Here is a 256678-nt window from a genome sequence, read left to right as displayed (position 1 = left end):
ATACTAGGGAAATATGGTCTAGATGAAATTACTATAAGGTGGGTGCACAACTGGTTGAAAGAAGGACAAGTGCAGAGTCCTGCATTTAGGATGGAAGAATCCCATGCACCGCTACAGACTAGGAACCGAATGGCTAGGCAGCAGTTCTTCAGAAAAGGACCTAGGGGTTACAGTGGACGAGAAGCTGGATATGAGTCAACAGTGTGCCCTTGTTGCCAAGAAGGCCAATGGCATTTTGGGATGTATAAGAAGGGGCATTGCCAGCAGATGGAGGGACGTGATCATTCCCCTCTGTTCAACATTGGTGAGGCCTCATCTGGAGTACTGTGTCCAGTTTTGGGCCCCACACTACAAGAAGGATGTGGAAAAATTGGAAAACGTCCAGCGGAGGGCAACAAAAATGATTAGGGGACTGGAACACATGACTTATGAGGAGAGGCTGAGGGAACTGCGATTGTTTAGTCTGCAGAAGAGAAGAATGAGGGGGGATTTGATAGCTGCTTTCAACTACCTGAAAGGGGGTTCCAGAGAGGATGGTTCTAGACTGTTCTCAGTGGTAGCTGATGACAGAACAAGGAGTAATGGTCTCAAGTTGCAGTGGGGGAGGTTTAGGTTGAATATTAGGAAAAACTTTTTCACTAGGAGGGTGGTGAAGCACTGGAATGCGTTACCTAGGGAGGTGGTGGAATCTCCTTCCTTAGAAGTTTTTAAGGTCAGGCTTGACAAAGCCCTGGCTGGGATGATTTAGTTGGGGATTGGTCCTGCTTTGAGCAGGGGGTTGGACTAGATGACCTCCTGAGGTCCCTTCCAACCCTGATATTCTATGATTTAAGAGTTGTTACCAATGTCAGACTGGGCGGATGTGTCTATTGGGGTCCTGCAGGATGGGTCTTGGGTCCATTATTAGTCAATATTTTCATTCATGACTTCGATAATGGTGTGGAGAGTATCTCTATACAATTTGTGGATAACTCCAAGCTGGGACAGGCACTTTGGAAGAAAGGATTAGGGTTCAGACAAATTGCAGAATTGGTCTGAAATCAACAGCATGAAATTCAATAAAGACAAGTGCAAAGGTACTACACTTAGGAAGGCAAAATCAGATGTCCTACAAACTGAGGAATAATTGGCTAGGTGATAGTACTGCTGTAAAGGATCAGGGGGTGCTAGTGGGTCAGAAATGGAGTATAAAAATAGAAAACTCAGTAGTAATAATAATAGGGAATTTCAACTGTCCCTGTACTAACTGGGTATGTGTCCCCTCAAGACAAAATGCAGAGAAAGTTTCTACACTCTATTAATGACTGCTTCTTGGAGCAGCTAGTCCTGCAAGCCACAAGGGGAGAGGCAATTCTTGATTTAGTCCTAAATTGAACACAGGATCCGGTCCAAGAAGTGAATATAGCTGAGCTGCTCAGTAATAGCAACCATAATATAATTACATTTAACATCCTTGGGGGGGCATAAAATATTAAAGAAGCCCACCACAGTAGCATTTAACTTCAGAAAGGGGAACTACACAAAAATGAGGAAGCTAGTTAAACGAAAATTAAACAGTCACAAGAAATGCCTACAAGCTGCATGAGAACTTTTTAAAAACCTCATAATAGAGGCTCAAATTAAATGTATATCCCAAATTTTAAAAAGGGGGGGACCAAACAAATGCCACCATTGCTAAACACAGTAAAAGAGGCAAAAAGATATCCTTTTAAAAATTGGAAGTCAAATCCTACAGAGGAAAATACAAGAGTATAAACTCTGGTAAGCCAAGTGTAAAAGTATAATTAGGCCGTCCAAAAAAGAATTTGAAGAGCAAAAGACAAACTAGCAGCAAAAAAAATTAAGAACATCAGAAGCAGAGAGCTTGCCAAACAATCAGGGGGCCACTGGATGATAGAAGTGCTAAAGGAGCGCTCAAGGAAGACTAGGCCATTGCGAAGACACTAAATTAATTCTTTCCCTCAGTCATCACTGCAGAGGATGTGAGGGAGATTCCCACACCTGAGCCATTCTTTTTAGGTGGCAAATCTGAAGAACTATCACAGATTGAGGTGGTGTCAAAAGAGGTGGGTTTGGAACAAATTGATAAACAGTAATAAGTCACTAGGACTAGCTGGGATTCACCCAAGAGTTCTGAAAACTCAAATATGAAATTGCAGATTTAACTGTGGTATGTAACCTATTGCTTAAATCAGCCTCTGTACCAGGTGACTGGAGGATAGCTAATGTAATATTTTATTTTTTTAAAGGGCTCCAGAGTCGAGATTTTTCTAAAAAGGACCCTGTGGGTTCTGTCTCCAGGTCTGCCACTGACCTTGGGCAAATCACCCCTGCGCCTCAGTTTCCCTTCCCCTCCCTTTATCTTCACAGAGCTCTTTGTGCAGAGACTGTCTCACCGGTTGTCTGTGAGGCCCCTGTTACAATGGGACCTTTAAACTGAGGCTTCTGAGTAATACAAAAAATAACTAACCTTATCTGTGGGTGAGCCTCTGGGGGAGTAGTATGTGGTCAAGGAGGGATGGGGCCCAGTCGTTATGGGATCTAGAGAGAGTTGTTACCTACAGGATTGCACTAGTCTGTTGGGCTATTTCATTTAGCACATCCTGTAAGTTTCCAACATGCCAGCCTGTGGAGGGGGTTATCTGTTATCCATGTCACCATCAAGTGTTGATTGGCCAGTAACCTCTGCAGGAGAAGATCAAAAGCTAACTTGATTATGCTGTATAAATACCTTCACGAGAGAAAATACCAAGTACTGGAGAGCTCTCTATGTTAGCAGGGAGAGGTAGAACAAGAACTAGTGACTGGAAGCTAAAGCCAGACAAATTCAAATTAGAAATTACACACACTTATTTAGAGAGAAAAGGTGGGTGAGGTAATATTTTTTTATTGGACCAACTTCTCTTGGTGAAGGAAGCACGCTTTTGAGCTACACAGAGCTTAACCACTGGAGCTTAACCACAAACATCCAATGGAAGTGGTAGATTCTTCATCTCTTGATGTCTTCTGATCAAGACTGGATGCCTTTCGTGAAGATGCTTTAGCCAAACACAAATTATTGGGTGCAATACAAGGGAACAGAGTCAAATTCTCTGGCCTGTGATATCCAGGAAGGCAGACCAAATAATCTAATGGTCCCTTCTGGCCTTAAACTCTTATAAATCCATGAATCTAACTTTTTGCAATCCCTGCATACTCCCCAAGATCAATACAAGGAGTTCTATGAATCTGTCAGTATCTTATTGCATTCTCTGGGGCAAATTCAGATTTGATGTTTTTTCCATTCACTTTGAAGAAGAACTACTCCATAGGCTGTTCTATTTTACTGTGCCTGCAGGAGCTTAATAGGCATCTGTGTGGCTCGGCTGTGGATCAACCTGATTCAGGAGCCAAATCTATCCGCTTACCTTTTTTTGCTTGGCTTGCTTTTAGAGCTATGCCTTTGTTTCTGCGCAGTTCTGTGGCAAACTACTGTTCTTCCACACCCATAAATGTAACCTAGCCCTCAGGGTGGTGTCCTAAAAACTGAACTTGTGACATTCCTTGGCCCAATTCTGCAAATCTTACTCTTGTAAGTGAAGATTTGCAGGCTTGGGCCCATAGAGAGGTCAATGGTCTATGAGGAGTTTTATGACGTCTGTCTTTTAGGACACTTTACTGTGTTTATCCCTCGCTCCCTGACCACCTCAGATGCTTTCCCACATGACAAAAGCCCTAAATCTCCCCTTCCCAGCTGCAACAATTTTCTTCCTTACCGCAACTTTTCCTCCACAACTTCTACAGAAGAGCTGTGTTGCCAGTTCAAAAATCTGGGTCACATTTATGGGTGGATTGGAAAAACTGAATTTACGTCAGAAAATAACAATACTGTGCTGGCTGCATGTTTCATGCTTTAATTAAATCTATTTTAATGGCTCAGAAGCTCCAGGAGTTGCAGAGTGCTGCTCTAAAGTGTCTCGGAAAACAGCAGTCTCTGAATTTATGTACAACTAAAATGGTACAACGAACTGTATAGCACCCCCTTGCAAGTTGACAGAAGACTTCCCTGGGAATCATGGACTAAAGTGAAGAAAAGAAAGTGTGAGGATGAGACTACAGAGAGTTTGCAAGTTAGGGTGAAACCTCAACAATTTCAGTGGGGCCGGGAGTTTTGCCATTGACCTCAATAGAGATAGGACTTCACCCTCAGTGTCTTCAAAAGGGTGAGGGGTCCAGGTGGGACAGCACGAGTATGAGACTGGTAGAGAGGAGGCCTTGTGGTAGAAGGGGCTAAGGCTGAGGAAAGTCAGGGGAACAAATCCATGGTTAGCGTTCACAGCCAAGGATGGTCATTTTAACTTGGTTTTACAGAGGGCTGTGGAGGTAGAGGTAGTTTTGGACTGGAAGGTCGTGTTGGCTGGAGTCGTGGATTCCCAGGAGCACTGAGATCAGATAGAGGAAGGCTTGTGAAAGAGTGAAACAGATGGCAAAGGATGAATGCATGACTCAGAATTTAAGCAGAGGAAGGTTCAAGGACCGGATAAGTCGTGGCAACGGTCCAGAGGTGATGAAAGGAAGATGTAGGAAGGAGAAAGCTGGGGTCAAGGATGGCTCTGGGAATAAAATGAAGAGCGTGTGTAGTTAAGAGATTTGAAAACCTCTTACCACAAAAAGAAAAGGAGTACTTGTGGCACCTTAGAGACTAACCAATTTATTTGAGCATGAGCTTTCGTGAGCTACAGCTCACTTCATCGGATGCATACTGTGGAAACTGCAGAAGACATTATATACACAGAGACCATGAAACAATACCTCCTCCCACCCCACTCTCCTGCTGGTAATAGCTTATCTAAAGTGATCATCGAGTTGGGCCATTTCCAGCACAAATCCAGGTTTTCTCACCCTCCGCCCCCCCCCATGCAAACTCACTGGGTGGGAGGAGGTATTGTTTCATGGTCTCTATGTGTATATAATGTCTTCTGCAGTTTCCACAGTATGCATCCGATGAAGTGAGCTGTAGCTCACGAAAGCTTATGCTCAAATAAATTGGTTAGTCTCTAAGGTGCCACAAGTACTCCTTTTCTTTTTGCGAATACAGACTAACACGGCTGTTACTCTGAAATCTTACCACAAAGAAGGACATGGAGGCAGGCTGTAATTCACCGACACTGAGGCGTCTCTCTGCTTTCATTTGTGTCTTTCAAAAGCCTTTAATGCTATTGACTTTTATGTGAAAAGGCTCATACAAAGAGCCCAGTCTAAACTCTATGAGTAATGCAATGGTAAAACAAACTTCCAAAGCAAACTCACTGTGATAGGGGATAAGATAAAACCTGTTTGCTTTATTAGTTTTGACTTCTCGCCCTGCCTTTAAGGGAAGAGGCGGTGAGAGAATGGGAAAGGAATTAAATCAGAGAAACCTTCATGGACCCTCCCTGTTTCTGAGAACTGGACCCCCACATATCCTGCAGTGTAGCCTGGTCTTTCATACCTGGCATAGGTGTATCTCCCATGAGCCGCCTTTGGGCAGTTATTCTCTTACTGTTGACATGGATGCAGACTTCCAGAGTTGGAGTATGGCTGCGGTAGCTGCCTTTATAAATGCGGCTCACTGTCCTTTCTTCCTCTCCTGTCTCTTCCAGCACTATTCTATCCTGCAACAGGTGGGATTTTGCAGCTACGGAGCAGGCAGGATGTCCGATCCAGTCAGTCAGCATCCCATTGTTTCAAAGAACATACATTCCCCGAAAATACAAAGTCCGGGGGCACCTTAAAGACAAACAGACAAAATTTATTTAAAGACAAAATTTATTTGAGCCTAAGCTTTCAAGGGTAAAAAAACCCACTTCTTCGGGGGGTTTTACCCACGAAACCTTATGCTGAAATAAATGTTAGTCTCTAAGGTGCCCCCGGACTCCTTGTTGTTTTTGTGGATACAGACTAACATGGCTACCCCCTGATACGTTCCCCAAATGACTATGAAATGTCAGTGGATCGCCTGGGCCAGGTGAATAGGGGGGGTTCCCTTTATTTAGGGTAAAAACGTATCAATTGTGGTTATGGAGATTTACCACCTGGCAAGTGTGTGCAGTCAGACTCTCTCTCCTTCACAGGAGCTGCTTTCTGCCGGCTGTTTTCCAGCCTTGATGGCTGTCTGACACAAAATAAGGAGGTGTTTGTGTGTAAATCTGCCCTCTGAGGGCTCAGACGTGAGCCCAGCTGCACACCCACAGAGGGGGATGAAGGGGAAGCAGCTGCTGACAGGCAAGTGAGCTGTGCCCTCATCCTCCCGTGGAGGCAGGACCTTGGCTCATCCCCAACACGTGAACCTGCGCTGGCGAGCTGGTGCAGCGGGGGAAGTAAGATGGACCCGCTAAAGGCTGGCACAGGTTCTTCCCCACCCCAGCTGCGGAACAAAGTATCGCTCGCAGCAGAGTCTGCTTCAACTGACAGGTTTCAGAGTAACAGCCGTGTTAGTCCGATGAAGTGAGCTGTAGCTCACGAAAGCTTATGCTCAAATAAATTGGTTAGCCTCTAAGGTGCCACAAGTCCTCCTTTTCTTTTTGCTTCAACTGAAGCGCTCTCCCGCTTTATTCCGAGAACACAGCACAGCACCTGGGGAGCTGGGCCGCTGTAGCGTGGAGCAGACACTGACTGGCACTCGCTGAGTTCAGGTGGGCAACAGCCCACGGGCGATAAACTAGACTAATTCAACGACCAGCCCTGCACAGGCTGCATGCGTTCCTTGCAACCCCACCCTCCAGGAGTCAGGAGGGAAAGTCAAATCACTCGTTCCTCTCCTGCTCTTGGGGCAGGGCAGAGATGTGCTTCCCCTTCTCCAGAATGGGGGGTAGGGTCCGACCCAGCCCAGGGTCCAATCCAACACAAAGAGGTTCCTGCCCCTCCCAAGTGAGCCTTGGGATTCCTCACCCGCTGGTTCCCTGATCCCTCGCCCTTCGGTGGAGGATGCGTGACTGGTTTTGCTGCTGATTGTTTGCTGTTCACTCACCTCTGAAAAGCCCAGAGCTTCAGCTTGAACCAGACAAACTGTTGCCATCTGTCTTTTGCCTTCTGCTTTCCCACAACACCCCTTCCAGCCAAGCTCCGGACACTCTTCATTCTTAATGTAAATTCATGTTCCCTTTTAATAAAACTCACCTCCTGGAGAGTTTCTTTTAGAAAGCCCTGCTCCCTCCACCCTCCCAAGCAGGGATCCGGTTATAAACGTAGAACTTCACAGCTTGCGAGGATCGGCCAGGGGAAAACGGAATCCTTTCCTTTGCGTTCACCTCCGGAATAAAGCAAACAGTCTCCGAATGAATTGGGAGCAAGATGGCAAAGGGCGCAATGGCTGCCTTCTACACCAGGTCTTATGGGCAGCGTGACTGGATGGATAAATCCTGCATGGTAAAGAACCTGGGCCAAATTCTCTTCTCTTATGCCGCTGTAACCCAGAGCGATTTAAGGGGTGCTGGAGAACTTGACCCACTGGGAATGACTGCTCTGGGAAATGCTGCGGAGAGAGCTGTAGTTGTGGCGGGGAGGGAGAGGAGTCATTTTGCTGGCAGAAGTTTTTCTTAAATACATGGCTGGCGTAGGCTATGCGAGAAGGTTTTACTGGTAAAATTTCTGCCAGCGTTGCTGTGGCTTTAGTGTCCATTCACACGTGGCTGCATTTCAGGGCCATGATATCAGAAACATTCGGGGGGGGGGGATTGGGAGCAAAGTTGTTAGCATCTAGAACATTATAGATAATTATCATATATCCTGCAAAGTCTGCGGAGGCAGAAAGTGGAGCACAGAGACACATGAAAAGTTGAGGGTTTGGGGGAGAGCAAACAAATGTCTGGAGGGGGCAACTGCCCCCCTGACCGCACTGCAAATGATGCCCCTGCTGCCTTTGTTGGTGCAGTGTGTCCTCACAACAACAGGTTGCACTGGGCCAAAGACTCACAGCCCTGTGGGTAGGCCTCTGTGTCCCCCTCACCACTGTTCTGCGGGTTGCTGCCTGGGAAATTTTTGAAGTGCATTGTGGAACGCTGGGGATTGAGTGTTTAGGGTCCACTTCCCATAATTCCCTCTGTTCCATCCCATAATCTTTTCTGTGCCACTTTTTAAAAATTCTCACAGGTCCCTCTAGTCCACATCGTCATCTCCTCTTTCCTCCTGCCAAATTCCAATCTTGCCGTCAACTCACTGGCAAAAGCATAGCTGCAGCACAGGTCAGGAGATCCGTCTTGTCTGCTTTGTGAACAGGGTGACTGATTCGTCTCTATTTGCAGAACCTCTGCCACCACCACTGTGGGCAGCCGAGAACGTGAGAACTGAGGAATGGAGGGCGACAGATGCTGCAGGCCTTCACTGACCAGATACGTGCAGTGGCGTGCTGGTTCTGGCCCGTGAAACGAGCACGGATCCTGATGCAAATACAGGCCCATCAGCAGTGGCTGCAGCACTTTTGGATGCAGAAGGCCACATTTCTGGAGCGGTGCGCCGAACCCACCGCAGTCCTCCAGTGGAGAAAAGGATAGTGATTGGAGTTGCAAGCTTCCCGAGTGAGGGTTGCTATCGGTTGGTGGGCAGGCTTTTCAGTCCACTCATCCCCTACCTCTTTCCTGGAAAATCTGTGTTGAAGGCAGTCATCATCTGGGTACACAAGGCCATAAAACATATCCGGCTTCACAGCATTGTGACACTGGGAAACGGGCAGGATATAACAGATGGAATTGAGGAAATGGGCTTCCCTAACAGTGCTGGGGCGATAGACGGGATCCCGATTCTGACCCCACCCACCTGAGTACATAAACAGAACTAGGCAATTTTCCATGTTTGTGCGAGCCTACGTGGATCACCGGGGATGTTTCACTGATATTAACAATAGGTGGTCGGGGGAGGCGCATGAGGAATAGGGCTGTCTTTCAAAGGAAGAGCTTTTGTAAAGAAAAATTTTAAAAAATGGGAAAGAACAGATAGAGGCTACTGGAGTGAGCATCCCCATCATGCCTGCCACACCCCCCGCCTCTCCTGGGACCTCCGGTCCTTCGTCCTCCTGCTCCTGGGAGGTATCCTGATCAGAACAGGCTGAAAAGAGAGGGACCCAGATGACATGGCCACCCCTACTGGCTCCAGCTGACTCCCCCACACCTCCTGGGATGACAGTTACCATCTGTGATACCACCTCCAAGGGGTTTTTCCTTCTAGAAGCCTTTCCAGCTAAAGGGAAAGAAAACAAAAACTGGTGGTAAAAAGAGAGCCTGATTTAATACTTAGATTAGAAATGTTTTAACTGTTTTTCCTTCTTTTCGGTGTGTTTAATAAAGCGTTAAAAAGATTTTTTTTATTATATGTTGGCCAGAGTGCTAAGCAGGGTATAGTCTGCGTATTCCAAGCCTCAGACCTGGTTTTACAGGGTTGAATATTACCGTAACTGGGTTATGGTAACACTTTAAGCCCATATATTCCATCTAAATTAATAAAAACGGATTCCACAGCACCGCACAGTAGCAGCCACTTTGGGGCGGGGGCAGCACCAGATGTTTAGTTGCCCTCCTTTGTCTTCTGGTAGGACTGCTGTAGTTCCTTGCCCTTTGCTCGGCACATCCCTGTCATGCCCCAGCTTCTGCGTCTCCATTGCAATGTGCAAATAAACGTCTTTATGCCTGTGGGAATTCTGCAGCTGGGCTTGCACCTCTGCTTTCCCCCACAGGCCGAGCAAATCCAAAACTTCTTTTCTGGACTAGGTAGTAGCAAGAGGCTTAGCTGCGGTTTTACCTGTGGCTTTACCTGAAGTTAAACCTGTGTTTAAAATTTTTTCTTTACAAAAGCTCTTCCTCTGAAAGACAGCCCTATTCCTCATGCGCCTCCCCCAACCACCTATTGTTAAACCTTGCAAAGGTGGACTAGCAGGAGGAGAGGCGTTTCCAAAACATACTCGGTATTGTGAAGTGGGGGGTGACCACTGTGGAGCAGAATTCAAAAATTTGACCAGAGTGGTCAGTGCCACCATGGGGACACAGGCAATGTGGGATTGTTTCCGGAGGACGGTTTGTTTCAGTACACACAATGCAGGGTCTTCACAGGCATTACACTCCTTGTGGGGGTGGTTTAACTTGACTGACAGAACTTCAGGGTTTTGTTGGCAGGACTCAGAGTTGTGTGTGGACGCGTGCAAAGCTGTGCTGATAAGGCGTTTTACCAGTAAAACTTTGTCGTGTAGACCAGGCCTATGGATGCATCTGCATTGGTAGTTAAGCACAACTGCTTTTGGGTGTCCACGCTGAATTGGCTGATGGACTGCTGTTCTAAGCTGTGCTCAGTTGCACATGGAACTTATCCCCTGGTTTCTGGCATAGCTCCCAGACGCGGTGTACGTTGGGGGATTTCGCAAGGCCTTCGGTACAGCGGGGGACAGCTGTAGGAGGACCAGTTAAACCATTTTAGATAGTTTGTGTCTGTACGGGCATTAAGCCAGTTCAGGCTGAAGCAGTACTGAGCCCTGCTGAAAGCAAGCCTAATTTGGCTGGCATGACGAATCGTTGGCAGAACGTTGGGAATGTTGCTCTGTGGGGTGGAGGGGGTGGAGAGTCGCTATGAGGATGCTATAGCTTGTTTGCAGCCTGTTACAGGTTTCCAGTGTGGACATCTTAGGGCACTTGCACTGGGTGCCCACACTGGTACGGGGGGAAGGTTTATGACACAACTTTGCTTAACTTGCCCAGCTCCTGTCTGCCCCGCACTATGTGGAAGTACTTGAGAAGCCTGAGGAGAAAGGAGCCTTTCCCACTCTGCAGGCAGAAGGGGAGGATATCTACCTACGGCTCTGGATGCTGACAGAGAGAACCTCCCTCGCCTGGATGCCAGTCTGTGCCCTACCACCACACGGTGACACAGCCGCTAAACAGTTTGGGACAGGGACTGTGGGTTTGCTCTGTTTGTACAGCGCCTAGCACAACAGGATCCTGCTCCATGGCTGCAGCTCCCAGGCACTGTGATTCGACAAATTTTAATAATAATAAGCTGCCAACTAGAGGCCTCGCTCATGCAGTTAGCCTGCTGGCATATGACCATGTGCCAGGGCCTTCTGACCTTAAAATCTAGGAGGAGATGCCATACTGGTTTTCAAAGGAGCAGGAAAGCATGCACCCGGCTGAAAGCTCCTCTCAGCCCGGAGTAAGCTTGTGCTGCTCCCTGCTGTGATCCGTCCGCTTTTCTCCTAGGGCAGGATATCATCCTCTGGGTCAGATCCCCATCTGGTGTGTAAATGCACTTAGTTTCATTGACTTCACAGGAGCTTATGCCGGTGTTCACCACTGTGCACCTTGTGGCTGTTGCTGGCTTTTCTCCAACTAGAAAGGCTTGTAGACATCAATGAGATTTACTTTCTCATGCCAGACTCCAAAGCCTGGCACCCTGGAAATACAGGGTCGGACCATTGCTCTGTCCAGACCAGGACCCTCCATCTAGCAAGGTCCGGCGAAGATGAACTCCCCAAATGCCACATCTAGTTTGTAGTGCAACACTAAGCATGGGCACAGAGAGAGAGAATTCTCTGGTAGAGTTTTCACTAGCCGGCCATCAGGCATGAACCCAAATTCCCTGCATGAAGTATACATGCTACTACAATGGAAGTTGTCCACGTTGCTCAGTACAAAAGCATTTATCATGATTCTGAAGTTGTTTTGCATAGGACCCTGGCTGGCGAATTCAGACAATTGATGAAGCAACAGCTGGAGGACAGAAATTGAATTAGCCAGCCCTTCATAATCCAAGAATATATCAAACCTACCTGACAAGAAGACAGACTATTCATTACTCACTTTGGTGCCAGCCACATTGAGTCCTCCTGTAGATGTTACTCAAGAGATTGGCAAATTCTCTGTAAGCACCGTAAAGTTAAACGATTCCCCAAAAAGATGGGAGTGAACTGCAGGATATGAAACATAGAGTATGTGGAACAGCATTTTTCGAGAAGACACCCATAAATTATTCCAGTGCATGGATGAGTAAATTCATGCCCCAAAGTTGGACCATTTCAAGAGATCATTTTGAAATATTCATCAGGAAATGCGTTATTTGGAGCACTAATAAGCGTCTGGCGGGGGATTAGAAAAATGACATCTGTGTTCAATAAGCACTTAACTGAACTGTGGGGGGTGGGAGAATCCTGGGTTTCCAAAGTACTCCAGCAGGATAGCACGGTGCGATTAGTAACATACAAGTCAGAAAAAAGTCTCCCATGAGCCACTCGTACTGCAGAATCATCCATACCTTCAGTGTATCACCAACCCCAAGCTTTCAAAAATGACTCAGGCTGCCCAAAATCGTGAGATTGGCCTAAAAATCGTGATTGTGAGGGGTTGTGTTGTTTTGTTTTAATGTGGAGTTTATTTGCCTGCTGGCTTTTGAACCTTTTAAGATTCCCATTTTCAAGCTTATCTCTGCAACCAGGATGGCTAGAAACTTACTTTTAGTTTTATTTGTTTGAAATGAAAGTGGAGGGTCTCGCGCCTGGGCTTTAAGAAAAGTAACAAAGATAGCAAGACTCAGGATGAGATTGCAGGAGCTGGCAATGCTGTACCGGGCACAGTAGCCTTCCGTTAACTCTGCCCTGGGTATCATGCCCATCACACCTTTCCCCACAGGGGCCTGACTTGGTACTCACCATATGGCCCATTGATTGTTTGCGGGCCTCAGCCGTGGCTCTGACAGGCCCTGTCCGTGGGTAATGCCAAGGGGCTGTGTGGAAGCTGCTTACGTGCACAGCCAGGCCTTTTGGGAAAGTGATTTGTGCTTGATTTCAGGGCCTCGGAGTGTGATTATGCGAACCTTTGACAGTCAGCGAGTATTATGGGGGGCTCAGTTGTCAGTCCCCTTGGGCAAATCCAGAAGTGGGGCAACTGGAGAGAATTTCTGCCAAACACACAAATGGGAAAGAACGTGGCCTGGCAACTTCCATCCGTTGGTGAGGGACCAAGGCTCACCTTCTACTAAGGGCCGCAGGGAGAGGGGCTGAAACTGGAGTGATGGGAGAGACTGGAAGAAATGAGAGGAAGGGGTTGGGGTTTCTTTCTTCTTTCATGCGACAAGGAGGCCTGAGAGTGCTAGGCCGAGCACAGGCCCTGGGCTCTGAGACTAGGAGTTTGTACAATGTCACTGGCCCATTTTATCCCTTTCTCTGGCACACAGCTCTCTAGTAGCATGGACAGTGGCTTCTAGCAACCCAGTCTCTCTCTCTCTCTCCGTCATCTTTGTTTCATGTTTCAGGAACACGCTTTGCAGGCTGTTCTGTGGAGATGATTGCCCAGATGTGGGAGCATTTGACCTGCAGATCCCTCTTCCCTCCAGAAGAGTGAAACTTGTGTCTCCTCCAGAGAAAACTCTAAGAGAAGCTTGTTATGTTGAGGACCCATTTCGAATCCAGCCCAAGTCCCCAGTGACTGAAATCTGTTACCACCTGATAGCTGCAGGGGGGTGCCCTGAGCATTGGAAATAGGGTGTGGCAGTTGCTAGACGTGGCCAGCGGCTGTTTCAGAAGCTATATGAGACATTTTCATTTAGGGGAGGCAGTCTGGCCACACGCCGTCACCGTTCGAGACCTGAGCCAACCGCAGCTCAGGAAGGAAAAGATTATAAACACACGAGTTAGCAGCAGTTTGACGCAGGGCCAACAGGTGTGTCCGCTGTGCGGGCGGGGTCTCTGTACCTGCACCACTTTGGTTAGAGGCTACAGAGTCCTATCGCCCTGGCCACTGGGGAAAGCCATCTACGACTAACCCAAGATCAGGAATGCTGCCAGCTGTAAGGATCCCAGCTGACAAGACTCTGCAGAGTTTGGGAAAGAATCGAGACGCTGCCCTGCTTGTCAAGCTCTGAGGAGTCCGGGTGACGCATGCTGCATGGGGTTCCTCTCTGAAAAAAGATCAGAGGGGAATGTGTGTCCTGATTAGGAGTGACAGAAGGTCCCTAAAAGTGTGGGGGGGCACCAGTGCCCGAACCGTGGCCCTGCCCTTGCGCTGCCCCTAGCCCCCACCCCCACTCACTCTTCTCCGCCCCTCCCTTTGCTCACATTTGCTCCCATTGCTCACCCTTACAGCCAGTAAAAAGTGATGGGGCCATGGCCTCATGAACCTCTCCCCCCTCCCCCCGTTCCAGTGCCCTGGTCCTAATGTATAGAAATGTAAATGTTATCCTGCATTTAAATATATATAACAGCAACTAAGTGGGAAAGGCTATATAAGAATCAGTAGATTTAAAAATTATACAGAGGGTTTCCCAATATTGTGGACAGTGTTTTCATTCATACATTCTCAGGCCACAAGGGATCATTGGGATCATCTACTCTGACCTCCTGGATAACACAAACCAGAGAACTTTCCTGAACGAATTCCTTTTGAACCTGAAAAACATCCCCTCTGGATTTTAAAATGTCCAGCCATGGACCACTCCCCCAGCCTCTGGTAAGTTGTTCCAATGGCCAGTTACCTGCTCTGTTAAAAGCTGTCACCACGTTTCTTGTTTGTCTGTGTATGAAATGTCTGTTTGCGAAGGAATTGTACACTGGTCTCTCTTTGACACTGACTGGGAACTGTTATTCGCTGCTACAGTCAGGGTTTTACATACAGCAGCCCTGAGGTTTGACTCTGTGATAGGCTTCCTGAAAAGCCAAACCTCTGCCTTTGCTTCAACAGAGAGTTAGGCTAAGATGCAGAGGGAAGAGGAGTTAAGCATGTTCTCACAGGGTCCCCTACCCTATTACACCTGCCTGTACTCTCTCCTTCTCTGCAGTCGAAATTTTACCCTCCTCGGTGCTGTAAGGAAACCTGGACAGCTCGCAGAGGCTCTGTCATTGAGTTGCAGCCTTTCTCCTCAATGCTGAGTGACAAATAGGGGCCTGGAAGGCGCCTCGCTCTCTTTGCCAGTCAGAGGCTTGGCTCTGGATACCAAGCATATGTCTGTCTTTTCTCCTGCGGCTGCTGCAACATTATTGGGTAAGGAGGAGGCGGAGTGCACCCAGCAGGGGAGGAACCGCTCTCTGGGACACGGGCAACATTTACCTTCTCGGACAAAACTTTGGCTTGTGCTGTTTACCTTCTTTTGCCATCTTTTCTTAAGTAAACTTGAGAGCAGTAAATTGTAAAGAGGCTGCTCTGTGTCTTATCACTCACTGTGGGTTGTATTCATCTCCCATGATCTGTGACCTCCTGACTGCATCAGCAGTTGGCAGTAGCAGAAGGTCCTAGATCATTATTCCTTCAGCGGTCCCAGGAGATTTTTCTTTTCTGCAGGGGTTTGATTGTGGAGAGCCACGCAAGACTGGCAAGTGTAAGCTTAGTAAATGACTCCATCCATTTTTCCTCATTGCCTCGGTGCCCTCTTCTACGGGAGCTTAAAATGGGCTCTTTCTTCAACTTTAAAAGCCAAATGCATTTTAAACAGGGTGCCAGGACCCACTCTAACTGACGAGAAATATTTCCTATATAGTACTGGTGTCTCCTTTTACAGATGGAAATTGAAAAGCCTCGGATTAGTCTTTTTTCTCTCCAAACCTTTAATTTGGTATCATTCACTCCCTCCTGGAGTGCAGCTAACATAAAATAGGAGCCAGTTAGCCTTTCCTGGTGCCCTTGGGAGCATGTTCCGTATAATTCACTGAGACAATGGCTTTGTTTTATGGAGAGCCGTCAAGGGTATGTTGTCCTCAGGAGCGTTTGTGCACATTCATTGCTCCGAGGGACGGACGTCCCAACTGTAAAGCCCTGAACCCCACCTTGCCACATAGAGCCGATAAAGATTGTTCAACATTTTGGCAAAAATTGGAAATAAAAAAGAAGTTAAACAAAAATTTGGAGCAATTTTGCTCCCCCTTCCATGTTTTGCTCAGTGATTGGCAGTCTTCAGATATTTCAAAATGCAAATAATTTAAAATTTTTAAACTTTCCAATTACGGGGCGGGGGGGTATTATTTTTTTAAGTCACTGACTTATTTCCCTTTTTCTCTAGCCAGCTCTGCTGCCCCCATCATGAATCTTTTGCGACGGGCCCTCCCACAGCTGGGAATTGGAGATGAATACAGCCCTTGATGTTGAAATGACATCTCAGATTTGTCCTGACTACACTGGAAAGCTTTGTGTGGTTTTACTTTCCCATAGATGGCTGGTCGAGCTTCAAGGTTTTCTATGGATCATAGAATCATAGAATATCAGGGTTGGAAGGGACCCCAGAAGGTCATCTAGTCCAACCCCCTGCTCAAAGCAGGACCAATTCCCAGTTAAATCATCCCAGCCAGGGCTTTGTCAAGCCTGACCTTAAAAACCTCTAAGGAAGGAGATTCCACCACCTCCCTAGGTAACGCATTCCAGAGTTTCACCACCCTCCTAGTGAAAAAGTTTTTCCTAATATCCAATCTAAACCTCCCCCACTGCAACTTGAGACCATTACTCCTCGTTCTGTTATCTGCTACCATTGAGAAAAGTCTAGAGCCATCCTCTTTGGAACCCCCTTTCAGGTAGTTGAAAGCAACTATCAAATCCCCCCTCATTCTTCTCTTCTGCAGGCTAAACAATCCCAGCTCCCTCAGCCTCTCCTCATAACTCATGTGTTCCAGTCCCCTAATCATTTTTGTTGCCCTTCGCTGGCCAGGTAGAATACAAACTGATGACAGAGGATGAGCAGTCTGGATTGTGGGTATTTCCTAGCTGGTGGGGCCTACTGGTGAACAGATCAAATATCAGGGCTCCCTACGCAAAGGGTTAGTGTGATTCGGTGTGGCCCCCCGCACACAGGCAACGAGAGAGTTAATGTGAGTCTGAGGCCAGTTAACCCATATGCCTGCCCCTGGAGAGTGGGCCAGGCCTAGTTAAGGATGCAGCCCAGCTGGGGAAGGAGCTGCATGGTGACGTTAAAGAAAGGACGTCTGGAGCAGAAGGGGCCTGTGGACAGACAGGGAAGAGCTAGAGAATAGAGAGACCAGGGGAGTCAAGGAGGGAAGGACAGGGGGAGAGTTGGCCCTGGGAGTCAGCCTGAATAGCAAAGTCTGGCCAGAGGCCAGGGGAGACACAGAGCAGCCCCAGGGGTAGGGCTGCCCCTTATCCAGGTTTTACAGGATGGTCCCATTTTTAAGGTAGCAGCCCTGTGTCCAGTTATAAGGGCTCAGGGTCATCCCGGACATCTGGGTTTCTTGCACCTCAGAGGTGGCAACCCCACACTGGGATGGCGCACGCTCCAGAGCCCAGATAAAAGAGCAGGATCTGGACTCCCAGGGAGGAATGGAGCCGGGGATATTCAAAGGGAGGAAAGGTCAGGCCTGAGGTAGGCAGAAATGGGTTTTCACTTTTACTTTGGAATTTTGTTGGGGGATTCTAGGGGGATCCCTGCAAGAAGGGTGAACCTAGCAAAGCAGTGGGAGAGGCCTGCGGACAGGCCTGGGTGGTAGGAAGAAGTCTGAGGAGTTTGGTGGAGTGAACCTTGATTGTCTGTCCTGGGCTCCCTGGCCTGGAACACAGTGTAGAGGGCAGGCCTGGGTTCACCTACCAGCCACTTGTGAGGTGGCGCGAAGCCCCTGAGGCAGGAATCTGGACTATGGCAAGCCTTGAGACAAGGGTGTATGGACCACTGGGCCCTGAATCAAAGACAGCAGACGTGACAGAAGGAGCGGACTCTTGGTTTAGTTGGACTTTGTTATCCTGGAAGGCGTGGGACTGAATGTGACCTGGCCGGAGAGCTGAGTCATGAGAAAAGGTGAACCAACGTTGAATCCGGGTGCCGTATACAGGGGGCGCAGAGGAGGAGAGCCAGCTATGCCACGCCCAGGAGTGAGTCTACCCTTCCACAGTTAAATAATCGATGTTTATGGTATTCAGCTTTGGGATGCACAACTGCTGCTGGCCGTAGCATCCAGTTGGGAGGGATAGTAGCAATGGGGATGTTATTTATGAGGGGGGCAACGTGGTGTCATGACTAGAGCACCGGACTGGGACTCACGAGACCTGGGTCTATTCCCAGCTCTGGCATTGGCCTGCTGGGTGACCTTGGGCAAGTCATTTCACGTCCCCGTACCTCAGTTTCCCCATGTGTAAAAGAGGGATAATGATGCTGACCTCTTTTGTACAACAATTTGAGATCAACTGATGACAAGCCGCTAGAGAAGAGCGTAGAGAGACAAGGTGGGTGAGGAAATATCTGTTATGGGACCAATTGCTGTTGGTGAGAGACAAGCTTTTGAGCCAAGCAGAGCCCTTTGTCAGGTCTGGGAGCTGTGTGTGGCTTGAAAGCTTGTCTCTCACACCAATGGAAGTTGGTCCAATAACAGATGTTACCTCATCCACCTTGTCTCTCTAATATCCTGGGACTGGCATGACGACTGCACTGCATAGGCAAGAGCTTGGCATTATTATTTTATTTATTGTTTGTATTACGGTAGCACCTAGGAACCAAATGCCTGGACAAGGCCCCATTGCGCTTGGCACTTGCAATGATGATAATTCCATGTATTTATAAGGCACACACCACTGCAGTACCTGGTATTACTAAGGTGGTACATGTTTTATTCATCTCTCTGCTTCTTCTCTACGAGAATAGAAGGGTCTCTTTTTAAAGTTTTACTTTTATGGCACGTTCGATACAGATCAGACCTTACCCCTAATTATGTTGCTGCTGCAGAAGGGGAGGTTATGGGACATCAGAGTGGGTTGCAGAAGGGACTGTGCTCGGCACCGGAACAGCTTAGACAACAGCAAAACAAGTGCTGATTTATGCCAATCCTCAGCCATCGCCTCTCCACCTCAGGCCTTGATTCAGCAAAGCACCTACGCAGGCAGGCAAGGCCCACAGATTTCAGTAGCTTGCTGAATTAAGGTCATAGATTTGTTGTTCTCCACCCTTTGCCTTCCTCGCAAAGCAGAATTATGTTGTGTAAGATCCTAAATAAAAAGAACATCAGAAATCTGGAGAGGCCATGGGGTTCCCCAGGCTGTGGCAGGTGTATAATATAGTATATCCTGTGGGGATGAAACATACTGTAGCGGGGCAATTACGCTGCTCCTGAAAAACAAGGAAAAAAGGTAGGCTGATTGGGAAGGCAGCCACGGCTGGGGCCACGCCCAAGTAGGAGACAGCTGGCCCTATAAAAGGGCTGTGAGCCAGGAGCTAGGTCAGTCTCTTTCTAGCTTTGTAGAGAGATGGGCCTAGCTGCCTGAAGGAGCAAAGGATACTGTGGACTGAGCAGTGCTGGGGAAGGGGCAGGCTGAGCTGGGGAGCTCAGGCCTGGCGACCTCCCAGGCTGCAGCCTGATGGGAAGGCCTGGAGAGGTACTGGGCTGCAGGGAAAGGCAGCAGGTCCAACTCCCCCTTGCCAATGATGAGTGGCCATGACACTGCAGTCTGCTCCAGTGAACAGGGGCTAGATGATGACTGGCAGTAGCCACTGAGATGAGGTGGGCTTAGAGGGTTGGGGGTTCCCCTGGGAGGGGAAACCCAGAGTAAGGGGGTACTGCTGGGGCAGAACTCCAGGGTAAGAGGCACTGGGGTCTGGGAGGGACACGGGGGCCTGAGGCAGGTGAGCCACTGGCCAGCAGAGTGCGCTCTGAGCTGGAATCGAGCTAATTCCCAGGACAACCAGCAGGAGGCGCCGCACCGGTGAGTCTCACTTTGCTACACATACCTTGAGCTGGTTAGGCTCTGGAAGATGTAGATGGAAAGAGGAATTAATTGGGAAAACATTCAGTGAATCCCATTATAAGCAGCAAAAGCTGGGGAAAATATAACTCAGATACTTAAACTTTTGAATCTGAATCAGCTTCTTCCTTTAAATCAACTAACTGGGGCTTCTTTTAGTCATTCATCAACATCTACTCCAGGAAGAAGGCTGTTTCCTTTCTCATCTGTAATGGAAATTCGACTCTGTAGAGACAAGCTGATAGGCGTAGGTGGAGATAAGGAGTTGGCTCAACTAAAAGTGATCACGGCCTCCTCTCCTTGGCTACTTAGCTGTTTATTTAAAAGCTCAGAGAATTCCACTTCATTTGACGTGACTTGAGTGTGGAGTTCCAGCTAATTGTTGCTGCTTCCTTCTGACGCTGGTGCTGCCTCCACCAAGGGGCTGCTTGTGTGAGTAAAGACGGTGATCAGTAAAGATTTTGAGACTGGGCTAAAATGCAGTCCCCTCTAGGGTGGAGCGCACAAGGCGAGGGTGAGACCGCCATCTACTCCTCACTGAAAGTGCCAGGGGACATACCTGGGTAGAGAGGAGTGCCCTTTGCCTGGGCCCCTGAGTTTTCATCCAAAAAAGTCCAATTCTGAAGCCGGAGATACTGGTCTCTGAGCTGGTCTCTGTCTTTAACTTGGTTTTAACCTTTTAATGGGCTCTAACTTGAGAGGTAGAGTGTGCCTGTGTGACACAGAGAAAGCATGTGCTTTGCTCACCCCTGTGTGCGTGTAACTTTCTCGGGCGTGCCCTCTCAGGAGGAGCGTGTACACATGGCCTAACTTGGATTTAAAGAAGGGAGATAGGCCCTGAGCAAAGGCTGCTGGTCTGCACGCTTCTCTATCTCTTTGCAGGTTTCAGAGTAACAGCCGTGTTAGCCTGTATTCGCAAAAAGAACAGGAGTACTTGTGGCACCTTAGCGACTAACCAATTTATTTGAGCATAAGCTTTCGTGAGCTACAGCTCACTTCATCGGCTGCAATCTCTTTGCAGATTCTCTTTCTAAGTCATTTTCTCCATTGTTTGTTTGCTTGGGGGTGGTTTAGTGTGGGAGACCTTGACGCACGATGGAAGAAGCCTATGAAACCAATTTAACTGGGCTTCTGCAGCTGTTGGGCAGCTTTCCACAGGCCCTGGATGTAATGGTGAAATAAATAGATGGTACCGGAGAGATCCAGAAGCTTTGACACACTCAGCTCAGGGCAATGGGTCGAGCAAAATAACATTCCCATTCTCGCTCAGCAGATCAGACATCACCGGTGGCCATTCTCACCCCCATCAGCCATAATAATATCAACGGGGACAAACTGCTAGTGAGGCATTGGTGGAATAATGTGCAGTGATGACATGGTTTTGTGTCCAAGCTCTGTGAGCCTTTCCAATGGGAATGTACGTTCTCAGTGGCCACAGACAAAGCTCAGGAGGTTGAATTGTTTATAAATCTAAAATTACTCGGCTTCACTTGCAAGATTATGGGCTGAGGATCCAAATTTGCTTGCCGCTAACTGAGAAAACATTAGTTTGTTTAGATGTGGCGATGGCTCCCCGGCCCCAGCCCCACTGGATCGTTCCAGGCGTTCCCTGCTCTGGTTTGTTGATTGCCAAGGATCTTAAATCATGGTCGCCGGCCCTGTTGTCACTGCAAAAGGGTGGCCGTTGTGTAGTCGCTTGCACTCTTCCCCCTGAGCCAGCGCCCCAGCATGACGTCGCAAGGCCACTTCGTTGGTGGAAGTAGCAGCTCTCAAGTCACATAAAACAAAAACCTGGCCACCGAGGGGCATCAGAGACCCCAGGCTGCTTTTCACACGCAAAAAGGAGATGTTCAGCACCCTCCCACCCCCGATGCACTGGCTAAATTCCCCCTCAGATACTGCTTAAAATACTCCCTTCAGCCTCTGGTGGTTAGGGTGTTCTTCACTTCAAGTTTGCACTGTTGTGTACTGTTTCTGTGCACTGTTAACCAGCGGACGTCTCTCACTCCAGAGTAGGCTGCATTTCAAGAGGGGTGCGAAATGGTCTGTGTATGCCTCCCGGGTTTTTCTTTGCAGTGCCCCGGTGTTGTGATGCACGTGGGGTGGGCTAAGACAGGAGCAGGGCAGGCAGAGAGGAGGGGGGCTTGGGTACAGGTATTGATATAAGCACCTGGAGGGATAGATTTTTACACCTGGAATGTCCTTGGAACAAGCCAGCATTGCTCACTGTGCAAACTGACTTTCAGACCAGAGCTGTCAATTGGCCTGGTTTGAGCTCTTTTAATAAGCAGCTGTTAGTTCTTATTAAATTACACGTCCCCAGATGTGTGCTGCTTATCTAAGCACATTGTAATGAATTGGTACTGCAATGTGATTAACACGCTCACAAAATGCTCTTCTGTTGTTCTGCCCCTGAAATACTGACATCTGTGCCGGGCATTCCCCAGGGACTTTGCTAACGTCGTTCCTCTGTGCTATGCCCTCGCTGTCACAGCAAAGGCACTTCAACCGATGAGCCCTTTCCCAGTTCCCTTTCTTTCTCAGACCTCTGCAGGTGCTGGTCTCTGTCTGGTCCTGGGAATGCGCACACAGCCATAAATCAAATTGCCCAAGGAAGGCTTTGGTCCTCAAGTCCAATGTCAAATTGAAAGCAGGATTTTTAAATGCCACTTATGTGAATCCAAAAGCGTCACTCTGTTTTTTTTCTCTGGGTGTAAAATTCAGCTCTCCCATGCAAAGAGCGTGGAGATTGTCCAGAGGCATGGGCTGCTGCCAGCTACACTGCACTAGCTCATGGGCGATAGACAAGTTTCCATTGAAAAAAATAGGATTTTTCCATTGTGTGGTTTATTTCGAGACTGAATCGCTCTGGCTACTCCTGGATCAGCCTCAGAGCATGAGTCTGATCCGAACGGTTCTTACTTAGACAAAGATCCTTTGAGATCGAGCGGCGTTTCAGGAAGGGATGCAGGGTTGGGGCCCGTAGGTGTCCAGAATGTTATGGGGCTGTGGGTTAGATGCTTAGAGAAATCGGTGGGACAGACAAAGCACAACACCCCAGAAATGTTCCCTGGCTGCCCACATGCGAAAGGACCCTACAGCCAGAGCGAACCTGGTTAGCCAGCCTCTTGTGATGTGATAACAATGACCGACTCCCAGCCATGGGCCTTTCCAGTCTTTCCTTTCTCCCTTCTAGCCTATCGCTGCTCAATGCAAGGTGGTGGGTCCTGATTCCCAGCCACAGTCTGACCCCTTTCTGCTTCCAGAGCAGTGTAATGGGCCCAGAAAGCAGCAGGATTCCCCCCAGCACAGGAGAACTCTGAGTGAGATATGGCAGATTATACCACCTCCCTCTTGCAGCCCCCGAGATGGGGAATGAGGGGACGGGGGGCTGTCAGAGACAAGGGAATAGTGTGATCAGTCGCTCTGCACTCTAGCTGTGCTGAGCTGCAAAGCCACAGCCTATAGGTGGCTGTGGGAAGCTGCCATAAATTAGTGATTGCTCTAATTGAGAGTGGGGGCCCTGATATAAAGACACCATAGGCCCCTCCCTTTTGGGCTGAGCTTCCCTGGAGATGCTCCAATCAGAATCTGGCCCATTATTGTCAGAAAAGGCAATCCTACTTTAAATGGCCCCATTGATCGGGTCCCATTGCTTCCCTTGGGTGTCATCTGCACTATGTTGACTGGTAATAGGTCTCACCGTTGGACAGAAAAGGGTGCTTGGAAGAGAAGTGCTCTGTCCCACGCAGTTTTCCCTGGGTACAGCGTCCTGCAGACATAGCCAGTGGGAGTCTTTGATCTTTATTTTATTTGAAGCTTTCTATTTATTTCTGGAAAGGGAAAAACCTGTTTTCACTCTTCTTTTCAGCTGCCCCTCCAGACAATGGCACAGGGGCTTGATCACTTAGAGCTGCCGCTTTCTCCCCAGGACCCAGAAGCTGTGTGTGAAAAAAGAGCTGGACAAGGTGGCTATTTTCAAACCGAAACCATAAATATATTTGGAAATTTTTTACCAAAACGATCCATTTTCATTGGGTAATAACCCTCCTCCACCCCCTATGTGTTCATAGTAGGCCCGGGCAAACATCTTTCCTGCAGTATCAAGGATTTGAGATTGTAACAGGCCGACAGGGTCTGCCCAAGACACCCTTACCTTGTGAGCGGCTGTTGGGAATTAAGTGGGTTCTCATGGATATGAGGGAGGTTAGGTTGGGTGGGGTTGGGGGTAGGTTCTCTGGGTATTTAGTGTGTGGGCTGTGTCGTCCTGAGGGTGAAATGAAAAAGAGGGATGGGAAGGTTTGAGCTGAATTTCTTAATTTGTTTTTCATGAAGCCCAACCTCCAGTAGCCGGGGGCAAATTTGAACTTTGCACCCTGTGTTTGCGGAATACACTGGGAATAGTACCCACTAAGCCTAAGTTAATTGTATCCAGTTTGCAAATTAATTCCAATTCACCAGTCTCTCATTGGAGTCTGTTTTTGAAGTTTATTTAGGCTTGAATAAAGACTGGGAGTGGATGTGTCATTACACAAAGTAACACTATTTCCCCATGTTTATTTCCCCCCTCCTACTGTTCCTCAGAAGTTCTTGTCAACTGCTGGAAATGGCCCACCTTGATTATCACTATAAAAGGTCCCATCCCCGTCCCCCCGCCCCTCTCTCCTGCTGGTAATATCTCACTTTACTGATCACTCTCGTTACAGTGTGTATGGTAACACCCATTGTTTCATGTTCTCTGTGTATATAAATCTCCCCACTGTATTTTCCACTGCATACATCCGATGAAGTCAGCTGTAGCTCACGAAAGCTTATGCTGAAATAAATTGGTTAGTCTCTAAGGTGCCACAAGTCCTCCTTTTCTTCGTTCAGCTCGGTGGTTTAGCAAAAGCACACTTGGGCCCTTCGCTTTTAAATCTCTGTGACCTGGTACCAGTAGAGCTTTAGACACACTCTAGCCCAGCGGTTCTCAAGCTTTTGTATTGCTAACCTCTTTCACAGGGCAAGCCTCTGAGTCCAACCCCCGCCCCCTATAAATTAAAAATACATTTTTTAATATTTAACACTATTATAAACGCTGGAGGCGAAGTGGGGTTTGGGGGGTGGAGGTTTACAGCTCATGACCCCCATGTAATAACCTTGTGACCCCCCCCCAAGGGGTCACAACCCCTGTGAATCACCATTGTTACTGGGCAGTGTAACTAATCAGCGCACACGAATGGCTTCCCACGGCTGGAAGCAAAAATTCTGACTCTGAAGGAGTGTAAAGGAACCTATTGTCAAGAAGAACTACAGACATATAAAGGAGCCTTGGACGTCTAATATTTTTCATATGGGGCAATCCCTAAGGGAGGAGGGGTAGGGAGAGGGAAAGCACTTTGAAGCCGTGGGGCAGAATGATACTCTACGTTATACCTTCATGCTTCATTCCGAAATTGTTCTGCTATAAGTGCCCCTTTATGGTTCTCTTGAGCCCTGGGATGAATGGGGCCCTGTAGCCTCGCTGTGCGGTCTGGGGCCTGCAGGTAGTGATTTATTTTCATTCTCACACGGTTAGCGAGGGCGGTAGGGGGTGGGGGTTGCAATGGGAGAACAATATTGGTCATGAATCAAGACTGGTTAAAGAAAACTGCAAAGCCAGTATAAAGAGAGATGTAGGATTCGGAGCCTCTCGGCAGTGTCATCTGGATTGAATAAGGAATGAGCCCACGTGACACACCAGCTATTGCAAAGTCACTAGCTGTGCTGGCCCGTCCTCTTGGTACAAATGACAAATATACAGGATGGCCTGAAGGAAGGTTTGAAACACTTGAACTGGGCTTCCCTGAACAACTTCCAAGTCCCTTTCACAAAGCCGGAGGGCTACCCCCTTGCATTCCGACAGCCAGGGGGCAGGGTTCAGCATCACTGTTCTGCCCTAGGTCTCTGCGAGATTGGAAGGACAATAGCCATTGAGATTTCGGGGGGAAATAGCTGTCTCGATTGCCCATTCCCTGCTTACCACAAAATTGCAAAGCCCTGCAAATATGTCACCGCGTATAGGTAAGTCGTTCATCAGAAGGTTTAGAGCTGAGAAATCTCCATGGAGCTTCCGGGATCTGCTAGTTTTCCAAAGCTTCTCGTTCATTTTTCTAGCCTGAGCAGATCCCTATGTTGCACTTTCAGAGCCAAGAGCCTATTTCGATTTCTGATTTTTTGGGGCGAGGGGGAGTTATATAATCCTCTGAATGTGCTGCGTAACGCTGGCCATGAAAATCTTCCCATTCTAAGCAGATGTAAAGCTAGGAGGACTTGGGAGTAGATACGCATATCAACTGTATGGTCTGCCACTGGGGGCCAATCCTGCAAGGTGCTGAGTGCCTTCTGCTCCCACTAAAGCAAACAGGAACTGAGGGCACTCAGCACACTTCAGGATTGGACCCTGGGCCCTCCCCTAATAACAATGAATTGCTTTCTAAGGAGCCAGAGAACCAGATCTAATGCCTGAAGAGAACCAGAAGCTTAAGGATCAAAAAGGTGTTCTGTAACTGAGGTTAGCAGTTATACACCATGTTTCTACACTTTCCTTTCTGTGGCAATATAAACATGACACGGCAGATCTTCCCATGGTGTGAACTGCCCTTGCTTCAGTGAAGTCAATTTGTACCAGTCAATCATAAGAACATAAGAACGGCCATACTGGGTCAGAGCAAAGGTCCATCTAGCCCAGTATCCTGTCTGCCGACAGTGGCCAATGCCAGGTGCCCCAGGGGGAACGAACAGAACAGGTGGCATCCACTTCTCAGCTTCCCTCCCCTGTAACGCTGTGATCACTCCTCTGAGCACGTCGGCTTTTACTACTGCAGGGAGGCCAGGCTTCCCTTAATGCACATCCATGGAGACGAGCATTTCTGTCCAAACCTCTGGCCTGAGAGGGGAAAAACAACGCTGCACTTTAACTGCTCCAAGTCAGACACCCTCACCCCAGTGTAGCTGTAGTGACATTAATAGAGTTATACTGGGAATGAATATGTCCTGCTGCCCCTCCCTCCCACTCTTCCTCCCGCCCCCCCCTCCCGATCCCTGTGCTCCTAGCCAGAGTTCAGCACTCAATGCCTGATTTATTACATCTCCCCAGGTCTCATGAGTTTCAGCCTGATTCCTTCTTGATAACATTTCTACATTGAACAAAGAATCCCGTTTATAACTTGAACCAAGGAAGGAATAATGCCTAGCTCTTATCTAGCAGTTTTCAGCCATAGATGAAAATAACTCTGTTCCTTTGCATCCACCCAAGAATTTTAGGGTCCTTCTCTGAATCTCTGAACCCTTTACTGTTCACCTATCACTAATGCAAATCTGAGCTTTACACAACGTTAGTGGAGAAGAAGGAAGGGTTGTGAGTTTCCCTGGGTTTCCTCTGTCCCCATGCTGCTCTTTAGCACAGAGTCTGTGGCCAGGCCCTTACAGACTTTTGACTTTATTGTTCCATAAAATATCCTGGATGATCCCAAAACATTTTACAAAATACATGTGGACACATGCAGAGGCAGGGCATTGAAATGCAGCCACTTCTGGGGGTGGAAGGCAGCAGTGACTAGCGCACAAGGCACTGAAGGGCAGGGATGTTTTTGCTTTCCAGAGCTCTAGTTCAAAAACCTATTCTTATGGGACCTTTATGTCCCTAGAGAACCTCTGGGTTTAAAGTTTCTCATATGATAAACGGTGGGATCAATGTGCCCTAGAAGGTTCCAGGGCTCGGTGGGCCCTGCTGGGATGGGAGTGTGCTGTTTCAGGACATGCTTTGCTAGCTATTCCGCCCCTGGTGCTTATCCCACTTAGCCATCCACCATGCCTAGAAGCATCAGAGGAAGGGCCATGTTATAGAACACATAGAGGGAAGCAATTGCCTAACTTTTCTGTCTCTGGGATGTTTCTGTGATCAGCAGACCCAAACCTCCAACTGGAAGAGAAGAAGTCTCTCTTATTTTTCACCCTAAAAATAGCAAACAAGCTGGACATTGATGGTTCAGGCACAAGGACTGAACTTGTGACTGGCTGCGTTGGAAATAATTATATCCGAGGATCTCATGACAGCAAAGAAAGCCCTGGTCTCCTCTATACTTGCCTTGGTGATTTCCACACTATTTCAATGCCTTCTTCCCGGCCCTGTGCAACTCCCTTGCAAAGCTACACTTCAAAGTGCCTCGCATTACCTTTCTCCACCTTCTGCCCTGCTCTCCCTTATATGCTATGTGTACAAAGGGCCGCGTGCAAAGTCTATTGAAGTCTATGGAAAGCCAAATATCAACTCATTTGTCTATCGCCCTTTATAGAACCAGGCTAGCTCTAGTGACTACTAATCGGTTCAGCTTCTTCCCCAGGCTACTCTTGGCTCTGTATCTTTTTACCCATAGCAATGGCCTACTCCCAACCCCCCAGCTGGGAGCCTCTGGCAATGGCATTGTGTTAGAGCTCTGAAGCAAAGCAGTTCAGGTGACTAGTCACATGGGGAATGAGAGGAGCTGCATACTCCCACATTAGGACCTGAGTTTCATAGGGCGAGGCTGGTGCCCCACATGCATGGCAGTGCCTGCTTTCCCAGGTGGAGTTACTCTAATCATGTGCCTAAATGGGCTATGGGTCCCTTTTGCATGCCCGAAGGTCCAGTTTATGAAAATGTAGCCCATGCGATTCTCCCAGGGGTAGTCATTGATACATATAATGAAATAGCTAGACCCTTCCTTGACAGATCTCTGGCAGTGTCTTGCTGTTGGACCTCTCAGTTCATAAAGAGGTGAATTTAGAGGCTTCATGACATCTCAGGTGAGAAGAGGGGGCCCGTGAAAGCTTCACTTTTCCTAGTTTCCTGCATTTTTCTTTGATCTTCTTTGAAATCATTTTGGTCATTTCCTGCAGGCTGCTGGGAATTCTTTTCTGTGTATACATTTCAGGAGCAGAAGGCTGCTCTGTGAACACTTTACCATAAAGTCTCTCCATGCCTGTGAAGCTAGAGTGCACAGATGTACATATCAAGATCTTATATACAAGTTGGAATCATTATTAGCTCTCCTAGTAAATCCTCATCTGTAAAACATATGGTTTATATCTCTTCTAGCAGCAGAGCTCAATTATATGTTCTGCTAAACTTTCATGGTACGTTGTGGTTTTAAATGGGTGGTATTAGCAGAGAAATAATGAGTGGCCTTTTTTATTTGTATTATAGCCAAGCTTCTGAATCATCTGAGAAAGTCCATGAAAAGAATCGCTGTGTCCCTTCTTAAAACATGTTAATGTCATTCTTGCCATTTGATGATTCACTAGATGTACAGCGAGAGACAGAAAGCTCAGGGAAATGTTGACTAACTGTGCAGGTTATGTGGTTGTAGTGAGGGATCATTACTGTCTTCTCAGGTTTTGAAACTATTCCTATATTCCAAGCCTCATGCTCCTGATAAGATATAGGACTTTATGGTTAATAAACTACAAGGTCTACACGGATTTAGGAAAGCTAAAAGAACTAGAGTTACTCCACTAGAGTATTGCGTCCAGTTTTGGGCTTCCCACTACAGAAAGGATGTGGACAAATTGGAGAGAGTCCAGCAGAGGGCAACAAAAATGATTAGGGGGTTGGGGCACATGACTTATGAGGAGAGGCCGAGGGAACTGGGTTTATTTAGTCTGCAGAAGAGAAGAGTGAGGCGGGATTTGATAGCACCCTTCAACTACCTGAAGGGGCGTTCCAAAGAGGATGGAGCTGGGCTGCTCTCAGTGGTGGCAGATGACAGAACAAGGAGCAATGGTCTCAAGTTGCAGTGGGGGAGGTCTAGGTTGGATATTAAGAAACACTGTTTCACTAGGAGGGTGGTGAAGCACTGGAATGCGTTATCTAGGGAGGTGGTGGAATCTCCATCCTTAAAGGTTTTTAAGGCCCGGCTTGACAAAGCCCTTGCTGGGATGATTTAGTTGGGTTTGGTCCTACTTTAAGCAGGGGGTTGGACTAGATGACCTCCTGAGGTAGGTCTTTCAACCCTAATCTTCTATGATTCTGTGATTCACTTGCAGATCTGTGGGCAGCATATAAAGATCAGGGAGAGAAGAAATCCTATGATTGAAGAAAGGCAGAGTTCAGTTATTCTCCTGCTGTTTTGTTAAATTTCATTTCTCAGATGGCTTGTCAGCAGCTCACTTCCTTAAAATAAAACCTGTTTGCAGCTCATCTGGTTTAAACAAAATGCAAATGATTGAGCAACATCAGCCAACAGTGCTGAAAGAACTGTCAGAATTATGAGTTAAATCCTGCTCCCAGTGTAAAGCTGGAGTCATTCTCTTGAATTTATTGGCAACTCCCTAGCATTTCACCTGTGTTCCTGAGAGCAGAACCGAGCTCAACAGAACCAGGAAAGGAAAAGATCTGATGCTCTGGAAATGAAGTTTTTCTTGTAACCCTTTCAGATGAGAATGGCCAACTTCCTGCGAAAAGACTCCAATACTTTACTGCTTGCAGTTTCAGAAGCAGCATTGTAAAACTGTGCTCTGCTGTGCCCTACATGAAGATTTGATTATCTTCAGCTGTGTCTCTGCAGAATAGGGTAAAACTCTTCACTAACCCACACACGCACTGGAACCGGTGGTATCCATTGTGTTCCTGAAGGGAGAGGAAATGGACAGGCGAACAGAAGGCTGCAACTTTTAGAAGTAGGTAATTGCAATAATTCCAAAAATTGCTTGGCAACTTATATATACAACCAGGAGCCTTTAATTATTAATCTCTCTCTCACACAAGCGCTCACAAAATGTAGCTTACACAACCATGGTGATTATTTTCTAAAAGATCCATCGCTGCTTCATGGTTTCAATTCTATTTGGAAACAATTTGCTGTAATAATAATGAACCTGATACTGCTAGCTGACCCTGGCATCCCAGCAGAACAGAGCCGTGGGCCTTAACGGTTTTAGTTGTGGAGAGATGTTTCCTATGGCCCAGATTCTGATTTCCATTCTACTGGTGTAAATTCAGGACAGCGCCACTGAAGTCAAACGAGTTCTTCCAGATTTACTCTGGTCTAGCTGAGATCAGAACCTGATTCAGAGGAAATGTCCCTCCACAAGTAGGACAGCTGAAATTCATGGTCCTGATCCTGTGAGCTGATCCATTTGGAGGCTGGGGGTTGCCTACAGGGATAAGAATCTTACAATTTGCATGATGGCACTGCTCAGTCCCAAGCACACCAGAAAAGCTGGCCCAGTGCTCTATTGAAAATGCTGTACTATATTTTTAGCAAAATATTTAACCTTTTTTGTAGTCTGCCACACCTTCAAAAAATCCATCTACTCTAATCTGTCCCAATGGCAGGTAAAAGGGTTTCTCTGTTTTTTTTTTTTTTTTTGCTTTGGAATATTCCTATTCATTGCTATTGAATGTTGAATCTGATGTATTTGTAAGCCCTGAAGCCCGAGAGCAGGGAGCTCGCTATTGACACCTGCTGGTGAATAGAGAAAAGAGGCCACAGCTGCTTGATAGCTTCAGATGGACCCTGGGCTCCAGAGGGGAGGAATCTATCTGTTGGCCAGGACGGCGAAATGAGTGGATGGGCCAGGTGTCATTTGCATTGCAGTTATGTGATTGTTTGAGTCATATGGATTAAAACGCCATTAAGTTTTGAGTTTGGGGTAATAAATGCTGTTGTCTTTGTTGGGAAATAAAAGGACAAGAGAGCTTCTCCCCAGGCACAGTTGATGTGGGGGTCACCCTGACCATGACTATGGGCTGGCAGCGTTGGATAATGGTACCTAGGCAAAACATGAGCCAGCAGAGAGTGGAGAGACTACTAGTGGCTTATATTATTGCATAACCCTTGCTGAAGGCACAGCACAGAGGAAACCTCCAGACAGAAGATGGCTTTGAGGGGGTGGACGGAGTGGTGCTGAAGGCACCGGCTGACCTGGGGTGGTAGACAGTGTAGAGGTGGCACTGAGATGGCTTGGGGCTGTAGCCACAGAGAGCAACAGCCCGCCTGAGGGACTCCAGTGGGAACCCTCTACTCAGCAATCCAAGCTGAAATCACTGGAGCAGCCCAGGGAGCTCTGTCCTTAGGGGCTGGAGACTGACCTGACCAAAATTTTGGACTCCATCAACCCTGGACAAAGAGACTGTGAGGGGGAGCCGGACAGGAGGTACATGGCTAGAACACATTAGCCACTCAGGCTTGTTAATTGCTGGCTTTCCTCAGTCTATTCAGTTGTGGTCCCCCCCCCACCCCCGGAAAGTTCTTTGTTTTAAAGCCCCAGACTCCATGCTTGTGAGTGGGGAAGTATTGCCTATCGCAGTGGCCTGGGGAAGGGGAGGCTATATATAGTTTTCCAGGTTTCTGGATTGGAGCTGGAGGCATTTAAGTCTTCAGAAGGAACCTCTAGGAAATTGGACCCAGCCCTTTTTGCTCCTGACAATACTTGCCCAAAAGGTTAGAAAGGACACACATGGTTTTGTATAACAAAGGAGACAGTATCCTAATAACAGGACCTGTACAGGACTTCATCCACTCCTGCGTCAGCCGTGAAAGCAACTCCTTGTTTGAGGTCACAGTGCAGTAGATTATGACTTTATATGAATTTAAAAATCCAGCCGGAACTGTTGTGAAACACCGAACAATAAAGATCTGGATGTAAATGTCTTCGGTACTAATCAAATAAATAAAGTAAAAAAATGAGGGAAATAAAACATGAAAACGGTTTGTCATAGGCAGAAATGTTACAAATGGAATAGTTTCTAAATGCACTTGGCTATTTTCCAGGAGACATCAGCCATTAAGCATGAGTGTTGGGAGGGAGAGGGGAGCAAACAGATTTATTAAAGCCTGTCTGAATTTTGCTTTGTGAACATGTTGTTAATATCAATTGTCTGCTGATTTTCTTTATTTAATTATTTTTAATTTTCATGAAGTTTTGTTAGAAATTAGGAGTGAAGCAATGCCCAGGACTAAAAATCCTCCTTGATTAGAGAAAACGTCTTGGTTGTTTAAAATAAAAGAATTGGGTTGAATGCTTTACTTTAAACCAACAGAAATCAGTGAAAATTCAGATGTGAGTTGAATGCTCAGATTCAACCCCTCTGCTGTCCCCACACCCTCCCCTCTGCTTTTACCTAGGATGCAGGGCTTTCATTGCAGTCTTCAAAACCATATTTGTTGAAATATCTATGTGTACTTATGGCAGGGTGAGCTAAGGACAGCCTGGCAGCCTAAAATCCGAATTTCCTGTCCTTTAAAGTTAGTCTTTAAAAGTTAATTTCCTTTGTCTATTTGATAGCAGAATACAAATCAGAAATTTGTCTTTTGTTTTGTTTTTTAAGCACATAGCATTGGGCCTGTTCCTGTTCCCTCTGAAGCCAATGAGAGTTTTATCATTGATGTCAATAGACTCAGTCCCATTTCAGTGCACTCTTAACGCCATCTTAACTGATGAGTTCCAGTTCCAGGTGTGATGGTCTTACAGGGCCTGATCCTGTTCCTAATAGTCAGTGGGGGGAAACTCCTCCTGATTTCAATGGTGCAGGATTGTTTAGTGTCCACCAAGTTCCAGTTCAGGTATAAAAGCTGAGTTTTGAGGATTTGCGGAAAAGAACAGCCAGGAGGTTCAATCAGGTTTTCATATTGTGGCAGAATTGGCATTCTCTGCCACTCTGGAGGGAAGATGCTAGTGACAAAATCCTGTTAGGAAACTCAGAGATTCCTAGGCCAGAAGGGACCATTGTGATCATATAGTCTGACCTCCTGTATCACACAGGCCATAGAACTTCATCAAGATAATTCCTAAAGCAGATCTTTTAGAAAAACATCCAATCTGGATTTACAAATTGTCAGCGAAGGAGAATCCACCATGACCCTCGGTAAATTGTTCCAATGATTAATTACTTGCACTGTTAAAAATTTGCATCTTATTTCCAGTCTGAATGTCTAGCTTCAACTTCCAGCCGTTGGATCATGTTAGACCTTTCTCTGCTAGATTGAAGAGTCCTTTATTAAATATTAGTTCCTTGTAGACAGTGAGCAAGTTTCCCCTCAACCTTCTCTTTGTTAGATCAATCTATTTAGCTTCTCTCTCTAAAGCAGGGTTTGTCATCCTTTAACTATTTTCAAGGCTCTTCTCTGAACCCACTCCAATTGATCAACATCTTTCCTGAATTTTGGACACCAGAACTGGACTATTACAACAGTGGTTGCATCGGTGCCAAATACAAAGATACAATAACTCATTATGCTGTTTGGGTTTGGTTTTTTTCCTGCATGTGGTTTGGTTTTTGTTAAAACACTCAGGACTTAGGGTTGTGTGAAGCAGTTTTGCTTTAATGGCTCAAGACTGGGCTATTTTTTTAATTATCAGCATGCATTTGACACTTCCTGGCTTTTCAGAAGTCTTATGTGTTCATAATATAGTGACCCTGCATTGGAATGGGGGGAAGGAGACCTGCCACTGACTTCCTGTGTGACATTAACCAAGTCACGTTGTCTCTCCACACCTTACGTTCCCCTCCAGTAAAACGAGGATATTGCTATTCACCCTCCTTTGTCATCCACTTTCAGAGATCGGAATGAGAACCACTATGGAGGAGCTGAAGTATCACTCTATTGATTTGGCTTAGGTCAGAAAGTGTATTTCAAAATACTTCGCCTGGTGGGGAATATCTCCAAAGCAGCAGGGATGTAAACTGTGACATGAAGCTTTTTAGCTCGGGTCTATAGTGACTTCAGATATTGCCACCTTGACCGGCATCTCCTTGGTAGCTTTAGCAGGGAGGCCATGGGATGGCTTAACACAGAGATTGAATCACCCTTCAGCGTCTTTTACTGGCATTTAGCTCACAGTAGAGTTGCTTTTTCTCATGGGATAAAGCCCAAGACAGGGTGGTCCAGCAGCTGGTGTATTATTTGTTGTTTCCATTGAGTCAGCATTGATCTGTATCAGACTGTGCAGTGTTCCAGTTGGGGAGAAGAAGCAGAAGGTTTGTCTTTTCTGCAGGCTATGTGCTGCCTTCTCCCCCTCCGGCGTCTGCAGATTCCATCATGCTGCTAACTGAACTCACCGCACATGGGGGAATGTTTGGATTTAAAATAAACTTTTGCAGGTCAGGAGCATTTGGCAGCTGTTTTGCCTGCTGGAGGATCTGCAATCTGTCCTTTCTGAGCAGGCTTTCAGTGAGTTTCAAGTCACCACGAAATTGTGTTGGCCTGGCGTGTCGCTTCCTTTCTTCTCCTCTCTGCACTGGCTCAGTCAACGGAGTGGGCTGTATTGCTTGGAGTCATAAACAGTAGCTGTTCCTCATGCGCTCATATTTGCTATGCATGACCCCTTGTGTTCCCAAAAGGTTTTTATATCGAGCAGCTGAATATGGTTTTCTATTAATTGCATATGGAGAAGGGAAAACATAAGTGCAGTTTTCTTCATACTTACCTTCTGCATGAGACAGACAGGCAGAACTTTGGTACCATCACTCGAGGCACATGGATATTTAGCACGGAGTAGAGAGATGTATGTGAGGGAAAGGAGAGCTGGGAAGAATGAGGGAGAAATTTAATTAAACAACATCCTATCTTGCAAAATTGCCAGATTATGAGGATGTATTACAGACGTGTCAAGAGGTCCAGCCAAAAGAAAGTCTATTGTGCCGGGTGCAGTGCAAACACATAATGAGAGAACTTGAAATCTAAGTAGATGGGAGAAGGAGGGGAAAGTGACGTTCAATTTCACTCATCAGAGCAGGAACAGAACCCAGATCTCCCTCTCTAGCTCAAGCTGCTGACTCATGAAAATTTTGAACCTATTTCCAGTGCAGTAATTATTCTGCCTACCTCTCCTGTGTGGCCTCTGCCCTCTTTCTTCATAGAATATCAGGGTTGGAAGGGACCTCAGGAGGTCATCTAGTCCAACCCCCTGCTCAAAGCAGGGCCAATCCCCAATTTTTGCCCCGATCCCTAAATGGTCCCCTCAAGGATTGAATTTACAACCCTTGGTTTAGCAGGCCAATGCTCAAACCACTGAGCTATGCCTCCCCCCACCCCCCTTCATTTGTTACTAGGAAACTGGTCCCTCATTTCTTAACAACTCACTTTCTCTTCCCCCTCTGAAGCTCCAGTCCTGCACTGGTGCTGCCCTACTCCTTTCCTGACAAGCCAGTTGGGATCTCACAGAGAGTGATTGTTTCATTCGGGGGCAGAAGCAGGAAGAACAGATGGAGGCCGAAGAAAGCTGCCACTAAAGCCTGCTTTCAAATTGTCCCTATTCATAAAGAAGTAGGAGAGAGAAATACAGGAAATAAATGAAAAAGGAGAATTGATTTCTCTCTCTAAATGCAAGTGGCTTCAACATGTGAGACAGGCCTGTTATATACTCTCCCTGAGGACCTCTGTTTAGCCATAGGCCATGTTAGCCAGGCTTGATTCACATTAGCCTTTGTTTAGCTCCAGCAAGGTTTCTGGCCCTGTACAGTACCTGAAGAGCAAGAGATCACCTGGCCAGATATGCTGCAATCTAAGGCTCCAACTTTTGTGTGTGGACAGGGACATCCAAGGAGTGGGCTCACCTGGTTCCCCATTGCTTGTGTGTGGTGGTGCGTGGCCTCAGCCACTACTCACTGCTGGTCACAAGAGCTGCCAGATCAGACTTCAAAATAGATACAGGGAAGATGGCATGCAGGGGGGACCCAGAGCTGCATGGGTTAATGTCTTACAGGTACATATTCAAGGATTGGCACTGTTCCTTCTACTCCACGCTCAAATGCACTTTCCTTGGACAAGCTTTTTTTGAAATGGAAACCAAACCAAACAAGTTTTGAATTTGATTTTTAAAATGTACCTTCAAGCAGGGAAGTCAGGAAATTCACTGCCAAGGCTTGCTCTTTAGACAAACTTTTTCTCCCGGGTATGACAGCTGAGAGGGCATGTCAAATTACCCCCTGTTCACCTGGTAGCAAAGGGGTCAAGTGGGGATGGCATTGCTGACTTTCCTAATATTGGAGTGACAAGGTGGGTGAGGTAATGTCTTTTATTGGACCAACTTCTGCTGGTGAGAGAAACAAGCTTTTGAACTGTTCTTCAGGCCTAGGAAAGGTACTCAGTGTTACAGCTAAATCCAGAACAAGGTCAACAGGTAGAGAATATTATGAACTACTTATGCTAAACTAAGGGACCATTCAAGGTGAAGTGGCCCATTCACACCCTTGTAGTAAGACCATGATTTTTAGTGTCCAGCAAAGTTAGGAATTTAAGCTCCCAGGCTCATCTTCTGAAAGTGTTGTGCAGGTTTCCTTTGAGGAGGAGGAGTGATAGGTCAGAGCCAGAGTGATTGCTTTATGAAAAGTGTTCCCCCACGGCGTCTGTGGTGTTTTTGTCTTTTAGCATTTTCCAGTGTGAGTTCATTCGAGAGCATAGTGATTGTCTGAGGTACACCCCATGTTGTGATAGGCACCTGTAAGATCTATGGATCTGGAAAGATGTGTCGTGGGGGGGGGGTGTTGATCATTGCAGCAGTGGAGATGTTTGCTGGTTTTGCATCTGTTGTTCTGGCAGGGTGCCGCTTTGAGTTGGGCTGGCCTGGTCTGTGGTCCTGACGTTGATCAGTTTCCCCCTGAGCCAGGATATTCCTGATGAAGTGAGCTGTAGCTCACAAAAGCTTATGCTCAAATAAATTGGTTAGTCTCTAAGGTGCCACAAGTACTCCTTTTCTTTTTCCCATCACACAGTCTTGCAGGGCTGCATTCTCTTGCTCTCCCCTCTGGTGATTAGCAGGTCAGGCATTTTGCATTTGCTGCTTTGCATTTATTTGGCTTTCTTCACAAAAAACGGGAAAACCTAGTGGAGAAAGAGAGCTGCCTGCCTGGTAACTGGTGTCACTCTGCTGCAGACAGCAATGGCTTAAGAATACAAATGACTCCAGCAAGGTAGACATGATTGCTTCTAAATCAAGACTTCCTAGCAAGCTCATTTGCAAGGCATGGCTCTGAGGAGAAGGCTTTTCTTGTGTGTACTTTCAATCAGCACAGAAGCCATTTCCCCTCTGTCAGAGGACATGAACGTGAGAATGTATCATGCTTTCTGGGCATATTGGCTGAGGACTTTGCACTCTCTCCTCCCAAAGCTAGTATCTCTGAAGGTTATGTTATCTGTAACAAGCATACAATACCCCTCCACATGGCACCTTGAGAAACTACAGAGAACAGAGCAGATAAACACAGAGTCAACTGGCAATCATAGACTGGAAGAAATTGATAGGCAGGAAAGGTGGCTCAAGTTGAAACATTTGGATTCAAATTTGTACATGAACATCCCCCAAATTTGCCTAATAACATCAGCCACACTATCAGAGGCTCGTATACCTGCACATCCACCAATGTGATATATGCCATCATGTGCCAGCAATGCCCCTCTGCCATGTACATTGGTCAAATTGGACAGTCTCTACGTAAAAGAATAAATGGACACAAATCAGATGTCAAGAATTATAACATTCATAAACCAGTCGGAGAACACTTCAATCTCTCTGGTCACGCAATCACAGACATGAAGGTCGCTATCTTAAAACAAAAAAACTTCAAATCCAGACTCCAGCGAGAAACTGCTGAATTGGAATTCATTTGCAAATTGGATACTATTAATTTAGGCTTAAATAGAGACTGGGAGTGGCTAAGTCATTATGCAAGGTAGCCTATTTCCTCTTGTTTTTTCCTACCCCCCCCCCCAGATGTTCTGGTTCAACTTGGATTTAAACTTGGAGAGTGGTCAGTTTGGATGAGCTATTACCAGCAAGAGAGTGAGTTTGTGTGTGTATGGGGGTGGGCGGGATGTGAGAAAACCTGGATTTGTGCTGGAAATGGCCCATCTTAATTATGCACATTGTAGGGAGAATGGTCACTTTGGATGAGCTATTACCAGCAGGATAGTGAGTTTGTGTGTGTGGTTTTTGGGAGGGGGGTGAGGGGGCGAGAGAACCTGGATTTGTGCAGGAAATGGCCCAACTTGATTATCATGCACATTGTGTAAAGAGTTGTCACTTTGGATGGGCTATCACCAGCAGGAGAGTGAATTTGTGTGGGGGGGTGGAGGGTGAGAAAACCTGGATTTGTGCTGGAAATGGCCCACCTGATGATCACTTTAGATAAGGTATTACCAGCAGGACAGTGGGGTGGGAGGAGGTATTTTTTCATATTCTCTGTGTATAAATAAAGTCTGCTGCAGTTTCCACGGCATGCATCCGATGAAGTGAGCTGTAGCTCACGAAAGCTCATGCTCAAATAAATTGGTTAGTCTCTAAGGTGCCACAAGTACTCCTTTTCTTTTTGCAAATACAGACTAACACGGCTGTTACTCTGAAACCATTCTAAAAATTGTGGCCAGCTGCAACATTCAAATCTGGATCAGAATTTCCCCTAAGTTTGGGGGTGTGGGATCCAAGTTTGGGTTCACTTGGAACTAGGAAGGAGCCTGGTATCTGCCCCAAAGACTCTAAAACTATGTTGGACAAAGAGACTTTGAATTCCCCAAAAGGGGAAAGACTCGGCTGTGAATAGTTAGAGCATTTTAATCAGTCTCATTTTTACTGGTCAAATGTAATTCTTTATGGTATCCTGAGTGGAGAGGTAACTTGGAACCACTCACAGGAGGGGCGCTTAATGTAGTGCAAATTAGGAGACAAAAGCCAGCACGTAACTAAATACAACATATTTCACAGATCGCCATTACTGGATCGTTCAGATTTGTTCCTTTTGAAAAATATATGAATTATGGAGTTTTCAAACTTTGAACAGGAGTGAAAATAAATCTGCCACTTGTTTGAGACTGTTCATCAAGAACAGTTTAATGCTTAAACTCCTTCATACACCCGAATGCAACATATCCAAGGCTAACCTAATACAACAGTGGTACTATTGTCCTGTGAGACACACAGTGATGGAGGAGGTGAAAGCAGAAAGGTTATAAATAAAATTCAGTTTCCTCTTTGCCCCTCCCCTTCCCGATTTATTACATCCCAGGAAAGGGGGAAGGAGATTTGCCCTGGAAATGGAGAGAAGTAGTGGTGGCTCTTTTCAGCAGCTAAAGGCATCCTCACAATCCCCTGTGTTGTGATTACCAGAGGCTTTCCTGTTAGCTATCTGCTCTGCTTGGATCCAGATGGAGAAACAAAGCTTTGTAAACAAAGAGCTGTCATGGGTCTTTAAGCAGATTGGGGGAAGGGAAGGGAGGGGGGAAAGCTGCTTTCTGGGAAGGCTGCAGATCTTTGTGTTTTCAGTGAGCCCCTTTGAGTGAGTAGCTTCCTGTCAGCCTTTACTCTGTGAGCGAACCAGCCACTTCTATCCCTTATTAGCTAAATAATCAGGCAGTGTTAGGCCATCCCAATGACATCAGCCCTGCAAGCGAAGTGAGTGTGTATAAATAAATGAAAAGGAAGCCAAACGGCTGTCCTGCTTATCCAGACTTAGCCAGGAGCATAGTAGCCAGCTGGACTCCTGCTCGTGGACCGTCCCCTAAGATGGCATTAGCAGCGCTGTTGGCATGGAATCAGCAGGCCGATAAGCTGATCAGCGGGGAAGTGGGTCCCACAGTGGGTGGGAGTAGTAGGCAGAAGTTCTTGCCTTTATATCTGAGCTCGGTAAGATGCTTTGTCTTTTTACCTCCCCCTGGGTGGCCTCTCCAGGCCTATTATCTTCATGCCCCATAGGAATGGCACTCTGCGCCTCTGTACCGCCTTTCTCCAGGAGGTCAGGGCACACCACATCAACTAGCTAATAGTAAAACTTACAGCGTCCTTCATCTGAGGCTCTCAAAGCACCCTGCAAAAATGAATGAGCTCAGCCATTCTGAGAAGTGTTGTTATCCCCAAAAGAGCAATGGAGAAACTGAGGCACAGAGGTTAAGTGGCTTGACTGAGGTCACACAGGAAGCCCGGTTGGGAGTCACGAGCATCTGAGTCTCAGTAGTATCTTTCCTGTCTCCATAAAGCCTCACAACACATCTGTGGGGTGGCTGAGAGAGAGAGAGAGGAATCCCATCACTGAAATGCAGCCACCTCTGGTGTGAAACATGGCAAAAAATTGAGAAATATTAAGAAATATCATATCCCATTGAAATAGCAAGGGGCAGGGGTGTTAGAAAAGTGGGGTGGAATCACCTCAGCTGGAATTTGGCAAGGATGCAGGGCTAGCCCCTCTAGCTGTGATGGGAACGGTGCACAAGGGTATTAAATGACTGAGTGACTACAGCCCTGCTTTTTGCATCTCCTCTGTGTAGCTCCAGCAGCACAGCACCCCCTGATGGCACACTGAAGCATTTGCTCATTGCTGATTTAGTGCCATGTAAGGAGTCGCCAGCTGTCCTTCCGATAGCACCTTGCAGATTCCCCATCCAAGTACTGAGCCAGAGACCTATGAGGGTCGGAGCACAGTGCGGTAAGATTGCAGGCCCTCAAGATTTGCATCCTACGCTACAAGTTACGCACTCCATTGGATTCATTTTCAGAGGCAGTAGTAGCTGGGCCTGGGAGTGAGGTGACCTTGCAGCTTGGTCTGGCTCCAGCAGAGGCTCCTACCCCCTGTGGGAGGGAGATGTCACTACTGATGGAAAGTGGGCCTATAGAGAAGTCTCAGGGTAAACAACCCCATTCAGCGCCGTGGTTGGTACACATGGTACCACTCAAGCACAGGGCTCAACGAAACCGCCTCCAACCCCACCCCAAGGCACAGAGATGTGCCCAAGGTCAGCGGTGGAACCAGGAATAGATCCTAGGACTCCCAGTGCAGTAGACCATGCTGGCGCTCAAAAAGGGCCAATTTTTGTCCTCCGTTTTGAGCCTCAGATACTAGGGCGGTTATCCTTATAATTATTATCTGTATTGCTGTGGTGGCTCGGGTCCATAGACTTCTCCCAGGTGCTGTACGCTCAAAACACGTGTGTTTGCTCATGGTGGTGATCATGTTTGATACTATAAATTGGTACTTCCGAAGGTGATCGATTCCTCCACTCGGATATTGCCACATACTTCTAATGTCATGGAATCTTCCGATTTACCAAACCCTATAAGAATGGCAAGGGAAACATTTTTCATGTGAATTAACTTCCTCTCGCTGTGTTTTGGACCCAAGTGACAGCAGTACCACAAAAGGGCCTGAGAACCAGAAAGGGAAATTCATGCTAAACAAAAGAGGAAGTGTCCAAGCTGGCTTCATCATCCGAGCTGATTAAAAGGCAAAAAGTAAACCCCATAAATGGGGAAAAGCCAGTGAAATGTTTATTCTTTCTGTTTTGGTAACCTAACAAATTGCTAGTAACAAAGGCAGAAGTGCCAACCCCACAGGTTCAAAAATCATGAATCAGACTCCCCGGATCACGCGATTGGCTTAAAAGCCACGAGATTTGTAACAAGCAATGAGTTTGGGCTTTTTTTTCCTTTTTTTTTTCTTTTTTTTTTTTTTTGGTTCAGTGTTCCTTTCGAAATGGTGAACTGTTCTGTCAAGAGTTAAGGAAAGCATGGATCTGGCTTAGGATTTCCCATAAAGGAGCAGAGCGAGGTTGCTTTCCAAGGCCTTGAGCTCGTCAGTCATTTGGAGTGGCAGATTTCCACTGACCTGTGAGGACTGGGGCGGAACCAGGAAGTTACGAGGAGAACAGTTCGACTCCTAAAATATTTAAGATACAAATTGTCAGGGGGTGGGGGTGGGGGAGGAGAGCCAGATGCAAACATTGTCTTTCCAGCTGTGGCTGAGGGAGTAATTTCTTCCCTTGCATCCAGCAGAAATTAGACTTAAATGGAAAAAATATTAATACCATGTTTCATTATGAGCTGATCTCAGCACCGTCCGAGAGCAGAAGACTGATGTATTACCAGTTTGTGCTGGCCCAGGCCCCATACCACAACGACTGTAGTGGTTAGGCTGGCACCCTGCCAAAGGTTAGCTCTTTATATACTGTCCTAAGGAACATGCCACAGAAAAATTGGCCCATTAAGGGTTCTGGAAATAAAGCCGTTTTTATTTTCTAATCATGCTGAAAGGTTACAAAATATAATTGGAGTTGCTATTCTCCCTTGTCCTGTTTCTGATACTGAGTTTATAAAGGAGCCTTTGTCTTCACAAAGAGTTCAAAGTCAGCACTCTACAAGGAAAAGTATTAGCAATTAAAAGTTGGAGACTTGCAGTTTTACAGCCACTGGCTGTCAGAGGGAAAATATGTTACAAATCAAATTTTCTGCAAAGGCACAAAAATATAGAGGGCAGAACTGCTCAAGCTCCCTTTAATGGCTTTTCATGGGAGTAGGTTCATATACGTGTTTAACACGCGCCCGCAATGAGAGGGCCTGGCACTTTTCAAAACCAAATCAGACCTATAGCATGAAGTCATTCGGTTACCACCAAAGATTAGGATTCAGCAGTCCTAGAACTTTATTCTGGAGCCACCCCAGGTGCTGGACTGATCCCAAACTAAACTTGGTCTTGATTGGACACAGAACCTGGCTGGTAGATCTGTGTGAAGTAAAAATGGGTGGTGCAGATTGGTTGTTGTCCCACAGACAACAGGGGCTGTCTCAACAAACGCACATATTAAGCCTCTTTTGTTTAAATCCCCCAGACCTCATAGGGCTGAGCAAAGCAGGATGTCCTGCCCGATAACTGCCAGATATGTCAATTGCTAGACCATACCATTTTCATCCTTACTTCCACTCATGCACTTCATGTGCAGTGCTGCTTCAAAGATGAGCGCTCATTATTAGTCCTATTAAGAGGGATCAAGTTTCCCTATCAACTGGTTAGATTAGGACACAGTGAAGCTCTGTCTATGCTAGGAAAACATTTCTGCATCTCTGAGCAGGATCAGTAGATCCGATGCAGTGAGCTGTAGCTCACGAAAGCTCATGCTCAAATAAATTGGTTCGTCTCTAAGGTGCCCCACGTCCTCCTGTTCTTTTCGCGGATACAGACTAACACGGCCGCTACTCTGAAACCTGTCACAGCTGACATGCTATGTCTTCTACCACTGCCATGGCTGGCGCAGAAAAACACCTCCGATCTTCCCAGCACAGATGTAAAATCTATAGACTTAGTGCAACCCCTTCCCAGTGAATGCTGTAGGCGCAGCTTTAAGATAGAGAAGGAAACTCAGGCAAAGCCACAGAGCACAGCCGCATTGGCTTGCGCACCACCTACCGTGCTGTCTTTAGAAACAGCATCCACAGGATTTACAAGGTGCTAATGTGGAGAGGACGGTTTGGCTTGCATCTCTCATCTGAGATGTTTTCCGGATTTCGATGGTTTCCTTGCTGTCATAACGCCACATGAAACCTGAGTGTGGGAATGAAAAGCCCGGGCTGGTTCTGATTAATTTAAAAGGAACCCCTCCCCCTCAATTTTGTATTAATTTTTGAAAGAAAAGCAGGATCACCCTGAACTGGGAGGAGATTCTTATCATGAACTGGGCTATAAACGCCTCCCGGGGGAAAGCATTATCGCTGGTACTAACCTCCCTGGGGTAGTGCAGAAAGTTGCCCCCCTGCAGCAGGAAAACTTTGAGAGGATCCCAGCACACTTGGAATGGGGCAGCTGTCTTATACCATATATATAGTGCCAACTTGGGTGTACAATGAATGGGTCCAATAGATTGCACGGGCTGCACTCCAGCTACGTTTTTGGCTCGACCAGTGAGATTGGGCAGGTGCCTTGGAGGGCAGAACCTGACCCCAAGTACCGTAAAGATTGCGCCCGCCAAACTAACTGCTGGGAGTTTCCATATTCAAAGCTGAGTCTGAGACCTGCATTCTTCTGCTCCTTTGTATTTTTACAAGGCAGGGAAGTCAACAAATAAAATAAACAGAAAAGGCTTGTGGTTAAGGGCTGGCTGAAGACAGGAAAGGAACAGACCGAGCGGGTTATTTTTAAAGGAGAATCAACCCACCCTCTAATTTTTGCACCCACAATTAATGGGTACATTTAAGGGAGGAGGCAAAGGTTAGTGTGTCACTGCTATCTATCTGATTCTTGAGTGCCGTCCGGTAGAAGTCTAAATTCCGACGTTTGTGACTGCAATTCCAAGTTTGGGCTGAGGTGTTTTGTTTTGTTTTTAAATATGAGCCCTGTGTATCACGTCACTACCAAGCTGGATTACCAGAGCATCAGGATGATCATCGCCATTTACCTATTAAAGTTAATTCCCAGCTATCTCCTATAGAGAGCTGCCTCATTATATCGTGGCCGTGAAGTTGGCTAAATCAGAGGTAGCTGGTCATTTCCAGTTGTCTGTTGCACCACTGATCAATCTTAGGAGATGTTTGACATTTCCAAGTTGTCAGAATTGAATGGCTTGTCTGCCAGGTCCATTGTTGAATTATCACTCACCTTATGCTGAAAATAATCTGACATCCATCTGCCCCAGCTGGCTCAAGCCAGGCATCCTGAATCACGGGGCCTTTGTTTGCGCCTGCTGCATACCTGGCCAGAGCAATCAAAGGCTCCTGCAAATCAAGGATGGCAATAAAAGCTTGATGAAAGAGTCATTTCATGAAATGTGCATAAGACTAGTTAGAAACACAATAACAATTTTCTAATGTGCATTTGCAGAATAATTCGCTTGGAAAAAAATGTAACCCCCCCCCAAGCATTTGGGGGTCAGCCAAGGTCATTTGCCATTGATTCCACTCTTCAAAAGATCCACCTTCAACCACAGATGAGTTTTGTTTTTCCCAGGTGAGGGCCTGAAGTTCAGACTCTTAGAAAGATACAGTTATGGGTAGAGCCCTACCAAATTCAAGGTCCATTTGGATAAATTTCACGGTCATAGGATTTTTTAAATCTTACATTTTACGGTTTCAGATATTTAAATCTGAAATTTCACGTGCTGCAACTGTGGGGGTCCCAATCCAAAAATGACTCCTGGGGTGGGGATGCAAGGCTATTATGGGGGGGTCATGGTATTGGCACCCTGACTTCTGCCCTGGTGCTGCTGGTGGCTCTGTCCTCGCAGCTGGGATCCCGGCCAGCAGCCGCTGCTCTCCAGCCGCCCAGCTCTGAAGGCAGAACAGAAGTAAGTGTGGCAATGCCGTGACCAACCCCCTAGAACAGCCAGATGGCATGGGGGAGACCAGATTTCACGGTCCGGGATGCGTTTTTCATGGCCATGAATTTGGTAGGGCTCTAGTTATGGGCCTTCTGTGCACATGCACTGTGGGACATGCTCATGCAACTTGTGATTTGAACACTCTTGTGTCTCTAGGCCTTTAGCCGTGCGTGTTCACTGAAGGGGGTTTTTGTGTCCACACCTGCCATGCCTGTGGAAAATAGCCATTTAAATGCATGCCTGCTAGTGCAGCGTATGTATCTACCTACTTGTCCTTGTGTCCTGTGTTCTGCTCTGTTGCACCTCTGCGGACTCCTCCATCTACAGCTATTTTGTGTATAGTGCAGAATCGAATACACACCCCGGGCCTGACTCTCTGTTGCCCTACAGCTTGTTATAGTCAGTTACACCAGCGCAAAATGCTACCCTAGCGTTTTATATTCACTCTGCATGGATGTAGATGACTGTACCAGTGGGAGGGGGACTGACAGTTCCACAATGAGCTCTGGCAGACAGTCTTTTTTGTTGTTGGCTTAATATAAAATGAAGGTCATTTAACTGGAAGGGTCTGTTTGCTCTGTTCGTGCAGATAAAAAATATACCAACCCAGGGCCTGAAAATCAGGCCTTAATGTGAATTGATTTTAACCTAGCGTTCAATTACAGCTAGCATGTTGGTCTGTGATGTGCAGATTTTAAATATCAAATGGTGCTTGAATTCACCCTTTAATGTCTTTCCTGAAAGCAGCTGGCTCAAATGGCACTGAACTCCCTTTGGTACAGGATCAGAGACCTGAGCCTGCTCCCACTGGCTCCAATCGGAACAATATTTGGCCCTTAACGTGTGGCTGTAGACCGCTAACAGAGTAAATGTAAAGGATGCTGCTGCTTGTCCCTTGATGCTTCCTTATAGGTCTGCAGTAGATTGGGGGTGGGACCATAACTGGACCAAATGTTGGGCCTTATATTAGCAAGTCGCTGGGCCAGATGCGATTTCATTTATTTAGATTTATGCAAATATTTTAAAAAGGGGCATCTAGTCACACGCACTGAAGGTGCCTTGACAATACACCCCAAAGTATACTAAGTGCAATAAAACACACACCTTCAGGAGACAGTCAACAGAACAGCTCCAATACCCCCTCCATCAGTTCCCCACTGTACATCTCTCTTCTTCCTTTAGTGGGTAATCACTGGGATTGCTCTCGTGAGTAGGAAGTGCAGGATCAGGTTCTTTGGGACGCTTGGCACCATATTTCTCTCTATGACTCTTTATAACATCTTGTGTGAGAGAGGGAAATGGGGATGGGCCTGAATTGAAACTCCAGCCCCACTCTCCCCTGAACTTTGGGAAAGTTTGAGGCATAAACCTTCTGCCTTCATTCATTTCTTCCTTATCAGCTGAATAGCAATGGGGAATGGCACACAACACAGGTTGGCGAAGTGCCAACAGCAGTGAAGGACCCGATTTGTAACAGTACCATAGAGGAAGCTGCAGTGTTGTAAACTCTTGCGATTTTGTTACAAGTCTCCTGCTATTTGATGTTTGCCCTGAAAGCCGCTGCTCTGTGAGTCAATTGCGCGGGGCCTGAGTCTTGCTTTCAATGCTTGGGGTTGGTGGCAGTGGTGTTCACCCTTTTCCCAGTGCAGAGCCCATTCCAGAGCCCTCAGTGATCAGCGTGCGTGTTAGAGGCTTTGTTCTATTCATCATGCTGACGGCGTGCCGCAGACCTCAACGCCTCTCGGGGAGTCCGTAAGCACATCTTAATTCTTTTCTCACATTTGTTCCAAGGGTGATCTTTAAAACAACTTTGTTCCTCCCAAAGGGCCGGCTCTGACTGATGCTCAGCTCAGCACTTGGGCAAAGCGAGGGTAGTTGCACAGAGCAAAGTATGCCCAGCAGGTGCAAGCAGGGCAGATATAGGGAGAAATCTAGAGAAATTAGAAATTAGAGCAGCAGGAAGGTGTTTTTTCCAGTGCGGGGGGGACATACATGTGCTCGCTCTGCTCGAGCTAATGCCTAAACATAGCAGTGTGGCCCTGGTGGCTTGGGCTTGGTACCCAGAGGGGTGAGGCAGGATTTTACCCAGGTGGCTCAGCCTGTGCGGTTCAGACCAGCCATCTGGGTACAGTCCTGCCTCACCCCTCCGGGTACATAGCCCAAGCCACCAGCTATGCCGCCAGAGCCACACTGCTATGTTTAGGCGTTAGCTCGAGCATTGCTAGCCCATGTATGTCTAATTCCCAGCGCGGGTACACCCAGCTACTGTGTAGTCAGACCCTTAGGAAATCCTTTCCAGCTGTACATACTTCCCCAGCTCAGTTCAGCTGGTTGGGGCAGGCAATGCTCATCTGCCCATCAACAGGGCCTCCACCACATTGATAATACTTTACACTGTTCTGACACCTTCCCCATGAGAATCTCCGAGGGCTTCGCTAACATGAGGAGCCCTGGGAGGCAGGGGAATATCATTATCTTTGTTTTACAAATGGGGAGGGTGGGGCACCAGGAGAGTTGGGTGATTTCCCTTCCACCCAAGCTGCAAACAGCAGCTGACTCCTAGTTCTGTGCTTTTGCAACAGGACCATTCTCAGATCATAACCTGCCCCCCAACCCCTGAGTTTGGCCAAGTATAATTAAATACCCTGGGCCTGATTCTCCAGGCTGCTCAGGCCAGGCTGCGCTGACCTAGTGACACAAAGCAGCCTTAGACCCACAATGGATCTGGTATCTTGAGGCTCTTTGTCTGCCTTGGGGAATGCTTGGGTGGCACAGTGCCACTGTTGAAGCTCCTAACCGAGTGGCTCTCAACCTTTCCAGACTGCTGTGCCCCTTCCAGGCGTCTGATTTGTCTCATGTACCCCAAGTTTCACCTCACTTGAAAACTACTTGCTTACAAACTCAGACCTAAAAATACAGACGTGTCACAGCACGCCGTTACTGAAACATCGCTGACGTTCTCATTTTTACCATATCATTCTAAACTAAATTGATGGGAATATAGTGTCCTTACATTTCAGTGGACAGGAGATAGAGCAGTATAAAATTTTACTTTATAGTGACTTCGCTAGGGCTTTTTTATGTAGCCTGTTGTAAAACTAGGCAAATATCTAGATGAGTTGATGTGCCCCCTGGAAGACCTCTGCGTACCCCCAGGCTACACGTACTCCTAGTTGAGAACCACTGTCCTAACTCAACCATCCACCTGGCCATAAGTCCTGGGGAGATGGCTGGAGGGAAAGGGGTCTGATCTGGGACACCTCTGCCTCTAGCTGATCTCTGGACTCCTGTGGCATGGTTGGCAGCCAGTGTAATTTAGAGCAGCCCTCAAGCTATTCTACCGGATGTCAGGGTCCAGGCCAGCACGGAATCAGGTTTAAGGCCACATTGGCCCTGGCTGCTGCTGAGCACAGTTGTCTGGTGTGGTGGATCTGGCCCCCTCTTTCTATTATCTAAGTACATTGTGATTCTGTTCCATGGCCTCAACAGGGAGCTTTGCTGGTAGAAATGGGCTAGCACGCCCTGTTCATCCAAGATCGGAGTGTGCCAAGGTCACGAAGGAAAACCGATTCCATGGTGCCATCTCAGTCCCTTCCCCACTCTCAGGCCACAGCCAGTGCCCACATTATTGCCTGCGTCTGCTCTGGGGAGGCCCAGGAACCGAACAGCCACTTCTGCAGCTGGCTAGGGCTGGTGCATTGTAGCAGAGCAGGATGTGGGGGCAAAGGCAATTGCACAGCATCTGCTGGGTTCCGCCCCATGCAAGAGGATCCCTTCCCCACGTAATCCAGGGCTCTAAAATAATGAGCAAAGCCACTGTGTAAAATTGTCAATTGACTGAGATTCCAAACTCTTTGGGGCAGGGGCTTGGTGGTCTGCCTTGTTGCTAAATAGGCTCAGAAGGATTCGATTTTTATTGGTAAATGGCAGTAAACACTGATTTCACGGAACGCACACAGGCTGAAGAAAAAATATTTCCATTGATGATGACTGAAATTTATAGATAGGCAAAGTTTGAAAAATGCCACTTGAGAAATGATTAGTATTTGATTTAAGGATACTTCCGTTGTAGATTTTGACATGTGAAGTTGACAATTTGTATATTAATGATTATAGAGTTTTAAACTTTTTGAATCTCAATGTCTCCGGTCATTAAATAATTATTGTCTGACCCCCACCCCCAATAATTTCTCCCATCTGTGTGTGACGCATGGCGAGAAAGGGTTAAATAGCCCGCAAACTAAATAACCCTCAAAAACCATGTGGGGAGATAATATTTGTGGTTTTGTGTATTTACATATGTATGAGTAGGGTGGACAAGGTAATCAACAGTTCCTGTCTGTGCTGTATTCTGATATCATTTCAATGAATTGTAAACACAGGATATCTCGGTATTCATGTACAGCGAATGGTGAAGGAAAAAGCAAATGGCCTTATGTTAATTCGTATAGCTAAGCACCGGTGATGGACCTCCTTCAAAGCCATCCAAATTACCTTTTGTTCCCTGAGGAGCTCCCAACTTGTCAACGAGGACATGAAATTATATAAAAGATCCTTGGGTCCTGATTCTGTCCTCTCAGATCTGCTTAAGCTTCTTCAGGGGAAGTTTGAGTTGCAAGATTGAGGTCTCAGTTATGCTGGTACGCCCTGAATGTGATATTTGGACATTGGACTATTAACTAGGAACTATTTCTGAAAGAACTCTTTGCAACCTCAAAGCTCACCATCTCTGCTATGAATCTGCGCCTAAATGAATAGAACTCATGTCTGTATGTATATTGATCTTTTAACCAGACTCTCTCTCTTTTGTTTTTAATAAATTTTAGTTTAGTTAGTAAGAATTGGCTGTGGTGTGTATTTGGGTAAGATCTGAAACATTGATTAACCTGGGAGGTGACGTGTCTGATCCTTTGGGATTGGTAGAACCTTTTCTTTTATATGATGAAATAAGATTTAAAGAAATTTTCACCATATTTGATGTGGGTACCTGGATGGAGGCCTGAGGCTGGATCACTTGAAGGGAACTGTGTTGTTTGGACTTCTGAGTAACCAGTAAGGTAATAAAGAAGCTGTTTTATGCTGGCTTGGTAAATCTAAGCATTGGAATATCCACCAGCTTTATGGGGACTGTCTGTCCCATTCTTTGCAGTTCACCCTAATTGAGTGACCACAGCTGGTTCCCCACGAGGACTCCGGTCACACTGTGAAAATGTAAATTGAAAAAAAGCTTAAAACCCATAATTTTGTGCACCTGTGAACACCTCAATTGATCATCTAAGAAAAATGCTTAAAATAAGACTTGATATTTTCTGTCAAAATGATAAAAAAAAAAAACAGAAATGCACCATGCTTATGGTACTGTATAGATAACAAAGTGGTAGTCATTGTGAGCAGCTGCCTTTTGAGCAGTGCCGGAGAGTCCAGTAATATTTTGCCAGCAAAGGTTAGTTCCAGGAATGCTACTTGACTTTCCTATAGAACAGAACAAGATAGTCAAAGTCCTACAGTATTTAAAGGGAAATGATAATGTTTTCATAGGGTTGTTTCCCCCCCACCTATCCTACAGAATTGAATACAGAATTCTATCCCTGCTTTAGAACTGGCCTATACAATTCTATAGATTTTTTGGAAAGTTTGTCATTTTCTATTCATTCTACAGGCTAATTTTTTTTTCTATAAAGCCTTATTAAGTTTCTATAGAAATCGTATCGGTTCTATTAACGTCTATGGGACTTTTCCTGAAGGGTCTAGTTGCTGCAGAGCAATTCTGCAAAAAATCATGGCCTTAGGAAGATGACACCAAAATCCTCTGACAGCTGCTCAAGGGTGCGTGGAGTCTTCCATTTAACTCAGGTGCCATATGCGCAGCGCATGTGACCATGTCAGAAAAGCAATTTAAACACAAATCCAGACAGCACCACTCCTACACCACCCCCAACCCACACATTCTGTCGCTTGATTCAGTGCTGCTACGCCCTGTCTTATGACTGACATGGTACTCGTTATCTACTGACAGCTAGAGTAGGGATGAAACAGAGATTCCCATTAATTATAGCAATGAGGCAGCCAGGTGGCTTAGCCCAGGTCCTGTTACAACAGGTCTGATTGCTGAACTGTGCTGTCTTGATGCCGGAAGAACAGGTTCACACATGCATGGACACAGACTGCGATAAAGAATGATAAAGGTCACCAGGAGGAGTGGAAGGGGAGTGGGACGCTAAAGCCACAAAGCTAGCAGGGTGCCATAGCAGCTGCACAATGTTGTCGGACGCTGTACGTGGGAGAAACTGGCTGATTCCCAGCGACAAAGCCCATTCGAATGCTTTTAATGTGGGCCTAGGTGTGCATGTCCATCCATCAGGAGCAGAGCAGGGGGGCCCCAACTCCGCAAACAGCAAGGTCTCTCATCCCCCATCCTTTTGTGCACTGAATGAAAGACACTGTAGAAAAATATACATTGCACTAGTTGCTAAATAAATAGGGATCCTCATCAAAATGTAAATGCAAGTGATTGTGGGTGGCAAGGCCAGGGGACTTAAATAAACTAGGAGTTTATTTACAAAGGTGAGAGGGATGCAGTCTAAAACAACTGTGTGTTGCACAATTTTGCAATGAAAAGGCCCTATTGTGTGCAGTGGCTTTTAATAAGAATGGGTTTATTTCTAAGGCAGCTGTGGGTGGCAATTCTTTCTCATGGAAATGCTCTCCAGGTCTTTTTCTGCTTCACTGTAGCACACAGGATTTTTTTTACAGCAATAGTCACTTTTCCCCCACCTTCCATTTGAGGATCCCAAAGCACTTCACAGTTCATTGATCGTGAAGCCTCATCATGCCTCTGAAGTAGCCCAGTGTGAGCCTCGTTTTATAGGGGGAAACTGAGGCACAGAGCGGTGGTGTGACTTGTCTAAGGTCAGGCGCTGCATCCATGGCAGTGCCAGGAACAGAACTGTGGAGGCCAACCTCCCAGCCCCCTGCTTTAACCATGGGATCAGTAGCCCGTGACATCGCTTGTCTAGTGAGCAAGGAGTTGTTAACATTCTAGTTATGGCAGTCCAGATTTTGAAACAAGAAGAGCCCAGGCACTAGTGTGGGGTGAATGAAGAATGTATGGGGTGCTCACTGCTAGCACTGGGAAATGCTCACCTGTGGCATTGGAACATTACTTACAGAGGGCCTGAGTCTGTTCTCACACCAATTTTACACTGGTGTCATTCCCACTGGCTTCAGCAGAGTGAGCATTCCCGGTGTCTCCAGCAATCTGAACATGCCCTGAGCTCCCTTCGCCACTGTGGTTTGTTTTGCAAGGTTTACAGAAGTGCAAACCAGCCAGTCCTCTAATCAAGACCTTACAGCCTATTGGAGGTGGCAGTGTCTAAGAACACATGAATCGGCTACCGCCTGCACCTCCCTACCTGTTTCCAGATGTCACTCTAGGAAGGCATTTGGGCAGGAGGGATAGCTCAGTAGTTTGAGCATTGGCCTGCTAAACCCAGGGTGGTGAGTTCAATCCTTGAGGGGGCCATTTAGGGAGCTGGGGCAAAAATTGGGGATTGGTTCTGCTTTGAGCAGGGGGTTGGACTCGATGACCTCCTGAGGTCCCTTCCAACCCCGATATTCTATGATTCTAGGAAGGCAGCCTCTGTTTCCTAGTTACTAGGCCTTTCTGCTTTCCCACCTTTGCCCTGAATTCTTCTGGGATGTCAGACTGTGCTCAGCAAAAGGAGCTCCCCCAGCTGTTTAACTCTGGGTCTAGCACAATGCCAAATGAGTGGTTTTCTAATGACCACTCTTCTCGAATCAAATCCCGTGGGTATGTCGTGTTGTCTTTTTTGCAGCAAAATTTCCTCGGGGCTGAATGCCGTGTGTAGCCAAAGCAGTGCCCTCACTAAAAAGGAAAGCCTGTGTCTCTGTAGGAGCAGCCTGTTACAATAAAATCTCATTACAGTCCTTCGCACAGGCGAAACTGAGTTTCCATTAGCACACATTATTTTCCCATTAAAATATTGCACTCTATTACTGAGCAAACATGCGAGCTCCAAGGAACGGGGCTAGAAGAATGGCAGCGTTAAGCAATTACGTAACAGGGAATCGTCCCAAGCAAAGCTACTTGAGCCATTCCCCATGGAACACACACTCAGCAGCCCAGACTAAATATGAATGGTAAATTATAAAATACTTGTTGCCGATAAGTACCAGTTCCTTGTTTTACAGGTGGGGGAAACTGAGGCAACGAGGCTATGTGACCCACCCAATCACTAACACATTTATTTTATTAACCTGAATGACCCATAAATCTGCAGGGCCAGGCTATGATCTCAGTTACACGGGGTAAAACTGGAGTAACTCCATTGACGTTGAGGCTCAGATTCTCAAGGTTATTTAGGTGCTTAACTGCCATCAATTTAAATAGGAGTTAGCACCGAAATACCTTGAGGGGTCTGGGCCCGAGAGCCTGCAGCTTCCATTGTTGGAAGAGAATCCATGCCAGAGGGTCAGGCTTGGGTAAGGGTGCCAGGAGCCGCAGCTGATCAGCCATCTCAGGATTTGACCCTGGAGAGGGAGAGGACTCGTCTGGCGTGACAGATGATGGGGTATTACTAGGAGTGATGGGGAGAGACACAAAATTGAGACTGAACATCTGTGCAATCCCTCTGACACTGCATTAGCCTGGGGAATGATCTGCCCAGGGCAGTGGAGGAATTCCCGTTCCTAGGGATTTTTCACACTAGGGAGTACAAAAGTCTTTACGGAGCAGCTGTGACCACTATTGCAATCATATGCACTGTCTTTGGGGGCCACGTTGTATTAAACCTCTGAACGGTTTGTGTGGCCTTCTACCCGGAGAGGGCTCCCACAGGAACTAACAACAGGGTGGTGGGATTACAGTGAGCCCAAAAGGCCAGCCCAGCTGCTGGAAATAGCCAGAACCCAGCTGCATTCCAGCCACACCCTGGCCCCTCTCCCCATCAGCTACATCTCCTTCGGCAAGTGGATGAAAGGGGTAGAAGTGGCATTGAGGCCTCTAGCAGCTTTCTGAGGAAATCCTTGGGCCAAGGACATTCAAACTCTCCACCTGTGAGACTGAACCCCCTGCCCAGCACAGAAATGGTGCTGATGGACGGCCTGGGATATGAAGCAAACCAGTGTACGGCTGCCGCTACCTGTCTTTCTGGCTTGTGACACCATTCAGATGCTGGCGACTCACGCGGCAGGCTGCTGGACTAAACAGGGCAGTGCTCAGGTGACTTCGTTAATGCCTGAAGAACAGATCCCTGAGGCTTGTCCAGCTGCTCCCCATCGCCTAGCGCTCTACTGTACGGATGCCCACAAGGCTCAGCTGGTTCCCTCATTCCTCCATAATGACGTGAGGCTGTTCAGGGAGGCGGTGAGAGGCCACAGACTCATGAGCCACCAATATGCAAGTGGCACCCGACTGTACGTTTCCTCTTCCACTGACGCTGCTTCTGTTTTCTTCCCAGCAGTTGGATGAAACCAGCAGCTGGATGAAGCTCAGCCCACGTGATATAAGTAGGGAATTGGGAAACACTTGGAAGAGCTTGCAAATGTGCTGACCTCACCAGCGATTGAAGGCATCAGATCAGTGTCTCCTAGTGGTGCCTAAGAGATTTCCCTTCCCATGGGTAATGTGGATGGCCACAGAGAGAAAATACTATTTCTCACCTCTGACTCACTGGGAAGACTCTGCCCTTTCGTGTCAGATGAGGACCTCCCCTGAGGTCCATGCTTTCATCTCCTCCTGGACAGGCTGCTACAACTCCTCCTGCTTCAGGCTGAATGAAGTCCATGCAGCATCAAGATACACGCTCTGCTTCACAAACACCACTGGCTCCCCATGCACTTTGGTACAGAATTCAAAGTCTTGATCCTACTGTGCAAAACCCTTATCAGACTGGGACCTGGCTCCAGCCCTGAGGGTCTCGCCCTCCGTGACCCTCATGCACGTCTACATTTCACAAGTGTGACCAAGCAGGAGAGACCCAGATGGAGCTGCTCGGCAGCTGGAGGCAGAGTGTTCCCAGCAGCGAAAGCCTGGGTATGGAATGCCTTGCTGATGCCAAGCGTGACAACATGCAGATGGCAATGTGTAGGCCATGCATTTCCCATTAGTTGTCTTTTCCCAGGAATGTCACCCAAGCAATGAAATAATAAACTTTAAAAAAACCCTGAATGTAGAAACTCCCACACAGCTGATCCCAGGGCCACAGAGCGACAGCAATGTTCGTTCCAGCTTCGCTTGTTTGGTGCTGTGATATTGAGGTGAATGGGCACATTAGAAACACCATGGAGAGCATTCTTCTCCATTAAAACCAGCCAGGACAACCACAGAGGGAGAGGAATTGGCCATTAACCCTTTGCGTGCTACAAATGCTCATGTTTTCTGGCGACACAGTGAAGTGTGCTTAACCTTTCCTTGTGCCCTCCAGGTAGGGGATCTGGGTTTTGGTCCTGCCTCAACCACTGCCCTGCTGTGTGACCTTGGTCAAGTCCCTTTCCTTCTGTCTCGTCTCCCACCCCTCTTAAATTATAAGCTCTTTGGGGGAAGAGCCTGTTGCTTATTATGAACATCACTCCATGCAAGGGGACTCTGAGCTGAGTCGTGGCTGAGTCCCCATAACACAAATGGATAATAGCAGTGTCTCAAGGAGGGTTTGAAGACATGCAGGGAGCAGGGCTCATTACTGTGGGATGAGATTATAAAGGCTGCAAATGTTCACACTGAATGCAGTTCTTGTTTCCATTCGGGCGTCGTGCTTTAGCATGAAATTCCATTTTTTCAGGCATTAGTGCGAAATCAATAATCTTAATGAATGCTGGATGTGGAGGGAGACTTCCTAGGAAAGATTTTTCAGTTCCAATCCTGCTTGACCTGTGAGAAATAACAATGGGCTTTTGAGTACAATCAATCTCTTGCAAAGGAAATAATAGCACATAATGAACGACTGATTCAGGTGTGTAGGAATAGCTTCCAAATAGACCCAGACTCAAAAAGGGCCTGATTGCTGAAAAGCCTGTATTCATATTAGTACATTTTGTACATGTGCCTCAGCAGGATTCTCTGCTAGTGTAAACTGGAACCGCTCCATTGCTGGCCATGTAGCTATATCCATTTGCACCAGCTGAGGACCTGGCCTGGCTGCTGAGAACCTCTAGTGAGAAAAGAGGGTGCTGACCAGGTCCCAGGGAAATCCTTACTTTCCTGACTACATACAGGGGTCTTTCACTTTGAGCTGCATTGATAGCAGGGAGAAGACTTTGATTTCCCATCTCTCCTCATGCAATGCACCTGTGGCAAGGCAGCAGCCCTTTCGCCCAGCACAACGCAAGTATTAGCCACGAGTCTGGGCCTTCCATTTGTTTCCATCTAGCACAGAGCCAACAGTGCTCCCCCATGACATCCTATATGCATGCATAATTCCGTCCATGACTTTCCCATGCAAATTCCAATGTTAGTACGCAGCCTCCAGAATGGAGCACAAAAGGGCCTCTTGCTGTCACCAAAAAAATTCACGGAACTGTTTTGGTTCTCATTAGGTCTCCTTGATGCTAGCGCAAGCCTATTAACTCTCTAACCAAAAGCTCTTGTTAAAACATCTGCAACTGATAGAATCTCAGAGAAAGCGACACAGCAAGGATCAGTGGTGGGCAACTCCCAGGAGTGAACTAATGAGCTGATTCAAGTGCTCAGCTGCCAAACTGCACATTTCATAGCTGGTGGGAAGCGGACAGTGCCAAGTTGCAGCTGCAGGAAAACCTGTGGCTTCAAAGGAGAGCCACGTAGAAAGAATTGTCACAGAACGAGGGACTGGCATGAGTGGGAGACAAGATGGGGCAGCTGGGGGGAACCTCCCCAAGACAGGAAGATAAAACCATGCCTGCTGAACGGCTTTGTTTGAATTTTGAGGGCAAGGCCCTGTGTATCACTGTGTGTTGTAACCGGTGTGAGTGCCTACATCAGTAACAGAGATGGGATGGGACACTGAACTGGGGCTCAGGAGACCTGGATCCAATCCCAGCATGGCCAGAGCTGTGTGACTTCAGGCCAGTCCCTTCATCTATCCCAGAGCTCGGTTGTAAAATGAAGATAATATTTTCCTGTCTGCAGAGGTGTTTGGATAAACTCCATTAATGAGTACGAGACTCTCACACGCCAGGAAGGGGCGGGCCATGTAAACAGGTAGCTAGACCCTGCACGGCGGGATCGTTCGGTGGGAATATTAGGGCTTGTCTATACTACTGACACAGTAATGGCACAACTCCCACACTGGCGCTGTAGTGCCGTAGTGTAGACGCTTCAGGTTTCCCATCGCTGTGGTTGATCCACCTCTCCAAGTGGCGGGAGCTTGCTCCACAGCCGAATTCTTCCATGGGCCTAGCCACGTCCACACCGTGCATTAGGTCAGTTTAACTACAGTGCTTAGGAGTGTGACTTTCTCACATCCAGAGCGCCGTAGCTAGGTCAATCTAAATGTAAAGTGTGCATCAGGCCTTTTTACTGGTGATAAGGAGCAAGGTTCTGCGCAGATAAATTTGCCTGGTTGGGATTGGAGAAACTCTGAATACAGTTAAATTACCCTTTCTCTTCCTTTCTCAATAGACAAAGTGTGGATTATGAGATGACTGATAAGACTCTCATAGCATAATCCCGGGAGCAGTATTCCAGCATGTCAACATCAAAGCCACAGTAATGACGCTAAATTGTTGGATTACTGGACAATGGAAAAGGCAGCACAGACTTTAATCATCAGAATGCAGAAATAGGAGTGAAATGCAGTTGGTACAACAGACTGGGGAACCCTAAATACTTCTGCTGTTCCTTCCCATCTGCAAATAATTCTGGAAGTACATGCTGCATTTAAGCCCTTTATTTCAACCAAGCACCGTAGCTTGTTCATCCCATAGTCAAGGAAGCAGCTGATATAGTAGAAACTAAAGGCGCATTTGACAGTTTAGAGCCAGATTCTGAACTTGGTTACCTGGGGTAAATCCAGAGAAACTCCGCTCAAGTCAACAGAGTTAATCCCAGCACAAAACTGTGCAAGCCAGCTCAGAAACAGGCCTCTCAGGGCTAAACAGCTGCCAAAGAAATGCTCCGGGGGCTGGGTAAGTCAGTGAATAAATATACATTAATTAAATAAACCTCTTGCTTAACCCTTTTGCAGGCTGATGCTTCGGGATACAGACCAATGGGGTTTGCATTGGCAGATCCAACAACTCTCGCTTTGGGGACGGCTTTTCTTCTTGGCCTGACTGAAAGCCTGGCGTGCTCTTCGCATCAAAAGAGTAAATGAGGTGTTTGGAGCCCCGGTGTCAGCTCAACAGTCTCAGTGCCGTCTTTCCGGAAGCTTCTTCTTCCCCCTCCCCCATCTGTGCTTCTGCTTTCCTGCTGCTAACACCATGTTTAAGGCCCCACAGTCCCATCTGTTCATTTCTAGCGCTGATCCCCTCTAATTTAGGCACCTCTCTCTATTAGCAGTCCCAATTTCTCATCAGGCACCATCTGAAAAGGTTATTAGCCCTTGTGGCCTTGCATGGAAACGTGACCGCTCCCCTTTAAAACAGGGGTCGCTGTCAGTGGCACTGATTGGAGTGAATGTGTGTGCCTGGCAGGCCTGGGCCGTGACCTCTCGGACTATGGCTAACAAGCCCCTTGCTCCCGGGCGCTGGGTGGTTTGATAAGGGCCCATTCCTGCACCCCTCACTCTCTGGGACCACGCATGCGCGTAAGAGCTGCTCCCATGAGTCGGGCTTTGCAGACTTGGGCCCTCTGGTTACGTTGCATGTGATAAGTCATGAAATTGGGTCGTGCCCTGGAGGCAGTGTTCCTTTGCCTGCCTGCTTTGGCAGCTGAGCAGCAGGCCAGGCCAGGCACAAAAGGCCTTCAATTTGCAGGTTTCGGTGAGTCACCCTCTCTCTTTTTGAGGGCGAGTTATCTAGGGACAGAGGTAGCCTCCCTGATTCATACTCCAGGGGCAGCTGCCTGTCCCTCCCTGCACCGTGTGTGCTTGTGTTTAAAAAGAAAAGCCACTGAGCCAGTGGGCCCCAAACTTTTCAGGGTCGTGCCCCCCGCCACGTACCCTGTCCGTGCCCCCCCTTCCCTCAGAGCCGGGGCCGGGAGTGGGGCTGCAGCTCCATGGGGGTGGGGGGCAAGGGGAAGGGGGCAGAGGCTGGGGCTGCAGCTGGAGGCAGGGCCGTGGCCGGGGGCTAAGGCTAGGGGACAGGGCCAGGACCCGGGCCAGCACACGTGCGCTGCGGTCAGAGGCCAAGGCTGGGGCAGGGCAGTGCAGAGCTGAGAGTGGAGTGGGGCTGGGTGGTGCTCCGTCCCTTCCCCCTCCCGCCCCCCCTGTGCAGGGGTGCTGGCACAATTTTTATAATGGGGGTGCTGAGAGCCATTGAACCAAACTATAAACTCTGTAAATAATGAAATCCACTTCAAGCCGGGGGTGCTGCAGCACCGTAGCATGGGCAGAGGGTGAACACCCCCCCCACCCTTTGGGGAGGCTAGCCCATCCCCCCTTCTGCCCCCCCCCATTGACCAGCACCCTGAACACCTCTTCCCCCCCCCCCCCGCGGCCAGAGGAGCCCCAGCCTGCCGGCCTGCCTCAACCCCAGTGCCGCCCTGGGTCGCCTCTGGCCTTAACTCAGGGCTGCCAGCTGGAGCTAAGTCCCCCCCACCCCCCCCACAGCTTCAGGTACAGGGGCAGGAAGGGCAGGGCCTCGGGGTGGAACATGGGCAGGGCCACAACCCGGGTCAGGGGAGGCTTAGCCTGCTATGATACCCACCATCCATGCTCAGCACCCCTGGGGCCAGCACCAATGCCCCTGTTGGGGCTCACCCAGGCCTCACTGCAGCCCCCCCCGGCCCCAAACGTTGTTCCACACCCCCTTAGGGGAGCACACCCCACAGTTTGAGGCCCTCTGCACTAAGCAAACCCTCCTGGAGGGACAATTGCAAACTGATTAGGCTGAAATGACTGGCTCCCGGAAAGGGTAGCTAATACATGCCCCCCGCCCGCCACACAACCCGGTTGCATTATTGTTTCTCTTGGTGGGGACGGTGCTTTACAAACCAACAGCCCTGCTGGCAGTCTGAGCCTGTTCCTGCATCTAGAGTGACCACATCACAGCAGTAAAATATCGGGACACATCGGCCGTGCCCACAGTCCACCCCTGCTCCTCCCAGCTCCGCCCCCACCACTGTGCCCCAGGTCCTGACCCGTCCCCGGGGCCTTCCTCACCCCCTGGCCTGCTGCTGGTTTGCCACGTCCCTCCTCAGTCCCCCACACCCGGCTCATCACTTCCCCAACCTACCACTCTCCTCCTCACGCCCCCCGCCAGCCTGCCCACTCGCCGCTCGTCTCCTCACCCCTCCTGTCCCTCGCTGTTCCCCTCATCACCCCCCCCCCACTTGCCTCCTTACCTGCATATCGGGACAAATGGGGTCCTGATCGTACATCGGTCGGGACGCAGGACAAAGGGTTAAATATCGGGACAGTCCCGTTTTTATCGGGACAGCTGGTCACCCTAACCGCATAGCACTTACACAACGAAGCCCACTGAGTTAAACTATGTCTACACTGCAGAAGGGAGGGGTGGGCGAGGCGGGGGTCAGCGAGCCGTGACACTGCAGCAACTTGGCTTTGAACTTGGCTTAGCGCCGGTTGAAACCCCAGGCTCCGGGCTAGGCTTTGTTACCCTGAGCGAAAAGCCAACAGCTGGAGTCAAGGCCAAGCTGGGAGTCGGGGGCTGAATGGGAGTGGCTAAGCCAAGTTCAAAGCCGAGTTGGTTGCGCTGTGTGGCTTGTTTAACCTGTGTTTGCTAACGTGGATGACCACACAGCTTGTTGCTTTGCTTTCCTGGGCCATGTAGCCATAGCTTGCGACATGGCAGAGCAAGGGGAAGCAGAGAAACTGCCAGCCTGTGACCGGCTTGGCCTTAGGCAAGAGCTGGGGCTTATCTCAGGCTCAGTAACAGCTGCAGCCCCTGCCATTGGGCCTGCCTCCCCGCAGCATGCCAGCCTGTCGAGCAGGCCTCAAGGGGAGGAGGTCGTGCTGGGGGGGGGGTACCATCAAATGCAGGGGCGCTTCGCTGGGTATTCTGCCTCCTGGCGCTCCCCCATGGTGCCCCACTGCCCCCAACTGCCTCCACAGAGCCCAACCAGCTCCACACAGCCCACGTAGTCAGCACTCCCGTGTGGCAAAGGGCCCACGTAGCCCGCTCTTTGCCAAACCACCTCTCCTGAGACGCTTGTCAGAGGCGTGGGCGCCGCCAGAATGGCTCTGCTTTCCAGCCATCTCCTGATGCCGGAACAGCCCCTTAGGGCCATTGCAGCCGAGCACAAGCGAGCGGAGCTGTGTGTGTGTGGGGAGGGGAGAGGGGGGGACGACGACGACGACGACGACGACGACACACACAGATAGCCAGAAAGCTCCAGCTGCAGGGACACGAAGGGGACATACACCTGGGGACCGGGAATGAAATCCTGGCCCCGTTCACCCGAGGGGGTGTTGCTTTAGATGTCAACACATTGTGACAATTCTATTGTTTAACTGAGTTTGTGTACGCAGTTTTTAATTGCACTGTCCTTTGCAATGCTGGTCCTCTGAGGAGTCGAGCTGAGACGGATTATTAAAGGGGCGCCTGCCACGTCTCCGCTGGCACTAGGCCACTGAATTAACTGGAGCTGTGGATTTTCTTGGCTTTGTGGCTGGTGTGTCACATCTTTGATGTGTGCTGGGCGGACAGCGGTGGGATTAATATGGCCACAGAATTGAGGCAATGCCATATGCCAGTGTAGGCGCTTGGTGGTGAATTTCAGTTGTGCTTTTATTTTCACTCAGGTGCTGGCTGTACCCAGCCCTTCCTGGACGTTGCCAGCGCTCGATAATAAATGGTGATGACTTCTGCAGCTCTCACCAAGTGCGGTATAATGGCTAATACTGTACGGATCAGATTACCGAGAGCAGAGCGTCTGCACAAGTTTGTGCCCTAAGAAAAAAAAAGCTCACTAAGCACAAAGATCCTTAGCCGACTGGAGTCACTGAACATGCTCAGTAGCTGCTCTGCAAGCTCTTAATATCTCATCTACACACTCTTCTTTTATGGCAAAATTCACCCCTGTGCAAAGCTCCCACCCTAAACCCATGCACCGCTGTAAGGCCTCGCACTAGAGTGCAAATGGGGCTAAACATTGGGCAGGTCCTCTGTGCAGGGGTGAATTTCACCCAATTTCTCTTTGGGGAGGAAATGCTTCTCCAGCTTTCTGTGGTTCAGCTAATGAGGTGGCAAATAGGGGCCCAAGTGTGTGGATAGAATCTGCTCAGACCTGCACAAAGAGGGCCAGACGCCTAACCCCGTTAAATTTTGTTAGAATTTAAAATGTAACCGAACGGCAAGAAACCAACTGCCAAGCTGAAAATGGTCGGGCCAAGGATTAGCTAGGTATGGAAACGAACAATGAACGCCTTAAGACGAGGCAGGCAGGGCTGTATAGGAACCCAGGGAGAGTTAGGGAAAAGTTGACCTACTCAAATCATTGTGCTGTCCGGACACTGAGGAAAGAGCAGCAGGGAAGCGGCTCTCCCCTTGTGCACTGCTCAGTACCTGCCTCAACACACTGGGGCTAGCTGCAGGCGCGGGGGGCTACGGTACAGGTCTGAATGGGGCTTACTTTGCGATCTGGATTTATTTCGTCTGGAACAAAATAGAACCCTCCCGTTGTCCGAATCTCCTTGAAGCTCGCGCGCCCTCTAGTGCCCAGATGGGGGAAAACACCCAAACCTCATTCAAAACCAAGGGCTGGTCTACACTTACAAGTTAGGTCAACGTAGCTATGTCAGCAGGCGTGTGAAACACCCCCCCCTGAGCGCCCCAGCTATGGCCAGGTAAGAGTGTAGACGCAACTATGGCCATGGACGAATGCTTCCGCCTGGTGTTGCCACACACTGATGGCAAAACCCCATCTGTCAGCGTAGGCCTCCTCTAAGGTACTGGGTAATGCCAGCGTAGCGGCGGAAGCCCAGCTACGCTGGGAGAGTCTCCCTAGTGTTGCCATACCCTGAGCTAGCAGATGTTTTCTCCTTCTTGCTGGTAACAGGGACAAAGCTGCAACAGTAAGCGATGTACACGCATTTATGATTAACAAAAACAACCACCTTTGCCGGGCAGCGATGCCAATGCTGACAGACTAAGGGCTTACCTACAGTCCGAGTTATTCAGGCACAGCTATTGCCCTTGAAACGCACTCCCTACCTTCAGCCAAACTGACTTTCAAGTGACGACAAGCCCCTAGTTAACAATCAAATCAGCTGCTTCACTCCGACTAGAAATGCAGGCCCCCGGTAAGATCTTAATGCAGTAGGAGACTCAGTATAGAAAGTTTGAGCCAGCTCCTCAGCTGCTGTAAATTAATGTCACACCACTGACATCACCTCTCTATTCCCCTCATCCACAGCCAGCTGGCCACCAGGCCGATACCCTGACATTACAGTAGCCTGAGGACCACTCCAATGCACGTGGCTTGCCAAGGACTGGAGATTAAAGGGGTGCAGGGAAACCATCGCCAGTCCCTGGTCACGGTCCCTGTGTCAGGGGCCAGGTACAAACTGTTCTTATGGCGCTATGTGATGAGGAGCCGTTGGTTACTAGTTGCCAGGTCACTTGTGCAGAGACCACAGAGCAAAGCAACCTGAGCGCAGGGGAGAACCTGGGCCTAGATTTTTTTTACACCAGTAAATCAGACCTGCTGCCTGACCTGGGAGCAGAGCTGGATTACCCGATAGGCAGACTAAGCACGTGCTTAGGGCACCAGCAAAGCAGAAGGCACCAAAAAAAATTTTTTTTTAATTTGATATTTGATATTTCAAAAAAAGCATCGAAGTAGTCATCATGGGAAAAATCAGAACTTCGTTAGACTTCCTTACACTCCACTACACCCTGTTCCCCTGTTTTTCTGTTCTCTTTTTATTACTTATCCCCCTAAACCAGGGGGCCAGCCTACTAACGTAGATCGAAATAATGTGAGGAAATCAGATCCTGTCATTAGCTGAACGTGGTCTGCCTTTCCAGGGATCAAATAACACATTTGGATCATTGCAGAATGGAAATTTCTTGGGATTGTTGAAGCTTGTGGCTCAGTTTGACCCATTTTTAGCAGACCATATCTCAAAATATGGGAATGCTGGCAAAGGTAACCCATCATACTTATCCAAGACAATATGTGATGAACTCATTGGTCTAATGAGTGACAATGTTCATTCAGCTATTGTGGATGAAATAAGTACTGCAGTTTATCTGTCGACTCTACACCTGATCTTTCACATATTGATCACTTGAGTGTTGTACTAAGATATGTGTCTCCCACAGATGGAAAAACCAGTTGAACGATTTATAACATTCGTCAATTTGAAAAGCCACACTGGTGAAGAAATGGCAAATCAAGTACTTCATTATCTATGCCAAGCTTGCAAAATAGATTTCTCAAAGTGCAGAGATCAATCTTATGCTAACGCTGCCAGCATGTCAGGGCGTCATCAAGGAATGCAGAAGAAGCTTTTAGAACAGAACAACTATGCCATATTCACACCATGTGCTGCATACTCTCTCAGTCCTATTTGGGCAATGATCGTGTGTTGAAATCTCTTTCTAATACTTGCTGGGAGGCACATGCAGTGGCAACACGTGCAATTCTGGAGTCCTACTCAAAGATTGTGGATGCATTAGAAAGTAGACCTGAAGACCAATCACAAAAGGGAGAAACTATACGAGAGGCAGAAAACATTGCAAACAAGATGCAAGAACTTGAATTTGTATTCATGTTGACCATGTGGAATGAAATTTTACAACGCTTTTACCACACAAGTCAAGCTCTCCAAGAAAAAGAATTGGATTTGAAAACATGTGCAGATCTCTGTCAATCATTAGCAGACCACTTACACACTTTGAGGAATGATGTCGAATGATTTGAAGACATATCAAAAGATATCTTGCCTGATACTAACTACAAAGAAGCCCAGTCCTGCAAGCGAATCAGGAAAAAACAAGCAAATGATAGCAGTGCAACAGAAACAGCACTGAATCCTAGAGACAAATTTTGCGTATCTACTCACTACGCTATAATTGATACACGTGAAGTTCGTATGAAGAGGGGACGTGAAGTGTACAAAGAAGTATCAAGTAGATTTTCTTTTCTAAACGATATGGACTTATCTGACAAACAATTTTCACAAGGTTCCCAAAAGCTAGTTGACTCGTAGCCTGTTGACTTGAACATGAATCTCTGTGGAGATGTACGGCAGTTCCACTGTTATATGCACGCAAAGTTTAATGAAACAGGAAAAATGAAATTCAGTCACATTGGTCTTCATAACACAATACTGAAAGGCGGAATACAATGTGTATTTCCAAATGTAGAGATCGCACGACGGATTTTTTCTAACATCGATGATTACTAACTGCGCCACAGAACGCTCTTTTTTGCAGCTGAAAAGACTAAAAAACCCTCAGAGAACAATGTGTCAGGACAGACTTGATTCACTTTCCCTATTGTGTATGGAAGCAGACACGCTTCGTCGAGTCAGCTTCGATGAACTTATCCAGAATTTTGCAATCAGAAAATCTAGAAAGAAGCTATTTTAATTTCAGCATACATGTAAGTTTTGTGTCATTTCAAAAAATAAAGTTTTATTTTACGGTATAGTTTTGTTTTTATTTTGAATTACGTATGGGGGGGGCACCATAATCTTTTCAGTGCTTATGGCCTCTAAAGGTCTTAATCCGGCCCTGCCTGGGAGCTAATGAGCAAAGCCGCAGAGATATCTCAATCCTACATGCAGCCAGCACAGGGTGAGGGCAGACCCTCAGCTCCATTATCGAAGAGATGTTCTCGCTCTAGCTGTGGTGGGTTTATTACGTAATAATTGCACTTGCCCTTCATTAGCATCTCTTCCTTTAAGGTTAGTGCCTGTTGGCCCCAAAGAACTGGGGCTTTGATTTGCCTCACTTGTTCCGTTTGCTTGCATTTACACCTACCTTGTCTTTCTGCAGTGTTTTCTTAATCGCCTTTGGCTATTCTAGAGCTGTGGTTCTCAAACTTTTTTTTTCCACGGACCACTTGCAAATTGCTGAGGGTCTCGGCGGACCACTTAATGAACTTTCCAAATGTTGTTTGTACCATTAGTTAACTATTGTGAAATGGTTTGGATAAAAGCGCTATATTAAAAAAAACGTAATAATAATTAACCTTTTTTTGTTCTACAAATAAAAGCACACAACTCATATTTTAATATCAGTGGTCTTACCTTTCTAATGCGATGGATGTGCTCTCTCTCCCTCGCTGTGGCAGCCCCCTAGCTGGGGCTGGGAAGGAAGGGGGTCTCTCCCTATCTCCCCTGCCACAGTAGCCACAGCCCTGAAGCTGGGGAAAGTCGCCTCTTTCTCTGGCTGCAGCAGCCATGCATATCCCAAATTCCCCCCACCCCCTCTTCCAACTCCACTGCTCCCTCCCTCCTACCCCCTATTCCTCCCAAGGCCACACCCTCAGCTTACATGTGTGTCTTCTCCAGGGTCCACGCACCTAATTAGCGGAGCCACGCCTGCGCGGGTGGGTGGCCCTTCGTTCTCTTGTGTGCAGCTGCCTAGGCATGCACCTTAGAGGGAACTATCCGCGGACCACCTGAACGGAGCTCGTGGACCAGTTTGGGAACCTCTGTACTAGACCTTGGCTCGTTCTTTATTAATGAGTGCCACAAAGTGGTCACATGAAAGGCAACTAAAATTGCATATTAAAGAACAGGGGATTTCCGACCCATTTTCTCCTCACAGGGGGCCCAAGCCTAATACTAGATAATAACCACGCAGTCATTAGTCAAAGGATCAGGGCCCTAATGAGCTTATAAAAAAAACTTCTGCTTGTGCCATGATGGGGAGCAGTGCAGCCATTGCCTAGCAAAATAATGTCCTGTCTACACTCTTTAAAAGATGGCCTCGTTTTATGCTTTAAACAGAGGAATACTTCTAGACGCAGATGGCTTTTTTTTTAAATGTTAGATAAAATGACATTTGATTAAATGTTAAGCTCTTAAAAAGCCAGACCTGCTTTGTGCATGCCAAACTACATTCCAGGAAACAGATTTAAACTGCAGGAACAAGTTGTGTACCCTTGGCTGCATCTAGCTAAGCGCTCAGTCTTTATGTGAGCCGCACTGGATGTGGAATTAAGGGGGCAATTTGCTAAGGCCTTTCCAAGGCTGAAATAGGGGAGCTGTGACACTTTTCTTTGCCACTGAAATAGCGAATGATACGAGCCAAGCTAGTAATGTGTCCGTCAGGTAAGCTGAGGAGCGGTTTCATCCCTAATGCGGCACTTATCAAACAGCTGTGTTAAAACAGGAGCATGTGTCTAGTTTGATTTGATTAAACATGAATGTGGTGTATTCAGGCGTATGCAGGATTATCATTCTTCTAGGTTTTGGCAATCATGTCGGTGGGGTGAAACAGGCAGGATTTTCCATGGCAGTGTATGCAAACACAGAAATGCCCACACATTTTTAGTAGCATTAACGCTGACATCAATGAACCTGTATTCCTTCAAGTCCTGGTCATACCTAAAGGATTGTTAGGCCTCAAACCCGACCGCTGAGTCCCTTAAATCTTCCTTGATTCGTTTTTTTTTTTTTTTTTGGTAGTGACTGACTGGCCTTTTAAAACAGCCTATTCCTGTATTGAGTGGCCTGACAGGTCATTCAGGCATTTGGAAAATGGTTCCTGTGTATTTCCTTTTTGAGGCTTTCTTGGTCATTGACAGAATTAAAAATACCCTGGGTTTTATTGTCTGTGGTGGATTAATCTAATTTGAGTGCAGCTTTCTGGCTTGAGGCATCTGCAACCCTTCTATACATTCCTGCAGCGGGGGGAGAGGCTTGAGACCTTGTGCACCTACTGGCCTCGCCTTTGTACAATGTACAAAACAAGGCCGAGCCGTTGGCTTGCTCCAGTTGGTCAGCAGAGGAAGAGAGTGACTTTCTGTTTAAAACAATATGTTGCAACATACATCAAACTACACAGCTCGAATGCACTGCCTCTTGGTCAGCACGTGCCAATGTTCTCAAGTCCCTCTCCCTGAAGGCCTAACTGGGGAGATTCCCCGCCCCAGAGGCTCTTACCCTCTAGCTCAGGGGTGGCCACCCTGGGGCTCCGGAGCCACATGCGGCCCTCAGAGGTTAAGATGCGGCTCCTTGTCCAGGCGCCGACTCCGGGGCTGGAGCTACAGAAGCCAACTTTCCAGTGGGCCGGGGGGGCGCTCACTGCTCAATCCCCGGCTCTGCCCCCACTCCACCCCTTCCTGCCCCCTCCCCTGAGCCTGCACTGCCCTCGCTCCTCCCCCTCCCCCCGAGCCTCCCGCACCCCACGAAACAGCTGATCGGGAGGTATGGGGAGGCACTGATCAGCAGTGCTGCCAGTGGGTGGGAGGTGCTGGGGGGGCTGGGAAGCTGACGGGGGGCTGCTGACGTATTACTGTGGCTCTTTGGCAATGGACATGGGTCAATTCTGTCTCTTTCTCAAGTTCAGGTTGGCCACTCCTGCTCTAGCTGCTGTTTTACCAGTGACTGATTTTTGACAGCGCAATCTTTGGGCGAGATCCCAATGCTGTTACTCATCTTGAATGGCACCTGAGTCCATGACACTATTAACAAGAACCTGGCCCTGTTGTTTCCCCTGCAGTCCTGCCCCACAGTATCCTTTTGTCTTAAACAAATTGTGCTTTTCATCGTACATGGAGTGGGTGCATGACACCATGCACTCTGTGCCCTTCATCCAGCCCAGTGGAGAGAGGCCTCACTGTGCAGATTAATTCTGCTCTGATTTTGGCTGGGTTGTATTAGGGTGCGGGGAGGGGGGCGGAATGGGAGTCGGGGAGTCTCATGAAAATTGTTTTTTAATCCTCTAGCTTGTGATTTTTCCTTTGGAGCATTACTAAATCTGCCTATGGCTTGCTAACTGAAGCGAGGCCTGTGCTAATAAACAGTCTGGTTTGATGGTGGGTCTTGTCCTGCTCCAAGGAAGCCCAGGGAATAAAATGTAAGCGTTCCCACCCATACAGCCTCCAGAACTGATTTTCATGCCCGAGCCAATGGAACGCAGGTCTCATAGCCTGTAAGGCCAAAGGGCCCATTGTGATCATCTAGTCTGACCTCCTGCACATCGCAGGCCATAGAACCTCACCCACCCCCTCCACTCATCGGCCCAGACCTGCAAAGTGCTGTGTTCTAAACCTGGAGCCTACTGGGCTCAAGCAGGTTCTACAAGTGGTAGGAGACGTTCTCCCTGCCCCCAACGACAGGCTGCTTTACTCACATCGTGGAGGGTCAACGGCACTGAAATAGGTCGAGGGCTCCAGTCTATACCCACCCAGTCATGTCCCACCGCTGGCTTCAGAACCTGCCCCCGGTGCCTGGAATGGTCTCGGCTGGGTGGAGGCCTCTTCACTTCTTCCACCTCCCTGCTAAGATCCACATGCTCTGAGCTGCCCACAAGAAGTGAGTCAATAACAGTAACGCTAGAACAGTAACCAGTATAAACCGCCTTAGTCATTCCCATGGTGGCCCTTGCTCAGTTGTTGTCTGGCTTTTGTAGAAGGTAAGAGCTTTTTGGGAGAGGGGGTGGGCAGGGGCTGTGCACACGCGTGGTGCATAATAACTAATAATACTAAGCCACTCTACTGAAAGCATAGGCTCTTCCATGCGACCAGAGCCTGATCCAGTGCCCACTGAAGTCAATGGAACGATTCCAACTGATTTCAGCTGGGTGTTGGGTCAAGCCCATGTAGCACACAGCCAAACAGAGGCCTCGGGCCCAGGAACCAGTGCTGTGTGCTGCCTGAATGCATGCCCAGGAGTTCCTGCTTGAGAAAGAAGCCACCACAGTGTGAAATTCCCACAGCTGAAGGAATGGGAGGTGTGCACGGACCGATGCTTGCATTCCAGCCATCTCAGCTCTCGCCTGCCCTCCGATATGGTCCCGTCACACCGTGTCCAGATTGCTGGTGTTTCCTGCTTGCTTTGATCATCCGAGCTATTATTTTCTCTCAAAGAAATGTACAAGCCAATGCTGCTTTGGAACAAACCAGGTTTTGGCACATTTGAGCCCATTTTTGTCCTCTGTATGGTTTAAGGACTGCTAATAAAATAATAATAAATACGCTCTTTACAACCATTCAGGCTGTCACCTATTGAATGCGTCTCCCTCTGGGCTGAATACAAGCCTGGGACTGAGGAGACCTGGGTTCTAGTCCCGGCTCTGCTGCTGACCTCCTGGGTGACCTTTGGCAAGTCACTTAGCCTGTCCGGGTCTCAGTTGCCTCATCTGTAAAATGGAGATAATGATACTGCCCTCCTTTGTAAGTGTACAGATGGGAAGGTACCAGATGTGAAGTGTACAGATGGGAAGGTATGTCCTGGGCCTCCTCCATTAGATGGCACTAATAATACCTCGAGGCCCAGGACATGGTACAAATGGGCTTCATGTTAGTGTATAGTCACTGGAAGTCCTGGCTGTGTTTCTCAGGCCCTCACCCTGGGGAAGTGCTGGTGTGGTGGGGCATCCTGAATACAGCCTCCAAGCAGGGGATGATTTGTCACTGCTATGCTAAAGATGGGGCATCCCCAGATGTTTTCTGGGTCTACGCAGCCTGTCTAGCTGAGCACACTCTGGTGCTAGGGTCTGGGCTGGGCTTGAATGGCAGGGACACAATTCCAGCGGGCTGAGATAGCTTGCTGCAAAGGTAGCGATTTTAGGGGCGGCACCTCAGCTGAGTTCGCGCCATTGGCTGCAGTGGAGTTACCCTGCTTTACACCAGCTGGGGATTTGGCACCTTAGCTTTTCACGCTCCATTTGGCGTGCTCTCCTTTACTCCAGTTGCGTCAAGTTGCGTCCCTGCACTTCACCAGGAGACGGATGGAAGGAGCTCCAGGAAGGAGCATCCAAGCTGCACTCCTCAATGGATCCAAGTCCCACTCTACAGTTGGAACAGCTTTAAGTTGGCGTCCAGCTTCTCCCCAAAGTGTTTGTGTCATACAGTAGCACAGCGGATGGGATCATGTCTTTCACATTGATGGGGCTGCTTTTGGTCCTTCCCAAATGTGTTTTTTTAAAAAAAACCACAGTCCCTTGCACCATTCCTAACTAGCATCCAGGCAGATTGTATCTGTAGCCCTGATGTAGTCTAAAATATCTCAGTTATGTGATACTCTTGTTAGCTGTGCTGGAGAGGCCAAGGAGGAGGGGACCCCTGTCCTCTCCCCACCATTCAGCTATCTAATGGGGGAGAACATAAGAACGGCCATACTGGGTCAGACCAAAGGTCCATCCAGCTCAGTATCTTGTCTACTGACAGTGGCCAATGCCAGGTGCCCCAGAGGTAGTGAATCTAACAGGTAATGATCAAGTGATCTCTCTCCTGCCATCCATCGCCACCCTCTGACAAACAGAGGCTAGGGACACCGTTCCTTACTCATCCTGGCTAATAGCCATTAATGGACTTACCCTCCATGAATTTATCCAGTTTTCTTTTAAACCCTGTTATAGTCCTAGCATTCACAACTTCCTCAGGCAAGGAGTTCCACAGGTTGACTGTGTGCTGAGTGAAGAAGAACTTCCTTTTATTTGTTTTAAACCTGCTGCCCATTAATTTCATTTGGTGCCCCCTAGTTCTTATATTATGGGAACAAGTAAATAACTTTCCCTTATTCACTTTCTCCACACCACTCATGATTTTATAAACCTCTATCATATCCCCCCCTTGAGTCGCCTCTTTTCCAAGCTGAAAAGTCCTAGCCTCTTTAACCTCTCCGTTCCAAACCCCTAATCATTTTAGTTGCCCTTTTCTGAACCTTTTCTAATGCCAGTATATCTTTTTTTGAGATGAGGGGGCCACCTCTGTATGCAGTATTCAAGATGTGGGTGTACCATGGATTTATATAAGGGCAATAAGATATTCTCTGTCTTATGCTCTATCCCTTTTTTAATGATTCCTAATATCCCGTTTGCTTTTTTGACTGCCACTGCACACTGCATGGTAGTCTTCAGAGAACTATCCATGATGACTCAGAGATCTTTCTCCTGATTAGTTGTAGCTAAATTAGCCCCCATCATATTGTATATATAATTGGGGTTATTTTTTCCAATGTGCATTACTTGAAATTTAATATGGATAAATGTAATTTGCCATTTTGTTGCCCAATCACTTAGTTTTGTAAGATCTTTTTGAAATTCTTCACAGTCTGCTTTGGTCTTAACTATCTTGAGCAGTTTAGTATCATCTGCAAACTTTGCCACCTCACTGTGTACCCCTTTCTCCAGATCATTTATGAATAAGTTGAATAGGATTGGTCCTAGGACTGACCCCTGGAGAACACCACTAGTTACCCCTCGCCAGTCTGAAAATTTACCATTTATTCCTACCCTTTGTTCCCTGAGAGAAAGCTTGCATTTTAATCAGATACAGCAACTCTTGACCTGATCATGGAGCTGTGCAAACATCCAGTGGCTGATGCAGTCACCAGCCGCCAATAAACGGTGACACTGACGCAATGTAATTCTTGGAGGAGTCTGTTTATTTTGAGATACGTTTTGCTTCTGATGGTTATTTTAACAGCCTGCAGTAAAAGTGTAAATCTGACATTTAACCTGCTAATTCTACATCAAGCAGCCTTGCATATATGTTCAAACTTAGTATAAGGGTCTCAGTATAAAAACAGTTCAATACACAGTACACATTCATTCATCAGGAGTTGATTCACTTTTTACACTCTTCTGTACATTCTGTGATAATGGGATTGTGTGTACACTGGGTACAATGCTTTCCAGGGTCCAGAGTGACCTTAGTGATGTGAAAAATAAACTATATAAGCAACTCTATCTAAAAAATAACAGACACTTTTATATACCAGTAAACTCAGCTTACTTCCAAATGTATTTTCAGAGGAAAAAGAAAAGGACTACTTGTGGCATCTTAGTACTAGTGGCACCTTACAGACTAACCAATTTAATTAAATTGGTCTGTCTCTAAGATGCCACAAGTCCTCCTTTTCTTTTTGCGAATACAGACCAACACGGCTGCTACTCTGAAACCTTACAGAGGAAAGTAACAGAGGGGCATGGACCATTTCCAAGTTCTGCTGATTAAATTACTCCCTTCTCTTAACAACTGGTAAAGCATCTGAAGTGCTGACATGTTTTGCTTTGCATTGGACTTTGTGTACAATTTACTTTGCAGCAGTGCAATTAAATAGCTCATTAATGTACTGAGATTGTGCAGTATTCAATGACAGATCATCATCTTTGGGTCTTTCACAGTAACTCTGCATCACAATATCTTTACAGCCCAGAAATATATTGGCCACTGAAGGATTATTGCTGGGCTCTCACCCATTGGGAGAGCAGGTGATAGGAGTATTGTGTAAAAGCTCAGTCTCTGAGGGAGAGAGAGATGCATATCTGTGTAGTTAACGAAGCTCGTTTGGATGAGGACCTAAGCAGCAGCTGCCCAGATGTTTGGGGGTTGTGAGGGAATTTACAATGGAAGAAAGGTGGCTCAAAATAGAGAAGTGAATGGAAATGGGTGGAGGGTTAAGGAGGGTGGTACACATTAGGGCAACATTGTTGAGAGATCACCCGCTTTCTGGACTTAATACATCTCTATCCCCTGCTGAAAAGAAAGGCAGAAACAAACAGAAAGGTATCTAGTTTGGTCTTCTGCATCTCTGGCAAATGCACTGCAGAGGAGATAGTTTCTGCAAGAACCCTGCAGTGTTCCTTAGCAGCAAATGTGGAAAAAAAACCAACCAAACCCTTCTCTAAGGATACAAAAGTGCCCAGGCTGGAATGCTGAAGGGCATCAGGTTCCATTCCCTGTAGTCTGTCCTTCCTGGATGCTTGATTTTAAATTTGACAAGCACTACCTTCTTTTTCGCATGCAGGTTTCAAGCCTTCCCAGCTCTTCATAGGACTGGTAGAAAATGTCAAACTCTCGGGCACCCCAGCTCCTCCAGACAGCAAGGCACCATTCCATGTTTTTGTTCTCAAAGCAGCACACAACAGTGTCCCTTGCTACGATAGCAGCTTCGACCAGCGCCCTGGGAAAGCAAGAACAGGGTTGGAGAATGGAGTGCAGCTCTCCCAGAAAACAGACAGCCCAGCAAAAGTGAGAAGTGCTGGCTGCTTAGAGTTTGTCTTACAGTCAGTGAATCTGCTTTTCTAAGACAGCTGGAGATATTTAACACAGGAAAACATAAAGCTGTGTAACTACTAGTTACATAATAGCAACCCTCACCTCCCTCCGAAAACCCCAACACAGTGACATAGTTCTACGAGGCTCTTTTGATTACAACAGTACTGTGCACTAATGTAAGGCCAGATTCGATAGACCTTCATCCCATTGATTTCAAGGAGGCTGCTCACAAAGTGCGGGCCTAGTCAATGTGAGGAAAGGTGGCAGAATTTGCCCCATCATGCATTTAGTAAGACCCAAATAATGGATTGATCCCACTCTATAAAGGAGTGCTGGGATAAAGGAAAGGGACCTGTCCCTTGGGGAACTGCCCCAGCACCGGGGCAAGGGAAACAGGAATGGCGGGAGTAGCTAGAGAGTTTGGTATTTTGGAGCTGTGGGGAAGCTGTCCTAAGTGAGAGCAGCCCCCAAGGAAGTCATCTCCTCTCCCTCCCTCCCCTCCACTCCTCAGAGGCGCAGTACAGTATCTGGCTCCATCTTAGCGATATTGCAGCCTTGCAGATGCCTCCACACCCAGGGGAAGTAATTTGTTGCCACTGGGAGTGCAATATTGTTGGCTTTTTCATCATTTTCATCCTGCTGGTCAAGGATGAGTCGACGGATTTTGTGCTGAATCAGCAAGGCTGCAATATTGTAAAATAGGACAAGCCTAGCAATGGCCATTTCATCTGGTCTTCTATTCCCCATACTTTTTCTTTCCTATTTTTTTTTTAAATCAGCTGAATCTCTGAAACGAGTCCACCTAGCTAAGTGGGCCTATGCAGGTAACAAAAGGAACAAAGCACTATACCTGACATGCCAAGGCACAAACGATCAACGGAAGTGAATGAAAGCAAGGCTTTGATTTCATGTTACCCGTGCTGATTTATTAATAAATGGCCATTAATAACACACAGCACAGCTTAACTTCTAGTTGTTTTGTCTTGCCATGAACAGCACAATCACATATTGGTGTTTAAATGGTCAGCAAAAAACAACTCCACACTATCCCATGGTTATTTATTTACTTGGAAGCTCAGTTGCTACATGAAGCATTTTAAATGAACGTCCATAACTGTTTTCCACGGAGTGCCAGGAACAAAGGTGCTTGTTTAGAGCCAGAACTTCAACCTGCTCTGAGTGAATGAAGCCACAGACAAGCACTGCACTCTGTAGTAAATACACTTCTTGTTCTTCATGCAGAGACTGAGTTTGCCAAGCACTGAGGACCCCTGCCAGGTGCTGGTGCCTGCAAAGCCCAGGGAAGTCAGCACCTGGCAGGATTGGGCCAAGAGTTATCACAACATCACATTTTGCAAAATGAGAGGCACTATCCTAACACTGACTCAGCCTGGGAAACAAGGCAGCTAGTTAGAGAGCTGGAGATGCAACTTGCTGTGATGTTTCTGGGGCAGATCATGACCATTGCCTGAAGAAGCCAGCTTGGATTGATCTGGCACGCGGGAGAAGATCTACCCCAACTTCTCCTGCTTGTCCCAGTATAAGGAGCAGAAGGGGCACAGTCACAGCATGCTCTGCTCTACCAATCCAGGGCCACCCCAGCCTCAGGGCTGCTCTAACTTGCACTGGGGGGCCTGCCTGTGTAATTGGAGCCTAATCACAGTGACTCCTCCAGCTGGGAGCTTGCCCTATGGCGTAGAATCCACACTAGAATGCCCTGAAGGAAGAGAGGCCAATTGGAGGACTGCAGGCCTTGCACTCAAACACTGACTGTGCATTTCCCCTGATGGAATCCTTTGGGATCATGAAATACAGGCTCTAATTCAATCTCACCCATAGGGAGCCAGTTCTCTGGCCTTCAATACGGCTATGACTCTGCCGCGCTGCATGCCACATTCCTTCTCCAGCCCAATAACTATGATGTCGCCACCTCTCCTACAGACAAAAGAGAGACAGTCATGCTCAACAACGTGGGCCACGGACAGTCAGGGAAAGCACATGTACGGTAGCTCTTCCGATTACTTATGCTGAAGGCTGCCAGCAGGGGGATAGGTCTGAGATCCAAAGAGGCTCACAGACCTTGTTAAAGACAATGGGTGTGCCAAACACTCTCTTTCAGGCTCAAAAGAAGGAGCAATCAAGTTACTTATGTAGTAAAAACAATTGCAGACAATTGCCCACTCAAAGCAATAGGCCAGCGAAGGCCACCTGGCAGGTCAGCATTAAGCCATGTGGACTGAGGGGTTTCCCTGGCTGCAAATGCAGGGATATTGGTAACAGGGTGTGTGCAGGTTAGGATACATCTACACTGCAATGTAGGCCTAGGGGGTTTGAACTCAGGGTCAAGCCTAACCCCCTTCTTTCTACACACATATCATGCTAACCCAGGGCTCAGATTCAGGGTTGAAGGACCCCACGGGGGTGGAGGGTCCAAACCTGAGCCAAACCGGGGCCCCAGGATAAAAGCCCTATTGCTTTCCAGTGTGGACACAGCCCCACTGGACTCATGCTCAGGGAATGCGCTCAAGTACCCCACAATCCTTTTGGCTGAGTTTCTTTGTCCTCTGGACAATCAAGTTTGGCGGACCTTCGAGTCTTCCCACACTGCACCATGAACAAAGGGCTAGAGCAGCCCCATGTTGGAAGGCAGCTAGGAAGTCTGGGATATGGCTGGTCCGACTCAGATCTCCATACCGCGGTGCGGACGCTGGAGCCCCAGGTTCGGGTCCAGGTTAGAAAATTCTTAACCCAGAGTTGACAATCAGTGTAGAAGCTGAAGCCCTGGGTTTTCTAACCCAAGGTCCGCTAACTCCAATTCCACTAACACTAGGCTTACATTGCAGCATAGACATACCCTTAGAGCAGGGGTGAAAGTAAGGTAAATTACTCACCGGTATGGGGGACTGGCTCCGGGCTCCCGGAAGGGGCGGGGCCTCGGGCAGAAGGGGCGGGGCTGAGGGCCAGCGTCCCCCAGCCTGTCCTTCCACGCTGCCTGGGGGGCGATTTAAAGGGTAGTGGTGGCTGCGGCCGGGAGCCCTGGGCCCTTTTAAATTGCCAGGCCCCATCGGCGGCCCTGGGTCGGGCGGCAAAAGGGGCAGTGACGTTAAAGTCCTTAAAGCGCTGTCGCGGCTGTGCTTTAATGTGGCCTGTGTACAGGCCAGTACCAGCGGCCACTTCTTACTGGAACGCTGTACCAGCCCGTACCAGCCCACTTTCACCTCTGCCTTAGAAGCAGAAAGCCAGCAAAAGCAGCAGCGAACATGACCCTGAGAGGAGACAGAGAGACAGCTTCTTGGGCAGAGGTTTCACAGGAGTGGCAGGCTTGGGGATTTCTGGGCAAGAAAACTGCCTGCTGATGTTTGTTTCTACTCTGTCCAAGGAACCAGGATTTTGAGTACATTTTTTTGTAAATAAGATGGCACCAAGAATACACCTGATTTGTATCAGGATTTCTTGTCCTAATGGAAACAATCCTGCAAGACCCCAAATTTGCCAAAAGGGGCAACACTAGATACCTTCCAAAAGTTGTAGAAACGTTGGTTTCTAACTTGAAATTCTGGGACAGTTACGTAGTTTTTTTGCTGTATCTTATTGCTAGTCACCACCATGGGTAAATTTGCTGTGAAATTACAATTAGAAACAAAACCCAAGTCCTTGAGAGCTTCCTTAAACCCAAACGGACTCATGCTCCACTTGTGACTCGGATCTGGTTTGCTGAGTATGTGCTTTAAGGAGGGATTTACCTAGGGATCCAGATGAGGTCTTTTACTGGAAGAATCTTTACAGCTTGGAGATGCGATGCATTTTCATCTGTTGGTGTAGCATCGTTTTCAGATCTGTCTGGGGAAGGGATCAGTTCATGAAACTTGTTGGACTCCTCGCACTCCATGGAGAAAGGCGCGCTGGATGAGCTTGCAGGAGAGCTCGGCAGGCTGGAGAAGGACCTAGTTATTCTGTTAGAAGGGGAGGATGAGTAAGAAGACATGGAGCAATAGTCTGTGATGGAGTCCTGATGGTTTAATATTTGTGTGCCCAGCTCTGGGCTGCAGATAATGCTCATGTCAGCCAAAGAGTTACTCTCAAGCACAGACTTGTGTATAGCTGTTGTAGCAGGGATCCCTGCGGAAGGCTGCTGGATTGTAAACATATCTCTTAAAGGGCTGCAGTCGCCACAGAAGTACCGTGCGCAGAGCTGATAGGTTGAAGTATGGTACATCACCAGGTAGTTCGTTTTATCATCCAGGCACCAAATCACTTCCTCCCCATGGTACTCCGAGTTACACGCCATAGATGTGATCACAGATGGAGGGCTGTAGGGCTCCAGCCTCCTGTTTATATTTATGGTCACGCAGTCTATGATGAGAATGCCAGGGCCATTGCTGTACCAGACCTCGGCCCCGCTGTTGGTTATTTCCATGGCTTTCACAGGGTAGGGGTTCTGCCGGGGGTCACTGTCCAAGATGTTGAACTTGGACCTATTCGCAGTGTGTGAGCACAAGTAGGAGCAGCTGTCCTCTGGGATGCCGCGTGCCACTGAAAAAACTGCCACAAGTCCGTCTGACAGTCCGGCCAGCACCAGGTAGGAGTTCTGTGGGAGAGAGAGAGATTTGTTTCTCCATGTAGATGTTTACAGTTTTGCAACAAGAGAGCTCCCCATCCAACATTCTGGGTGCCCCAATAATATCAGAATAGACTGATCTGTTACCCCAAAAGTAAATTAAATTACCCCACATCAACGTCACTACCTAAAAAACCTAATGAACCTATACACACAACCCCCCCGCTCCCTCTACCCAGCCCTATCCATCCCCCATCACCTTACAGGTATGGGAGGAAAGATGGGCCATGCAGCCCACCCTGAAGGCACAAACGCCGGCTGTGATACACTCTGAGACAGCCATCGTGTACCTGGAAACCCAACTGGTCAAGTCCAGATTAGTTCAAACCGAGAATAAAGCAGAATGGTGCTTCTGCCAGGGGAGCCACTCTGACCAATGAGAAAATGAAATTGTTGATCCTCAATCCAATGCCATGCAAACTGCACCTCTAGCACTGGTTAATCTGACAGCGTGACTCATCCAGATGAAGGCTGCAGGTCTGGAGCCCCAGACTATGTTGTAGGCACATGGAGATGTCAGCAGCACTTCAGAGAACAAGCTGACAGGCTGACATGCACGATGGAGAATTCAGAGGTGCTTATGATTAACGAACACGCACTGGCTGTGGCAACTTACAGCACAGTGAGCAAGTCGCACGCTGCACGGATTTCGTCAGAGCCAAACCATAATATTCTGCAGCATAGTCACTCTCAACACACAGCTAGAGGGTCTCCTTTGTGTAGCAGGCAAAGTCAGGTGTCTAATTATGCACAGCACAAATTGCTATTCTGCAACATTGCTCCCCAGCAGAATGCTCAAAGCATAACAAAACAGCCATCAAGAAAGAACATTACAGCCTGTCAGAACTTCTGCTTGGCCTGGTCATCCCAATGACAGTGAAAACACGGGAGACAGTGGTTAGAGGACGGGGAAATGGGTATCTTGGGAATCTGACTCACTGTGCGACCACGGGCATGTGCCAGAACCCTCCCTATGTCTCGGCTCCCACAGCTGTGAAACAGACAGAATAACACTCACCTCACTGGAGAGATGGAGCTGGGTTTTTCCAATGTGTCAGACTGTAAGAATGTGTCTATCCCAGGTGCTCGGTGCCTCTTAACACTTTATCATACTGTGAAAACCAAACCCAGCAGCCAGACCCTGACAAGTACCTTACCCTTCCTAGGTACCAACCCTCAAACCAGGACCCACTCTTGGTACAAACATGCATTTTGCAGCATACCCAAAAGGTCAGCAAATTCAGGCTATTTCAGACCAAGGCGGGTGGAATGAGTTCCAAGCTCAAGGGCCCTCCCAAAGGCCCCTCCGCTGTGTATAACTAAGAAATTCTAGCCCAAGCTCCACAGATCTTAGCTTATCAACCAGGGAGAAGGGCAGTCACACAAGGAGGTGAGTCACAGGCCATTTCGGTTGTAAGAGGTCAAAAATCAGCATCTATATCCATAACATAAAGGGGAACAAAAAGACACTGAGTAACCCATCACTTAGGGGACACTGGAAACAGCAACCTGTGAGCCTGTGAAAGTTGTATCCCCTGGTCTGACAGGCTGGAGATGCTGGTAACTTTATGTGAGTATTTATGTGAGTAAGAAAACTGCTTAGGCAAAGACTGTAACTTGCTAAGATTAAGTTTTAGTCACTAGAAAGTGTGTTTCATTTTGTTTTGTTTGTAACCAGACCTGTCTCTTTCCCCCTTGTTTAGTGTCATTTAGATCTCTGTTCTGTGTGAACAAACCTATTCTTGTTTTGTTACAAAACCATCTCCATGCTGCGTATCAAAGGGAAGTGTGAGTCTTCACATTGACAGGCTGATGTGTGCTCTGCCCTTTTGGAGGCAGCGAACACAGAAATTTCTAAGAGTGTCCAGTGAGAGTGACGGGACACTGCAGTGGGATATCTGTGGGGAACTGAGGTTCACTGACTGTTACCTGTCAGGCCAAGTTTAGACTAGCAATCTTGAAGAGTTTGCTGCAAGGCAGACAGGCTGGTGCAGTAGGGAGCTGACACATCTTAGCAGTAACAAAGCTCTCACTCTTGCTAAGACAAAGGGATAACATAGTAGCTTGCAGTTCTGGGTGTCTTAAACATTACGTCACAGAAGGCCATTTTACATTAAAGAGTTTTGATGGGAATTTTTCAGTCAGTTTTACTAGCTACATTTTAGCAGGCTTTAGTGGACAGTGAAAGCTATTCTCTGACCTTTCACTCCTTCCGCCCCCATCCCCAGCTCTGAGTCACTGTTAGATCTTTTAAACTCCTCTGCAACTGAGTGCCTTGGGAGAGGACAGTCTGGCTAGCAAGTGATGTATTTCTTTTGGCTTAGCATCATAAAAATCTATTTGATCTCCTTGGTTAGTGTCAGCTACAACCGGACAGAACAAGGTAGCTTTCAGAGTCAACGCAGCTGTGCCAACTACACTGGTTGGGGATGGGGCCCAATACGGCCCAAGGAATATTACAAAACACTTAGACTACGTTAACACAATCACTGTGGAGGCAAATTCAGCAGCCATTTTAAGCTCAGCATGACTCAAGCCTTGGGCACTAGATCCTGTTTTATTCAGGCACTGAGGTTGTCCCCAACACTTTGGAAAGCAAGGCATGAGAATTCCTGACCCAAGAAGGGGCTTGAACCCACATTTGTCACAGCATGTCCCGAGGTAAGAGAGCTAGCCACTTAACATGCAAGTGCTATGAAAGCCACATGCTCACAAGGGCTATACTCTTCACCGATGCTATCAAGGCACCAGTGCGTTGGGAGGTGGTGGGCGTAAGGCAGACGTCTCCAAACTGCGATATTAAAAAAGTGACCAAACCCAAGCAGCACAGCGTCCTCCATCAGCGTGAAGCAACTTTCTCGGAATTCACTTTCGATATTTTAGTGGAGAGAAGAGCCAACGAAAACACAGAAACAAAACTGCGTTGGAAGCCTCTGGCCTGCCAAAAGTCCAGCTGTGCCAGTGAGAATGGTCTCTAGATGGGGGCGTGTGCCATACTGTACAGCACAGAGGATGAGCCTGCGGCAAGACGTTCTGTCCTCATAACTACAGTACAGTGTAAGGCTTCGAGCCTATTGGAACTCATCAGATACCATGTAAACGAAGCCCGCAAACAACACAGACTTTGTCGCTCCCCCATCCCATTCCCCTGGCTGATCCTTCTGGCACAGAAGACTTTGGCAGGCTACAGCCTTTAAATGCAGCTTTTGTTTTTATGTGTTCTAGGCTCCTTATGCAGGCCAGGTCCCAACACACGTTCCAACCTCTCTTTTGCTTTTCTTTGTGAAAATATTGGAAACAGATTGAAAAGGAAGTTGCTTTTTGGGGGTCTGGAGGATTTCATTGTTATCTGGTCATCAGAATTAATCATAAAAATTAACCTCCAAAATTACACTTTCAATTCCTCTGGTTTTTTGTTTTTTGGGTTTTTTTTTGAAACGGAGAGTTTATTTTCAGGGCTTCACTCTGCTTCTTTCAAATGTCTATGATGTTTCCTTTGGATGAGAAAAGAAGCATGGGAAACGATTCTTTTGGATCTGTCTTCCCAAATATAGCCAGTCAGAAGTATTTCCCTTATGAGCAAAATCCCAGGGCAGTAGTCTGACTGCGTGTTTCTTCAAGTTTCATCAGCTAGCTGGCTCTTGTGCTTGGAAAAGGCCAATGTTCCCATCTACCTTAGTGCAAGATTCTTTTCTCTTTAGAGGCTTATTCCATACAGCAACCTCGACAGCTTAATACAACAGGCCTTATGTGACTCCTTCAGCAAAACTGTCAGCTCTAGAATCATAGAATATCAGGGTTGGAAGGGACCTCAGGAGGTCATCTAGTCCAACCCCCTGCTCAAAGCAGGACCAATCCCCAACTAAATCATCCCAGCCAGGGCTTTGTCACGCCTGACCTTAAAAACCTCAAAGGAAGGAGATTCTACCACCTCCCGAGGTAATGCATTCCAGTGCTTCACCATCCTCCTAGTGAAAAAGTTTTTCCTAATATCCAACCTAAACCTCCGCCACTGCAACTAGAGACCATTACTCCTTGTTCTGTCTTCTGCTACCACTGAGAACAGTCTAGATCCATCCTCTTTGAACCCCCTTTCAGGTAGTGGAAAGCAGCTATCAAATCCCCCCGCATTCTTCTCTTCCGCAGACTAAACAATCCCAGTTCCCTCAGCCTCTCCTCATAAGTCATGTGTTCCAGCCCCCTAATCATTTTTGTTGCCCTCCATTGGACGCTTTCCAATTTTTTCACATCCTTCTTGTAGTGTGGGGCCCAAAACTGGACACTGTACTCCAGATGAGGCCTCACCAATGTCGAATAGAGGGGAACGATCACGTCCCTCAATCTGCTGGCAATGCCCCTACTTATATAGCCCAAAATGCCATTGGCCTTCTTGGCAACAAGGGCACACTGTTGACTCATATCCAGTTTCTCATCCATTGTAATCCGTAGGTCCTTTTCTGCAGAACTGCTGCCGAGCCATTCGGTCCCTAGTCTGTAGTGGTGCATGGGATTCTTCCGTCCTAAGTACAGGACTCTGCACTTGTCCTTGGTGAACCGCATCAGATTTCTTTTGGCCCAATCCTCTGTATCCTATCCCTACCCTTCAGCATATCTACCTCTCCTCCCAGTTTAGTGTCATCGGCAAACTTGCTGAGGGTGCAATCCACGCCATCCTCCAGATCATTAATGAAGATATTGAATAAAACCGGCCCCAGGACCGACCCTTGGGGCACTCCAGTTGATACTGGCTGCCAACTAGACATGGAGCCGTTGATCACTACTGTGGAGCCCGACAATCTAGCCAGCTTTCTATCCACCTTATAGTCCATTCATCCAGCCCATACTTCTTTAACTTGTAAACAGTTTAGCTTCTTGCAGACCTTGCCTGCACTTCCTCCTGGTGATTGGCCTGGCCATACACAGAAAGGAGGGAAAAATGTCCTATAAGGAATTCTGCTGAAAGGGCATTGATTGGGAGGTGGGGGTGTGAAGGGAGTGGGGAGGGAGAATTGTTTAGATTCAATATTATTGTAGGGCCTGGAATTATTTATTACATTCACTAGACATATCACAGTCTGGAAAGATAATCCAGGAGATCTAAAACCCACTAGAAATCCCATAGGGTTGTAATCAGTGTGACAGCAGAAAGTCTCAAAATGAAAGGCACATTCTACTTCTCTGGACAAAATACAAGGTAGCAGACGAAAGATAAGTCAGGTGTCAGGCATCAAACATTGGGGAGGAAAAGTTCTGTAGCTTTGGGAGCCAGAAAAAGTCAACAGGAGCAGTCTCCCAGGAGGTGAAATTCATTCCTGTGTCAGCACCAGGCCTGGTGTCTCCTGTAAATCCCACTTACCCAAAGGGTGAAGTGGGATGTAAGCAGTGCACACTATTCCTGCTCTCACCCTCTGCTCAGGGACACATCTCACTAACTATACAGCAGTCTGAGCCATTGAATCAGATATGCGCAGTAACACAGAATGGGCACATGGAATAAAATACCCCCCCACACACTGTGAAACCTGCTCTGTGCAGTTACTAGACGTAGCATGTTGGCGTGTGAATAAGCTTTCAGATCATTAGAGATATTGAAAATAAATGGATAATAATGTGACTTTTTCACTCTAGCTTGCTACAGGTCAAACTGAGGATAATCTAACCAATTAGAAAATATTTGTATATATATCCTAAAACTTGACTGCAATAGCCAATAATGCCACATTGCCACATTTCTCTTAAGAGCCTGCTTATGATAGGACTTTAAAAGTCTCCAAAAATAAGACTACTAGCTATACACCACATAATGCCTCCCTTTGTTATTACCAGGGGGAGATCACAATATCCCTAGCCTGCCTTTTTGTTGTATGCCAATTCCTAACCCAAGAGAAAAAGGGCTGTTGATAAGGCATAGGTGATATGTATGCATGTATAGACTGCATGCAAGTAGACCAGGAGCGGCCAACCTGGGGCTCCAGAGCCAGATGCGGCTCTTCAGAGGTTAATATGCGGCTCCTTGCATAGACACCAGCTCTGGGGCTGGATCTACAGGCGCCAACTTTCCAATGTGCCGGGGATGCTCACTGCTTAACTCCCAGCTCTGCCACAGGCCCTGCCCCGACTCCACCCCTTCCAGCCCCCTCTCCTGAGCCTGGAGTGCCCTGGCTCCTCCCCCGCCCCAGAGCCTCCTGCAGTTTACGAAACAGCTGATCGGGAGGTGTGGGGAGGGAGGGGGAGGCGCTGATTGGCAGGGCTGCCAGCCGGCAGGAGGCACGGGGGTGGGGGAGCTGATGAGGGGCTACTGATGTATTACTGTGGCTCTTTGGCAATGTACATTGGTAAATTCCAGTTCCTTCTCAGGCTCCAGTTGGCCATCCGTGATGTAGAGTGTCCAATAAATATGCACTTAAAAGAAATACTCAAGTCCTACATTAGGAATTAATCAATATCTATCCTAATCACTCAGTCACTTCCCCTCTACTAATCTTTCTCATTCACTTACACTAATTTTTTTCTAATGATGAGGTGGAAATGCAGCTGGAAAGCTTTAATGTAAAGAAAGCAGGTGTATTTTGACTACTTCCCCAGCGGATTCGGAAGTGCCATTTCTAGACCTCCTGCCTCAGGTTCTCTCCATACCACTTCCAGACCTCTGCTTTCCTTGGCTTGGACATAGAGACCTGAAAACTGCTCTTTTTGCTCTGCCAGCAAGTTCTAGGGTAGAGGAGTTCACAGCAATGCCCTTTAATTATGCAAAGGATAGTGAAAAACAACATTATCTTGGACTCCTGGCTCCATAAGCAGAGTCTTTAGTTTCATTGATACCCTTTCCAATTGTGAGAAACATTCCTCTTTACCTTTTTTATAACAGGCACCGCTAAGAAGCAGCTCACGGTAGCTGGAGTGTCTAATCCTTTTTGTGGAGTATTTAAAGGACACATGCCTTGTAAGCCATATACATAAATCTTCTGGTCCTGCAAATCAACAAGAGCAGAGGAAATTATGTTTAATTCAGTAATAATTTAACTTAGCTGCTTTTCACATTAACACATAAACAGTCTCAAATTTGTTCCCTATAAAACTGTCCAATTTGTGTTTCTGGAGGTTAATAATCTCCACTTTGGAGTTAATGTAGTTCTTTTTCGGCCAGCTTTTATCTTAAAAGTCCTCTCCCTGATGATTGTTTTGGATTCTGTGATCCACACTGGTTGGAGAGGCTACCTTAGATTCCCCTTAATGCAGTGCATGATACCAAACACTGTCTGGTAGTACAAGGATCAGATTTTTACCAAATCTGCAATCAGGTGAAAATATGATTGACTCCACACACAGTTCACATCTACTAGTGTTGTTAGGGAATTTTCTGCCAGGAAAATCAAAATTACATATGTTGTTTTGGTTAGTTTGCTGAACCCAACCAAAATATTTCATTTTCAGTCAGGTCAACGTCAAACTGCATCTCCCTGTGGTGTTGCATTTCCTTATGGGAGTTGTAGTTCAGATGCTTCATACCCCCACCCTACTATATGGGCTGGGCCTCTTGGCTGCACTTCAGCTCCCATGATGCACTGCAGTTTCCCCTCTGACTAAGCTGCAGGGTGTATCATGGGAGATGTAGTCCAGCCAGGGAGCCCAGCCCATACAAACGAATGAGGGCATGAAAAACCAGAACTACAGCTCTGAAGAAGTGGTGTGGCACTGTAAGAAGATGCGGGTTAATATTAAAGGGACTTAAAACTAAACCTTTAATTTCAGTTCAAGTTGAAACAAAATATCTCATTTGTCAACATGTTTAATTTTTAATAAAAAGTGTCAAAATGAAATGTTTCAACCTTTCTAAATTGAAATTTTTCTGAGCTTTTCTTTCTGTGAAAAAATGCGTATATTTTTACTTTTTTTTTTTACCTGATTCAGGACGAATGAAATGTCAAAATATCAGAATTACCTGCAGGATGTAAATTCCAATTTTCACTCAGTTCCACTGTCCATACACATGCAATTAGAGCTGACTGAATTACCTATTACAAATAATTCACCCAATTCATTTAGCCCTTTTTCCATTTGTGAAGCTCTGACTTCTAGAAATTCATTTGTAATGGTTCAACAGCTTTGCAAGAACATTTTTGTTTTGTGTTGGAGCCTGGTTACACTCAACACAGTTCTGTCTGAGGACTAAATAGGGACCTAGAGAGATAAATCCACTGCGCTATCTTGGTCTTATCTTCTTAGGCAGGGATTTTAAAGGGCATAGGAGAGTTAGGCCCCCATTTCCCATAGACTTCCAACTCCCTTCAGCCTCTTTTTAAATCCCCAGCCTCAATGTGTTTTCTTCCACCCCTTCCCCTTATCACTTACAGATAAGATTCTTTACCAGATAGAATCTCTCAGTGCTAATGTGCTATAACCTGGGACAGTTTTATGTTGGACAGCTGTTGTTTCCACGTTCATTCAGAACAGCAGAACATGGTCTTGGGATCAGTAGGCTCTAGACACTAGCTAAATAACAGGTGGAAACAATATACCAGTGAGAAAGCATATGTAAAGTTTGACTGCCCATTTAAGACATCCATTGTCATGCTGATTCTCTGAGCTTTACATTACTAATTTATTAAGCTAATACCACGTAGCTTTATAACACACCCGACTAAAGATTTCTCCAGCACAGCAATGAAGTGCGCACAACCGACAAGAAGAGAGCTGACATGTCAGATAACATTTACCTCTGTGGCAGTCCACAGTGCACTCTGAACTTTTAACTGGCAGCATAACTTCATTCCTGGGCAGCTCATTCTCTCCACTTCTATGAGACCTTTCTCTGTATTTACCACCGTGTAGTTTCTGAAAGGAGCAAATGTAATTTGTTATAGCAACGGTGCCAACAGTAAAACAGCATTAGCAAGTATTTGCAATTAATGTGTTTGCACTGTACAATTTGGAGATCACCTAATGTTTTTGGCCAGGTCATGCATACTGTCAGCTCCTTAGCTACCCATCATCCTGCAGATGTATAAAATGCTCTTAATCTTTTTTGGGGGAGAGGAAAGTATATCATAAAGGGAGAAAAATTCAGACATTTAAAAGCTCTTTCTGCTATTAACTGTTTGCTAAGTGTACTACAACTGTTGTCTTGTTACTCTGATTATTTTACTGGCTAAATGAAAGAGAAGTGACACATCAAGAAAGGATGAAGGCCCTTGAGATGGTCAAATAATTTTTAACAAATTGATGAATGAGTATTTTTGTGAATAAAAGCACTTCGTTTGTTTCACTATGATTCACGGGGTCACACTGTATATGGGTATTTGAACAGACACTGGGTATTCACAAATGGTTCTATGAATCCCAGAAGTTGCAACTATTTTAGCACAAGTAGTTCTGTGTTCTAAAATGTATAGGAGATGTGCATACCTTGTTACTCTCCTTTCAAAAATGAATTAGTTATCCAATCAGGGAGCAGAAATAATAATGTATGGCTTAAGTAACCAACCAAACGCTATGAATGACAAATAGTGAAAGCAAACAGTTCATGAACAATGTGCAGAGCCAAAATTATTTACCCATACCATTTGGCAAATACTTGCCAATAGTGAATACTTCAATAGAAAATCTGGATCAGCTCATGAATGGTTTCCAAACCCAAAAAGGGGCTATACATTCATAATCATAGAATATCAGGGTTGGCAGGGACTTCAGGAGATCATGTAGTCCAACCTCCTGCTCAAAGCAGGACCAATCCCCAATTTTTGCCCCAGATCCCTAAATGGCTCCTTCAAGGATTGAACTCACAACCCTAGGTTTAGCAGGCCAATGCTCAAACCACTGAGCTATCCCTGAATATTATTTATAAAAAGCAGCTCGACCAACATGTTCTTGAATCAAATACCAGCATCAGGTCCCAGTTCAGCAAAGCATTTAAGCACTTGCTTAAGACCATCCCTATTCAGTAAAACACTTAAGTACATACTAAACTTAAGACGTGGTTAAGACTAATTATTTCAAGGGGACTTAAGCACTGGCTTAAGTGCTTTGCTGAACAGGCATGGAATGCTGAATTGGTGCCTCAGTTCGGAAAGGCTTCGTGTCAAAAGGCCTCATTAGTAAAAAGAGATCATATCTAGTCTGATGTCTCTGTGTTTGTTATAGGTTCCTAATCTTGACCTGATATTATTTGAAGATGAGCTAAGAACAGTAATACTCTTTATGAAATAACCACTGACATATTACTAATTAAAGCAGTCTGGGGAAATGATGCTGTATGTATCTTTGGAAATGCTCCTAATTCACTTTCACCTTCCTTTCTTACTGCCCCGTGGCATGAGTGCTGACATTGAAAGAGTCAATGTTAAATCAAGGAAGAATCGAAAAGGATAAAAACAAGCCCTCTACCTGGTGTCTTCCTTCCCATCCCAGAATACCACAGTATATTCTTGGCCTTGGGAAGAGAAGAAGGAAGACTGCTTCCCACAGCAGAGCAGGTACATGAAAGTAGCAAACGTAGGATCTTTCATCTGTCCTACAACAGAAATGGCCAATGGACGCTGAGGGGGAAAAAAATTACATACACTGAATGGTGTGTACACATCAGAGATTCTTTTGCAGGTTAAGAATGAACAATACATTCATAATAATTACTATTTATTACATCTATAGTTCCAGAGGTTGGGGATCTCAAAAGAACCTAAGGGAGTTAGGTGCCCAAATCTGCACCCAAATCCCTTAAACTTCTTTCAAAATCCTGTCCCACAGGTGCTCCCTGAGTTTTGCATTTCAGTGCAAAACTAACATAAATTACAAGAATCAAGGCCCATCTCTCTCTTTCCTCCCCTCTTCCTTGCCTCCCTCTCTCATTAGGATTTTATCTATGAACCTCTTGTGCTTTGAGAATTTAGGGAAGAGAGCCACACTCATTATAGAGTATACGTGCTTGTTAATCAAAGCTCTGCCTGGCCCTTAGGTGAAGGACTGTGGCTCCAAAAATGCAAAATGATTAAAGAAAGCTGTAGTACAGTGTAATCTCTGTTTGTATTTGGAACCCTTCCCTGTCCCCAGAGTGCCTTTTTTTCAAAGCTCCTGAATTCCTTCTAGCTGCATTCACAGCATGACACGTCAGTAGTTTTTAATAATTAAGGGTGGAATCTTGCCCCACTGAAGTCAATGAGAGTTTTGCCATCGACTTCAATGGGCCATGATTTCACCATTAGGGTAAGCATACAGTTGCTCCATTCATGAAACCCAAACTGAAGTCTATGGAATTTTAGGGCCCCAATCATTAGCAGGTGTAAACAGGTGGCGCTCCATTGATGTCAGTGGAGCAGTGCCCATTGAGACCAGCTGAGGATCTAGCCCTTAGCATGTAGCGGGGGGCTGCCCCGGTAACAAGCAGTGGATAAATGGTCAAAAAGCACCAATTTTCAGGCTCCTCTTGTACCTTTTCTGGCTTAGTGTCCCAACATTCCATCATGAGCGTCTGCATCCTGTGGAACTGCACTTCCCCCGGCTGCCCCAGAATGGGACGGATCCCTTTAGACAGCTTCTTTGCAATCTGAAGCTGATGTTGTCCAAGCACAGGCCGCTGCCCAGACAATAGTTCATATAGGACCATTCCATAGGAGAACATGTCCACCTAAGGCAAATATCACACAGTTAAGCACAAAGCTGCTCCCATAGATGGGTATGGCTATTTCTTTGGAAGGGAGTTTTATTGTATGGTTAGAATTTGGGATAACATTGACAGAAGTGATGGAAACCAAATAATACATGAATAAGCATTAAGAGGTAATAAAATAAGATCAGCAGCACATTCAGCATATGCATGGAAGGTGAAATGCACCCCCATGCAGTGGGCCAGGCTTATGCATATCTTAAGTGTTGCCTAGCTCTTAGGCTGGCTCCTATGTACGGGGTTAATTTCTTCTAGAAAGAATGAATGGACCTAAATGAACAATCCAAATCATTTTGTTCCCAGCAAGGAATCTTCCATGACACATACAGATATTTCCAATCTAGCTGCAATCAGTGCTATGAATAAGGAGTCCAGTTTGCATGTGCCTTGCTCATATCTTGCGGATCGTTAACACAATGACACACTTAGTTTCTTCATCAGTGATTCCATTAAATCGGGTCTCTTTGCAGAAGTGGGTGCCTCAAGTTAAGATCCTAAATCCGTAGTTAGGCACCTAAATAATGGTCTGATTTTTCAGAGGTGTTGAGTACCTACAGCTCCCACTGAAGAGAATTTGTTGTTGGGCACCTCTGAAAATCAAGCTATTTACCTAGATGCCTAAATATGTACTCAGGAGCACAACTTTAGGTACCCACTTTTGAAAACCTTGGCTTTAGTCAGCACATGTGAGAAAACTCCATGAAGGGCCTTGAGGAGCATCTTTTTCATTGGGTTATAGATGAGAATAGTGCCACTTCAATGGACATTTCTTAGTTACCTTTTCATCATAGACTATTCGAGGCCTAATCTCTGGGGCTTGGTACCCAGGAGTGCCTTCCACTCCAAGAGCTCCTTCATGGAATGACTGCCGAGAAATCCCATAGTCAGACAGTTTGATGTTGATATGCTCTTTAATGTCCAGGGACCACACTAAAATATTGTCTGACTTTAGGTCACAGAATATGATGTTTTTCTTATGCAGGTAGGCAAGGCCTGTTGCAATCTGATATGCTATTTTCTGGGTCAGCAGGTGCCCCAGTGGCACAAAGGAAGCCCCTGTTATAAAGGAAAAACGCTGTGTTCATTAGAGCAGACTTTCAAAAGGATGACAGTTCTTGTCATTTTAATCTGACCTAGTGGAAACAATCTACCTGTTAAAATGTCACTCTGAATGGGATGATCTGAAGTGGCACCATTCATGTTACTTTAGACAGAACTCTGTTAGGTTTTTTTTAACCCCTTAATTTCAGCGGTTCATAACACTCCCATTGTTGGGCTGCAACTCGACAAAGTGCTGATATGCAGACAGGGCCAAGTTATTAAAGGGGCCTCATCCCAGTTCAGGATTTTATGCCATTAATTTAACAGCGGCAAAATTACAGGTACATAGGATAGCATTTAGATCTCTAAATAGCTGATTTGCAGGGGGAAAATTGCACATGCAGAATTAAAATGAGATTTGGATACCCAGTCCCCATTAATTTTAAGGGGAACTGGGTATACAGATTTTTCACATAGTTTTGAAAAGCTCAGCCTTATTGGCAGTTTTCATGAGACCCCCACCAAAGTCCCAATTTGAAAGAAATTCCATCACTGCTCACCAAACTTGGAAAAAACATTATTCTACCACTCAAAAAATAGCTTGAGTGTTGCAGGCCATTTGCTCACACTGGGACATAGGGATTTCATTATTTTCAGGGAGCAGGTTCGGGGCTGTTACCTTTGGACATTCCAGATAACACAGTTGCGAGGCTGCCCAAGGGGGCCAACTCTAAGGCAAAGCAGAGAGGATGGATGCTAATCCCAATCAAGGACACGATGCAGGGGTGTTGCAAGGAGTGGAGCATGCTGGCTTCCTGGCGGAACTCAGAGAAGTTCTTCATGGCGTCCATAGCTCGCAAGTGCTTCAGCATGGTATCTAGCAAAACACACAGGCCTGTTTTCACTTCAGCACATGGCATTGCAATAGGGGAACCCAGCAATGTGGCATTAGCGGTTTTCTTGAAAGCTAAAACTGTTGATAGGATTCTAAGAGCTGAGAAAACTACTGTAGGAAGCAAACCATGTCCTTGCTTATTCTGATGATGGTGCTTTGGGCCATCCCCTCCTTAGCATGAGCTGCTAATAGGCATTATTGGTACTGTCAGTGGGAGTTACACGAGTGCAATAGGAAGCAACTGGGGGTGGGATTTTTTGACTTAGGAGTGTAAGACCCACTGAAAGTTGGTGGGACTTGTGTTCTTCCATAACGTAAGTGCTTTTGAAAATCCTTCCCTATACTCTTTAGAGCAGGGAGTCAGCAATACATAAGCAGCATGTTACTATTATATAAAACTTCAAGGGCAAGAGACTTGCCCGCTCTGGCTGCAACCCCAGCACAGGAGCTGTGCACAATAGCAGTCCTTGTGCTAAGGGAAAGCAGAGGCCATTCATGGCTAGCCTTGCTGTTAGCACTGGTCTTTCCAAAGGGCGTGTGCCATTGGGGCAGTAGCTGTGCTCCTCCACAGCTCACGGAGGCACTGTATGCTTAAAACCAGAAGTGAGGATAGTGAGGTGGAACAGCCTCCCAAGGATAATGAAGGAAGCCCCACGACTTGTGATCTAAAACTAAACTGGCCAGAGTACTGGCAGACTCACTGTACTAGCCTCCATGTGATTGACCGGATGATCTAACTGACCTTTCCTGTGTTTAACTTCTAGGACTCGCTAACAGTCCCAGTGAAGGGAGCACCTCAGGGAAGGCCCGGCTTTTAGAAGGTATGATGATTGAGTTAGTAGTATTTGTATTATGGTGGAGGTCCCAATTAAGCTGAGTGCTAGGTGCTGTACAGACACGAGAGACAGTCCCTGCCCCAAAAAGCTGATAGTCCAAGTAGAAAAGACACAGGAAGTATCATCACCCCCATTTTACAGGTCGAGAACTGAGGTAAAGATTGATTAAATGACTTGGTCAAGGTCACAGCTAGAAACTGAACCCTGATCTCCTGAGTTCCAGTCAAGTGCGTTGTCCACGCAACCACCTCTCTACAGCCAGACGGCTCGGGTTATGAGAGTCACAAGAAGGATGGAGCATTGAGATTTTGTCTTCTCCCCCAAACTGAGGCTCTGTCTTGTTAGAGCTCCCAGCCCCCTGCTGGCCAGCACATGAGGTTTCATGTCAAAACTGAGAATTCAAACTCGAACCCCCAGTGCAGAAGTGCATTGTGTGCCAATGACCGCCAGCTGGCCTTAGTTCTCCATTTCTTTTGCATGTTTTCATAGGGTATGCCTACACGGCACAAAACCCCTGCAGCAGCATGTCTCAGAGCCCAGGTCAACTAACTCGGGCTTGTGCTGTGGGGCTAGAAATAGCAGTGTAGGCATTCAGGCTCAGGCTAGAGCCTTGGCTCCCAGACCCTCCTCCCTCCCCAGGTTTCGGAGACCAGGCTCCGGCCCAAGCAGGAACATCTACACTACTATTATTAGCCTCATAACGAAAACCCCGTGACTCCAAGTCAACTGACCCGAGCTCTGAGATTTGCAGCTACAGGGTGGTTGTTGTTTTTTGCTGTGGAGATGTACACAAAAAGGCTTTTTAAAAATACGTCAATATTCCTTCCTTTACAAGTTTTGCTGTATATTGGGAAGCTGTATTTAAATAGGTACTACCAGCCCTTAGCAGACTGAAGACGATTCAATCATAACTTGTAAACTCACTGCGGACAGAGCAGATTTAAAACATACCCCCCCCATGCGTTCTGTGCACTGTACCTGTAGCCGAATTAGGAGAACTCTTGCATTTCTTAATCTGATATCTCTTCACCGCCACTGGTTTTCCTTGGTATTTTGCCTGATATATAATGGTTCCACTTCCACCCTGGCCAAGAATATTGTTTTCATTTTCACTGTATTCTAGTTTACTATTTTCCAGAAATAGTCTGCCAGAAATATAACAAAAAAATAATATTTAAAGGAACTGTAATTTGTATGTTTCATCTGATTTTTTGCACATTTTTAAACAGATTTTCATTTCAATAAAAGGTTTCCACTGAGAGGACAAGACTGGAAAGTCACTTTGTTGTCCTGAGATATTTTGCATGCCAGCACACATTGCACATTTTTCGCACAGGAAGAGCGACGTGGGCAAACCTGCAAAATGAGCTGTCCACTGAGTCAAACATATCTCATCGGAAACCGACAAGATCCTGAAAGGCATCAGGGTGCCAAGCTCCGTTTCTAGGCTGATGATGTAAATCCAGCTGATATGGACAATGTATGGCCAGTTTAATAGGTTTTTACTTCTGTTGCCTTCCAGCAGGACTGGACTGTGCTCTGAAATCTGAATATTCTAACCAGCCTGCTGTTACCAGGCTGCAATTCATCATTTTCCCACCCTTCCTGAGACAGCTTTTACAGCCACTCTGACATCAAACATTTCTACTTGCCTTGTTGTATTAGTCAAATAAAACTAACAAATGACACCCCTGATGAGGGCCCACATGCCGCAGTGTTGGCGAGTTTGTCCAGAATGACCCATTAAAACTACCTGGAGAAAGGAACGCCGCAGTTAAAATGATTTATTTGACAGGCACACACGACTCAGCGCAAATGTTGGGAGCTCAGGCAGCAGCTGATTAGAGCCCTCAGAGCTCTGCACCATGCCCAACAGAAAGATCTGAGTCATACAGACAGAATGCGCTGTAAAGGACACGGACTGTCTAAGTGCCCAGATGGCCTTATGAAGGCCCCCCAGACATTTTATACTCTACTTAGTAAGAGTGGATTCTTTACCCTCTGGAGCCCAGTGTGTGCCCGTCTTATACACATCACACATATGGGGTCATTTATCCTCAGAGCCATGCAAAATGTTTGCACTGGGACCAGGTGAATGATGGCTGCTTACAGGCTTCATGAAAAGGCAAAATTCAGCCCAGTTTCATCAAAAGGGTCAGTGCAAACATTAGAGGTTTCACGTCAAATCCAGGTGAAACTTCATGGCTCTGGCTCAATTTGCTTTGAGTATGTGTGTTCACTTATACCCAAAACTGAGCTGCATGAACCAAAAGCAAATGTTACACAATAGGTGCAATGCAAAAGATAGAATCTTAGTTATATGAAAAAAGAAAAGGAGGACTTGTGGCACCTTAGAGACTAACCAATTTATTTGAGCATAAGCTTTTGTGAGCTACAGCTCACTTCATCAGATGCAGATGAAGTGAGCTGTAGCTCACGAAAGCTTATGCTCAGATAAATTTGTTAGTCTCTAAGATGCCACAAGTCCTCCTCGTTCTTTTTGCGGATATAGACTAACACGGCTGCTACTCTGAAACCCTTAGTTATATGAAACTCTCAACAATTTAATCTAAGCCTGGGAATAAAAATGTCTACTTTTCCCTTAAATCTGTTCCTAGATTGTGACTCTTTGCCCCGCCCCCATTACAAAGCATATAATAGACTTGATGAAGACATCCAAGGTCATGTATGTCAGACAGGACACAAAAAGGCCTCCTAACTTTCTTCATAGGTTGACTGTCCTCAACCATCTTTCAGGTTCTCCTTGTGCCTCATAGGTCAGAGTGTCTCAACCACAGTATTGCCAATGAAATGGGTTTTTGTGAGTGGGTCAGGCGCCTAGCTCCTTTACTGGAGACATCCAGAAAAATAAACACTTCATCTCACAGCATATGGAACCCTAAATTATTTCATTACTGAGAGGGCCTCAAAAATCAAAATGAAATGGGTTCCTTCAGCCTTTCTACAGACCCTGTAGTAGGTTACGGCAAGCCCTCCTTTTCTTGTATGTGTTTTAGTACACAATGCATCAAACACTGGTTAAAAATTGGTGTGCAACTTGGAATGGCCTTTGAGTCAAAAGGAAAGGTCTGTCAGACAGACAGACAGAGATGCATTTATAGAAAATCATCCTCCATATGGAATGCTTATCTAGTCCCTAACTTGGACGTGCAAAACCTTTTGATCCAACCCTACACTCTCCTGGTGACCTCCCTGATGACCTTGGAAGAGAAACTTCCCTACCCACTAATCTTTTGGGAGATTTTCTTTTCTTCCTTCAATGCGCCAACACAGGGAGTGAGTAGGAATGGGCTAGGGTTTGGTTCAGAGGGGGTGAAGAGCATGAGGAAAAGGGTAAAGATTTAGACTTTGTGGTTGGGTAGAAACAGCAGAGGAATTGGGAAGAAGCAATAAACCAAAAACCATCGGACATATATGAAGGAGATAAAGGCCTTTATCAAATCGTTCAGATTCACTTCAGGGCATGAGGGGAAAAAATTGTGCCAGTGTTTCGTTTCTTTTCTTTTTTTAAAGCATCAGTTCTCCCAGCCTCATTCATTATTAGGTTTGTAAAATGCATTAGTCACTGTGGAATAGGCTCCATTACTCAGAAGATTAAAGTTTTCCTGAAGTAATGGGAAAAGTAACCTAGAATAGCTTTTAGGGGACCAAGGTCTAGGATTTTGGTCTCTGTGTAAACTTCAGGAAATATCATCACTTCCTAGAGCAAATTTGATTTAATGCCCACTTTCTGGTGGGTCAAATATGCTTTCGACAGCAAAAGTGCTTTAATTTTCTCAAGGAAGGAAACTGTGCTATCCAAACCAATTACAGGGTACAGGAGTCAATCCTCCTAGAAAAGTAGTTAAATAGTTTAAAGTTTCTGTCTGGGGCAGCGTAGCCTTCTACAGAGTACAGGGCTTTCTGCAGAGGAGGAAAGAAGTCTCTCTGATTCGCAGCCAAAGCCCCTGAATCTGCTCCTGATGCTGCATGTCCGATATCATCCCACAAGAGCAGAAACTGCCACCTGCCACGAAGGGATGTTTGTAATTGTTCACCAGGAAGGGTCTGAAGAAATTCATTGCACACAGGCCATGTAAGGGCTAGAGGTTGAAGTTAACCCATTTCAGTAACCCACTCATGGCTTCCAGATTAAAACCCCAGCTCTGAACAAATCCAAATTTGAATCCAAGTCTGAACACTGTGACTGATCCCCAAATCAAAACATCCCCAAACCATATGGACGTTCAAATGCAGATCAGGATGGGGACTTTGCAGCACTCTATATTGTTAGTGCCCTATTAAAAATCTCCTGGAAGAGACATATTGCACCAACCCCTGGCCAGAATATGTTACCAAAGACAGTAGAGAACAGGGTCACTTTTTAAAAAGTGACTTTCACATCGTACCACAGGAACCTCAGGAGCCTTTACAAGGCGATGAGTCAGATACTGACAGTGTACAGTGACTGTGTAAGTAAATGTAATGACTATGTAGGCAGATATAGGCTAGGATACAATGACATGGCTGGGAGTCATGGGTAGATGAATTTGTCTCCCTATCAAGGGTCAATATGGACCTCCAGTGGTCGTGAACTAGAGGAAATGCAAACTGAATTATTCATAGACATTTTGAAGTCCAATCAATGACTGACAAGTAACATTACCTGGCAGGAAAATCTGTCATGAAGAGCTCAGGGACCAGCTCTTGTAGAGGAACGGGGATGTTAGGGTGACAAGGACATGTGATACAATCCAGTTCTATAGCAGTCAGAACACAATCTTCCATGTTAAAGTACTGCTCATCTTCCGGTTTATCAGGTGGCCCATTCTCTTGTGTCCTAGAAGTTGCACAGATCTGACATGGGACATACTGTTCCATTAGCAAAGTCCCATCACTCTCCGTGGCCGTCAGTGCTAAAAATAATTAAAAAAAAAGAAGTGATCTTGAACAGCAATGTCCAGTGCATTCAGATGTATACCTCTTCTGCATGAAATCAGTGCCTGAGAAGTCCCATGTAAGTCTCGTGTAATCCCTCACTTGACTCCCACGCTTTCAAACCTGGCGGTAGTAGCTCTTCCAGTTTATCACCTGTGATAAAAAGTAGCTATTTGCCAAATACACAAAAGGCAGCAAGGACAGGGTTGGATAGAGACGTACTCTGGATCGTTGAGATAACTCAAGAGGCCTGGCAGGTTTTCATTTAGCTATCAGGGATAAGTATAATGCAGGGCATGCAAGTAATACATTGTCAGCGCACTAGAAATTTAAAAGTTCATGGATAGGAAAAGCCTTCTTATGAAGCAATTCTCCATGGCTTTAGGTAGCGACACTTCAGAAAGATGGACTCCACTGCAATGAATAGAAAGGCACAAGTATGTCTGTCCCTTTAAAACAGAGAGGGAGAAAAACTGGCAGAGCTCCTTCCTCTTTCTGACACTGCTTTAGCCAGAATCAAGCAAGCAGACAAAGAATCAGAGACACAGCACCCAGGGGTCATGGGCCAAAGTAGTCTTTCATTTAACAGAATCTATTGTAAATGTTACTTTACAGCGGGGGTTCTGAACCTGTGAGTTAGAGGGTTGTGACCAGCCACAATCTGAGGCAGTCATACTCAGACCTCAGTGGTTCAGCAGCCAAATTAGCAATCAACATTATCCAAAAGAACCACAGGAGTGTGAATTCACTGTTTCATTTGGTATACTATCATATATTCTTATTTAAACAGTATGACGGGAAATTTTTAGAGCATGGCTACACTTGCAGATGTACAGTGATTTGAGTTAAACCAGCCTTTGGAGAGCGCAGTAGGGAAAGCGCTGTGGTCTGTCCACCCTGACAGCTTCAAGCGCACTTGCAGCGGCATTGGACGCGGTGCATTATGGGCAGATATCCCAGCATGCAAGTGGCTGCACCATGCTTTTCTAATGGGGGCGGGTGGGGTGGAGTGTGACAGGGAGTGTGCTGTGTGTATGTGAGGGGAGAGAGAGTGGGTTTTTGGGGGGCTGAGAGCATGTCAGCATACTGTCTTGTAAGTTCAGACAGCAGCAGTCCCCCCTCCATCCCCCGCCTCTCTCTCTGTCTCACACAGCTTTCCACATTAATGGTTGCTTTGTCTCGGAGCAGATAAGCAGCTGGCTGTCAGAAACGGAGCTTTCAAAGGGCATATCTGCATTCCTGCAGCGATTCAAAAACAATGACAAGAGCGGCCACTTGACTTAAGGGGATTATGGGACATTTCTGGAGGCTGATCAGAGCGCAGTAATGCAACAACTCGTCCACACTGGCACGGCGGTGCTCCAGCGGGGGCGCAGCAAACGTTATTCCACTCGCCGAGGTGGAGACCAGCAGTGCTGTAGCTGCGGACTCAGAGCGCTCTACCTGCCTTGCCAGTGTGGACGGGGCGTGAGCTAGTGCGCCCGGGGCTCCTTTATTGCGCTGTGACTTCAAAGTGTAGCCAAGCCCTTAGTATATATAGTTCTGTAGTTACCAGTCTGAAAAGGAATGATAAGAATTCCTCCTTAGACAACTAGAGGCACAGGACAGGGACACTAGACATGTGCATTGTAAGTTTTAGAAATGGGCCAACAAGTCTTGCTGGATGGGCTGTTGGCCTGTCTTTTGACCCAAACAGCCCACTGGCTGGCATCCTCCACTTGTATCTATATTGCTGATCATCCCTCCATGTCCGAATATGCTTCTTTGGGATCACGGCGCTGGTCAGTCTTCAATGATTAAAAAAAAACAAACAATCCAAACACAAATGAAAGTTTTATTTTCCCCCTTTGCAGAGTGATCGCCGATAAAACAGATGAGCAAAGGTTGAGCTACGGCAGCTCACAGCACTATTTTCTGGTAAAGATCTCAGATCAATACCTGCCAACACTAATCTCTAAAGCAGCATGCGGTCACCTGGGATACAGCACATCATTTTTTAAATCAAAATCTATTTGTGGGTTACAAACATCACTTGGGGAAACAGTGGGCCTGATTCTGATCTCCCTTATGGTGTAAATCAGGAGTAACTCCATGCAAGTATAAAACTAGCACAAGGGGCTCAGACACACTGCTGTAACTTACCTAAGCAGTATGGACCTGACACTGTTTCCACGAAATTCAACGGAGGATCTGGTCACTGACTTCTGCAGGAGCAGGTTTGGACCCTGTTTGTGCCATAACATCTAATTTGTGTTTGCTTTTCGGATTTTGAGGGATTGAGCGCTCTGGATACACTGTTCACACCACGCGGTGTCAGTAAAGGTTTATATTATATTGCATTGAATCTGCTGTTGCCTCTAGATTGTAAAATCCTTGGAGCAGGGACCTATTTTGAGTTTTTTGTAGCACTCTTCTACTGGTGCATCCCATTGTGCACACTGACAGCACCATCAAGGACTAATTTCCAAAACAGGAATAATTTCCAAAATAAATTCCAAAACAATGTACAGAATGCTACAGTTGTTCTTCTTACCTGGAAACCACTGATCTATCAAGGAATTGACATGATCTGTGATGAAAGCCATTGCTGAAAAATCTCTTGCTTCTGATTGGCAAATGATTTTAATTCCACCACTTTTTTTCTTTTTCCAGTTCACATCAGAAGATTCCACACTAAGTAATGGAGAGCATGAAACACCCAAATAAGGCATTTGTAAAGCATGAATGTTAACAGTTTTTCTTTAGCAAAATCATTGATAAGCAGAGCCACAAAACCACAAGTAATTAACAAGTACTTAAAAGGAAAGTGTCTTCAGTTACATATAAATATGATCCCCAAACTGAATCTATCATTCTCTGGAGAGAGCATTCTTGCACAGAAATAAGCAAAAGCTGGATGCTTACAAAGTGCACATGGTAAAGAAGGTCGTAGTCTGAGTGAAGAGAGGCTGGTGGAGATTATACTGGAAGCAATAAATAAAGTGCTGAAGGGTTAAGAGTCTTAAAAACCAATACTAAAACTCTAAGAACCATATTTTCAAAGGAGCTTCAAAAACATGCTTGCAAAATATGAGGATATATCCTTTTGTGTACAGCCCTGGGTATTTGTGCACAAAATAATGGGCTCTTGTGCAAACTGGGTAATTGTATGCAAAGAGCTGAACGTCCTTCTGCCCCAACAAAGCCTGAGTAAATGGGCTTTGTGTGAGAATTTAATATGGATAGGTAGATGGTACACATCCACCAAACCCAAGAGAGAGGAAGGATGGTCCAGTGGTTAGGTACTGGCCGAGAACTTGGGAGACCTGAGTTCAAGTCCCACGGACCTCCTGTGTGACGTTAAGAGAGTCACTCAGCCCAGATTCTCAAAGGTATTTAGGTACCTAACTCCCATACATTTCACAAGAGTTAGGCACCTAAGTCCCCTTGAGGATCTGGGCGTTAGCTGTTCTGTGTCTCAGTTTCCCATCTGTAAAATGGGAACAGCACTTTCCTATTTGCAGGGCTGCTGTGAGGAGAAATACACTAAGATCGTGAGGTGCTCAGATACTACAGTAATGAGGGTACCTTAGGTAAGGAGGAAGAGGCTGCAGGACAAAACTCCATGGCTGCTAATCTATCCTAGTGGGTGGAACAGTGTCCATACCCCCAGTATCCAGACTCCTGGCCACTACATCTTTGTAAGAATAAACGCAGTTGTTTTGCTTCACCCAATGGAAGGCTTTGCACTGGCCTAGCCCCACCACATCTCACATGCCCCCTTCTGCCAGCAAAGCCACAGGGCTTAAGTTGCACAGAAAAGAAAAGTCCTCTGTGCGGGTGTGAATTGAAGCCATATGGCAGAGAGTTTTAAGAGCACTGTGCAGAGATCTGTTCATCCAAACACTTGTTTACATGTGAAAATGCAAAATTTTCCACAGGCAAACAGCTCTGCTCCAAATGTTACTTTATATTTTTGGAGTTCTTCATATTTGTAGCTGCAACAATATCTGTAAGAAATAATAAGTGATACATTCCTAACTGGCAAACAAAGACTGATCCATTACTGTTGAGCTTTGCTTTTATCCGCTGAATTTTTATATATATATATCTATATAAGCCTCCTCTTCAGTTGAAATTAGTGAATGTGTAATATTTGGGTCAGGTCTGTTAGCGTCCATTTAGCATGCGGTTTTATGAAGTAGGTTACAGGCGAGCACAGATTACCTGAGGTAGCCTCCATCAAAGGTAACAAACAGACCTTCCTGCCAGTAGACTGTATGAGTTCTTTTGACGCGGAATGTGCTGCAGCGGTTTCTTTGAGTGCCTGTAAAGCTGTAGATGGTCACATTTTTGTTCCTGCTCTTGGTGTTCTTCTTGTTCTCAAACAGCTGAAATGAGCAGCATGACACAATAATTCAACACCGAGACGCCTCACACGGGGATTCCCCTTAATCAAGCAAACAGGGCCGACCCTTCTTTCTCTGGCCATCTTGGATATATTCCATTATTTTTGTAATTAAAGTGCCCGTGACTTGTAAAACAGCTTGTGAAGTGATTAAAATAAATACAGTCACGACTATGTCAGCAGCAAAACAAGAATTCCAGATCACGTATAGCGGAATGGCCTCAAGCCAGTGAACATGGTTCATTCTACTGCTCTCGTGCGCAATAATTAAAATGGATTTTGTATTTGAAAATACAAAGGAGAATAAACCCGTTTACTGGGTGAGCAAACAATTATCTGCCTCCAGAGCACTGAGCTAGTAAATCCACCTGTGCCAATATTTCAGAAGCTGTTTCAATAGGTGGAAAATGACTTTCTCTATGCTGTTTAAAAATAGTGTGTTGAGAATTCAACATCATCATCACTCAGAGGCCTACCCATCTGGGGCTTGACCTGATGCCCAGTTAAGTCAATGGGATCTTTCCCATTGACGTCAGTGGGTACTGGATACAGGCACTAGTGAGATGCTTAAGATTTACTTCCTGCCCAATGGGATATAATCAGAAATGTTATGAGAAATTTTTACACTATTAAAAAAAAAATTTACCTGTTAAGAAAATGGACATTCCTAACATTTTGCGAAGCCTTGGAATTGGAGCATCTCCAAATCTGACTAATACTATAGGACACCAAAAGAAAATGTCTCGACATAGCTGATGCAAGTTAAGTGGGCAGTTTGAAGAGGTGGCAGGGTAGAGTTAATGGGTAATTATAATGGCTTCCAATGGAGCTTCCAGGTTATCACTGGGGAGATGCTGCAGCATTAACTTGTGCCACCACCAACAACGACATTAATAGCTTTAACCAACCATGCCAACGTTATTTTTATGACTGGAAAATAACCTTTGGGCTATATTGACTCTAAGCAATGCTTCAGTGTATAAAAATGGAATCAAATTTCAGTAGGACATTTCCTGCTCACCTTACTCACGTGAACAGTGCTATTGAAGTCAATGAGATTTCTCACATGAGTAAAGCAAGCAGAATGTGGTCGAAGAGTATTTGTGAATGAACTCCCAGTGGTATTTATGTTATTATTAAATGACATCCTTTATTTTTTCACTTTCTATTTTGTGAATATAGTAACTTACCTGGAGATCCATCTCTGCAAGACTAATTAACATCCGAGCTATGAACCTTTGCCAAAAGCCAACTGGGACAAAACTCATCTTGAACACTCTTTGGACAGTGTTTGTGGACTGGTGGCATAAGCCATGGATATCTAATGCTGGTTTGGCTGGGAGGAGATGAGGTAGGAGGTATCTGAAACAAATCAAATGTGACAGTTCAAATCTTCAATTACAGTTTTACAACAGCAAATACCTCGTACTGTGTAATAACTCAGTTTCAGCCTCCACAGAGCATTTTAATAGCACAGCCTACTGCAGATAACAAGCTTTGTGATACTGCAGCAACATACGAAGAAGGGACACAGAGCTACTGCTTTGAGGACTGTGCTTAATGTATGGTGCGGAAATCGGCATGTGAAGAGCAAGCATTGTACCCAACTCAGTACGGTCGAGTGGAGGAGATAAAAGCAATATGAAGGGGAGAACATTTGTATAAACAAAAATTAACGGCATACAAATATGATATAGTCACTGGAATGGTATTTGGTTTCCATTAAATTCTGAAGTGACTTTTGGACTCATTCAGGCTGACACATGTGAAGATGCTGTCCTGATAGCAGAGAATTACAGCTCCAATCCTGTAGGAATCTTTGAATATAAAAACCTAGGGGCAGTTGTTTACTGCAGCTGAGCTTCACCCTGCACAGATGAGAGGTATCAGAGAGTCAACAGTTACAACTCCCTAATTGCGAGGGCCAGGCTGTGTTGCCCCTCCTCCCCACCCCATGAATTAGTGCAGCCTACGGGTTAGTATAGTTTACCCCCGTACTGTATGGTCCCTAAAGGACTATAATGCAGGTGAGGATCAGCTGAGTACAGTTCTGTCCTATCCCCTACAAGCCCCAGACAAACTTCTTTCCTCTCTCAATATGTCCCTATGCTCAGGTAGGGGAGGCGAGCAGCTGGTACAGTAGCCAGCTGTGCTCGTTGAGAAAACCTTTCTCCGGGGGAATTCTCTGCTGGCTAGTTATGACCAAAATCCAGCTACTCCAGGCCATGAGAGCCACAGAAAAGGGCTGGGTTGTTTTTGAGAGTCAGACCCATATTAGAGTCACAGTAGAACAGAAAGCTTTTGGTTTCCATAAAGCTACCGTAAATGTGGTGTTAAGCAAAGACTATTGATTTGTCCTATTGCACGATATTTGAGAAGCTAAGATATGGTAGGAGAACACTGCTCTTTTGAAAAGCAAAATGAGAGGTTGTTGATCTGCAAGAGAAATTCATGCACAAGTGATTATCTAGGTAAATTACAGTTTTCAATGACTGCTCTAGCAATGGTCCTCAAAGAAGCAAATTGTGCATAACACTCCTTTAAAATGGGCTTCTGGCTTTTGAGACCTACTAATAATACTGCTTTCCAAACCAGATACGTACTACTACAACAAATACATTAATGGCCACACATTTAATTTAAAGGGCTCTCAGCGCAGCCTGGACTTTTGTAATCACTGTCAACTGTATGTGCAAAACTGTGCACATGAATAACAAGATTTAGACACCAAAATATCCAATTTGTAGTCACAATCAAGTAGCCAAGTAGCTAAGCAGCTGGCTAAATTTTATCGTTTGTGCATTGTTCAAGTTCTTTTCATTCTTTGAATGTGGAAGGAAAATTTATGGCTTCATTGGGAGAAGATTTTTCTAAAAATGTAGGTCCAGGGGGCTAAATAAATAAATAAATACATACACACATAAATAAATAAAGAAATTGCACTTATAAAGAACCCCTTTGCAGAATTGTAAAATCTACAGTATTATACCCTGGAAAGGTAAACTGAGGCAAAAGACTAGGATTTAACCAAGGTAGCAAGGTGTCAGTGGCAGAGGTGAGAAAACAAAAGGTAATCTTGGGTCAAAGTCCCACACTCTAGCCACTAGATCACAATCCCTCTTACATAGTTAAACCTATAGCGTCCTGTGAATGTCAGTATTAGAATAATCAATTCAGAAAGACGATCTTAAGGACATATTTTTGTATATCGTACATATAATGTATGATAACATTTTACATGACAAAATTAATCATCCTACAAAACACCTTTGGAATTTAAAACAGTAACCTTTCCATTTCGAAACTGAAAACAGAAAGGTAAGGCTTTCAGCCTTAATTTAACAACCAAGACAAGGCTGAGCTACATACATCTTAGGCAGATTGAATTCCAGAGATGCAGAGCGTATTAAACGAAAAGCTCTTGCTCCATAAAACTAGTGGACACATCTTGTGACAGCCAATAAATTTGTCTCAGCATATCTAAAAACGTGTCTAGGAATGTAAGAAATATGAAGGCTAATGATGTCTGCTGGACCAAAACCATAGAATGGCTTATAATACAGATGGAGATTCAACACAGTGTTTGAGCAGCAGCCAATGTAAATCTTGAAAATATGTGAAACGTATCCCCATCCACCCTTCTCAGTATGTAAACTGGCAGCTGTTTACTCTGCCAACTGCAGGGTGTGGAAAGCCCTATCAGGCAATCTAGACAATAATTGCAAGTGTCCAATCACAAATAACTGCTTTAGTCTGCCAGGCAGAAAAATTAATGCAACCTGCTGTATCTCCATCAATGGTGGGCAGGCGTATTGTAACCAGGAAGCTTAGATGGCTCCAAATAGATCGGCTGAAGTATAAAATAACAACCCATTTCCTTACTACTGAGCCAGGGACAATGTAATTGCCTTTGAGAAAAACAGCAGAGCGGGACAAGGAGTCAGGAAGGCATTTAGGATTAAGCAGAAACATTATTGCTTTATCTGTGTTAAGCTTGAGAAAATGTGCTGGCAACCGGGACTGGATAACTGACAGTCCCAGTGACAGCATTGCGAATGCAGCACTTGTCGCAGCATTAAGAACTCCTGAGGGATTTAGAATGAGGAAGGAGTGCGACAGTGGCAGAGTTAGGAAATGACGGGCAAATGTTATGCCGAAAAGGCAATAGGGCTAGGACTTAACTATTAATTCAACAGACAGTCGACAAACAGAAAGAAAAATAGTGGGGAGGAGAAGGAATGGGGAAAGGGATCCAATAACATTGAAGTGAACATGGTCCCCATGTCAAATTCCTAGGGCAACATGGAGGAATATCTAGTGATGAGTTTTATCGTAAGAAATAAACCTTGTCGCGTAAGATGTGCTTTCTTGCGCTCACTGAACTGGGGATTAGATATTTAACTCTTGTTCTCAGGGTTGACGAGATCACCAGCGTTTGAGAGCAATTTGTCCCCAGCGCAATACTAGTGGGAACCTAAAGATTTTCTGCCTTGCTCTGGAGCATGGATCCTCCGTTCGAATCAGATGGTCTGTAGTTCCCGTAAGGCAGTCACTGGTGGAACTCTGAGCTGGTCTACACAGGAGCAGGAGATGTAATGTCCAGCTTGGGCAGACATACTTGCCTTGATCCAGTTAGCACACTAAAAATACCAGCGTAGCAGCTGCTGCTAGTGCCTCGGATATGTACCCGGGGTTTCAGATGGGATTGTCCATGGGGTGACTAGCCTATCTGGCTGCCCATGCTGCTACAGCTACACTGCAATTTTTAGTGCCCTAGCTCAGTCAAAGCCAGCACAGGTATCATAGAATCATAGAATATCAGGGTTGGAAGGGACCTCAGGAGGTCATCTAGTCCAACCCCCTGCTCAAAGCAGGACCAATCCCCAATTTTTGCCCCAGATCCCTAAATGGCCCCCTCAAGGATTGAACTCACCACCCTGGGTTTAGCAGGCCAATGCTCAAACCACTGAGCTATCCCTCCCCCCCGGTATGTCTGTCCGCGCTGGAAATTACACCTCCAGTGCCAGTGTGGACATAAGTGCCAACGCCATGGGTACTATGGGGCTCACGCGCCCACAGAAAAAAAATAGAAGGTGCTCAGCCCCCACCTGCCACAGCTGTTTGGTGGGGCCGTTGATCAGTTGTTTGGAGGCTAGCGGGAGGGACTCAGGGGAGGGCAGAAATCAGTGAGCAGGGGTCTCAAGGGAGAGGGTGGGGCAGGGGTGGGAATGGGCGGAGCAAGGGCAGGGCCTTAGGAGAAGAGGCAGAATGGGGGCAGGGCTTCAGGACAGAGCAGGGGTGGAGCACCCACCCAGAAAAATAAAAGTCAGCACCTGCGAGCGTAGACATAGCCTTTGTCTTTGCTATCTTTGACTATAGCTAGTTGACATAGTCCAATACTTTCTGATGGTGAGACAAGTTCCTTCATTATGACAGCTACCTATAGTGAGACAAGTTGGGCGAAGCAGCATCTCTTTTTGGACCAACTTCTGTTGGTGGATGGTGCAAACTTTCAGGTCCATACAGAGCTTTTCTTCAGGCCTGTGTAGCTCAAAAGCTTGTCCCTTCCATTAACAGAAGTTGGTTCAAGAGAAGGATATTACGTCACCTGCCTTGACTCTCTCATATCCTGGGACACACAAAGCTACAACAAGTCTGCAAACAACTATGGAAGCTTCCTCCAGCGATATGGCTGGCTAATATTCCCGACCTAAATAACCATTTGCTCTCGCCCTGGCTTAGTCATCACCAGTGACCATTACTAAGGCTGCGTTTATGTCATGGAATCCGACCTCCAGAGGCCTCCCTGATATTTTCTGCTTCAGCCTCTGAGACCACGGGACTGGAGCTGGCAGCCAGCGGGGCCCCAGCAGGTTCCAGTGACAGGCGACAGCCTCCTCATGGGGGCCCTCCTCAGGGTTCCAGTGACGGGTGCAGGAGGAAACCATGGAGCCGCAGCAGCAAAAGTCACAGACAGGTCACAGCTTCCATGAATTTTTGTTCCTTGCCCGTGACCTGTCTGTGACTTTTACTAAAAATCTTAGTACTTTACTAAAAATCTTAGCCTTAATCATTACCAACGTACCTGTTATTGGCTACTGGTAGTGCAATTTCAAACTTGGCCAGGAACTGGAAATACTGTTCTTCTGTTTGTTCAGTAAACCCTGTCCCAACTAACAACATCCTGAAATCCTCTGCTTTGATCAATCCATTCTTAGCAACAGACTTTGAGCTCTTAATATTAAATATTCTCTGAAGGCATTCTGATAACCAGACTGGATCAAGGAAATAGAGGTTTCTCAGTCCATGGCTGGTGTCTGGGAAATGCAGCAACGTTCCTGTTTCTATAAGGAAACTGATGGCTGTAAAAAAACCAGAAGAGCAAGATAGCAGTGTTATATAACAATACTACAGACAGCAGATTAGAAGAAAGCCTTGATCACTTCATCCAGACAAGGAACAGACCCGAAAACATGCCAGCATGTAGTCAACAACCAGCATATAGCATTTACATGCAGAGGCTATAGCTAACGAGATCTCATTTCTTGCAACACAGCTGCAAATACATCTTTATTGTTTGCAAGATACAAGCTTTCAGACTACACTGAACTCTTCTTCAGATCTCTGCCCCTGCCCCAACTCAGATCTTGATCCTGTTGTTCTCATGGGTGCAGCGTTCCCCACTGGTGGGAATACTGCTTGGGTGAGGATTGCAGGACTGGTCCTTCATACTTGAAACTCAAGACAGGTTTAATAAAACATGTCCATGTTAATTTCTGCAGGACTGGTTGAGAACGTGTCACAGCATGTGGGCAGACAAAGAGATGGTGCTTTAAACTAGCAGCATGCACAATACAGCATATTCTAAACTGGCAGCAGACTGATTCTCACTTGGAGAAGAATGCTCTTTTTAATGACAGTAGGTGGAATGTGACTTGATTTTAGAGCCCTGGAGACCTCCTGGAGACACCGATTCCACTACCCATGATTGTTACCAATCACCTGAATAGAGATCTGCACAGACTCAGAATCTTTTACAGTAACGATCTGAACAGCAGCTACTTTCATTCTCATAATATTTATAAATCCCAATGAACGTTAACTTCCAAGCAATTATGGGCTCCCGAGACATACCAGCTTGCAAGTCCTCATAGTCTTTGATATCATTTCCAGGGGTTTGCTCTACGATTTGCTCTATTTGTTTGTCTGTTAGATACTGCACGTCATCATTTTGACTCCTTTTCTGTTGTTCTGCTAGGACAGCTTCTTGGAGACTAAGGTAACTTCTTGGTATCTGTAAGTCACATAAGAAAAATAGCACAACCAATTCCAAACAACAATCACACTACTCAGCAGTTGGGTTCAAAAACATGTTTGAGAAGCAAGCTTATGAATTTGTTTGTTTTCCAAAATCAAATAACTTACAATATTTGTGTTTGCTTGTTTTGTTGTTGGTTTATGGCTGCTGATACATTGAAAACATAAAACAAAAAATTACCCAGGTTCGCTACAATTTTCATTAGAAAAAATAAATACTTACCAATCTCGCTGCAAGCTTCTGCGAGCAAATAAAGCTGCCAACATCCTTCATGTTGCAAGTGACTTGAAATATCAGCTGGCGGAGCCCATCAAGGCCTTCTAGGGTCTTACACGATAGCTCACTGCAAACAAAAACCAGGGGGAAGGATTGTGAGACGTTAATACAGGTTATGATTCTTCCTTTAGGGCCTGTCTACTCTGCATGTCAGCTGACTCGAGCTCAGGCGATGGGATTGTAATATTGATGTCTAGATGCTTGGGCTCAGGCTGGAGTCCGAGCTCTGGGACCCTGAGAGACGGGAGGGTCCCAGAGCTGGGGCTTCAGCCCAAACCTGAACGTCTACACAGCAATTTTACAGCCCCACAGCCCAAGTGCAAGTTAGCTGACACATGCCAGCTGCAGGTGTTTAACTGAAGTGTAGACGGACCCACTATTTCTTTATCTGTTATTTGGAATTTCTAATTTCCAGTGCCGGAATAAATGAGGTGGGATGGGAGCAGGGTGCTCTCAATGAGGGTCCTTGGCTTGGGGAAAACATACCAAGAAATGTGAGAAAAAGACACATTGGTCCAGATCCTGGCCCTCCCAGTGCCATCTATTGTGCATTGTTCAGGGACACAGAGCTCCCTCCCTCGGGGGAATGGCACGGTGGCACAAAATCAATGTATCCAGCGCTCCACCATCCAATCTCCAGCCCCTGCATCGGCAATGCTCTGGGATGAGCCGGGAGTATGAGATGTCAGCAGTCCATAGGCGACCGTTCTTGTCCAACTGGTTCAGCCAGCCTCAGGTTCAGGGAGTTAGAATGGTGGCTCACAGCTGCCTTTCCCCCACCCTGGATCCTGCACAAATTGCAGCTGGCTGGACCCCCTTTATGCTGGGTCCTTACAAGCTGGCCTTCTCCATCTCTCTTACACCTAGGAAATGCTTGTCTCCCTATCATGCTATTCCTGGCCTCCTTGTTTGCTGCACAGGAGCACTCCTCTTCTGATTTTCCCCATAAAGACTCTTTCTTATGGATTCCACATATGGTGGGGAGGGAGGGAAAGGGAAGAAATTTGTTTTAAAGGAAAATCCTGTATTTTAAACCCTGGCCATTGAGTGGTGGGGGGCAGGGGGATGGAGGAAAGTATGCGCTCACACACCCGGGCTGAGCTGAATGAATGGCCTATAAGAGTGCTTTTGTCTCACCCACACAAAGGCATTCTGCAACTACTCTGGCTGTCCCCGAGTAGTGCTCGGGGGAGCCGTGTTCCTGCCAGCTCCAGGTGAATGATGGTGAATGAATTAAATTGTTTGGGGTGGGGGTAGGGGGAAGGAAGTGGGCATAGCGTCTCCAGCTAAGCGGAAATGAATGAGGAAAGTTGGACAGGAGACTGGAGGCTGACAGGAGCTGAGAGCAGACTGTGCTGGGGAGAGTCTGAGCAAGAATATTAATTAGAGTTCAGGGTCAGGGTGAAGGGAGTTCCCTTTAGAGAGAGAGGTCCGGGCAGGCTGCTTTATAGTGGCAAAAGAGTGGCTGTAATGAGAGTGAGTAGGAAATGATGGTACCAGGGTAAATTCGGTGATATGCTGCGAGTGCAGCCAGCACTGTATGCAGGGTAGGCCCAGGTAAAAGCTGGACTCACAAGTGTGTATCCTGGACCTAGTTTTAGTGCAGCTAGGAAATACAGTGCCTATTGCACGCTGATAAAAGAAGCCGCCCTGACTGTGAGCGTGAAAACTCTGTCTGAGCGGGAGCTAGGCCATACACCAAGCGTCGGGTGGCTTTCCTGACGTTGGGAAGGATACCAGGAGGCTGGGAAGCTCAGTGCAGGGTCTGTTTACCAGATGCAGAATGTCCCGGCAGAGATCTTCACACTGACAGTGTGTGCAGAGCGTGAGCGGCTGGTGCAGCAGAATACCCCATTTCCCAGCTATGGGAATTCAACATCAGCTTCTGGGCCTAGTCAACTGTTCCCACCGGAGATATCAGGAATTTCCAGCTGTTAGGGATCAGTGACAAGTTGCTGCTGTCTCAGCATAGTGCTCAGCAATCGCACACGCTGGGAAATGTAAGTCCTCTGTTCAATTTCCCAGCCCGAGGATTCTGCGTTCCCCAAGTGCACTCTCACACCACGCAGACGTGAGCAAGTTGGGCTGAACTCCATGACCTGGTTATATAATGAGCAGTCGCTGACTCTTTGGCCTTTCTAAAATAAAAAATGATGTAGACCGTAAGCCCTTTGGGGCAGGAACCAGCTTTTGTTCTGGGTTTGTACAGCACCTAGCACAATGACCAGGAATCCTAGTTGCTATGAGAATGCAACGAATGTGTAGTTATAGTCTTGTAAAGTTATAAAGGCATTTATCTTGCAAATATTACAAATCCCATTAGTATATTGCTAATTGGCAGTAATAATACTTAGATTTTATAGAACAGTTGCCATCTTTATCTTTAAAGTGTTTGCAACATTAATCACTCAATGGATACAACTCCCCTGTGAGTTAGTTAATAAAATTTATCCTTATTTTACTTAGAAGGAAAATGAGATGCAATGAAGGCAGGGTAAGTGATTTGCCCAAGGTCACAGCTGTGATTAGAACTCAGTTCCTGCCTATTTGACCCATGTTGAGACCACTATAGCATGCTGTACTTTTCTCTCTAATTATACCAGAAAAAATCCAATATACAGAAGAAGTACAAAGCTAATGAGTTTTTAGACCTATTGTTGCCAAGGAAACATACAATTTACAAAAGCTACTTACATTTAGGGGCCATAAAGTATAACCCACTGATTGATACACAGCGATATGAAGAGATATGGTACTTACTGTAAGTGCTTGAATGTGATATCTGGAAAGCCAGTAGCTCTTGATCCAGAAGGAGAGCGACAAAGAGCCAGGACATATGCTCTAAGAGTTGCTATCCTCTCAACGCGAAATTTAGTTTCAATAAGGTCAAGGTGTGTTCCTACCACTAACACGACAGAATTCGGGGCTTTGGCCTGAAAGGAAAAACATGGACCCTGATTTGCCCCAGACTATGTAATGTACGGAACTGACAAGTGATCAGAAGTCAAGGAATACATTTCACCAAACTCAATGGGATCGCTTAGACTTTAGTAGAGAAGAGTCAGAACCAAACCCCTGGATCCAAACAACTTTGAACTTCAGGGAAATTCGGATCTAGAATCAAACTGTGCGGCTAGCTCAGGGTACGTCCACGCTACACATATGGGTATCCGCTGTCAAGCAGAAATACCAGAGCTGCCTTTACTCTAGCTAGCTCAGTGACGTTGCAACAGAACAATCTTCAGCACAGGCTTTACAAGCCCCCTGGAATTCTGGGTAATTATGTGCGTGCCGCAACAGTTTCACTGCTCCGATACCTGAACTAGCTCGATTAAAGCTAACGTGGAAACGGCTGCACAAGCTACAGTCACACCCCCGGGTTCCCGTGTAACCACACTCTCTGTTATGGTATTAACTCAATCTCCAGATCCAAACACCTCTGAATGCTGAATCTCAACCCTGTAGCTCGGACCTATCTTTATGCATGGGAATGGAATTCAGCCACAGAGAGCACTGGAGACCTACGTATCTGAACTAAAAAATGTTAAAACAGAACCTGTCTGGGCCGGAAGAATAGAATAAGTGCGACTAACCAGCACAAGATAGAAACTGCTTAGAAATCCCCTCAAACCAAACTGTGACTAGGCACTAATGAGTATTTGCAGCTTTGTCTTAGTCTGAATTTACAAATCAGCTTTTGTTTCACTCTCTGATGTGCAGAGATGATGAATTTAAACCATTAAATGTACTGACCTATCTATGGTACAATGGCAATTTATATCCCAAGAACAACATAAAATTCACAGATAGATGAGCTTCTAAGAGAGGTTCTAAATGAAGGTAAAGCATCCCCGTTGATGGGCAGAAATACGACTAAAAAAATCCCACAACCCGAAGGGACCTCTTACCTCAATGTTCAGCAGCCAGAACTGAAGGTTTGCAACAGCCTCTTCCCCTAGTGCCAGGTTCCATACAACTACATACAATGCTTTGTCTGTGAAGAAACACTGATTGACTGTCGACATGCTTGCTGGGCCCCCGATATCCCAGACATTGAATTCCACGGAATCAATCTACTTAGACAAAGAGAAGTGGTCACATAAAACAGCTACAGGACGTCATGGGACGATAACAGCTGAAGTCTAAACTGAGGCCTAGGTGTCTGCATATCGTATGCCATTGGAACGGTGCCGATGTTGCACTTGCGCCTCAAGGAAATCAAAATCAACAAGCAATTGTTAAATGTGGCTGCCACTTGCACGCGGGAAATGGGAACGAATCACTTCCTGCTAAGACTATAGGTGCCCTGCTGATGCTGGTAAATCTCCAGCTAATGCTCCCGCACAAACGAAAGACTGATTCTGAGCCATGTAATTCACTGGCTCAGGAATAAGCACGGTTTCCAGACCTGACTGTGGTCTATTTGATAGACTTGCTAAAGCTAGTTAGCCAAAAAGTGAATCATAGAGAGCTGGGGTACAGGGAAGCCCCCTGCAGAAACCATTTTCATTCCACAGAAGGTATGTCTACACCTTGAGCTGGACAGGCAAACTCTGGTCGAGCTACTGAGCCAAAAACAGAGCAGCTGCAGCAGGGCCTAGCTGCCTTGAGCACAGTCCTGTCCAAGACCGCTAGGCACATACTTGGGCGACCAGACCCTCCTACCACTGCCGCTACATTTCTATTTTTAGCATGGTATGTCTCCTTGAGCTGGAATTCACATCTCCAGCTCGAAATGTAGATGTATCCTTAGTCCCGATTCCCATCAAGGCTGAGTTTACCTTGCACAAGGGCAGGATCTGTCTAGATACTTTGGCGTTCAAAGCTTCTCATGCCACTGATTAACACCTGCTGGATGTCATTAGAAACCCTGATGCCAGGTGCAATGTAATGCCACAGGTGGGCCAAAAGAGCACTCTCAAATTCAGGCTGCTGTGAATTTGATAGGAAGTTTTAAAGTACTGCATATGATTCTGCCCCCTACAGCTTGGAGTCTATCTATGGTGCTTATAAACCCCCATCAGTGTAGTATCTCAGTATCTTTTATGCATTTATCCGTACAAGCCAGGGGCAATGGATTCCTCCTAAAAGTGGGGGGCCCCGAGGCCCCGCCCCCTCTGTGGTCCACATCCGCCGCGCCTCTTCCCCCCGAAGCCCCGTCCAAGGCAGAAGCCAGAGCCAGGCCAGGGAGCCCGGGCCCCTTCCCCTGCCCCGGATGCGGGAGCCCGAGAACCACCCTGTGTCCCCGCCTCCTCTGATGCAACTGAAGGAGAAGGCTCATTTCCACTGTCCTGTGGTGGAATTCAGTGTTAGTAAAGGCAGAGTCTTATGGCCACATAGGGCCTGATACTGATCTCATATTGGGGTAAATCAGGAATGATTCCACTCGAGATAACAGAGTTACACCATTGTAAGTGAGGTGAGAACCAGACCCTTTGGTCATTGTTTATAGGATTCTAGTCCTTTGCAGGTCAGGCAATAACTTTGTCAGAATATTAAATTCCACTTTAAAGGCCTAAGACTTGAAACTAGATTTTCCTGATCAGTGAAGTGTTGCCTGGAGGCTGCATTCTGCAGAAATGCAGGAGACAACTTGGTTAATCGAAGGGTGCTCCATGGATGCTAATCCTTGAAAGGTTTGTATCTCCAGGGCTCTCTGTTCAATACAAACATCTCCATGTTCTTTCACTAGGCTGTGACTCACTGCACCCAACTTAGAAAGAATGGAAAAGAAACACCCCCGCTTTAAGGAAAAGTTCCATGGAACCAAATAGAAAATGTTTACATTCCTATAGCGGATGTGAACCCTACAGAATTCATCCCTGCTTTACAATTCTATACGTTAGTTCAATTAGCCATAAAATATCATTCTCCATTAAATTCCATAGGATTGTACCGTAAATTCGGTTACGTTTCTGTAGGATCCTACTGGTCTCATCCCAATTAAACTCTATAGGGCTTTATCATAAAGGCCTGGCAGAAATGTCTTTCCCTTTTCCACCAATCTAAAAAATGTTTTGCAGCATCTGTTTGCTATTGGAATTTTTCTTTTTAAACTGTCCCCTTTTCTCTTCCACAGGAGCTTGCCTCACAGAGCCAGATTTAATCTTTCATATGGTGAGCATCTATTTAAAACATGGCATAAGGTTTGCCAAAAATGGGGAGGGCTCAGTGTCTTGAAACAAACAGTTTAGGGGGAAAAGCTCTTGGCCAGCTGAAGATTTGAACACAGTTGTTCTGCTGTAGTCCTGAATTTGGTGCTATAGCCACAGGTTATAAGGCAGTATTTGGTCTCCCCAGGCTCTCTCTGCCCAAGAGGGTTCCTTCTTGTCAATACATTACCTAGCAAAGCAGGCCTTATGCCTATGACCACTCATTTCTCTTCCAAATCCTTATTTTCCACTTGGAAGCTGGCCAAGTAGGGCCATTGATTTCAACCAGTTCCCTGAGTCAGATTTTCAAAGATAACTAGCTACCTAAGATGCAGACGGGCACCTAATGGGATTTGCAAACATGCCTACATGAGTTACGTTCCTAACACCCACTGAAATCAAAGGCAGTTAGATGACTCTCTTAGATGCACTTGGTTTTAAGGGGAGTTAGGAGCCCACATACCTTTGTGGATCTGGGCCTTAGTGCCCAGAATAAAATGATGAAGGGTTGTCAGAACTAGGCATGTTTAGTAGAAAGGGAAGATGTGAGAAATGACTAGTGATTAACGCAGGCAATGCTTAATTTGTGCCAGGGCTTGCCAGAGCTGAGCCCGGCACCTCTAGGCTTGGCAGTTCATAGCCCCGGCATCTCCAAGCTTGCTGTATCAGTTACGAATGTAAAAAAAATTGCTTGAGCCCTGCCATGTCTTTCATTACAAATTAAGCACTGAATAAAGGATGTTTTAAAGAGGGCAGAGACTACCAAGCAAAGAGTGAACCAGAAGAAAGAGCTTTAGGCTGTAATAAGAAAAACATTTTTAACTACAGTGTAGGAATGTAGACAACTGGACAATGAAGCAAGCTGACAAAGGGAATGGTGAATCACAAGAGTAAATTAACACCATCTACAAGGTCTGGTTTAGGGTAATGAAGTCAGTCTACTACTGTTTTAAGGGGCAGACTACATGACGCACTGGAGATCCTTCCTGCTCCAAACCATTCTACACTAGCAAACTATCTCTGACCATTATTCACCTTGGCTTTGAGTCCAGCTGGTTTCTGAAGCTCCCATTTTGTTGTCCGTATGGTGGCATCACTGTGCATCATCTGTGGGGCTTTCCCTGTCTGCAAGATCTCTATAAGTGTTGACTTTCCCTGCCGTGGAGGACCGACAATAATCATCTTCATCAGCTTGCATTTCTCTGCTTTGCGCAGCTGTGCCCGCAAGTATGCTAATATTGTTTTAGGGCCTATTGGAAAAAAGGGTGAACATATCCTGTGGTTAGCAATGTGCAGCAGGGCACATTTAAAATCTAGTGCAGCAGGTATGCCGGTAGTAGAAGTATTTTCACGGCAGTTTCTCTGTTGATTGAAAGGGCTCAGCGAATAAACAAAAGGAATGAAATTCCTAATGGACAGACCTGATCCCACCAAAAAGTCAACACAGCAAGAGGCTACAGTGAGTCAGTGTAAAGAGAAAAAAAATACTTTCATTTTCACTCTTCAAAAGCTCAAAGGAAACATAAAACACTAATGCAGCATTGGCAAATACTCAGTACATTCTTATACTTTCATGTTTCTACTTAAAACGAGGTTTAGACCACAGCACTTGATTTAAGAAAAATTAGGGTTTTTTAAATAAAAGACTACGCTGTTATAATTGGTCAAAAACACGACAGCTTACACCATCACGTTACTCTGCAATGTTTTGGGCCATTACTGAAAAATGCTTTAGAAGGGCAGTCAAAGTATTATAAACTATTTGCAGTCCTATAAAATCCACCACAAAAGTTCTCTGGCATAATATACTGCCAACAAAAGGTTGCATTTACAGGTCATTTTTCTGACGTAAAAATCTTTCGTAAACGGAGCCAATAGTTGGCGTTTTGCACTGAGGGCTGAACAGTGGCGCAACCAGAATTTTCCCAAGGTGGGGGTCTGGAACCAGAAGTGGTGGAGGAAGCCGCATTAGGAGATGGTTCACAGCGTTCTGGGAAATGGGGAGCCAGCTGCACGGTGTCTTAGGAGCCAAAGCCCCAGGAAGAGATGCAGCCCCCACTTCAGGCCATGCTGGTGGCTGAGAGATTCAATTGCTACTTCTTCCCCATCTCCAAGGACTGGCCCTGGGTGAGGCAGATCAACCGGGGTCTCTCAGCCTTTCCCCTGCCACCAAAGAAATCGGAACCAGCCCAGATCTCTTCCTGCCTCCCCTCCCCTCTCCTCCCCTCCCCTCAGAGAGACTCGGACCTCTCTCTGTGTCCCCTCCCCTTCCACGGGAGAGACTGGAAGATACTGTGTGGTAGCATCCATGGCCAAGAGAGGGCCTGGACCCCTGTTGTGTCCTGGGGTTGACTTTGCACTGTGTGGGAAGTTCCCTATGCAATTCCTTTTAACATTCCCTATGCAGATATAGTTCTTTCATGTCCAAGATGATAAAAAAAAAAGTAATTCTGATGCTCTGTTCAAAGAGATGAATTTATTAAAATACGTGTAGAATACAGACTTACCCTCTTTTATGATCTCTGCAGGAATGTTGCTGATATTTAGTTCCTCAACATCCAGCTGCCAAAGATTAGCCAGCTGTCCAAGTTCTGGAGGGAGCTCTCGGATACCAGGGTTACTGTTGGAAAATAAATCAATCTACCAACAACCAGGCTTTGTAAGTACGTAGCTACTGTTAGGGGCTCCCATATTACACAATTCTGTCTTCACAAAGATCTGCCCCTCTCTTCCATTAACATTTTCATAATACTCAGCACTTCCATAGTGATTTCCATCTTCAAAGTGCTTGGTAAAATTTAATTAACCCCCACAGCACCCCTGTAAGGCAGGTGAGTATTATCATCTCCAGTTTGTAGATGAGGAAGCTTGGGCAGAATGGTTAAAGCTCAAGGCTACAGAAGGAGACAGTGGAGAGTCAGGATTAGCATTCAGGCCAGCAGCATCCAGTTCTCTGCTCCGCCCATTACAACCACTGTCCTTACTCTAGAGTTTAAAGGTTAAAATCTCCAACCTAATTATACAAATCTATGGGCCCAATCCTATGAGCTGCTGAGTGTCTTCAACTCCCTCTGACTTTACATGTGCTCATCGCCTCGACTCTATGGCTACGTCTACATTTGGAGATTGGGCTGAAGCAGACATGCTTGTGCTAGCTTTCCCCGGACTAGAGCATTAAACATAGTGGTGTAAATGCAGTAGCAACGGCAGCAGCAAACAGTGGCAAGGCTGAGTATGTACCCACGGGGTCTGGGTGGGGTTGTACTGGGGGGTGGCTCGCTGCTGCCCGAGTTACCATGTCTACACTAGTATTTGTAGCATGCTCGCTCAATGAGAGCTAGCATGAGTCTCTCAAACGGATCTGGGCATCACACCCCCAGCTTGTAGCGTAGATGTAGTCTCAGACAGAAGGTTGGTCGTCAAAGCAGCAGAGTAATAATGTGGCTTTTCATGGCATGTACTTACTTCCCTAAATAAAGCTCTGTTAGACCCTTCAGAAGGCAAATGGATTGTGGGACGGTGTCTAGCTTATTGTCATTTACATACAGGACTTCCAGAGAGTCACTCAGGAATGCCGGAAACTCCAAGAAGGGACCTGAAACAACACGAGAGAAAATAAATGCTGAGATGAAAGCAAACAGAACATGCCACAAGGCTCTAGACCAATAACCGTTGGTCTTTAACATTTCAGCAAGGTCATTAGGTAATTGAATTAGTTACCATGAAGCAATACATGCAAAGCAAGTGACCACCAACAGAAACAATGGTAATAAAGCATCCAGGCCCAGATTACGGTTTTTACAATCACAGCACTGTTGGATTTTGCCCTCGTGTAGAGGTGCAAACCCCCAGCAGTGAACTGAGACCTTCTACCTGTGGAGCACTGAGGCAGACCGAATGTCTCCACAGTCACTGATGGGAATGTGTCTAGAAGAACATTTAATTTTTCTTTTTTGGTGGAGTAGCATGTGTTTCCTCATTGGACAGCGTCTGCTCTGAGATGCATCACGGTCCGAGCAATGACATCCATGCCCAATCCAGGCCCATAACTTGCACGCAAGGAGCACAAGCACTGGGAAGTTTGTTCCCTGCACTCTCACAAGAGCAGCCAAAATGTGGCCATAATACTCTCTGATAACTACATGTGAATAACTCAACAAGAGTTCAGGGTGAGCAGAGAATCAGGTCAATTTATGGAATTAACCCTGCACAGAGGGGGAGCTAGCGAGCCGCAGGATCTGACAGTGACTACAGTGGGCAGATGAGTCAATGTAGGCCCTCACCACAGGCAACAATAAAGCTAAGATTTACTCAAGGGCCCCAGATGGAGGCATAGAAGAAGCTGCATTGATCTGGAATGATGCTGCACAAAGAGCCATTTCAGACTGTCAACCAGTGAATGACAGAATGATATGAGCAAGATTTCAGAAACGCTATATAAAAATGACCATCATTCAATGCTACGTTCCAACAAGAGAATTCAATGATGACAATAAGGATACTTTTTATAACGGTCTTCAGAAGCTCATCAGCAAGTCCCACATGATGATATTTTTATTGTTATGGGTGATATAAATGCTGTGGTGGGGAGAGACAATCATGACACGACAGACATAAAGGGCACAGGTGAAACCGGCTCACTTAACAGGGAACACTTGCTTGAATTATGTCAACTGAACCATCTTATTGTTAGAGGGATACTCCTTCATCATACACCACCATAAAACAATGTGGTTCTCACCTGATGGCAAAAATCATATGAATAAAGTTCTGATCGTCACCTCAAGACATCCAAGTATACAGAAGGGCAGATGTAGGCAGTGATCATCAACTAACTGTGCATTGCCACAGTGAAAATGAAATTGAGGAAAGTACCAGTAAAGTGAATCACAAGAAAAATTAACGTCTTTAAATTTGAGGATGAACACTCCTCCAACACTCCTGGGTTCAGTTCACTCATTTTTTGACTTGTTATGAATTTAATCTTTTTAGTGTTTATTGCTCCTCTTCAGTATGGATGAATGGAACTAATCTAGCTATAGACAGACAGATTCAGTCCATCCTGGACACACAGGAGTAACTACCAAAAATAGCAGCAATGCTCCCAATTCATTTCCTAACCCTAGATAGAAAAGAGTGTGTTATGTTAGAAGCAGGCTCGAAGTGTTTATGAATTGTAATTATTTATTCATGAATTATGTATGACTTTTCTGGCTTGGGTCTGGATTTTCTGTTAAAAGAATTCCCATCCTAAAAATATTTTTGGATGGGTAAACTACACAAATGCAACCACATACATATGCAAGAAGTTTATTCTGAGTTTTATCAACCTAGTGTACTGAGTATCCGTAAATCATCCTCTGTAAATAATTTCCTAGACATAAGTAAACAGTTTACTTGGTAAAACTATATTAAATATAGGGAGCTTTTTGTACGAAACTGATGCATTCTGACTCCTGTCTTCACTAAATGTCCTTTAAACTCCTGGTCATGTCCTCTGGTCTCACCAAGCTGCACTTGGGACAGGAGGAGAAGCTGGGAGACAAAGGTGATTTTACTCCATCTTTGTGGCTGTCCAGTCCTGGCGCCAGCCAGGGAGCTGGTTTGGCCCCTGGCCCAAGTTTAGTCACACCCAGATACCCACGTATCAAAGGGGACATTCTAGCTAGGGACTGTCAGAGAGCCATGGCGCTCAGGCCATACCCCCTTTCACTAGGTCCCATCCCCTTTTCTAGGGGAAGGGGTTGTTATGAAGACTGGGCTGGCTCTGCATTGCTGGCTCTGCATTGCTTGGGGATTCTCATTGCACAAGGAATCCCCAGGGAGCTGGTTAAACTAGCTTTATGTCCCTTTGCACGGCCAGAGCAGCATAAGGAGCTATGGCAGGGCTGAAGGTCTGGCCCTCTGAATCTCCATCTTCTTGTTATAACATTCATGTTTCTTATTTCAACATAACACACACCAATCCTTTTTGCTGAGACCCTTCCCCATTTGCAGCTGATTGCTGGATCGACATCACCTAGCCCATACTGACAAATGCACCTCTTATCCCCTTGCTCCATGACCTGACGAAAGTGCCTCCTTCTCTCCTTTTGTCTCTCCTTCTCAGCTCCTCTTTTCACATTATTCGACAACAGGAGGCACAGAAGATGGGCATTAACTGGAATAGCCGGAGGATTTGAGTGGGGTGGGGTTGGTAGTAAGGCCAGGACAGATCTTTGGCTCAAAGCATCCCTGGGGTTAGTCCTCCGTTCACGCCCCCGGCCCCCAGCTGTTGTAATAGCTTTACAGAGAGGATATGATGCCCCTGATGCTGACAAACTCTTTAGAACAAAGGTTCAGGGTCATATTCCCACATGTTCTACACTCGGGATTGATGTCACAGCATTTATCTTTCTAGGTAAATCCTGCTATTTCTCTTTTCATTTGTAACTAGTTAAAGAAAATCTTACGCACAACAGAGATTTATTTTCTTCATATGAACACACACATTACTTGCTGGACAGCAGCTTCTACCTCCACGGAGAGGAAACTTTGCAAGTTTCATGGTTCCTTAGAATTTAAGGCCAGAAAGAATCATTAGATCCCCCAGTCTGACCTCCTTTGTATCACAAGCCTTTAAATTTCACCCAGTTAATTGGGCTCAATACAGTTAACCCTGTATTGAGCCCAATAACTTGGGTTTGAACAAAGCATTTCAGTCCTCGTGACTCTTGTGTGCCACAGGCAGAGAACAAGAGAAATCATAAGAACGGCCATACTGGGTCAGACCAAAGGTCCCTCTAGCCCAGTATCCTGTCTTCTGACAGTGGCCAATGCCAGGTGCCCCAGAGGAAATGAACAGAACAGGTAATCATCAAGTGATTCATCCCCTGTGGCCCATTCCCAGCTTCTAGCAAACAGAGGCTAGGGACATCATCCCTGCCCATCCTGGCTAATAGCCATTGATGTACCTACTCTCCATTAACTTATCTAGTTCTTTTTTGAACCCTGTTCTAGTCTTGGCCTTCACAACATCCTCTGGCAAAGAGTTCCACAGATTGACTGTGCACTGTGTGAAGAAATACTTTCTTTTGTTTGTTTTAAACCTGCTGCCTATTAATTTCATTTGGTGACCCCTAGTTATTGTGTTATGAGAAGGAGTAAACAGCACTTCCTTATTTAATTTCTCTACACCAGTCATGATTTTATAGACCTCAGTCATATCCCCTCTTAGTTGTCTCTTTCCCAAGCTGAAAAGTCTCAGCCTTATTAATCTCTTCTTATACGGAAGCCGTTTCATACCCATAATCATTTCTGTTGCCCTTTTCTGAACCCTTTCCAATTCCAGTATATCTTTTTTGAGATGGGTCGACCACATCTGCACACACTATTCAATATGTGGGCGTACCATGGATTTATATAGAGGCAACATGATATTTTCTGTCTTATTATCTATACCCTTCTTAATGATTCCCAGCATTCTGTTCACTTTTTTGACTGCCGCTGCACATTGAATGGATGATTTCAGAGAACTACCCACAATGACTCCAAGATCTCTTTCTTGAGTGGTAACAGCTAATTTAGACTCCATCATTTTATATATGTAGTTGGGACTATGTTTTCCAATGCCTGAGGCCGCTGCAATGGCTGGCTATTGATTAGGTGAGGTGTGCCTGGATGATCTCAGCAGATGATCCATGCTCCATGCTGTAGAGGAAAGCAAAAAACACTCAAGATCCCTGCAAATCTGACCTGGGGGGAAATTCCCTCCTGACCCCAAATCTAGAGATCAGTTTGACCCAGAGGATTTGAGCAAGACCTAGCAGCCAGGCATCTAGGAAGAGGATTCTCTCTGTGACCTCAGATCCATCTGTCAGGTGTCCTATCTCCAGCTGTGGCCAATCCCTGATGCTTCAGAGCAAGGCAAAACTACTCCCAGAATATATCTGACCAATGGTGCCCCAGGGGAAAAGCTCCTTCCTGACCCCTGTAGCCAACCAGCTAAAGCCCTGAAGCATGAGATTTTATTATAGTCTTTGTCTTAATGCAGATTTGCAAGGGTCATGGGTGTGTTGGGGGTAATGCTTCTGCTTTGTCCATGACCCATGAAGGAAGGGGAAAAATAGAGGGATTCATTCATAGTGCAGTGAGGTGAGACTATATGGTTAGTGGACTATTCTCATCAGGATGTCCAGGGCAATGTTAACGGTCACCACAAAACCTGAATTTTATTCCGTTCTGTGCAATTCCCCAGGGACACTGTTAAATGCACTGTCAGGAAGGTACTCCCAAGGAAGAATGCAGCACATAAAAGATCAGAGTGGCCTAAAATAAAAACAAACAAACAAAAAGAAAAGCAAAGCAAATTAATTCCACAGAGATTAGGGATCAGTGTGGATATCTTCAAATGGTCTTTTGAATTTTATGGGATTTCACAGGTGGTAATCCAGAAAATCTCCTGCCAGACCTTTAGCAATCATCAAAGCGGCAAAGGGCAAAACCTACCTTGCAAGTTCAGCGACGTAGCTGTATTGCCCTTGGGATCATCTAATTATTGGTTCATTTCCCCATCTCAGTGAACTAACGGGCACACTAGCTAGAGTGACTAGCTTTTCAAAACATGTACTCCCAACAGAAATACAATGCATCCGATGCAGTGAGCTGTAGCTCACGAAAGCTCACGCTCAAATAAATTGGTTCGTCTCTAAGGTGCCACAAGTCCTCCTTTTCTTTTTGCGGATACAGACTAACACGGCTGCTACTCTGCATCAAGCACTTTAGTAATTTGGACAAAGAGAGGGACTGATAGTTCAGGGAGAGAAGCAGGTTTCACCCACTAGCCATTTGGGAAGAGGGGATAGACCAGTTCTACAATAATCTGTACGTTAAAAGCATTTCCCGTCTTATTTTCATGTCACTGCACTACTGACCACTCATCTGCCAGACTCCAGGAGGATCCCTGCACCCTTGGAATTCACTTGGCGCAATTGACCATCTCCTTCCCAGGAGACATACCACACACCATACCTGCCTCTGTACCTGCACGCACTCGGTTTCTTGTGGTAAAAAAGGAAATCCGCTTTGTTTTAAACCCCTCCTCGCTCCTGTGGACGAAACAAAATGCACAAAGTGATGCTTGAGAAAGACAAAGCCACGCTGGGGGGACATTCACATGAACCCGTACTGTTATGGGCCCACCCTTTGGGACCTCAGCACCTTGTAGGATTTGGACCTCTGCAAGGCTTCACAATGTCAGAGTACAGCCTTTGCTGGTTCCCATTCCCATGAATGTGGAAGAGGAGTCCGAGCCACACAGTTCAGCAGCAGTTCTGAACACCACCAAAACTCAGAACCGTCTGGACCCAAGGGTTTTGGTTCAGACTCATCTCTGTCATTCAGCACATTAGCCTAGCTCTGGGGCATCGTGTTGATTCCATTTGGGAAATGCACACTTGACTGCGTTCTCTTTACTGCTATCAAGGCTTAGGAGATTGTCAAATAGCAAATTGAGAGACTCTGGAGAATAGCCTTTCCCTGTTACAGTTAGTACTGTGACATGGTGACCCACGAATGCTATTGTGGAGGCGGGCCGAGACATTTCTAGAGCATTTATACATCCTTCTTTATTGACATGGACCATGCAGACTAGTGGCAGGGCAAATCATAATGAATCTAGCAGAGCTGCTGGGCATACATCCAGATGATATACATGCAAGCTGGATGCGCTGACAGTCACCGCTGGAGAAGGGAACAGACCAGCAAGTCTGCCTATCAAACGTCCTTATAATGTTTTCTAAATGGAAAAAATATCACTCCGAATTTTTCTTTTCTTTTCTTTTCTAAATCACCAAAGTCATTAGTCTGGCTATGGGCTAATGGCCTGTTACATTTTAATGAAAAAAAAACAAACCCAAAGATTATTAACATTTTTCAAAACACGTACTCCCAACAGAAGTACAAAAGTTTAAGCCCAGACAAAATGCTTATGGTTAAGATATGCTCCCCACAAATAAGTACTTGCATTGGTAAACCACTCAGAGTGAAGCGTGTTCTACATTTTATTACCACTAATAATTATTCACTCATGATATAATGTCATGTGCTATATCCAAAGGAACTATGGGTAATATTTCTTCAATGCCATGGGTGTACAAGACACTTTGGAGATGCAAAAGAAGATGTGGTCCATGCTGTACGGATAACTATATGTTATATAGAGGGAATTAATTCAGCGAGTCTGTCAAAGCATTGTCACTTTCTACCACATGTAAGGGATCGGTTTTGTTATTAATTTTTAATCTTTAGTTTAAATTTTAGCTCTGACACAAACTAAAAGGAACACTTACTTCCCAAGCTGATTCTTAGAAAGATCCAGTGATTTAAGTTGCCTGCAAGTCCACTTATCTTGAGAAGGCAACGAAACTAACTGATTTCCCAAAAGCTTCAGTGACACCAGCGCCTGAAAGAGGAATAGGCTGCACTTACAAGAAGCAATCCATTAAACAAGCAGAAAGAGGTTTGGTAAGTACAGCTCCTTAAATCACAGGAAAACTAAGAAAGCACTTCTTATTTAACAAAGAGACTAGCTTCCTAGGATATAAACATTCCCCTCCTTAACTCTCTCCAATACACACATTTAGTGCATCTCCTTTTAGCCCAACACAATTACTGAAAGATTCAACTATAAATTCCAAACGTCAGCTTTGGTGTTAATGAAACAGTCCCATGTAGATAAGAGATATGTTTTATATGGATACTATGCCATATGTTTGTCATAGGTGTTGCATATGTGTGTGGATTAAGATATGAGTGGGCCCTCTCCTACTAATTCATATTTCAGATTATATATTCTCTTGTATAAATCCAAAATGTAAAATGTGAGCTACCTATACAGTAGAATCTGCATATATTTTTGTTACATGTGGTTTAGATTATTAAAAGTAGATTTGCATTTCCTTTCACCATTTACACTATTGGTTTACTCTTTACTTGTACTCAGTTTCATTTGCTTGCTTTCATGTATTAAGTAGCACCACGGAGATAGGGTGAAATTCCAAATACCACCTCCCTCCTAAAAAGTTAATTGAAATTTACAAAAAATTGATTTATGCCAGATTTTGTAAATCTCCCCACTCTCCCACCTTGCTTTACAAATAAATTTGAAGCTAAAACCATTTGATGGTGTCCCTTTAATAAAACAAGAGTAGATTTTCATTGAAGAGATGTTCTCAAGGTAGTAAGGCAACAGGACAATACCCAAAAGGCACTATAAAGTGCTTTTAAAAGCTGGAAAAGAAGATAGTTTTTGAAATGTGTCAGCATTAGATGGAAAATTGGGGATGAGGGGTTCCCCCATGAGAAATTTCAACTTTTGATTAAAAAATGTTTTGGCCTAAAATTGAAACTTTTGGGATTTTTGGCCACAATGTTTTTGTTTTTTCAGCAAGTCAATGTTTTCCAAGAAAATATTCATTTTGTCAAAGATCCAATTATCCATAGGAAAACAGCTTTTGACTGAAAATTTAATCGAGTCCTAGTCAATACATCCCCTGATGTGATCTGAGATAAGCAGAATTCTAACCTAGAAATGCCAAATTCTTTCTAGCATAACTCCACTGAAGTTAGTGTAATATACCCAAAGTCAATGGAGTTGTGCCAGCAGAGAATTTTAGACACCATTTATGTTCCATATGCCATTAAGGTTTAGTGTAAATGGTGGATACCCCTTAAGAGGTTGTGCTGGCATGGTGTGGCAAGTACTTAATCAAGCCACAATAACACTGTCTCAGAAAGTGAGATTGTTCCTCTGCGATGAGGTCAAATAGAAGAATAAGAAATCGGAGTGGGACCAGGGTAGCCGCCTATCATCAGGTGAGTAGGTTGGTATTTAATGTGTAACTTGCACAGTGCCAGGACAGGGGCACAACAAAGCTTTGACATAATGCTAGAAAAGTAACAAATATAGATAACTGTGAAATATTAGAGAAGGCCATTGGAAGGGAACTGGTGAAGGAACATGCTGAGTCAATTTAAATGCTGGAATTGAACGACACCAGAGACTTCCAGAGAAGTATAAACAAATTAACCATACAGCCTTCCCCCTACTCCACCCCCACATTTTGTCAAAATCATTGCTCATTTGGAATCAACCTCAGTTTGACAAGAAGAATCTGCCTCCACCCAATACTTTGTGCCAAGTTCCCTGCAGGTATCACCACAGATTTCCAGAATCGTGACTGTCCACTGGCAAAGTTTCAGGGGGATGGGGCGCTGTCAGGAGCAAGAAATGGACCATAGTAGGTAACTTCCTTCTCTTTTCTGCCACAACACACAATAAGGGAACTGTCATATAATTTAAAACAGAGTGGAAAAAGCTACTGTCACTTACTTATGACAGGGGCTGCATGAGTCAACCTGTAAGGGATCTGGAAAACATGACAGGACTGCTTTGCATATGTCCCTCAGAGAAAATTTCCTGGTCTTTCTCCAGGAGTTATCAACTTCTCTAGAGACGTGAGCCATGACTTGGAAAAGTACCAGCTTCTTTGGAAAAGGATAATGGGCTCTACAGCAAAGCTGAAAAGGACCTTGTGTAGGAACATCTGTGCTGCACAAGGGATCATAGAACATGAGCTGGTTTAGCTTCCCCTTCTCTTGCCACATCTGAACAATGACATATCTAAATCATATTCTTTACCGTGGACCAGGTCCTGACTTTAGACCCAGCACTGACCAAAGGGTGATGGGTGGACTACAACATTCCAGCAGCAGCATTACACCAGAGATGCTCCTCTGAGACACACTTCTTCCTTGCTCCATGGGCTTGGGATAGTAATTTACTGCTGGCCAGTGAGCATGTACGCACATGCGGGCTGGCATCAAAGTTCTGTCCATTTTCCACCCCTCGCCACCTATATAAACCTAGAGAGGGTGCAAGTGGGTGAGTAGTCTCATTTGCTCCAATGCACCCACATCCAAGATGAAGGTTTATTGTTCTTATTTCCTCCGATTCCCTTAGGCACACATGTAATCACATCTCAGTCTAGCTCTGGGTAACTTGGGTGAGTCGGCACTTTTTAATGTTATCTGATTAGGACTAAAGAAACAGAGATGTGAGCTGGAGGTACCTAGGATGCCCAAGTGCCTGCCAAAGTATGCCAGCTTCTAAATCACACAGCCCAGTGGAGAATTTATCCAACTCCACTTAGACACGCTGCCCTGGGAGCTATCACATCATGCGCAAATCCAGCCTTCCATACACAAAAACTACAGTGTAGGATGAAATGTGACCCTGGAGCACCATCTAGTGTCCAGCATTTGCTGTGTCGACTGAATCTCTCCCGTTTGTATTTTTACTATCTTCAGAGAAAAAAAAGTGATGTTAGAGTCAAGTAAAGTAAAAGTGATGTTAAAGTCAATAGCACATAGATTTCATCCTTCCGGAGATGTGCCAGGATAGAGGAAATGATGAGCAGAAATAATTAAAAATATATGTAATGAAAAGGCAACTCGCACATGCAGAGGTCACTTGTAGCCTTCTGCAAATAATAATTTAGGAAGAAAGTGATCTTCTCTGTTCCTATTAGCGGGACAAAGCCAGAGGCATCTCTCTAGCACGCTCCTCCTTTCCCTTGTGGGCATTCCATTGGGAACAGGCTAGCTGAGTGGGATTGGGGAGGGAGGTGAAGAATTATTTTCAGTGGCATTGTTCTCCCACTAACTTTATGGGGATTTCAAATGAAATCAGGGCTGACCAGGATGGCTTCTCTTGAATGTGGCTTATCTTACACCTTCCTGTCAGACGTTTTTCCTGCTACAACTGCTCCCTTGGTGTCCAAGTAAACTGACTTAGACAGACATGGACATATGCTGTCACCACTCAATTTTCCATGCTGGGTAGAGCTGTGAAAATCTTGGCACTTTCACAAATGTTTTCCTTGATTTCAATCCACTCAAGACTATGCCCCTGTGCTTCACAATCTGAAATGGAAACTCAGATGAAACCGTTGAGTTCTGCCTTGGTTCATGTTGAAACCACAAATTCTGAACAAGTTTGGAGCAAAATCATGAATCTGTCCTATTAGCTGGAAAGAGGCCCTGCATTTGCATGAAAGGTTTGTCAAACACAATGAACCTTTCAATGAACATGGTCTGCGCTTTGAGTTTGTAACTAACCTTAACCCAGGTTTCCTATGCTACCAGGTTTCAAAGCAAGTATTTCACACAGCACTAATGTGGACCCAATGAACAATAATACTTCCTGCTTATATAGTGCTTTCTGGGACAGATTAACAAACTGGCCTTCCCTTCTGCACTCATAATGACCTGTGGGTGCAATTAAGTTAGACATTGGACGTCTAACTCTGACTTGCAACTACCAAATGGAGGTTGGTTTAAAAAAATGCAGTCCTAAAGACACAGCTGCAGGCACCAAAATAGCTCTCAAAGGAATCCTAAAGCATGTTACAAACAATACACAAGGATCATTTGGGACATGGCTAAAGTGCACCTTTGGAGAAAATGGGGCAGCTATTAAATATTGCATGGAAGGCCCGCACAATAGCTCTGCACACGGAGCAAAGGGACATTATCTTACTGAACACACAAAGATCCTCTAATCCCTTGTTCATAATCACATACATGCTGCAGTTGGTGTTTCTGTCCTGAACAGGTTCTGTTGAAAAAGCTCTAGGAGGGTTTTACACTTACTTCAAGTTGGAAAAGTCCTTGTGGAACTTCATTTAGTGAGTTCTCAGAAAAATCCACTTCTCTGAGGTGATGTTTCCAGAAAACAGTCAATGTGTCCGGGAGGGACTCCAATGAATTTCCAGATGCTTTGCAACATTTCTGGAAGCATGAAAAAAAAAATACTGAGACAATAACAAATTCTAAGACACATACATCTTTCAAGAAACATGCTGATCAATTGTCACGTTTTATACATTAACACGTTTGATTCATGCAGCCTTCCTAGTTTGTTTTTTTTAAGAGTAACTACTGCACAACAAGGAATTGTGCACTTGTAGGTCTAAGATCCAATTCCTGCAAGTCTAATTCCAAGCAACCCCCAATAAACTTTACAAGCATACACTTAATTGATAGGCAAATCCATTTTTAAGGATATGCATTTTAATTGTTACTTTGAAGACTGTAACTCTTCCCCCCCAAATATATATTTAACCAACAAAATACTTTCTTGCACTCATTATTTTTTACCACTATCCATGAAACACTGACATTTATCTCCTCCTGAAATACACAATGACATGTAGGTATTGATGTCTCATAATGTATCCACTGGCTTGATTAAAGTTAATCTGAAGGAAGGCTGTGGGTTTTGTAACACGACCCAGTACATCCTTCAGTCATATGCGCAGGGTCCAAGCTGTTTGCTTTATCCATGGCAGTGGTACCATTGGCCCTACTGGGAATATCCACATGAACAGAGTTGAACCGCAGTGGATCTCCAAAAACCCACCCTGAAAATCCAAAAGTTAAAATCACCCTGGTATCACCACTGCACTGGGAGACCAGCTTTTCAGCCTAAGAAGCTAGACAGAGTCTTAATGTAGCACATCCCATTTCTTTGCACTGTCCTGTGCGTGGAAAGCTTTCCTCATTCTTTTGCTCCCACCAGAGCAGTTTGACTTACCAAGGGGCAGGCCCAGGGGTCTGGAAACACTTTCAGATTGTTTCTGGAAACATTGAGGATGGTTAGGGATTTGAAGCAGTAAAGGAACAGTGTGGGGAGCTCCACCAATCTGTTGTCAGACACATCAAGTTCTTGCAGTTTCCTTAATCCAATCCAATTAGTTGCTAGAAAATACAAAACACCACAAATTTAGTGAAGGGCTGTCACTCGGGGTCTAATCTTGCATAGTGCTCAGTACTTTGTGGGTGTGAGCCAAAGCCCAGTGACGTCAGCAGAAAGACTATTGACTTCAGTGTGCTTTGGATGAAGATCCCATAGCTGTACTAAGCACCCTCATGACCACCATTGGCTTTGGTGGGTTAGAGGTCAAAGGAAGCCTGGGTGCCCCTTGCAAGATCAGGCCTGGGAGTGAAAAGTGTAAGGGTAACACTGATCACTGGAGCTAACATACCACTTTCCTCATCAAATAACTTTTCCAGATAATTTTTGGTGGCAATGAGTTTTTGAAGTTTTGTGAGATGAAGGAATCCAGAAGGGAGAATACAGAGCCTGTTGATGGACACATCCACCTCAAGTAACCTGCAAGTATGGAAAAACATCCAACAAAGCATAAATAAAAGCATGAGCAATGACTAGTGTTGTATAAAGACATCTATTTTATCACATTTTTAGCTCCCCTGGGGCAGAGGTATGAGGTATGGTTCTCACAAGCCATGCCAAAAGCCACACTTTAAAACATGACCATCCTGATAATTAACTTGGAAATAACTGTATTATAAAGTATGGAGCAGAACTGAGTCTTCGTAGTGAAAAGATAAAACCAAGAAGCTCTTCATCTGCCCAAGGGGCATAGGTTCATTTGTTCTCTTCAGGTTTCAGTCTGTCACACATGCACAACTGATTGATCTGAAGCAGCTCTTTGCACTTGCTATCCTTTGATTTAAGGATACAGCACACACACCTTGTGCATATAATTTCATCGGATGACCGGACGCTGGGCAGTTCGGTCAGCTGGTTGTCAGATAGGTTCAGTTTCCTGAGGTTTATCAGTCCCCACGGAATCACGGATGGGAGGGAGGCCAGGCAGTTGGCAGACAGATCGAGCTCAGTTATCTGACATGAGATATCGATCAGCCAGTCCAGATCCACCCAAGGCAGCTTGAGATTTGACCAACTCACAGACAGTGCCTGTATGCCAAAGAAAGAACAAAAAGCAATTTTAATATGACTCACTTGCCTTATGGTAATAAGCCAGGGCCTGTTACAATACTGACAAATCATCAAATAGCTGTAAGTGCTTCACTTTCCATGCAACTAGTTTCTAGGAACTCAGATGACCCAGCTATGAAATAATGCATTGATGTCAGAGGCCCTGATCACAAAGCTGCTCCGTGGGCTTCATCCAATGACCCAGTGCCCAGCTTAAGCAGTGGAATCGCTACAGAGCTGGTCCACTGAGGGTGAAGTGGTCTTCCATGAAACCTACACACTCTTCTCTGTAGGATGCAGGGTAGATCCTCAAACCCTGCCCCATCCTATACTGTGCAGGGAGAGGAGCTCTGTGCCATCCAGGAGGCACTCAGATGCCTCAGTGATGGACACAGCCTGAGAACCTAGATGTGGATTCATACTGCAAGTCCTTCTTAAATCCCAGCTTCCCCACCTCTTTCATGTCTTGAAGCTATACCGGGTCCTTTGCCAGGGGGATCCTTGCACCTCTGGATCTACAGGCTCGATTTCCTCCAAGTGACACTCTTCCAAGGACTAGTTTAGAGTTGTGCGTGTGAAGCAGGTACAGGATTGCACCCACATCTGAGACGTGGGGTGGAGAGTGCGAAGCACTCAAGGAGTGCTGCCTAAAAGCTTCTGGAAAGGAGTCGGTGCAAGCCCATAGGGTAGATATGCTGCACTTGGGTAAAAAATTTCATGCACCAGTGTGGTCAAACTACGGTAACTTACACTAATGCAAGTCACACGTACATGAGAGGTCTGTACCACTGCAGCAACATCGGTCTAGCAACACCAGTTCAAAACTGCCCAGTCTGGACCGGCCCTAAGAGGGAGTTCCCGTAGGAGATTAGCAGCAGTAGAATAAGATTTATCGCTGGTGGGCTGTTTGCTAGAATACATAATATTTTCACATGTATCATTCTTCCCTATCAAACCTTGGAACATCACCAGCTCTGAGCCATTTCAAGGAGTGTTTTACAAAGGCATGTCCAGACCAGGGGAAGAATGAGAGCTGCCCTATTGGAAAGAGTGTTTGTGAACAGGGGAAATTTGCTCGTGAAGTTAGAAATAAATTGGCAAAATAGCACCATTTGGGCAGCACAGCGGCCTGTGAGATAGCACAGCGGCCTGTGAGAACAGGACAAAAAGAACACTGCATCCTATTCTTATCAAAGAAAATCTGAAAGTTATTAAAGGCTAAAACAAAGTGGAAGTCTGAACTACCATGAACACTTGGGAAAACGTGACCACCTAATGATCGTCTCTGCATTGAAACAACGCATGGGCAACACTTCCAAAAGTGCCTCAGTGACTTGGAAGCCTAAGTGCCATTCATTTGCATGGAGACACAGGCTGCAAAGAGTCTAAGTAACATTTGAAAATGAGATTTAGGTGCTTTTGAAAATTTTACCCCAAGAGTGGCTTCAGATGCTACAGCAGGGGTGGGGAACTTATGGCCCATGGGCCGGATTAGGCCCATTGGTAAATTTCACCTGGCCCGCAGCACTGGAGCTGCAAGGGCTGGCTTGCCCTGCCACAGAGGGGTGGGAGGGGGAGAAGTCCTGAGTCTTGGCACTTCTCCCCCGGGCTGGAGCTGCAAGCGCTGGCTTGCCCTGCCTCAGGGGAAAGCCCCAAGCCTCTGTGCCCCCCATGGCGGGTGAGTGGCCCGCGATTAATTTTTTTATGTGCGTCAGTGGCCTGCAACAGAAAAAAGGTTCCCCACCCCTGTGCTATACGATATAATGCTAAACCCTAAAAACTGGGATTAATGGAGTGATTCATGAATGCACCACGAGGAGGCAGCAAGCAACTGATAAGCTGATTTCATTTCCTTTTAAATTCTGAATTTATAGCCCCGTGATTTATTTTTACATTTTATTTTAAATGAAAAGGAAATACAAAGGTGGTTTCCAGGTTGATCCCAAATGCTTATTTGGTATACAGAATTCCAGATAAAGAAGAGCAAGTGGTGAAGATGCAGAGGAAAGTGGAATTATTATGAATAATTGTGCAGTCTAACAAATAACAGTAACAATATATAGGATACATATAGTCCTTTAGACATAAAAACACTTAACAAATATTCACTAACGAAACCTCAGAAACTTCCTGTGAACTAAGAAGGAAATTATTATTATTATCCCCATTATGCATATGGGGAAAATAAGGCACAGAGGGCCATGGACTTGCCCAAGGCCACACACATCACACTGCTGTGTGGCCATGGCATCTGATACAGGCTTCCCCAGTCCACAGTGAGAAATCAAATTACCCAGGGCATCCAGTGCAATGGTGACTACAGAGCACCCTGTGCAAAGTACATTTCAGAGATTTTGCAATGACACCAAGTGAATGCAGTTTTATCACAGAGTCTCTTGTGCCTCTCTGTTTAATGGTCTGTTCCTTAACAAACCCCAGTGGCTACATTTTATATGTCAGCTGTAAACATTTACTCCCAGCTGAAGCTTGTAACAGCCCAAAAGCAAATTTATTTACAGCATTAGACAAAAATCAGTGGGCACACTTTTGAGTTATGGTATAAAGAGGGCATAAAACACAGACAGGTCTGGGCACCCTCCTCCACTGCCATCATTCCAGAATACAATCAGAAGGATGCTGCCAATTAGTGCTGGCACAACAGGGTTGTGGGAGTTAATAAAACTTCAGCTAAATCATCGCACAACATGGGAAAAACTCTTCCATATGAGGAGAGAAAACATGGGCAGATAAGCTAGCAGAATTTCTTTTCGATCATTACCCAGATTGCCCCTTCACCAAGAAGAGGTGGGGGAAAGATTCAAACATGTGGGATTCAAGAAGCCTATCTAAGGCTAGGTCTACACTAGAAGGTTTACCAGCTTAGCTATACCAGCAAAACCTCCTAGTATAGACAAAACTTATACCAGCAAAAAGTGCTTTGGCCGGTATAGCTTATACTGATCTTATGCCACTATAAGTGCATCTACCCAAAGGCTATTTGCCAGCATGGAAAATCTGCAAAACAATCAATCAAAAAAATCACACCCCTAACCAACATTACTATGCTAGTAAAAGTTTCTAGTGTAGACCTGGCCTCGGACAATGTTAAGAGGGGACTAGATCACGGTCTGTAAGTACCTCCCTGGGGATAAGATTTCTAATAGTAGAGGGTTCTTTAATCTAGAAGACAAAGGCACAGCAAGATCCGATGGCTGGAAGCTGAAGTTAGATAAATTCAGGCTAGAAATGAATCTGTTATCCGTGAGGGGAACTTACAATTGGAACAACTTCTGCAGGGGATTCTACATCACTTGGAGTCTTTAAATCAAGACTGAATGTTTTTCTAAGTGACATGCTCTGGTTCAACCAGAATTTATGGGCTTGATGCAAGAGTGACCTGGGCCTGGTCTAGCCTTAAAAGTTTTGCCAGCTATGTCAGTTAAAGAAGTGATTTTTTACTGACATAGTCTTGCCAGGGAAAGCTCTAGTATAGACACAGTTATACTGGCAAAAACAGTCCTTTTGCCAGCACAGCCTGTTTTGTTTGGGGAACTGGTCCAAGCTATACCAGCAAAATGATCTTTCTGCTGGTATAAACTGTGTCTACACTAGGAGGGTTTGCTGATATAACCAGAAAACCTCTTATGTGTAGAAACGGCCTGGGTGAAATTCTACGACCCATTATGCAAGAGGTGAGAGTAAATCATAATGGTCCTGCCTGGCCTTAAAAATCTACAAATCTAGGAAACAAGAGGCTGTCCACTGATTGCCTTGCTCCCCACGTCTCTGACACCTGCATCAGCAGGCAAGACTGGGAATAGCGTTTGAGCTGGTACCATGAAGGTGACCACAGTATAAGTGTCTAGGCAGAAAGACAGACAAGTCATGTGCTGTCTACTCGATCGTTCCCCTAGCCCTGCAAAGCATTTCTCACTCCGTGGAGGAGTGCACCAGGGGCAATGACTCAACAGAAATCAGCCATCTTCTTAGCCTGCCTCCTTCCAGCTTGCTGTGCACCTTCCACAGCAGGAGGCAGGTAAGTGGCAATGCCACTCCCCGCTTTGGTACGAGAGGAGTCTGATCTGGGCCCCTTCCCCTTATGGGAGCAGAGGGAAGAGTCAGATCCCCTATATAAACAGAAGAATTGAAATATTTCATCAGTTTCTGATTATTATTTCAGTGACAAGGTTTGTTTTCATATAAACATCTGGAGAGGCTAGGCCTGAGAAGCAGAGCCCAGCAACCACAACAAGCAGTCCTCGGCACGGGACCGGGGGGAAGGGTTTGGAAACAAGGTGGCTGTGTGCCACCTTTGTTCCTCAGTACCTACCCCAGGGCCAGCTGGCAGTCACTTGGTAGCCTCATGATTACTCTAAAGCTACGTCTACACTAGGGGTGGTGATTCCCCTGCTGGTGCACACATACTGGAGGTATCGTGCGCTCGGTGGGCGCGGACGCACAGGTCGAAGCAGAGGTGGCATGGCCGAGAAGCCCTGCGTACATACCCACTGGCTTCGGGAGGGTTTGTACGTGGCATGGCTCCGTCGGGCCTCCGCGGCAACTACCCATGGGGCTACACGGGTACTTATACTCACTAGCTCTCATCAGAGACACAGCTTTAGTTGTGCTCTGCTGGCTACGAGCCCGAGGGACCATTCCAGCAGGCAGGGAGCACTGGAGCCCAGCAGGGTTCTGGCCAGGCCTAACACGCCCGCTTTGTTAAGGCTGAGAAGCCCTCCACCAGCTGAGGTAACCCCTGGCTGGGGGAAATCCTCCACCAGCCGGTTAAGATGGCTTTCCCCGTGCTTTGTACTTCTGGAGCAATACAGACTAGGGCGGGAGTCCGGACTGTCCCTGAAACCTTCCATAAGCAGAACTTCCTCATCCAAGTTGCAAAGAACAAAACAAACAGTGAAGTTATATTTCAAAGGTTATTTCAGTGTTAATAGTCTAAGGTGCCACTAGCATTATCATCACTATTATTATTTATGTGTATTACCATAGCGCCTAGGATAGGAAGTCAAAAATGAGGACCCCCCCTTGGCTAGGCACACAAGGAAAATGTTTCACACATGAGCTTTATGTCGACAGTCTAGCACTCGTTTTGCAGGGAAATCTTGTAAGGGTTTCCCCAACCACTCCACTCCAAATTGCTGTGGATGTGTGAAAGACCATTTGAATTCGTGACTTAAACCCACAAAAATACGGAAATCCAGAGTTGCAGCCAAAACCCTGGGCTATTGTTCCATCCAAAATGCTATACTTAGTAACTGCAGTCATATATGGGACCTATGTCAGTGCTCTGACATTCTCGCAGTGTTGGGAATCAAGTGCCAGGTGTTAGCCAGCCTGGTTGTTTAGTTTCCACTCTAGGGGAGGAAGGATGGGTTAGTGAAGGTTGTGAACAGGGACCCCAGAGACCTAGATTCTGTTCCTGCTCTACTGCAGACAACTTGTGTGGCTTTGGGCTAGGCTCTATGGCTCATTTCCCTATCTGCAAAATGGGGATAACAGCACTTTGCTTCTTCACAGGGGTGTTGGGAGGAGAAATACATAAGGACAGCTCAAGCAGGGGAAGGGAAGGAGGCAAATGGGGCCCAGCTGGAACCATTCCAGCCCCAGAACCGTGAAGGAGAGCCTTCCACCCTTTGGAAGCACTAGGGCCCATGTGGTAGCCCCCTCTCCTCAGCCACGTGGCTTTTTGGAAAGAAAGGGCAGAGAGAAACCGGACGGAGACTGAAAGGGCACCGCAGCTGGAAAAAGCTGTTCGAGCAGGGGCTGATGGACACTGATGGGGTTGTCAGACTTTTTTCTACAGACTTCATGCTGAACATTCTCCCTGCTGCGCTGACTGGCTGTTTGCTCCAGCCCCTCCCTCGAGCTAATCCCCTTCTAACACAACGCCACTGAGTGGACTCAGACAACAAAAGCAACAAATCATGGCGCTGACACGACCTTTGCCATCATCACATTGTTCACGCTGCTTCTGTGTTCTGTCCCCTTCCTCTGCCCTTTGTCCATCTTGTCTCTTTAGATAGTAAAAAACTAGGGGCGGACTGTGTCTACGTTTGTACAGGGCCTAGCACAATGTGGCCCATTCTCAGTCGGCCCCTAGGCACTACCATAAGCATAACAAATAATAATAGATAGAACTACCATGCTTCTGTGGGTGCAAGAAAGACCATGTGTCTCAATTGCCTGTCATTCATGTCTTACCTTCTATTACTGTGTATCATTTACAAAGAAAATGCAGAGTCATGATCCTGAGGTTATTTAATGCTCTAGAAATCTATCACTGTAGCACTCAGGCTGACTTCCAAAGCCACCTAAGGGATTAAGACCCGAACTGGGCGTCCAAATCCCCTAGGCATCTTGAAAATCTTGGCATTAAGCCTATTTCCCCTTGTTTTTTCCTATCCCCCCCACCCCCAGATGTTCTGGTTTAACTTGGATTTAAACTTGGAGAGTGGTCAGTTTGGATGAGCTATTACCAGCAGGAGAGTGAGTTTGTGTGTGTATGGGGGTGGGGGGGGGTGAGAAAACCTGGATTTGTGCTGGACATGGCCCACCTTGATTACCATGCACATTGTAGGGAGAGTGGTCACTTTGGATGAGCTATTACCAGCAGGATAGTGAGTTTGTGTGTGTGGTTTTTGGGAGGGGGGTGAGGGGGTGAGAGAACCTGGATTTGTGCAGGAAATGGCCCAACTTGATTATCATGCACATTGTGTAAAGAGTTGTCACTTTGGATGGGCTATCACCAGCAGGAGAGTGAATTTGTGTGGGGGGGTGGAGGGTGAGAAAACCTGGATTTGTGCTGGAAATGGCCCAACCTGATGATCACTTTAGATAAGCTATTACCAGCAGGACAGTGGGGTGGGAGGAGGTATTGTTTCATATTCTCTGTGTGTATATAAAGTCTGCTGCAGTTTCCACGGTATGCATCCGATGAAGTGAGCTGTAGCTCACGAAAGCTCATGCTCAAATAAATTGGTTAGTCTCTAAGGTGCCACAAGTCCTCCTTTTCTTTTTGCGAAAACTTGGCTGCAATGCCATCAAGAAAGGAGCTTTCTTTCCTAGCGAGCACTTAATGATCTCCCCTAGCTTCGCAGGCAAGCCTGTCTCCGTGAATGTCGAACTCTCAGAACCCCAGGGATTTGAATAAACAAGCATAGAGTGGCAATGTGTTGGGGCCACACAGCTGTTCTGTTATTGGCTCCACAGAGTGTGCCCGATGCTCTCAAGTCCTAATAGACTAACAGTCTCTGTACACAGCCTGCCCGTGAATCACTTACTGGTTTCAATATCACCAAAGAAGGCTTCTACAGACTCCTTTCCTCCTACCGTGGTAAGCATTTTGCAATCATCTGACCCCTTCCCAGTCTTGAAAACTAACTGGAACTAGTCAGGAGCAGCCTGCTGCTTCTAAATGGAAGACTTTGGTTACATTATTCATCCACAATCGAAGGAGGTGTAGGATAATTGGCTGGAGTTTTGCTGTTTGTCCTATTCTGTAATTTCCTTTCAATCTTGGCAAGCAGCTGGCTACTTGATTCTGCAGAAGTATAAAAATCCTTTCTAGCTAAATTACTTTCTAAAATTCTTTCCTAGTTAAAATTCTTCTGCTGGGTGTGGTGATGCTGATTTACTAATTACTAATGAGCAAATAGTATTTACCAGAAACCTAGGCTGTCTGATAAGCTCTTATACCTGTCTAATAGACTGCCACTCTTGCCATGGAAGGGACAATGTAAGGATTGTAGGCCCAATGCCAGAGTGACGCTGGGGCGTAGCCAGTGAAGATTTCTGTAACAGCAATGGAGCAATCAGCATGGTGAAGAAGCCAGAGAAGACTCTCTCTCTCTCTCTCTCACACACACACACACCCCTGGCAAAAGGGCTCATTAGGAAAGTTGCAACAGTTTATTTTGCTCTTTTCCTATTTGTAATGGAAAAAAATATTCCTGACACTACATGCAGCTGGAAAGTTAGATATATCTGTGTACAGACCACGTTCATCTAAATGTCCGGAATCTGTGGCCTGCTCAACCTACACTTTAACGCAGTGGATATTTTGGTGATTGCAACCTGTTCCTATATAAATGGAGCGTTTCCTCTTTCTATTGTGGCAGTGGCTGGGTGGATTTTTATATTAGGAAAAAAGAGAAACAGGCTTAAGAAAAGTGAGAATTAGCCCTTCATCTTTCTCCTTCTGTAGCGTGATGGAGTGAAAGCAAGTAGTGCTCTGAACAACATTGCGGCTGTCTGAGAGGTACAGTAGGTGTAAACAGGCTGTCCTAATAATAAAATCTTGTATGCATAGATTTTAGGTGAAATTCACTGCTGTGCAAAGGGCCAGTACCCCCTTTTGAGCACCTAACTGGGATGTTTTCCATCCTCTGAAAGCAAAGATGGAGTAATCTCTTTTCTTTTCTTTTTTTGTCCTGTCCTGAGACTAAAAATATTACCACCTGGTCTGCCTCACTCAAATGGAGAGAGTTAGTCTCCAATTCCCATGGGATGTTATGGAGTCTGGTGCCAAATTGCCCACTGCCGATCTTAGTGGTTGCTGTTGTCTAGTCCTTGCTTTAATTAGAGGAAAGAAAAAGATAATGTTTACTTTCCTCCTCCTTCAAGCTGGGCTTTGGGGGCATATTCGTCCAAGCCCGGATTCAGCAAACCATCCCTAGTCAGGAAAGCACTTAAGGACGCAATCAACTTTAAGTGCACACGTAAGCGCTTTCTTGAACTGTGTTGTTCCAGTTATTCAAAGATCTGAACTTCGCAGAGACATCAGGCCAATTTCATGCCTGGCAGGAGTCCTTTGATGTCAGGGGATTTACACTAGGTGTGAATTCTGGCCCAATATATCAAAGCTAATTCAAACAGAAAACCTAAAATATTCAACATACAAAAATAAACAGCAACCATGAGAAACAGGGCCAAGTTTCTGCTAATCGATTAATCATTCCAAACTCGTCTCTTCTTCACTCTTGGTGTAACAATAGCAAAGTATTAAGCCATTTATAATAGAGCCTATGTTAAATATTGTCAGGATATTCACAAGGAAAACTCCTGTACTGCACTTCAGACCTGTATTCTGCGATGGGATATCCACTCCGTTGGAAAGCACCTCTTCTGTACAAGCACGAGTATGTTACTTAGTTGTCTCAGCTGCTGTTCTGGATTCCTGGGCTTAATTAATCTCCTTTTATTCATCTGTTATCAAAAGCTAAGAAATCACCTTAGATTCATCCCCACTTTCTTCCACCTCCACCTATGAGACTTCCTTGGGAGTCTCCTATAAAACTATTTTGCTAGCTCCAGACTGTAGTAAAATGCCCTTATCTCTACAGAAACTCACCTGCTGTTCTTGTGACATATGACATCCAGCCTCTTTCTCACATTACATAATGCAACCCCTAAATTTACAAGCATCAGCCTCCTGTGAAGCTAGTAGCATATAATCACAGAGCTAAAGTGACAGCTTGGCCAGGAGCCTAAACTTGAGTGTTTTGCACAGGACAATTTATTGCTGCACAGTAAGCTGTGTCTTGTGCAATTCTGCAGTCTGGGAAACCATCACTGTTTTGGTGACAAGTGTTCTGGCAACAAGTGTTTTGGCGTAATCTGTTAAAAGAACAGCTTTATTGGAGATTTTACTCACTTTATGTCATTCCATTTTGATTGCAGACAAGTATAAATTGGGCCAATGTACAGGCTAGTGAAGTTAAAAAAAAGGCCAAGGGTAAATCCTGCATGACTTTACAAGACTTTTAATGGACTGTCAATAATGCATTTATAGTACAATATTTATATGCATAGAACAATTTTTTTTAATATGGTCTGTGCGTGCACATGCAATTTTTAAGTGCGTGCACTTCCACAAAGAGTTGTTGTTTTTTTTGCTCACTATCACCTATGCATGCAACTGACAGAAGTTGCAAAATAAACGCTATTTGTGTACACAAACAGGTGTCCTGTTACCTGTCTGTGCAAGGTTGTACGCACATAAATGGAGTCCTCCCCAACACTCCACTGATAATTTGGTCCATTGAGATTTTCTATATTTCATAGCTCTTGGGTATTTTAGTGAGGGCTACACAGACTTTGAATGAATATAAATAAAATCATAGCTCGGAGTTTCCAAGGAACTTTCGGGAGCCAGCGTCTGCGATTTGTGTCCCTAACTTCCTTTGAATATCCCAACCCCAGTGCTTTATACCTAATATTAAGTTCTAACAGGTGGGTTTGAAAATGTGAAGAAGGGATGTACAGTGCAGTTCCTTTCACCGGACAAGCTAAAAACAAGCCCTGAACTTGCAAGAATCAATCTCATCACCAGGCCATATAAAACTGAGGCAATGTCTACATTACGGAACCTATGCTGGCATAGTTATATCAGCATAGCTCTGTAGTGTAGACACAACCCAAACAGACAGAAGGAATTTTTCTGTCAGTGTAGGAACACCACCTCCCCAGATGACAGTTAGCTATACTGATAGAACCCCTCTTCCATCAACAAAGCTGCATCTACACTAGGGGTTTTGCTGACATAGCTGATGTAGCTATGCTGGTATGACTTAAGTGTAGACACGGCGTGAGTAAGGCAGAATTTAGCGTTCCTAATTAAATTAAGAGAGTCGGTAAATCAAAGGGCAACTGGGTAAAACAGAATTGACATGTGTGGATTGAAGTTCCTGTCTTGTACAGCTTTATCTCGAGTAGTCAGAGGGAGCTCTGGCAATCACATGGAGAAGTGTATAACACTAGAGCCCCTTTATTTATTAGTATTTATTATCTATAAAGCCAGAATTGAGGCTCCATTGTGCTAAGTTCTGGGAAAACAGCGGCACTGACCCTGCAATGGGATTTGTATAAGCAGAGCTTTTTGCCAATGTCATCTCCCTCACCCGATTTTCTATGACCTGATGAAGAACATGACTATTAAAGGCTCAGGGTTAGATATTTATTTTTAGCCTCAGTTATCTAAATATCAAGGGAGAAGGGAAGTGATTTGAGATCATTAAGGTGCTGGAGTACTGAGAAAATGTTCTATTGATCATCTACATACCTATCTATGTAGCTCCGAAAGCAGGTGTTGTGGGACATAACCCAATTTTGGATAAGAGGGAACTGTGGATAACTGAAGTTGAAATAATGAAGAGGATAGTGTAGTCAAACAAGTATGATAAAACAATGAAATATAATAATACTTTGCATTAACACAGCATCTTTCATCTGAGGATCTCAAAGCAATTATCACAGGTGGGGAAACTGAGGCACAAGGCTGTTAAGTGATCTGCCCGAGGTCGTGCTATACATCACTGGCTAAGTTATGAATGCCCCCCGCCCCGACCCCAATCAACCTAAAACTTATTAGCTTCTTATTCACAGAGGAACAAAATGACTGCACCCCATATACATCCTACCAAAAAAGGCATATAAAGGACCTGAGCGTGGAAAAGTAAATATGAACCATTTTTATTACAGCAGTGACACCTGGCAGCCTTGACTGACACCTGGGCCCTACTGTGCTAGGCACTGTACATGGACACAGTAAGAGGCTGCCCTGATGTTGTTACAATCTATATAGACAAGAGAGACAAAGGGTGAGAGAAAAGAAGCTCTATTGGCCATATTTGATGGATGGGGCACTGAGGCACACAGAAATTAAGTGACTTGCTCATGGTCACACGGGCAGTCTGTGACACAGCAAGGAATTGAATGCAGGTTTCTTGAGTCCCAGCCCAGTGCCTGTACTACAAAACCAACCTTTCCTTTCCCAAACACCATCATAGTTCATGCATAACATTAAAATGACCAAGTGGAAATGACTATATATATATTGTGGCTTGCAAAAGGATATCGTTTAATGGACCCAATTATTTATGGCTTATACTTCATCATTGACTTGTAAGCTACTCTGTAGCAGACATAGTGTCAAGTTGCTCTGTATCTGATAGCAAACCACCTCTTAGATGAGAAGAAAAAATACTCATTGCACAATATGCAAAGATAAGCATCAATTATTAGTATGATGCTTTCTTATAACACCTTCTCAGAAGACACATAAATGGCTACTTACTGTTTTTGCTGGAGCGCTACCAGGTAGTAAGATTGTTTCTATGAAATATTTCCTCAAAAGGTGCTTGCTAGAATCAGGACTGTCCATCAGGATGTAAGAACAAAAACAAGCCCCGTTCTGAAGTAAAAACACAGCTATATCTTCATTCCCTTGAAAGAAAAGACAGACTATGTGTACTCTTGTTTTCAAAAGGACGAAGCCACAAGGAGCTATGGAACTAACCCTTTAAAAAAAACAGCTTGGGTGTGCAAAAAAGGAACTGCACTAAATAAGCCTGTTTCCTCTAGCTATGCTCCTTGCTACAGTCAAACCTTCAAAACATTGAACCAAGTTTGGCTGCTGCTTCATTTTTAGCATCTTGTAAAGCTGTATGTGCAGCAGTGTTGTAATATACATGATGTCCATTCCAGATCCGATCTAGGTTTCAAAGAGTGTATCTGATTGATATATGTTTGTTTATGAGGTTCTTGCTTTGTTTAAAAAAAAAAGAAAAAGAAATTCTAACTAGACAATTGAAACAGAGAATTTATTATAAGAATTACCACTGGAGGAAGTTCTGAGTCTCCCATGGTTTGAGTTTACTCCATTTTGCAGGGCTCTGCCTTAAATTTGACAAAAGGCTCAGGGCCAAATTGACAATGGTGTCAATCCATAATAACTCCAGATAAGTCAATCCACATTGACATCAGTGTGAGAGGGAGAGAATTTGTCCCATTCTTTAGAAGACATTATCATCAAAAAAGGGACACAGCTGCAGAATGTGCAATTACATACCTGCCTTTATAGCAGCATACAGTGGTAATCTCTTAAGAATTGGAAATTCATTCTTCCTTACTGCGCAGCTCCCGGGGTCAGCATTGTAGGTGAGGATTAAGAATTTAACTATCGCCAAGTGTCCCTGCTGGCAGGAGATGGCCAGCATCCAGTTCAGGAGTCGCTGGAAATTACTGGGACCTATCAGAACGATAAGACATGGGCTTTATTTGCTGCTTTTGATGCGAAATAGTTGATCATTAACAACTTAAAAGGCAGGACGTACAGGAAGGGGCCCCCAAATGGCCAGACCGTCGACTATGCTGTTACCGCATCCTTTAGAGGAATCCTAACCTGACTAGATGCACTCTCTTTTCTTAACTGAGGTGGATGCTAAGTGCTGTCCATTCTGTTCTTCATTTCCCATCAAGACAAGAGGCACAGAAGCATAGAATATCAGGGTTGGAAGGGACCTCAGGAGGTATCTAGTCCAACCCCCTGCTCAAAGCAGGACCAATCCCCAACTAAATCATCCCAGCCAGGGCTTGGTCAAGCCTGACCTTAAAAATATCTAAGGGAGGAGATTCCACCACCTCCCTAGGTAACGCATTCCAGTGTTTCACCACCCTCCTAGTGAAAAAGTTTTTCCTAATATCCAACCTAAACCTCCCCCACTGCAACTTGAGACCATTACTCCTTGTTCTGTCATCAGCTACCACTGAGAACAGTCCAGATCCATCCTCTTTGGAACCCCCTTTCAGGTAGTTGAAAGCAGCTATCAAATCCCCCCTCATTCTTCTCTTCCGCAGACTAAACAATCCCCGTTCCCTCAGCAGTTCTCACGACATTCGCCCAGCAGCGCTGGGGGCCCAGAACAGCATCAGACTCGCCATGGGGATGCATGGCTGCAGAGCAGGTACTCAGGGAGACGCCAGACCCATGGCAGTGCTCAGTTCTGTACTAGCTCTTCACAGGCCAGTGCAGAAGAGGGTTGGCAGCCGGTTAGCAGGCTGCAATTAGGTGAATCGAGGGCCTATAAATCCCAGCAGGATGACTGAGTCCAGAGGCTTCAGAGTGGATGAGGGTTGGTTTCCAACCCCCAAGATAGCCCATTTCCTTAGGCTTTGCACAGGGATGTGCCTGCCTTTTGCCTTACATGATTAAATGGCTTCCTGACGTGGTCTCTCAGCGTACACCGCAGGTGTTCCTCATAAACCTTCCCAGACTTACATTTAATACGCACAAACTGTCAGTTTCCATTTATGTTACCAAGTAACATCCTGCATAAAACATTCACAGCAGGTGCGAGCTGGAGCCCTGCAAGGTCTACTGTATATGCTTGAATTTACATGCAACTTCTTCATAATTTCTCAGTTGAAATTACCTCACCCTCTTCACCCTTAGCAACTCCATAACACCACCAAATCTCCTGAAAGCCAGGCGCCAGTTCGACAGTGAGCTACGGACTCAAACACCTTAACTGGGCCATCCCTTCCCAAGGAGAGTCATTGCAGAAAATCTGCCAGAGCATGACTTCTGGCACGGGATATATAGGTCATTTATTATCATCATGCCCTAGTACTGATCCAAGCATGATATTCTCATGGTAATCAGTGGGGAGTCCTGCATAAAAATCTACTGAAGGTTATGCTGCTTGTAACTCAGAAAAAAACCCAGAAAGTGTAAAAGAAATCGTTGCAATCTTCTTATTAGTTAGCTTCAGAATCTACAGGGACTTGGTCAGCTTCAAACTGATCGAAATTTCCTGTCTTACTAAAACCATCGTTGATGACTGAGACTGAACAGATTTTTTAAAATCAAATTTAATTTTCACTGTTTAATGTGGCTCGCTTCCTCCTCTTTCCCCTGCTCAGCTTGGGTCATAAAAATGGTCTGGCCAGTGTGATTTTCTGTTCCAGCGACCCAGCACAATAATGCAATGTCTGCATTGCAAACCTGGCAGGGGGATGTTTAAACTCAACCCCCAAACTGTTTTTAATAGAGATGGAAACTTTTCTATTGCTATTTCATTTTCTAAATGTGTTTTTAAAAATTAAAAGCTCATCTACCTGTCTTTGAACGGGTTCATCCTGCTTCCACTGAAGTCAACGGCAAAAAACCCATTAGCCCTCATGAATGAAGGACCAGGAGTTTAAAACGGACTGCCCTGATGCCTAGAGTATCCAACCTTGTAGGGCTGCACCAGACCCCTGCATCTGCTTTTACGCTAGGGTTTGGAGCTTTAGCCTTTTCCATCAGCAGTAACTGCACATCGTTGAAATAAATAACATGTTCAAAATAACAAACAACCCTCCCGAAAAGACAAGCTGAAAAGGCCAACAGCAAAAGAGAAGAAAATGTAGGGCTGCCTGTGAGCTCGAATCAGTGCTCACTCAACAGGCTCTGGCTCTGGCTCATCTGAACTGTATCACTGCAGAGTGCCAGAACGCTTTTTTAAGTGGGATTGTGCTTTCTGAAAATACTTTCTGTTCTCTGCAGGGGCTGGGATGTCACCCAGCTGTGATGACTGATAGGAATTGATTGCCAAAAACGGCTTCTTGTCAGCAAACATGGAATATTTCTTCCCAGAAGGGAAGTTGTCTCAAGGCACAAGGGATATCAGATCCTGCCACCCGTTTCCCCTTTCTGGAGGAGGCAAAAGAAAAGCAGTGCTGGTCTGAATCTGCAACACAACTGTGCAATCCCATGAGGCTGAGGCAAAAGTAGGTGGGGAAGGTAGAGAACAAGCTGGTCACCGACAGTCAGTCAGACGAACAACTTACCGAGCAAAGAATCCAATAATTCCTTCACAATGTCCTCATGTCCAAAATATGCTGCCACCACAGCCGGATTATCATCATTGGGTTCCGTCGGTAACCCCACCAACGCTTCCTTGAGTAAATACCGCACTGCATGCAGATCTCCATACGCTGATGCAACACTCAAAAGCTGGCACTAGTGGAGAAAACACAGCAGAATAAGGCAAGGCAATCTCTCCCTCCGGCATCTTTTTCTGAGGACTATGAAGTAGGTAGACAGTGATGACGGAGGCCTTCTAGCTACGTACTTAAATGTCCCCCATCACTGTGGTATATGAACTCTATTCACAAACACTAATGAATTTATCATCACAATACCCCTGGGAATTATTATCTCCATTTTACAGATGGGAAATTCAGACAGAAAGAGATTAAGAGAGCAGGGTCACAGAGGAAGCATATAGTAAAATCTGGGCCTGAATACAGACCTCCCAAATCTGGGCCTGAATACAGACCGCCTTTCATTGCCGATTGTAATACTCAGTACTTTATATTACTGTATTACACACACTATGGCTTTTGGGCAAACCAATCTCTCAGCTGACAAAAATCTCTTTTCTGTAAATGCCCTTCTAAATTATCTCACTGACTCCATCTGTTTTCTGTATTGGAACAGTCTACTACACTGAGTAGATAAGATTTTACATTTTTTGTGTAACCACAGAATGCAAGTTTTCATTCTATATTAAAACAACTCAGTATCTTCCAAAGATAATCAAGGTCTGTGATGTAGACTCTGGAAGAGGCTCAGGGCAGCCAGACACATTGTACATTTCCTTTGAATTACCTCATATGAAACCTCAACCTTGACCTGAAGGAACCCCACCTCCCAGAATATCTAGAGTGATCAGCTCCTGCCAAGCAGATTTGCACAATCGTTCCAAACTGCACCATGACTAGTGCCCACTCAGTTGCTGGCGTTATGCAATGCCCCTGGAGAGGTCATTGCTGGGAACTGACGCTGGGACCTCTGGATCTAAACGCATGAGCCTCTCCTGTCAAAGCTAAAAGAACCAGCAGCCATAAGTAGGGTAGGCGAGGTAAAAGTCACACTACTCTTGGCATGAAAGAAGCCAATAGCTTTGTCCAAGTGGCTGAAACAGCCCCTTTATCATCTCCAATGACATCCAAACAGAAATGGAACAAAAACAAAACTCAAAGCACAAGCCCCTCTTGGGCGAATACAGATTACTAAACCATTTACCCCATAATCTAGAATGTATTTTGCCATGAGTGGCCTCTTTTTCTAGAATCATGAAACAACATGGAAACTGCCCCCCCCTTCCTCCCCAAACCATTTTTACAAAGTCATTTTTCTGAGTAAAACCATTCACTTTAAACACTCAGTGAAGAACGAATGGTTAATTGACAGTTTCTGAAATGAGGGTGCAAGAGTTATCTTTTCCCTTCCCTGCAACCAAGCAGATCATCTTGAAATAGCGTCGAGAAGTGAAGAGCTAAATGTTGCAGGGCTTACTCAGTCCTCACCCAGGCAAAACTGCAGTAAGGTCCAGTGGCCAGGGCAGAGGACTGGGAGTTGGGAAATTTGGGGTGAAATCCTGACCCCATCAAAGTCAATGGGAGTTTTGTCACTGATTTTACTGGAACCAGGATTTTACCCACTCTCCACTGACCTGCTATGTGACCTTGGATAGGCCAATTCACCTACCTGTGCCTGTTTTCTCTCCACACCATTGGCTCTCTTGTTTATTTAGAAAGTTTAAGGCAGGTCTGCCTCTTACTTTGTGCTTGTGTGGTGCCCAGCACAATAAGGCTCCAAGCTTTTGCGGGTTTCTGGGTAATATTGTAAGATAAAAGTGAATGGGCCTTTTGCATGAGAAACAACTGCAGATCCAAGCCCAGAGTTGGTAGGTTTCTTTTCCAATGAGACCCAATGACAGATAACACATTCTCTACCTTTTCCACTTGTAATATGTTCTCCTCACATGAGAGTTTAATCAGCTCTTGGGCCTTACTGGTGTCTCCACTTTTGTAAGCGTCCTGAATGCTTCTTATCACAGGGGAGTGGCCTACGGAGACATCGCCAACTGTGGACTGTTTGCCACCCATGTCCACAGTACCTGGGTTAAAAGGAAAGAAAAGAAAGGAAGAAGCATTTGCTTATTACTCGTGCGCTATTGCAATGTCAAAGCACACAGAGAAGAACAAACGGCAATCCATTTGCTGTGGATTATTTTGTGCATACAGTAAAAAACAACAACAACAACCAAAGAACATCCTAAAAACCGGTGCTGAGACAACTTTCCAATGGGGACATGAAACTGAAAAGGGCAATGACTTCCTTAATCTCTGCTAGAGGGACTTTCCAAAGGGAGGTGCATAAAAGCAGACACACTTTGGATTCTGTTAGAGTCTGTTAGCAGAACAACATGGGCTGAGCAAGTACTTAGGCAAGGTTGCCACCTGGAGTAGTTCTGAGGAACTGAGTGGTCCCTACAGGTAGCAAGACAGCTCTGAATTATTATTTAGGCCTACTTCTTATACGAAAGTCTTCTTCCACCATCAGTACAGTCACACTAAATAACAAGCCATTGTCATTTTGTGGCACCTCGCATCAGAGGGACTCGCACGCTCTTTATACACATTAATTAATTAAGCCTCACAACACCTATATGAGGGGAGGAAAAATTATCATCTTCCGTTTTCTGGATGGGAAAAATGAGGCACAGAGAGATTAAGCAAGATGCCCAAGGTCACACAGGTCCACCTTGGATGAGCCAGGAATAGAAACCAGAGCCCTAAATCCTGTGTTTTAGCTACAAAACCATCCTAGAAAGATTAGATCCATTTTGTCTGAGGATGTGTGATGGGGTGTATATGCACCACGCCCCCAGTTGGGGAGCAAAGAGATTAACTCTTCCCTTTAAAGGTGCATGAGCTGTCAGGACCGGCAGACAGAGGCCTTCATTAAGAGGCAGCCATAAAGCTAGTGTTGACGGGGAGTGCATTATGGGGCAACGAGTTTGCAAGGCTGCTTTTTCAGCTCATAAAAAACCAAATCCCAAATAAGCTTATATCTAAAACAATCATGACTAAAAAGTGCCCAAGAGGCATCAGGGCCTAGCAGGAAGGGCACTGGCCAGCAATGTCAGCAAGTCTGGATTCTGTTCCTGGCTCAGTAATTCACCTGGTGTGTGACCTTGGGCAAGTCATTTCACTTCTCTGTGCCTCGGTTTCCTTCCTCATCCTTTGTCTGTTTTGTCTATTCAGGGCGCATGCCCTTTGGGCCAGGGACTGTCTTGGACCATGTATTTGCGCACTGCCTACCATAATGGGGCCCTGACTTTGGTTGAGGCCTGTAAATGTTACAACACCACCAACAACCACCAACAGCAACAGCTGACTCCATTAAAAATGAAATTATGAAAAACCTGAAAGAATGAGACATAATTATATGGAAAGAAAATGGGGGTGCTTTCTCCCCAGTGAAGAGAGATCTGTTAGTAGTTAAAGAAGTTTTTCCTACTAAACCATCATTATAATTCCTTTAAAATCTGTCTCAAAGAACCCTTCAAAGCCACCAGCAGATCAGTTGTGCACAGAGTAACTAGATGTCCTGCTTTTATAGGGACAGTCCCAATATTCTGTGCTTTGTCTTATATAAGCAATTACTCCCACCCCATCCCGATTTTTCACGCTTGCTATCTGGTCACACTAGTTGTGTGCCTGGGTTTATTGCATGAGGTAACAAGGAGATCTTTGTGAATTTTAGTGTACTGCAGGCTGGAATAAGGAATACATTTGAATCAATCTATAGTTGTCAGTACATACCCTTGGATAACGCAGTTTGAATTACCAATACATTCTGACTAACATTGCTCATTAATTATTTAAATCAAGCTCAACTCACTGAGACATCTGAGACGGCTCCAGAGATTCATGCTATTAAGATATGCAGGCAACAGTAATCCTTCTCAGGAGCTGCAAAATGTGTGAAGGGCAAACAGCAAGTATTCAAACCAAATGAACATGATATTAAATGAAAGTGGAATGGGCAGCAGCTCTGAATTCACGCAACAGGGACAATTTTCACCCCCAATTCGTAGGGATTTTGCTGAATATATAGAAGAACATTTAACAGTTACTAATCTCCTGCCCCGATCTTTTAAAAATCACTGCACAGCCATAGCTGACCTATCAGAATAACTATATTTTTCTGTGCTTTTATACAGTAAGTTACTTTTTAAATTGTCTATTTGAATGCATTCATTTCTTTGCAGGTTTTTAATGGCTGTGGAAGGTGATCAACACAGGTAATTCATTATAAGACACTAGCTCAAATGGTGATAAGATGGTACTTCACTAGCTAGGGAAGTTTAAAGGAAAATGGGTCTCTACCCCAGTGAGCTCAGCACCTGCTAAAGTATAACCAAGAACTAACCCATTAATGCTCCATTTGAACACTCATATCATGTGGGAAAGATAGGGCTCATAACTGCTTCACTGGGAGACGTGAATCAGCATTCATGTCGCACCCCCCATCGGTACCTGGCCCGGGCCAGGGAAGCTAAAGATCCAACCAGCAGACCAAATTAAGTGATGACTGCTGGTCACGTACCACCTGAGGCATATTGCGCATATGCTAAGAAGAATGCTTCACTGAACCTAGCTAACTTCTAGTCTTTGAAATGACTGTATTTACGTTTAAACGTCATAACAAGGGCAAAAAGTTGATATTGCATATTACTTAACTTAGTTTTGTAACTGTCATCACAATGTCTTTCTAAGATAACACTCTGCTTAAGGGAAACTGATCTCACTCCTCAAAAGCCTGAGACCCCGAGCTATCATTTGATCATTAGCAACAGAAAAAGCTTGCAACTCAACCAACTTCCAATCAGAAAGAGAGCAAAACTGAGGAGTCACAGGGCAAGAAAAATTCTTCCCTCAAAGTCATTTACCTCCATGTGACCAGATTGAAGTTAATGAGGTTCCACAGATTTAAGTGAGAGTGGAACCCAGTTCATTCATTCTTGGGGTCTCAAAAGAAAAAATGTCATCTGTTGCATAGCAATGGGTGTGACTGGGTCACAGTAATTACCTGATTTACTAATGGCAGCTTGAGAAACCACGCTTCTACTTTTGTCATAAGTTTTGCACTGGTTTTCTTAAAGCAATTGCAAAAATATTAATAACATTATTTAAGAGATAGGAAATAATGGGTAAGAAGTGTGTTTATTTGCTTAATTTATATTAAGTATTAAAAGAAAAGAATAATTACCTTTCTTTGATCAAAGACGATTTTATTTTTAGAAGATTTATGACTGAACTACCTTTAATACCTGCATTTATGTTTCTGGGAAAATTCTTTGCTAAAATATGTTAATTTTGCCATATTGTATCATCCATTTTTAAGCAGAACTCCCCATTGAAATCAAGGGTAAATTAAGTTTTTCCTAAGGCTTTAATCCTGCAAACTGTTACACATGTGAATAACTTCAACACCTGTGAGGGGTCTCACTGAATGGGCCAACTCACATGTGTAAAATTACTGAAAGAATGTACGTGTGGCCATCTGCTGAAGACAAATTACTCTGAAAATGCCCTTAAGGGTTCCATCATGCAAGGTGCTGAGTATTCCAGCCTGGACCCAGCCCATAGTTTAGCTCTAAGCATGTACTTCAGTAGCAGGGATTTAACATTAAGCATGTGCTTAAGTCCTTTGCTGAATAGGGGTCTAAATGAATATAAGATAACATATAGGGACTAGTGAATTACACTACTATAAATATACCCAAGAAGTTCTGATAATATTGTAAGAGGCCATCAGAATCAAACAAAATAAGGCCCATGGGCTTTCTCTTGCCTATTCATACCCCCACCTCTGGTATCTGCCCTATTTGAGACTTCTGAAGCCCCAGACTCTGTTTGTTCCAATGAGGACAGTAAGCGAACCAAGCATTGTTTTAAAAGGGAAAAGTTGTAGGCATTCACTGACTTTTAACAGTGCTTCTTTCTTTCACAGTTGAACCCACTTTAGACTTCATATTAAAAGAACTAATTTAGGAGATGTTTCACACTTTTGATTTCAATATTATTTAAGGGGTCACCATCAACTCAAATGCAGATTATGCAATATCAGGCTTTTTAAAGCTAAGAGCAGTAGAAATATCTCAGATTTTCTTTTTAAAAAGTATGCAAGGAAACTGTTGTTTACAAACAAACATGACCCTGCTCTGTTTGCAACCTAAATGTTATGGCACTAACAACCTGGAAGTGAAATTGACAGCATTCTCCAAGCTAAGCAAAATGCAATAAAAAGTAAGCAAATGTCATTAACAATGGAAAATATATGGGGATTTTATAATTACGTGCAGTTTTATTAACTCTAAGGCCTTGTTAGTAACCTGGATAAGGAATCTGTTTGTTTAAAATATACCATTTCTAAACTGACAGTGTTCTTTCAATTAAAAAAAGTGACTGCAGGTAAACTCCACAGCAAACTATCAATATGTCAGTGAACGATAGCACAGTAAAGGGGCAGATTGTGCAGTATCGTATGGGTCTCTTTACATTCCAAATTATCTACTCACCAGAATATATGAGTAGTACCTGTCTTTGAGAAGTCACAATATAAAGTTTTAAAAGGCCACAACTCCCTATAACAGATTAGGCAAAAGATCTTTGGACTCAATAGACATAAATACTTTCATATCAGGATATTTCATTTACCATAAAACAGACAGGACACAAATGAGATGTTTGAGAGAAGATAAAATGGGAGCGGGGAGTTTTTCTGTTTCAATAAAGGATTTAAAACAAAACAAAACCCCAATCACCCTTGCTTTAAAACTGCTACTAACCTTGTCATACTTTAGGAAGACGATTCCAAGGACTGGAGCAAATCGAAGATAATTATTTTAAGACCATCTCCCATAAGGTATCAACCTATTCAGTGATGGTCCATTAAGCTATTAATTCCTTGAACTCTTAACCATCTGAACTCTGCATCAGCAGAAATAGCTTCCAGACAGTCCTTACTGCGGCCACTAGATGTAACGCCTCTTGGCTGGAGAGATGGCTCTTTGTCTGAAGTGACTACCGCATTTTAGCCTTGATGGTAATTTTCATCTCCATGTCCTATTACAGTGAAATTCAACCCTCTGGTTCTTAAGAGAGGATTCGGGGGATGGGGATGGGGATGGATGGGTGGGTGGGGAGATAGCGGCTCCAGGGTGACCTCAGACATTAATTCCTCAGCAGCACCAGATGGCTAGTGCTGAGGTTTATCAGATTAATCTTTTGCCATTTTGACTCTTGAACATTGTCACAGAGCAAATGAAAAAAGGAAAAGTGGTGGGTACTGGCCTTGTTTAAAATGGGCAAAATAGTTCAGACTAAAAATAAATAAATCACCAAACCCAGCACAGATTCTGAAATTTTACAATAATAATCCAGACATTTTAGCAGGTATTTGTGAAACTCTGAAACAAACTCCAGGCCATGCTAATACTAGCATGCCTCCTGCACCTTCTGTAACAGACCCACGCTCCCATTTATTTCCTGTTTCTATGAAAAGTTTTAAATTAATAATACTAACAATTATTTTGCACTTCTAGGACCCTAAATAAAGCCCACTGCAGTCAGTGGAAAGACTCCCATTAGCTTGGGTGGGCTTTGGATCAGTCTCCTTTAGAGAGTACTTCACAATCATTATAGGCCAGGTTCTGCCACCATGATGCACTAATTCGAAGTAGTACTTTACTCCTTGATTCACCCCAAAGGTGCCAGTAGCCAGACGAGGTACCTGGAGCTCTACTTTCTAGAGAGTCTGAGAACAGGTTTCACAAATCCCCTGCCTGCGTATTTGCGGCTCCCAATTTATTGAACAAAAAACCCCAACAACCCTGAAATCGGTGTTAAATATGCTGGGTTTGCAGAAGGAAAGGGAGACACGGAGTGAAACGCCCCTGTCCCTCTGAACAAAATCAAACTAGGAGAGAATTTAGATAGTGCCCCAACCATGCACAGGTGACTGGATTGTTATTCTCCAGATTAAACAAAGGGGGGCGGGGAAGAAGATCTCATTCCATGGATGACAAACTACTTTGGGGCATATTCTTTATTTTCTTTGGTAAATTTGTATGGTCAAACCACACGTCCTTCCCCCACTCACCACAGCAGGCCCCAGTTGTGGCAGGCCCACCCGCCCCACCCTATGTGCTGGGGAGCTCACTCCAAGGACAGTGGAGTGACAATTCTGGAGCTCCACGAGCCGTTAACCATGCACATGGGGATTAGGAGGATAGCCACAGTGGCTGCAATTATGGCCACAGAGTGGCTTTACTACATCACAGCCCCGTTACTCAGGATCGAGCTCTATTGTGCTAGGTACTGTACAATCCCAGTGGGAGACACGGTTCCTGCTCTGAGGAGTTTATAATCTAATTTACATGGTTCTTATGATTTAGATGAAATATACAAAGTCCCATCTGTCTGATTTATGATCCTGGTGGAGACATTTTGAATCAATCAGAACCATTACAAAGTCCCTGCTGGGAGAACCATCAGAGAGGTTACAATAAATCCATCCAGGAGGTAACAAAATGGCCTGGATCTGTTGAAGAGCCAAAGTGACAGAACTGGGCAAAGCCCTCCTGATGGTAAAGTGATTTCTCTCTGTGACTAGTGTGATGTAATGACTGGAGACACGGGCTATGATCACACCAAACCTTCTCATTCTCCATGCAACCAACATCACATCACTTCTCCAAGCAAAGAGGAAATCTCTTCTGTGCTGACTCGGAGGGCTTAGCAGTTCAGTTTAATCAAACATCCATTATTTAAACTAATTACAGCAATTGTTCTACACTGAGAGCCCCTGGGTAGGCCAGTGGAAAAGAGGATGTAAAACTGGGCATCACCCACAACACATAGAGTATAATCAATGCCCAATTCCCCTACAAATGGAGCTGGTAACTATGTAATTAGAGAGGGCCAAAGATGAAATCAGGAGGAATAGTGCCAGGCTGACTCCAGAGAAAAATCAGAAATTGAAGGAGTCTTTTGCTGCTGTTGTTTAATTTAGCACTATTTTTAAATTGCTTGAGTGCCAGTACCTGGCATGTCAAATTTTGTCCCATATAAAGTGTTTGTCACTAAATTAAAAGGACTTTATACGACAAACTTTGACAAGCGGTAATTTCAGTGACGCATCGTGCACCATGATAGTGAAAGCCATTGGAAATGGTCAAAAGCAAAATTCCCTTAATCTGGAAGTGAAATCATTTGTTAAAATTGTAAATGAAAATCATAAAGTGAAAAAAATGGACTCTGGGAAGGAAAATGATTTGGGGTTTTACTCCCTTGAAAAGCTACACCCAGAGGTAAATTACAAAAACATAGCAGGCCTAGGAAGCTGCAGCTTCAGTTCTACATTTATAGGATATTTTCTGTAATGAATCATCTGCATTTGGGTGTATATCTGCCTGCTACCTTGGATTATGGGAATGAATTACTTTATTCTGGGAGTCTGAGTGAAAATGGGTCAGTTATTCCTTTTGTGCTGGAGCATAACACAAATTCAAGAGGCCACTTAATCCCATGAAAAGGCAGCAAGTTTAGAGTGCATGCAAAGAAATACATTTCAGTGCATCACAACATCAGCATCAACCTGTGACTTGTGTTATAGGAAGTTAAACCACATTCAACAGAGCTGGATAAGTTCATGTCTACTAGCTATATTTGTAGCTATGAATGGTAAGGGAATATGGGCATTTAAATTTCACACTTAAAGCTGTAACTACTCCCCTGTGGTCATCAGGAAGGAATGTTTGCCTTATGTATAGCATTGCACCATTGGCTAGTTCAGGGGTTCTCAAAATGGGGGTCGGGACCCCTCAGAGGGTCGCAAGGTTATTACATGGAGGGTCGTGGGCTGTCAGCCTCCACCACAAACCCCACTTTGCCTCCAACATATATAATGGTGGTAGATATATTAAAAAATGTTTTTAATTTATGGGGGGGTCGCACTCAGAGGCTTGCTATGTGAAAGGGGTCCCCAGTACAAAAGTCTGAGAACCACCAGGCTAGTTATTCAAGTGCATGGTGGTATTTTGTATGTCTGGGCTACAATGAAAGACTTAAAGAGGGACCAATACTGTATCATCTGGTTCGACAAACCCTATGTAAAGTCTCAACTCACAATACATTCAGACATTCAAATGTACATTTCTCCACATCTCATCCCCAACTCCCTCAACTCAAGTTATAAACATTGTCCTTTACTGAGTGAGTTAACATGTAACATAGATCCCGTATCCTAGGCAAGCTAGCCAAACTGTCGCAAGTAAATGACAGGAAGCGAAAAGCAAACTTAGACCTGCCCCTCTCTCTTTCTGAATGGGACTCAGAATGACTGCGTTAGGAACACTAGCAGGCATTAGCTAGCTAACCCTGCTGTCCTCAGATCATAAATGCAGAATGCTTATCTGTCCGAAAGTCCCTGGGTTCCTGTTTGCCCTTCCTGCTCCGTGTGCTGAAGAGGAAGAGATGAAGCTGAAACCAAGTTAAAAGTTTGTTCTGATGCATTTGCGCTGGTGGGATCCTGGCTGGTTTCCAGAGAAGCAAGTAGGAGGGGCACAAGAACAAGTCAGAGCAACTTGCTTAATTCACTGGGAAAAAATGAATTAATTGGGCTAATCAGACACACAGGTGACTTCACCTGTTTAACTGAGTGCAGGATCAGGCCCATTAACTTTAATGTTATGTAACAAATTAATTCCCCATTACTTAAGAGCTTTCAAAATTCTCGTGGTCACAATCCAGTTTTTAGTAGGCAGGTGTCAGACTCATGAAATCATCATCATAACCAGGAGGCCAGGTGTCAACACTCTATTTAGGCCAAGACCAGAATGGGCATGCAGAAAGCGCTGACCTCCTGCCCACAGATATTGCCCCTCCAGATCAAAGCCGAGGTGCCCTGGTGAACAGTGTGAAGAAGCTTACACCATCCTTACCCATATTATACTCCTCTAGGCATAAACAAAAGACTTTAATAGAACATCAATATTTTTTTGAAAGAAGTGAAAAAGTTGATATTAAATTCCATTCAGTAGGGAAAACAATAAAATAAAATAAAGTAAAATAAATATCAGGGAACAGACCCCTAAAATGGCCAGAGATGTGGTTATTGTGCAGAAAAATTAAAATGACTCAGCTTTTAAACGAAAGTTCTATTTCTGCGGCATGGTTTCAGTGATTTCATCCCAGTCCTACAGTTTGCATCATTCACAAACGTGAATATGGATATAAGCCACCTCTGCTACTCTTTTTCTTTACCAGATATATATTTTTAATTGGAACAGGCATAAGTACAATTACTGTTCTCTCTTGGATTCCCTTCACGCTGCTTTTTCAAATATTGACTATGCCAAACAAAGAGAGAATATTAAAGCACCGTTCCTGGGTCTCCAGTGGGAAGTGACAAAAAGGAGATATAAGGACCATCCCTGTTCAACTGAACAAAGTACAACCCATGAAATCCAGACCAAGAGAGGGAATTAATTAGTATATCTAGAGCTGGTCAAAATTTTCAACTGATTTTTAAAAAACGAAATATGGCCATTTTTCGCAATTAAAATTTTCATGGCCAATTTTACTTTCTTTTGAAATTTTCCAGCTTTCCCACAGCAACCTTCTCTTCCCAACCCCCCGGGAAATATTCCAGTGTTTCATTTTTCATTGGAAAAAACACCTAAAAAACAAAAAAAAAAGGTTTTCATTCCTTTAAATATTTTTTTCAAAAACGTGTTTACTATTTTCCAACCAGCACTAATGATTACTCGTATTAGCTGCTACAGCAATACCAACAGTGAATTGGGAACAGGGCCACCCTGTGCTAGCCAATGTTCAAACGCATACGATGACACAGTCCTCGCCCCAAACCGCTCACAATTTGAGGCCTGAAAGATCCTTATTCAGGAAAGCACTTAAGCACATGCTTAACTTTAAGCACACACTGAAACGCTTTCCTGAATCACGGCCTAATTTAAGACAAGACACCAGTGAATGTTACAAACAATATGAGGAAAGGGGGAAGAGATCACAACGCTAAGAACATGGGGTTCCATAGGCTGATGATGACCCCAATTCAGGAAAGCACTTAAGCATAGCTTTAAGCATGTGAGTAGGTCCCACTGACTTCAGTCAGACTTAAGCACATATTTAATTGCTTTCCTGAATTAGGGCCTACATATGCGATAGATGGTTCAACTATCCCACCAATCCCTGCTGGCCCTTCACATAGCTCTTAGCCATTGATGGTAGGGCTCACAATAGAAGCAAGCCTGGAGATGGAATTTGAAGAAGGGTTAGCGGCTTTACAAGCTTGTTTGGAGAGGATACTCCTTCCATGTGTCGGGGTAGAGCGGAAGAAAAGGCTACGGGCTTGTGGGAGGATCAGACGAGGGGTGGTTGTGGTGGGCACTGGGGGAGCATGGGGCAGGAATGGCAGAAGGTCCCTAAAAGTGGGGTGGCCACCAGATCCTGAACTTTGGCCCCGCCCCTCCACTGCCCCTTCCCCCTGAGGCCCTGCCCCCACGATGCCCCTTCCCCTGGAGCTCCCGCCCTCTCACTGCCCCTTCTCCCAAGGCCCTGGCCTCACATCACCCCGTCCCCCAAGGCCCTGCTCCTGCATGGCCTCTTCCCTGCACGACCCCCCCCCACCCTTGCTCCTCTCTTCAATGAGAATTTTTCCATAGGCTTCAATGGAAGCTGGATCAGATCCTCAGAGAGGTGGGTATGGAGAGAACAACATGGAAGGAAGTTTATCTTAGCAGCTGTGTTTTGAATGGACTGAAAAGTGTGGAAAATGTGTCAAACATCCACAAGCAATATCCAAGATAAGCAGCATTGGTCCTGAGACAAGTGATGTGCAGCCAAAATTTCAGCAAGCGGTTCCCACAAAAAATGTCTCCCTTAGTCTGTGATAAAGTTTAGGTACCAGAGATGCTTGTGTATGCAAAAAGGAAGAAAGAAGGACTGGGGAACACAACTATTTGTTTTCATAGTAAACACACGTTCTCTCTCACTGGGAGGGAGGCGTTACCACTGAGCAAACAAACTTCTACTATGTGTATTTTGCTGGAAATACATATACTTTGATCTTGAAAAATATATGGGGTAAAATCCAGGCCCCAGGAAAGTCAATGTGAGTTTTGTCACTGACTTGGATGGGGTCAGGATTTCACCCATGGAGTATACAGACAGCGTAACGCAGTGATCAACTGGTATAATTTAAAGTGGGAGGGGGTTGAATGAGCTGAGAGCCTTAAGAGACCTTTACAAGCCAATGCAACTCAGAGCAACCTAGAGGCTGATCTAAATTGCACCAGGGGCCAAAACAGGAAAGCCACTTTATATCCACCCTCCAACCAATGTGTGCTAAACACAAATCCAGTGTGCCTGAGGATCTGGCCCAATGAGTGCAAAGGGGTGCAAACGGCTACCATTTATGTAAAGACAAAGGAGACTTCAGATGTGATAGCATTTTATTCTCACTTTGCCCAGGTGAGGAAGAGTACTCAAGATGCAAGGCAGTGGAAAATCACACCCACAACGGTGGGCTGAATACAGAGAGCTATACTTTAGTTAACAATATGGAGCTATGTTTGAGATATGAAAGGGGATCCCGTCCATTAGTGTTTAAAAAAATTCTGTTTGATGCAAAAATAAAAGCTTTCGCAAAAGCTTTCGAACATCTTTGATGTGAGAGAGACAGATTCTGGGGGAGTTCTTGTCTGAAGTGATAATCAGCTTTCCCTTTGAATCTTACTCCCTAGACAGACTTTTAATGTAAGGTAGATAATCATACTGAAGTGTGTATCAGCTCTAACCCTTGCAAACCCAGCTTTGTGGCTTTTCAATTAAGTAATAATCTATAGTCAAACTCTCCTTCCCCAAGAAGGGGGGAGGGGGGGGAATGAGTAACTCCAAAACAAGAAATCCAGGTGAATCATTTAAAACAATTTTAAAGAGTCTTAATTGTAAAGTTTTGTCCAGTCAGTGATGCCAGTTTTTCTAAACAATAATGCAATCATTAAAGCATGAAGCAGTGTAAATTCCACAGGAACCACAAACATACCAAGAATATTTGAGCTAAATTTATCCAGACTTCTCCTTTCTAAGTTTGAATCTCTGCCCTGCTTCATTATTCATTATTTTATCAGAACTTGCAACTGTATGCAGCAAGGGATTATGGACAGTTTTCACTGAGCTTTTCCCAGTGAGTTCTGAGATTATGCCCTGTCACACTGCAGGCCATTTATTGGCTATTTGAAGTCTAAAATACAAAAAAAGAAGGCAGGGAAAATGAAGGGAAAGGTGGAGTTTAACATTCCCTAAGTACAATTTCAGTACAAGTCTTCATGAGGTACTCTGTTAACACAGTCTCCTCAAACACCGCTGTGAGGGAGGAAGTGCTATTATCCCCATTTTACAGATGGGAAACTGAGGCACAGAGCCACTAAGTGACTTACCCAAGGTCACATGGGAAGTTTGTGGCAGAGGAGAAAACTGAACCCAGACATCCAAAGTTCCAGATTAACCACTGCAAAAGCTCTTTCGCTTGTGCCAGCTAAGCACCTTAGAAACCCAGCGTTTTAAACTCCTCGGAGAACAGAGTTTTCCCTTTCTGTATGTAGGTGGCTATGTTACTGCTAACAGGAACACACAAGCAGAGAGGGAAATCCCACCTTCACGAGAGCGCTCGATGGAAGGTACTAATAATATGTGCCTGCCCCAGCCTATACCAAATGTATGGAAATACGTCATATTGAAAGAATTTCTGTGGTACTGCCAAGTGGAAGGAAAATTCTCCTTATTTTTCATTCTGCAACAGGAACCAATCCCTAGACAGCAGCAGTAGGTCAGCATTACTAATGAAACCACAAAGAGGCAGTGAGAAAGGGGGGGAAATTGCTCATGGACACAATCTACCCTCTTACACATATGTGTATGACTCCAATGGATTTAAATGAGAGTTCTGTTCATGTATCCCAGGGATTAGTTGATATGTTCATGGCATATACTCAAAAAGTTAGATAAAAACAAATGCTCTTGCTGGAAGGTTGCAGTGTAACCCCATTTTATTTTGTAGAAAACTCCATGATAACACACAAGAACCCCAAAACAGAGAGAGAGCAAACAGACTGCTCTCTAAGGCAGCAAGATACAGCTCGCATCACCTTGCTTCCAGGAAACACCCCCCACAGTGATTGCTTGTGATTCCAACACAGTCCTTGATAAACCACATTAATAAGCAATTGACATAAAGAATTCAGTCTTATGAAATCTACACCTTACAGCTGATACAGATTAAGGGTGAGGAAAAGTGGTCCTAGAATTGGGCAGAATCCAACAGCATTTGAGCATAAAAATGTGGCCCAGTGATTTAAAGTGGAGGTCAGCATAATTGGGAGTCTTGAACACAGGGCAGAGAGTAAAACCCTGAGTTCTAACCCTGGCTCTTGCAACCACCACATGCTACAGCTTCGGGCACGTCATGATATTTCTCCATCTCAGTCTCCCCATCTGCAAAATGGGGACAATAGTTCTTGCCTTGCTCGTGGGGCTGAATTAGTTAACACCTACACCGCTCTTTGAAGGTGGATGTCACTTCTAAGTATTACTCTGGGGAGGTGTGGGTTTGCAAAGACTGCCAAATCAGCTACATAGTGACCCTTCCCAGTCCCCAAAAAAACCCAGCATTGCTATTGTTATGATGGAAAAGCTATTTTAAACCAATCAGACTTTAACGAAGGGTGAACTTTGCATTGTTTGCTCCATTTTATTTTTATATCACATTGTCATTAAAAGTTTGGCTAGATACAGTAAAAATAAATGTCATGGGTACAGTTTAGGTTTATGGGTTTAGCTGTTTTTATTAACTGCACTAAGGTCCCACTCCTCCAAACAGCAGGACTCTTGTGACAGCACTCAGGGAAAGACACCTGTACCAACATAGAACCACGCTGATTGAGCATCATGGGGCCGGACGAGTTGCATCCGAGAGTGCTGAAGGAATTGGCGGCTGTGATTGCAGAGCCACTGGCCATTATCTTTGAAAACTCGTGGCGAACCGGGGAAGTCCCGGATGACTGGAAAAAGGCTAATGTGGTGCCAATCTTTAAAAAAGGGAAGAAGGAAGATCCTGGGAACTACAGGCCAGTCAGCCTCACCTCAGTCCCTGGAAAAATCATGGAGCAGGTCCTCAAAGAATCAATCCTGAAGCACTTGCATGAGAGGAAAGTGATCAGGAACAGCCAGCATGGATTCACCAAGGGAAGGTCATGCCTGACTAATCTAATCGCCTTTTATGATGAGATTACTGGTTCTGCGGATGAAGGGAAAGCAGTGGATGTATTGTTTCTTGACTTTAGCAAAGCTTTTGACACGGTCTCCCATAGTATTCTTGTCAGCAAGTTAAGGAAGTATGGGCTGGATGAATGCACTATAAGGTGGGTAGAAAGCTGGCTAAATTGTCGGGCTCAACGGGTAGTGATCAATGGCTCCATGTCTAGTTGGCAGCCGGTATCAAGTGGAGTGCCCCAAGGGTCGGTCCTGGGGCCGGTTTTATTCAATATCTTCATAAATGATCTGGAGGATGGTGTGGATTGCACTCTCAGCAAATTTGCGGATGATACTAAACTGGGAGGAGTGGTAGATACGCTGGAGGGGAGGGATAGGATACAGAAGGACCTAGACCAATTGGAAGATTGGGCCAAAAGGAATCTGATGAGGTTCAACAAGGATAAGTGCAGGGTCCTGCACTTAGGTCGGAAGAACCCAATGCACAGCTACAGACTAGGGACCGAATGGCTAGGCAGCAGTTCTGCGGAAAAGGACCTAGGGGTGACAGTGGACGAGAAGCTGGATATGAGTCAGCAGTGTGCCCTTGTTGCCAAGAAGGCCAATGGCATTTTGGGATGTATAAGTAGGGGCATAGCGAGCAGATCGAGGGACGTGATCGTTCCCCTCTATTCGACATTGGTGAGGCCTCATCTGGAGTACTGTGTCCAGTTTTGGGCCCCACACTTCAAGAAGGATGTGGATAAATTGGAGAGAGTCCAGCGAAGGGCAACAAAAATGATTAGGGGACTGGAACACATGAGTTATGAGGAGAGGCTGAGGGAGCTGGGATTGTTTAGCCTGCAGAAGAGAAGAATGAGGGGGGATTTGATAGCTGCTTTCAACTACCTGAAAGGGGGTTCCAAAGAGGATGGCTCTAGACTGTTCTCAATGGTAGCAGATGACAGAACGAGGAGTAATGGTCTCAAGTTGCAGTGGGGGAGGTTTAGATTGGATATTAGGAAAAACTTTTTCACTAAGAGGGTGGTGAAACACTGGAATGCGTTACCTAGGGAGGTGGTAGAATCTCCTTCCTTAGAGGTTTTTAAGGTCAGGCTTGACAAAGCCCTGGCTGGGATGATTTAACTGGGAATTGGTCCTGCTTTGAGCAGGGGGTTGGACTAGATGACCTTCTGGGGTCCCTTCCAACCCTGATATTCTATGATTCTATGATTCTATGATTGCAGGGTCTGCCTGTGAGGGTCTCTTTACAGCATCAGGGCCTAAATGCCCTTCCCTAGTATTCAGATCAGCCAACCTCCTTTGAGTTGGAATGAAGTACAGGTTCGAACCACATCAAAATATAAATACAAAATCAAACTATTATAGAAAATTTAGAACAGGATGGAACAAAAATCCCACCCCATTCTGCACTGCAAACATTTCCTCTGGGCTGGCTGTATTCTGAAGAGCAAAACTCTGGTAGCATCTTTAGTGAAGTTGGCCTTCAAAGAAAAAAATCTGACCAAATGGCTCTGACCATCACTGAGGGTTTGACCGAACGCCTGTTGAAGTTAGTGTAAAGGCTCCTGTAAATTTCAATGGGCTTTGGAACAGGCCTATATAGTCTTTTTGACATTATGAAAAGTAACTATTCAGCACAATTCCTTTTGCAAGTGTCAATGTATCTACAACACTATTGGCAAAATGGTAGCCATGGTCGCGATTGTAAGTGTTGGATGTGCACACACGCCAGGCAATTAGTAATTTCATGATGTAACTAAGGACAGTGATTTTGTTTTTCACCAGATTGAACCCTAGCCCCCCCAACTATTTTATCATCACATACTCGCAAGAGCATATAAGACCCATTTATATAAAAGTCCTGTTTGCAAAAGATTTTCCAATTGCCTCCCTTATATTGTTACCATTACTTCTGTCAGGCTGCTTGAACTCCTATGTATTGGTTGTATATTATATTAAAAACTAAGGATTTAAATAGGAAGTCTTGTTTCTTGTTGCCCAAATAAAGATCACACTTTCCCCAAGCAGTAAAACAACTGTATTTGGAGTTGTACCCTCTGCTCAGTCGACTCTGCTCCCAGAAATGTAGGAGTGGAAGGGACCTTGAGAGGTCATCTAGTCCCGTGGTTCTCAACCAGGTGTATGTGTACCCCTGGGAGTATGCAGAGGTCTTCCAGGAGGTACATCAACTCATCTAGATTTTTTTCAACAGGCTACATAAAAAGCACTAGCTAAGTCAGTACAAATTAAAATTTCATATAGACAATGACTTGTTTGTACTGCTCTATATACTATACACTGAAATGTAAGTACAATATTTATAATCCAATCGATTTATTTTATAATTATATGTTAAAAATGAGAAAATCAGCAATGTTCCAGTAACATTGAGCTGTGACCCTTTTGTATTTTTATGTCTGAATTTTTTAAGCAAATAGTTTTTAAGTGAGCTGAAACAAGGGGTGCACAAGAAAAATCCGCCTCCTGAAAGGAGTACAGCAGCCTGGAAAGGTTGAGAACCACTAATCTAGTCCATCCTCCCCTGCAGGACCATGTATAACTAGATCATCCCTGACAGGTGGTTGTGTAACCTGTTTTTAAAAATCCCCATTGATGGGGGTTTCACAACCTCCCTGGTTAACCTAATCCAGCACTTTACTGTCCTTATAGGTAGAAAGTTTTTCCTAATATCTCTCTAAATCTCTCTTGCTGCAGAGTAAGCGGATTACTTCTTGCCCTACCTTCAGTGAACATGGCAAACCACAAATAGCTATTCTTTGAGTACAATTTTTGAACTGTTTTATACCCATGTGATAGTAATTTCATCTAGAACACATTTCCCTCGGTTGCTTATGAGAATGTCAGGTGGGACTGTGTGAAAAGCTTCACTAAAAATCCAGGTATATCACGTCTACTGCTTCCCCCATCCGCTAAACCACTAACCCTGTCAAAGAAAGAAAGTAGATTGGTTTGGTATGATTTATTCTTGACAAATCCATGTCGGCTATTACTTGTCACCCTATTATCCTCTCGGTGCTTACAAAGAATTTACTATTGATGCTCTTGGATATGTTTGAATCAGTGTGGACATCTGTATTTCTTTTTGCAAGGTTCTACTTATCCTCTTTACCATCTCGTCCACTTCCATGGCCTCTCATTCCTTTTACAGTGTCTTTCTTCACAGTGTGGGTTTGGACCAGGTTATATTATCCAGCATGTGTAGCAGTAGACTCCTATTTTAAGATCAGCTGGTTTTCCTTCCAGTTCATGAGCATGCTGGTGGGATTTGTTCTCTGCATTACCATTATGTGCTTTATAGTCACTGAGATACATTTTGAGCCAGCATAAGTTAGTCTCAGTTTGGTCCTGAGAGCATCTGGCTTCTGTAAACTGGATCCTTTGTAACACCTAGGTTATGATTTGGAAGGAGATGCTCACCTGGTCTGTTTGTCTTACTAAATTTCAATTGTCTTAATCGGCTCGTCTTCAGTAACTGGGTGAGGAATAGTTCCCTCACTTGCATGAACTGTTGTATTATATTCCGTGAGTTGTTGCTCTATTTGTGCCTCCTTATCAGAGCAACATGTCCAGGTCCAGCGCCTGCTAGCTCCTGTGCCTGGCTCCTAGTCAAACCCCCTTCCCTTCGTTGCCCCTGGCTTCCTGCCCCTCAGGAGGCTGCCGGCTTCTCCAGTTTTGTGGATATGTTCCTGATTCCCTGCTGCATGTCTCTCCTCTTTGCAGTGGGGCACGGGTTCAAGAGATGCAGAGCCAATCTACCGCTAATAGTTGTTTTTTGTTTTTCTTTTGCTTTGCTCACTATTGTATAAATGTCGGCCCCTGTAAGCGTACAGCACCAACGAGGCTAAGTCACTGAGCAATGATTAGGAGTGCAATCGCAGATGCGTCCTACTCACAAAGGCCAAGATGTTCAAAAGTGACTCATTATTTTGGATGCCTCCATCATTTTTAGGCACCCACCCTGAGACACCTTGGAGGGGCCTGTTTTTTAAGAATACGCTGAGCGTCTGCCCTCTGAAAATCAGCCCCCTTCAAGGTGTCAAAGAACTGAGGCACCAAAATCACTAGTCACTTTTTGAAAATCTTGGTCAAGATAATTGTGAATGTGCAAGGTGCTGCCTTGGTATCACACAGCATCTTTATGTGACAGCAAGCAATCTCAATGCATTCTAAACAAAGCTGAATTTCTGTTAGCTTTTGGGCCTCCACCAAATCTCACCACTTCTGTATATGGTCTACATTTCAAGAGGGTTAAAAATAAAACCTGGTTACTGCTGTGTAAGGGCACTTCCTATTTCTGCTTGCCGTTTCCTACTTCTGTTTCTGGAGGGCATGCACAATAAGTCCAGCTCACATAGCAACTTGGTTTTTTTGCTTGTAGGATTATTTTTGATTCACCGTTTGCCCCAAAAGACCTCAGATTCAGAAGCAGGAAGAAAAAAAAAGTTCATGATTCGTTTATTCTCATTCCTATTCCATAAACTCCAAACTAACACTACATACAGTGCTTCTGTAGCACATTGCCCACCCCAAGTGCATCCAATTCATCCTCACACCACCACCCTGTCTTCCAGATGGGGAAGCTGAGAGCAACTGTGAGCCTTTTGCTGAAGGCTATTCAGTGCATCGTGACCTGGCTGGGTCTCGAATGCCCGTGCCCTGACCCCTAGTCCTGTGCTGTAACCATGACCCCTTTCTGCTGGCATAACTCCTCCTTGTAAAACGTTACACAGAGAACATTTAGATCCACTACTGTTCATGGAACTTCAAAACCTGTGTCCGCCCCCCCCCCCCAAATCATTCAGCAGTAAAGATTTATGAACAAAAAAACAACAAAACAGTCACAGTAATAAGTGCAAGTCCCTGCCCTTGACATTAAAGGAAACACAGTCAACCAGGCAGAATTTTCCAGAAATAAAAACAAAGGTCTAATCTGGAGGCATCACATATGTTAACGTCCAGGGTTATGTGGACTTCAGCTATTTTTATTGCTAGGAGGCAGTCACTAGTTGCTGCTGTAGACTTTTATTTTCTAAACTGATGTAAAGTTGGTGCCAGACTAACAGGACTAGTGGTTTAAATTTGCAGAAACAGCACGGGGAGGAACACTGTAAACATTGTAAGGAGAGTGATAACTTTAGATAAGCTATTGCCAGCAGGAGAGTGGGGTGGGGGGAGGTATTTTTTCATGCTTTGTGTGTATAAAAGATCTTCTACACTTTCCACGGTATGCATCCGATGAAGTGAGCTGTAGCTCACAAAAGCTTATGCTCAAATAAATTGGTTAGTCTCTAAGGTGCCACAAGTACTCCTTTTCTTTTTGTAAACTCTCTCTCTCCTGCCCCCCGCCCCCTTCTCCCATCAGTGTGCTTCAGGGGGAGAGGACAGCTCAGCCTCTTGCCTGCTATTAGTGAGGGGGCCGGTACTGATGGGGGCACCTACCCACTAGAAAAGGGGATGAGCCAAAGGCTGCTTAAGGCACCAGAGTCTCTCTTCCACATTTGCAAATCTGACCCCCAATGCAAACAGAGCAGAGATGGAGAAGGGGGCCTCTTCTTCAAGGAAAGCCGTTCAAATATGGATTATGCTGCTACTAAGTAACCAAAAGTAGTTACTATCTAATGGTGTGTGAAATTTTCTCCGAGAAATTGCTTTGCAGAGTTAACTATTTCATGAGGAAGCCACTTAAAATGACCCTGCGAGATCTCACAAGCGAAGCAAGGTCAGGGTGGGTCACGGCTTGGATGGGATACCTACAGGAAAGACTTTTCCGTGATGCAGGAAGTGGGGTTGGTGATGTGTAGGCAGCTCATTTTCATCTGAGTCAGGCTGTGTCTACACTTAAAATGCAGCAGCACTGCCAGAGTGCTTCAGTGTAGACCCTCGCTGTAGTGGCAGGATGGGTTCTCCCATCACACTAGTTCATCTGCCTCCCCAAGAGGTAGTAGCTAGGTTGATGTAAGAATTCCTCCATCAACACTATGCTGTCAACACCAGGGGTTAGGTCAGATTAACTATGTCGCGCAGGGGTGTGGATATTTCACACCCCTGAGCTATGAAGTTGGGTCAACCTGACTTGTCAGTGTTCTGACTGAGGAGTTCTGAATTAATGCCCGAGCATCGTTGTAGGCGCCTCTGTAATGACAAGAATGCTACCTTTCAGGTGAAATAAAAAGGTGGATTGGGCCACACATGGTCAATCAAAGATCTTCTTGCATTTTTCAAGAGACATAAGGGCATTAAACCTCTGGGCCGCTCTGAATTCCAACTCATGTAATTATGCTCTGGCCACCTAAATCTGCAGGGCAAATTTATGTTCTTTTTCCTTCAGCTCCTACCCTATACTGTAATGCAATGTGTCTCTGTGCCGTTGGACAGCTGATGAATTCCAGTGGTGGGCAGCATGATCCTTTTACTGTACAGACTTGTCTCAGTGGGGGGTTGTAAGGGTTTAATTAGTTAATTTTTGTAAAGTTGCTATGGAAATAAAAAGTATTATGATAGCGATCATTATTATTTCTTTAATATTAATCATTACTGAAACCAAGGAAGAGACTCTCTCAATGTTTTTGTAGTGTGGCCCAATTCCCCTTAGAAACCATCATACAGAGGTATCCTGGCCACTCTGGGGCTCAGGACCACATTTATTATTGCACCTAGACAGGCTTTACCAACAGAGGTGTCACTAAGTATTTTTCAAAGGAGAGCCCTGATGAATTCAATCAACAGTGATTACCTTTCTGTAGCTTTCTTGAATCATCCCATAGAATTTAATAGAGAATTATATCCCTGCTACAAAATTCTATAAAATTAGAAAAAATAGCACTCTAGAAAGGAACTAATTCTAATTATATAATTTGTAGAGTAACTTCTTTAGAACCCTACTGAATTGCTGCAAAATCCCGTTTGGTTTCATCTCCATTAAATTCTATAGAACTTTTCAATAAGGGTAAAGATCTTTTGATTCACAAAAGGCAGGAATATCCCCCATATCCCTACACTTGCCCCATATGGGTCACAATGCTTTCTTTTAATAAGCATGATATTAATGTGTAATAGCGAGGGGAAGCAGAGGTGGGGTGGGAGTGAGTCAATTATTTAGACAGCTGAAAAAACAATAAATATTACTCTGCACTTCTATAATGCCTTCCATCTGAGGAACCCACAGTGTGTTACAGACATTGGCTAATTAAGCTTAGCAACATCCCTGGGAGGTAGCAAAGGCTGTATAGGGAGCACTTCACATACCACTGAAATGCAGCTACCTCAGAGCGGGAGTAGAGCAGAAGTTTAGCCGGACACAAAACCAGCATACAAGTTAGGGCAGGAATAACATACCAAGTTTAAACTGCAGGGGGAACTTAGATACACAGAGATACAGGGAGAGATTCTCTGCTGGTCTAACTTGTCACAGCTCCACTGAAGTCAACGTAGCTAGGACAATATGCTCCAGCTTGAGGATCTGCCCCAATGTTCAGCTTTCATGAAAAGTGGCCTAGGATTGTAAGGCTGGTAAGTGATCAGAACACAAGTGTGATTTCTCATCTGACAGAAGGGGCTTCCAGCAGCACATGGCCTCCAGTACCCTCCTGGATGCAGTAGCCAGTTACTGAACCAAAAGACCATTACACTATGTGTTAGAAGCCACCCATTCATATACTGACCAGAGCTACCCTGCTCAGCTTGTGAGAGCTGATTGGATCCCAGCATAAGATGACAGGACTACAAGAAATACCTCTACTGGAATCCCTGATATTTACAGATGAGATGCTATGGCCTATTATTATTCCCAGTGGTTCATGCACAATGAAAGCAGCTGACACCATCTGCATGAAAAGCATGAAAACAATACATTCACATGTGAAGGTTTAATGACTCACTGCATTCCAGCATTCAAGTTAGGTAAGTAAATCCAAATGGTGAACAAGGACTATCTAATCTAAGGAGTGGAATGACTAGCTGACATAATTCATCCTTGGGAGAAACTAAGCAATCCTTAACCAAAAGAAGTTTAAAAACATACAGCATACACACAGGGAGCAAACTTCCTGAAGTAGTACATGATTGAAAACCTAACCTCAATACCACATGGCCAATCTTCCCTATCCCTACAATTTCTTACACACACAATTCTATGTATAGTGGTTATACTGGTGTGCTTTGTACACTACATGTTACTTGTAACTTACGGCTCATTTTACACAACAAAGCAATATAAAAATTTCCATGAAGAAAGCCAGCTTCTTCATGAAAATTCTTTTCTATCATTAAATAGAAAAACAGTTTATAGCTTTTTTTCCCCTTCCCACCTCATTATTTACACACAGACAAACTTGTTTATTTACCTTCTCTTTGAAACGCTGAGGAAAATCTGTCAAATCAGAATTACAGGCTAAAACTGTTGGTGATCCATTAAAGTCTGCTAATAGTTACAGCAGATTAAAATTCTTCTCATGGTTTATAATTTAGTATGCCAACAGAAATGAATTCAGATTTCCAGAAAGAGAGTTTAGACATACAATTAACAGTTTAAGGCAAATACCAGATTTAATCCTTATTCCCAAGAGCTCCTGATCACTGTACAAAGATAAAGCTTTAAATATAGAAAAAAAAGCCACCACAAAATAATCATAATACATACGGGGAAAGGAAAGAGTTCCCGGAGCTCTGTGTGACACTGGTGCGAAATGTCTTTGATAAAGGTAAAAAGGCCTCTGAATAAAGTATCAGGCATTGCTTCATAGTTGCTGATAAAATCCAAAATAAGGTTGCTAAAACATTAGCCTCTTCTGAGCTTTGCTTACTCACTACCCAGCGTCAAAAACACCTCATCCCACACTTCTAACGCAAAGACTGCCTCCTTATGAATTGTTTATTATGGGGAAAAACACACTAATATAATAAGCCAAAGACTGGTTCTGGTTACTGAGACATAACTGGTTTTGACTTGGAGAAAATTAATGTTATTGTCCCATGATTGACAATTTTGGCAACAAATATAATATTTGAAGAAGAAATTATCACACCAACAGAAACTAACCTGAAACATACATCACCTTTTAAAGAAGGGTTTCTACCTATGGATTCAAAATATTATTATATAAACACAAATTTTCTAATCCATGCTACAGATTTTTAACCTTAAAGTATCAGTAGTTGCTGAATCAAAGCTTATAGTACAGTGGGAGCAGGATCTGTTCAGCCTTAGGAATGATGCTCTGATTTTAAAAGCTTTGGTACCCTGAGCACATACTACAGCAATGGCTGGCAGCACATTTGTATTCATGTGCTAAAAATGATGAACCTCATAACACACTTTTGAATCAATGGTATGTGATAGAAATATTGACTAGTTCCACTTGTAAGGAACACTGTTCCTTCTTTATTAATAGATACGTGTCATTCTTCTTGCAAGTAAAATTGACTGTTACATTTTGTAGATTCTTGAAGATATGGTCTTGGATATTCAAAGCAACTTAAGGGAATTAGGTGTTTAAATCTCATTGAATTCCAATGGGACCTGTGCACCTAAGTCCCTTGGGCACCTTCAAAAAATCAAAGTCTAAATATTTACTGCTGCTCCAAATAGGAAAGAAACAGCTGTTCCATTTACCATTTTGGTGCTCCATGTTGCATTCTCGGCTAACAGCGGATTCCTCAGTTCCCACGCACCAGTACATTCTGGGCTGCAGTTGCGAAGTTTCAATAAGCCAACTTTCTGCAGCATTTAAAATTAAATGGTGTTGTCAAAGTCAAACGAAATCTCTCCAGGTGCAGGATTGGAGTCACTGCTAGTTGTCACAGTCATGAAGAAACACCATCTGCCCTGCTTTAAAGAAAAAAGAAAAAAGAAAAGAAAAGAAAAAGCAAACACCATAAATCATCCCAGCACGGGAATGGCAAGATGTTTATTCCTTTGCACATACAAAACGTGCTTCTCTAGACATTACCTTGCAAAAGTGCATTCATTTCATGCCAGTGTAAATACAATTTATTATATAATACTTTAGCTACCCATAGCGTGAATCAACAAAATAGCGTGACAATGTCTCCACACTAAAAAAAGGGGGCTAGTCTCAATTTCTCTCAGCCAAAACTACTAAAGAGACTACAGTCAGAGCTGGGATATTTTGGATAAGGAATGCAGATCTAGTTTCTGACTCTCAGTGGGCTAGTGTAAAGGCTGAGCACTGAAGTGGTGTATACCTGCTGGTGGGAATTCTTGAAAATTCCTAAAGAAATTCCACTTCAGAACCATCTTCAGTCACAAAAGAAGTCGAAATCTAAGCAGAAATTGTGGATCCCAGTAAGAGTGCACTTGAGAAACTCCATATTACCCCCAACAAATACTGTTCTGGTTACCAAAAAGGGGAAATCCTCTATGGAAGGAAAGAATACAAGGGGAAAAGAAGAGCACAAACTTTGTATCTAGACCAGTAATGCACAAGGATTTCATTGCAAAATAAACAACATTTTGCAGGAACATATCCAAGGAGCCATATTTGATTTCCGAGAGCTACAAATTGTTCGTTTCTTTTAACCACCCTGCAAAATTAGCAATGACCAGGGCATTGATTGTCTCACTCTCCCAGGGAATTTTGAAGTTCTTACCTGTTTAAAGTCGAGTCTCTGAAATTTTCTCTCTTTTTAAAAGTCTCCTGTCTAACACTGCTGTGGCATTTACAGTATGCACACAACTAGCATACTTTGTTCCTTTATTTTCTGCTTTCACTTTCAGTATGTAAATTATTTCATTAATGTAACAGAGCATCACTAAAAAGATCTGATTTTAATCCATTTCTTTCATGTCTGCTGCATGCCATCAAAGGCATGAAAGGAGGCCCCCAATTCAGCAAAGCACTTAAACATGTGCTTAACATTAAGTATGTGCTTATGTGCCATTAAAGTCAATGAGACTTAAGCAGATGCTTCAGTGCTTTACTAACTAGAGCTGTTTGTTGAATTGGGGTTTAAGAGCAAGGGCAGTACAAAATAAACTCGTCCTTCAACGGATCTGGATTCCGCTTCCTCACATTCCTCCTTCATTTCACAGGACTTTAAGTCCAGTTGGCAATGCATTACAAAACCTGTGAATGGCAAGTGATTTATTTCTATGCAGAGGTTTGAGTCTGGTCCTACTTTATGTCCATACAGACAAATGCAATCTCTAGTGATCCCCACTTTGTGGAGCTTGTCTGGCAACAAAGACCAAATGCCCATTCCAGCTACTGCTTGCCCTATGGCTATGTGGATCAGTGGCATATTAGATTTTAAAGGTCATATTGAATCCAATTTTTTGATGCTTTCAAAGCTAGGACATGCATTTTTGGGTGCTCCTTGGTTGCCAGTAAAATATGTTACAGCTTGTGGGAGTACATGCGTGAGCCAATAACAATGTGATTGACCTGCTTTGGAATTAGACAGGGTAAATTCTACTAGCCAGTCGTTACAAGATAGGGAGTGTTTGCTTACCCTGCACGTGTCTGATTTGACAAGTTCACCATTTTACAGATCCGACTGCAGTGATCATTTAATTCTAATGGTCTATATTGCGGCTGACCCAGGATTATACTCCCTGTAAACCTGTAGACAGAGAGCAGGGCCAGATTCACTAGGTGGGTTATGTCTCTTGTGTGCCACTGAGGTGGGTGAAAAGAGCAGTAACCCAACTGCAAGTGGCCAGCAGAGTGTTTCTTTGTGGTAGAATTGCACTCTCTGCTGATGCATGTATACTGCAGCCAGTCCCTGCATCTCTGGCCCTTTTCCCAATGCAGGGGGTATCACTGGAGCAGGTAAGAGGCATGGCCGAGCCCTGCTATGCTATGCCATGCCAGTCCTCAACTGGTACATGGTCTGTTAAGGACCGCACATCAGTAGCATAACCTAGCAATGTTCGGCGGCAGCTCTAAGTGGCATCAGGTCTTGAGGATCAGGGAGCCATAACCTCCATGAAAAGAAAATGAGGACTTGTGGCACCTTAGAGACTAACAAATTTATTTGAGCATAAGCTTTTGTGAGCTACAGCTCACTTCATTGGATGCATTCAGTGGAAAATACCTGATCACCCCCACTCCTCCCTTTCGTTCTATAAAGAGGATCTAGTCCATAATTTTCAAGGACCAACATGGGAATTATTAAATCAGCAGATAATTTGGGTCACTTCATGTGAAACCACCCAACAATGATGGGACAAACAACTTTGGGGGTTTTGTTTGTTTGTTTTTTAAGAAAACTAAAATAGCAAAAATATTTGCCGAATAACAGAGCATGTCATTTTGCAAACTATTAACACGGGGGTTCTCTGCTTTCCAATGCCTGCAGTCCAAGATTTAGTGTGTGTGATATTTCTGCAGGGTTGAACGATTGACATCGCAGCCAGTGGCGGATTTAGAGTTAGTGGGGCCCTGTGCGCAGCTTCATTTTTGGGGGACCCCCTTGAGACCCAGCCAAGAAAAAGAACATTCTCTCTTATCTCCCGCACCCCCCATTTTTCATTCTTTTTTTCTTCGTCCTCCTCCTATATTATAAGTAATAGGACGTAAATGACAATAAAGTGAGGTACCTTGATTGGGGCACGAGGTTGGGGTGCAGGAGGGTGTGCAGGGGACTGGGCTCCGGGAGGGAGTTTGGGTGCAGGCTCTGGGCTGGGGCAGGGGGTTGGAGTGTGGGAAGGATGAGGGGTGCAGGCTCTGGGAGGAAGTTTGGGTGTGGGCTCTGGACTGGGGGTTGGGGTGCAGGAGGGGTCAGGGGGGCGGCACTTACCTTGGGCGGCACAGCTCCCAAAGTGACTGGTGCACCCCTCTGGCAGCAGCTCCTAGGTGACGGGGGGAACCGGGGGGTCTCTGCGCACTGCTGCCTGCAGGCACTGTCCTTGCAGCTCCCATTGGCTGGAGCTCCCAGCCAATGGGAGCTGCGGAGTCAGTGCTCGGGGCAGGGGACAACGTGCGGGGACACCCCCCTCCTCCCCACAGGGGCTGCAGGGACATACCAGTCGCCTCCATGAGCGGTGCGGCGCGGAGGGAGGGAGGCAACGCAGGCAGGGAGCCGCTTTAGCCCTGCTGCTGGCACATTTCTGCACGCCCCTTGCGGAGAGCGGGTCTCCGTGTGCTGCCTAGGGCAGGGGCGGCATGTGGGGCCACCTCCGCCCCCCCAGGGGCACGCAGAGACGTGCCAGCAGCCGTCAGCTTCCGGGAGCAGCATGGGGCCACTGGCCACCAGCCCCCGAATGCAGGCAGCCTGCCTGCCTGAGCCCTGCTGCGCTGCTGGCAGGGACCCGAGGGCAGGTTGTCAGATGAGATTCGTCCTGCATTTTGGGGGGCCTCCTGTCACTGGGGGCCCCGTGCCACCGCACTCTTTGTTTCACAGTAAATCCACCTCTGATCACAGCTCAAATTCATCTTGATCATAACTCCACTGAGTTACATCAAGCATGAATCTGCAGAGCAGAGCAGAGACTAGTTCAGTCGTTCTTTCCAGCACACATTCAGACTTATGTGGCATTTCTTTGCAGTACAATCCATGGCACACATTCGCACAATTTCAGAAATTGTGGGGGAAAGTAATTTTCATTTTCTGGACTTAGTGCCCATTAGATATTTGAAAATCATCCCATTCATGATTTCAGGAACTCCTAATCCAGCCACTCTCCCCTATAGTGACCCTGGGGGGTGAGGGGTGGGGGAAGGGGACTGTGTCTTTAAAAATCAATTTCATTTAATCTGAGACTACAAAATGCCTTAACCATAATTATATTATTATTGCATGGTCTCAATACAAGACTGAACTAAGGTTGTTGGGATGTTTTACATGTGCATTTCTATACCTTAACACCTTTGAATTTCTTTTATGTATAACCTGAATTTCCTGGATTTGTCATGGTTGGTTTGGGGAACACGACTATAATGCTTTTTACCCTTAAGATGCTGATACATACACTCAACTTTTAACTCCAATAACATAGGTTTTGTCCTGGAATGTATAGTAACTATTGACTATTAGACAGACTGGTGTTACACAAGATTCTGTAGTTTCTGCGAGATTCCTCTCAGCAGGACTAGGAGCAAGGAGCAATATATTTTAATGCAGATTTAGATTCCATTCAGCATCTGTCCAGCTTCTCCTTCAAGATTCACTAGCAGGCAAATGGCTCACTTTTAGAGACAGGCTAAAGAAATTATTGCCAATTTTTTAAAATAAAATCGTATAAAATATTTTGCATTCACAGCCCTTTTCATCCAAAGATCTTAAAACACTTCATAAACATTCATTAAGTCTCACAATACCCCTGTGAATGTATCAGACCCATTTTGTAGGTAAGTACATTGAGGCACATAGAAGTGCAATGACTTGCCCAAGATTACTCACCAAGTCAAGAGCAGACTGGAATAGCATCTTGAGTCCTTTGCTCAAACCAATGCGTTTGAAAACAATGTTATGCCACATCCAAGACCAGGGATGGTGTCAGAGGTATTCACAAGGTAATATTGTGGAGCATGAATGTGGATGAAGCAGTGTGAGGATGTAGTCACACTCAGAAGCGGTATTAATACCTCTAATACCTACCAAGGCAACGAGAAGAGAATGTGGCTCTTGGTATTTGGTTAGGGCAAAATCCCTGCTAAACAGCAATCCATCTTTGGTCTTTATAGGAAGCCAATGTATCCTCAGCTTTCTTGGATCACCAGAAACTCTGTGAAGAAAAATAGAATCCAATTACTTCTAAAGAATCATAGGACTGGAAGGAACCTCAAGAGCTCATCTAGTCTAGTGCCCTGCAACGACATGCTGGCAGACACTAATATCACTCATCACGTGTAATAAAAGCAGACAGAGTGAAAAATAAAGCACCCAGTGCTTATTTAGATAAAGAATGTTAGAAACATACAAAAAAATAACAGAAGATGGAAACAGAAGAGAGTTTGTATTCAAGGCCAACCCTTTGTACCTGTTGCATTCTCCACTGGATTGCCACTTTTCTCCTAATGTCCCATGTGACTAAATCAGTTGTCACAATACCATGACATTGCACCTCATCTTTCAACTTAAGTCATTTGTCAAGGACTTTTTTAAGTGCTCCGCAAGTGACACATGTCAAAATTGGGAATCTACCTCAAGTTTTCGGATAAGTGACAATGCATTTGTACACTGCATATTGTACACTGGTCATAGCAGCAGAGAGAGGGAGAACTAGTGGTCAGAGCAAGGACTCCTGGGTTCTGTTTCCCCCTCTGACAAAAGTATGCTGTGTGACCTTAAGCAAATCACGGGTAAACTCTATGTGCATCCATTTCCAAATCTGCCAAGTGGTTATATTATTTATCTCCCTCCAGACACATAGTAACATTTGATTAATTACTATTTATGAAGCACTCTGAAATTACTGTCTGAGAAGTCTATATAAGTGAAAAGTAATAATAATAATAAATACTCTGTACTATAAAAGTGCAGTGTTTCTATTCTGGAGCCCCAAGTGCTTCCTGATGGCTGTTGTAATGGTGATTGTATAAAAAGAAGTTTTTCCTTAAAGCTAATATAGGCTATTTCCCTTCAACAACCAGCTTTCAGGAAAGGACAACAGCTTCCTGCTTATGACTTATTTAACCCAAACATTTCCTTTATGGATCCCAAATTTAGGTTCTATTAAAAAAGACCCCAAACAATCCACATTTATAGAAATGTTTTCTTTTCGTGAACCTCTTCTCACTCTTTTATTTCTCCTGAGAACCAGACTGAGACAGGCCCTGAGTTTCTAATCACATAGGCATGTATTTAACTTTACTCACATAAGAAGTCCCAGTGATATCAATGTGAGCTTTTACATGAGTAAAATTAACCATATGCTTAAATGTCTGGAAGCTTGGGGCCTTAGACCATAAGGAAAAGGGATCTAGACTTGTTGCGTGCTATGTAATATGTTGCCTGTCTTTATTATTCTATACAAACACATATAGAATAAACAAAAGGCGAAACAGACGAGTATAATTTCCTCTTTCAGAGCAGGTGAAAAGCAAACAATGTGGCCGGCATAAACGATTAAAAAAAATTCGATCTTTAAAATTCTGATGAGAGCGGGTGAAGAAATGATTTGCCCTCCCCCCCCCCACAAAAAAAAATATTTTGGCAAAAACAAACTTTTCTTTTTAATTAAAAAAAAACATTAAAACCCTAAAGTTGGTTTTTTCAACAAAAACCTGAAAACGTCCAAAGAAAAACATTTGGTCATGAAAATTAACCCTTTGTCAAAAAGCCACTTTTCACTGAAAAAAACCCAATATTAGGGCAAGCTATTCAACTAGCTCTAACAAAGATAAGGAGAGTGGTTATCCCACCAGGGTCCCCTTGACTGCGGATTGCCAAAGAGCAGCCACAGTGTAAGCCATCCGGAGGGCCAAGCCGCTTCAAACCTCAGGTGTGACTATCCAGCTGCTATTTAGGCGCCACACCTCATTCGCCATAGGCCTGGCAAAGTTATGGAGCGGAGTGTGCCCCATGGGGTCCCTTTCAAGAGCCTGCCCTGTCCCCAGCCGGGGGGGGGGAACGCTCCTCTTCCCTATGGCAGCACCCCCTCCTCCAGGACCGACTTCAAGCCCCTTTTCAATGCAGTTTGTGCCCTTCAAGAGCACCCGGCTGGAGCGCTCCTGTAGGAAGGCAGGTGTGTGTCTGCCAGCGCGGGGAGGGGCATTCAGGAACAGGGCGCCCCTACTACGGTGAGGAGGGCCAGGTAACTACCGGCCTGGGTCGCCCTAGGGAGACCCCCGGCTTCCCCCTCCACGAAGGGGAAACTGCTGCTGCAGAGGGCAGGAGGTTGCCAGCCCTGCAAGGGGAAGAAGCAGAAGCAGAGAAACCCGGCGCAGCCCAGCGGGGACCCCGCGAAGCCACTGTACCTCCTGTCTCCCCCCGGCGGGGCAGCGTCCCTGCGACGGGGGGGGGGCTCCGCTCGGGGGTGCGGGGCCGGGACGCCGCCGCCGGCTGCTCCGGCCACAGCGACTTTCGGGCTGGGGCGGCGCGGGGGGGCGGCGGGGCGAGCGAGGAACCAGGGCTGTGCGCGGCCTGCCGGGGCAGCCAGCACTTCCTCAATCCAGAGAGCAGCGGGGGGGCTGAGTATGTGTGTGGGGGGAGGAGGAAGGGGAGTGTGTGGGGGGGTGAGTGTGTGTGGGGGGAGGAGGAAGGGGAGTGTGTGGGGGGGGTGAGTGTGTGTGGGGGGAGGAGGAAGGGGAGTGTGTGGGGGGGGTGAGTGTGTGTGGGGGGAGGAGGAAGGGGAGTTTGTGGGGGGGTGAGTGAGGGGAGGGGGGAGGAGAAAGGGGCATGGATGGGGGGCTGAATATGAGTGTGGGGGGAGGAGAAAGGGGAGTGTGTGGGGGGTGAGTGTTAGGGGAGGGGGGAGGAGAAAGGGGAGTGTGGGGGGGTGAGTGTGAGGGGAGGGTGGAGGAGAAAGGGGCATGGGTGGGGGGCTGAGTGTGTGTGTGGGGGGAGGAGAAAGGGGAGTGTGGGGGGGTGAGAGTGAGGGGAGGGGGGAGGAGAAAGGGGCATGGATGGGGGGCTGAATATGAGTGGGGGGGGAGGAGAAAGGGGAGTGTGTGGGGGGGTGAGTGTGAGGGGAGGGGGGAGGAGAAAGGGGCATGGATGGGGGGCTGAATATGAGTGTGGTTGAGTGTGGGAGGAGGAGAAAGGGGAGTTTGTGGGGGGGTGAGTGTGAGGGGAGGGGGAGGAGAAAGGGGCATGGATGGGGGGCTGAATATGAGTGTGGTTGAGTATGGGAGGAGGAGAAAGGGGAGTGCGTGGGAGGGGTGAGTGTGAGGGGAGGAGAAAGGGGCGTGGGTAGGGGGCTGAGTATGTGTGTGGTTGAGGGTGGGGGGAGGAGAAAGGGGAGTGTATGTGTATGTGTCATTTTACATGCACACAGAGGTATATAAGGGGATTGGGCAGTGTTTTACGCCCGCTTTGCTAATGTGGCCACTCTCACAATTTGATTAAGGGCTTATCTGCACAGTGCTTTAGTCCACACCAGAGGGGTGTAAAGTTTAGTCTGCACTTGCATGTCGCACACAAACTGGCCCTTGTGAGCCCTGCTGGCATGCATTAAAAGTTCTGTTCTGTGCGTAGTGCTGTCTAAAACAAGTCTACATTAACACGCACTAGGAAACTTTTTGTGCACACCAGCAGGATCAGTTAGTGCACAACACGCTAGTGTGGACTAAAATTGACATCCCTCCAGTCCACATTAAAGATTAGATGCTTTTCTAAATGATAGGGTCTAGGAATTATTGTTGGGAAGCGTTATGGCCTGTGTTATACAGGAGGGCAGACTAGATGATCACAGTGAACCCTTCGGTCTTTGGAATTGATGAATCATGTAGACAAGTTTTCTAGTATTTAGTATTTTTCTGAAAGCCCCCCCTCCTGGAGTTCTACAATTGCATGAAAAACTCAGATTTCATTTTTTAAAAATATATGCACTTCTGTAACCATAAAGGCAAATAAAAATTCAGAATTTATTATTTTTATAATTCCTGTGATTTTTATGCCAATGTCATGATTTTTTCTGGCCTCATGCATGATTTTTTCGTGTTTGAGCCTGGCAATCAGTATTGCCAAAAGTCCTGCGGCCGCCCCCGAAACATGAGATTGGCTTAAAAAACACGAAAACTTTAAACAAAAACATCTTGTCATTTTGACACAACAGGCCAAATTCAGAGATGATGTGAAAGGAAGGTTAGTGAGTGGGTGCAAGTCTGATCACAGTGACGGGTGGGGTCATGGAGGCCCCCTGGGGGCTGTCACCTGATGTGTTAAGACTACCCCTGAGCCCGTTTTCCCTGCCAGCTTGGGACTTCAGTACCCTGTCTGGTTGAGCCAGACACGCTAGCCTGCTACAAACACAGACCCAGGTCTGAACCACGTCCCCCACAAGCACAGGGTTGTTTTTTTTGTTTCATCCCAGTCTCTCTCCTGCAGTTTGTATTTGGGCAAAACCCACTGCCTCTAATGGAAGGTTTACTGGATGACAGGCTACTGCAAGAGTGGGCCCACTACATCCTCACTGTTGCTTACCTTTTCTTAAAGGGGCCATGTCAAGCAGTTTAGGCTAAAATTGTAGGGCAGGATGTGTATATGGAACGGAGAAGCAGTGGGAAGGGGTCGGAAGAGCTTTGTTTTATCAGGCACTTACTAGCTACAGGATGATAGGGAAAAATAAAGGCCCTGGCTCCCAAGCAGGGACTAGGGCTAGCTCTGTAGTAGCAATGGTAGGGGGAGCTGGTACCATGATTTGGCTTTTCATCTGAGACTTGATCTTGGACATTGGGACTCTTGCATATGGATCTTGGGTAGTAGGCTAGGTACTCTGGTTGTTAAAGCTCTAGCTACCCAAAGCACTTACGCAAGGCCAAAGCGTGTGGCAACATTTCCAAGCCCTGTGTGTGGTGATGCAAGGGTGTAAATGATTGGACAGGACTAGAGAGAAGTTGTGGAAAGAAGCACAAAGGAGAGAGGAAGAAGCAGAGAACACCATGTAAGGAATGAAGAGAGCTGGTCCAGAAACAAGCCAAAATGTTCACAAAAATCAAAATTCCAAATTTTGTAAACTTCCAGATAGCTCCAGAATGATAATGGAGTGGGGGGGTGGGGAGAAAAGAAAGAGAAAGATCACACCTGTAACATTTATACAAACCATACCACAACAAGTTAAACATTTTTATTAAGAATTGAAAAGCTAATATTAAAAAGATACCCATATTCTAAATATATACATGAGGTTTAACCACATATAGCATTTCCATGTTCCTTCAGCTATAAAAATACATTAGATTAACTGTACTCTAATTTATAAATATATTTTTAAAAAATTAAGCAGTATTTCATATGAAAAGTATTACTGTGCAATGAAAGAATATAAATCCTCTAACGGGTCATTGTATGTTAGTGGCTAATGTTACTTGATATATCACTTAGAAAATTCAGTGTGTAAAGTCAAACCCTGATTTATACAGTAAGAGAATACATTATTAAGTCATTTGTTTAACTTGAGAGGAAAAAAAGAGGTGAAAATATTATATATAAAAACCAAATGCTAAAAAAGATTGTACATTTCAGATGTTGTCATGTTTTCATTCCCCCAAGATGTTTATCAAACAAAAAAAAAATACGGAAAGCTATATTGGTTATTATTATTCCAGTTTCATTTTACTATTTACCTTGCCTCCAGATCATTTGCTTGTAGCTCTAGAAAACGTAAGTTGGCAATAGTAAAATGCTTGTCTGATAAGACAGTTGAGATCTCGCTAAATGTACTATAAAAATAGAAAAGGAGTACTTGTGGCACCTTAGAGACTAACCAATTTATTTGAGCATGAGCTTTCGTGATCTACAGCTCACTTCATATCACTTCATGAAGTGAGCTGTAGCTCACGAAAGCTTATGCTCAAATAAATTGGTTAGTCTCTTAGGTGCCACAAGTACTCCTTTTCTTTTTGCGAATACAGACTAACATGGCTGTTACTCTGAAACCTATAAAAATAGAAATATATTTACAGTTTTCCCATTTGGACTTTCATGGGATCTCTTCTGCATTTAGGTGGGGAGATGTATCTGTGGAAGTCCCACCTCCTACATCCATGGGAGAGCAGACACTCTTCCCTCTCCCCCACCCCCCAGCCAGTTGTGTACAGCTGTCAGTGGTATGTTATTTATGAGTGATCAGAGATTGAGTACAAAAGCCTAATTTCTTTCAAGATTCAGTGACTAACAAGGGAGTTCAGCCCCACGCAAACTTCTTCCATACCTCCTCATCCATCAGCATGGTAATAATTCTTACTTATCCAGGAGGTGCATCTCTGGTGAAGAAAGATATTGGGTTAGGCTCTAGCTTTGCGGTTTGCCCCACAATGCATTTCCACTTTAAACCCTAATTTCTGGGGTTTGTGATCTACTGCTGCTTTAGCCACCTGCATAACTCCCTTTGACAACAAAGGGCCCTTATGAGCACTCCAATGAAGTCAACAGGCATTTGCTGCCTTAGGAGTCCTAGGTACAACACAAAGGAGTTATGCACCTCAGGCCAATTTGCTCCCATGATGCCTGAGTGGGGTATTTGCCCATCACCTACCTTCCCTCAGCTTGGATCTTGGTTGAGGATTCTACACAGAGCCTTGCTGGAACTGGCTGTGCAATCAGAGCACCTTCCAACCACCCTCCCCACAAATCGCCCTCCCCAGCCAGTGCTGCCCAATTTGGGGCCTGACTGCCAGCATGGCAGGAATTTTATACCACTGCCCACCTACAGGTTGCACAATGGCTTCCTCCAGCATAGATCCTCGGTGATTTAGCCCATGGAATGAAGACAGTTGAAACTTTGCATAACAGTCCTGGCCTGGGAGCAATTTCTTTTTCATAGCATATTTTCAGAAATCTGTTAAATTACATTCATCTGGGGGTGGGGGGAAACAGAGGTTTAGGAGAGTTTACTAATCCTGCTCAACATAACGAACAGCTCCAGCTGAACAAAATGAGATTCACATGTTGGGATAATGATGATGGCAGAGAAGTGAGATGCAGGTCTCGCTGTCTCTCCATCCTTCTGTTTCTTTTGGAAGATTTCTGTTTGGTTTTCTATCCCATGGATGTTTTCTGCAGTGTGCGTGCCCTGCTACAAGACTGGCAGGAGCGCTGGCGTCATTACTGTAGATGCAGTGCAAAATCCTCTTGTGAAAAGTGCCTTAGTGAAGATTTATCATACACCGTATGAACTCTTCTGAAGCCAGACAGGTTAGTGAGTCAATGACTTGTTTTCAGTACCTGTAGAGTACATGTATCACAATACATAGGGTACAAAAGTTCCCCTCCCCCTCCAGTCTAAATATGTAGGATGAAACTGGTCCCACTGAAGTCAATGGCAAACCCGCTATTGACGTCAATGGGGCTACGCTGTCACCATTATGGAGGATGTGTGTGTATTAGAGAGACCAAGACAACTCTTTCAGATAAAAGTGCTTTACATAACCTTCCACAAAAACAAACTCCCCCCTCCCCATAGGGCTCAATTATCCTCTTCACCCCAATATAACTCCTGTGATTTCAGTGCTATTATACTGGCTTATATCAGCAGCAATGCCGCTGAAGTCAATGGAGCTATGTTGGTGTACACCAGCTAAAGTCCACAGGTCTTTCAACATTCCATGCTAATGATGCCTTGGGTCTCTCTAATATGGCATTGGGGGTGATTTTGCCTTCAAAGCCACGGTACGATAAAAGCAGACTTCCTGTAAAGCACTGTGTGACCAGAAGTTTGGTCACTGGTAAGAGACTGATGTAAAGCCAAGGACTAGTCCACTGAATGCAGCATACAGCATGTGAGAGCACAGAATGAACAGCCGATAGGTCAATTAAATTCTGTCTCCAAAAGCTAATTGACGAGCATTCCAGTAGATTCAAAGTTTCTACAGAGTAAAAAAGTTCTCTTTGAAAAAAAGAAGTGCCGTTTTCTTCCCCGCCTCCCACCCCTTCCCCCATGTTTTGAACTTGTCCCCCATGTCTGCGTGTCACATTCAGAGTGTCAGAATTTTTAGGCCTCCAGCTCTCTCAGTGATTCTTCTGGGATAGTTTAATAGTGACGGTTTTCACCTCAGTATATTCTGCCAGAGCGTATTCACCACTGAAAGAAAAAACAAAGCAATCACAGCGCTTGCATTTGCCATTTTTACCATACCACATTTTCATGTAGGACAGCTGCTTTCACCCAGCAAGTCCTATTTCATAGTATCGCTACATTTTATCTACGCTATGCAGGCCCAGATCATCAGCGGCTTTAAATCAACATAGGTCCTCCAAAGCCAATGGCGCTCTGCTGACTTATCGCAGCTAGAGAGCGGATCCGTCCTGTCTCATAATTAGGGCCCCGACCAAATTCACTGTCCATTTTGGTACATTTCATGGTCATAGGATTTTAAAAATCGTAAATTTCATGATTTCAGCTATTTAAATCAGAAATTTCACGGTGTTGTAATTGTAGGGGTCCTGACCCAAAAAGGAGTTGTCGGGGGGGTTGCAAGGACATTGTGTGTGTGTGTGGGGGGGTTGTGGTTCTGCTACCCTGACTTCTGCGCTGCTGCTGGCAGTGGCGATGCCTTCAGAGCTGGGCAGCTGGAGAGCGGGGGTGGCTGGTTGGGAGCCCCGATCTGAAGGCAGAGCTGCTGCCAGCAGCGGCACAGAAATTAGGATGGCCTGGTACGGTATTGCCACCCTTCCTTCTGCGCTGCTGCTGGCAGGGTGCGGCCTTCAGGGCTCTCCGGCACCCAGCTCTGAAGGCAGCACAGAAATAAGGGTGGCAATACCGCCCCCACCCCCGACCCTTAAAATAACCTTGCAACCCCTCAACAAACTCATTTTGGGTCAGGACCCTCAATTTGAGAAACGCTGGTCTCCCCTGTGAAATCTGTATAGTATAGGGTAAAAGCATACAAAAGACCAGATTTCATGGTCCATGATGTATTTTTCATGGCCGTGAATTTGGTAGGGCCCTACTCATAATGCACTTTCTATATACATATCTATCTATCTCTAGAGAGAGAGAGCGCACACACGCTTTGATACAAGTCTAGCAAGAGTTGAGGGGCTAATATTCACATGAGGAATGTCTCAATTCCCAGCTTGGTGGAATTCATGAAGCGTTTTGGGAGTCTGCAGAAGGAAAGGCACTGTGTGCACACTAACTAAAATTACAGACAGTAACTAAAATTGCACTTGCTCTCTTCTTCCTTAGAAAAAAATAAGCTTCTGTGTGGAAGCATGTACTGTAAATACATATATAAAATATGGGGGTGGGGGAAACTTGTCGTGTGTGGCCTAACAGATAATGTTAGTATAGAACAACTAACTGGATGATAGGTGCATTCATTATATTACGTCCAGGTCGGGGAGGGGGGGAAGGGGGATTTGCCCCTTTTCTCTTCATTGGCCAGGGGATAAAGCCCTGATGTGATTATCTAATTAGGCAGCCCCTCATGCAAAGGAAAGCTATACATTTTCTCATGGTCTTTATAATCCTTTGGAGGGATGATTCATCATCCTTACTCTCCATCTTGTTTAGCAAATCAAGCATCTGAACACATTTCTCTTCCAAAACAAAGCCAATTGAGATGGTTAATAATAGATTGTGAGTTAACACCTAGGAAGGAGCTCTGTGGTTAGGACAAAGCAAGTCCTTAGGAAGCCCCTAAACAGGGTAATTGCAAGCTGCTTCTCCTATGCCTATGCAGCGATGAATCCGCCTCTGGAAATGTGAGTTCTATTCCCAGTCCTGCCACTGATTCTCATGGGACGTTGGGCCAAAATTTTCAAGGGTGGACGCTAAGTTGGGTGCTAGAATGTTGGGGTGACCAACCTGAGACAGACCTGATTTCCAGAGGTACTGAGAAAAAGCTAGCAGCCCTTCAGTAACTGAAAAGCCTTGGAATGGGGGAAGCAGAATTCATTTTTCTCTGGCAGGCTCTCTGTATAACCACAGGAACCCATCCCCAAACACCTTCCCAAGCCCTAACCTCTATCAGCAGGTGAAGCAAGGAGAATTCATCACATGACAGCCTTGGTCTGATGTTTACCTGGCAAGGAAATATCCTTTATCGTTAAAGCAAGAGTAGGAGCTAGTTAACTGAGTTTTGAAAAGCGGTTTTAGGACAGAGAGCACTGAGTGCTGTGGATGACCTGCACTCTGGGCGAGGGGGATTCTAAGGGCACCATTCACATGAACAAATCACAATGGAAGTTTTTACACCCTCTTGCTCTCACTCCATTATTTCCCTGCCATTGTAGGGGCCTCGGGCACATAACAGTCTAGTCTCCTGTGGGCTGTAATACTTTGGTCTCATTTTTTTCGGTTGCTGGGTTTAATGTGGGGGGTTGGTGGCCTATGATATACAGGCGGTCAGACTGATTTGGTGGTCCCTTCTGCTCTCGAACTCTGTGATAAGTTTCACTGGTATAAATCACAACATAGAGGTGTAAGGGCAATCCAGCCCCAACAGGTAAGGCAAGCTTGGTGAAATCCTTACTAAGTCATCACACTTACAATATTGCATTTAAATTTCTAGATAGAAAAGAGATAACAAAACTGAGTTAAAAACCAAAAAACCAAAACAAACTTACAGTTCTCTGCCATTTCCTGACATCTTAAAACCACCAAAAGGAGCTTGTGCATAAAGGGCATTGTAGCAGTTGATCCTATGATCAAACATAATTTATCAGATTAAACACTTGGAAGATGGGGGAAATATATTCATGTTTATTAATAGCCATGAGTTGCCTGACAAACGTGTATCTCTTCCCTTTTACATACTTCACTAGGTGTTTTATTCACTACATTTTGGTCATTTCAGCCACAGAGTTTGATTTTTTCATAGCAGGAAACAGAATTTTTGAGAAACCATCATTCTCTACCAAGATTGGTCCTTTTTGTCCATTTTCCGGCCAGGACCAGCAAACACGTATGTAAAGGTTTTAAACTGTGTCTATGCTAGTTTCCAAGCCTCGTTTAAAAACACACTTTTTAAAAAATATAACCTGTTTCCTTGTCTAGACATGCCCGCCTCAGCTGCAACAGCTTTGCTACTGTCCAGAGTACATGCTGGCTCAACCTGTAGCAATGGGTGTAGGAATACAATTGTATTAGACACATCTGTGATGTGGTGAGAGTAGAAATTGCTAGTGTAACCCACTGGTGAGCGAATGTCACACTAGCTCCACCGAGGTCCGACTTCTATAGGACACTAGCTGTGATGTGATTACAAGGATTCAAATCCTGATCCCTTGACTACAGCACCTGAGCAAGGTGAGCAGGATTTGGTCTGTTGCAACAGACAGGACTTTAGCATCACATGAAGAAGTGTGGTGAAGGTCTTCTTCAAAACCAAAGACCCTATTCTCCAGTAAATATCCTTACCGAGGCAGAGGCTGAAAATCTTGGATAAATACAAAGTATTGTTTCTAAATAGAAAAGATTTTTTAAAAACCATACCATCAGGCACCAGACCAAAACTGCCATTGTCTACAGCGAGGCCAGGATTTCAGCCCAGTTCTTTAAACTGTCCTAATATTAAATCAGGAGCTTTGTACACAAAATGCTGACTTGCCTCGTTAACCGGTAACATGGTGCCATCTACTGTTCAAACCGATTTGTTACCTTGTTTAAGACCTTATACAATAATTACATAATAAAGCTTCTCAGAAGGCATAACCATGTTCATCGATAAGGCAGCATATGCTGTTGGGATTTTCCATAGGAGAGAGTACATTTAAAATGTGTGGGAACTAACACAGTTTGGTTTCTCTAAAATACATTTCACTCTCACTATCTCATTTTGAGCAATAGCTATTGCTTCTTAGAACAAAATTTCAAGAGGAAGGGAGCTCAGGGTCAGTGCTACTGGTCAGCAGGGCTCAGACACATTGTAAACTACCTCGATGTATCACAATCCCAGAGGCAGAAACACATTTACCAGACTGTTCCAGATTCCAGCGCAGAAGCTAATGTCAGAGCTCTGTCCAGATTCTTTGTGAACACTGCTGCTGTGAGTCCATATTCAGTGTTATTTGCTCTTTTTATGACCTCTTCTATACTTTTGAACTTCATTATCGACTGCACTGGTCCAAAAATCTGTAAGCAATTAAACCGGCATTACTCTGCAAAGATCAGGGAGTGTTCTGAAAATTAAAACTTAGAAATGTTGTATGGATGTCTTCAGTTCTGGTGTTTTAAGGTTTTAAATCTGTATGATGCAAACCTCAGAAGATTAAAGATTTTCCTTCGCATTATGGAATCTTGTAATCTACATGAGCAAAAATTATCTGGTTAAAATGGGCAAGTTTAGAAAGTTCTGGATACGTTTAAAATGGTTCATTCTTTCTCCATTCAGAACTCTAACTTTCTATGGGCTCAACAGGCACTTGCTGTAGTTGAAATGTACAACATTTACATACATTTTCACCCAGGTTTTCTACAGCCTCTGGTTTTCTACAGCTTTGTTGATACAAGCCACTGATTTTGCACACACAAGTGGCTGCCCACCACTTCTGCATGCACTCGCTCTGCAGGTGCATAACCTGGCTCGTATATTCATAAGGGCAATCTGCAGCCACAAAATAGTACAAGCCTACTGTTCTGAGCACAAGTGGGCTGAAGTTTTTCACGAAGTACAATACAGAAGCAATGCCAGGAGACTTCTATGTGCTGACGATCATATGCTATGCAGGCTGATACTCCACTGATGAAATGGAGACATGCTCCCACATGTAGCTTTCCACAGGGACATCCCCTGCAAGAGCTTAAATCAATTGTTTCACAAAAAGATGGACTCCAAACAAGTTGTTGCAAATTCCTGCCTTTTTAAGGTCTGTGTTCTTAATGGAGTCTTACTAGCAGACAGAGTAAAAGGACATATTTGCAGCAAAACTGCAAATGAAAGAAATTGGAGAAGCCCCATGAATCATGAGTTTGGGATCTGGAGGTAACTCATTTGAGAGAGGTTCGTCATGGGATTGTGTGTTCAGCTCTTATTCTTCTCTATTTTTAGGACACTCACGCCCAGGCTGACTGAGATTTTTCCAGGTTCCTCAGAGACTGCATGGCAGATCTGACACATCAAGACAACACTTGCTTTCCCAGGAGTACACAGTAAGTGTCCCCATAAAAAGGTCTAGGCTAAACTATCAGACACCAGTGTCAACAGGACCTTGGCAGCCACTTTATTCCCATTCCATTTCCCAATGGAAATACATTAGTTAATACTGTTTCAAAGGGACACCTCAGGGTCTAATCACATGCCGCTTGTTTCAGCTTGCTTGCTATTCAATACTGAAAACCAGAGCTTCTGACTTACAAGTCTGGTTTTCCCAGTATTTTGACACTAGGATGACTGAGCCAGCACAAACAAGGATAACAGCAAGAGAAGAATAGCGTTTACATCTGCAATGATTGGGCTCACCAAGTTTCTCTTTGTAGGTTCCTGGGATATTCTAACTTGTCCATGAGTTCCAACGTCAGGGTTTCACTCGGAGGCACTTCAAGTACTCATGGCTTTATAGCAACAGTGGGGTTAGAACTTAGATCACCATGCCCAAAAGCACAGGGGGCATATCCCTGGAGCTAAAGGGGAACATCTCCTAACTTTGGGCAGCATAAACCCTGGCATGCACAGTTGAGCAGTTCTCATTCCATCCAGTAGGGGGCACAACACAGCACATGGTACCCTACCGAGCCAGCTACGTATAATATGTGACTGTGGATTTAGATGGTCCAAGAATTTTCTGATCATGGAGAGGGAGCAGGCAGGTGAGGAATTTCTGTAACTAGTAAATACATGCCTGAATTATTGCAATTTGCTGAATTTGCAAGTCAGAAAAATACTGTCAATGCCCTTCCATTAAAAATCGTTTCGTTTTCAGTAACAACGTTCATAGCAACTACATGAAACCCTGATTCAGCACCACATTGAAGCATATGCTTAAATTTAAACAAGGGCTTAAGTGCCAATGACTTTAATGGGGGCTTAGGAAGCTTTCCTGATTAGAGGTGCTTTTCTGAATAGGGGCCTGAACGCTTACAACTGAAGTTCATACACAGATACGTTACTGTAGCATGCCCATTGGCACTGTGCTGCTGGCGCTTATTTTGAAAAAGAAGGGCAAGAAAGCACTTGTTTTATTTGGGGGGGGGAACCCCCAGGAATTATACGTACTATGCAAACAGATAAAAGAAAAACAGGCAATCACACTTTGGCTCTAACAACTTTGACAATATCCCCTTCCCTCTCCCCTCTTATTAAATTGCCACTTCTGGTTATTTGGCAGATTATTTTTTAAATAAACCTCGGAAATTCCCCTATTACTGATACGTTAGAAATTCATTTCTGCCCCACGCAGCTTTTTGGGATGCTCTGTCAACTTAATAAATTCTGCAATTTTCAGCAGTTTATTTTGCTTGACATCTACTAAGATCGTGGCTGAAAAATTTTCAGATTAGTGGGACTCTCACTGAAAATAATGAAGGAAAAGCACTGTTAAAATACTGTGGCTGTGGCTTCTACACGTGACCGGAAATCTAAACCCGCCGATGAGTACTGTACCTCTTCTTTGGCAATTCGCATGTTGTCAGTAACCTCGGAAAACACGGTGGGTTTTATGAACAGACCTCTGTCTCCGATGGCTAAACCCCCACACTCCAGCTTGGCACCTTCTTTCTTCCCGCTTTCTATCAGCTCCAAAATTTTATCAAACTGTTTTTGGTCAATCTGTCAGATACAAAAGGCATGTCATGGAACAGCAGCTCTGTGTTGTCACTGTAATTCCAAAGACTTGATTCAATTGCAGCTATATTATCGGACAATGGTTAAACAATTTCAGCACATTGTTAGATTGTACTATTGAGGTTTGCATTTCACTTAGGATTCAGCTACATTACGAAAATGACCATATCTAAGCATGATTAACAGAGCTTGTCTATACCTGGACTTAGTCCAAAATAGCTATTGCACTTAAAAATCACCCCCTCCCTTAATGTGAATTAACACTCAAATGTAGACAAGCCTTTTGGAGACTAAGGGTATGTCTACACCAGTGGCTCTCGACCTTTCCCGACTACTGTACCCCTTTCAGGAGTCGGATTTGTCTTGTTTACCCCCAAGTTTCACCTCACTTAAAAACTACTCGATTACAAAAATTAGACATAAAAATGCAAGTGTCACAGCTCACTTTTACTGAAACATTGCTGATGTTCTCATTTTTACCACATAATCATAAAATAAATCCATTGGAATATAAATATTGTTCTTAGAGCAGTATAAGCAAGTCATTGTCTGTATGAAATTTTAGTTTGTACTGACTTCACTAGTGCTTTTTATGCACCTCCTGGAAGACTTCTGTGTACCCCCCTTGGGTACGGTACCTCTGGTTGAAACCATTGGTCTACAGCACAGTCATGGGAAGTGATTGCAGCTCACATAGCCATACCCAAGCCAGCGGTAGTCTAGCCAGCTCAGGTACTGGAAGCAGTGAACTTGTGGCAAAATGCATTTCAGTATGGCCTGGACAAGCCTACCTGGAACCTGGTCCTCACTCACGGGGAACTGCCATGGCTACACTGCTAACGGCACCCGAGATAGCTGGATTAAAACTAGCTCAGGTATGTCTGCATTACCTCAAATCACCCCCCGCCACCGCACCCTGTGGTACTAACGCAGACAGACCCATAACAGTGTCGCAACAATTTCTGGTCCTCTGTCATCCTCTTTCCACACTGGCAGGACCAGACAGCCCTAGGATGCGGTTCATCCCCAACCTTGTTAAACCAGTGAAGATCTAAGCATACCACAGCCCTCAGGTGGGCAGTACTACAGCCTGTTCCTTTTGGAAATGGTTTTTAATAGCAAGTGCACATCAAAATGATCCAGTATTGGACTGTCAATCTTTCCCACTCACTACAAACTTTCATGAGTAATTTGGCCTCTAGTCAGAGAAGGGTCCTGTTTTGACCTTAGTAGATGCGGGCATCAGGATGCAAGACCCAGCCCAAAGCAGACGCAGTCATATAACCCCCGCTAGATTATCCACCCGCGACAGTTCGCCATAATTAATTCTGACCTCATGCTTCCAATCTGAATTTACCCAAATAACAAACATCAGAGCTCTGCGGAATAATGAGATATTTGGGAAGCCAGGTACACAAGGAAGAACACAATATAATGTACGTGTTGTTGAGTGCATGCAAAATTTGCCTCTGCAACAAAAACACAAAGCAAATACAAAGTATACATGACAGGTTTCAGAGTAGCAGCCGTGTTAGTCTCTCTTCGCAAAAAGAAAAGGAGTACTAGTGGCACCTTAGAGACTAACTAATTTATCTGAGCATGAGCTTTCGTGAGCAACAGCTCACTTCATCGGATGCATCCGATGAAGTGAGCTGTAGCTCACGAAAGCTCATGCTCAAATAAATTGGTTAGTCTCTAAGGTGCCACTAGTACTCCTTTTCTTTTAAAGTATACATGTTGCACTCACATGTAACACATAGGGTAGGGTAAAGTAGAGGATGGAAAACAATCTTTCAAGAACGCAAAGTACTGCCTGGGGAAATGGCTGCGATCACAGATGATGCAGGGTGCCACCTACAAGAGTTGGCAGGTGGTTTGCATATTGTTTATTTGCCGGTTGCCACATGTGAATAATTTGAAAGTATCTGTGAGCGCTTCCCATGCTGACCTGTCTCTGGCCATGACCAATCTAGGTCAATCAACCACTTTGCATCACAAAAAAACAAGAATATTTATACAGCTGTAACTTCTTGTAAAGCAAAGGCCTGTTAGATGATGAAACACATTGAGGAAAAAAACAAAAACAAAACAACCTGTTTCCAAAAGCAACATACAAGGGTAGGATTTCTGGTGCTTTTCATTTCAACTAGAGCTTGCAAGACTCTTAACTCTGACCACTACTTTATCAAGGAGAGGAAGGATAATCCAATGGTTAGGACAGTAATGTATCCCCTGGGAGACTCAGGTTCAGTTCCCTGGGCTGCCAGACTTCCCGTGTGACCTTGGGCAAGTCACTTAGCCTCTATGCCTCAGTTTCCCCATCTGTCCAATGGCAATATTAGTACTGCCCTACCTCCCAGGGGCATTGTGAGGAGAAATAAATTAAAGACTGCGAAATGTTCTGATATATTATGCTTCTGATCAAACAAGAGCTATTTATTATTTACAGTTTTGAATTTTGGTTTTACCCTCTATTAAAGATGCCTGATCTATAAGACAAATGCTGTTATTGATCCATCTAAACCAGAAAGCAGTGGTCAATACCTGATTCAGAGGAAAGCAAAATTATATATATATATATATATATATATATATATATATATATATACACACACACACACACACACACAGACACAGACAATATTGTATACCCCTCCCCCAACGACCATAGTAGAAGCATCAGAAGAAAAGAAAAAAAAAAACGAACAACCCCTCCTTCTAGCACACCTGATTAGTTGGGCAAGGGTCTACATGGAGAAGCTTTGCCTTCCTGATGCCTGCAGTATTTCAATATTATTTCATAAGCAGATGTTTATGACCTGATGTGCGAGATTTGATTACTCTTTTATTATCTTGCTTTGCTCAACTACACGTTATTGAAATTATCCAGCCTCCTAAAATCCAGCACCAATGTCTGACTCAGTGGCTTCTGCCCACTGAATTCCACAGGGTGACTCTAGGTTGCATAAAGGAATATTCACTTTCATTTGTTTTACAGGTGTTGTCTTGCTCATTTATTACAAGGAAAGGTATTCAACCCACAAACGCACACCACAGACTAACTGGAGTTCAAGATGCCACTCAGAATTTTGTAGGGCCCCCCTCAAGGTCCTGCCAACATTTTCTTCCCAAGCAAAATATATTTTTTATTTGTGGTTTCTCCTCCCATGCATGCCCCATCCAGGCCTTTAGCCATCATTGTGGCCCTTCTCCAGACCATTTTGATCTTTGCTAGAAATGTACGGTAAAATACCCTTAACCAATGTGTGGCAGAACACTGTACGGTTTTCTTCCTCCACCGGCTGTAGAAGGTAATTGTGCAAGTAGACTAGATACCCAATCCACCAATATCTCATCAGAATGGGCAGACAGTGGTAATCTGTCCCAGTCTATTAGGATTTTAACACAACCGAATATTGTCTGCCATTTATTGATGGATTAGGTAGCAAATTTGCAGTTTGGACTGACTTACTGTATTACCCTCTACAGTCACTCAACCCCAAGCACCAGAATTCCCTGGATCTGCATGTGAAATCAGCACTTGGCTCAGACCCCCCATGCTGGATGCCATGTATGCTGCAACATAGGTTGGATGGACACACCCACCCTGCCTAGGTGCTCAGCATGATGGGACTGCTTGCTCAAATGATCACTTGTGGCTGGTGTTGGATCCCCAGTCTCCTTGTTATTGGGGCAGGAGTAATAGAGGATTGCTATCCTTGCTGCGTGATCTGAGGGCAGCAGAACTGCACCTGGCATACCCCAATGGAGGGACTCACCCTCAACTGAGCGGCACTTGCTAGACAGGGGACATGGGTCCCAAAGCTCAATGAATTGAGAGAGGGTGGGGAGAGGTACTTGTATCTGGTGGTATGGGCCCAGTTTAAGGGTCCCAGATACCATGTAACCCTTCCGCTCTCCATGGTATAACAAAAGAGCTAATTTGGACTCAATTGCTGCAGAGCTGAAATCGCTGATACCTTGGTCTAAATATTAGGCCTACTTTGTGATAGTGTCTCTATTGCAAGAGACTGTCCCATTAACAGCTGAAATCACTGACAGCTGTGTTAAGTGTGGGGGCTGAAGACATCTTGGTGAGGGGGCAGCTGGTGGAGAGGCATAGCAAGTGGCTAGCAGGGTGGCTGGTGGAGAGGGCCAGAGGAGAGCCCCACAGAGGCGTGGCAATCTGCCTTTGGGGGCAACAAGCAAGTGCCCGAACAGTGCAGCATGTAAGGTGCCTCCTGATTCTCCCCCGGCCCCCCTCCACACAAGGTGGGAGGTGAACTCTGCAGATGAACCTCTGAAGTCTGGGGCTGCACTGGCAACTGTGAGTGGGGTACAGAGAAGGATGGGCACATTAAAGGGACTTTTGGGTTGCTGGACTTAAGAGGGGGAAAAGGACACTGCCCAACTTATTTGGGGGTGGGTCTTTTGCTCATGGTTTGTGTTTATGAGCCCTAGTGGTGGTGTTTTCCCAAATTAATGCTGAATTAATTCCCTCCTTTTATTAAAAGTTTTTTGCTAAACTCAGACTCTGTGCTTGGGAGAAGGGAAGTATTGCCTCTTAGAGGCGCCCAGGGGGTGGTGTGTTATTGTCCCAAGGGGTGTGGGCTCGAGCCGGTTTCGTGGTGTATTGCTGAAAAGGAACCCCTAGACACTGAACCTGGACCTTGTTGCTGACAGAAGGGTTACACATGTGTTCCCCTGGGGCCCTACAAAGGGGAAGCTAATGCAGTAACTCGGCTGCTCATATACAAATATGCATGGGCCATACATGTCCTTCCTATGGGTCAGGGAGACACAAATGGATGTAAGGCCAGGGCATCCCCAGGAAAGCAGCCTCCCAGCTCCTGGGCATCTTCAGGGAGAGAGTGTAGTGTTGTGGCCTGCTCCCATTGCGCCAGCTGCATGCTATGACCCAGCCCAGAGGAGCAATGCAGTGTGAGTTGTTGGGGCTATTGCCACACATTTTGACGTTTGATGCAGATGGAACAAGACCCTTTGTGCAGATAGAAAAGGAGTTTGGGGCCCAGCAACTATGTGGCCCATCAGCTACACGGATATTCTGCAGCAGGGAAAATAGCATGCATGGGGGGAGGGGGGGGGAGACGAGGAGAAGAAGAAATATTCTATGTAGCTTCCTTGCCCTGACATTGTGCTCCTTCTCCTTACTGTTTGAATGCCTATTTGACGCCCCTCTGGGTGCGCCATGCCCAGAGCAACAGCTAAGGCTTTTAAGTATTGCAAGTTATTAAACATACATCTAAGACGTGCTCTCTCTATATTCATCTTCCCTGCCCAGGAGAAGGTAATGGAGAGAACAATGGAATCTGCCTGCTGCGGCTCTGACAGTGGACACAGGCCTAAGGAGCCATTCAGCCAAAGTCTCCCAACTGTGTTTTTTTTAAAATGTCTAGACCATGGGCCAGGTTTCCAGCTGCTGGCACTCTGCATTGCTCCACGGGACTTGAGTGGAGCTATCCTGATTTACACCAGCTGAGGAGCTGCTCCTAGATTCTCACAGCAGGACCAAAAAAACCACCTTGATTTGGGACATCAGGGATTTTTTTCTGGAAAAATATTTTGCAGATTAAAAAAAAAAAATTCCAGACCATTCAGCCTGGTGTAAATCAGGAATAACTTTACTGACTACAAATGGAGTAACTCCTGAGTTACATAGGTGTAAGTAAGAGGAGAATCTGATTCAGACACGCTGGGCCAGATGGTGTAAGCAGAGTTTCAATGGTGTACACAAGCTAAGGATTGAGCCCTGTATGTTTGGTAACTACTTCTGGAGGATTTACTGGTTTTTGATATTTTAAATGGTTTTGAAGGTTTTTTCCTTCCCTCCTTGAGATTTGAGCCATTTGTTCCAAAATGCACACATTTCCCCACTGCCAGCCTGGAATGCACCCTGTCTAAAAGCCAGACTTCAGAGAAGCAGCTGTTCTGATTATGTGCAGACAGAGGAAATGGTTTGTGTTGCACTGGAAGCTACAGGACAGTGCTGAAAACAGCCTCCCATGCTCCACTCCCTATCTTGGGTCTCCTCTTGTTTAGATGGTTGGCACACAGACATGCGGGAAAGAGGGAAAAGTCATATGCATCAGATCAGGTAGAACAGGAGAAATAGGACATGTGGTCATGGGGCGTTCACTGGCTCACAAGCAACAACTTCACTATTAGCTGCTTTATCATCTGTATCACCATAGCACCTACTTATGGACCAGGACCCTGTGGTGCTAGGTGCTGTACAAACACAGAATAAAAAAAAAAACAAAAAAAAAACAGCTCCAACCCTTAGGAGCTTTCAGTCCAAAGTACCCTCACTCTCACTGAATAGCAACTAAGGCCTGGTCTACCCTAGAAAATTAGGTCTATATAACTACATCACTCACGGCAGGGGCGTGAAAAATCCACACCCCTGAGCAACATTGTTAAATTGACCTAGTGTAGATAGCACAAGGTCGACAGGAGAACTGTCCTGCCAACCTAGTTACTGCCTCTCAGGGAGACGGATTACCTAGGCCAGTGGGAGAACCCCTCCCGTCAGCAGTGAAGGAGATACCTATGAAGCAGCGCTATTGCAGTGTTTTAAGTGTAGACCAGCCCTTACTCTGCAAGAAATACCACTGGCTTCAAATGGGACTGTTTGCAAAGGAAGGTGTTGCTCAACGTAAGGCCACATCTACACCACAGCACTGTAGCTGGGCACTGTAGCGTAGATGCTTCCTACAGGACCAGGAGGTATGTTTTGTTTCCCAGGTGCGGTAGGTCATCTCTCCCCCCAGCTGGCAGGAGCCAGAAACATTCTTCCATTGACCTAGCTGCATTTACACTGGGGTGGAGGTCAGCACTCCGGCATACCAATTTTTCACACTGCTGAGCAATGTAGCTATGTTGATCTAAATTTTAGCTGTAGACTAGGCCCAGGGAAAGGCATCAGAATCTGGTCTTATCTCACTAACCATTAGTTAGCATTCTTTAAATTACCACATTCCTGTTATTAAGGGCCCCTTTCTGCCATCCTTATTCACCTTGAGCTGTAATTTACTCATGCAAGCAGTCCAGTGATTTCAAAGCCATGACTTGCACGAGGAGGTCGTTATACGCAGTCAGAATGGCTGGCAGAGCTGGGCCCTCATCAGTTTCAGAGCTCCAACTGTAAGCAGAACCTGCCTATTTCATACAGGGCTATCATGGTGATGGCCTAAGCCTTTCAAGTCTGTGTTGGGAAAAGTCTGAACCAGTAGAAAGTTATGGATTCCAGAGTTAGAACAAGCCATGAAACTTTTTGGAGTGGCATTTTCCCATTTACCTTTGGCAGAGCACAAGTTCTAAGGTGCCATGGGTTTGTTATGTTTTATTAATAACTGGTTGACCTAGGAGAAGATGAAACATTTCCCTCAATCGTGGATCTTTATGGCTTCCTTAGAAGGGATAAGAAGAGGTGTAAAAGTCCAAAATGTTGGCAAGGCTGATATTCAGCTTGGCACCGTCCTGCCTTCTGCTTAAAGGACTCTGCTTAAACCCCTCTCTGTGCATTAGGGGTTTTTGTTCTCCACTTCTACATATTATTCCTCCTGCAAGGGGGTGGCATCACTGTTTTAGAGCTGAATTATAACACATCTGCAGCCACCACACTCTGCCTGCACAAAATACTCTGTGCCGTAATAGGTTTTGCATTACTATGCAAAAGGGCAGCCCACTTGGGTAAATTTCTTTATTGTCCAGCTTTCAGTTCATTTATGGAAAGAGCCAACATGTCAACCCTCATGATTAATTGATGTTTAGAACAGAGAGAAGAAAGAATACAATGAGGTATTAGTCACTGGATCAGGACTGCAGCTCACACAGGAGCACCACTCGCACCAGGAGTGCGGAAAACTATTCTTGAGCACATCATCATTACCTGTGGCCCTTGTTCAGTTTTGGCATCGAATGGGTCTCCAATGAGTCTTTTCTTGGCGTACTCCACGCTGCGCTTGACAAATTCTGGGTAGATCTGCTCCTCCACAAATACTCGAGAGGCAGCAGTGCAGCACTGGCCTTGATTAAAGAAAACTCCTTGATGGGCACATTCGACCGCCAAGTCCACTGGAATGGAAAGGTCACCACAGAGAGAGTGAGGCGTTCTACTGACTTGAACCAGAAATTAACGAGACTTGTTGAAAGTCCCTCACTATCTGTTCCCCCTCTCAATGCTTCCTCAAAAAAAACAAAAAAAAAACATGCTCATTTCAAGGCGGCCTATAAAAATACCAAAAAAGAAAGCTCCCTGTGAGCCTCGAGACATAACCAAATCTTCTGACTGTCTGCACCACCATCCTCCCTCCCGGTACAGTCTCTGGTTGCGCACGTCTCAGCTAAGGGCCCAGTTCAGTCACCTTGACTCACACGGAGTAGTCCCATTAAGCTTGGCAGAATTTAGTCCTTATCCCCTGTGATGGGAAGTATTGTGGGACGGATGCTGCCTTTACAGAAAACAGCTGCAGCTTCTCTTCTGTCAGGGAGACTAAAAACGAGTCAGCGCAGGAGTGCTGGCTGAGAAAATTGTGTGGGCAGCCGAGCAGGGGTGCATGGATACAATACACCATCTCTGCAGCCTCAGCCAGCGGGGCTCTTCCCTGCCCCAGAGAGGGCAGCATTCGGAACAGTCCGCTCCTGTTCACATGAGCCCTCCCTTTATAGCCTGGCTGGTGCAGGGCGTGGTGTAGCACACCCTCTAGCAAAGAGGTCTTGGCCAGGCTTTGTGGCAAGTTGGACCATGCTGTGTCCTCTGCTGGAGAGGTTACATGGGAGTCACTAGCAGTGCTGTGTGGGCCACGGAGACTAGAAAATTAATTAATTGCAATGTGACAAATACTTACAGTCAGCATCTGCACACACAATGCAGGGGTTCTTCCCTCCAAGCTCCAGGGTCACCCTTTTGAGATTACTTTTAGAGGCCGCTTCCTTGATCAGTTTTCCAACCTATGGCATTGGGATTCACAGGACACAGGTTTATTCCTCAAAAAAAAAAATTACTTCATTCAAAGTGTCGTAAAATGCATGAGGTTACCAAGAGCAGGACAGGCTGTGAAACAGCTGGAATTGCAAAATAATTCTTCCAGGTTTCTAATTGCTGAATTTTCTAGTTCTCACCACCTGCTTCTACAAGGTACTTAGCCATCCAAGGTGGGCCTTGCAATTTTAAAAATCACAAATATTTATCATTTGTCTTAGATATAAGGGAAATGTAGGGGCCTGGTATTCTATAGTTCTTACCTATGCAAGCGGTCCCCTGGAAGTCATTTTTTGGACAGAGTAAGGGCTGCAGGATCAGGCCCCTAATTGGACAATGCAGGAAGGACTACTAATGGACTACTGTTCTTATAAAAAGAACAATCTATCAGGTGACACCCTGCCATTTCTTATGAAATCACTGTCATGGCTCCACAATTAATGAGGTGAGTTTTGCACTTAAAGAAGGGATTCGGTCTCTGGTATCAGTAGATCCTCTACCACATGACAGGTTTTAATTTTTGACTACAGAACGAATTGCCCTAAGAATTTACAATATAGTCATATAAATAGGGCTGGCCCAAAAAAAAAAAAAAATGAAAATGTTTTTTCCACGAAAATTTTTGAACAAAAATCATTTAAAAAAAAATAAAAAAATTGTTTCATTTGAATTTTCCCCTAGTATTTTCTGACAAGATGATTTGAAAATCAACCATTGTGATCATCTAGTCGGTCCTCCTGCATAACACGGATCACAGAACTTTCCCCAAACAATGTGTGTTTGAACTACAGCTTATCTTTTAGGAAAAGATTTAATCTTAACTGAAGAATTGGTAGATTGTTCTAATGGTGAACTACTCTGGCCCTTTAAAAATGTAGGCCTTATTTGCTGTCTGAATCAGTCTAGGCTCAAATTCCAGACATTGGATTTTGTTTTACCTTTGCCTGCTCAACTGAAGAGTCCATCATCAAATGTTTGTTCCCTAAACATGCATTTACAAACTGTGACCAAGTTACTCCTTAGCCTTCTCTTTGTTCCACTAAAGAGATTGTGCTCCTTGATTCTATGGTATGTCCTTTCAACCTTGTACTCAGTTGTGTGCCTGGGAGAAACACTCAGATCTTGTTGAATCAGAACAGTAAAAAAAACATAAAAGTTTCAATCAGCTGAAGAGCTTGTTACACTCAAGTTTCACCTGCTACCTTTATAACCAGAGCAAGATTCCCAAACCAGAAGTGAACCTGGTCCTTCCAATTAGCAGTGCAGAGTCCTCCCAGCTAGCCCTCAAGATAATAGAAAGAGAAAGCGGTCTTCTGCTGAAAATTAACATAACTTGCTATAAAGCTAACTGAGTAAGAGAGAGACCTTATATGGTAGCTGCTTGATTAGGAATAAATTAAATATGCTGAAAAGTAGGAAGCTAGAAGGAGACACTGTCAGGTAATTGAAGATCAAAATTGTTAGGCATTTATGTTAACCTAAAACATGGTTTTAAAAACGTTTTCATTCTCCACCTTTCCATGTTCATTTTGATTTAAACAATCGCCTGCAGTATTTGCACCCAAATACTAAAATCATGATGCTAATACACAAGAACCAGAAAGTGAAAAGGATTAGAAATATCTACCTAACTAATGTACTCAATATGACCCTCATTACTGTGTCAAAGCACTTTGATTTTTAAATGCCCACCCACAACTCAAAGATAAAAATACCACGTGTAAAATCCTGACTCCAGTGAAGTTGATGGAAAACCTCCCACTGACTTGGATGGAGACAGGATTTCAGCCCGAACATTAAGATAATGCATTAGATAGTCTTTCTTGTAATGACAGATCTGTTCATGTTTTATAAAAAGTGGATCCATAAAAACAAGAAAGTTTCTAGGATTTTAGAACAGAGTGCCTGATTTTGATTATAGAAAGATTATTCTTAGCCTACAAAGATAATTCTATGTATTTTACATATTTTGTCTAATTATATAGAGTATCAAATAAAGGGCAACACTCAACATGAGCATACTGCCGATCCCATTCATATTTATATTACAATCTTCATAAGGAACAAGGATGCTCTGTGCCATGTCCCCTTTGGGATAACCAATGGGAATGTACATATGTATGATAAGCCACTAGATGGTGGTGTTAAACACAAAACATTTGGCCTTCAGCAGGTCTTTGAACCTATAAAATGAGACACACCTCTGGTGTTGGAGAAGGCAGCTCAGTGTAATTTATCATAATTATGCAAATTATAAAAAGCATGCAGTGAATGTCAAAATGAAGGCGTTGGAAGAATGCTCAAGTAGGATGGGAGTACTCAGAGGAAAATGAAAAACAAACAAGTCCAACACATGGCCTGGTTGAATAGCCAACATGCATAGATCCTTGGCATAACGCACCCTCCTTTATTGGATGCTGCCCTTTGTCATAGCAGATGAAGATATACACATGCTGCATACATTTTGCTATAGATTTTCTTGCATTATTATTACAGGGGCAAAGGAACTCAGCAACTAGTGGTGGTGGGGGGGGAAAACAAGTTTCAGAATTTGTTAGTCTCTAAGGTGCCACAAGTCCTCTTTTTCTTAAAGCAAAACTCTTCAAACTCGCCGGCAAATTTTGATTCAGCAGCATTCACCACCCTGGCATGTTCTCTTTCGGCCTGCCATTAGAGCGCTCAGGTTTTAGTAGCAAATATCTGGCTCATCACCTCACTAAAAAAGTGAAATTCAGTATATAAGTTGGTTGCCAGTTATTTGCTCAGTACTAACAGACAACAAGAGCTGGACCAGCACAACACTGACCATGCAGACCCCGCTCCCTTCCCCCAGACTGCTAACCCCAAGCGAGCACTTGGAGAGATCATTTTCCCTGAGCAAAGCAGGCTTACGTCTCTATCATGCATGTACAGCCAAAAAGGATGCTTATTGTAGTGACATTTTAATTGTATCTAAATTTAAAGGGAGAAGAAAACATTGGGTTGAAGGTGTTTTTATGATACCATTTTTACTATCAGAGGGCCAACTCTTAGTCCTTTTCATAACAAATGTTGTCATTGACTTGGACTTCAATGGGATCAGGATTTGGCCCAGAATGGATATAACACTGGGTTATATATATATATATATAAATAAAGCATATATATATGCTTTCGACAGAAGTGGACTACAGTGGGAGCAGCCAAAAACCTCTGAAAAATTCCACCAAGTAGATTTCGTTTTTCCAAGCACTGAGTATCACTGAAATTTACAATGGTCCAAGCTTCCACAGATAGCACTTCTACCAGAGAAATACTGTTCCTTGCGAAGAGCAGTATCCGGTAATGCACTAAGGCTAAAGGCAAGTTTAAAGCAGGAAGCGATCACCTACCTCTGTTGATCCAGTGAAAGCTATTTTGTCAATGTTCTGATGGGCAGAAATGGCAGCCCCAGCTGTGGGGCCATATCCTGGCACTATGTTTACCACACCGGGAGGAAAGCCCACCTGAAAATGAAATGAGAGATTATACTATAGAAATAGGGTAATAAGAACCATTCAGATTTCTTCTCAGCACTCCAATTTTCTTGGACTAAGAACCAGGATATACATGTAAACTATGCTCCCATATGGAGGTTTTACCATCACTCAATGGAAATAGTTTCTATAGTGTTTTCGGTCTGAGCATCTCAAAGAATTTTATAAACATTAATTAGATGAGCCTCTCAATGCCACAGTGAGTTAACCAGCACCTCTTCCCTGATCCTGCAAACACTTTACGTACATGTATGACTTCTCATAAGTGGTCACACTGAAACCAGAATCAGGGCCCGAATGTTAATTAAACCCCAAAGTATGCTTAGTACTTTTTAAGAACGAAGCATGTAGCACCCAAAGGTTTGAAATCAAAGGCAAACAGACAATTTTCCAGATTAAGAATGGTTTTCATGATCTTTTCCAGCACTGTGGCTGCTTGCTACCTCCTGGATTGGACAGGATGAAAATAAGAGCCACTCACAAGTGCCTGGAATCACCAGGAGAGAGAGAATTATTGAAGGATTTGCATTTTGCAGCCCTGCTGTTATAACAAAATAGTCTTCTGGACAAATTTAGCCTCCAGCCACAGCTATGCATCCCTAGTCAATGGGAGACTAAAGGCAAAATCTGGCCCTTTAAAGTTTGTTTTGAGCAGAAAGTTCCCAAGGTTGCCTTTGTGGTTCTTCAGAGGCCAGGAGAATTAAGATGTCAGTAAGATACCATTAGATGATGCGTTTTTTTCCCCACTAGTGCCAAGAGAGCAGATGGTAACCAGTTTTTAACCACATTTATAATGTATTAACCTATGACAGCCATTGTGTGTGTTCTGGCACAATGACAATAGGAAAAACTTTGGTAAAATTCTAGTGAAATGCAAGCCAAAGTCTTGGCCCAACTGATCTGCTTATTGCTCTCTGAAACAATAAATGGGGGGCAGGGCAGGGATAGCTCAGTGGTTTGAGCATTGGCCTGCTAAATCCAGGGTTGTGAGTTCAGTCCTTGAGGGGGTCGTTTAGGGATCTGGGGCAAAAATTGGGGATTGGTCTTGCTTTGAGCAGGGGGTTGGACTAGATGACCTGAGGTCCCTTCCAACCCTGATCTTCTCTGAAACAGGGGCTGCTGTGAAGATATATATTTCTAGGCTGGCCAGTCTGTTTCTGACTGGGAAGTGCAGGCACACAATCCTAGTATCCTGTGAGTGACTTGTTATTCAGCTCCCTTCATTTCTGGTGGATTCTTCCAGTACACACATTCATGAGGCTAATAAGAGAATGCACCTGCAGGAATCTCATCTGACACAGAAAAAAATAAATAAATAAATAAAAAAGGAACATGGTTTGGTTATAAATTGCCTTGGAAAATTCTACTTTCTTCTGGGTAACGTTTTAGGGTTTTGATGGTTGTCTAGCTTGCCTGTTCCAGCTTGTGGGAGGGGAGGGGGGAGACAAAGGATGCTCAACACTTTGCTACTTGCTCTGCAGGGAACGTTGGTTTAAACTCTTAGGTATTTGCTAAACTACTTTAAAAAAAAAAAAGCAAGCAAGAGATGTGTGGGGCCATATAAGCATAGTCTTTGGGACTGCCCATGGCAACAATTCAGCAAAGCACATAAGAACACATATAACTTTTGACCTGTGCTTCAGTGACATTGACTTCAATAGGACAACTGACTTGTTTAGGCTAGGCTGGGCAAAACTGAGGCCCATGTGAGTAAAGACTGCAGGACTGGGCCATCAGGATGGGTGGAGGAGGTGGTGGCGTCCATGGGGGGCATTCATCCTTGTCTTAACTGCATTGACATCAGTGGGCTTGCTGATCATCTTAACCAGGTGACGTCAACTCCCTGGTTGAGATGATTTAGGCCATAAATCTGAAATGTATTTTCCTGGGAGGGTCTTGGGTCCTGATATTTCAACTGAGAGGGCGCATGCCTGCACCTGCATTATTTTCCATGCAGGATTAGGGTCCTGGGTCATTAGCCCTCTGCTCAGTATGGGGACCAGACTTTCGTTCTCGGTTAAGCACCAGGCACACCTTCATAAGTCAAATCACAATAACGTAGTGCAATTTCTGTGCATGAAGCAGCTGCAGGATCCAGTCCCATATTCTAAGGGCCAAATTCTGCCCCCTGTACTCGTGCCAAGTAGTCTCAAGCTTTGTGATCAGCCCGACAATTTATGGGACAATGCCGCTAACATGACTAAGGGTGGCAGAATTTAGCTCCAAATAGTCTCACTAAACATATTAGAAAAGGGGGGGGGGGAAACCCACCACATACCTGGTGATTTCAGCACTGTCTCAGCAAGATACTTAAACACGTGCCCAACTTTAAGCATGTGGCTAGCCTGGTCCCATTGAAGTTACTGGGACTACTTGCATAAATACCTTGGTGAATTAGGGCATTCATGCACAGAAGATCAAGAGATAAAAGTTTGAAAGAAAAAGGGGAGATTGTTTCTAGATCTGGCATCGAACGGAGCTGGCAGCAACATCTTTGGGAGCTGACGATGGCTACAGCTGCCTTTTGAATTGGACTCGCTGCCTATGAGAAACGGTAACTTGCGTAAACTCCTTGAACGTGCTGCTAAGATTTCTTACCTCCTTGATCAAGGAGCCAATGTAGAGGGATGTGAGGGGTGTCTGCTCAGCTGGTTTAATAATCAGTGTGTTCCCGCAGCACAGTGCTGGTGCCATCTTCCAAACAAGCATAAGCAATGGAAAGTTCCACTGAAAGAGAGTATAAAGTTGATGAAATTAGCACCAGTCAGCTCCCTATTGACCTCTGTGCAGTATTCCCCTTTGCTTTCAGTGACATTTGTTGGCTACAGAGAAAATAAAATGACTAGAAAGACATCCACCGTTACATCGTGTATAGCGCCTAGGTGGGTTACACAGCTATTGCCTTTGAAAAAAGTTTAGAGTACAAATTGTACCAGTCACGAATGATGGGTTCTCTTACTGTAGTAAGACTTCCATAGTCTCAAGTCAAGGGTCTTCTTTGTAAATATATGGAGGCAAGCAAGACAGGAATCCAGAACTTCACACAGGTAACAGAACAGTAATGTAACTTCTAAGATAAGACCTCTGGTATTCTAATCCATAACTCCAGACACAAAGCAGAATTTTAAATAATCTGCCACAGTGGTTCAACCTTTCCCATACTGGGACCCGCTTTTCCACAACATGATGCCTCACCCAGCAAACTGGGACCTTTGCCGATTTGGCAATTGAGAAGGGCACCGTGGCCATGACCCCCTCCCCAATGCCTGTTGCCAGCCCTCCCTGGAGGCCAGAATGCTCAGGTTTAGAACCCATGATTTAAAAATCAACACCTGAAAACCATACTGTGAAGGTGTGATCCAAACCTGCCAGGATCCCCCCCACCCCAGAATGCCATTGTGCTGGTATAAGTGAAGAGACTAGCCAGAGAGCCAGACTTGGGACAAACCACCATGCAATAATACCTAGCTCTTACAATCAGTAGATCTCAAAGCACTTTACAAAAGGAGGTTGGCATAATTTGTAAATAAAGGCACAGGTGCTGACTTTCAGCTTTCCCCAAACACACCCCGGCCTTCCTCTGCCTCTTCCTGCCCCAGCTCCGCCCCCTCCCCCCAGCACCTCCTGCCTGCTGCTGAACAGCTGATGGTGGCAGATGGGAGCTGCTGGAGGGGAGCAGAAGGAGCTGATCAGTTGGTGGCCAGTGGGTGCTCAGCACCCACTCCCCCCCCATGGGTGCTCCAGCCCTGGTGCACCCACAGAGTCAGCACCTCTGAACATAGGTGGGTCTCAGTACGTTGGAGGGATCATTAATCAAATCATTTAACTCCACATAATTGATGTTGAGCTAAACAATCTCAAATGTACAGGGATTCTGTCCAGATATTTTAAAATAAAATAAATAAGAGGTTTTACAGAAGCAAATACGAATACAGATGCTACTGAAATCAAGGCAATTACACACCAGAATGGATAGTGGCCTTGGTTTTTTATTATGACAATGTCCTTAAAGTGGAACAATATGCCTCAGGGTGCACAGAGTCGTATCAGCATGGATAATGATTACATTTGCAGTTTAAGCCCAATATTTGTGTACAATTCCCATAGATTAAATAGCAACACTAGAGACAGAATCTTGAGATAGCATCTGCTCAGTTCTTTCCCCCTCCCCACGATATGGTGGCTTTCCAAACCTCCTGCCTGAAAATAGCCACCACAGAATTTTTGAAGGGGCATAAATCCAAAAAAGCATCTGCGAACAGTCAGGTCCATTTGGAGGATGGAAATGGAGGCATTTAAATCAGCGGTCAATGCAAGCTGGAGCTTGCGAAGTGTATGAGCAGGATTGTAGGACTGGGTTGGCTGCAGATTCGATGACCCAAGAGGGCCTCTTCAGTCTTATGCCCCTAATGCAAAACACTTGAGAGTCTCAACTTCACTGGACTCGATTCACTCAAATGCAGCACAGTCACAAAATGACAATGCTCTGTTACCTCAACCGAGCCAGGCTCTGTAAAACAGAGTGAGACAGCATGCATTCCCAAGCCAAACTCGGTCTCCGCATGTCAATCTATCATCTACAGGACACTCATCTATGCCATCTTCTATTCTCTCTGCAGTCACCTCTATCGGGCAAAAAAACCAAACAAACAGCCCATTCAACTCCAAGATCTAGGTCAGAAGTCAGTCATGAGGGACCCAATCCTGTTCCCACTGAAGTTAGAAGCAAAAACGTCCATTGACATTAATGCAAACTGGATCAGGCTCAAAGTCTCCAGCGTCCCAGCAAAAACAGAGTTGTTTTAGCCTCTAGTATAGTCTGGTTCACCCTCCACAACACTGGCCCAAGATCTTTCTCTGACCTTCCTCAACAGACTCTCACAGCAGAGTAGCTCACACACTACTCTGCCTCTATAACAGATGGTCAAAGCACTTTACAGCCATTAGGGTCTCCTCAACAGCTGTAAAGTCCGGCTGCCTATTTAAATAAAGCAAATACCACTTGCTGAAGAACTGAGGAATTCCAAGTACTAGCCAGAGTTTCTCAGCATCAGAAAAACCCACCAGGAGAAGAAAAATGGTATTGATCAGCTATAAAACCAAACTATGGAACAAGGAAACAAAACTAAAAAATGACAATTTAAAACTAAAAAAACCACAATGCCCCAGAGGCAGTCAGCAGCCTTAACTGTCAGGACAACTAGCTTGCAACCACTCAGTAAGAAAAGGCTCAAGAGGTAAGAATAGCAGATGATCATGGATTGGTCACTGGTGACTCTTGTGTAAGTGCCATATGGGAGACTGACTTGATCTTGAGACCCAGCCTTCTATGCCAAAGAGCTGTTTGGAATACCATAGGCCAATTCCTTCTGATGAGTCAAGAAACATCATCAGGCTCCAAAGGAAATGCCCTCCAGTCCAGCCTCCTCGCCTAGGAGGGTGTGATGGGGCGCACTTGCCCCGCACCGCTACGGCGAGAGTTAACTCCACTCTCTGGGCCGAAGAGGCCACAACCCTGTGGCCCTGCTAGGCATACTCTGGCTAGAGACTAGGTATAAAAGGAAGCTGCTCAGCTCATTCAGGGCTGACCATCAAAGAGAGAGGATGCACGCTGCAAGCTCCAGCCCAGGAACTGCAGAAGCCCCAGAGAGTAGAAGCCAGGGATGCTGAGACTCTGGAGGACACCCAATGCATGGCGGAGTTGTTGGGAGCCGCACTGACTGAGGAGCCCAGCGACCATGGCAACGCTGGGACCATGGCATCAGGAACTGAGTAGGAAGTAGCTCAGGGAGACTAGTTCTGTTGCCGAGTGGAATCAGCATATTTTGGATGGATTCCCCAGTGACAGGCATACTTGCCACTGACCGAGCCCTGAGCGGGGACCTGGTGAAGCAGGGAGGGCCTGGGCCCTCCTACCAGGCCGCCACCCACTCCTCTAACAGGCCACTAGGTCACGTAGCCCCACGGAAGGGGCAGTTATACTGTCTCTGGCCACCAGGCCACACAGCCCTGAGAGAGGGTGAACTTACTGATTCTTGCCAGGTGGCCACACTGACTGATGACCACTAGGCAATACACCCCAGTCAAGCTGAAGCCATAGTGACTTGGGCCATTGGATCCCACAGCCCTGTGGGAAGGGGCCATCACCCTGACTCTGGCCATTGGGCCAGACAACCTTGAGAGTGCGGCCATATTGACTTTTACTGTTAGTCCACACAACTCCAAGACAAGGGGTGGCTGTAAGGACATGACTGTGGGGAAGTAATTACCCTGCCCCAAGAGGGGACAGGGCGCACTTGCCCCACGACAGAGGGCAATGGCTGTAATGCTGTGGGGCATACATATATTTGTAAATAGAGGGGATCCTCAGGGTCCGAGCACCTCTTGGCTAAAAATATTAGCCAGTCTTATACTTACTGGAGTTATAGCCCCACAGACACCCATCGGTTCGTGCCTGGTGAAACAGACAACGTTTTCATCTGCAAAACAAAAACCAAAATGTGTAAGGGATCAAAGCCAATATTGTGACATACCTGTATGTACTGCACTTGTGCGGGGCTGAATAGTGGAAACTATATAAAATGATGATATAAACAGAACGGTGAGGCAGAATGAATATAAATGAGTTATATGAGGTGAAGCTAATCTGAGAAGATTGTGGAGTCACCCATTCTATCCCACACTCAGGCAAGGTGCTCTTCAAAAAGGAAGAAAGTTATTCAATAGGATAAATCTATCACAGAACAATTCAGATCTGTGATCTACAGAGGGCCAAGTGCTGTTCTACTTCAGACTGGTATAACCCTTTGAAATCCACTGACTTGCATCACATCAATTCCACTGGGTCAGTTCCTCCCTTACACTTGCTCCTGCTGCTCAGACATGTTCAGTTGGTGTAATTCTTCATTTCAGTGACGAATAAAAGAAAATGAATTATCAACGCTTTTATGATTTTTAGTTTTGGTGGTGGTGGTGGGGAAACAGGTTTATTTCTTAGGGAAAAATTCCAAAGTTTTGTGACAGATTCCCACAAGAAATATGTGGAAAAAAAAAACAAAACACAACAGTATTTCAATTTGATACAAAAATCAAGTTTTGTTTTGATTCAATTAGAATCATTTTGTTTCTGAGAACAGAAACAAAACAAAAACAAAAAAGACTATTTAATAAAACCATTTGCCCACTAGAACTTTTGCTTTTTATGAAGCTCCATGTTAGGGGGCGGTCTCTAGTTATTATGCACTTTGGAAGTGATCTCAAACAAGACTGAGAGCCATCTCCATAGAGAGAAATTCTACAAATTAAACTGAGCTTGTGTGACAGAAATATCGGATTTGACATAGGCTTGGACTCTGCTACCCTTAAATCAATGCTGACTGGCGGGAGGCGGGCAAGGAGTGCAGTCCTTCACAGCTACCAGAAGGAGCCCGTCTTTAACCTTTGTCTGTGGTGCTCTTTCCTTCATAGACCACCAGCTATCACTAGGGCAAAGGAAAGGAGCAGGCTGATGACTTTCAATTAGCTGTTCGCTGACTTCGTGCAAACACCCTTGTTTTCTTAAAAACCAGCCGTCATTTCCCAAGGCCACACCTGTGCTCACACATGAGCGGATAGATTCTTCCCTAAGTTACTCACACTAAATTCATTGGCATGGGTGTAATGAAGCACAGACCCTAGGAGAGGAGTTTTTAACAAGTGCTGCAAGTGTTTAGAAATAAATTAAATACCCCTACAAACTAGAGCTTGACCGAACCCCCAGGAACTGAATGTCTGCCATGTACTTGGATTACCGACAGATCTGAGCTAGCATATCTGGCCTCTGTCCAATAAACCTAATTTAACTAACAACAAAGAAGGTACTCAAAAATATCCTTTGAACTTTGATTTCCAATGCACTCTCACCAACAGCGAAATCTTTAGTTTCAGTGAAACTGGATGTACAATAACCAGGGATAGAATTCTCATAAAAGTCTATAGGGCAATTCCAAAACTCTCAGGGAGGAATATAATCTTCCTTTAAACTCTATGGCCTTTCCATAAGGGAAAAGGCATAAAGTAATTTGTGGGGTGGGAGGGAGGGATGATTTTTTCAGAAGGGAAACTCCTTAAACTGATTGTCTCAATGTACTTGATATCACAGACTGAAGGAGTTTTTAAAGGTGAACATGGAATGGTTCAACTTACCCACTGGGATAGTTCTTCCTTGGATTTTATCAGCCCACCCAGCATAATACCTAAGTGTCTTTATACAGCCTTCCAAGTCAATGAAGAAGGCATGAAGAAAAGGTTTCCCTGTGTCCATTGTTTCCAAGGTCTGAAACAACAAATCACATGCATGGTTATATACTGCTTAATAATTATTGGGGTGGGGGTTGGGGTTGTTTTTAAAGGTTCTAGACAAAAAATTTTCTGCAATCTACAAGGTTTCATCTTTCTCCCACCCTGCACAATGGAGAGAGGTGGTCTCTTCCCCCCTCCCCCACACCATGGATGATGGTGGGATGGATTGCATCCTCAGCAAGTTCGCAAGTGATACCTAGCTGGGGAGTGGGGGGGGGGGAGGGAGGAGAAGAGTTAGATATGCTGGAGGGTAGGCATAGGGTCCAGAGTGACCTAGACAAATTGGAGGATTGGGCCAAAAGAAGGACAAAAGTTTTAAGTCCTGCACTTAGGATGGAAGAACCCCACGCACTGCTACAAGCTGGGGACTGACTGGCTAAAATGGCAGTTCTCATCTACTATAATCCCCAAGTCATTTTCTGCAGAAGCTGGATATGAGTCAGCAGTGTGCCCTTGTTGCCAAGAAGGCTAACGGCATATTGGGCTGCATTAGCTGGAGCAAGGCCAGCAGATCGAGGGAAGTGCTTATTCCCCCTCTATTTGGCACTAGTGAGGCCACATCCAGAGTATTGTGTCCAGTTTTGGGCCCCCGCGCTACGGAAAAGATGTGGGCAAATTAGAGAGAGTCCAGTGGAGGGCAACAAAAATGATTAGGGGGCTGGGGCACATGATTTATGAGGTAAGGCTGAGGGAATTGGGCTTATTTAGTCTGCAGAAGAGAAGAGTTGGGGGGGGGGGGGGAGAGGAAGGATTTAATATCAGCCTTCAACTACCTGAAGGGGGGGTTCCAAAGAGGATGGAGCTAGACTGTTCTCAGTAGTAGCTTATGACAGAACAAGGAGAAAATGGTCTCAAGTTGCAGTGAGGGAGGTCTAGGTTGGATATTAGGAAAAGCTATTTCACTAGGAGGAAGGTGAAGCACTGGAATGGGTTATCTAGGGAGGTGGTGGAATTTCCATCTGTAGAGGTTTTTAAGACCTTGACAAAGCCCTGGGGATTGGTCCTGCTTTGAGCAGGGGGTTGAACTAGATGACCTCCTGAGGTCTCTTCTAACCCTAATCTTCTATGATACTCTGATGCAGACCACATGGATGCAGACTTGGATTTTTCCTGAGTTCAGGGATGTTCAGAACTGGGGTTTTGGTTGTGCTCATTCTTGAGATTTGAGTCAACCATGAAGACTGGTCAATGAGGTTGCCCTAGGAAAAGCCTCAGCTCACCACAGCAAGTTGTCACATCCTTAACTCTAAGCACACGGCTGAGCCCATTGCTATTCCCCGCAGCACTTAAGTAGGTGTTTAATTTTTAAGCATGTGCTTAAGTCCCAATGGCCACAAGACATAAGCATGTTCTGAAGTGCAGTGCTAGGTACGGGTGGATTTCAGCCTGTGCTTAAAACTAAGCAAAAGCTCTAGTGTTATGCTGAATCAGGGCCAATATGAACATACAGTTTGGCCTGAGTACAGATCCAACATCCCTGAACTCCAGGAGGGCTTGTATGTTTTTTAGTTTAGCCCCACATCCAAAATTAGAGAAGAGAGTCCCACAGAAATCAATGGAAGTCTCTCCACTGACTATCAGGTTGTGGAGCAGGTCCTCCTTTCCAACTGACCACGAGGCTTCGTTCTTCAAGACCGGGACATTATTGCAAAATGGTATTCTCTCTTTTCGGTGTAAACAAGAGCGTGTCCAAATTCACAGTGTCGCATCCTACTTGAAGTTTCATTTTGCGAGCAGCATGTTTGTGAAAAGCATGCCCAATGATGCATTTTAAGTCCTGAACTAAAAGCAGCAGAAAGTAGTTACCCTGTGCTACCTTTTACATTTTTTTTTTAATTAAGAGTAACTTGCAAATTGACAAGAATTGGATGTGCACCCTCTTTGCTCCTCTGTAATGTATAGAAAAGGTCAAGAGATTTCTGTGCATATATGTTTTTACATTGTCTATCCTGGAAGACTCCAGGACAGCATCACAAGAGTGAAGACTGAAAAAACGGAGAAGGAAAATTTTAACAGTTTAAAAGAACTGTTTGTATTAACACACATTTAATATCAATGGCCAGTCGACGTTTTGGAGAAATTCTTGTTAAATCTCTTTCAGTTAAAATGTGAGAACTAACAGACATCCTCTGAAATCCCATCAAATTCTTTGGCAAACAAAGACGACCAGACAGGACATTCCTGATATTGAAGGTTAAAAACCAAGCAGAAAAATTTGTCCATTAGAAAGAAAAAGGGGCACAAGGCCAACTTTAAAAAAAATTTGTTGGTTACTGAGATCTAACCACTCTAATTTCTGCAAAAATTTGAGCCAGAACTTTGTGGCTTAGGGCAAAAATTAATTTTTGCCTTTTTTTTAAAAAAAAAAAAAAAAAGATGACAAATGTCACGTCCAAATGAGCTGGTGTCTCACCTTCTGGTCCCATATCACACAACCATCACAGTCTAGCATCACTCACTTCTCTATCTGGCAGAGGAACTAGAAGTAGGTCAGGACCGAACTGCAGGGACCAAGCTTCCTGGGGGAACCAGATTAGGAAGAAGGAGGAGTTGCAATACACAATGCAGGTGCATTGGTTCTGTGAGCAGTCAAGTCACCGTGGAATAATTTTTATGAACAGCCAGAGGAACAAATGGATGTTTTGTGAATAGCTCAAAATCTTCACACACATCTTTCTGCCATTTATTTCAATTGCTATAAGGAAGTTAAATCCTTTAGACAGTCCATTTGATGTGGTTTACTGCAAATCAGTCACATTGTTTTATTGTTGCCATTGTCACTTGTCCCCTTTAATGTTCTGATGAGTAGAACACCCAAGTCAGGCATGGCACAGACCTATTTAGGTCATCCTTTGCCAATGCAAGATTGTTCCCAACTCTGTATCTTTGTTATTCTCTTCACGTTTCTTTCATTAATTCCACAGACGATTCAATAGTTAACATAGTTATTATAGATGCTTTTAGCCTTAGTCAGTTGTCTTTGTCTGTTACTTTTAAACAGGGTGGGGGTTATTTGCTCATTTTGTTCTAGGACTTCATTTATTTAAAGATTTATTCAACACCATAGGCAAGAACGTTAAATTCAAGTAGGGATATGGTCTTTTTTTACATCAGTAACTCAAAGATAACACATGATACAGACATCTGATGCATGACCTGAACTCTTAAAATGAGGGAGTTGAATTCACCCCGGCACCAATGCCGTTAAGCCAAGGATGAACATGACTGCCCATGGGTGCCACCACCTCCCATGAATCCACTCTGTGGATGCAGGCCCTCATGGCCCCTTTCTGCAGCCTTTACTCACGTCGGCCTCAGTTTTGCCCAGCCTAGCCTAAACAAGTCAGTTGCCCTATTGAAGTCAATGTCACTTAAGCACCTGTCTAAAGTTATGTGCGCTTTGTTGAATTGCGATAGACTGCTAAACAATCAGCACAGAGGCAGCCCCAAAGACAATGCTTATATGGCTCCATGGCTCTCTTGCTCACTCTCTCTTTTTAAAAAATTGGTTTAGCAAATAACACCTAGTAGTTTAAAACAGTGTTCCTCACAGAGTAAGTATAAGCAGCATTAAGTGTTGAGCATCCTTTGTCCCCCTACCCCCCCGCAAAAAAGCTAGACAACCATCAACTGTACTTCACCAAGTGGACACAGGGCTGGGGGAGGATATGGCAAAAAGAAATGAGTTAAGAAGGTGAGGCTTCGCTGCTGTTGTTCCCGGACAACTCAAGCCCGTTGACTTGGAAAGTTCTCCTAGCCTCCCATTGCATGGGACATGGAGATCAAATGGTGGGAGGAGAGGCAGCTTTTCCAAGTCAGCCTGGGGATTTCCCCTCTCATGGTGTGTGGGCATTGGAGTGGCGGGGAGGTGTGTGTGGGGGGGGGAAAAATGAGGAGGGCGCACTATTCAAGTTTGAAGAGGGAGGTAGGCTTCACCTGCAATGCTAAGGTCTAGGGTGATCTCATCCAAAGCACTGAAAAGTACGAACGATGGATTTGGAATTTTTCCCTTTAACAAGGCAAAGATGCCCTTAAAAAAAAAGTCACTGATTTTGAGAGAGCTGTTTAAATTATTATTAAAAAGTCCCTCTATCCAGATGTTACTAAACCAAGCTGGGAGCTTGGGAAACGGAAGCTTCCCTGCAGATGGGATTCCCCTTTCAAACAAACTAAACACAAGCTACAAACAGCCCCAGATCTCCAGGGCAGTCAGAGGGACAGAATTAAGTAGTCAGTCAATTGCTTCTGGTTTATTATCGCTCCCCCCCACCACGTTTCACTTACCGCCAAAATGACTCTGTCTCGCTCGATGAGATCAGCTAGTTTGTGGAGGAGCCTCCCTCTGCTTAAGGCGTCCATTTGTCTCCATAGAGATCCTCTCTGGAATGCTGCTTTTGCGGCCTCTACTGCCTTATCTACATCTGGCTAAAGCAACCAAACACACACATGAAATATTCAGGTGAGAGAGAGAAATTGCATAGTGCTATGAACAGCTCCCAAGCAGGTTGCTTCCTATGCAGTGTCCTGCAGAGCCTGCCTACTGTAATATTGAATCATCTGCGAAGAGAGTCTGCTGTTTTGCCGCTGAACATGGAATCTAGCAAGATCTGACCTAAGCCGCTTCAGACTCTGGTAGGATTTGACTTTGCCGGATAGGAACCTAAATTCAAATTTTGCAGAGGCAATCAGATCTTTCAGGGTAAGTTGTGAAGTTTATGGAATTGGACCAGGCTTCCCTGACAGGATAAAATAATATATATATATTCAAGCCCCTATATTTTCTTATCTACATACTTTGTTGGCAAGAGTGAAAAGTGTGCCCCCGTCCTAGTGGAAAACAGGCAAGACTTTCATTGACAGCAAGACTGGGCCTGGTGCACTCACAAGCCAAATCTGGATGGATCAGTATTTTTTAAAACAAAGAGGTGGGAAAGAGGATATATTCAGAGTATGGATATTATGATGGTTTTAGCCCAGGGAATAGTTACAGCTCACAGACCTCACTGGACAATCCCAGTTTTCCCTTGTAAATTAGTTTTCCCTTATAAATCCATAATCAAATGGGTCAATAACAGTTTTAATTCACAAAATTCACTTAGATCCTAGACAGCATTTTCAGAAGAACCACATGTCCCCCTTTATGGGGGACTACTAGGGTTTTTAGCTCAATGCTATGGCCCTAACCCTCAAATGATGCAAACCAGCGTAGCTCCACTGAAGTCAATTTCCAGCTGGGGATAGGGCCCCATGACGATAAATATGTTTTTTGTTGTACCATGGCTGCTACGTTTACTCACACAAGACGTTGCTGTGGATTACTCACATGAGTGAAGTGTCCCTACATACACCTTATCCGGTCAAGATATGCCACAGCAATTTTTCCCCTCTAAATGTACACTGATATTTTTCAAACAGGGTGAAATCTGGGCCTTGCTGAAACCAATGAGAGTTTTGCTGATGGCTTAAATGGAGCCAGGATTTCACCCCAAGTGTATGTTTGATGGACACTGCCGCCTTCTTTGGAAGGAATTCCGCCCTGTGCAAGATCTTCTAGAACACATCTTGTCTTCTTCTCCAGGATTATTCTAACTCTGTGAAACTACATAATCCTCTAGTATGGGAGACAACAAGACAGACCTATCCCAGAACATATTGAATGCCAACAAACAAGAAATGACACCTTACTAAGGACAGACACTTTCAAGGGAGGAGTGGGTCATGGAAGAGTGCTACAGAAAAACACAACTGGTGATTAAAATTACACCGGAAGGTTTATAAACAGCCATATCCCATTGTTATTTAATGTTCTTGGGCAAGCTGCCTCCTATATGCCCCTCCCCCCCCCCATCACCTCAGGGTAGTCCTGCAAGCAGTTTCCCCCCCTTTTGTCCATTCACAGCCATTCTTGGGTCCTGTTGTATTAAATGAACAAGCATTCAAAATAAAGTTCTCCAGTCCCACCACACGTCCATCCATTTAACCCTTCGCTCCCAGGCCTCTCTTGCCTGTAGTCTCACCCCAAGCTTCTCTGCTGGAGCTTACTTGTTTCCAACAGCCTCTGAGCTCCCTGGGCACCCTCTCTCTCTGTAGCTTCCTGAGGCTGGTTACAGGGGAGTCAGAGTTCAGATGCGCCTCCTTAATAACTAGGGTGGGCTGTCCCCAGGTCTCTAGGTCTAAAGAGGCAAGCCACCCTGTTACAGGCACACCTACTTATTCCAGGTCTGCAATGGGTTACATGGTATTTAATCAGCCTATTTGTACTAGCAGCTGAATACAGAACCCCACCCCTGTCAGAAGGGCATTGGCTATGCTGCTGCCTGAGAGGGGGGAGGGATAGCTCAGTGGTTTGAGCATTGGCCTGCTAAACCCAAGGTTGTGAATTCAATCCTTGAGGGGGCCATTTAGGGGGTTCTGGGGCAAAATTGGGGATTGGTCCTGCTTTGAGCAGGGGGTTGGACTAGATGACCTCCTGAGGTCCCTTCCAACTCTGATATTCTATGAATTTAGTGCATTTGGGCACCCAGTTACCTTGGTCATGTCAGGCTATTTTTATCTCCACAACTATGGTAGGCTCTGTGAGACTGACGTGTATGTGGGAGTGGGGGGTGTCAGAGTGAATGCACACTAACTGGGTGGATGCATTAACAGACAGTAGCAGGGCTCTGGAGTTACTGGCAAGCTCCTACCTTGAATTCACACAGGTTACATACAGGGCACAATTTGACATAATTGGTTTAATCTGAATCAACTCATTTGGCACCTGCCAATCAGAGCAGAAACCAGTGTCAAACCTTCCCACTTCTAAGAAGTCCCCAATTTCATGCTGTAATTAGGATCTGCAAGCCACGGCTGAAAAATATTTTCACGGTAAATCAGGCAGGACACAACACATAATGAAGGCGTCAGGTTTAAACACATTCCCTTTAAACGCTGTTGTGTTTATTGGGATATGGAAGACCCTTAGCACAGGCAGCACTATGCCCATGCTGGCCAGGCCTGTGGGAAATGAAGTTACAAGGACTGCCCCTAGCTCTGAGAGTGCACAAATAGGATGGCAGGCATGCAGCACAAAGCCTTCCCACCAGCCTTGCACACTTGTGCAATGCACAGGCTTGTGCTCACCAGGCCCCAGGCACACCTGGGGCTTGATCCAACTTGTACTGATGTCAATGGGAATATTTCCATTGGTTTCAATGGGAGTGGAGTCAAGCTCCAAGAACTGGGAGCTCTGAAGCTTACTGGGATAGCAATCACGGGTGGTTTGTTCGCTCACCCAGTGCTCCAAGTCACTATCTGTGGCGTGATGCTCCATGAGCTACCACTGGGCTAGGGCTTAAAGCCACAATCTAGACCCAAATGTGTATTTGCCTCATCCAGCAGAAAGGCACCAATGCACAAAATGAGAGAGAGACGGGAATAATTCAGTACAGAACCCTGGCTGCTTTAGGGTGACCAGACAGCAAGTGTGAAAAATCGGGACGGGGTGGGGAGGGTAATAGGAGAATATATAAGAAAAAGACCCAAAAACTGGGACTGTCCGTATAAAATGTGGACATCTGGTCACCCTAGGCTGCTTACACATTGCACTCACAAGTAGACAAGCTAATTGATCTGCAGTATATTACTGAACATTCAAACTGTTACTAAAGCCAGGTTGTTTCTTTAAAAGAGCAAACATCCCTTCTGAATACCATGACTACCTCCCTGCAAAGGACATCTGAGACTCAGGAGTGGAGTATTTATAAGGCTCAGTCCTGCCCTGGCTAGTGTAGGAAGAAGGAACAGAGATGCTGCCTGGTACATCCTCCACAAAAGGAGACCTGCAAGCCAAAGCAGAAGTCCTAGGTGGTGGGATGGCCATTAGTGCTTCTGCGTGGGAGCATCATCTGTTGGGTAGCACTTTCAGGTGATTGCAAAATACTTGCTAGCCAGCTGGGATGCTAGATGTACTCCCTAATCTGCAGACCACATCCTCTTGGGCTCCTGAGAGCTACATAAAGATCTTGTTCATTTCCTTTCATGGGACCATGATTGGGGAAAGGCCCCCCTTCCTGCACTAGCTACCCTGTGTGCTAGCATCACAAAAAGAAGTGACTTAGCCCTCAGCTGCTTTGCAATTTTCCACTGAGATCATCATCAATCATCATCAACAATCCAGCCCTTTCCAGAAGTCACGCTAGGAGCAATCTTACAGAACACAGCATTACTATGGACCATGACTGTTCTCCAAAGCTGGGCATGTGGGCGACTCTGTGGTTAGCTATGTTCATTCCTACTCGCTGCACTCCCAGATACCATGGTTTGGTGTTTTGCATAGTCATTATGCATGCAAGCAGGAGGACTTCCCCAAAATACCTCAGTGGAAATGCCATACAATACAGGCACAATAAAACTCAGCTACCCCTCACATTAAGTGTCTGAGTTCAAACCAGCAAAGACCAGGAAATTCTTAGGTAAGGCTGAAATTCCATTCTTAATCCACCCTATGACAACTAGGCATGAAAGGGGTCAGAACGGTGTATTACAGTACACAGATGTTGCAATCCGTAGACACAATATGTGACATAAGGACAGAGTCATAGCTGTCAAGGTGCCAAGGACAAAACATGGGACAAAAAGGAGGGACACACAAGACCTAACAATTCACAGTTTCAATCTGTGGGGGGAATTTATTTAGTATTGCACACACAAAACTACCTCAAGAGTGTTAAGGTTGCAAAGTCAAATGCTAAAATGTTAGGAAACGCTAGAATTAAAGATGCCTGTGAAACCTTAATCCAGCCCCCTTGTGTGTATGCGATTGTGATACAGTCTCTCATTACATGATCACAGACTACTTTCTCCACAGGACCCTTACGGCTCATCCTAGTCCAACCCTCTCTTCCCCCTCCCCAACCTCCTACTCAAACTCACAGGTCCAGCTCATCACCTGTGCATTAGAGTCAGGCCCCTTCCTCCTCCTCCCTGTCAGGGCGCCAGTGGGTGGAACACCGAGTCCGTTAGGAAGACGGCCCCCAACTATTAGTTCCCAAGCCCAGTGCCACAGCAGCCCAGAGGAGCAATGGCAAAGAAAGTCCTGGTCAGCTCCAGGCTCTGTGAGGATAGCACACGTGCACTATGGTTAGTAGGTGAAGAGACGGGGTAGAGCTTGCCCAGTGCAGATGGAGTCTCCAGGGAATTCTGGTAAGTCTCTACTGATCATGGGCAAACAGATGAATAAGTCTTTGAACACTTAAGTCAAATTTGGGCATCTCCACAGGAACAGTAACAGGCACAGGCCCGAGACCAAGGTGACAACCCCTGCCAAATGCCAAGTCCCTGTTTCAAAGCATGGAGTCACTAGAGCTTCTCAATGAAGCAGCATGAAGAATTTTGTTAACATGGGCAAAAACAATGTATTCTCCCTCCCAATCTCTCTCATAAATGGCTGAATCACCCCAAGAATATTCAGACTGAGGCAGACATTCACCATGGAAAGTTTCAGCCCAAACGGTCAATGTTGGACAAAGTTACAAGCAACTAAAAACGGGGCAGGAGGGTAACAATGGGAAATGCTGGGTCACTTTAACTACAAGCAGCCCCACCAACTCAGCCTGTAGTAAATACCCATCTATAACTGCTCCTCCTAATCTCAGTCCATCCCTAAAATACAAGGATGGGTGGCATGGATAGCAACAGACACCCTTAAAACTCCTAAGAATCACAAGCACAGGAAAGGCCGACTCCTCTGGCCTGGCTGTGACCCATAAAGCCAGGGCATAGCATTGCAGGTTTTCCACTCCAGGGTGGAACTCAGCCATGTGCAGAAAGACAAAACAAAGTGAGGCATCCCTTGAGCACTCGACATTCACTCTTGCACACAGGACTATGCCAACCACAGGCAAACAGAGATGTGATCGCACTGGAGGCAAACTGGGACAGATGGAGTATTTTACAGGGAACTGGTCTGCCAGGTCAGGATGGGTAACAGCCCTGGAAGCAGCACAATGACACAGCCTTAACATTAGTCATATCAGTTATTCCCATGCCTGGTATCAGCCCGACAGACATGAACACTCAGCCCTTATTTGTAGGCCAAGGAAAACTCCAGCAGAGCATCACTGCCAGCTCCTCTTTCCCCACCCAGGATTTCCCTCTGACTGCAAGTAATTCCATTTTAATTTTGTAACTAAAGAAAAACAAAACCTTTGCTCCCAAGCGAATAACAAGTTGGCCACGTTTCAGCCCCACAGCCAACCGTCATCGCCAGATTATTAGTTGCCAAATTCCCATCCCTCATGCACAGCCTAAGCAAACAGGCATCTCGGGAGGGACTTACACAGAGGGTAAGGGAGATGGAATCCAGCCCCCACAATCTAGAGTCAGGGTGAGCAGCAGCTTCTGTAGTGACAACACCAGTGACTGCAGCCCCTACAAGAGTTTTAGCCACCGCAACTGCGTAGCTTCTGTCTCCTCAAGGCACCACACTGAGAATGCTCCGGAGCCCAGGTCCACAGCGTTCTTCATTAACAAACCCAAGTCTGCCTGCATGAAACTTCCAGAGATCTAGGATGGGGGGGATTAAACTGGGGCTATGTTCATCTCAGGGGGTTCAGTTTGCACAAGACTCTTTGGTTCCAGGCCATGTGGATTTGCAACCACTAACCTCAGAGTGTCATGTTTAGGCACTAACAGACCCAAAGTTGCAAAGCAAAGCTCAGGTGAATACACCCAGTTTGGCCTGTTTTGGGCCCCGAACACAAGTTTTTAAACTCACTCAGCCCCAACCCCAGCCTTGCCTGCTGCCCCCTTCCCACCCCATACATACAGCAGGAGTGTCTGCATGTAGGATTTAGGGGATGCAAGGAGAGACACTCTGGGTACAGCTAAAACACAATAAAAAAAAAATACAGCTCTGCATTTCAGAGCCTGGGGCAATTGATTCTAGCTATGGAGATGAAAATTGTAATGTAGACCCTCCCCCCACTTAGTAGGCCTCAGAGCCCAGGTTGCAGCTTGAGCCCAAAGGTCTAAGTGCAATTTTCAGCCCCATGACCCAAGCCCCACAAGCCCAAGTCAGTCGACCTGGGCCAGCCATGGCCGTACTACAGGTCTTTTACACTGCAGTGTAGACATACCCTCTGTGACCAGAATATAGTGCATTTTCCCCCCTGTATAGAGATTAGCCTGCACACCGGATATCCACAGAAACTTCCAGACCTTCCACAGATTGATCCCTATAGGCCAGAGAGAGTCTCTCTCAGGAGAGCCCAGAGATGGGATTTTTCCAATGATAGTCCCGTGAGCTAGAAGTTAAAATCTCTCCCTGGCACCCAGAAGAGAACAGAGTAATGAGGGCTCTCTCTGTAGGCAAGACATGAGGTTGTCTTCTTGGTTTTGCTCAACAGGTTTCTTTAACAGAGGCATGAAAAGCAGGCCTGAAATACAAAGTCGTTACATGGGTAACTACTCGAAGAGGCACTTAGCTATAGCGGAGCCACGGTTTCTGCCTAGTAAAACAAAGTTACCTCAGGATTAGCCTCAGCCCTCAGTTTATATGGTAATTATAATTAGATCCAATGATGTGCTATATAAAATTAGCCTATAATTACATGTAATTTCATGATATTATCTGGCCACTTTACAATTGCCTCCACTGCTGCATTGTCCATGGACAGGCCAAGTCTTCTGGACATTGCAGGGGGAGGGATAGCTCAGTGGTTTGAGCATTGGCTTGCTAAACCCAGGGTTGTGAGTTCAATCCTTGAGGGGGCCATTTAGGGATCTGGGGCAAAAATTGGGGATTGGTCCTGCTTTAAGCAGGGGGTTGGACTAGATGACCTCCTGAGGTCCCTTCCAACCCTGATGTTCTATGAAGGCTTCTCCTTATTCTAAGGGGTTCCTCTCTCTGGATTTGGCTGCATTAAGCCGGTGACAAGCTTGCACCACTACCCAGCCTTGCCCTCTTCCCTCAGGCTGAGTCATAGACTCCACCCCATTGCCATATATAGCCAGGGTGGCCACCTGCCCAGGTTTTCCCAGGATCATTCCTTTTTTCTGGAGGTGGCTTTCTGGGAAATCTGGAAGGGTGCTCAGTGTACTGTACCAGCACTCCGAGACATCCTGATTTTTTGTACTGCAGAAGTGGCAACCCTGTTATAGCATTAGGGTCCATGGGAACTTCATTGGGATGGGCAGGGGCATTCTTCTAACAAAGAACCTTTGGCCCTTCAGTTTTCCTATCCTAGAGCTGTGGTGTGTAGCTTGGCCACAGAGGTGAGGATACTCACTGTGCTTAAAACGTTCCCCATCCCACTGCTGATAAAGAGGGGACGTCGTTCCACAACATGAGGGTGAGGCCCCACCACTAACAACGGTGACAGGAGAGCCTTCCAGTCATCAGATGGAAAAAGGCAAGTTCTTGGACTGGTCCTTCCCCCTACAGCACCTCCACAAGGCCCATGTTTGTGAAGAGTTGTGGTATGGGGAGAAGGCAGCCCTACTAGTGTCACTGACTCCAATCAGAGGTTTGTGTGCACAAGCAGGGCCAGATTAAGGTTATGAGCAACCTAAATCTAATGGGAGGGACAGGCCTAAGTATGAATGACATATTGCAAAAGAAATTATGAAGGCATCAAACATGTCTCTACATACATATTGACATTTATTTATGTAACATTAAATAGTTTATTCTACTCCCTCGACACTCCATTCTTCAAACAGATACTTCTGAGTAGGAGGTAGCACAGGGGATGCTATGCAGTCCTTCTCTTAGGCCTCCTTCCTCCTAGTTAGTGGGATGCTCGTCTGTATGAGGGTGAACACTCCAAAACTCCCCATCCTGCTCACCTCTTTCAACCTGGTGCTTCAACCCTCAGCTCTCCACATGGCACTGTGCAAAGCCAAGCCCTGCAGGTGTTTTCCTCAAGCCATGGCCTCTACACCACAGACCTCATCTCCCTCTGACTGCACTCTGGGAGGCAGCCAGCTTTTGTTATGTAAAAGAAAACCACTCAGGTGTAAAATCCACTGAAGTAGAGCAAGTAGTAGTGGGAAAGTTACATGGGGTGGCATAATTTTAGGCTGTCTTGCTCGGAAAGCAGCCTCCCAGTGTTGCACTGGCTGAGGACAATGAATTGCCATTTTCACATTGAACCCAAATATTTGTGGGGTGATACCCAGCTTGTGTAGTTAATCTCCAGTGATGCACCACATCAGGCCATTCTGTCACCAAGCTTTTCCTCAATTAGAATCATGGGACTGGAAGGGACCTCAAGAGGTGATCTAGTCCAGTCCCCTGTGCTCATGGAAGGGCTAAGCATTATCTATTCTAGAACGTGTGATCAGCAGCTCTGATACAAGGTTTCCTAGGCATGAGTTCTATGGTTTGCATTTGTTTGTTTTAAGCTTTCTGTAAGAAAAAGGTAACAGCTAGAAGGGACACCAATCTGTAAGTGGTTGCCCTGTCATAATATTTAGCACTTTTGTACTGTGTTAGCTCTTCAAAAACCACTGTACAAACATTAAACAATCTAAAGCCTTTCAGCTTTTGAATCACTAGGAGTTGACAAAACAGAGCTATTCCATGTTGTGCTCTCTGCTCTCCTGGACAAAAAGACTTCACTGAAAAATCCGTCTCTTAAAAGAACCATTGAGGACCTTTCAAAAGAACAATCCGACCAAGGCTGCTGCAGGGATGCCCTTGTAACATCAGGTTTGGTGTTCCTGTTTTATTTGTGTAAATCAAGCAGACCTTGCTTATTTTTTTCCCTTAAATGTTCGAGTTTAGGGGAGGAAAGTGAATGAGATTCTGTTTATACCAGGTGTGAAAAAGCAGAAGGAACCAAAAATCTAGTCTTGTGCAAAAATCCCTGAAGTCAATACAGCTACACAGGTGCAATGGTCAGCAGGAACTGGCCTGTGTTCTCATTCCCTTCTCGAATCACATCCCATGCTTACCCAACAATTTCCCCTTGGGAAAGAAGTTGGTTTGAGTTGGGGCAGAAAAATGAGGACTAACTTCAAGTTTATTTAGCTTTAAGATTTTGGAATGAAACTCAAAAGAAATCAAATGTGAGCTACTTTTATGATGGATTGAACTTCTGTCCATTTACTAGTTCTCTAGAACCTGCCTTTAACCTATTCAGCCAGTCTTTCTATCATACATTGCTAAGAAGTGGATTTAAAATCCTTGAGGGAGTGGGGAGGGAGAAACCTACAACATTGTGTGTTGAGCTTCCTCCAGTAATTTTTCAACCCCTTAAATGTACAAAGATGCATTGGCATATGGAACTAGGCTGAGCATAAGGAAAGAACTTGGTTGCCTGTGCAATACAGAAAAATACATTAAAGAAAAAAAATTTGGATTTCTTTGATTTTTAGTACAGTTCAATACAGTATTGAACACAGTGCATCATCAATCTGAAGCCCCACAAGGGAAGGTTCTGTAAAAGTTAAAGGACTGGTATCCAGAATGGAATGTTTTGTTTCTCCTACAAATGTGTGGGAATTCGTTCCTTATACACGGGAGGGACAGTAGTTCTGGCAGGAGCTGGATAGACTGCGTGCAGGTTCTGTGCAAGCTTCCCACCCTACCGCTCTCGTACGGTCTCTTCCCCTGGCTATCCCCTTGCCCTGCCCCCTCCCCCAGCACTCACCAGTTGTCCAGAAATGGGACCGAGCACACATAGAGGACGATGACGAGCACTAGGACCCAGTGTCTGGAGCTGCCTGCCAGCCTCAGTGGAGGAGAGGGACAGAGGGAGCCTCTTCCCTCCCCTGTCAGCTAAGAGGAGCTCTGGAGAAATCAATGCCTGCTCAAACTACACCCATGGCTGGCATGGGTTCCCATGGTAACCCGATTTTTAGTGTCCGGTCACCAGTGTTAACCGGATCCCTGGCAGTGTGTTCCTGCAGCATGGGGAGACGCAGCAGGCTGAGCTCCTTCCAAGCCACAGGGGGCAAGCTTGCTCCCCCCACCTGGCCATGCCCCCTGCCTGATCAGTAGGGCCTAAAAAAAAATAGGAGGGTCTAAGGCTATACCCTTATTAGCCGAATGGTTAATCCAGCCCTATGCACAAGGCATGGACTATAGAGTGCTTGATACTAAAGCCAATATAAAATATTGAGCACTCCCACTCATCCTTTGGTTTGACTGATCATCACCTGTTAATGGGAGTAATGCACATCCACAGAGAAGGGACCAGAATCCAAGGTAGTTTGTTTTTAAAAAACTTTCCCTAAAAGGATCTTTAAAAATAAATGTGCATTCCTTCTTTGGTCTCAATCTCTGTCCCCAACCCTGCAAAGGCTTCATTTTACACATGTGAGTAAACCCACTGAAATCACGGAGCCTGTTCATGTGCGTAAAGCTAAGCAAGTAAGCATTTGCAAGCCGGGGGGGGGGGGGCTGAATTACACCAAATAAGTGACCAAAAAAGGGCTGCAATGGGGCAGTAGGTGTTTAATCAATTACTTCCTTCTAAACAATACTTGGTATCACTCCTAGGATTCAGTTAAATCGTTACAGTAATCACCATCCTTAGCAAAGAAGCAACTCATGATTCTAGCAGAGTGGGACATAACTGATTCTCTCTAATGCATTTGAATGAGCATGCCACAATGGTTAGCTACTACAGGCTTTAAACCTACAGGTGGGCCAACCACATTTTGTAGGAAAAACGAACCCAGGATGCTTTCCTGACTTGTAACCCCGAGAAACTTACCTTATCACCTTCCTCTACATCACAGATTTTCTCAACCGTTGAGGGATTATATGTGGGAAACGTCTTTCCACTCATGGATTCGTGCCATTCGTTGTTAATAAATATCTAACAGGGGTCAAAAAGAAAAAAAAAAAATAGCAAACATACATGTACCATGTGGAAGCTCAAATATCTCTCTCTATGGGCCTGATCCTGCAAGGAGTGGAGAACCCACTGAAGCCAAAGGAAGTCAAGAACATTGAGCAGCTTTGCAGGATTAGGCCCTAAGGGTTCCATTTTTGATTGCAGTTAAACAAAACAAACCGAGGGAAGTACACATACATAGAGGTCCAGTGAAGGCAGTTTTGCTTGACCAAAGAATGCAGGATCAGGTCTGCGCAGTGTAATTCATGTGATTTAGACTTGTGAAATAGCCAGGATTTATTCCATCCCATCTCCTTGGGTCTGGCAAGCAAACACCGAGAGAAATCTACATATTTCAAGCACAAACATTATAGATGTTGGGTATATGCTGCTAATGTTGCTTATTTTGGGCTACTCATCAGTGGTTTCTCCATTAGCATTTTCCACCAGTGAATGTGCAGTATGGACCCAATTTTGCAATGCTACCTCACCCAAGGAGTCCTTACTCACACACGCCCCTAACACTTTGCCAGTCTTTTGTCAATAATCAATTGGAAAAGTTTTGTCTATGGCAGTTTATTCTTATATGCCAATTAAAAAAAAAAAAAAAAAAAACCACACCAAAAGAAGCAAACAAACCCATAAGCCTTTCTATAGCAAGGACAAAGAGTCCCAATGTTGTGCAACTAAAAATGCATTCAAATACTTTTAAAATGATTAAAATTTTGATATTTAGTATGAACTGTGCATAGACACCAGTATAGAATTGATTCAACAAGCATCTGCACTATTCTGACCCAGCTTGACACTATCTGATGCTTTTATTAATGATTCCTTGTAAATAAAATGAGATCAAACAGTCTTTAGATAATGAGCCCTGGTTAATCTTTGCAAGACAGTAAATTATTTTATTTGAACAAAAAAGTGTTTCCCCTTTCCAATGCAACGTACAAGTCTATTGGCACATCAGCTCATGCTAGAGTTCTGTCCCACAAAAAAGAAAAACCAAAAACCCAACCAATCCTGCAGTCTTTGCACACTCAACATGCCCATTGAATTGGATCGCATAGATTTCTTTTCTTGCCCATTTCAAAGCATAATTACTCCTTAACATTAGTATTGAAAATAAATAAATATTATTCTCTGAATACTTCTGCAAAGTGTGTGCAGCACATACTGGAGGAAGCTGCCTATATGTGAACGCGTCTGAAAGTGGATTTTTAGATCCATCTATCCTGGAGGATTTTCCACTTTTTGGGGGGTGGGGGGCAGACGTGGGGGGGCAGAGGTGTCACGATTACCATACTCAGTGTGACAAGACACCAAAATGGAGTTTTGGAAGGGAACTCACCGCACGGGAAGTTTTAAGTAGCCTGGAGCTCACAAATTACAATCCGGCACTTTGGATGTAAACATTTTTAAATGGTAAGAGTGAGCAGGTTTATGGAAGACAAAGGCAAATTTGGGTCTAAAATGGGGAACATTTCACTGCAAACTTGAGAGATACAGGGAGGGGAGCCCATGAAACTACAATGGAATGTTTACAGCTACTAATGAATAGGGCACCATTTTCCTGCATCTATGTGTTAGCATTAATTATGGATTAGGGAGCTGGAGATGAAATCACTCCAGCGAATGGCGGACGCAAAGTGACTGACAGACTCGCCAAGATTCTTTTCACCGTCATACAACTAAGCTTGGTTCTTCCATAAGAAGTCACTCTGAGCGTATGACATGGATCATCACCGCACTCGCTTTCATCTTCATCTCTAGGGACATTATGGAAAGATGATTTGTGAGCGATCATTGCTTCATAAAAGCATCATGCTGATCAATACAAGACTTGGTCTTAAAACCATTTCTCCAGTTCAGTAGCTAGTAGAATTGAAAAGAAGATTCTCACTTTACAGAGGGATGAGTGCTGGTGGGAGACAGCTGCAAACATCTGGGAGAAGTCGATTGAGTTTGCAGAATCCCCCCATAGATGTGTATTTATCATCATTCTAAGCTTAATATTGCCCACAGTTTTCCTCATCAGATGATGTGTTCTGAGCATCAAACCAGAACTTATACTCTAATTAATAACATTTTCCACTTTTGAGACAGTCTATTGGATTGTCTAGACATCTCTAGGGGTCCTATTCTCCACACCCATCTCACATGCAACCGCCAGTGAAGTTAATAAAAGTCTGTCCAAAGTAACATTACGCCATTCTGAAATCAGCAGCAGAAGGTGCAAGTCCCAGGTTAGCAGAAAGCTCAGCTTTTAAAAAGTAACGTAGGGAAAACTGGTTTAAGAAGACGGCTTATCTGCTGACAAATTATTAATAAATGGCTAATCACATTTGGATCCAGGTACACACCAAAGGAACAACTTTCAACTTGAGAAATTAATGCAGTTCAGCTTTATTTGTCCTCTCGCAGCTGGGAGACAAATTATAATGATCTCTTTTATATAATGTAAGCAGCATGAATTCTTTTATATTAACTAAAACATTCTAAACCCCACTAGCCTGTCTAGTCCAGCCGCATAGTTGAAATTAGCAAAGTAAAGGTCCTACGTCAATAGACCTGAGGAGTCCCTCCACTACAGGGAACAGTGCTGTAGGATACTGGTGAAAACAACATAGGGGTTTAACTACCACAATGTGACAATTCCTAAAAAAGGATGTTGAGGTCTGCAATGACGCTCAACTCTATGCCTTAGAAACCAGCAATGAGCAGATGTCTTGGATATCAAGAACAAAGTAGGAAAACCAGGAGTCTAACAAGGGCTTTGGAAGTTTTACATTTCAGTGGCTTGGGATAACCAAGGTGCTTTAAAAGTTTCAGAGTAGCAGTCGTGTTAGTCTATATTCACAAAAAGAAAAGGAGTACTAGTGGTACCTTAGAGACTAACCCAATTTATTTGAGCATCAGCTTTCTGATGAAGTGAGCTGTAGCTCACAAAAGCTTATGCTCAAGTAAATTGGGTTAGTCTCTAAGGTGCCACTAGTACTCCTTTTCTTTTTGTGTTTTAAAGGGAAGCTCTATTGATCGCATAAGAGCGGACTGGACTTTTGGTTGTGTGTTTTTACACTGAAGCCCTGACTTTAGCAAGGATACCAGGAGCTCCCCCCCCCCCCCAGTGTAAAATCAGACATTTTGAGAGGGGTATGATCAGCGCAACCAGCAATTTTGGGTCTGATCCTAAAAGTTGCTGAGCACCCTTCACTCCTAGTGCCTCTGGCAGAAGCTGAGGGCCTTCTGAACTTTGCAACATTGATTCCCAATTCCCTTTCCTATACCATAAATATAGGGTCTGAGCCTGCCATCAACGAAGCCACTGCAAAACCCCCAGTATCCACAATGGGAACAGGACTGAATCCACAGAAAAAAAAAAAACCCTGTTTTTATAGGAATTTTTTTAATCCTCCTCGCAGCTTCACTCTATCCAGATGTGACTTCAATGGAAACTGCTGAGCCCTCTGAGTTCCCAAGAAGTGCTCCATATCTTGGAGGATTGGCTCTTGTATGCCCAGCATACTAATTTGGGAATATGGCCTCACCCTGTTAGTGACCCAGGATGGCACATTAGGTCCATACTCAGTACAAAAACCATTTTCTTCTTCGATAGCAAAATCCCAAAGAACAGGGTGACTAAGCAGTACAAATTCAGGAACACACAGATGCAACTTCATTTGGGGCTGAAGTGAGTCTAATGTGCAGAAGAGGAAAACTATAACTTCAACCTGTAGCAGAAATTGCTAAATCATAAACTTTGGGAGGGGGAAACACCCCAAAAATCAATTTCACTTGATTTCCTGCAGTTGACATGTCTGCAGGAGGCAGGAGACATCCAGTGACAAATATCTTTTTGTATCCCTCCTAGAACCTGCACCTTTCTCCACTTGCTACAAATACCACAATAAACTTCCAGTCTGTTAAAATACAAGAGCACAGACTGAGGTTGTGGAATATCAAGCTAAAACAAAAAAAAAAAAGGAATTAAACAGAACACTGCATGATCAATAAGGATTTAACTGAGCCTCTGAATCACAGCAGACAGGGGGGGAAAATCTGCTGTTAATTAAAAGTACTAGACAGATGTATCCTGCAACAATGGGAAGTGCAACACTTCTGTGTTTGGAGTCCCGCTCCTACAGAGAAGAATTATAACAAAGAAGGGAAAGTTTTTGCAAACTCAGGTTTTGAGGAGGAAATGACCTAATTTTCCCCCCATCTACTCTTTAATCTTATTGTTGACATAATACAACGAAGAGGTGCACAACAATAAGTTTCCTGCCTGAGAGGTCAGACCCTGCGTCCCTGCTTCACCCAGATCTCCCCTGGCATTCAATAAGGATTGAGGGCGTCGCAGGATCAGGGCCCAGTGCATTCTGCGCCGGAGCTGTTTGGTTTTAGACTCAGCTTACATTGATGGGGACATTTAGATTTTGTTTTGCTTTACATCCCCGCTGGCTCCGGACCAGGTTGGCCAGAATCTACGGTCCCAGCGGGCACCCGGAATCCTGGCTAGAATAAAGCCAGGGAGTCTCCCGCGGGGGGGGGGGGGGGTTGTCCATCTCCCCACCCAGCTGGATCTAAGCGGAGTCCCTCCTTGCAGAGCGGGGTCCCCTCTGCCGCGGCGCCCCGCGCCCGGGCAGACTGGGGGAGCTCCTGCCGGGCCATGTGCACCTCCGGCGGGCAGAGCCGGGTCTCGGGCGGCAGGTGCGCGGCGCCGGCTCACCTTGGTGTGCTGGATCTCCAGGTTCTTCACGGGCCGAGGCAGCGCCGGCAGCTTCTTGTCCGGCTGCCCGTTCTCCACCGTGCCGTTCACCGCAGCCATCGCCGGAGGGGGAGGGAGAGGGAGAGGACGGGCCGAGCGCCGCGCTCCGGCCGCCCCGCCGCCAGCCCTGCCTCTGCGGCTGACAGCCGGGCGGCGCGGCCTTTAAGGGCTCCCGGCCGGCCAGCGCCCCCAGGCTCCGCGCGCCGCCCTCGCCACGCCCCCCTCCCTCCCCGGGCACCGCGCGGCGGCGGCGGCGGCGGGGCAGGTACAGCGTCCCCCGGGGGCTCGGCCCCGCTCGGCCCGCTCGCGCTCCCCGTCCCTCCAGCCCGGGGCGCTGCGGAGCCCGCGCCTGCAGCCGCAGCTGGCCCAAGCTGTGGCCCTAGGAATGAGGGCAGGGCTCAAACAATGAGGGTGATTGTAAGGGTCTCCTGGAGGGGGGAGGATGTGATAGCAAATTAACCTACTAACAAAATTGCATGGGTCCAAGAGCAAGCCGGGAACATGCAGCCCTTTGGCTAGGCACGGAGCCCACCAGCTAGGTCTCTCTGGTCTTTTCGGGGCAACCAGAGACCAACCGCGTTCCCCCCCCCTTCCCCCCTTTTAAAAGTTTACCCACTGACTTTGGCTCGCGGCCGGCTTCCACTTTGCTTGGGTGCTGCAGGGTAGGCGAAGAGCTTTGGCAACCTTGAGAACAGTTACACTCATCCCAACAAAAGGGAGAGCTCAGTGGTTTGAGCATTGGCCTAGTTAAACCCAGGATGGTGAGCTCAATCCTGGAGGGGGCCATTTAGGGATCTGGGGCAAAAAGAAGAAAAAAAAGGTCCTGCTTTGAGCAGGGGGTTGGACTAGATGCCCACCTGAGGTCCCTTCCAACCCTGATATTCTATGAACCTTAGCACTTGGCATACATATCCCATCCTCAGCACAGCCATCCCTCCCCCCAAGGTCTGAGATGCGTTAAGACTCGTCTCTAAAGAGATGCCTGGAAGCTATTGACTTGGGCATTTTGGCTCAGGGGAGGGCAGGCAGAGAGTTCTGGAGAATGCCCTGTTGGCAGCTCCTATTTCAAACCCTGAAGATCCAGTTTGGGCACCTCCATGACTGCACGGCCCAGGGAGGACGTCTCTCCAGGATGCATATCACAAGTCATTCATGCCTTTAAGTCAAAACTAAAATCTTAAACACAAGGGTGTGTGTCACAAGGGTGGGGGCCCCTCACCCCTCTATTCCTTGCTACAAACAGCCCTCATGCACACACTGCTGGGGATAGCTCAGTGGGGGGAGGGATAGCTCAGTGGTTTGAGCATTGGCCTGCTAAACCCAGGGTTGTGAGTTCAATCCTTGAGGGGGCCATTTAGGGATCTGGGGCAAAAATTGGGGATTGGTTCTGCTTCAAGCAGGGGGTTGGACTTTCCTGAGGTCCCTTCCAACCCTGATATTCTAGGATTCTATGAAGTTGCTATACAAGCCTTCTCTCCCCCATATGGCTTTCGTCTTCTCCTTAGGCACAAGGCAAGAGATATCACTTTTCTGGCCTTCCCCTCTCCTCCCTGTCCTCACCAGACCAGCTGAATCACATTGTTAATGGGTTAATCATCCAGTCCTTTACCAATTATCTCCTCAGTTTGGCCTATGGAAGGACACTTGCCAAGAGCAGTGAGTCAGCCTCAGGATACTCACAGTCACACCTCCCAAAGCCAAGCAGCAGCCGGTTCACACCCTGGAGAACTGACTGATATATACTCATGAGGAGTAGCTCCACCTAGCATGAGCTGCCACAATCTCTACTAGCTTCAGTTTCCCAGACTAGCCCCACATGTGAAACTCTGACCCTGTTCGCATTGCAGTCCTCTACTCTCAAGGTGATCTCAGCAGCAATGTCCGTATCCCATGTGTGTCTACTGTATTATCTGGGTCTGACTTCAAGCCCAAGCCTGTCTTAGTTGAGACAATGGCAGTTTTGCTGTATTGACTTGAAAGGAAACAGAACTGGGTCCTTCAGCTACAACTCCCTTTGGGAGGTGATCAGCCATTATGTGTGTGCCTCACACCTAGGGCAAGCTATCAATAACATTATATAAGTTAAACATCGGGAGAAGTCCTTTCCTTTAAAGAGCTGTAAGAGACTCAGAACATGTCCAGAGAGTCAGATTTAGGGCTGAATCCTGCAAAGGCTTACCCAGTTGCTTAACTTTACTCACTATAAGTAAAGTTAGGCATGTGTGTAAGTCTTTGCAGGACTTAATGAATACTGAGGGCAAGTCAGTACATGTACATATAGACACACACATTTAGTAAATTCTCCTTGTAGAGTATTTCACATATAAAAATGAAACTCCACCACGCTTATTTTTGTCCGATATAAAATAAATGTTCCATACAACATATTAAGATGAGTCAGGACACCAGAATTACCCTACAAAATGTTTTATGGGGTCTCGAATCTCCAGGAGAAGTCAGGATTTTGCTTTTATATCTTGGCTAAAAGAATAGCACTACCAGTGGTGGTAGGCCTCATAACCTCACGCCAGTCTAATGATTAATACTGATTTAGAAGAGACAGCATGAATCATAAGCATGACTTCCTGTATTCCCTTGGAGATCTTCCATCCAGGTAAGAACCCAGTCGGACACTGCTTGGCTCGGCTCGGCTTGTGAAAGCTGATAAGTAATGCAACATAATATTTTCCACAGCCAGAAGAGCCACATTAGTCACAAATCGCTAGCCAGCTTTCCCTTGGGAGCTGCAAACACTGAAAGGGACAGATGCCTGGCAATAACAAAACCGAGTGCCAATGTGCATTATTTCTAAATAATTTGTGGGGGATATTATTATGTTTTAAATAACTTTTCACTTTTTTTTTTCAGCTATCCTGGTATGTAGGTGTCGCTTTAGAGAATACTGTCGTCAAATGAGTCAGACATAGAAAATTATGGAATAAATTTGTTTATAAACTACCCACCACCTTTGAGCTTGTCACTTCTCATTTAGGCTAGAGAGGGTCAAAGCAAGAATCTCTTAATGAAATCCCAAAATTTTGGTGGTTCTGAGAACGTGGAACTTGGATCCAAACTATCCCTAGTTTTCATTGGGTTTCACTAACACTTGGCTGATAAGATTTTGCAAAGTCAAAATCATCCTAGCTTGCCTGTTGCAAGAGTTGAACAAAACCATGACCTTTTGGGTGGAGCAGGTCTAGAGTCCATTTTATCAGGACAAGCCTTGATTTCAGACTGGTTTTGCAAAACTAAAACCTGCGCTCGCTGGCCCATCTCAGTGCTGAAGATTTTTTTGGTCCCCCATAAATTGCAATTCCCAACTGGGCCAGTAGATGCCATGGGACTATGTGAGCAGTCCTTACCTTAGACCTTAGTCCATCCCATCCGTTGATGGCAAATGTGGGTAGCCCAATGTGCAGCCTTGCCTGTCAGCTGCCCTTCACTCCAAATCTTCACATTTCATGTTGAGGTGCTTGATGACTGTTCATCTCCATGTTATTCGCAGTCTTCCTCTCTTTCTTCTTGCGTTTTCTGGCTTCCATTCAAGGGCGGTATTTGGTAAGCGTTCTTTTTCCATTCCAGCACATGTCCCAGCCACTGAGGTCTTCTTTTGTAGAGGATTTGTGAGAGGGTACTTTGTCCAGTAATTTTTCTGGCTTCTTCATTAGTCTTCCTATCTCTCTATGTTATTCCCAATATTCTTCTCAGACGTGTGATAAAATACATCCAGCTTTTGCGTATCTTTCTTGGTAAGTTACTGTCTCTCACTGATCTATGTTGTGATGGCGATAATTACTTTGTTCATGTTCAGTTTTGTCTTGAGGGAGATGTTTCTGAGTCTTCCAAATGCCACATTTGCCTTTCCGATTCTTCTTATTATTTACTCGGAACTAGTACCATCTTGGCTGATGCTACTTCCAAGATACATAAAATTATTCACCTTCTCCAGTTTCCTCCTCTTCAATTTTGATTTCTGTCCCTGTAGTCTCCATTAACATGACTTTACATTTCCATTACTTCTTTTAGTTGATTTGTGCATTTTTGTAGTCCGTTGGCACCTTCATTGATACAAGCGATGTAGTCAACAAAGTCCAGATCAAATAGCCTTGAATTGTTCCATTTTAGGCCATATGTATCACTGTTGCATTGTTTTAATCCATAGTCGATGACTAGCGTAAATAAAAAAGGAGATATGACACACCCTTGCTTTACACCTGTCTTGATGCTGAATGGCTTACTCAATCCATTTTAATGCAGCATTTTGAGCTGGCATAGAATGCCTTCATAATGTTGATTAATTTTGTTGGAATTCCATATTGTTCCACAATTTTCCACATTGTTTCTCTGTTTACACCATCGAATGCTTTTTGAAAGTCCACAAAATTGATGACAAGACTGCCTTGGAATTCAATTGTGTTCTCAATAATCCGTTTCAGGGTGAAAATAGCATCTGTACACGATCTCCCTTGTTTAAATCCAGATTGTTGTTCACGTAGGATGGTATCCATCTTTTCTTTCATTCTGTTCTGTTGCTAATACTTTTCAGTTGTTACTCCCCTCCAATCTGAACAATTGTTTAGATTACCTTTCTTTGGTAACTTGATTATGATACCAAGGGTCCGTTTTTCCGGCACTTTCTCCTCCATCCATATTTTGTTGGACAGCGAACAGATGATTGATTCCACATCTTCACCTCCATATTTAAGCATCTCAGGATGAATGCCATCCAACCCAGGTGCCTTGTTGTTTTTCAGCTTCTGCAATGCTTTTTTTACTTCTTCAATTTTTACCTCAGATAAACCATTAGACCTAGATATAGATGTATCATTGTTAAATTCCAGTCTTGTAATTGGTTCTGGTTGGTTTAGCACTTTTTTGAAGTATTTTCCCACTTTGTTTTCTTCAAGATCTTTAAGGGCCTCAGACCTGTTCTTGACCTCTCTCTGGTACTCTTTTTGTATCCTGCAATCTTGTAGTTTCTGTGTATTGAGTAATCGGAGTCTGGGTTCTTTCTTTTTGAGCGCTTTAAATTTCAATTTGATGTTTGCTTTCAGCAAGTAGTGACCGCTCCCTATATCTGCTCCTCTGAATAATCTTGTGTCTAACACTGATGTTTTCCACCTCTGACTAACACAGCTATAGTCAATCTCATTTTGTGTATGGCCATCTGGTGAAATCCATGTCTTTTTGTGTTGGAAGAAAGAATTGCAGATGCTAAGATTGTTTTCGGCACAAAATTCAAGATGTCTTGTGCCATTGTCTGTCGTTGTTCCAGTTGTATGGGGGCCGATGACTGTTTCCCAACCTCTTCTTTCACTTCTGATCTGGGTATTAAAATCTCCCGTAACCAGGACAAGATTGTGGTTTGGTGTTTCTTTCATTACACCGTTCAATTCTGTATAGAACTGCTCTTTGTTCTCTTCATCTGCATTGCTTGTTGGAGCATATGCCTGGACTCTGGTGCACTTAATGTGCCGAGAGTGGAATTGAGCTGCCAGTAGCTTATAGGATATTAGCTGCCAAGTCAGAAGCAATTTCTTTGCAGCAGTATTCATGAGGATTCCTACACCCCTCTCATATTTGTTTCCACCTGAATATAACATTGTTTTTCTCCAAATGTTATCATACCTTGATCTTTCCATCTAACTGCACAAAGTCCTAGGATGTCAATTTTATATCTGTCCATTTCTTTAATTACCTGTGCTAATTTCCTGCACCATTTAGAGTTTGTACATTCCAGGTAGCTATGGATGTACTCTTTTTGGCCGTCAGAATTTGGACTATCGAGTGGGTGACTTCCCGATGGATTTGATTATCCACCGTCATATGCAGAGGAAGTTAACTGGATAAGGTCTGGCCAGAGGGAATGCATTAGAAAATTGGTAGAGTGGAAAGCACACTATTAGAATTAATCCATTGCCCTCGGTCTTTATTTTGCCTACCAGGACTGCTCAGCTGAAGTGCCAAGTATGAGTGTTATAGCGGGACAAAATATCTGGGGGAGAAGTAGGAAGAGGAAGAAGAAATTCCAGAACAATCTAACGAGTCATGCCAGTGGGTCACCCCTGATGGAGTGAAAACAAAACAACGTGTATTTCACAGCATAAAGGGAGATGGTCTATTTATACGCCATTGTTGGGAGAGTATTTTAGTCATACCTGGTTTGTTCTTTGTGTGAATTTATGGCTATTTGGGGGGAGATGTGTTTAAGGCAGATGTTTTGCATGCTACTGGTTCTTTTAAAAGGTGGTTTGGAATTAACATGAATATAGGGTATGAGCTGGTGACATAGAAAGGATGGGCAGAAATCATGCACTTTGACCAGCCACATTTATGTGTAGCCTTCTGGTATAACTCCCCTAATAACACCACCAATAAGAACAATAAAAACTTCTTCACCTTCAAAAACAGATCTAAAAACATGTATTGATCCCCTTGTGACGCAGGCAAGAATGACCACCCCCCTTTTACTCATAGGGAACACAAGACACAGAAGGACCAATGCAGACCTGGCATAAGTGGGCACAACTCCCCTCAGTTCAACAGGAGTCGTATTTATTTGTGCCAGTGCTTGAATTTCATCCAGAGAGTTTGGGGCTGGGTCCTGCCAGCTGTTGAGATGCCTTCAGTAGGAGACGGGGGTCAAACTAATTGAGTCACCCATGGCCATGCAGCAAGTCTGAGGCAGAGCCAGGATTCAAACTCGGGTGGTTTTGGTTCTCAACCCTACACTCAGTGCAATAAGACCAGGCTGCCATTTAGATGGTGAAAAATGGGTAAGCTCATAATTGTTCATAGATGTGTCAGAAGTAGATGTAGCAGGAAGAGACTATTAAAATAAAGGTCACACCACTCTTGACTCACCCTATTACATCCAACCACTGCAGCAATATTTACGGATGTCTGCAATACCTCCGGCATAGCCTGATGCCTTAAGGGTGACAGCTTCAGCTCTGGGTTGCTTTGTTGGTTTGCATTGTTGCAGAGCCACGTCTCTCAACACTTTTCTCCCATCTCCTCTCAGTCATCCAGCACTAGCTCCTTTGCCTTCTTGGTGCTGGGTCACAAGCAGACTGATCTTCCCGCACTGCCGCCAGTTAGACCTGAACACACCTTTGTGCTTCAGTTTTGTCTACCTATGCCAGGAGGGTGAGCTCCTGGTGGGTGTGCCCCTGTCACTTCAAGGGACGGCGCACTCAGGCCGTGAGACAGCCATGGCTATCTATGCCTCAAGGGCTGCTGGAATTAGATCAAACTACCTCAGGGAGGCATTTTCACCAGGTTTTCCACTCTCGTTTAATCTTACTGTGGTGGATTTTTGCCTACAATTGTTTCTTGCATCCTGAGTACTCATCTCACAGCTCCTTTGCTTTTTTCCAGGTTCATTTACTTTGTATCCAGGAGAACTGACAGGGAAGGCCCTGTGGATCACTCTCTCAGCACAGTGGTGCTGGGGAACTTAGATGGCAATGCCTGGAAACAAATTTGGCATAAACATCTGGCCCATTGGCTGACTAGGGAATTGACTATAGGATAAATTAGTTTAACTTCAGTGTAGCTATGCTGATTTACATCATCTGAAAACCTGGCTGTGTCTAATGGAGGTGACACCATTCTGGATCAAGAGGCAACGTTGGACATCAACTTGTATGGTCTATTGTTCTTAGAATTCTTATTCTTCCACCCCACTGATGTAACAGCATCCATTGTAACAGTTCTATGACTGAAGGCAAAAGTTTCCCTACTCCCCCAACAAAACAAATCATGTTCTAAGGGTGAGAAGATGCAATGAAACAACATGGATATTGCTAGGATGCTAGCAGTAAAACATGAGACAGTCTAATCTCAGTCCTAAATGCAAAGCAACCATTTGGTTTGCAAAATAACCTTTTATAATTTACATTGTGTTTATCTAACTAAGCAACAGATCTGGTCAAAATCTTCTTCTTTCAACCAAATCACAGGCATGGAGCCATGCTTTCTGAAGACTAGAAGTGGCCTTCTCTTTGGTGTTCTGGTCCCCACAAATATTTTGTGAAATAGGTAGGGAAAGAATAAAACAGCAAACATATTTGACATCTCACTAGGGTGACCAGATGTCCCGATTTTTAGGGACAGTCCCGATTTTTGGTTCTTTTTCTTATATAGGCTCCTATTACCTCCCACCCCGTTCCGAGTTTTCACACTTGAAGTCTGGTCACCCTACCTCTCACATACTGAAGGAGTCTTTAATTCCCTCCTCCCAGCCCTTGTCTTTGCCTGCACCAGTGTTTGAGGAAATGGGAGCATGAATGGAAGTGAATATTGTTCTTGGGGTGGGATAACCTCTCTTTTAAAATGTGGAGCACACTCTGAAAAAACCTGAGAACTCATGTTATAAACCATTCAATGTGGTCGATACTGTGAAGCTACAGCAAACATGATTTGTAAACTTGGAACCACTTCCTGGATTGATCCAGCAATCTAGACCAGGGCATTATTTTGCCTGCAAAAGCTGGCTGCATATTATCTGCAGGCAAATACATATTATATAATAGAAGAGATTACATTGCTATAGATATTAGACTTATCCACTTCAGAGTGGTAAGAGGTCTTGTAGGCGGGTGCACAGTGTTGTAAGCACTGGATGCCTACTAAGGATCTTAGGATCCTAAAATATGCTTTTCCCTTCAGCTCCTCTTCGTTCTTATTCATGATCACATCTGCTCTGGGCCCAGTGCCCCACAATTTGCCATGAACGCCTCAGTGCACATAGGCTTGCACAGCTGAACAGTTTACAATGCAACGTGCCCAGTGCCATTACCTCGTCTCCCTCCCCAAATCAAGCTGCTGCAAACATAATCATTTGACTTTGTCACATTATTAGTGAGTAGCAGCAGACAGCTCACCCGTCCCAGGTTTTCCCATCAGAGAATGTTGCCTGCTGCAATCATGCAATTAGAAAATCACAGAATAAATTAGGCAAACAAATAGTCTTAAAGAAGATACCCTCTCAGGCCCTGATCCTGCAAACACATCCTGCTTAACTCTAGGCACGTGATCAGTCCCAACTGACTTCACATTAAAGTTAAGCATGTGCTTAAGTTGCTGCTGGATCAGGGCCTTAATGTCGAATTGCCAAATAAGAGGCATGTCTCCCAATTCCATCAGCAGTAATAAATTATTATTAACACCACATTTAAAAAAAAATCCCCCTAAAACGAGTCTTTGAAAATAGCAGTGGGGCAGAAACTAACCAGTAAGTCCACTTGGGACAGACAATGACCCAGGAATGGTTTGTTCTTGGACAACACATTATTCCGGTCTTATGAAACACAAACATTACAGGGAGATTTTAAAGATTTATCTGCTTGGTCCTGAGCAAGGGTTTTTGTTTCATGTGTGTGTGTCTTTGTCTTTGCACAGCTACTCTTTCTAGCTAGTAAATACATATTTATTTTCTTCCCCTTCTGGGCCTAGCCCATCCCTTCCTGGCCTAATTCAGTTTTCTTTTCTTTTTGCTGCTACCTTTTTTATTTCAAGGTCTGGCCCTGTCCTCTGAGGGTCGGGGAGGAGGTATAATTTCCCCCTACATTATGATTTTAGGACTGTCCTTTTGCATTGGCACTCCAGTAAATAAAACACTTAAAAGCCAAGAACTTGTCCATTGGGCTCCATGATCCCACCCTGCACTGGGATTGATCTATTTCCGCTCCTAGGTGGGGGTGATGAACACAAGAGGAAACAACTGTGTCCTGCAATAATAAAGTATGAGTCCCTGCTTTCATTTCCAGGGAGGGGAGTAAGGAGAGAGAGTGTCCGAGAGAGAAAGAGAGAGAGAGAGAAAAACCCACCCAGTTTTAAGTGATTATATTACACACATGTTAATGACGGCCCTTTCCCCCACTCCCTGCCTCGTTAACAAAGGCCCCAGCCTGGCCACCGAGCGCAATCGGTGCCCCCACTCGCCAGCCCCATGCGGCAGAGTGATAGAAAGAGTGACAATAATTCATTTCAGGGCAAAATATTTACACTGTAAAGGAGCCGTTTTGATGCGGTGCCCCATGGGAGCGGGGCCCTGATTAGCGCTGACTGCAGCTCTCAGAAGGTGGGGTGGGTTCCGAGGGTCTCTGGGGCGGATGGTGTTTGCACCTGGGTCTGATGAAGTTTAATGGACTTTAACACATGCAAACAACTGCTTTTGTTCCCGGGGACAAAGGCTTTCCCAGCTCAGGCCTGGGTCCCCAACACTGGTGGCATTGTTTCCCCTCCATTGCCTCTTGTCACTCTCCTTGTCAAAGTTTAATTAGGACAACGAGCTTTTCGCAGGCTCATTTCGCACTTCAGCAACTTTCCAACACTTCCCTAACGAGGAGAGAAGGGTCTGGAGAGATCTGGGCTTTGGGAGGCCCCACAGGAGCTGTGCGCAGCGAGGGAGAGGCCAGGATCCAGCCCAAATGGAGACCTGCTGTGCTCCAGGGAGGTGTATGTGATCAACCGGTCTCAGATCCAGATCCCTGCACCACAGACAGCGTATACATGTGTAATAGCCGTAGGGTGACCAGATAGCAAGTGTGAAAAATTGGGATGGAGGGTGGGGGTGGTCATGGGCGCCTATATAAGAAAAAGCCCCGAATATCAGGACTGTTGCTATAAAAATCAGGACATCTGGTCACCCTAAATAACCAGTGTATGTATGTCTGATAAACCAGAGTCCCACCTAGCCCCGGATCCCTGCAGAACTCTGCACAGTTTGGGAATTCACACCCTAGCTGTCCTGGGAAGTTTGGTTCTTTCGCATTTCGGGAGGTATTTTCCATTCCCCTTTAGACCACCTCCCCATATCCTGCACTCACGCTCCTGCCCTTCTGGATTTTTAAGCCACCCTCAAAGCACAGTCAAAGGCCTGGTTGACACGACCCGGTTGGGTTGACGTATGCTGCCTTACGTCAACCTACCCGTGGACGCGCCTTCACTTAAATTTGGCTTCCGCCAACCTAAGTGCCGCTCTACGCGGATTTAGTCCCTGAGCGGCACAGAGTCACGGTCAATGTAGTTAGAGCAACACCGTCTCAGCGTAAACACTGTGTTGCTTACGTCGACTGTTACTGGCTTTCAGGAGCCATCCCACAATCCCCCACACAGACCATCCAATCGATAGACGCGCTCCTGGGGAGGACGCGCACCACCGACACAAGGAGACAAAGTGCACACACAAGCAGAAGTGTGAGTTAGGTCGACATAATATTGTAGTATAGACATGGCCAATGTGTTTCCCAGATCTCCTACTCCATACATCTGCCCCCATCCTCCTCTCCTGCTTTTAACCTGGGCATGAGAAAGGACTGGCAGAGGGACATGGTTACCAAGGCTAGGGAAACCATCTTTATGCCTATTAAGGAAAGGCCGCCTTTGCTTCAAACACAAACCGGCCCACAGAAACCACCTGCTGTTAATGTGCCAGGGTATCCGAGCTGCAGCCAGGCCCCCTTACAAAGGATTGGGATTCAGGATAAACTGAGGATACAGAAATCCTCTCTGAAGAAATAAAGGAAGGATGAAGCTCTGGCATTAAAAGGTGATCTCTCTATATAAGGAGACAAGACCCATTTCCCAGGGGCTGGCTGAAGAAGCCATTTGTTTATTGTTCCTGGGCCTGATTTACCCGTCAGGAAAGATAAACCCTTGAAATACTGGGCAGCACCTCAGGGAGAGCAACTTGCCAGTGCTTCAGAACCCACCCGAGCACTGAATGCAGTTTCAGAGCCTCAAAGGCCGTATTTCGGTGCCTGCCTCCCAGGGATTTAGACACCTATTTACCTCTGAGGATTTGGGCCTCTCTCTGTCCAAACCTCAGGGTCAGCTGGAGTGAAAACCCTCCCCAGTTACAGGGATTATGTCTTGCTGCTCAAGCCAGTAAAACCCTATGTGTTAGTGTAAAGGCCTGGTGTGGGACTGCCAAATCTCACACCTCCTGCAGCACTCCCCCGGTTGGGTCAGAATTCTCAGTGCTCAGCAACAGTCAAAAAGGCTAACAGAACATTAGGAACTATTAGGAAAGGGATCGAAAATAAGACTGAAAATATCATAATGCCTCTATATAAATCCACAATGTGCCCACACCTTGAATACTGTGTCCAGTTCTGATCGCCCCATTGCCAAAAGGATACAGTGGAACTGGAAAGGATTCAGAGAACAAAGATGATCAAGGGTAGGAACAACTTCCATACAAAAAGAGAGGCTAAACAGATCTGGGCTGTTCAGTTTAGAAAAGAGGCCACTGAGAGGGCGATATGATAGAATCTATAAAATCATGAATACTGTCAAAAAAAGTGACTAGAGAAGTGTTATTTACCCTTTCCCACAATACAAAAACCAGAGGTCACCCGATGAAATTAATAGACAGCAGGTTTAATACAAGCATATTGAAGTACATTTTCCACACAGCACACAAACGAGCATTGGCCTGCTAAACCCAGGGTTGTGAGTTCAATCCTTGAGGGGGCCATTTAGGGATCTGGGGCAAAAATTGGGGATTGGTCCTGCTTTGAGCAGAGGTTGGACTAGATGACCTCCTGAGGTCCCTTCCAACCTTGATATTCTATGATTCTATGATTTTCCAAAGTACCTAAATCCCTTTTTGGGGGGAGGGATAACTCAGTGGTTTGAGCATTGGCCTGCTAAACCCAGGGTTGTGAGTTCAATCCTTGAGGGGGCCATTTAGGGATCTGGGGCAACTATGGGGGTTTGGTCCTGCTTTGAGCAGGGTGTGGGACTAGATGACCTCTTGAGGTCCCTTCCAACCCTGTGATTCATGGTGCTGTACTAACCTATGGAACTCATTGCCAGGGGACATTCTGATAGCCAACAGTATAACTGGGTTAAAAAAAGAACTAGGTAAGTTCAAGGAGGATAGGTCCATCAATGGCTATTAGCCAAGATGTACAGGGATGTACCCCATGCTCAGGCAACCCTAAACCTCTGACTGCCAGAAACCAGGAGGAGAAGACCAGGTGGAACTCCCCAAAATTGCCCAGTTCTGAGCACTTCCCCAGAAGATTTGGTGCTGGCAACTGTCAGAGACCAGATACAGGGCTAGATGGACCATTGGTCTGACCTAGTATAGCCATTCTTATGTTAACTGCATCTTTCCCGAGGGAGGAAGGCGTTCGCACAATGCTCCAGGGAGACCATTCAAAACTCAATCACCATTTAGTAAAACAACCCTCATTCTAACTGGCCCAAATGACATACAGGAGTCAATGAGCTCACCCTAAAATGACTTGCTCTGTGCAGGGAAGTAGGAACATACTGGGTTTGGGATGCTCTCCTGGTAGGTGTGTCTTATTAAAACAATTAAAGAAATAAAAGTCAGGGAGGCCCAGATCCACAAAGGTATTCAGGCTCCTAACTTCTAACGATTTCAGTGGAATTTAAGAGCATAAATACCTGAGGATCTGAGCCCTAATGTCTAGGTACCAATGAAGCTCAGCGTATCTGCTTCTGCAGATAAGGAAATTGAACAAAAGGATACTGCAGTTGTGTGTTCAGAGAAAGGCTTGATGCTGTTCTCCCTGAAGTTAATATGCCACTGACTTCAGTGGCAGCAGCAAAGGTCCTTTGATTTCATTTACAAAAGCAGAGTGATCTAGAGCATGCAGACTGGATTGAAACAGGATACGTTTAATTCCATCCACAATAGCAGTGTCTGGTGTAGACAGGGCTTCAGGGAAAGTAGCTCTGTGCTGGGCTATAGCTTAGGTTCAGGACTAAGCAACTTGCTCAAGATCACACAGAAAGCCTCTGGGGGAAATGTCTACATAGGGATAAAAGACCTACGGCCTGGCAACAGCTGACTCAGGCTCACAGGGCTAAAAATCACTGTGTAGACATCCAGGCTTGGGATGGAGCCTGAACTCTTGGACCCTCCACCTTTGCAGGGCCCCAACCTGAGGCCAAACTCCTACACAGCAATTTTTCACCCCCCGCCAGAACCTGAGTCAGCTGACCAGGGCCAGGCCTGGGTTTTTTAATCTCTATGCAAACATACCCTGGGAGAGCAGGGACACAAGTCTTTGGCCTGTGCCCTGACCATGGGAACATCCTTCTTTGTGCATCAGGTGCAACTGCATGGTCTTCAGACATTCCAAGCTATTAATCAGAGGAGCTGATTCTATGTCTAAAGTCTTGTGTTTACACACAAATGTAGCTAGTTGAGGTCCTCCCTAGGTGTAGGGTGTAGTGTTGATTTCAATTAGCTGCACAGACATCAAAACTATCTGCAACTTGCCTCCCCTAGGATTTTACAGCAAGATAGGTATTGCAATGTTCAAACCACACCTTTTTGGCACTGAAGACAGTGTCACAAAAAAGTGTCCTATTTTGATTTAAAAAAAAAAAATTATTAAAGACAGGCTAAAACAAAACTTTAATTCTGAAATTAGTGTCCACAGACACACCTGCACTGAATTAGCAAAAGATTATTCATTATAGTTATTTTGGTGCAAGTTTCTGTTTGGAGCAGCCATAATACACTCAATGACTCCTTTACGGTGCTTAGATGCAGCCTGGAATGATGATATCTCGATCTTCTGGACTCTCCTCAGTGACAAGTGAATAAAAGCCTTTCTTTGAACAATCAACATTGGAATCTACAACAGGGCCAAATTCTGTCCTGTTAACTCCTTTACATGGCAGTAAAACAGGAGAGACTCCACTGAAGTTAGTGAGCTAAATCCTGCTTTCAGTGAAGCCAGCATAAGACTGGAGTAACTCCAATAGGCAATTAAGTTACTCCAGATTTATACCCATGTAAATGAGGATGGAATTTGGCTCAGTGGAGTCACACTGGTGTAAAACAGCTGTAACAGGAAAAATTAAGCCAAGCAGGATACTGAAGGTGTGGCTACAACTGCACACGGCTGGTAGTGGTGTGTAAGGAATGTAGAGCTACACCCTGCAGTGAAAAGCAGGCTGCATCCACATTGCCATGTGTAGCTACACACATCAGTGAAAGGATCTAAGAGTGGGGAAAGTCCCCAAGACTTTCCCCACTGCTGGAGTCTTTCCCCAGTGCCAGAGCCTTTCCCAACAGTGAGGAAAGACTCCAGCTGCAGGACACTACATGGCTAAAAAATTTCAGTGTAGACGGGGGAGGCAGTCCTTGGGTGTGTAGAGAGCCATGTAGGATACGTACCCATAGGGTTCAGACATGTCTTTGCTCACTCACGGTCTACACTGCTGTTTATACCCATTCTAGGGAGATGTGCAGTGTCTGTGCGCTACAGGCTGCTGAAAGGAGTGTACAGTGTAGACGTACCCAAAGATACAGAAGAGGGCTAGGACAGGGTATGCTATAGCCAGGAGGAAAGATGGCTTAGTGGTTAGGGCATGACCCTGGGATTCAGAAAACAGGTTCCATTCTCAACCCTGCATCTCGCTCTATGACCTTAAGCGAGTCACTTAGGATCAGACCCTCAAAGCTACTTCGTCTCCTAACATTCATGGATTTCAATAGCTGTTAGGAGCCTAACACCTTTGAGGGTCTGTGCCTCACTTTCTCAGTTGTAAAATGGGGATAGTAGCATTCCCAGGCCCCATGGTGTGTGTGTGTGTGTGGGGGGGGTATATTAAAGATTGTGGGATGCTCAGCTATTACAGTAATAGAGGGGCACATAAATACCTTAGATAGCAGGTGAAGTAACTGCTGGTCCAGTTGCATCTGAATAATTCTCTCTCCCCTGGATTTTTTTTCTGTCCTGCATGCACTGGATCAAAGTCCAGCCCTACTAAATTCACTTATAATTCACTTATCCCTGCAATTGGGCTTTCAGATCAGGTAGCAATGTGGCCACCTAGTCATTGCTGCCTGACAGTCCCTCGATTAAAAAACAACTAACTAATCATCAGCGGGGGCTAGGAAAGCAATCCTAGCCCATCTCAAACACCAGCCACAGCAGCGGTCACAGGTAAGGAGGGTGAAATGGAGCGAAGCCAGTAGAAACGGGGGCGGAGGGAGAGAAGAGGTGAGCGGGGAAAGGAAAAGGTGACTTTGGAAAATAACTGGAGAAGCTCAAGGCAAAGCAAAGGAATCCAGCCAGCAGAGGCTGATGCTTAACCAGACACCGCACATTGGAAGAAGGCAAGAATTCTCCCTCCAGATACAAAGATCATGCGGAACGGAGCGAGTTACTAACCAGATCCATGTTTTTAGGGTGTGAGCTTCATTTGCAAGGGACACCAAAGGCCGAGACGTGCAAATCTCCCCTAATAAGGGAGCAGACGCGTCCACTTACACGTGTTCGTACCTGGGGAAATCGGGAGCCTGCCTGGTCCTCGTGAATTGGATGCATTCAGACAATGATCGGACCTTTCCAAAGCACTGGTCTGGCTTAACAAGGCAACTATGGTTGGACCATATCAGAGGGCGGGTGGGGGGCACGGGAGAGTGGCTGGAATTAGCCAGCGTGTCCAAGGGTCCCACATGAGGAAAACCGAAGTGGGGGATGAATGGGGCTTTGAGGTCATTATTAGCGGGAGCCCCAACAGAACCCTGTAAATCTGCCCACACGGAGTAAATGCACTTGCAAAAGAACAGCCCAGATGAGACACCACTTGGGACGGACAAGGACCCAGTTCGGGGTGTAAATCCCGGTAGTCTCGAATTAAAGGCGAATCATCCCGTTTCTATGCTGTTCTCTGGGTCAGAGCAGGAGCCGAGATCTGCGCTCCCAGTGCCCAGGATTCATTAGCTGCTAGCCTCCCAAAAACATCCCGCAGCTCTGTGCAGTTTCTCCAGAAGGAGGGGGACTCCAGCACCCCCACCGAAGGGTTTCTTAAAATCTATGCTCCTACCTGCAGCAAAGGGGAATCAAGTCGGAAGAGCCGCGGTGAATGAGCGCCGCGTATTTAATGGGAAACTAGAACAGGTGTGGATTCGAATCAGGGGTTGGGGCGCCGGGAATGCGCGTTTCCCCGACCCCTTTTCTCAAGCCCACCTGCCCGTCTTCATTCCAGAGGAGCCTGGTGGTTTTGTATGGGATGCAGTGGTGACCTCTGGACAGATTTTAGGAAAGAAAGAGAAAAAAGCAAGCGAGCAAAAAATTATTAGAAACCCGATTTCCTGTGGGTTGTTTTGTTTTGTTTTTTTTAAAAAAAGATCGATCCATTGCAAACAGCCTTTCCGCTCTAGGGCTCCTCTTTCCACGCACTCCCCCAAACAAATTCTGCCCCCAAAGCTTAGTTTATCTTTTAAAAACAAAAAAATCCAGTCCTACAGATGGTTTAATTTACCCCTCCACGGTGGCTAACGACTGGAAAGTGACAACGCTTCCTGCAAAGGGAGTTTGCTCCTTTTAAACTCTTCTCCCGAGTTAGCTTTGAATTGAACCGGCGCGCAGGCATCGGCCCCGGGTCCCTTGCTGTTCTCCTGGCCAGCCCTGCTCCTCCCAGCAGCAGCCTCCAGCCCAGGAATCTTGCTGTGAATTTCGACGCAACGCTTCACTTACTGTCACCCCGGAATTATTTCCTGAAGTTTCTGAAACACCGTTGATTTTAAAAATCAGGACTCAACATTTATTTCAATAAGGAATTCTCTCTCTCTCTATTTAAAAGACCCTGACTAGAGGATAGGGCCCTCGGCAATTAGAAATGAGTTGTGTGATTGCTAATATTTTTGTTTTATTCAACTTTCCTTTGTACATGCTCCCCAAAGGTGTTGCAATATAACCCCAGTATTCACTGAATGGGACTGTTGTCAGTAATACTATGAGAGACCAAACTAAGTTACTGATAACACAGGAAAACAACAGGGATATTTTTTCCAGATCATTTTAGCCATGCATAACAACATTTTACAATAAAACCGCAAAAATTATTTTAATTTTTCGGTTCCTAGCTGCAGTCTATGTAGGTTACCATTTGAATTGTATTTTTAAATGTATTTTATTTGTATTTGTTACTAATCTTTTGTTCAGATCATTTGGCATTAAACTTTTTATCCTTTTCTGGACAATCCTGACCTGGCTTTGCATATCTCCCTCAAGCCAGTCAAAACCCTTTTTTATATTCAGAAGAAAACTGTAAACAAAGCATATATATCTTTTATGGCAGGATTATATTAACCCTCCAAGTTTCCTGTTTGACTAACTTTACAGAGGTGTCTTTCATCATTCCAGTAAAAGCTCAAGATTGCAGTTCAGAATTTAGCCTTGCAACCTTGTCTTTGTTGGAGGGAGGGGGTGCGTGTGTCTAAAATATAAAATTTATATTTCGTTGTTAGGTTTCCTTTTAGACATAAATATGTAGACACTGAAGTTAAAAAGTTCCAGATTTGCATAATTCAAAGAAAGCTTTGATTTTAAAATAACTGTTGGCAAGAAATATTTCCTTAGTCTGTTTTAACTGCTTTGATTGCTCAGGAAATCATCCAAATAGCTAAACTACTGATTTACTTTAAAAAACAGCAACAAAACCCCACACAAATAAAAAATTAGACTGTGGTTTCATTCCAAATTGTGGCTGCATTTCCCCCAGATAGAGTTTGATGAGGAGCTTTGTTTTGTTTTGCTTAACCATTGCAAATCCCTGTTTTAAAGGCACATCCTAATGATCTAATTACACTGTTTGTGAGAGATTTGGAAAGCTCAAGGAATTATTTCAGTGCAAAGGGATTTTAAAAACCACAAAGTATGCATTAAAAAAAAAAAAGTACCCCAAACACCTAATTAGATCATTACCCAAGGAGCCATTTTACTCTATTGGGTATAGTACACAGTTTATAACCTTCTCTGACCACAAATATATTCAGTAATTACCTTTTCTCCCTCACAAGGGGATGAGCTAAGAATGGAGTGTGATAAACTTCATTCTGTTTCTTGGCTGTTGTCAGTATAACCTTGATGTTTGTTGGTATGTACTGAATGAATGGGGACAGTTTGACTGCTGGTTCCTCGCATTAGCGGCAAACATTTCCTCTCTGTGTGTTTTAAATATGTACTACAGCCGTAAATTTGGTTGCTAGAGATTGTTATCCCAAGAATACAAATTGGTGGGGTAGGGAAATTGGTTTTGCCTGTTCCTATACTATATGTTATATCCAGAAAGGTGAAAAGTGCTTACAAATCTGGAAGGGGTTTCTATTGCCAGGTTCTGTGATATTGGATACTACATAAAAACTGAAAAAGCCAAGAAGATAGACACAGAAACACACAGACAACCATCTGTATATTTTGTTTCAAAGGAAAATCTCTGCTCTTGTCCCTGGTTCTGTTAGGCCTTGGATCCACTTAAATGGTAAAGTGACAGCATCCGATGAAGTGAGCTGTAGCTCATGAAAACTTATGCTCAAATAAATTGGTTAGTCTCTAAGGTGCCACAAGTCCTCCTTTTCTTTTTAAATGGTAAAGCAATTCAGATGAATCCAGCTATAGAAGGTAGCTCCTAAGTAATTAAACTGGGTCCCCAAGTTTGATACAAAGCATAGAGGAAAATGTTCAAATCCTTCCTAAAGTTTCTCCCATTTCCTATAGCAGATAACAGGATTGCTGGCATGAGTAAGGTGTAGAGTTATCACTGAGATTCTTCCTTGGAGCATTAGAAAGGGAGGCAGGATTCAATAAATATACAAGCTTACGTTTATGTGTTGAACAGCTGTTGGTAGCTGGGTAAAGACTGAAGATATACAATGTACAGATACTCCGTAATATACAAATTGCTTTAATCTGAACAAATACATGAAGGCTAGTCCCATGCCAAACTATTGGGGTTTGCTTCATGAGAACAGATGGGTCTGAAATAAGATCGTCTCTAGTATTCCTAGGGAAAATGTTTGCTATTTCACTTGGCAAACAGAGCCAGTCTGCTGTGAAAACAATGAAAAATCCCATCCCGCCTGGACAAAATAGTGAATTCCCCCCCCCCCCATCCCCGCCGGTAGTATTGCAGAGAAAAAGGGTTTGGTGGTGAATTGTTTCTTCCAGCTCGTGTGATCAATCTTTGATATTAGTTGAAAATGAAAA

General features: G+C 45.1%; 2 protein-coding genes across 4 annotated transcripts; both read right to left on the bottom strand.

Annotated features, from left to right (window-relative positions):
- Positions 1-73326: 73326 nt before the first annotated feature.
- On the bottom strand, positions 73327-182987 carry LRRK1 (leucine rich repeat kinase 1). 3 transcript variants are annotated; one of them, XM_084640816.1, is made up of 35 exons: positions 182820-182987; positions 180499-180625; positions 175550-175762; positions 151504-151667; positions 149551-149722; positions 146789-146968; positions 146015-146163; positions 133679-133905; positions 133169-133296; positions 132718-132881; positions 131775-131912; positions 127412-127524; positions 126093-126169; positions 120549-120678; positions 119591-119703; positions 118119-118333; positions 114840-115004; positions 113692-113864; positions 110878-110998; positions 110472-110631; positions 109423-109699; positions 104528-104699; positions 103157-103320; positions 101484-101623; positions 98679-98928; positions 94991-95157; positions 92961-93158; positions 92019-92296; positions 91007-91201; positions 89965-90116; positions 88299-88416; positions 86436-86552; positions 78707-79551; positions 76797-76898; positions 73327-74868 (listed from the first exon to the last, which is right to left on the bottom strand). In XM_084640816.1, the coding sequence occupies exons 3-35, from the start codon at positions 175614-175616 to the stop codon at positions 74691-74693; spliced, it is 6009 nt and encodes a 2002-aa protein (XP_084496942.1). In that variant the 5' UTR covers positions 175617-175762; positions 180499-180625; positions 182820-182987; the 3' UTR covers positions 73327-74690. The 3 variants fall into 3 exon arrangements, with proteins under 3 accessions (XP_084496942.1, XP_084496944.1, XP_084496943.1); XM_084640818.1 differs by having other exon boundaries at positions 126105-126169; XM_084640817.1 differs by lacking the exons at positions 180499-180625; positions 182820-182987 and adding an exon at positions 177409-177489.
- A 3346-nt stretch (positions 182988-186333) lies between these two features.
- Positions 186334-236826, bottom strand: ALDH1A3 (aldehyde dehydrogenase 1 family member A3). The gene is made up of 13 exons (XM_084642041.1): positions 236643-236826; positions 231791-231895; positions 220371-220511; positions 215931-216060; positions 214164-214225; positions 210345-210473; positions 207603-207716; positions 204098-204200; positions 203140-203324; positions 195048-195212; positions 192423-192580; positions 191074-191148; positions 186334-188584 (listed from the first exon to the last, which is right to left on the bottom strand). The coding sequence occupies exons 1-13, from the start codon at positions 236739-236741 to the stop codon at positions 188512-188514; spliced, it is 1539 nt and encodes a 512-aa protein (XP_084498167.1). The 5' UTR covers positions 236742-236826; the 3' UTR covers positions 186334-188511.
- Positions 236827-256678: the final 19852 nt, after the last annotated feature.

Source organism: Lepidochelys olivacea (assembly GCF_965140295.1).
Source record: "Lepidochelys olivacea isolate rLepOli2 genome assembly, chromosome: 10".
Lineage (NCBI taxonomy): Eukaryota > Metazoa > Chordata > Testudines > Cheloniidae > Lepidochelys > Lepidochelys olivacea.
Note: the sequence above shows the minus strand (reverse complement) of the source record. Positions and strands in the feature narration are given on the sequence as shown.

What these genes read in the sequence shown, in the direction of transcription:
- LRRK1 (XM_084640816.1), bottom strand. Translation starts at nt 175,616, where the DNA reads ATGTACTGGTGCGTGGGAACTGAGGAATCCGCTGTTAGCCGAGAATGC. An exon ending in GAATAGTCTATGATGAAAAG is followed by an intron (nt 91,202 to 92,018) that starts GTAACTAAGAAA and finishes TATTTGCCTTAG; the next exon opens with GTGGACATGTTCTCCTATGG. An exon ending in CACTGTGGACTGCCACAGAG is followed by an intron (nt 86,553 to 88,298) that starts GTAAATGTTATC and finishes GTTGATTTGCAG; the next exon opens with GACCAGAAGATTTATGTATA.
- ALDH1A3 (XM_084642041.1), bottom strand. Translation starts at nt 236,741, where the DNA reads ATGGCTGCGGTGAACGGCACGGTGGAGAACGGGCAGCCGGACAAGAAG. An exon ending in AGGAAGAACTATCCCAGTGG is followed by an intron (nt 214,226 to 215,930) that starts GTAAGTTGAACC and finishes TTTGTTTTGCAG; the next exon opens with ATGAAAACGTTGTCTGTTTC. An exon ending in TGTGTGTGCAGATGCTGACT is followed by an intron (nt 203,325 to 204,097) that starts GTAAGTATTTGT and finishes TTTCCATTCCAG; the next exon opens with TGGACTTGGCGGTCGAATGT.